This window comes from Bombina bombina, chromosome 5 (genome assembly GCF_027579735.1).
Source record: "Bombina bombina isolate aBomBom1 chromosome 5, aBomBom1.pri, whole genome shotgun sequence".
NCBI classification, from domain to species: Eukaryota; Metazoa; Chordata; class Amphibia; order Anura; family Bombinatoridae; genus Bombina; species Bombina bombina.
In genome coordinates this window covers 2,630,887-2,866,219 of record NC_069503.1, presented here as the reverse complement: position 1 = coordinate 2,866,219, position 235,333 = coordinate 2,630,887, and the positions used below count along the sequence as shown (strand labels likewise).

Sequence of the window (235,333 nt, the reverse complement as noted above, 5' to 3'; positions counted from 1 at the left end):
GCACACAATATGGCTATGCCACCAGCTTTCAAGGTTGTATATATAATGTGTGTAATATGTATGTTCTACCTACACAAACATATATAGATATGTGTAAATATGCTACGCAATGAATTATTTTACTACTGTGAAACACAATTAAGGCTTCAATACATTTCCTGCCACTATGCGTGTTGCAACTGAGAAGCATTACGATGTACAGCACGCCTGTAGGGTTAGTCAGGGAGATAAAAGGCGCAGATTAAAGAGGGTTTAAGGTGTTCCAGTTAATAGGGAAACTGTCAGACGTGCTGAGTGCTTCTTGTCAGGTGTAATTCTGCTCCATAAAAGAGGCGTCTCACATAGCTGATTAAACCTCCCAATTATCTGATGCTGACATAAGGACACTTCAAACTATCTGGGAATTTCACTTTGGATCTTGGAAATGGTAGCTAATTATATAAATATTCTCATGACAACCTGTAATGAGACACACCTACCTGCTCCCACCCACACACATTATAAACTGACTTGTGAACCCTAGAAGGTGATGGCCAGTGACACACAGACAGTCACAGCAGACAGCTGGTGACACTCAGAGACCATCACAGCAGACAAGTGACACTCAGAGACCATCACAGCAAGTGGCTGGTGACACAGAGACCATCCCAGCAGACGGTAGGCAAGTGACACTCAGAGACCATCACAGCAAGTGGCTGGTGACACAGAGACCATCCCAGCAGACGGTAGGCAAGTGACACTCAGAGACCATCAAAGCAAGTGGCTGGTGACACAGAGACCATCCCAGCAGACGGCCAGTGACACTCAGAGACCATCACAGCAGACAGTAGGCAAGTGACACTCAGAGACCATCACAGCAAGTGGCTGGTGACACACAGACAGTCACAGCAGACAGACAGTGACACACAGATACCATCACAGCAAGAAGCAGATTCTGTGAAGAGGAACGCTGGGGAGATAAAAGACAGCATTGATTCCAGGTACAAATATGAGAAAGTTATGGAACTTTAGGCTAACTAAGTTTGTACAAGCACTCACGTGACTCCAGTCTAGAAGTTATTATATGAGCATATTCACTATGGAAGGGACAGATGAGCGAGGACAAGGATAGAGAGACATTTCCAGGCTTACAGGCCCATTTATCAAGCTCCGTATGGAGCTTGAAGGGCCGTGTTTCTGGCGAGTCTTCAGACTCGCCAGAAACACAACTTATGAAGCAGCGGTCTAAAGGCGGCTGCTCCATAACCCTGTCCGCCTGCTCTGAACAGGCGGACAGGAATCGCCAGACATCAACCCGATCGAATACGATCGGGTTGATTGACAGCTCCCTGCTGGTGGCCGATTGGCCGCGAGTCAGCAGGGGGCGGCGTTGCACCAGCAGCTCTTGTGAGCTGCTGGTGCAATGTTAAATGCGGAGAGCGTATTGCTCTCCGCATTTAGCGAGGTCTTGCGGACCTGATCCGCAGTGTCGGATCAGGTCCGCAAGCCCTTTGATAAATGGGCCTGATTGTGTATTACGGGCATTGAGTGTCTAAGCTGAGGGAATAAGAGGTTGGTACCAACTAACTTGTTTTCTGAGCCTTTGGCATCTATTTAACAAAGTCTGGCGGAGCTGATCCGCACTGTCGCTCTCCGTATTCAGCTCACAAGAGCTGATGGTGCAACGCCGCCCCCTGCAGACTCGCGGCCAATGGGCCACCAGCAGGGAGGTGTCAATCAACCTGATCGTACTTGATCGGGTTGATTTCCGGCGATGTCTGTCCGCCTGCTCAGAGCAGGCGGACAGATTATGGAGCAGCGGTCTTTGTGACCGCTGCTTCATAACTGCTGTTTATGGCGAGTCTGAAAACTCACCAGAAACAAGGGCCGTCAAGCTCCTTCGGAGCTTGATAGATAGGTGTCACCAGCTCTTGTAGCATTTTCTAGACTCTAATCTCTAATTTATTATAAACCATTATTATTCCTCTTCTGACAAAAGAAATGATGAGACAGGCAAGTTAGTGAGAGACATGGAGAGCTATACACTTGGGAGACATGTCTGATAGGAGGAAGAGAGACACAGGGTGAGAGACTGTCTGATCAGAGGAAGAGAGACACAGGCTGAGAGACTGTCTGATCAGAGGAAGAGAGACACAGGGTGAGAGACTGTCTGATCAGAGGAAGAGAGACACAGGGTGAGAGACTGTCTGATCAGAGGAAGAGAGACACAGGGTGAGAGACTGTCTGATCAGAGAAAGAGAGACACAGGGTGAGAGACTGTCTGATCAGAGGAAGAGAGACACAGGGTGAGAGACTGTCTGATCAGAGGAAGAGAGACACAGGGTGAGAGACTGTCTGATCAAGGAAGAGAGACACAGGGTGAGAGACAGTCTGATCAAGGAAGAGAGACACAGGGTGAGAGACTGTCTGATCAGAGGAAGAGAGACACAGGGTGAGAGACTGTCTGATCAGAGGAAGAGAGACACAGGGTGAGAGACTATCTGATCAGAGGAAGAGAGACACAGGGTGAGAGACTGTCTGATCAAGGAAGAGAGACACAGGGTGAGAGACTGTCTGATCAAGGAAGAGAGACACAGGGTGAGAGACTGTCTGATCAGAGGAAGAGAGACACAGGGTGAGAGACTGTCTGATCAGAGAAAGAGAGACACAGGGTGGAGACTGTCTGATCAGAGAAAGAGAGACACAGGGTGAGAGACTATCTGATCAGAGGAAGAGAGGCACAGGGTGAGAGACTGTCTGATCAAGGAAGAGAGACACAGGGTGAGAGACTGTCTGATCAAGGAAGAGAGACACAGGGTGAGAGACTGTCTGATCAGAGGAAGAGAGACACAGGGTGAGAGACTGTCTGATCAGAGGAAGAGAGACACAGGGTGCGAGACTATCTGATCAAGGAAGAGAGACACAGGGTGAGAGACTGTCTGATCAGAGGAAGAGAGACGCAGGGTGAGAGACTGTCTGATCAGAGGAAGAGAGACACAGGGTGAGAGACTGTCTGATCAAGGAAGAGAGACACAGGGTGAGAGACTGTCTGATCAGAGAAAGAGAGACACAGGGTGAGAGACTGTCTGATCAGAGGAAGAGAGACACAGGGTGAGAGACTATCTGATCAGAGGAAAGAGACACAGGGTGGGAGACTGCCTGATCAGAGGAAGAGAGACACAGGGTGAGAGACTGTCTGATCAGAGGAAGAGAGACACAGGGTGAGAGAATGTCTGATCAGAGGAAGAGAGACACAGGGTGAGAGACTATCTGATCAGAGGAAGAGAGACACAGGGTGGGAGACTGTCTGATTAGAGGGAGAAAGACACAGGGTGAGAGACTGTCTGATCAGAGAAAGAGAGACACAGGGTGAGAGACTGTCTGATCAGAGGAAGAGAGACACAGGGTGAGAGACTGTCTGATCAGAGGAAGAGAGACACAGGGTGAGAGACTGTCTGATCAGAGGAAGAGAGACACAGGGTGAGAGACTATCTGATCAGAGGAAGAGAGACACAGGGTGGGAGACTGTCTGATCAGAGGAAGAGAGACACAGGGTGAGAGACTGTCTGATCAGAGGAAGAGAGACACAGGGTGAGAGACTGTCTGATCAAGGAAGAGAGACACAGGGTGAGAGACTGTCTGATCAGAGGAAGAGAGACACAGGGTGAGAGACTGTCTGATCAGAGGAAGAGAGACACAGGGTGAGAGACTGTCTGATCAGAGGAAGAGAGACACAGGGTGAGAGACTGTCTGATCAGAGGAAGAGAGACACAGGGTGAGAGAATGTCTGATCAGAGGAAGAGAGACACAGGGTGAGAGACTATCTGATCAGAGGAAGAGAGACACAGGGTGGGAGACTGTCTGATTAGAGGGAGACAGACACAGGGTGAGAGACTGTCTGATCAGAGAAAGAGAGACACAGGGTGAGAGACTGTCTGATCAGAGGAAGAGAGACACAGGGTGAGAGAATGTCTGATCAGAGGAAGAGAGACACAGGGTGAGAGACTATCTGATCAGAGGAAGAGAGACACAGGGTGGGAGACTGTCTGATCAGAGGAAGAGAGACACAGGGTGAGAGACTGTCTGATCAGAGGAAGAGAGACACAGGGTGAGAGAATGTCTGATCAGAGGAAGAGAGACACAGGGTGAGAGACTGTCTGATCAGAGGAAGAGAGACACAGGGTGAGAGACTGTCTGATCAGAGGAAGAGACACACAGGGTGAGAGACTATCTGATCAGTGGAAGAGAGACACAGGGTGAGAGACTGTCTGATCAGAGAAAGAGAGACACAGGGTGAGAGACTGTCTGATCAGAGAAAGAGAGACACAGGGTGAGAGACTGTCTGATCAGAGGAAGAGAGACACAGGGTGAGAGACTGTCTGATCAAGGAAGAGAGACACAGGGTGAGAGACTATCTGATCAGAGGAAGAGAGACACAGGGTGAGAGACTGTCTGATCAGAGGAAGAGAGACACAGGGTGAGAGAATGTCTGATCAGAGGAAGAGAGACACATGGTGAGAGACTATCTGATCAGAGGAAGAGAGACACAGGGTGAGAGACTGTCTGATCAGAGGAAGAGAGACACAGGGTGAGAGACTGTCTGATCAGAGGAAGAGAGACACAGGGTGAGAGAATGTCTGATCAGAGGAAGAGAGACACAGGGTGAGAGACTGTCTGATCAGAGGAAGAGAGACACAGGGTGAGAGACTGTCTGATCAGAGGAAGAGAGACACAGGGTGAGAGACTGTCTGATGAGAGGGAGAGAGACACAGGGTGAGAGACGGTCTGATCAAAGGAAGAGAGACACAGGGTGAGAGACTGTCTGATCAGAGGAAGAGAGACACAGTGTGAGAGACTATCTGATCAGAGGAAGAGAGACACAGGGTGAGAGACTGTCTGATCAAGGAAGAGAGACACAGGGTGAGAGACTGTCTGATCAGAGGAAGAGAGACACAGGGTGAGAGACTATCTGATCAGAGGAAGAGAGACACAGGGTCAGAGACTGTCTGATCAGAGGAAGAGAGACACAGGGTCAGAGACTGTCTGATCAGAGAAAGAGAGACACAGGGTGAGAGACTGTCTGATCAGAGAAAGAGAGACACAGGGTGAGAGACTATCTGATCAAGGAAGAGAGACACAGGGTGAGAGAATGTCTGATCAGAGGAAGAGAGACACAGGGTGAGAGACTGTCTGATCAGAGGAAGAGAGACACAGGGTGAGAGACTGTCTGATTAGAGGGAGAGAGACACAGGGTGAGAGACTGTCTGATTAGAGGGAGAGAGACACAGGGTGAGAGACGGTCTGATCAAAGGAAGAGAGACACAGGGTGAGAGACTGTCTGATCAGAGGAAGAGAGATACAGGGTGAGAGACTGTCTGATCAAGGAAGAGAGACACAGGGTGAGAGACTGTCTGATCGGAGGAAGAGAGACAGGATGAGAGACTGTCTGATCAGAGGAAGAGAGACACAGGGTGAGAGACTGTCTGATCAGAGGAAGAGAGACCGGGTGAGACACTGTCTGATCAGAGGAAGAGAGACACAGGGTGAGAGACTGTCTGATCAAGGAAGAGAGACACAGGGTGAGAGACTGTCTGATCGGAGGAAGAGAGACAGGATGAGAGACTGTCTGATCAGAGGAAGAGAGACACAGGGTGAGAGACTGTCTGATCAGAGGAAGAGAGACCGGGTGAGACACTGTCTGATCAGAGGAAGAGACACAGGGTGAGAGACTGTCTGATCAGAGGAAGAGAGACCGGGTGAGACACTGTCTGATCAGAGGAAGAGAGACACAGGGAGAGAGACTGTCTGATCAGAGGAAGAGAGATACAGGGTGAGAGACTGTGTGATCGGAGGTTGAGACAGAGAGTGGGAGGCTGTTTTTGAGTATGAAATATTAATGTAGGTGTCCTTCACCTGCTCTCAGAGACCTCACAGTAATGCTGAGACTTGTTAGATAATCTCACCAGTAAGGTGAGCTTTAGATCATTGGGCACAGTGACAGATCAGCTATTCTGGTTTCTTTGACCATGTAACTAAATGAATAAATCAGGGAGGAGCCATAGATGCACCGTATCTAGCAAAGCATTTGTCCCACACAACAAATTAATTCACAAAATGTATTGCCTTGGAGTAGATGCTAAATTTGTTATGTGGGTAGATTGCTGGCTTAAAAAGGCAGAGTTTTTACATTAATGGACTACATTCAAATGAGGGGCCAGTTACTAGTGGTGTTCCCCAAGGGTCAGTTATTGGGCCTGTTTTGTTTAACATGTTCATTAGTGATATTGACTTCAGGGAAAGATTTGCTTGATTGCTGATGATACAAAAATGTATAACAAAGTTCATGTACCAGGAGCAGTGGATCAAATGAGCAGTGATATAAAAAACTGGAGGACTGGGATCTAAAATGTAATATTACCAAGAGCAAACTTAAGCATATAGGATCCAAAAAAAACAAAAGGCTAATGTTAGTCTCAATGGTACATTACTGACTGTAACTAAAGAGGAACGGGACTTGGGAATTATTATTTCATATTATATAAAATTTGGTAGACAATGCAGCAGTGCAGTCAGTAAGGCAAATCGAATACCTTGTTACATTGGGAAAGGTATTAGTAACAGAAATAGCAAGGTTTACAGAAAGGTTGGTGGATTCATGAAATAAACTTCCAGTATAGGTTGTAAACACAGGGACTGTAAAATAATTAAAAAATGCCTGGGACATGCATAAAGTAGTAACATGTAATATGAGTAGACTTGATGGGACATACATAAAGCAGTAACATGTAATATGAGTAGACTTGATGGGACATACATAAAGCAGTAACATGTAATATGAGTAGACTTGATGGGACATACATAAAGCAGTAACATGTAATATAAGTAGACTTGATATGACATACATAAAGCAGTAACATGTAATATGAGTAGACTTGATAGGACATACATAAAGCAGTAACATGTAATATGAGTAGACTTGATGTGACATACATAAAGCAGTAACATGTAATAAGTAGACTTGATGGGACATACATAAAGCAGTAACATGTAATATGAGTAGACTTGATAGGACATACATAAAGTAGTAACATGTAATATGAGTAGACTTGATATGACATACATAAAGCAGTAACATGTAATATGAGTAGACTTGATAGGACATACATAAAGCAGTAATATGTAATATGAGTAGACTTGATGGGACATACATAAAGCAGTAACATGTAATATGAGTAGACTTGATAGAACATACATAAAGCAGTAACATGTAATATGAGTAGACTTGATATGACATACATAAAGCAGTAACATGTAATATGAGTAGACTTGATAGGACATACATAAAGCAGTAACATGTAATATGAGTAGACTTGATGGGACATACATAAAGCAGTAACATGTAATATGAGTAGACTTGATGGGACATACATAAAGCAGTAACATGTAATATGAGTAGACTTGATATGACATACATAAAGCAGTAACATGTAATATGAGTAGACTTGATAGGACATACATAAAGCAGTAACATGTAATATGAGTAGACTTGATGGGACATACATAAAGCAGTAACATGTAATATGAGTAGACTTGATAGGACATACATAAAGCAGCAACATGTAATATGAGTAGACTTGATAGGACATACATAAAGCAGTAACATGTAATATAAGTAGACTTGATATGACATACATAAAGCAGTAACATGTAATATGAGTAGACTTGATAGGACATACATAAAGCAGTAACATGTAATATGAGTAGACTTGATGGGACATACATAAAGCAGTAACATGTAATATAAGTAGACTTGATAGGACATACATAAAGCAGTAACATGTAATATGAGTAGACTTGATAGGACATGCATAAAGCAGTAACATGTAATATGAGTAGACTTGATAGGACATACATAAATCAGTAACATGTAATATGGATAGACTTGATGGGACAATAACGCTAACACCTTCTTCTTTAGCTAATAACACTAACACCTTCTCATTCAGCTTCTCTTTAGCTAATAACACTAACACCTTCTCATTCAGCTTCTCTTTAGCTAATAACGCCAACACCTTCTCATTCAGCTTCTCTTTAGCTAATAACACTAACACCTTTTCATTCAGCTTCTCTTTAGCTAATAACGCTAACACCTTCTCATTCAGCTTCTCTTTAGCTAATAACACTAACACCTTCTCATTCAGCTTCTCTTTAGCTAATAACACAACACCTTTTCATTCAGCTTCTCTTTAGCTAATAACGCTAACACCTTCTCATTCAGCTTCTCTTTAGCTAATAACGCCAACACCTTCTCATTCAGCTTCTCTTTAGCTAATAACACTAACACCTTCTCTTTCAGCTTCTCTTTAGCTAATAACACCAACACCTTCTCATTCAGCTTCTCTTTAGCTAATAACACCAACACCTTCTCATTCAGCTTCCTTTTAGCTAATAACACTAACACCTTCTCATTCAGCTTCTCTTTAGCTAATAACACCAACACCTTCTCATTCAGCTTCTCTTTAGCTAATAACACCAACACCTTCTCATTCAGCTTCCTTTTAGCTAATAACACTAACACCTTCTCATTCAGCTTCTCTTTAGCTAATAACACCAACACCTTCTCATTCAGCTTCTCTTTAGCTAATAACACCAACACCTTCTCATTCAGCTTCCTTTTAGCTAATAACTCTAACACCTTCTCATTCAGCTTCTCTTTAGCTAATAACACCAACACCTTCTCATTCAGCGTCTCTTTAGCTAATAACACCAACACCTTCTCATTCAGCTTCTCTTTAGCTAATAACACCAACACCTTCTCATTCAGCTTCCCTTTAGCTAATAACACAACACCTTCTCATTCAGCTTCTCTTTAGCTAATAACACCAACACCTTCTCATTCAGCTTCTCTTTAGCTAATAACATTAACACCTTCTCATTCAGCTTCCCTTTAGCTAATAACACTAACACCTTCTCATTCAGCTTCTCTTTAGCTAATAACGCAACACCTTCTCATTCAGCTTCTCTTTAGCTAATAACACCAACACCTTCTCATTCAGGTTCTCTTTAGCAAATAACGCTAACACCTTCTCATTCAGCTTATCTTTAGCTAATAACACCAACACCTTCTCATTCAGCTTCTCTTTAGCTAATAACACCAACACCTTCTCATTCAGCTTCTCTTTAGCTAATAACGCTAACACCTTCTCATTCAGCTTCTCTTTAGCTAATAACATTAACACCTTCTAATTCAGCTTCTCTTTAGCTAATAACATTAACACCTTCTCATTCAGCTTCTCTTTAGCTAATAATGCTAACACCTTCTCATTCAGCTTCTCTTTAGCTAATAACACAACACCTTCTCATTCAGCTTCTCTTTAGCTAATAACACCAACACCTTCTCATTCAGCTTCTCTTTAGCTAATAACGCTAACACCTTCTCATTCAGCTTCCCTTTAGCTAATAACACAACACCTTCTCATTCAGCTTCTCTTTAGCTAATAACGCCAACACCTTCTCATTCAGCTTCTCTTTAGCTAATAACACTAACACCTTTTCATTCAGCTTCTCTTTAGCTAATAACGCTAACACCTTCTCATTCAGCTTCTCTTTAGCTAATAACACTAACACCTTCTCATTCAGCTTCTCTTTAGCTAATAACGCTAACATCTTCTCATTCAGCTTCTCTTTAGCTAATAACGCCAACACCTTCTCATTCAGCTTCTCTTTAGCTAATAACACTAACACCTTCTCTTTCAGCTTCTCTTTAGCTAATAAACCAACACCTTCTCATTCAGCTTTCTTTAGCTAATAACGCTAACACCTTCTCATTCAGCTTCTCTTTAGCTAATAACACCAACACCTTCTCATTCAGCTTCTCTTTAGCTAATAATACCAACACCTTCTCATTCAGCTTCTCTTTAGCTAATAACACCAACACCTTCTCATTCAGCTTCTCTTTAGCTAATAACACCAACACCTTCTCATTCAGCTTCTCTTTAGCTAATAACGCTAACACCTTCTCATTCAGCTTCTCTTTAGCTAATAACATTAACACCTTCTCATTCAGCTTCTCTTTAGCTAATAACATTAACACCTTCTCATTCAGCTTCTCTTTAGCTAATAACGCCAACACCTTCTCATTCAGCTTCTCTTTAGCTAATAACACCAACACCTTCTCATTCAGCTTCTCTTTAGCTAATAACATTAACACCTTCTCATTCAGCTTCTCTTTAGCTAATAATGCTAACACCTTCTCATTCAGCTTCTCTTTAGCTAATAACACCAACACCTTCTCATTCAGCTTCTCTTTAGCTAATAACACCAACACCTTCTCATTCAGCTTCCTTTTAGCTAATAACACTAACACCTTCTCATTCAGCTTCTCTTTAGCTAATAACACCAACACCTTCTCATTCAGCGTCTCTTTAGCTAATAACACCAACACCTTCTCATTCAGCTTCTCTTTAGCTAATAACACCAACACCTTCTCATTCAGCTTCCCTTTAGCTAATAACACCAACACCTTCTCATTCAGCTTCTCTTTAGCTAATAACACCAACACCTTCTCATTCAGCTTCTCTTTAGCTAATAACATTAACACCTTCTCATTCAGCTTCCCTTTAGCTAATAACACTAACACCTTCTCATTCAGCTTCTCTTTAGCTAATAACGCAACACCTTCTCATTCAGCTTCTCTTTAGCTAATAACACCAACACCTTCTCATTCAGGTTCTCTTTAGCAAATAACGCTAACACCTTCTCATTCAGCTTATCTTTAGCTAATAACACCAACACCTTCTCATTCAGCTTCTCTTTAGCTAATAACACCAACACCTTCTCATTCAGCTTCTCTTTAGCTAATAACGCTAACACCTTCTCATTCAGCTTCTCTTTAGCTAATAACATTAACACCTTCTCATTCAGCTTCTCTTTAGCTAATAACATTAACACCTTCTCATTCAGCTTCTCTTTAGCTAATAATGCTAACACCTTCTCATTCAGCTTCTCTTTTAGCTAATAACACAACACCTTCTCATTCAGCTTCTCTTTAGCTAATAACACCAACACCTTCTCATTCAGCTTCTCTTTAGCTAATAACGCTAACACCTTCTCATTCAGCTTCCCTTTAGCTAATAACACAACACCTTCTCATTCAGCTTCTCTTTAGCTAATAACGCCAACACCTTCTCATCTCAGCTTCTCTTTAGCTAATAACACTAACACCTTTCTTTCAGCTTCTCTTTAGCTAATAACGCTAACACCTTCTCATTCAGCTTCTCTTTAGCTAATAACACTAACAACTTCTCATTCAGCTTCTCTTTAGCTAATAACGCTAACATCTTCTCATTCAGCTTCTCTTTAGCTAATAACGCCAACACCTTCTCATTCAGCTTCTCTTTAGCTAATAACACTAACACCTTCTCTTTCAGCTTCTCTTTAGCTAATAACACCAACACCTTCTCATTCAGCTTTTCTTTAGCTAATAACGCTAACCACCTTCTCATTCAGCTTCTCTTTAGCTAATAACACCAACACCTTCTCATTCAGCTTCTCTTTAGCTAATAATACCAACACCTTCTCATTCAGCTTCTCTTTAGCTAATAACACCAACACCTTCTCATTCAGCTTCTCTTTAGCTAATAACACCAACACCTTCTCATTCAGCTTCTCTTTAGCTAATAACGCTAACACCTTCTCATTCAGCTTCTCTTTAGCTAATAACATTAACACCTTCTCATTCAGCTTCTCTTTAGCTAATAACATTAACACCTTCTCATTCAGCTTCTCTTTAGCTAATAATGCTAACACCTTCTCATTCAGCTTCTCTTTAGCTAATAACACCAACACCTTCTCATTCAGCTTCTCTTTAGCTAATAACATTAACACCTTCTCATTCAGCTTCTCTTTAGCTAATAATGCTAACACCTTCTCATTCAGCTTCTCTTTAGCTAATAACACCAACACCTTCTCATTCAGCTTCTCTTTAGCTAATAACACCAACACCTTCTCATTCAGCTTCCTTTTAGCTAATAACACTAACACCTTCTCATTCAGCTTCTCTTTAGCTAATAACACCAACACCTTCTCATTCAGCTTCTCTTTAGCTAATAACACCAACACCTTCTCATTCAGCTTCCCTTTAGCTAATAACACTAACACCTTCTCATTCAGCTTCTCTTTAGCTAATAACACCAACACCTTCTCATTCAGCTTCTCTTTAGCTAATAACACTAACACCTTCTCATTCAGCTTCTCTTTAGCTAATAACACCAACACCTTCTCATTCAGCTTCTCTTTAGCTAATAACACCAACACCTTCTCATTCAGCTTCTCTTTAGCTAATAACACCAACACCTTCTCATTCAGCTTCCCTTTAGCTAATAACACCAACACCTTCTCATTCAGCTTCTCTTTAGCTAATAACACCAACACCTTCTCATTCAGCTTCTCTTTAGCTAATAACATTAACACCTTCTCATTCAGCTTCCCTTTAGCTAATAACACTAACACCTTCTCATTCAGCTTCTCTTTAGCTAATAACACCAACACCTTCTCATTCAGCTTCTCTTTAGCTAATAACGCTAACACCTTCTCATTCAGCTTCCCTTTAGCTAATAACACAACACCTTCTCATTCAGCTTCTCTTTAGCTAATAACACCAACACCTTCTCATTCAGCTTCTCTTTAGCTAATAACACCAACACCTTCTCATTCAGCTTCTCTTTAGCTAATAACACCAACACCTTCTCATTCAGCTTCTCTTTAGCTAATAACACCAACACCTTCTCATTCAGCTTCTCTTTAGCTAATAACACCAACACCTTCTCATTCAGCTTCTCTTTAGCTAATAACACCAACACCTTCTCATTCAGCTTCTCTTTAGCTAATAACGCTAACACCTCATTCAGCTTCTCTTTAGCTAATAACGCCACCACCTCAGTCAGCTTCTCTAACCATACAAATATTACAACATAATGATTACCCGGGTATCTCTAAACATACAAATATTACTACATATTGATTCCCTAGGTATCTCTAACCTTACAAATATTACAACATATTGATACCCTGGGTATCTCTAACCATACAAATATTACAACATATTGATTCCCAGGTATCTCTAACCATACAAATATTACAACATATTGATTCCACAGGTATCTCTAACCATACAAATATTAACAACATAATTGATTCCACAGGTATCTCTATCCATACAAATATTACAACATTTTGATTCCCCGGGTATCTCTAACATACAAATATTACAACATATTGATTCCCCTGGTATTTCTCTAACCTTACAAATATTACAACATATTTGATACCCTGGGTATCTCTAACCATAACTAATATTACAACATATTGATTCCCCAGGTATCTCTTAACCATACAAATATTACAACATATTGATTCCACAGGTATCTCTAACCATACAAATATTTACAACATTTTGATTCCCGGGTATCTCTAACCTTACAAATATTACTGCATTTCGATTCCCCTGGTATTGCTAACCTTACAAATATTACAACATTTTGATTCCCCAGGTATCGCTAACCTTACAAATATTACAACATATTGATTCCCCGTGTATTTATAACCTTACACAATTTTACATTTAAAACGTATACAACTTATGGATTCTCCGAGGGGTGACTTGCATGTTCGCCTACCCCCTGTCTGAAGTTACTCATAATAGCAAAAAAATAAATAAAAATAAATTGTGAATAGTTCCTACACAAAGTCGTCCATAAAGAATTTTACAAAATAATACCCATATTTACATTTTCCCATTTTTATTTTTATTTTTTTAATTAGTGCAGATAAACATAATCTATGAACCCTATCAATAGTACAAAAACCATTAGGCTAGTCTTTACTGCCAGGTTATCAGTCACTTTATAGCTGAAAGGACATAAACCCCTGTACTTGAATTGTGTTAATTACAAAAATATACACAAATACTCTGTGTGTGTGTGTGTACATATATATACTACACACACACATATATATATATATATATTTATATATTATATATATATATATATATAATATAATGTAAAAATAGAGGTTAGAACAATCTCCCCTCTATTGATGAATCACTGCCGTCCCACAGTCTCGGTAAAGGAGGCACAGGTCCCTGGGGTTCCCGTTGTGTTCAATCAAACGGCTTGAAATCGCAGTGGTATCTTCCAATTTAGAATAGCCTCTGTTTAGCACTGGAAATAAATGTCACATGTATGTGCAAGCCAAACTCTGTGTGCAAAAATACTCACTGGAGTAATTCCGAAATCAGGCAGTTTATTCAGACCAAATGATCTTTCCAAGTAAATACAACTTTTATTGTTGCTCTGTTGCTCAACGCATTTTTAACAAACAGCTCGTCTTTCCCAAGAGCTTTTAAATCAGTGAAGGGTGCCAGCGATCATCTGCCTGAAGGGTTTGCACAGGACTACTCACTTGAAAGAGCAGGAAAGCTTCTTTTAAATAACGGGTCTCAAGTGTATGTATTGTCGGGGGCAACATAATTGTAAATTACTACCTTATGTATAAGAATTTACTAGGAATATCTTAGTTGATATCCTAATACTTAAGCTATAGTTACTCAGGGAACACCTTGTATTCAAAATATGTGGATGTGTGTCACTGTGTCAACAATTAGCGAGATTTTCCTCAGTTAACACAATGAGTTAATTTATGCCAAAATGAAGGCAGTAAGATTAACTTAAAATAATCTTTACTAAAATCAATAATGACAATAAAGGTGTTACCGTTATTAGGAGGGGTGTGCTCACGTATGGTACCCGGAGACGTCGGGAGCAAGACAGGCTGGTCTGTTTATCTCTACACAGCTCCTCACTGCATCCGGAGATGCCCGGGAGTGAGGAAGGGCTGTTCAGGTTACTCTGCACGTCCGTAGCTGATGACGTCAGAGTAGAGCACACGATCTCTCGGAAGCAAGGAGAGAGACTGCCTGTAAGTTCAGGAGTTAGTAAACTGGTTCCTTCAGAAAGGTCTGGAAACAGGTAACAGAAACGTAGGGAAGTAAATCCTCAGAGCTAGCAAGGATAAGATTCCGTAGCTGAATGGCTACAACACTCAATTCGCCAGCAAAGGAAAATAGGAGGTGGGTCCTTAAATAGTAAAAGGAATGTAAAATCCTTAAAGGGATAGCATACAACCCGGACAATCCTCACATAGGCCCCCCAAAAAAGGAACCACAACGAGGTTCAAGGCCGTGGTCTATCCGGAAACCTCCTATGGAATATGGAAACAGCCGAGGTGCAGACACATTAGAGGGCCGGGTTCCCAGGTATCCTCGTCATGTCCGTAACCCTTCCAATGTATCAAATAAAACAACGTCCATGACGGTAACGGGGAATCAAGGATGGTCTGAACTTCATAATCAACATCAGGAACACCAACACCAGGAGCAGGAAGAGATGTAGAACCAGACGCAGGTGAGGTGCAAGGCTTGACCAAGGAGACATGGAATGTAGGGTGAATCCGGATGGTAGATGGGAGGTCGAGAGTAACAGTAACAGGATTAACCCAAACGAAGGATTAGGGTAGGGTCCAATGAATAATGGACCTAACTTTCGACTAGGATAAGGAGCTTCAGATTCTTAGTTGAGAGCCAGACAAGTTGACCCAGAGTAGTCTCAGGGGCCTTTCTATGGCGAAGGTTGTAGTGACTCCGTTGAGTAGATTGGGCTTGATGGATATGTCCCGTACAAGACGTGAAGATCTGGGACATGTCATTCACCAGATCATTGACTCGTGGACAAGGTGTTTCAAATTCGGGGGAAGAGATCAAACGAGGGTGGTAGCCATAGTTGATGAAAAAGGGACTGTATCCAGTTGAAGAACTTTTGCTATTATTGTAAGCAATCTTAGCCAGAGGTAAGTAGGATGCCCATGTGTCTTGCTGATGGGGAACAGTAGCATCTCAGGTACTGTTCGAGGCACTGATTGACACGCTCGTTTTGCCCGTTAGTTTGGGGGGTGATAGGAGGTGCTGAGACGTTGTTCTATATGTAATGCCTTACAAAGGTTTCTCCAGAACCTGGAGGGTGAACTGTGTTCCTCTATCACTTATCAAACCTTTAGGGATGCCATGTAATCGAATTAATTTCCTTAACAAAGATGTCACTTGTCTTTTCCGCCGAAGGTAAAGTAGTGAGTGGGATTAAAATGTGCCATTTTCGAAAAATAAATCGGGTTACAAAGCCATTATAGTAGTGTATGACAACGATAAGGGGAGTGTCAACAACGAAGTCCAATGAAACCGTCTCCCAGGGTGCATGTGGAAGCCGGTATTGATGGAGTAACCGAGTGGAAGTTGTCTAGAATGTTTTGTTGTGGCACAGATGTTACACTGTGAGATATAGAGATTCAAATCTTTCATCATAGGTAGGGCCCCACCAAAAGGATCTTTTTAGGAGATCTGAGATTTCATAAGACCCAAATCTCAGCTAAGGGTTGAGTTATGAACCATATTAAGTACAGATGGTCTGAGAGAGGGGTGGCACATAGAACCTATCCTGGTATCTGTATAGGCGGTCCGAGTCTAAGTGCAAATCACTCAGTGGTTTCGTGTTATCAGTCTGTTGTGCCTCCTTCAGATAAGGAATCAAATCCGCAGCATACCACAATGCAATGTTTAGGTATCACAGTAGAAGGAATCTGGGTAGGAGAGAGTCTTTTGATCGCTTTCTAGATAAGGCGTCAGCCTTACCATTTTTTGTACGCAGGTACGATAGGTGATAATGTAACGGAATCTGGAGAAGTAGAGGCTCCAACGTAATTGCCTAGAAGATAGAGGTCCTGTTGGACCTGTAAGTACTGGAGGTTTTCTATGGTCGGTATAGATTACTATGGATGATGTTGCGCCTTCTAGCAGATGACGCCATATGATCGATAGAGGCCTGATGGCCAGGAAGCCTCCTTCTCCCCTACCGGATAATTGAGTTCCGCGGGGAGCATAAGTCTTGAGAAGAATGCCACAGGATGTAAGGGTTACCTTAAAGAGATTCCTCTGAGACTAGATGGCCCCAATCGCACTAATCGGATTTGCGTCAACTTCTAGAATAAATTGTTTGTCTAAATCTGGGAACTGTAAATGGACTTTGATGAGAATTTGTGTTTTAGCAAATCAAACACTGCCTGCGTCTGATTAGCTCCACTTGAAGTGAGAGTTGAGTTTGTCAGATCAGTTAGTGGTTTGGTTGTTTTGGCAAAACCTGGAATAAACTTCCTGTAGAAATTAGAAAAGCCCAGGAAACGCTGGACATCCTTCTTTGAGGTGGGAATGGGCCACGTTTGAACTAGCCTGCACTTATCTTCTTGCATACTAATACCTAATGGAGTTGATATGGTACCCTAGAAAGGCTATATCATCTGTGTCAAAAGATACTTTTCAAGTTTGGCGTAAAGCCGGTGTTCTCTAAACCTGGATAAGACATTCCTTACATGTAATCTGTGTTGGTTAGGTCTGCAGTAGTAGATCAGGATGTCATCCCAATTATACAACCACGTAAACATCAAGTATGTCTCTGAACATAGTCGTATGATTAAACATTGAAATGTAGCTGGAGCGTTGCACAACTACCGAATGGCATTACAGTATATTCGAACAGGCCATATCTGGTCCTGAATGCTGTAAGCCATTCGTCTCCAGCTCTCATTCTGATGAGATTATAGGCACCCTCGGAGATCCAATTTTGTGTAACCGAGGCACCCCTCTATCTCTCTATCAGCTCGGGTATGAGTGGGAACCTATTTTTTCTAGTACGTCTGTTCAGCTCTCTATAATCATTAATAGGCCTTAAAGACCCATCCTTATTAGTGACAAAAAACATGCAGCCCCAGATGGCGACGTGCTAGGTCATATGAACACCCTTCCTGAGGTTCTCATTAATATAATTCTTACGATTGTTCCCAGTTCGGGCTTAGATAATGGATAGATATGCCGAAAGGGATAGGAAACCCCAGGAAGAGAGATCAATCGGGCAATAGTATCTGCCCTACTGGGGGCGGCAGAGTTTCAGCATTCTTTTTTAATCAAAACGTCACTGAAATCGAGATAATGTGTGGGAATAGCAGATTTCTAGTGATGTTTAGTACTGTAGGTGTACTATGTTTTGTTTCAGGAGGAGTGTTTGTAGGAAAAGTGAGACCAAGAGTATACCATTCAATCAAAGGTTTATGTTGGCGTAACCAATGAATCCCAAGTATGACAATTAAACATAGGGGAATGTATGACATCTAAGGTTAAATCCCCAGAGATGTAAGTCTTTGTAGAGAGATTGTAGTGGTAAGTCTGATGGGTGACAGGACCTGTGGACAAAGACCTACATCAATGACTTTTACAGAGGACAGGGTCTGCTTACACAACAATGGAATTTTATTACATTTGCAAATGTCATTTCAACAAAATTCCCCACAGGAACCGTGTCAACAATAGCCTTCAGTCGTGATCCTGATGTTGTCCCACTGCAAACAATGGGTATGGTTATAAACCTGGATGACAGTGTACCACTCACAGAACTTATATGGAAGTTAGATAAACTACATGATTTTTGTTTAGAGAGGACTGGGAACAGTCCCTTAACCTCATGTTTGTAGCTGCACAATACATGCACAAATTTGAGCCTTTCTCCATAATTTTTCCTGAGGTGGTAGTGGCCCTTTCACAAACCCCAATTTCCATGGGTTGTGCTTAATCCTTCGTAGCGTTAACTAGGGGAAGGTATAGTATCTCTTTAGAGGAGCTTGCTTTTTCTGAGCGCCTTCCCTGAGGCGTACGATCAATACTTATTGCAAGGGAAAAAAGTTCCTCAAGGGTTTCTGGAATTCCAATGCGAGAAAGCTCGTCCTTATCTCTCTGAGAGACCAATTCGGGAACTGATTTTTTTAGGGATACTTCTTTCCATAGGAGTCAGTGGCAGAGATTTTGAACTGGGTTATATATACTTCTACAGGATTCTATGATTGTTTAAGGGATCTTAGAGCGTTCTCTGCAGACACCTGTTTTAAATGGGTCATCATAAAGGGATGGACATTTCAGCAAAAAACCCATCTAATGATCCCAAAATAGAATCCTGTCTCTCATAATATGAATCTGCCCCAGGCTCTCGGTTCACCCCTGAGGTACGAGATAACAGTCAGTACTCTAACCCCTCTCTGAGGGATAAGTTCTGGGTTTGAGCTCAAATAATAATAAGCAGGAGTTTTTGAATTCTCCTAAATTGAGAGCGAGTCCCAGTGAACTTTTCAGGGGGTGAAACCGAGGGTTCTGGGTGTGTCTCTGTTTGACTAGGTTTTACTGAAAGAACCTCTCTAAGACAGGCTTTAAGTGCCTGGTCTCAACTTGTAGTTCCTGGAAGGAGTTGCTAATGTAATCCATTCTATCAGACAGAGCCTGGATACGGTTTGCCATAGTATCCTGATCAATGTCAGCCTTAAAGTAGTACGTCAATTTCCTCAAGTGCAGAAATCAATAAGGAATATATATAAATATTCCTCACTTTCTATTAGGCTGGCGAATTCTTGTAAAGTACTACTTATGTATAAGAAATTTGCTAGGAAATATCTTAGTTGATATCCTAATACTTAAGTATAGGTTACTCAGGAACCCCTTGTATTCAAAAAAGTGGATGCTGTGTCACTGTGTCAACAAATAGCGAGATTTCCCTCAGTTAAACACAATTGAGTTAATTATGCCAAAATAGAAGCAAGTAAGATTAACTTAAAATAACTTTACTAAAATCAATATGGCAATAAAGGTGTTACCGTTATTAGGAGGGGTGTGCTCACGATGGTACCGGAGACGTCGGGGAGCAAGACAGGCTGGTCTGTATCTCACACAGCTCTCACTGCATTCGGAGATGCCCGGGAGTGAGAAGGGCTGTTCAGGTTACTCTGCACGTCCGTAGCTGATGACGTCAGAGTAGAGCACATCGATCTCTCGGAAGCAAGGAGAGAGACTGCTGTAAGTACAGAGTTGTAACATGGTTCCTCTCACGAAAGTCTGGAAACAGGTAACAGGAAAACGTAGGGAAGTAAATCCTCAGAGCTAGCAAGGATAAGATTCCGTAGCTGAATGGACTACAACACTCAATTCGCCAGCCAAAGGAAAATAGGAGGTGGGGTCCTTAAATAGTAAAAGGAAGTAAAATCCTTAAAGGGATAGCATACAAACGGACAATCCTCACAATAATACACCTCTGTTGTTTTCATTATGCTTAGGGTTCTGACAGGGGATTCTGTTCCTGTATGTATTGTCAGGGACAACATAATACACCTCGTGTTTTTTTTCATTATGCTTATGGTTTCTGACAGGGGATTCTGTTCTGTATGCATTGTCAGGACAACATAATACACCTCTGTTGTTTTCTTTATGCTTATGGTTCTGACAGGGGATTCTGTGTCTGTGTGTATTGTCAGGGACAACATAATAGCACCTCTGGTTGTTCTTTCATTATGCTTATGGTTCTGACAGGGGATTCTGTTCTGTATGTCATTGTCAGGGTGTAACATAATACACCTCTGTTGTTTTCATTATGCTTATGGTTCTGACAGGGGATTCTGTTCTGTATGTATTGTCAGGGGGTAACACCAATACACCTCTGTTGTTTTCATTATGCTTATGGTTCTGACAGGGGATTCTGTTCTGTATGTATTGTCAGGGGCAACATAATACACCTCTGTTGTTTTCATTATGCTTTGGTTCCTGACAGGGGATTCTGTTCTGTATGTATTGCAGGGGCAACATAATACACCTCTGTTGTTTAGTCATTAGCTTATGGTTTCTGACAGGGGATTCTGTTCTGTATGTATTGTCAGGACAACATAATACACCCTCTGTTGTTTTCATTATGCTTATGGTTCTGACAGGGGATTATGTTCTGTATGTATTGTTGTGTGGTAACATAATACACCACTGTTGTTTTCATTATGCTTATGGTTCTGATCAGGGGATTCCTGTTCTGTATGTATTGTCAGAGTAACATAATACACCTCTGTTGTTTTCATTATGCTTATGGTTATGACAGGGGATTCTGTTCTGTATGTATTGTCAGGGGCAACATAATACACCACTGTTGTTTTCATTATTGCTTATGGTTCTGACAGGGGATTCTGTTCTGTATGTATTGTTGTGGGCAACATAAACACCTCTGTTGTTTTCATTATGCTTATGGTTCTGACAGGGATTCTGTTCTGTGTGTATGTCAGGGACAGCATAATACACCACTGTTGTTTTCATTATGCTTATGGTTCTGACAGGGGATTCTGTTCTGTGTGTATTGTTGTGGGCAACATAATACACCTCTGTTGTTTTCATTATGCTTATGGTTCTGACAGGGGATTCTGTTCTGTATGTATTGTCAGGGACAACATAATACACCTCTGTTGTTTTCATTATGCTTATGGTTCTGACAGGGGATTCTGTTCTGTATGTATTGTCAGGGGCAACATAATACACCTCTGTTGTTTTCATTATGCTTATGGTTCTGACAGGGGATTCTGTTCTGTATGTATGTCAGAGACAACATAATACAACCTCTGTTGTTTTCATTATGCTTATGGTTCTGACAGGGGATTCTGTTCTGTATGTATTGTCAGGGGAAGCATAATACACCTCTGTTGTTTTCATTCTGCTTATGGTTCTGACAGGGGATTCTGTTCTGTAATGTATTGCTGTGGCAACATAATACACCTATGTTGTTTTCATTATGCTTATGGTTCTGACAGGGGATTCTGTTCTGTATGTATTGTCAGAGGCAACATAATACACCTCTGTTTGTTTTCATTATGCTTATGGTTCTGACAGGGGATTCTGTTCTGTATGTATTGTCAGGGGTAACATAATACACCTCTGTTGTTTTCATTATGCTTACTGGAGTTCTGACAGGGGATTCTGTTCTGTATGTATTGTTGTGGGCAAACATAATACACCTCTGTTGTTTTCATTATGCTTATGGTTCTGACAGGGGATTTCTGTTCTGTATGTATTGTCAGGGGTAACATAATACACCTCTGTTGTTTTCATTATGCTTATGGTTCTGACAGGGGATTCTGTTCTGTATGTATTGTCAGGGCAACATAATACACCTCTGTTGTTTTCATTATGCTTATGGTTCTGACAGGGGATTCTGTTCTGTAGTATTGTCAGGGACAGCATAATACACCTCTGTTGTTTTCATTATGCTTATGGTTCTGACAGGGGATTCTGTTCTGTGTGTATTGTCAGGGGTAACATAATACACCTCTGTTGTTTTCATTATGCTTATGGTTCTGACAGGGGATTCTGTTCTGTATGTATTGTTGTGGGTAACATTAATACACCTCTGTTGTTTTCATTGTGCTTATGGTTCTGACAGGGATTCTGTTCTGTTGTATTGTCAGGGACAACATAATACACTTCTGTTGTTTTCATTATGCTTATGGTTCTGACAGGGGGATCTCTGTTCTGTATGTATTGTCAGGGGCAACATAATACACCTCTGTTGTTCTTCATTATGCTTATGTTCTGACAGGGGATTCTGTTCTGTATGTATTGTCAGGGAAGCATAATACACCTCTGTTGTTTTCATTATGCTTATGGTTCTAGACAGGGGATTCTGTTCTGCTATGCATTGTCAGGGGCAACATAATACACCTCTGTTGTTTTTCATTATGCTTATGGTTCTGACAGGGGATTCTGTTCTGTATGTATTGTCAGGGGCAACATAATACACCTCTGTTGTTTTCATTATGCTTATGGTTCTGACAGGGGATTCTGTTCTGTATGTATAGTCAGGGACAGCATAATACACCTCTGTTGTTTTCATTATGCTTATGGTTCTGACAGGGGAATCTGTTCTGTAATGTATTGTTGTGGGTAACATAATACACCTCTGTTGTTTTCATTATGCTTATGGTTCTGACAGGGGATTCTGTTCTGTGTGTATTGTCAGGGGTAACATATTACACCTCTGTAGTTTTCATTATGCTTATGGTTCTGACAGGGGATTCTGTTCTGTATGTATTGTTGTGGGTAACTTAATACACCTCTGTTGTTTCATTGTGCTTATGGTTCTGACAGGGGATTCCTGTTCTGTATGTATTGTCAGGGACAACAATAATACACTTCTGTTGTTTTTCATTATGCTTTATGGTTCTGACAGGGGTTTCTGTTCTGTATGTATTGTCAGTGGCAACATAATACACCTCTGTTGTTTTTCATTATGCTTATGGTTCTGACAGGGGATTCTGTTCTGTATGTATTTGTCAGGGGCAACATAATACACCTCTGTTGTTTTAATTATGCTTTTGGTTCTGACAGGGATTCTGTTCTGTATGTATTGTCAGGGGAAGCATAATACCACCTCTGTTGTTTTCATTATGCTTATGGTTCTGACAGGGGATTCTGTTCTGTATGTATTGTCAGGGGCAACATAATACACCTCTGTTGTTTTCATTATGCTTATGGTTCTGACAGGGGATTCTGTTCTGTGTGTATTGTCAGGGACAACATAATACACCTCTGTTGTTTTCATAATGCTTATGGTTCTGACAGGGGATTCTGTTCTGTATGTATTGTCAGGGGCAACATAATACACCTCTGTTGTTTTCATTATGCTTATGGTTCTGACAGGGGATTCTGTCTCTGTATGTATTGTGGGCAACATAATACACCTCTGTTGTTTTCATTGTGCTTATGGTTCTGACAGGGGATTCTGTTCTGTGTTGTATTGTCAGGGCGAGCATAATACACCTCTGTTGTTTTCATTATGCTTATGTTCTGACAGGGGATTCTGTTCTGTATGTATTGTTGTGGGTAAATAATACACCTCTGCTTGTTTTCATTATGCTTATGGTTCTGACAGGGGATTCTGTTCTGTATGCATTGTCAGGGACAACTTAATACACCTCTGTTGTTTTCATTATGCTTATGGTTATGACAGGGGATTCTGATCTGTATGTATTGTCAGGGGCCAGCATAATACACCTCTGTTGTTTTCATTGTGCTTAATGGTTCTGACAGGGGGATTCTGTTCTGTGAGTATTGTCAGGGGCAGCATAATAACACCTCTGTTGTTTTCATTATGCTTATGGTCTCTGACAGGGGATTCTGTTCTGTATGTATTGTCAGGGGTAACATAATACACCTCTGTTGTTTTCATTATGCTTATGGTTTGACAGGGGATTCTGTTCTGTATGTATTGTCAGGGGCAACATAATACACCTCTGTTGTTTTCATTATGCTTATGGTTCTGACAGGGGATTCTGTTCTGTATGAATTGTTGTTGACAACATAATACACCTCTGTTGTTTTCATTATGCTTATGGTTCTGACAGGGGATTCTGTTCTGTATGTATTGTTGTGGACTAACATAATACACCTCTGTTGTTTTCATTATGCTTATGGTTTCTGACAGGGGATTCTGTTCGGTATGTATTGTCAGGGACAACATAATACACTTCTGTTGTTTTCATTTTGCTTATGGTTCTGACAGGGGATTCTGTTCTGTATGTATTGTTGTGGGTAACATAATACACCTGTGTTGTTTTCATTATGCTTATGGTTCTAGACAGGGGATTCTGTTCTGTATGTATTGTCAGGGACAACATAATACACCTCTGTTGTTTTCATTATGCTTATGGTTCTGACAGGGGATTCTGTTCTGTATGTATTGTTGTGGGAAACATAATACACCACTGTTGTTTTCATTATGCTTATGGTTCTGACAGGGGATTCTGTTCTGTATGTATTGTTGTGGGTAACATAATACACCTCTGTTGTTTTCATTATGCTTATGGTTCTGACAGGGGATTCTGTTCTGTGTGTATTGTCAGGGACAACATAATACACCTCTGTTTTTTTCATTATGCTTATGGTTCTGACAGGGGATTCAGTTCTGTATGTATTGTCAGGGGTAACATAATACACCTCTGTTGTTTTCATTATGCTTATGGTTCTGACAGGGGATTCTGTTCTGTATGTATTGTCAGGGACAACATAATACACCTCTGTAGTTTTCATTATGGCTTATGGTTCTGACAGGGGATTCTGTTCTGTATGTATTGTCAGGGACAGCATAATACACCTCTGTTGTTTTCATTATGCTTATGGTTCTGACAGGGGATTCTGTTCTGTATGTATTGTCAGGGACAACATAATACACCTCTGTTGTTTTCATTATGCTTATGGTTCTGACAGGGGATTCTGTTCTGTATGTATTGTCAGGGGTAACATAATACACCTGTGTTGTTGTTCATTATGCTTATGGTTCTGACAGGGGATTCTGTTCTGTATGTATTGTCAGGGGCAACATAATACACCTCTGTTGTTTTCATTATGCTTATGGTTCTGACAGGGGATTCTGTTCTGTATGTATTGTTGTGGGTAACATAATACACCTCTGTTGTTTTCATTGTGCTTATGGTTCTGACAGGGGATTCTGTTCTGTATGTATTGTCAGGGGCAGCATAATACACCCTCTGTTGTTTTCATTTATGCTTATGGTTCTGACAGGGGGATTCTGTTCTGTATGTATTGTCAGGGACAACATAATACACCTCTGTTGTTTTCATTATGCTTATGGTTCTGACAGGGGATTCTGTTCTGTATGTATTGTCAGGGGCAACGATAATACACCTCTGTTGTTTTCATTATGCTTATGGTTCTGACAGGGGATTCTGTTCTGTATGTATTGTCAGGGGTAACATATACACCCTCTGTTGTTTTCATTATGCTTATGGTTCTGACAGGGGATTCTGTTCTGTATGTATTGTCAGGGGATAGGCATAATACACCTCTGTTGTTTTCATTATGCTTATGGTTCTGACAGGGGATTTTGTTCTGTATGTATTGTCAGGGGTAAACATAATACACCTCTGTTGTTTTCATTATGCTTATGGTTCTGACAGGGGATTCTGTTCTGTATGTATTGTCAGGGACACATAATACACCTCTGTTGTTTTCATTATGCTTATGGTTCTGACAGGGGATTTCTGTTCTGTATGTATTGTTGTAGGTAACATAATACACCTCTGTTGTTTTCATTATGCTTATGGTTCTGACAGGGGATTCTGTTCTGTATGTATTGTCAGGGGGGGTAACACAATACACCTCTGTTTGTTTTCATTATGCTTATGGTTCTGACAGGGGATTCTGTTCTGTATGTATTGTCAGGGGGCAACATAATACACCTCTGTTGTTTTCATTATGCTTATGGTTCTGACAGGGGATTCTGTTCTGTATGTATTGTCAGGGGTAACATAATTACACCTCTGTTGTTTTCATTTATGCTTATGGTTCTGACAGGGGATTCTGTTCTGTATGTATTGTCAGGGGAAGCATAATACACCTCTGTTGTTTTCATTATGCTTATGGTTCTGACAGGGGGATTCTGTTCTGTATGTATTGTCGGGGGCAACATAATACACCTCTGTTGTTTTCATTATGCTTATGGTTCTGACAGGGGATTCTGTTCTGTATGTATTGTCAGGGGTAACATAATACACCTCTGTTGTTTTCATTATGCTTATGGTTCTGACAGGGGATTCTGTTCTGTATGTATTGTGTGGGGGAACATAATACACCTCTGTTGTTTTCATTATGCTTATGGTTCTGACAGGGGATTTCTGTTCTGTATGTATTGTTGTGGGTAACATAATACACCTCTGTTGTTTTCATTATGCTTATGGTTCTGACAGGGATTCTGTGTCTGTGTGTATTGTCAGGGCAGCATAATACACCTCTGTTTTCATTATGCTTATGGTTCTGAACAGGGGATTCTGTTTCTGTATGTATTGTTGTGGGTAACATAATACACCTCTGTTGTTTTCATTATGCTTATGGTTCTGACAGGGGATTCTGTTCTGTATGTATTGTCAGGGGTAACATAATACACCTGTGTTGTTTTCATTATGCTTATGGTTCTGACAGGGGATTCTGTTCTGGTATGTATTGTCAGGGACAACATAATACACCTCTGTTGTTTTCATTATGCTTATGGTTCTGACAGGGATTCTGTTCTGTATGTATTGTTGTGGGGTAACATAATACACCTCTGTTGTTTTCATTATGCTTATGGTTCTGACAGGGGATCTGTTCTGTATGTATTGTCAGGGACAGCATAATACACCTCTGTTGTTTTCATTATGCTTATGGTTCTGACAGGGGATTCTGTTCTGTGTGTATTGTCAGGGACAACATAATACACCTCTGTTGTTTTCATTATGCTTATGGTTCTGACAGGGGATTCTGTTCTGTATGTATTGTCAGGGGTAACATAATACACCTCTGTTGTTTTCATTATGCTTATGGTTCTGACAGGGGATTCTGTTCTGTATGTATTGTCAGGGGCAACATAATACACCTCTGTTGTTTTCATTATGCTTATGGTTCTGACAGGGGATTCTGTTCTGTATGTATTGTTGTGGACAACATAATACACCTCTGTTGTTTTCATTATGCTTATGGTTCTGACAGGGGATTCTGTTCTGTATGTATTGTCAGGGACAACATAATTCACCTCTGTTTTTTTCATTATGCTTATGGTTCTGACAGGGGATTCTGTTCTGTATGTATTGTTGTTGGTAACATAATACACCTCTGTTGTTTTCATTATGCTTATGGTTCTGACAGGGGATTCTGTTCTGTGTGTATTGTCAGGGACAGCATAATACACCTCTGTTGTTTTCATTATGCTTATGGTTCTGACAGGGGATTCTGTTCTGTATGTATTGTCAGGGGTAACATAATACACCTCTGTTGTTTTCATTATGCTTATGGTTCTGACAGGGGATTCTGTTCTGTATGTATTGTCAGGGACAACATAATACACCTCTGTTGTTTTCATTATGCTTATGGTTCTGACAGGGGATTCTGTTCTGTATGTATTGTTGTGGACAACATAATACACCTCTGTTGTTTTCATTATGCTTATGGTTCTGACAGGGGATTCTGTTCTGTTTGTATTGTCAGGGACAGCATAATACACCTCTGTTGTTTTCATTATGCTTATGGTTCTGACAGGGGATTCTGTTCTGTATGTATTGTCAGGGGCAACATAATACACCTCTGTTGTTTTCATTATGCTTATGGTTCTGACAGGGGATTCTGTTCTGTATGTATTGTCAGGGGAAGCATAATACACCTCTGTTGTTTTCATTATGCTTATGGTTCTGACAGGGGATTCTGTTCTGTATGTATTGTCAGGGGTAACATAATACACCTCTGTTGTTTTCATTATGCTTATGGTTCTGACAGGGGATTCTGTTCTGTATGTATTGTCAGGGACAGCATAATACACCTCTGTTGTTTTCATTATGCTTATGGTTCTGACAGGGGATTCTGTTCTGTATGTATTGTCAGGGACAGCATAATACACCTCTGTTGTTTTCATTATGCTTATGGTTCTGACAGTGGATTCTGTTCTGTATGTATTGTCAGGGGCTACATAATACACCTCTGTTGTTTTCATTATGCTTATGGTTCTGACAGGGGATTCTGTTCTGTATGTATTGTCAGGGACAGCATAATACACCTCTGTTGTTTTCATTATGCTTATGGTTCTGTCAGGGGATTCTGTTCTGTATGTATTGTCAGGGGTAACATAATACACCTCTGTTGTTTTCATTATGCTTATGGTTCTGACAGGGGATTCTGTTCTGTATGTATTGTTGTGGGTAACATAATACACCTCTGTTGTTTTCATTATGCTTATGGTTCTGACAGGGGATTCTGTTCTGTATGTATTGTCAGGGGCAACATAATACACCTCTGTTGTTTTCATTATGCTTATGGTTCTGACAGGGGATTCTGTTCTGTATGTATTGTCAGGGGAAGCATAATACACCTCTGTTGTTTTCATTATGCTTATGGTTCTGACAGGGAATTCTGTTCTGTATGTATTGTCAGGGACAACATAATACACCTCTGTTGTTTTCATTATGCTTATGGTTCTGACAGGGGATTCTGTTCTGTATGTATTGTTGTGGGTAACATAATACACCACTGTTGTTTTCATTATGCTTATGGTTCTGACAGGGGATTCTGTTCTGTATGTATTGTTGTGGGTAACATAATACACCTCTGTTGTTTTCATTATGCTTATGGTTCTGACAGGGGATTCTGTTCTGTATGTATTGTCAGGGGACAACATAATACACCTCTGTTGTTTTCATTATGCTTATGGTTCTGACAGGGGATTCTGTTCTGTATGTATTGTCAGGGGCAACATAATACACCTCTGTTGTTTTCATTATGGTTATGGTTCTGACAGGGGATTCTGTTCTGTATGTATTGTCAGGGGCAACATAATACACCTCTGTTGTTTTCATTATGCTTATGGTTCTGACAGGGGATTCTGTTCTGTATGTATTGTCAGGGGCAACATAATACACCTCCGTTGTTTTCATTATGCTTATGGTTCTGACAGGGGATTCTGTTCTGTGTGTATTGTTGTGGGTAACATAATACACCTCTGTTGTTTTCATTATGCTTATGGTTCTGACAGGGGATTCTGTTCTGTGTGTATTGTCAGGGACAACATAATACACCTCTGTTGTTTTCATTATGCTTATGGTTCTGACAGGGGATTCTGTTCTGTATGTATTGTCAGGGACAACATAATACACCTCTGTTGTTTTCATTATGCTTATGGTTCTGACAGGGGATTCTGTTCTGTATGTATTGTCAGGGGTAACATAATACACCTCTGTTGTTTTCATTATGCTTATGGTTCTGACAGGGGATTCTGTTCTGTATGTATTGTCAGGGACAACATAATACACCTCTGTTGTTTTCATTATGCTTATGGTTCTGACAGGGGATTCTGTTCTGTATGTATTGTCAGGGACAGCATAATACACCTCTGTTGTTTTCATTATGCTTATGGTTCTGACAGGGGATTCTGTTCTGTATGTATTGTTGTGGGTAACATAATACACCTCTGTTGTTTTCATTATGCTTATGGTTCTGACAGGGGATTCTGTTCTGTGTGTATTGTCAGGGACAACATAATACACCTCTGTTGTTTTCATTATGCTTATGGTTCTGACAGGGGATTCTGTTCTGTGTGTATTGTCAGGGGCAACATAATACACCTCTGTTTTTTTCATTATGCTTATGGTTCTGACAGGGGATTCTGTTCTGTATGTATTGTTGTAGGTAACATAATACACCTCTGTTGTTTTCATTATGCTTATGGTTCTGACAGGGGATTCTGTTCTGTATGTATTGTCAGGGGTAACATAATACACCTCTGTTGTTTTCATTATGCTTATGGTTCTGACAGGGGATTCTGTTCTGTATGTATTGTTGTGGGTAACATAATACACCTCTGTTGTTTTCATTATGCTTATGGTTCTGACAGGGGATTCTGTTCTGTATGTATTGTCAGGGACAGCATAATACACCTCTGTTGTTTTCATTATGCTTATGGTTCTGACAGGGGATTCTGTTCTGTATGTATTGTCAGGGACAACATAATACACCTCTGTTGTTTTCATTATGCTTATGGTTCTGACAGGGGATTCTGTTCTGTATGTATTGTTGTGGACAACATAATACACCTCTGTTGTTTTCATTATGCTTATGGTTCTGACAGGGGATTCTGTTCTGTTTGTATTGTCAGGGACAGCATAATACACCTCTGTTGTTTTCATTATGCTTATGGTTCTGACAGGGGATTCTGTTCTGTGTGTATTGTCAGGGGCAACATAATACACCTCTGTTTTTTTCATTATGCTTATGGTTCTGACAGGGGATTCTGTTCTGTATGTATTGTTGTAGGTAACATAATACACCTCTGTTGTTTTCATTATGCTTATGGTTCTGACAGGGGATTCTGTTCTGTATGTATTGTCAGGGGTAACATAATACACCTCTGTTGTTTTCATTATGCTTATGGTTCTGACAGGGGATTCTGTTCTGTATGTATTGTCAGGGACAACATAATACACCTCTGTTGTTTTCATTATGCTTATGGTTCTGACAGGGGATTCTGTTCTGTATGTATTGTTGTGGACAACATAATACACCTCTGTTGTTTTCATTATGCTTATGGTTCTGACAGGGGATTCTGTTCTGTTTGTATTGTCAGGGACAGCATAATACACCTCTGTTGTTTTCATTATGCTTATGGTTCTGACAGGGGATTCTGTTCTGTATGTATTGTCAGGGGAAGCATAATACACCTCTGTTGTTTTCATTATGCTTATGGTTCTGACAGGGGATTCTGTTCTGTATGTATTGTCAGGGGCAACATAATACACCTCTGTTGTTTTCATTATGCTTATGGTTCTGACAGGGGATTCTGTTCTGTATGTATTGTCAGGGGAAGCATAATACACCTGTGTTGTTTTCATTATGCTTATGGTTCTGACAGGGGATTCTGTTCTGTATGTATTGTCAGGGACAACATAATACACCTCTGTTGTTTTCATTATGCTTATGGTTCTGACAGGGGATTCTGTTCTGTATGTATTGTCAGGGGCAACATAATACACCTCTGTTGTTTTCATTATGCTTATGGTTCTGACAGGGGATTCTGTTCTGTATGTATTGTTGTGGGTAACATAATACACCTCTGTTGTTTTCATTATGCTTATGGTTCTGACAGGGGATTCTGTTCTGTATGTATTGTCAGGGGTAACATAATACACCTCTGTTGTTTTCATTATGCTTATGGTTCTGACAGGGGATTCTGTTCTGTGTGTATTGTCAGGGGCAGCATAATACACCTCTGTTGTTTTCATTATGCTTATGGTTCTGACAGGGGATTCTGTTCTGTATGTATTGTCAGGGGCAACATAATACACCTCTGTTGTTTTCATTATGCTTATGGTTCTGACAGGGGATTCTGTTCTGTGTGTATTGTCAGGGGTAACATAATACACCTCTGTTGTTTTCATTATGCTTATGGTTCTGACAGGGGATTCTGTTCTGTATGTATTGTTGTGGGTAACATAATACACCTCTGTTGTTTTCATTATGCTTATGGTTCTGACAGGGGATTCTGTTCTGTATGTATTGTCAGGGGCAACATAATACACCTCTGTTGTTTTCATTATGCTTATGGTTCTGACAGGGGATTCTGTTCTGTATGTATTGTCAGGGGAAGCATAATACACCTCTGTTGTTTTCATTATGCTTATGGTTCTGACAGGGGATTCTGTTCTGTATGTATTGTCAGGGGTAACATAATACACCTCTGTTGTTTTCATTATGCTTATGGTTCTGACAGGGGATTCTGTTCTGTATGTATTGTCAGGGGTAACATAATACACCTCTGTTGTTTTCATTATGCTTATGGTTCTGACAGGGGATTCTGTTCTGTATGCATTGTCAGGGACAACATAATACACCTCTGTTGTTTTCATTATGCTTATGGTTCTGACAGGGGATTCTGTTCTGTGTGTATTGTCAGGGACAACATAATACACCTCTGTTGTTTTCATTATGCTTATGGTTCTGACAGGGGATTCTGTTCTGTATGTATTGTCAGGGGCAACATAATACACCTCTGTTGTTTTCATTATGGTTATGGTTCTGACAGGGGATTCTGTTCTGTATGTATTGTCAGGGGCAACATAATACACCTCTGTTGTTTTCATTATGCTTATGGTTCTGACAGGGGATTCTGTTCTGTATGTATTGTCAGGGGCAACATAATACACCTCTGTTGTTTTCATTATGCTTATGGTTCTGACAGGGGATTCTGTTCTGTATGTATTGTTGTGGGTAACATAATACACCTCTGTTGTTTTCATTATGCTTATGGTTCTGACAGGGGATTCTGTTCTGTGTGTATTGTCAGGGGCAGCATAATACACCTCTGTTGTTTTCATTATGCTTATGGTTCTGACAGGGGATTCTGTTCTGTATGTATTGTCAGGGACAACATAATACACCTCCGTTGTTTTCATTATGCTTATGGTTCTGACAGGGGATTCTGTTCTGTGTGTATTGTCAGGGGCAACATAATACACCTCTGTTGTTTTTCATTATGCTTATGGTTCTGACAGGGGATTCTGTTCTGTATGTATTGTTGTAGGTAACATAATACACCTCTGTTGTTTTCATTATGCTTATGGTTCTGACAGGGGATTCTGTTCTGTGTGTATTGTCAGGGACAGCATAATACACCTCTGTTGTTTTCATTATGCTTATGGTTCTGACAGGGGATTCTGTTCTGTATGTATTGTCAGGGACAACATAATACACCTCTGTTGTTTTCATTATGCTTATGGTTCTGACAGGGGATTCTGTTCTGTATGTATTGTCAGGGGTAACATAATACACCTCTGTTGTTTTCATTATGCTTATGGTTCTGACAGGGGATTCTGTTCTGTATGTATTGTCAGGGACAACATAATACACCTCTGTTGTTTTCATTATGCTTATGGTTCTGACAGGGGATTCTGTTCTGTATGTATTGTCAGGGCAACATAATACACCTCTGTTGTTTTCATTATGCTTATGGTTCTGACAGGGGATTCTGTTCTGTATGTATTGTTGTAGGTAACATAATACACCTCTGTTGTTTTCATTATGCTTATGGTTCTGACAGGGGATTCTGTTCTGTGTGCATTGTCAGGGACAGCATAATACACCTCTGTTGTTTTCATTATGCTTATGGTTCTGACAGGGGATTCTGTTCTGTATGTATTGTCAGGGGTAACATAATACACCTCTGTTGTTTTCATTATGCTTATGGTTCTGACAGGGGATTCTGTTCTGTATGTATTGTCAGGGGTAACATAATACACCTCTGTTGTTTTCATTATGCTTATGGTTCTGACAGGGGATTCTGTTCTGTATGTATTGTCAGGGACAGCATAATACACCTCTGTTGTTTTCATTATGCTTATGGTTCTGTCAGGGGATTCTGTTCTGTATGTATTGTCAGGGGTAACATAATACACCTCTGTTGTTTTCATTATGCTTATGGTTCTGACAGGGGATTCTGTTCTGTATGTATTGTTGTGGGTAACATAATACACCTCTGTTGTTTTCATTATGCTTATGGTTCTGACAGGGGATTCTGTTCTGTATGTATTGTCAGGGGCAACATAATACACCTCTGTTGTTTTCATTATGCTTATGGTTCTGACAGGGGATTCTGTTCTGTATGTATTGTCAGGGACAACATAATACACCTCTGTTGTTTTCATTATGCTTATGGTTCTGACAGGGGATTCTGTTCTGTATGTATTGTCAGGGACAACATAATACACCTCTGTTGTTTTCATTATGCTTATGGTTCTGACAGGGGATTCTGTTCTGTATGTATTGTCAGGGGAAGCATAATACACCTCTGTTGTTTTCATTATGCTTATGGTTCTGACAGGGAATTCTGTTCTGTATGTATTGTCAGGGACAACATAATACACCTCTGTTGTTTTCATTATGCTTATGGTTCTGACAGGGGATTCTGTTCTGTATGTATTGTTGTGGGTAACATAATACACCACTGTTGTTTTCATTATGCTTATGGTTCTGACAGGGGATTCTGTTCTGTATGTATTGTTGTGGGTAACATAATACACCTCTGTTGTTTTCATTATGCTTATGGTTCTGACAGGGGATTCTGTTCTGTATGTATTGTCAGGGACAACATAATACACCTCTGTTGTTTTCATTATGCTTATGGTTCTGACAGGGGATTCTGTTCTGTATGTATTGTGGGCAACATAATACACCTCTGTTGTTTTCATTATGCTTATGGTTCTGACAGGGGATTCTGTTCTGTTTGTATTGTCAGGGACAGCATAATACACCTCTGTTGTTTTCATTATGCTTATGGTTCTGACAGGGGATTCTGTTCTGTATGTATTGTCAGGGGCAACATAATACACCTCTGTTGTTTTCATTATGCTTATGGTTCTGACAGGGGATTCTGTTCTGTATGTATTGTCGGGGGCAACATAATACACCTCTGTTGTTTTCATTATGCTTATGGTTCTGACAGGGGATTCTGTTCTGTATGTATTGTTGTGGGTAACATAATACACCTCTGTTGTTTTCATTATGCTTATGGTTCTGACAGGGGATTCTGTTCTGTATGTATTGTCAGGGGAAACATAATACACCTCTGTTGTTTTCATTATGCTTATGGTTCTGACAGGGGATTCTGTTCTGTATGTATTGTTGTGGGGTAACATAATACACCTCTGTTGTTTTCATTATGCTTATGGTTCTGACAGGGGATTCTGTTCTGTATGTATTGTCAGGGGCAACATAATACACCTCTGTTGTTTTCATTATGCTTATGGTTCTGACAGGGGATTCTGTTCTGTATGTATTGTCAGGGGAAGCATAATACACCTCTGTTGTTTTCATTATGCTTATGGTTCTGACAGGGGATTCTGTTCTGTATGTATTGTCAGGGGTAACATAATACACCTCTGTTGTTTTCATTATGCTTATGGTTCTGACAGGGGATTCTGTTATGTATGTATTGTCAGGGGCAACATAATACACCTCTGTTGTTTTCATTATGGTTATGGTTCTGACAGGGGATTCTGTTCTGTATGTATTGTCAGGGGCAACATAATACACCTCTGTTGTTTTCATTATGGTTATGGTTCTGACAGGGGATTCTGTTCTGTGTGTATTGTCAGGGGCAACATAATACACCTCTGTTGTTTTCATTATGCTTATGGTTCTCACAGGGGATTCTGTTCTGTATGTATTGTTGTGGGCAACATAATACACCTCTGTTGTTTTCATTGTGCTTATGGTTCTGACAGGGGATTCTGTTCTTTGTGTATTGTCAGGGGCAGCATAATACACCTCTGTTGTTTTCATTATGCTTATGGTTCTGACAGGGGATTCTGTTCTGTATGTATTGTCAGGGGTAACACAATACACCTCTGTTGTTTTCATTATGCTTATGGTTCTGACAGGGGATTCTGTTCTGTATGTATTGTCAGGGACAACATAATACACCTCCGTTGTTTTCATTATGCTTATGGTTCTGACAGGGGATTCTGTTCTGTGTGTATTGTCAGGGGCAACATAATACACCTCTGTTGTTTTCATTATGCTTATGGTTCTGACAGGGGATTCTGTTCTGTATGTATTGTTGTGGGTAACATAATACACCTCTGTTGTTTTCATTATGCTTATGGTTCTGACAGGGGATTCTGTTCTGTATGTATGGTCAGGGGCAACATAATAGACCTCTGTTGTTTTCATTATGCTTATGGTTCTGACAGGGGATTCTGTTCTGTATGTATTGTCAGGGGAAGCATAATACACCTCTGTTGTTTTCATTATGCTTATGGTTCTGACAGGGGATTCTGTTCTGTATGTATTGTCAGGGGTAACATAATACACCTCTGTTGTTTTCATTATGCTTATGGTTCTGACAGGGGATTCTGTTCTGTGTGTATTGTTGTGGGCAACATAATACACCTCTGTTGTCTTCATTATGCTTATGGTTCTGACAGGGGATTCTGTTCTGTATGTATTGTTGTGGGTAACATAATACACCTCTGTTGTTTTCATTATGCTTATGGTTCTGACAGGGGATTCTGTTCTGTGTGTATTGTCAGGGACAGCATAATACACCTCTGTTGTTTTCATTATGCTTATGGTTCTGACAGGGGATTCTGTTCTGTATGTATTGTCGGGGGCAACATAATACACCTCTGTTGTTTTCATTATGCTTATGGTTCTGACAGGGGATTCAGTTCTGTATGTATTGTAAGGGGAAGCATAATACACCTCTGTTGTTTTCATTATGCTTATGGTTCTGACAGGGGATTCTGTTCTGTATGTATTGTTGTGGGTAACATAATACACCTCTGTTGTTTTCATTATGCTTATGGTTCTGACAGGGGATTCTGTTCTGGATGTATTGTCAGGGGTAACATAATACACCTGTGTTGTTTTCATTATGCTTATGGTTCTGACAGGGGATTCTGTTCTGTATGTATTGTCAGGGACATCATAATACACCTCTGTTGTTTTCATTATGCTTATGGTTCTGACAGGGGATTCTGTTCTGTATGTATTGTCGGGGGCAACATAATACACCTCTGTTGTTTTCATTATGCTTATGGTTCTGACAGGGGATTCTGTTCTGTATGTATTGTCAGGGGTAACATAATACACCTCTGTTGTTTTCATTATGCTTATGGTTCTGACAGGGGATTCTGTTCTGTATGTATTGTTGTGGGTAACATAATACACCACTGTTGTTTTCATTATGCTTATGGTTCTGACAGGGGATTCTGTTCTGTATGTATTGTCAGGGGAAGCATAATACACCTCTGTTGTTTTCATTATGCTTATGGTTCTGACAGGGGATTCTGTTCTGTATGTATTGTTGTGGGTAACATAATACACCTCTGTTGTTTTCATTATGCTTATGGTTCTGACAGGGGATTCTGTTCTGTATGTATTGTTGTGGGTAACATAATACACCTCTGTTGTTTTCATTATGCTTATGGTTCTGACAGGGGATTCTGTTCTGTGTGTATTGTCAGGGGCAACATAATACACCTCTGTTGTTTTCATTATGCTTATGGTTCTGACAGGGGATTCTGTTCTGTATGTATTGTTGTAGGTAACATAATACACCTCTGTTGTTTTCATTATGCTTATGGTTCTGACAGGGGATTCTGTTCTGTATGTATTGTCAGAGGCAACATAATACACCTCTGTTGTTTTCATTATGCTTATGGTTCTGACAGGGGATTCTGTTCTGTATGTATTGTCAGGGACAACATAATACACCTCTGTTGTTTTCATTATGCTTATGGTTCTGACAGGGGATTCTGTTCTGTGTGTATTGTCAGGGACAGCATAATACACCTCTGTTGTTTTCATTATGCTTATGGTTCTGACAGGGGATTCTGTTCTGTATGTATTGTCAGGGGCAACATAATACACCTCTGTTGTTTTCATTATGCTTATGGTTCTGACAGGGGATTCTGTTCTGTATGTATTGCTGGGGACAACATAATACACCTCTGTTGTTTTCATTATGCTTATGGTTCTGACAGGGGATTCTGTTCTGTATGTATTGCTGGGGACAACATAATACACCTCTGTTGTTTTCATTATGCTTATGGTTCTGACAGGGGATTCTGTTCTGTATGTATTGTCAGGGGCAGCATAATACACCTCTGTTGTTTTCATTATGCTTATGGTTCTGACAGGGGATTCTGTTCTGTATGTATTGTTGTGGGTAACATAATACACCTCTGTTGTTTTCATTATGCTTATGGTTCTGACAGGGGATTCTGTTCTGTATGTATTGTTGTGGGTAACATAATACACCTCTGTTGTTTTCATTATGCTTATGGTTCTGACAGGGGATTCTGTTCTGTATGTATTGTTGTGGGTAACATAATACATCTTTGTTGTTTTCATTATGCTTATGGTTCTGACAGGGGATTCTGTTCTGTATGTATTGTTGTGGGTAACATAATACACCTCTGTTGTTTTCATTATGCTTATGGTTCTGACAGGGGATTCTGTTCTGTATGTATTGTCAGGGGAAACATAATACACCTCTGTTGTTTTCATTATGCTTATGGTTCTGACAGGGGATTCTGTTCTGTATGTATTGTTGTGGGTAACATAATACACCACTGTTGTTTTCATTATGCTTATGGTTCTGACAGGGGATTCTGTTCTGTATGTATTGTTGTGGGTAACATAATACACCTCTGTTGTTTTCATTATGCTTATGGTTCTGACAGGGGATTCTGTTCTGTATGTATTGTCAGGGGCAACATAATACACCTCTGTTGTTTTCATTATGCTTATGGTTCTGACAGGGGATTCTTTTCTGTATGTATTGTCAGGGCAACATAATACACCTCTGTTGTTTTCATTATGCTTATGGTTCTGACAGGGGATTCTGTTCTGTATGTATTGTCAGGGGATAACATAATACACCTCTGTTGTTTTCATTATGCTTATGGTTCTGACAGGGGATTCTGTTCTGTATGTATTGTCAGGGGCAACATAATACACCTCTGTTGTTTTCATTATGCTTATGGTTCTGACAGGGGATTCTGTTCTGTATGTATTGTTGGCAACATAATACACCTCTGTTGTTTTCATTGTGCTTATGGTTCTGACAGGAGATTCTGTTCTGTATGTATTGTCAGGGGCAACATAATACACCTCTGTTGTTTTCATTATGCTTATGGTTCTGACAGGGGATTCTGTTCTGTATGTATTGTCAGGGGCAACATAATATACCTCTGTTGTTTTCATTATGCTTATGGTTCTGACAGGGGATTCTGTTCTGTATGTATTGTCAGGGACAGCATAATACACCTCTGTTGTTTTCATTATGCTTATGGTTCTGACAGGGGATTCTGTTCTGTATGTATTGTTGTGGGTAACATAATACACCTCTGTTGTTTTCATTATGCTTATGGTTCTGACAGGGGATTCTGTTCTGTATGTATTGTTGTGGGTAACATAATACACCTCTGTTGTTTTCATTATGCTTATGGTTCTGACAGGGGATTCTGTTCTGTATGTATTGTCAGGGGTAACATAATACACCTCTGTTGTTTTCATTATGCTTATGGTTCTGACAGGGGATTCTGTTCTGTATGTATTGTCAGGGACAACATAATACACCTTTGTTGTTTTCATTATGCTTATGGTTCTGACAGGGGATTCTGTTCTGTATGTATTGTTGTGGGTAACATAATACACCTGTGTTGTTTTCATTATGCTTATGGTTCTGACAGGGGATTCTGTTCTGTATGTATTGTCAGGGGTAACATAATACACCTCTGTTGTTTTCATTATGCTTATGGTTCTGACAGGGGATTCTGTTCTGTATGTATTGTTGTAGGTAACATAATACACCTCTGTTGTTTTCATTATGCTTATGGTTCTGACAGGGGATTCTGTTCTGTATGTATTGTCAGGGACAACATAATACACCTCTGTTGTTTTCATTATGCTTATGGTTCTGACAGGGGATTCTGTTCTGTATGTATTGTTGTGGGTAACATAATACACCTCTGTTGATTTCATTATGCTTATGGTTCTGACAGGGGATTCTGTTCTGTATGTATTGTCAGGGGCAACATAATACACCTCTGTTGTTTTCCTTATGCTTATGGTTCTGACAGGGGATTCTGTTCTGTATGTATTGTCAGGGACAACATAATACACCTCTGTTGTTTTCATTATGCTTATGGTTCTGACAGGGGATTCTGTTCTGTATGTATTGTCAGGGACAACATAATACACCTCTGTTGTTTTCATTATGCTTATGGTTCTGACAGGGGATTCTGTTCTGTATGTATTGTCAGGGACAGCATAATACACCTCTGTTGTTTTCATTATGCTTATGGTTCTGACAGGGGATTCTGTTCTGTATGTATTGTCAGGGGTAACATAATACACCTCTGTTGTTTTCATTATGCTTATGGTTCTGACAGGGGATTCTGTTCTGTATGTATTGTCAGGGGCAACATAATACACCTCTGTTGTTTTCATTATGCTTATGGTTCTGACAGGGGATTCTGTTCTGTATGTATTGTCAGGGACAGCATAATACACCTCTGTTGTTTTCATTATGCTTATGGTTCTGACAGGGGATTCTGTTCTGTATGTATTATTGTGGGTAACATAATACACCTCTGTTGTTTTCATTATGCTTATGGTTCTGACAGGGGATTCTGTTCTGTATGTATTGTCAGGGACAACATAATACACCTCTGTTGTTTTCATTATGCTTATGGTTCTGACAGGGGATTCTGTTCTGTATGTATTGTTGTGGGTAACATAATACACCTCTGTTGTTTTCATTATGCTTATGGTTCTGACAGGGGATTCTGTTCTGTATGTATTGTCAGGGGTAACATAATACACCTCTGTTGTTTTCATTATGCTTATGGTTCTGACAGGGGATTCTGTTCTGTATGTATTGTTGTGGACAACATAATACACCTCTGTTGATTTCATTATGCTTATGGTTCTGACAGGGGATTCTGTTCTGTATGTATTGTTGTGGATAACATAATACACCTCTGTTGTTTTCATTATGCTTATGGTTCTGACAGGGGATTCTGTTCTGTATGTATTGTCAGGGACAACATAATACACCTCTGTTGTTTTCATTATGCTTATGGTTCTGACAGGGGATTCTGTTCTGTATGTATTGTTGTAGGTAACATAATACACCTCTGTTGTTTTCATTATGCTTATGGTTCTGACAGGGGATTCTGTTCTGTATGTATTGTCAGGGACAACATAATACACCTCTGTTGTTTTCATTATGCTTATGGTTCTGACAGGGGATTCTGTTCTGTATGTATTGTCAGGGACAACATAATACACTTCTGTTGTTTTCATTATGCTTATGGTTCTGACAGGGGATTCTGTTCTGTATGTATTGTCAGGGGCAACATAATACACCTCTGTTGTTATCATTATGCTTATGGTTCTGACAGGGGATCATTGTTAACGGTGAATATCCACCTCACCTTAACTCTTTAAAAAGAGGGGTCACCCTTACAGTAAATATATTAGGTAGCTGATTGGCATAAAAATGACAATTACCTATTGATAACAGGGGTATGACATCCTACACTGGAAAGGCGGGATTTCCTTCAGTTGTACCGGGATATCATGCCTCTCTGAGAAAGGCAAGGGGCACTTTTAGAGCCCCCTCTTAAAACACAAACACAATACTTGGGGAAGTGTGTAATTATAGCACTATAAAATTTCCCTTGGGAGGAGAAAGACTTGGTCTAAATGTTGTATGCAGCGTATACTGACACAGTTCTACTGATTTAGGAACAGTGGATTAAACCGTTCTTGCTGAGCTATCTGAGTCATGTTACTGTAATGCGAGAGAGTAATCGCCTCCTATCTTCTATAAGTAACAGATCTATCCTTTATCCCATAATTATTTTATAGATCATATAGTGGTATTTAGGTTCTTTCTTTACAGTACCTGGTGTTTAGGAAATGCACAGTGATGCTGTTTGTAATCTCATAAACAAAAGCCAAAAGCTTCTACTATGTAATAATCATAAAACCATAGATTTAATATGAACAATGACAAAGTAGGAAACGCTAAGAACCAGAAGAAATGAACCATCTATTAAACTGTACTGAAACTTAAATCTCTGTGGGTATGGTCTTAAGAGATTCAGATGAACTAAATAGCTCTGCCACAGAGTAGCCAACAAGGCTAAAATCTTACAGAAAGGGTTTGGTCAATGGGTTGGGTTTCTAGCAAAGCAAACAATGATAACAATGTGGTGAAGAAACACCTGAGAGTTATCTGTGAAGGTTTAGTATACAGGACACTCATATAGTGTTAGGGTGCTGTCGTTAATCTCTGGGGGTGAGGCAGATAAAGGTCTTGCCCCACAGCTCCGGGCAACTCATGCCCTTGCTAGGGGATTTGACCAGGGGCATTATCAGTACAGTGTATGTGTGTGTGTGCCTCTCTAGGGGATATGACCAGGGGCATTATCAGTACAGTGCATGTGTGTGTGCCTCTCTAGGGGATATGACCAGGGCATTATCAGCACAGTGCATGTGTGTGTGTCTCTCTAGGGGATATGACCAGGGCATTATCAGTACAGTGCGCGTGTGTGTGCCTCTCTAGGGGATATGACCAGGGTATTATCAGTACAGTGTGCATGTGTGTGTGCCTCTCTAGGGGATATGACCAGGGCATTATCAGCACAGTGCATGTGTGTGTGCCTCTCTAGGGGATATGAACAGGGTATTATCAGTACAGTGTGCATGTGTGTGTCTCTCTAGGGGATATGACCAGGGTATTATCAGTACAGTGTGCATGTGTGTGTGTCTCTCTAGGGGATATGACCAGGGTATTATCAGTACAGTGTGCATGTGTGTGTGCCTCTCTAGGGGATATGACCAGGGCATTATCAGTACAGTGCATGTGTGTGTGCCTCTCTAGGGGATATGACCAGGGCATTATCAGTACAGTGCATGTGTGTGTGCCTCTCTAGGGGATATGACCAGGGCATTATCAGTACAGTGCATGTGTGTGTGCCTCTCTAGGGGATATGACCAGGGGCATTATCAGTACAGTGTGCATGTGTATGTGCCTCTCTAGGGGATATGACCAGGGGCATTATCAGTACAGTGTGCATGTGTGTGTGCCTCTCTAGGGGATATGACCAGGGTATTATCAGTACAGTGTGCATGTGTGTGTGCCTCTCTAGGGGATATGACCAGGGCATTATCAGCACAGTGCATGTGTGTGTGCCTCTCTAGGGGATATGACCAGGGTATTATCAGTACAGTGTGCATGTGTGTGTGTCTCTCTAGGGGATATGACCAGGGCATTATCAGTACAGTGTGCATGTGTGTGTGCCTCTCTAGGGGATATGACCAGGGTATTATCAGTACAGTGTGCATGTGTGTGTCTCTCTAGGGGATATGACCAGGGTATTATCAGTACAGTGTGCATGTGTGTGTCTCTCTAGGGGATATGACCAGGGTATTATCAGTACAGTGTGCATGTGTGTGTGCCTCTCTAGGGGATATGACCAGGGCATTATCAGTACAGTGCATGTGTGTGTGCCTCTCTAGGGGATATGACCAGGGCATTATCAGTACAGTGCATGTGTGTGTGCCTCTCTAGGGGATATGACCAGGGCATTATCAGTACAGTGCATGTGTGTGTGCCTCTCTAGGGGATATGACCAGGGCATTATCAGTACAGTGTGCATGTGTGTGTGCCTCTCTAGGGGATATGACCAGAGCATTATCAGTACAGTGTGCATGTGTGTGTGTGCCTCTCTAGGGGATATGACCAGGGCATTATCAGTACAGTGTGCATGTGTGTGTGCCTCTCTAGGGGATATGACCAGGGCATTATCAGTACAGTGTGCATGTGTGTGTGCCTCTCTAGGGGATATGACCAGGGCATTATCAGTACAGTGCATGTGTGTGTGCCTCTCTAGGGGATATGACCAGGTCATTATCAGTACAGTGTGCATGTGTGTGTGCCTCTCTAGGGGATATGACCAGGGCATTATCAGTACAGTGTGCATGTGTGTGTGCCTCTCTAGGGGATATGACCAGGGCATTATCAGTACAGTGTGCATGTGTGTGTGTGCCTCTCTAGGGGATATGACCAGGGTATTATCAGTACAGTGCATGTGTGTGTGCCTCTCTAGGGGATATGACCAGGGCATTATCAGTACAGTGCATGTGTGTGTGCCTCTCTAGGGGATATGACCAGGGCATTATCAGTACAGTGTGCATGTGTGTGTGCCTCTCTAGGGGATATGACCAGGGCATTATCAGTACAGTGTGCATGTGTGTGTGCCTCTCTAGGGGATATGACCAGGGCATTATCAGTACAGTGTGTATGTCTGTGTGCCTCTCTAGGGGATATGACCAGGGCATTATCAGTACAGTGTGCATGTGTGTGTGCCTCTCTAGGGGATATGACCAGGGCATTATCAGTACAGTGTGCATGTGTGTGTGCCTCTGTAGGGGATATGACCAGGGCATTATCAGTACAGTGTGCATGCCTCTCTAGGGGATATGACCAGGGCATTATCAGTACAGTGTGCATGTGTGTGTGCCTCTCTAGGGGATATGACCAGGGCATTATCAGTACAGTGCATGTGTGTGTGCCTCTCTAGGGGATATGACCAGGGCATTATCAGTACAGTGCATGTGTGTGTGCCTCTCTAGGGGATATGACCAGAGCATTATCAGTACAGTGTGCATGTGTGTGTGCCTCTCTAGGGGACATGACCCGGGCATTATCAGTACAGTGTGCATGTGTGTGTGCCTCTCTAGGGGATATGACCAGGGCATTATCAGTACAGTGTGCATGTGTGTGTGTCTCTCTAGGGGATATGACCAGGGCATTATCAGTACAGTGTGCATGTGTGTGTGTGCCTCTCTAGGGGATATGACCAGGGCATTATCAGTACAGTGTGCATGTGTGTGTGCCTCTCTAGGGGATATGACCAGGGCATTATCAGTACAGTGTGCATGTGTGTGTGCCTCTCTAGGGGATATGACCAGGGCATTATCAGTACAGTGCATGTGTGTGTGCCTCTCTAGGGGATATGACCAGGACATTATCAGTACAGTGTGCATGTGTGTGTGCCTCTCTAGGGGATATGACCAGGGCATTATCAGTACAGTGTACATGTGTGTGTGCCTCTCTAGGGGATATGACCAGAGCATTATCAGTACAGTGCATGTGTGTGTGTGCCTCTCTAGGGGATATGACCAGGGCATTATCAGTACAGTGTGCATGTGTGTGTGTGCCTCTCTAGGGGATATGACCAGGGCATTATCAGTACAGTGTGCATGTGTGTGTGTGCCTCTCTAGAGGATATGACCAGGGCATTATCAGTACAGTGCATGTGTGTATGCCTCTCTAGGGGATATGACCAGGGCATTATCAGTACAGTGTGCATGTGTGTGTGCCTCTCTAGGGGATATGACCAGGGCATTATCAGTACAGTGTGCATGTGTGTGTGCCTCTCTAGGGGATATGACCAGGGGCATTATCAGTACAGTGTGCATGTGTGTGTGCCTCTCTAGGGGATATGACCAGTGCATTATCAGTACAGTGCATGTGTGTGTGTCTCTCTAGGGGATATGACCAAGGCATTATCAGTACAGTGTGCATGTGTGTGTGCCTCTCTAGGGGATATGACCAGGGCATTATCAGCACAGTGCATGTGTGTGTGCCTCTCTAGGGGATATGACCAGGGCATTATCAGTACAGTGTGCATGTGTGTGTGCCTCTCTAGGGGATATGACCAGGGCATTATCAGTACAGTGCATGTGTGTGTGCCTCTCTAGGGGATATGACCAGAGCATTATCAGTACAGCGCATATGTGTGTGCCTCTCTAGGGGATATGACCAGGGCATTATCAGTACAGTGCATGTGTGTGTGCCTCTCTAGGGGATATGACCAGGGTATTATCAGTACAGTGTGCATGTGTGTGTGCCTCTCTAGGGGATATGACCAGGGCATTATCAGTACAGTGTGCATGTGTGTGTGCCTCTCTAGGGGATATGACCAGGGCATTATCAGCACAGTGCATGTGTTTGTGCCTCTCTAGGGGATATGACCAGGGCATTATCAGTACAGTGTGCATGTGTGTGTGCCTCTCTAGGGGATATGACCAGGGCATTATCAGTACAGTGTGCATGTGTGTGTGCCTCTCTAGGGGATATGACCAGAGCATTATCAGTACAGCGCATATGTGTGTGCCTCTAGGGGATTTGACCAGGGCATTATCAGTACAGCGTGCATGTGTGTGCCTCTCTAGGGGATATGACCAGGGCATTATCAGTACAGTGTGCATGTGTTTGTGCCTCTCTAGGGGATATGACCAGGGCATTATCAGTACAGTGCATGTGTGTGTGTCTCTCTAGGGGATATGACCAGGGCATTATCAGTACAGTGCATGTGTGTGTGTCTCTCTAGGGGATATGACCAGAGCATTATCAGTACAGTGCATGTGTGTGTGCCTCTCTAGGGGATATGACCAGGGCATTATCAGTACAGTGTGCATGTGTGTCTGCCTCTCTAGGGGATATGACCAGGGCATTATCAGTACAGTGCGGATGTGTGTGCCTCTCTAGGGGATATGACCAGGGCATTATCAGTACAGTGCATGTGTGTGTGCCTCTCTAGAGGATATGACCAGAGCATTATCAGTACAGTGTGCATGTGTGTGTGCCTCTCTAGGGGATATCACCAGGGTATTATCAGTACAGTGTGCATGTGTGTGTGCCTCTCTAGGGGATATGACCAGGGCATTATCAGTACAGTGTGCATGTGTGTGTGCCTCTCTAGGGGATATGACCAGGGCATTATCAGTACAGTGCATGTGTGTGTGCCTCTCTAGGGGATATGACCAGAGCATTATCAGTACAGTGTGCATGTGTGTGTGCCTCTCTAGGGGATATCACCAGGGTATTATCAGTACAGTGTGCATGTGTGTGTGCCTCTCTAGGGGATATGACCAGGGCATTATCAGTACAGTGTGCATGTGTGTGTGCCTCTCTAGGGGATATGACCAGGGCATTATCAGTACAGTGCATGTGTGTGTGCCTCTCTAGGGGATATGACCAGAGCATTATCAGTACAGTGTTCATGTGTGTGTGCCTCTCTAGGGGATATGACCAGGGCATTATCAGTACAGTGCATGTGTGTGTGCCTCTCTAGGGGATATGACCAGGGCATTATCAGTACAGTGTGCATGTGTGTGTGCCTCTCTAGGGGATATGACCAGGGCATTATCAGTACAGTGTGCGTGTGTGTGTGCCTCTCTAGGGGATATGACCAGGGCATTATCAGTACAGTGTGCATGTGTGTGTGCCTCTCTAGGGGATATGACCAGGTCATTATCAGTACAGTGTGCGTGTGTGTGTGCCTCTCTAGGGGATATGACCAGGGCATTATCAGTACAGTGTACATGTGTGTGTGCCTCTCTAGGGGATATGACCAGGGCATTATCAGTACAGTGTGCATGTGTGTGCCTCTCTAGGGGATATGACCAGGGCATTATCAGTACAGTGCATATGTGTGTGTGTCTCTCTAGGGGATATGACCAGGGCATTATCAGTACAGTGCATGTGTGTGTGCCTCTCTAGGGGATATGACCAGGGTATTATCAGTACAGTGTGCATGTGTGTGTGCCTCTCTAGGGGATATGACCAGAGCATTATCAGTACAGTGTGCATGTGTGTGTGCCTCTCTAGGGGATATGACCAGGGTATTATCAGTACAGTGTGCATGTGTTAGTGCCTCTCTAGGGGATATGACCAGGGCATTATCAGTACAGTGTGCATGTGTGTGTGCCTCTCTAGGGGATATGACCAGAGCATTATCAGTACAGTGTGCATGTGTATGTGCCTCTCTAGGGGATATGACCAGGGCATTATCAGTACAGTGTGCATGTGTGTGTGTCTCTCTAGGGGATATGACCAGGGTATTATCAGTACAGTGTGCATGTGTGTTTGCCTCTCTAGGGGATATGACCAAGGCATTATCAGTACAGTGCATGTGTGTGTGCCTCTCTAGGGGATATGACCAGGGGCATTATCAGTACAGTGCATGTGTGTGTGCCTCTCTAGGGGATATGACCAGAGCATTATCAGTACAGTGCATGTGTATGTGCCTCTCTAGGGGATATGACCAGGGCATTATCAGTACAGTGTGCATGTGTGTGTGCCTCTCTAGGGGATATGACCAGGGCATTATCAGTACAGTGTGCATGTGTGTGTGTCTCTCTAGGGGATATGACCAGGGTATTATCAGTACAGTGTGCATGTGTGTTTGCCTCTCTAGGGGATATGACCAAGGCATTATCAGTACAGTGCATGTGTGTGTGCCTCTCTAGGGGATATGACCAGGGCATTATCAGTACAGTGCATGTGTGTGTGCCTCTCTAGGGGATATGACCAGGGCATTATCAGTACAGTGTGCATGTGTGTGTGCCTCTCTAGGGGATATGACCAAGGCATTATCAGTACAGTGTGCGTGTGTGTGTGCCTCTCTAGGGGATATGACCAGGGCATTATCAGTACAGTGCATGTGTGTGTGTCTCTCTAGGGGATATGACCAGGGCATTATCAGTACAGTGTGCATGTGTGTGTGCCTCTCTAGGGGATATGACCAGAGCATTATCAGTACAGTGCATGTGTGTGTGCCTCTCTAGGGGATATGACCAGGGCATTATCAGTACAGTGTGCATGTGTGTGTGCCTCTCTAGGGGATATGACCAGGGCATTATCAGTACAGTGTGCATGTGTGTGTGCCTCTCTAGGGGATATGACCAGGGCATTATCAGTACAGTGTGCATGTGTGTGTGCCTCTCTAGGGGATATGACCAGGGTATTATCAGTACAGTGCGCATGTGTGTGTGCCTCTCTAGGGGATATGACCAGGGTATTATCAGTACAGTGTGCATGTTTGTGTGCCTCTCTAGGGGATATGACCAGGGCATTATCAGTACAGTGCATGTGTGTGTGCCTCTCTAGGGGATATGACCTGGGTATTATCAGTACAGTGCATGTGTGTGTGTCTCTCTAGGGGATATGACCAGGGCATTATCAGTACAGTGCATGTGTGTGTGCCTCTCTAGGGGATATGACCAGGGCATTATCAGTACAGTGCATGTGTGTGTGTGTCTCTCTAGGGGATATGACCAGGGCATTATCAGTACAGTGCATGTGTGTGTGCCTCTCTAGGGGATATGACCAGGGCATTATCAGTACAGTGCATGTGTGTGTGCCTCTCTAGGGGATATGACAAGGACATTATCAGTACAGTGTGCATGTGTGTGTGTCTCTCTAGGGGATATGACCAGGGCATTATCAGTACAGTGTGCGTGTGTGTGTGCCTCTCTAGGGGATATGACCAGGAAATCATCAGTACAGTTACCCTGCTGCTTCTGTATGGCTAACCTAACCCTAAGTGTAACAGTTACCCTGCTGCTTCTGTATGGTTAACCTAACCCTAAGTGTATCTGTTACCCTGCGGCTTCTGTATGGTTAACCTAACCCTAAGTGTAACTGTTACCCTGCTGCTTCTGTATGGTTAACCTAACCCTAAGTGTAACTGTTACCCTGCTGCTTCTGTATGGCTAACCTAACCCTAAGTGTATCTGTTACCCTGCTGCTTCTGTATGGCTAACCTAACCCTAAGTGTAACTGTTACCCTGCTGCTTCTGTATGGTTAACCTAACCCTAAGTGTAACTGTTACCCTGCTGCTTCTGTATGGCTAACCTAACCCTAAGTGTATCTGTTACCCTGCTGCTTCTGTATGGTTAACCTAACCCTAAGTGTATCTGTTACCCTGCTGCTTCTGTATGGCTAATCTAACCCTAAGTGTATCTATTACCCTGCTGCTTCTGTATGGCTAACCTAACCCTAAGTGTATCTGTTACCCTGCTGCTTCTGTATGGTTAACCTAACCCTAAGTGTATCTGTTACCCTGCTGCTTCTGTATGGCTAACCTAACCCTAAGTGTAACTGTTACCCTGCGGCTTCTGTATGGCTAACCTAACCCTAAGTGTATCTGTTACCCTGCTGCTTCTGTATGGCTAACCTAACCCTAAGTGTAACTGTTACCCTGCGGCTTCTGTATGGCTAACCTAACCCTAAGTGTATCTGTTACCCTGCTGCTTCTGTATGGCTAACCTAACCCTAAGTGTATCTGTTACCCTGCGGCTTCTGTATGGTTAACCTAACCCTAAGTGTATCTGTTACCCTGCTGCTTCTGTATGGCTAACCTAACCCTAAGTGTATCTGTTACCCTGCGACTTCTGTATGGTTAACCTAACCCTAAGTGTATCTGTTACCCTGCTGCTTCTGTATGGTTAACCTAACCCTAAGTGTATCTGTTACCCTGCGGCTTCTGTATGGTTAACCTAACCCTAAATGTATCTGTTACCCTGCTGCTACTGTATGGTTAACCTAACCCTAAGTGTATCTGTTACCCTGCTGCTTCTGTATGGTTAACCTAACCCTAAGTGTATCTGTTACCCTGCTGCTTCTGTATGGTTAACCTAACCCTAAGTGTATCTGTTACCCTGCTGCTTCTGTATGGTTAACCTAACCCTAAGTGTATCTGTTACCCTGCGGCTTCTGTATGGTTAACCTAACCCTAAGTGTATCTGTTACCCTGCGGCTTCTGTATGGTTAACCTAACCCTAAGTGTAACTGTTACCCTGCTGCTTCTGTATGGCTAACCTAACCTTAAGTGTAACTGTTACCCTGCTGCTTCTGTATAGTTAACCTAACCCTAAGTGTATCTGTTACCCTGCTGCTTCTGTATGGTTAACCTAACCCTAAGTGTATCTGTTACCCTGCTGCTTCTGTATGGTTAACCTAACCCTAAGTGTAACTGTTACCCTGCTGCTTCTGTATGGTTAACCTAATCCTAAGTGTAACTGTTACCCTGCTGCTTCTGTATGGCTAACCTAACCCTAAGTGTATCTGTTACCCTGCTGCTTCTGTATGGCTAACCTAACCCTAAGTGTATTTGTTACCCTGCTGCTTCTGTATGGTTAACCTAACCCTAAGTGTAACTGTTACCCTGCTGCTTCTGTATGGTTAACCTAACTCTAAGTGTATCTGTTACCCTGCTGCTTCTGTATGGTTAACCTAACCCTAAGTGTATCTGTTACCCTGCGGCTTCTGTATGGTTAACCTAACCCTAAGTGTATCTGTTACCCTGCTGCTTCTGTATGGTTAACCTAATCCTAAGTGTAACTGTTACCCTGCTGCTTCTGTATGGCTAACCTAACCCTAAGTGTATCTGTTACCCTGCTGCTTCTGTATGGCTAACCTAACCCTAAGTGTATCTGTTACCCTGCTGCTTCTGTATGGCTAACCTAACCCTAAGTGTATCTGTTACCCTGCTGCTTCTGTATGGCTAACCTAACCCTAAGTGTATCTGTTACCCTGCTGCTTCTGTATAGTTAACCTAACCCTAAGGGTAACTGTTACCCTGCGGCTTCTGTATGGCTAACCTAACCCTAAGTGTATCTGTTACCCTGCTGCTTCTGTATGGTTAACCTAACCCTAAGTGTATTTGTTACCCTGCTGCTTCTGTATGGTTAACCTAACCCTAAGTGTATCTGTTACCCTGCTGCTTCTGTATGGTTAACCTAACCCTAAGGGTTTCTGTTACCCTGCTGCTTCTGTATGGTTAACCTAACCCTAAGGGTAACTGTTACCCGGCTGCTTCTGTATGGTTAACCTAACCCTAAGTGTATCTGTTACCCTGCTGCTTCTGTATGGCTAACCTAACCCTAAGTGTATCTGTTACCCTGCTGCTTCTGTATGGTTAACCTAACCCTAAGTGTAACTGTTACCCTGCTGCTTCTGTATGGTTAACCTAACCCTAAGTGTAACTGTTACCCTGCTGCTTCTGTATGGTTAACCTAACCCTAAGTGTATCTGTTACCCTGCTGCTTCTGTATGGTTAACCTAACCCTAAGTGTATCTGTTACCCTGCTGCTTCTGTATGGTTAACCTAACCCTAAGTGTATCTGTTACCCTACTGCTTCTGTATGGCTAACCTAACCCTAAGTGTATCTGTTACCCTGCTGCTTCTGTATGGCTAACCTAACCCTAAGTGTATCTGTTACCCTGCTGCTTCTCTATGGTTAACCTAACCCTAAGTGTATCTGTTACCCTGCTGCTTCTGTATGGTTAACCTAACCCTAAGTGTATCTGTTACCCTGCTGCTTCTGTATGGTTAACCTAACCCTAAGTGTATCTGTTACCCTGCGGCTTCTGTATGGTTAACCTAACCCTAAGTGTAACTGTTACCCTGCTACTTCTGTATGGTTAACCTAACCCTAAGTGTATCTGTTACCCTGCTGCTTCTGTATGGTTAACCTAACCCTAAGTGTAACTGTTACCCTGCTGCTTCTGTATGGTTAACCTAACCCTAAGTTTATCTGTTACCCTGCTGCTTCTGTATGGTTAACCTAACCCTAAGTGTATCTGTTACCCTGCTGCTTCTGTATGGTTAACCTAACCCTAAATGTATCTGTTACCCTGCTGCTTCTGTATGGTTAACCTAACCCTAAGTGTAACTGTTACCCTGCTGCTTCTGTATGGCTAACATAACCCTAAGTGTATCTGTTACTCTGCTGCTTCTGTATGGCTAACCTAACCCTAAGTGTATCTGTTACCCTGCTGCTTCTCTATGTTAACATAACCCTAAGTGTATCTGTTACCCTGCTGCTTCTGTATGGTTAACCTAACCCTAAGTGTATCTGTTATCCTGCTGCTTCTGTATGGTTAACCTAACCCTAAATGTATCTGTTATCCTGCTGCTTCTGTATGGTTAACCTAACCCTAAGTGTAACTGTTACACTGCTGCTTCTGTATGGCTAACCTAACCCTAAGTGTATCTGTTACCCTGCGACTTCTGTATGGTTAACCTAACCCTAAGTGTATCTGTTACCCTGCTGATTCTGTATGGCTAACCTAACCCTCAGTGTATCTATTACCCTGCTGCTTCTGTATAGTTAACCTAACCCTAAGGGTAACTGTTACCCTGCGGCTTCTGTATGGCTAACCTAACCCTAAGTGTAACTGTTACCCTGCGGCTTCTGTATGGCTAACCTAACCCTAAGTGTATCTGTTACCCTGCTGCTTCTGTATGGCTAACCTAACCCTAAGTGTATCTGTTACCCTGCGGCTTCTGTATGGTTAACCTAACCCTAAGTGTATCTGTTACCCTGCTGCTTCTGTATGGCTAACCTAACCCTAAGTGTATCTGTTACCCTGCGACTTCTGTATGTTTAACCTAACCCTAAGTGTATCTGTTACCCTGCTGCTTCTGTATGGTTAACCTAACCCTAAGTGTATCTGTTACCCTGCTGCTTCTGTATGGTTAACCTAACCCTAAATGTATCTGTTACCCTGCTGCTTCTGTATGGTTAACCTAACCCTAAGTGTATCTGTTACCCTGCTGCTTCTGTATGGTTAACCTAACCCTAAGTGTATCTGTTACCCTGCTGCTTCTGTATGGTTAACCTAACCCTAAGTGTATCTGTTACCCTGCTGCTTCTGTATGGTTAACCTAACCCTAAGTGTATCTGTTACCCTGCGGCTTCTGTATGGTTAACCTAACCCTAAGTGTATCTGTTACCCTGCGGCTTCTGTATGGTTAACCTAACCCTAAGTGTAACTGTTACCCTGCTGCTTCTGTATGGCTAACCTAACCCTAAGTGTAACTGTTACCCTGCTGCTTCTGTATAGTTAACCTAACCCTAAGTGTATCTGTTACCCTGCTGCTTCTGTATGGTTAACCTAACCCTAAGTGTATCTGTTACCCTGCTGCTTCTGTATGGTTAACCTAACCCTAAGTGTAACTGTTACCCTGCTGCTTCTGTATGGTTAACCTAATCCTAAGTGTAACTGTTACCCTGCTGCTTCTGTATGGCTAACCTAACCCTAAGTGTATCTGTTACCCTGCTGCTTCTGTATGGCTAACCTAACCCTAAGTGTATCTGTTACCCTGCTGCTTCTGTATGGTTAACCTAACCCTAAGTGTAACTGTTACCCTGCTGCTTCTGTATGGTTAACCTAACTCTAAGTGTATCTGTTACCCTGCTGCTTCTGTATGGTTAACCTAACCCTAAGTGTATCTGTTACCCTGCGGCTTCTGTATGGTTAACCTAACCGTAAGTGTATCTGTTACCCTGCTGCTTCTGTATGGTTAACCTAATCCTAAGTGTAACTGTTACCCTGCTGCTTCTGTATGGCTAACCTAACCCTAAGTGTATCTGTTACCCTGCTGCTTCTGTATGGCTAACCTAACCCTAAGTGTATCTGTTACCCTGCTGCTTCTGTATGGCTAACCTAACCCTAAGTGTATCTGTTACCCTGCTGCTTCTGTATGGCTAACCTAACCCTAAGTGTATCTGTTACCCTGCTGCTTCTGTATAGTTAACCTAACCCTAAGGGTAACTGTTACCCTGTGGCTTCTGTATGGCTAACCTAACCCTAAGTGTATCTGTTACCCTGCTGCTTCTGTATGGTTAACCTAACCCTAAGTGTATCTGTTACCCTGCTGCTTCTGTATGGTTAACCTAACCCTAAGTGTATCTGTTACCCTGCTGCTTCTGTATGGTTAACCTAACCCTAAGTGTATCTGTTACCCTGCTGCTTCTGTATGGTTAACCTAACCCTAAGTGTTTCTGTTACCCTGCTGCTTCTGTATGGTTAACCTAACCCTAAGGGTAACTGTTACCCGGCTGCTTCTGTATGGTTAACCTAACCCTAAGTGTATCTGTTACCCTGCTGCTTCTGTATGGCTAACCTAACCCTAAGTGTATCTGTTACCCTGCTGCTTCTGTATGGTTAACCTAACCCTAAGTGTAACTGTTACCCTGCTGCTTCTGTATGGTTAACCTAACCCTAAGTGTAACTGTTACCCTGCTGCTTCTGTATGGTTAACCTAACCCTAAGTGTATCTGTTACCCTGCTGCTTCTGTATGGTTAACCTAACCCTAAGTGTATCTGTTACCCTGCTGCTTCTGTATGGTTAACCTAACCCTAAGTGTATCTGTTACCCTACTGCTTCTGTATGGCTAACCTAACCCTAAGTGTATCTGTTACCCTGCTGCTTCTGTATGGCTAACCTAACCCTACGTGTATCTGTTACCCTGCTGCTTCTCTATGGTTAACCTAACCCTAAGTGTATCTGTTACCCTGCTGCTTCTGTATGGTTAACCTAACCCTAAGTGTATCTGTTACCCTGCTGCTTCTGTATGGTTAACCTAACCCTAAGTGTATCTGTTACCCTGCGGCTTCTGTATGGTTAACCTAACCCTAAGTGTAACTGTTACCCTGCTACTTCTGTATGGTTAACCTAACCCTAAGTGTATCTGTTACCCTGCTGCTTCTGTATGGTTAACCTAACCCTAAGTGTAACTGTTACCCTGCTGCTTCTGTATGGTTAACCTAACCCTAAGTTTATCTGTTACCCTGCTGCTTCTGTATGGTTAACCTAACCCTAAGTGTATCTGTTACCCTGCTGCTTCTGTATGGTTAACCTAACCCTAAGTGTAACTGTTACCCTGCTGCTTCTGTATGGCTAACATAACCCTAAGTGTATCTGTTACTCTGCTGCTTCTGTATGGCTAACCTAACCCTAAGTGTATCTGTTACCCTGCTGCTTCTCTATGTTAACATAACCCTAAGTGTATCTGTTACCCTGCTGCTTCTGTATGGTTAACCTAACCCTAAGTGTATCTGTTACCCTGCTGCTTCTGTATGGCTAACCTAACCCTAAGTGTATCTGTTATCCTGCTGCTTCTGTATGGTTAACCTAACCCTAAGTGTATCTGTTATCCTGCTGCTTCTGTATGGTTAACCTAACCCTAAGTGTAACTGTTACCCTGCTGCTTCTGTATGGCTAACCTAACCCTAAGTGTATCTGTTACCCTGCGACTTCTGTATGGTTAACCTAACCCTAAGTGTATCTGTTACCCTGCTGATTCTGTATGGCTAACCTAACCCTCAGTGTATCTATTACCCTGCTGCTTCTGTATAGTTAACCTAACCCTAAGGGTAACTGTTACCCTGCGGCTTCTGTATGGCTAACCTAACCCTAAGTGTATCTGTTACCCTGCTGCTTCTGTATGGCTAACCTAACCCTAAGTGTATCTGTTACCCTGCTGCTTCTCTATGTTAACATAACCCTAAGTGTATCTGTTACCCTGCTGCTTCTGTATGGTTAACCTAACCCTAAGTGTATCTGTTATCCTGCTGCTTCTGTATGGTTAACCTAACCCTAAATGTATCTGTTATCCTGCTGCTTCTGTATGGTTAACCTAACCCTAAGTGTAACTGTTACACTGCTGCTTCTGTATGGCTAACCTAACCCTAAGTGTATCTGTTACCCTGCGACTTCTGTATGGTTAACCTAACCCTAAGTGTATCTGTTACCCTGCTGATTCTGTATGGCTAACCTAACCCTCAGTGTATCTATTACCCTGCTGCTTCTGTATAGTTAACCTAACCCTAAGGGTAACTGTTACCCTGCGGCTTCTGTATGGCTAACCTAACCCTAAGTGTAACTGTTACCCTGCGGCTTCTGTATGGCTAACCTAACCCTAAGTGTATCTGTTACCCTGCTGCTTCTGTATGGCTAACCTAACCCTAAGTGTATCTGTTACCCTGCGGCTTCTGTATGGTTAACCTAACCCTAAGTGTATCTGTTACCCTGCTGCTTCTGTATGGCTAACCTAACCCTAAGTGTATCTGTTACCCTGCGACTTCTGTATGTTTAACCTAACCCTAAGTGTATCTGTTACCCTGCTGCTTCTGTATGGTTAACCTAACCCTAAGTGTATCTGTTACCCTGCTGCTTCTGTATGGTTAACCTAACCCTAAATGTATCTGTTACCCTGCTGCTACTGTATGGTTAACCTAACCCTAAGTGTATCTGTTACCCTGCTGCTTCTGTATGGTTAACCTAACCCTAAGTGTATCTGTTACCCTGCTGCTTCTGTATGGCTAACCTAACCCTAAGTGTATCTGTTACCCTGCTGCTTCTGTATGGTTAACCTAACCCTAAGTGTATCTGTTACCCTGCGGCTTCTGTATGGTTAACCTAACCCTAAGTGTATCTGTTACCCTGCGGCTTCTGTATGGTTAACCTAACCCTAAGTGTAACTGTTACCCTGCTGCTTCTGTATGGCTAACCTAACCCTAAGTGTAACTGTTACCCTGCTGCTTCTGTATAGTTAACCTAACCCTAAGTGTATCTGTTACCCTGCTGCTTCTGTATGGTTAACCTAACCCTAAGTGTATCTGTTACCCTGCTGCTTCTGTATGGTTAACCTAACCCTAAGTGTAACTGTTACCCTGCTGCTTCTGTATGGTTAACCTAATCCTAAGTGTAACTGTTACCCTGCTGCTTCTGTATGGCTAACCTAACCCTAAGTGTATCTGTTACCCTGCTGCTTCTGTATGGCTAACCTAACCCTAAGTGTATCTGTTACCCTGCTGCTTCTGTATGGTTAACCTAACCCTAAGTGTAACTGTTACCCTGCTGCTTCTGTATGGTTAACCTAACTCTAAGTGTATCTGTTACCCTGCTGCTTCTGTATGGTTAACCTAACCCTAAGTGTATCTGTTACCCTGCGGCTTCTGTATGGTTAACCTAACCCTAAGTGTATCTGTTACCCTGCTGCTTCTGTATGGTTAACCTAATCCTAAGTGTAACTGTTACCCTGCTGCTTCTGTATGGCTAACCTAACCCTAAGTGTATCTGTTACCCTGCTGCTTCTGTATGGCTAACCTAACCCTAAGTGTATCTGTTACCCTGCTGCTTCTGTATGGCTAACCTAACCCTAAGTGTATCTGTTACCCTGCTGCTTCTGTATGGCTAACCTAACCCTAAGTGTATCTGTTACCCTGCTGCTTCTGTATAGTTAACCTAACCCTAAGGGTAACTGTTACCCTGTGGCTTCTGTATGGCTAACCTAACCCTAAGTGTATCTGTTACCCTGCTGCTTCTGTATGGTTAACCTAACCCTAAGTGTATCTGTTACCCTGCTGCTTCTGTATGGTTAACCTAACCCTAAGTGTATTTGTTACCCTGCTGCTTCTGTATGGTTAACCTAACCCTAAGTGTATCTGTTACCCTGCTGCTTCTGTATGGTTAACCTAACCCTAAGGGTTTCTGTTACCCTGCTGCTTCTGTATGGTTAACCTAACCCTAAGGGTAACTGTTACCCGGCTGCTTCTGTATGGTTAACCTAACCCTAAGTGTATCTGTTACCCTGCTGCTTCTGTATGGCTAACCTAACCCTAAGTGTATCTGTTACCCTGCTGCTTCTGTATGGTTAACCTAACCCTAAGTGTAACTGTTACCCTGCTGCTTCTGTATGGTTAACCTAACCCTAAGTGTAACTGTTACCCTGCTGCTTCTGTATGGTTAACCTAACCCTAAGTGTATCTGTTACCCTGCTGCTTCTGTATGGTTAACCTAACCCTAAGTGTATCTGTTACCCTGCTGCTTCTGTATGGTTAACCTAACCCTAAGTGTATCTGTTACCCTACTGCTTCTGTATGGCTAACCTAACCCTAAGTGTATCTGTTACCCTGCTGCTTCTGTATGGCTAACCTAACCCTACGTGTATCTGTTACCCTGCTGCTTCTCTATGGTTAACCTAACCCTAAGTGTATCTGTTACCCTGCTGCTTCTGTATGGTTAACCTAACCCTAAGTGTATCTGTTACCCTGCTGCTTCTGTATGGTTAACCTAACCCTAAGTGTATCTGTTACCCTGCGGCTTCTGTATGGTTAACCTAACCCTAAGTGTAACTGTTACCCTGCTGCTTCTGTATGGTTAACCTAACCCTAAGTGTATCTGTTACCCTGCTGCTTCTGTATGGTTAACCTAACCCTAAGTGTAACTGTTACCCTGCTGCTTCTGTATGGTTAACCTAACCCTAAGTGTATCTGTTACCCTGCTGCTTCTGTATGGTTAACCTAACCCTAAGTGTATCTGTTACCCTGCTGCTTCTGTATGGTTAACCTAACCCTAAGTGTAACTGTTACCCTGCTGCTTCTGTATGGCTAACATAACCCTAAGTGTATCTGTTACTCTGCTGCTTCTGTATGGCTAACCTAACCCTAAGTGTATCTGTTACCCTGCTGCTTCTCTATGTTAACATAACCCTAAGTGTATCTGTTACCCTGCTGCTTCTGTATGGTTAACCTAACCCTAAGTGTATCTGTTACCCTGCTGCTTCTGTATGGCTAACCTAACCCTAAGTGTATCTGTTATCCTGCTGCTTCTGTATGGTTAACCTAACCCTAAGTGTATCTGTTATCCTGCTGCTTCTGTATGGTTAACCTAACCCTAAGTGTAACTGTTACCCTGCTGCTTCTGTATGGCTAACCTAACCCTAAGTGTATCTGTTACCCTGCGACTTCTGTATGGTTAACCTAACCCTAAGTGTATCTGTTACCCTGCTGATTCTGTATGGCTAACCTAACCCTCAGTGTATCTATTACCCTGCTGCTTCTGTATAGTTAACCTAACCCTAAGGGTAACTGTTACCCTGCGGCTTCTGTATGGCTAACCTAACCCTAAGTGTATCTGTTACCCTGCTGCTTCTGTATGGCTAACCTAACCCTAAGTGTATCTGTTACCCTTCTGTATGGCTCACCTAACCCTAAGTGTAACTGTTACCCTGCTGCTTCTGTATGGTTAACCTAACCCTAAGTGTATCTGTTACCCTGCTGCTTCTGTATGGTTAACCTAACCCTAAGTGTATCTGTTACCCTGCTGCTTCTGTATGGCTAACCTAACCCTAAGGGTAACTGTTACCCTGCTGCTACTGTATGGCTAACCTAACCCTAAGTGTAACTGTTACCCTTCTGTATGGTTAACCTAACGCTAAGTGTAACTGTTACCCTGCTGCTTCTGTATAGTTAACCTAACCCTAAGTGTATCTGTTACCCTGCTGCTTCTGTATGGCTCACCTAACCCTAAGTGTAACTGTTACCCTGCTGCTTCTGTATGGTTAACCTAACCCTAAGTGTATCTGTTACCCTGCTGCTTCTGTATGGTTAACCTAACCCTAAGTGTATCTGTTACCCTGCTGCTTCTGTATGGCTAACCTAACCCTAAGGGTAACTGTTACCCTGCTGCTTCTGTATGGTTAACCTAACCCTAAGTGTAACTGTTACCCTGCTGCTTCTGTATGGTTAACCTAACGCTAAGTGTAACTGTTACCCTTCTGTATGGTTAACCTAACCCTAAGTGTATCTGTTACCCTGCTGCTTCTGTATGGTTAACCTAACCCTAAGTGTATCTGTTACCCTGCTGCTTCTGTATGGTTAACCTAACCCTAAGTGTATCTGTTACCCTGCTGCTTCTGTATGGTTAACCTAACCCTAAGTTTATCTGTTACCCTGCTGCTTCTGTATGGTTAACCTAACCCTAAGTGTATCTATTACCCTGCTGCTTCTGTATGGCTAACCTAACCCTAAGTGTATCTGTTACCCTGCTGCTTCTGTATGGTTAACCTAATCCTAAGTGTAACTGTTACCCTGCTGCTTCTGTATGGTTAACCTAACCCTAAGTGTATCTGTTACCCTGCTGCTTCTGTATGGTTAACCTAATCCTAAGTGTAACTGTTACCCTGCTGCTTCTGTATGGTTAACCTAATCCTAAGTGTAACTGTTACCCTGCTGCTTCTGTATGGCTAACCTAACCCTAAGTGTATCTGTTACCCTGCTGCTTCTGTATAGTTAACCTAACCCTAAGTGTATCTGTTACCCTGCTGCTTCTGTATGGCTAACCTAACCCTAAGTGTATCTGTTACCCTACTGCTTCTGTATGGCTAACCTAACCCTATGTTTATCTGTTACCCTGCTGCTTCTGTATAGTTAACCTAACCCTAAGTGTATCTGTTACCCTGCTGCTTCTGTATGGCTAACCTAACCCTAAGTTTATCTGTTACCCTGCTGCTTCTGTATGGCTAACCTAACCCTAAGTGTATCTGTTACCCTGCTGCTTCTGTATGGTTAACCTAACCCTAAGTGTATCTGTTACCCTGCTGCTTCTGTATGGCTAACCTAACCCTAAGTGTATCTGTTACCCTGCTGCTTCTGTATGGCTAACCTAACCCTAAGTGTATCTGTTACCCTGCTGCTTCTGTATGGTTAACCTAACCCTAAGTGTATCTGTTACCCTGCTGCTTCTGTATGGCTAACCTAACCCTAAGGGTAACTGTTACCCTGCTGCTTCTGTATGGCTAACCTAACCCTAAGTGTAACTGTTACCCTGCTGCTTCTGTATGGTTAACCTAACCCTAAGTGTATCTGTTACCCTGCTGCTTCTGTATGGCTAACCTAACCCTAAGTGTATCTGTTACCCTGCTGCTTCTGTATGGCTAACCTAACCCTAAGTGTATCTGTTACCCTGCTGCTTCTGTATGGCTAACCTAACCCTAAGGGTAACTGTTACCCTGCTGCTTCTGTATGGTTAACCTAACCCTAAGTGTAACTGTTACCCTGCTGCTTCTGTATGGTTAACCTAACCCTAAGTGTATCTGTTACCCTGCTGCTTCTGTATGGTTAACCTAACCCTAAGTGTATCTGTTACCCTGCTGCTTCTGTATGGCTAACCTAACCCTAAGGGTAACTGTTACCCTGCTGCTTCTGTATGGTTAACCTAACCCTAAGTGTAACTGTTACCCTGCTGCTTCTGTATGGTTAACCTAACGCTAAGTGTAACTGTTACCCTTCTGTATGGTTAACCTAACCCTAAGTGTATCTGTTACCCTGCTGCTTCTGTATGGTTAACCTAACCCTAAGTGTATCTGTTACCCTGCTGCTTCTGTATGGTTAACCTAACCCTAAGTGTATCTGTTACCCTGCTGCTTCTGTATGGTTAACCTAACCCTAAGTTTATCTGTTACCCTGCTGCTTCTGTATGGTTAACCTAACCCTAAGTGTATCTATTACCCTGCTGCTTCTGTATGGCTAACCTAACCCTAAGTGTATCTGTTACCCTGCTGCTTCTGTATGGTTAACCTAATCCTAAGTGTAACTGTTACCCTGCTGCTTCTGTATGGTTAACCTAATCCTAAGTGTAACTGTTACCCTGCTGCTTCTGTATGGCTAACCTAACCCTAAGTGTATCTGTTACCCTGCTGCTTCTGTATAGTTAACCTAACCCTAAGTGTATCTGTTACCCTGCTGCTTCTGTATGGCTAACCTAACCCTAAGTGTATCTGTTACCCTACTGCTTCTGTATGGCTAACCTAACCCTATGTTTATCTGTTACCCTGCTGCTTCTGTATAGTTAACCTAACCCTAAGTGTATCTGTTACCCTGCTGCTTCTGTATGGCTAACCTAACCCTAAGTTTATCTGTTACCCTGCTGCTTCTGTATGGCTAACCTAACCCTAAGTGTATCTGTTACCCTGCTGCTTCTGTATGGTTAACCTAACCCTAAGTGTATCTGTTACCCTGCTGCTTCTGTATGGCTAACCTAACCCTAAGTGTATCTGTTACCCTGCTGCTTCTGTATGGCTAACCTAACCCTAAGTGTATCTGTTACCCTGCTGCTTCTGTATGGTTAACCTAACCCTAAGTGTATCTGTTACCCTGCTGCTTCTGTATGGCTAACCTAACCCTAAGGGTAACTGTTACCCTGCTGCTTCTGTATGGCTAACCTAACCCTAAGTGTAACTGTTACCCTGCTGCTTCTGTATGGCTAACCTAACCCTAAGTGTATCTGTTACCCTGCTGCTTCTGTATGGCTAACCTAACCCTAAGTGTATCTGTTACCCTGCTGCTTCTGTATGGCTAACCTAACCCTAAGTGTATCTGTTACCCTGCTGCTTCTGTATGGCTAACCTAACCCTAAGTGTAACTGTTACCCTGCTGCTTCTGTATGGTTAACCTAACCCTAAGTGTAACTGTTACCCTGCGGCTTCTGTATGGATAACCTAACCCTAAGTGTATCTGTTACCCTGCTGCTTCTGTATGGTTAACCTAATCCTAAGTGTAACTGTTACCCTTCTGTATGGTTAACCTAACCCTAAGTGTAACTGTTACCCTTCTGTATGGCTAACCTAACCCTAAGTGTAACTGTTACCCTGCTGCTTCTGTATGGTTAACCTAACCCTAAGTGTATCTGTTACCCTGCTGCATCTGTATGGTTAACCTAACCCTAAGTGTATCTGTTACCTTGCTGTTTCTGTATGGCTAACCTAACCCTAAGTGTATCTGTTACCCTGCTGCTTCTGTATGGTTAACCTAATCCTAAGGGTAACTGTTACCCTGCTGCTTCTGTATGGTTAACATAACCCTAAGTGTATCTGTTACCCTGCGGCTTCTGTATGGATAACCTAACCCTAAGTGTATCTGTTACCCTGCTGCTTCTGTATGGTTAACCTAATCCTAAGTGTAACTGTTACCCTTCTGTATGGTTAACCTAACCCTAAGTGTAACTGTTACCCTTCTGTATGGCTAACCTAACCCTAAGTGTAACTGTTACCCTGCTGCTTCTGTATGGTTAACCTAACCCTAAGTGTATCTGTTACCCTGCTGCATCTGTATGGTTAACCTAACCCTAAGTGTATCTGTTACCCTGCTGCTTCTGTATGGCTAACCTAACCCTAAGTGTAACTGTTACCCTGCTGCTTCTGTATGGTTAACCTAACCCTAAGTGTATCTGTTACCCTGCTGCTTCTGTATAGTTAACCTAACCCTAAGTGTATCTGTTACCCTGCTGCTTCTGTATGGCTAACCTAACCCTAAGTGTAACTGTTACCCTGCCGCTTCTGTATGGTTAACCTAACCCTAAGTGTATCTGTTACCCTGCTGCTTCTGTATGGTTAACCTAATCCTAAGTGTAACTGTTACCCTTCTGTATGGTTAACCTAACGCTAAGTGTAACTGTTACCCTTCTGTATGGTTAACCTAACCCTAAGTGTATCTGTTACCCTGCTGCTTCTGTATGGTTAACCTAACCCTAAGTGTATCTGTTACCCTGCTGCTTCTGTATGGTTAACCTAACCCTAAGTTTATCTGTTACCCTGCTGCTTCTGTATGGTTAACCTAACCCTAAGTGTATCTATTACCCTGCTGCTTCTGTATAGTTAACCTAACCCTAAGTGTATCTGTTACCCTGCTGCTTCTGTATGGCTAACCTAACCCTAAGTGTATCTGTTACCCTACTGCTTCTGTATGGCTAACCTAACCCTAAGTTTATCTGTTACCCTGCTGCTTCTGTATGGCTAACCTAACCCTAAGTGTATCTGTTACCCTGCTGCTTCTGTATGGTTAACCTAACCCTAAGTGTATCTGTTACCCTGCTGCTTCTGTATGGCTAACCTAACCCTAAGGGTAACTGTTACCCTGCTGCTTCTGTATGGCTAACCTAACCCTAAGTGTATCTGTTACCCTGCTGCTTCTGTATGGCTAACCTAACCCTAAGTGTATCTGTTACCCTGCTGCTTCTGTATGGTTAACCTAACCCTAAGTGTAACTGTTACCCTGCTGCTTCTGTATGGTTAACCTAACCCTAAGTGTATCTGTTACCCTGCTGCTTCTGTATGGCTAACCTAACCCTAAGTGTATCTGTTACCCTGCTGCTTCTGTATGGCTAACCTAACCCTAAGTGTATCTGTTACCCTGCTGCTTCTGTATGGCTAACCTAACCCTAAGTGTAACTGTTACCCTGCTGCTTCTGTATGGTTAACCTAACCCTAAGTGTAACTGTTACCCTGCGGCTTCTGTATGGATAACCTAACCCTAAGTGTATCTGTTACCCTGCTGCTTCTGTATGGTTAACCTAATCCTAAGTGTAACTGTTACCCTTCTGTATGGTTAACCTAACCCTAAGTGTAACTGTTACCCTTCTGTATGGCTAACCTAACCCTAAGTGTAACTGTTACCCTGCTGCTTCTGTATGGTTAACCTAACCCTAAGTGTATCTGTTACCCTGCTGCTTCTGTATGGCTAACCTAACCCTAAGTGTAACTGTTACCCTGCTGCTTCTGTATGGTTAACCTAACCCTAAGTGTATCTGTTACCCTGCTGCTTCTGTATAGTTAACCTAACCCTAAGTGTATCTGTTACCCTGCTGCTTCTGTATGGCTAACCTAACCCTAAGTTTAACTGTTACCCTGCTGCTTCTGTATGGTTAACCTAACCCTAAGTGTATCTGTTACCCTGCTGCTTCTGTATGGTTAACCTAATCCTAAGTGTAACTGTTACCCTTCTGTATGGTTAACCTAACGCTAAGTGTAACTGTTACCCTTCTGTATGGTTAACCTAACCCTAAGTGTATCTGTTACCCTGCTGCTTCTGTATGGTTAACCTAACCCTAAGTGTATCTGTTACCCTGCTGCTTCTGTATGGTTAAACTAACCCTAAGTTTATCTGTTACCCTGCTGCTTCTGTATGGTTAACCTAACCCTAAGTGTATCTATTACCCTGCTGCTTCTGTATAGTTAACCTAACCCTAAGTGTATCTGTTACCCTGCTGCTTCTGTATGGCTAACCTAACCCTAAGTGTAACTGTTACCCTGCTGCTTCTGTATGGTTAACCTAACCCTAAGTGTAACTGTTACCCTGCTGCTTCTGTATGGTTAACCTAACCCTAAGTGTATCTATTACCCTGCTGCTTCTGTATGGTTAACCTAACGCTAAGTGTAACTGTTACCCTGCTGCTTCTGTATGGCTAACTTAACCCTAAGTGTATCTGTTACCCTGCGGCTTCTGTATGGTTAACCCAACCCTAAGGGTAACTGTTACCCTGCGGCTTCTGTATGGCTAACCTAACCCTAAGGGTATCTGTTACCCTGCGGCTTCTGTATGGCTAACCTAACCCTAAGTGTATCTTTTACCCTGCTGCTTCTGTATGGCTAACCTATCCCTAAGTGTATCTGTTACCCTGCGGCTTCTGTATGGTTAACCTAACCCTAAGTGTATCTGTTACCCTGCTGCTTCTGTATGGCTAACCTAACCCTAAGTGTATCTGTTACCCTGCTGCTTCTGTATGGTTAACCTAACCCTAAGTGTATCTGTTACCCTGCTGCTTCTGTATGGTTAACCTAACCCTAAGTGTATCTGTTACCCTGCTGCTTCTGTATGGCTAACCTAACCCTAAGTGTATCTGTTACCCTGCTGCTTCTGTATAGTTAACCTAACCCTAAGTGTATCTGTTACCCTGCTGCTTCTGTATGGTTAACCTAACCCTAAGTGTATCTGTTACCCTGCTGCTTCTGTATGGTTAACCTAACCCTAAGTGTATCTGTTACCCTGCTGCTTCTGTATGGCTAACCTAACCCTAAGTGTATCTGTTACCCTGCTGCTTCTGTATGGCTAACCTAACCCTAAGTGTATCTGTTACCCTGCTGCTTCTGTATGGCTAACCTAACCCTAAGTGTATCTGTTACCCTGCTGCTTCTGTATGGCTAACCTAACCCTAAGGGTAACCGTTACCCTGCTGCTTCTGTATGGTTAACCTAACCCTAAGTGTATCTGTTACCCTGCTGCTTCTGTATGGTTAACCTAACCCTAAGTTTATCTGTTACCCTGCTGCTTCTGTATGGCTAACCTAACCCTAAGTGTATCTGTTACCCTGCTGCTTCTGTATGGCTAACCTAACCCTAAGTGTAACTGTTACCCTGCTGCTTCTGTATGGCTACCCTAAGGGTAACTGTTACCCTGCTGCTTCTGTATGGCTAACCTAACCCTAAGTGTATCTGTTACCCTGCTGCATCTGTATGGCTAACCTAACCCTAAGTGTATCTGTTACCCTGCTGCTTCTGTATGGTTAACCTAACCCTAAGTGTATCTATTACCCTGCTGCTTCTGTATGGCTAACCTAACCCTAAGTGTATCTGTTACCCTGCTGCTTCTGTATGGCTAACCTAACCCTAAGTGTATCTGTTACCCTGCTGCTTCTGTATGGTTAACCTAACCCTAAGTGTATCTATTACCCTGCTGCTTCTGTATGGTTAACCTAACCCTAAGTTTATCTGTTACCCTGCTGCTTCTGTATGGTTAACCTAACCCTAAGTGTATCTATTACCCTGCTGCTTCTGTATGGTTAACCTAACCCTAAGTGTATCTGTTACCCTGCGGCTTCTGTATGGTTAACCTAACCCTAAGTGTATCTGTTACCCTGCTGCTTCTGTATGGTTTACATAACCCTAAGTGTATCTGTTACCCTGCTGCTTCTGTATGGCTAACCTAACCCTAAGTGTATCTGTTACCCTGCGGCTTCTGTATGGTTAACCTAACCCTAAGTGTATCTGTTACCCTGCTGCTTCTGTATGGCTAACCTAACCCTAAGTGTATCTATTACCCTGCTGCTTCTGTATGGTTAACCTAACCCTAAGTGTATCTGTTACCCTGCTGCTTCTGTATGGTTAACCTAACCCTAAGTGTATCTGTTATCCTGCGGCTTCTGTATGGTTAACCTAACCCTAAGTGTATCTGTTACCCTGCTGCTTCTGTATGGTTAACCTAACCCTAAGTGTAACCGTTACCCTGCTGCTTCCGTTTGGTTAACATAACATTATTATTATTTTAATTTGATCTGCAGTTTATTAACACTTGTGCTTTCTTCTTCTCTATCTACAGGGCTGTTCTTTACCATATAGCGCTATGCTTGGCCTTGGCATCATCCTGGTTCTCTGCCTCAGTGCAGTTAACAGTCAGTTTCCAAGAGTCTGCACCACTGACGCTGCTTTTCGTACCAAGAGCTGTTGCCCTCTTTGGAAAGACAAAAGTCCATGTGGGTCTCGCTCGGGTCGAGGACGTTGTCAAGATTTAGTGGCTTTAAGAGGTAAAGTTCCTCAATATAACGACGACCGATTCAACTGGCCACAGAACTATTATGACCATACCTGTGAGTGCTATGGTAATTTTGGTGGCTTTGACTGTGGTGACTGCAAGTTCGGTTATTTTGGGGACAAGTGTGATCGTAAAAAGATTGTTGTTCGGAGAGAGATCAGAGAGTTGTCTGTATTAGAGAGAAAAAGATTCTTCAGTTATCTGGCTCTGGCTAAGACCACAAAAAGTAAAGACTTTGTTATCCTGAGCACTGGAGACCGACACCATCGAGAAACATATCGCTTTGTGGATGCTTCTCTTTACGATATCTTTTCATGGACCCATTATTACGCCATGAAGCCAATTATGACAAACAGCACATTTAATCCTAATAAAAACTTTGCCCATCAGGGTCCTTCTTTTCCTGGTTGGCATCGTCTGGGGATTTTGTTTTTGGAGAGGCAGATTCAGCTTATGACCGGAGATGAAAACTTTGCTGTTCCGTATTATGACTGGCGATCAGACGAGAACTGCACAATCTGTACCGATGACTTTCTGGGGACCAATGATGAACAGGGGCTCCTCAACCCATACTCACACTTTTCTTTTTGGAGGGTGAGTCACATTTTATTAGAAAACTTAAACTGAAATAATCACAAATATAGCTTATTCTAGGACATAACCATATCTTACCCTGGGATATAACCATAGCTTATCCTAGAATATATCCATAGCTTATCCTGGGATATAACCATAGCTTACCCTGGGATATACCCATATTTTATCCTGGGATATAACCATAGCTTATCCTGGGATATAACAATAGCTTTCCCTGGGATATACCCATATTTTAACCCTAACAATCATAGCTTATTTCCAGGGATATAATCATATTTTACCCTAGGCTATAATCATAGCTTATCCTGGTATATATATCTTTTTCTGGAATATAATCATAGCTTATCCTGGGCTATAACCATAGTTTATCTTGGGATAAAACCATATCTTACCCTGGGATATCACCCTATCTTCAATGGGATATCACCATAGGTTATCCTGGTATATAATCATATCTTACCCTGGGATATAATCATATATCTTACCCTGGGATATAATCATATATCTTACCCTGGGATATAATCATATATCTTACCCTGGGATATAATCATATATCTTACACTGGGATATAATCATATATCTTACACTGGGATATAATCATATATCTTACACTGGTATATAATCATATCTTACCCAGGGATATAACCATGCATGCTGAAGGGTGTGCATGCCCAATGCCATGCATGCTGTGTGAGTGAAGGGTGTGCATACCCAATGCCATGCATGCTGTGTGAGTGAAGGGTGTGCATGCCCAATGCCATACATGCTGTGTGAGTGAAGGGTGTGCATACCCAATGCTGTGCATGCTGTGTGAGTGAAAGGTGTGCGTGCCCAATGCTGTGTGAGTAAAGGGTGTGCATTTCCAATGCCATGCATGCTGTGTGAGTTAAGGGTGTGCATACCCAATGCTGTACGAGTAAAGGGTGTGCGTGCCCAATGCCGTTCATGCTGTGTGAGTGAAGGGTGTGCGTGCCCAATGCCGTGCATGCTGTGTGAGTGAAGGGTGTGCGTGCCCAATGCCGTTCATGCTGTGTGAGTGAAGTGGTATGTAGGTGTGTAATGCACGCTGCAGAGTCAGGTATATAGAGGTGTGTAATGCACGCTGCACAATCAGGTATATATATAGGTGTGTAATATAAGCTGTACAGAAAGGTATATATATATATATATATATATATATATATATATATATATATATATATATATATGTGTGTAATGTACGCTGTACAATCAGGTATATATAGGTGTGTAATGTACGCTGCACAGTCAGGTATATATAGGTGTGTAATGTACGCTGCACAGTCAGGTATATATAGGCGTGTAATGCACGCTGCACAGTCAGGTATATATAGGTGTGTAATGTACGCTGTACAATCAGGTATATATAGGCGTGTAATGCACGCTGCACAGTCAGGTATATATAGGTGTGTAATGTACGCTGTACAATCAGGTATATATAGGTGTGTAATGTACGCTGCACAGTCAGGTATATATAGGTGTGTAATGTACGCTGCAGAATCAGGTATATATAGGTGTGTAATGTACGCTGCACAATCAGGTATATATAGGTGTGTAATGTACGCTGTACAATCAGGTATATATAGGTGTGTAATGTACGCTGCACAGTCAGGTATATATATAGGCGTGTAATGCACGCTGCACAGTCAGGTATATATAGGTGTGTAATGTACGCTGTACAATCAGGTATATATAGGTGTGTAATGTACGCTGCACAGTCAGGTATATATAGGTGTGTAATGTACGCTGCAGAATCAGGTATATATAGGTGTGTAATGTACGCTGCACAGTCAGGTATATATAGGTGTGTAATGTACGCTGCAGAATCAGGTATATATAGGTGTGTAATGTACGCTGCAGAATCAGGTATATATAGGTGTGTAATGTACGCTGCACAATCAGGTATATATAGGTGTGTAATGTACGCTGTACAATCAGGTATATATAGGTGTGTAATGTACGCTGCACAGTCAGGTATATATATAGGCGTGTAATGCACGCTGCACAGTCAGGTATATATAGGTGTGTAATGTACGCTGTACAATCAGGTATATATAGGTGTGTAATGTACGCTGCACAGTCAGGTATATATAGGTGTGTAATGTACGCTGCAGAATCAGGTATATATAGGTGTGTAATGTACGCTGCACAGTCAGGTATATATAGGTGTGTAATGTACGCTGTACAATCAGGTATATATAGGTGTGTAATGCACGCTGCACAGTCAGGTATATATAGGTGTGTAATGTACGCTGCAGAATCAGGTATATATAGGTGTGTAATGCACGCTGCACAGTCAGGTATATATATAGGTGTAGATGGGGGTGGAGGTGAGCGCCAAAAAAGGCTGAGGTAGGGAATGGGGACACCTGTTAGACTGATAGAGCGGTGTCCACAATGTAGGTTCTCTTGTTGACGTTGGTGGAATCGATGTACAAATAGTATAATAACTATAAATTAGTTGTAAACTTTAAGAATGTATATCAATGTTTAATCCACACAAAAATGTTAAAATATCTCAGATCTACTTAAAAACATACACAGTCCTAAAAATAGGAATAAAAATAACAATCATATAAAATCATGGATCCATGTTACAATAAAATAAATGCAAAAAATGGGAATGCACAATAAAAACCTTTTTGCAATAATTGATCTTATAGACCAAGTATCCTAATTAGGCCAGGTGTCCTAATTGGAGTAGTTTAATTAGAAACAGTCCAGATGGTGGTGAATGTTCTTATGGTTATATTTGTCCAATTAAATCACAATATGGCAAAAAAATTAGTGTCTCTGTCCGTGACCAATTCTGAAATAATTCCAAAGCAGTCCTGTGCCTGAAATGGTGAGAAAATGGAAAATCCAAAAATGTGTGATCACTTAATGTGAAAAAAAGGGGAAAAAATGTAGAAAAATGTAGAAAAATGTAGAAAAAATGTGTAACCTTGCAAAAAATGTGAGAATCCTCCAGTTTATGTGGCAAAAAGTGAGTATTCAAGGTGATTAAAAAAGTGTCCAATGTGATATAGTGATTTCTGTGCAATGAAGTTGTAGCTCAGTATGATCCAATCAAAAACCAAATAACATTGTGCAAAAACCTGTAAAGAAAACAAACAATACTATAATATATACAAACTGTTAAGTGGGTATATCAGTATTATGCTTACTCAAATCAGTCGACGCGTTTCGGCCATGTACTCCTGGCCTTTATCAAGACTAACATTGTGAGTAAGCTGAGAGAATTTATAGGAGCTGTTGCTAATGTTTGGGCGCCAAAAAGCTAGTAGGCCACGCCCCCTTCCTGTTAGGTGCATTGTGGGTATGGGCAAAAGTTTAGTTTTAAAATGTACTCTTAAAAGATCAAAATATTAATTTATGAGTCTTAACTATTATTGTGTTCTTGGGGCCATTTCAATTTGGGCTATTTGCTTTGTCTATGTGCCCTTAGTTGGCATCCTAAGTATGATAAATTTGTATTCCACCTACACTTCCGGTTTCGCTAGTGTTTGTCATGTTTACTTCCGGTTTTTCTAATGTTGGCTCATATCCTGTGGGTTAGTGATGCTATCATACTTCGATAGCTATCTATTTAGGTATTGACCTAACTCCCTTTGTATATCATATGGCGACTACTTTATCTTTTAGCTAAAGCTGCCTTTACTTTCATTCTTTCTCTTTATTACCTCTGTTCGGCACATATTTATACTTCCGGTTAGCGCATATTAGCACTTCCGGTTTCGCTATGTCATAGCACTTCCGGTTTCTGTTGTTTTCCGGTATCGTGATTGTCTAATACTTCCGGTTTCGATAGGTTACACTACCACACAGAGACTAATGTGAGAATAAATCTAAGCTGCCTATTAATAAGTGCTGGATATATGGCGGTATGTTTGGGTACATGAGTGAATATTGTGATGTAACCAAATCCAAGTACCTATGGTATAGTTTGTGTTACCATACTCAGACTCGAGTAAATTAGTAAAACAATTTTAAATTATATAAATTTAAAATTTAAAATAAAATAATATAAGATAATTAAAATATTAAAATAATCTAAATAATCCAAAATACAGTTCACCAAAAATACAATAAAAATACAATCGGGTTACATGGAATAAGATAAAATGAAATCAGGATAACACTGATACTAATAGAATGCCATATGGAACTGGCTATACAATGAATACCTCCTAAAATCAGAGTGACAGTAGTACAAATAACTGCTCAAGCTCATATTTCAACAGAATGCCAAATCAAAAATGGTTTCAAATTGCTTAAAATATGTTCAAACTTCTTAAAATACCCCAAACTTTTCTAAAAGCTTTTAGAATATTTTTAAAATACAAAATCCCAGAATTATTATAATCCTCATTGTATTAGTATTTAAAATTAATATTATAATTAAAACTTTAAACATAACATGATTGTAAAACCAGATAGGACCATATAATGTAGACACTAGATGGGGCCAATGTGTGGGATGCTTCAATAATGGGAGAGGACTGGGAAGACAGTGGAGGTCTCTTTTCTATTACGCACATAGGTAAGTAAACCCGTCTTATAGAAGGGAATCCATGCTATCAGTATACCTACACTTGTCAGGTGGAAAAGACCTGATAGGATCTATGTTTCTGGGTGAGGTGGATAGAAGTGAGCTGTGATTTGATGGAGCATAGGTGACTCTATTAATCAATGATTAAACTCTATTTTGTGAGGCTGAATAAGTGCGAGAGGTCTTCCCTATTATTCAGACCCTTTGGGTACAAACTGTTCAGTGAGAAAATCCATTTGGACTCGTGTAAGAGTAATTTTTGTTCGTGGTTACCCCCTCTCCAATTTTTTCTCACTATTTCTATTCCACAGAATTTCATATCTCTGATGTTTCCTCCATGTTTTATTGTAAAGTGTTTGTATAGTGCTGTATCTATTCTTTTTTTCTCTATACATAGTATGTGCTCCCTCATTCTGTCTTTCAATTGTCTGGAAGTTTGTCCTACATATTGTAATTTGCATGGACATTCAATAAGATATATGACATTATGGTCTCCACATCTTATTAGATCGTTGATCATAAATTTTTCCTTCATATGTGCAGATGAGAATGAGGTTGTTTTCCAGCCATTTCTGCACGCTTTACAATTCGGGCACGGGAAAAAACCTTTTATCTTCTTGTTATATTGACCTACCACTGCACCCATTTTCTGTTTAGGTATATATAGGTGTGTAATGTACGCTGCAGAATCAGGTATATATAGGTGTGTAATGTACACTGCACAGTCAGGTATATATAGGTGTGTAATGTACGCTGCACAGTCAGGTATATATAGGTGTGTAATGCACGCTGCACAGTCAGGTATATATATAGGTGTGTAATGTACGCTGCACAATCAGGTATATATAGGTGTGTAATGTATGATGCACAGTCAGGTATATATAGGTGTGTAATGTACTCTGCACAATAAGGTATATATATAGGTGTGTAATGTACGCTGCACAATCAGGTATATATAGGTGTGTAATGCACGCTGTACAGTTTGGTATATATATATAGGTGTGTAATGCACGCTGCACAGTCAGGTATATATAGGTGTGTAATGCACGCTGTACAGTCAGGTATATATATAGGTGTGTAATGTACGCTGCACAATCAGGTATATATAGGTGTGTAATGTATGATGCACAGTCAGGTATATATAGGTGTGTAATGTACTCTGCACAGTCAGGTATATATAGGTGTGTAATGTATGCTGCACAGTCAGGTATATATAGGTGTGTAATGTATGCTGCACAGTCAGGTATATATAGGTGTGTAATGTATGATGCACAGTCAGGTATATATAGGTGTGTAATGCACGCTGCACAGTCAGGTATATATAGGTGTGTAATGTACGCTGCACAGTCAGGTATATATAGGTGTGTAATGTACGCTGCACAGTCAGGTATATATAGGTGTGTAATGCACGCTGCACAGTCAGGTATATATAGGTGTGTAATGCACGCTGCACAGTCAGGTATATATAGGTGTGTAATGCACGCTGCACAGTCAGGTATATATAGGTGTGTAATGCACGCTGCACAGTCAGGTATATATAGGTGTGTAATGCACGCTGCACAGTCAGGTATATATAGGTGTGTAATGTACGCTGCACAGTCAGGTATATATAGGTGTGTAATGTACGCTGCACAGTCAGGTATATATATAGGCGTGTAATGCACGCTGCACAGTCAGGTATATATAGGTGTGTAATGTACGCTGCACAGTCAGGTATATATAGGTGTGTAATGTACGCTGCACAGTCAGGTATATATATAGGCGTGTAATGCACGCTGCACAGTCAGGTATATATAGGTGTGTAATGCACTCTGCACAATAAGGTATATATATAGGTGTGTAATGTACGCTGCACAGTCAGGTATATATAGGTGTGTAATGTACGCTGCACAGTAAGGTATATATAGGTGTGTAATGTACGCTGCACAGTCAGGTATATATAGGTGTGTAATGCACGCTGTACAGTCAGGTATATATATAGGTGTGTAATGTACGCTGCGCAATCAGGTATATATAGGTGTGTAATGTACTCTGCACAGTCAGGTATATATAGGTGTGTAATGTATGCTGCACAGTCAGGTATATATAGGTGTGTAATGTATGATGCACAGTCAGGTATATATAGGTGTGTAATGCACGCTGCACAGTCAGGTATATATAGGTGTGTAATGTACGCTGCACAGTCAGGTATATATAGGTGTGTAATGTACGCTGCACAGTCAGGTATATATAGGTGTGTAATGCACGCTGTACAGTCAGGTATATATATAGGTGTGTAATGTACGCTGCACAATCAGGTATATATATAGGTGTGTAATGTACGCTGCACAATCAGGTATATATAGGTGTGTAATGTATGATGCACAGTCAGGTATATATAGGTGTGTAATGTACTCTGCACAGTCAGGTATATATAGGTGTGTAATGTATGCTGCACAGTCAGGTATATATAGGTGTGTAATGTATGATGCACAGTCAGGTATATATAGGTGTGTAATGCACGCTGCACAGTCAGGTATATATAGGTGTGTAATGTACGCTGCACAGTCAGGTATATATAGGTGTGTAATGTACGCTGTACAGTCAGGTATATATAGGTGTGTAATGCACGCTGCACAGTCAGGTATATATAGGTGTGTAATGCACGCTGCACAGTCAGGTATATATAGGTGTGTAATGCACGCTGCACAGTCAGGTATATATAGGTGTGTAATGTACGCTGCACAGTCAGGTATATATAGGTGTGTAATGCACGCTGCACAGTCAGGTATATATAGGTGTGTAATGTACGCTGCACAGTCAGGTATATATAGGTGTGTAATGTACGCTGCACAGTCAGGTATATATATAGGCGTGTAATGCACGCTGCACAGTCAGGTATATATAGGTGTGTAATGTACTCTGCACAATAAGGTATATATATAGGTGTGTAATGTACGCTGCACAGTCAGGTATATATAGGTGTGTAATGTACGCTGCACAGTCAGGTATATATAGGTGTGTAATGTACGCTGCACAGTCAGGTATATATAGGTGTGTAATGTACGCTGCACAGTCAGGTATATATATAGGTGTGTAATGTACGCTGCACAGTCAGGTATATATAGGTGTGTAATGCACGCTGCACAGTCAGGTATATATAGGTGTGTAATGCACGCTGCACAGTCAGGTATATATAGGTGTGTAATGTACGCTGCACAGTCAGGTATATATAGGTGTGTAATGTACGCTGCACAGTCAGGTATATATAGGTGTGTAATGTACGCTGCACAGTCAGGTATATATATAGGTGTGTAATGTACGCTGCACAGTCAGGTATATATAGGTGTGTAATGCACGCTGCACAGTCAGGTATATATAGGTGTGTAATGCACGCTGCACAGTCAGGTATATATAGGTGTGTAATGCACGCTGCACAGTCAGGTATATATAGGTGTGTAATGCACGCTGTACAGTCAGGTATATATATAGGTGTGTAATGTGCGCTGCACAATCAGGTATATATAGGTGTGTAATGCACGCTGCACAGTCAGGTATATATAGGTGTGTAATGTATGCTGCACAGTCAGGTATATATAGGTGTGTAATGTATGCTGCACAGTCAGGTATATATAGGTGTGTAATGTACGCTGCACAGTCAGGTATATATAGGTGTGTAATGTATGCTGCACAGTCAGGTATATATAGGTGTGTAATGTACGCTGCACAGTCAGTTATATAGAGGTGTGTAATGCACGCTGCACAGTCAGGTATATATAGGTGTGTAATGTATGCTGCACAGTCAGGTATATATAGGTGTGTAATGTACGCTGTACAGTCAGGTATATATAGGTGTGTAATGTACGCTGTACAGTCAGGTATATATAGGTGTGTAATGTATGCTGCACAGTCAGGTATATATAGGTGTGTAATGTACGCTGCACAGTCAGTTATATAGAGGTGTGTAATGCACGCTGCACAGTCAGGTATATATAGGTGTGTAATGTATGCTGCACAGTCAGGTATATATAGGTGTGTAATGTACGCTGTACAGTCAGGTATATATAGGTGTGTAATGTACGCTGTACAGTCAGGTATATATAGGTGTGTAATGTATGCTGCACAGTCAGGTATATATAGGTGTGTAATGTACGCTGTACAATCAGGTATAAAAAAATGGAAGCACATGATCAGGCTTACTCATGCGTTTCAAAATGGCGCTTATTGGCTTCTGGGGAACTGTACGTGTTGCTATGCACGTCCCCCAGTCGGCTCAATCGGCAATTGTACACATAAGGAAGCAGGATGCTGCTGCATGTCGTCCTAAGGGCGTCTAGGGGTTAACATTCTTTTTACTGCAATTGTTTATTAAAAGCAAAACTCAAACCACCATTTCACTTATTGAAAGAGCAAATCTGGACTTTAGTCTACAAACAAGGCGGCAAACCGTGGTCATACTATCAGTATAAAGTACATTGTTTTGAAGCTGTTATCGGCTAACGCCAAATAGGGAAATATATGCAGCAGGGTTAGCCTCCATACATCAGCAGGGTGCATTTAGATTATATTTTGCAATGATGTTTGATACAGTGCCACATGAGAAATTATTGTACAAAATTATGGAACTGGGAATAGCTAAAAAATATGTTAGCTGGTGGATAAATAATTTGATAAAAGACAAAGCAATGTGTTGCTGTAAAAGGATCATACGCAGATTGGACAAAAGTATATAGGGGGGTACCCCAGGGATCAGTGATGGGTCCTGTTCTTTTTAATATTTTTATAAATGACTTGGAAGAAGGATAAAATGTTATCTTTTGCAAAAATAGAGATGTTGCCAAATTGTGTAAGGCGATTACATCAGTGCAGGATATAATTGCTTAGTAAGGGGATTTACAAAAATTTAAGGAATGGGCTAGTAAATGGCAAATGAGATTTTATATTAGTAAATGTAAGGGTCTACATTTTGGAAGTAAAAATATGCAAAACAATGAAAAACAGAGAAGGAAAAGGATGTAGGCGTACTTATAAATAACAAGCTAAAAATGAGTGCACAATGCCAGGAAGCAGCTTCTAACCCTAGAAAGATACTAGCATGTATATGTCTATAAAATAGGCAAAAAACATAATTCTCTTTCTATATAAATCCATGATAAGACCTCGCCTTGAGTATGGGGATCTATTCTGGGGGACACTGCAGAATTAGAAAAAGTTGAGAGAAGGGCCACAAAACTAATAAGGGGAATGGAGGATGTAAACTATGAAGAGAGAAGTTTGCCAAACTGGGTCTGTTTACTTTAGAAATAAAAAAGGCGGTTGAGAGGTGATACGATTATTATATATAATTAGATTTAAGGCCCATATAGAGTTGGCAGAAGCCCTGCTTATTTCATGGCAGTTGTTTGTGACAAAAGGTGACAATTTAAGGCTAAGGAATGGAGGTTTAACTTTCAGCAACGTAAATGTTTTTTTCACTCTTAGAGCAATCAAATTGTGGAACTTATTGCCTAAGGAGGTAGTGAAAGACATTATCTTAGAATTTTTTTTTAAAAAATGGCTTGGATCTATTTCTGGCTAAAACCAGAATTCATGGATATATGGATTGCTTGTTTTAAATGGGTCAGATTTATAACGGTTTAATGGTCAGCTTCTTTAGTGTAAATTAGACAGTCTTTGTATAGGATGAACTCGGTGGACTGCAGCCTTCCCCAACTATTAACCCTTCAACCTTTATCTACAATGTTACTATGTTAGAAAATCCAAATTCTTCTGAACATATTTACAAAGTCATTTTCATTCACCTTTCCTTCAGACAACTTAGAAGACAAGCACCTAGATTATGAGTTACCAAACAGGGTGCGAAACGAATGCAACAAAAGTTGTATTATTTCACCCTCCATAGCGCTGCCATTACGAGTTTCTGAAAAGCCTCCTTGTGCGTGCTATATGTTGGCGTTAAGCTCCATAACGCACAAAAGCCAAGGGCTGAGAATATATGCTCTTGCACGCTTTCCCCCATAGACATCAATGGGGAGAGAGTGTTATTTTTTTTTCTAACACCTGAAGTGCGGAATGGCGATCACCGTAACGCAACCCCATTGATGTCTATAGGGGGAAAAAAAGAAGTTAGGTTAAAACCCAACACCCTAAAATAAACCCCAAGTCTCAACACCCCTAATCTGCTGCCCCCAACATCTCCGACGCCTAAATGAAGTTATTAACCCCTAATCTGCCGCCCGACATCTCTGCCACTGTAATAAAAGTTATTAACCCCCTATTCCGCCGCTCCCGACATCGCCGACACTATAATAAAGTTTTTAACCCCTATTTCGCTGCTCCCCGACATTGTCACCACTATAATAAAGTTATTAACCCCTATTCTGCACCCCCCGACATCGCAGCCACTAATAAAAGCTATTAACCCCTATTCTGCCACTCTGACATTGCCACCACTAAATGAAGTTATTAACCCCTAAACCTCTGGCCTCCCACATATCTTCCACTAAATAAACCTATTAACCTCTAAACTGCCAGCCCCCCCACATCGCAAAGCACTAAATTAAACTATTAACCCCTAAACCTAACACCTACCTAACTTTAAATTAAAATTACAATCTATTTTAATAAATCAAAACTTACCTGTGAAATAAAAAGAAACCCAACAATAAACTATAAATTAACCTAACCTTACTATTCTAATAAAATTAAAAACAACTACCAATAAAAATATCTAAATTACATTTTTTTTTAAAAACCGAACACTACGAAAAAAATTAAAAATCTAAAAATTACAACTAAAAAAATCCCCAAAACCTACGAAAATGTTTAAAAACATAATTTATGTAAGAACTTACCTGATAAATTCATTTCTTTCATATTGGCAAGAGTCCATGAGCTAGTGACATATGGGATATACATTCCTACCAGGAGGGGCAAAGTTTCCCAAACCTCAAAATGCCTATAAATACACGCCTCACCACACCCACAATTCAGTTTTACAAATAGCCAAGTAGTGGGGTGATAGAAAAAGGAGTAGAACGCATCAAAAAAGGAACTGGAAATATAATTGTGCTTTATACAAAAAAATCATAACCACCATAAAAAGGGTGGGCCTCAAGGACTCTTGCTAATATGAAAGAAATGAATTTATCAAGTAAGATCTTACATAAATTATGTTTTCTTTCATGTAATTGGCAAGAGTCCATGAGCTAGTGACGTATGGGATAGAAATAACCAGGATGTGGAACTCCACTCAAGAGTCACCAGAGAGGGAGGGATAAAATAAAAACAGCCATTTTACGCTGAAAAAATTAAATCCACATCCAAAAAAATACGTTTTTCTTATAATAGAAAAGAAAAAATTTAAAACATAAGCAGAGGAATCAAACTGAAACAGCTGCCTGAAGAACGTTTCTACCAAAATCTGCTTCCGAAGAGGCAAATACATCAAAACGGTAGAATTTAGTAAATGTATGTAAAGAAGACCAAGTTGCTGCTTTGCAAATCTGATCAACTGAAGCTTCATTCTTAAAAGCCCACGAAGTGGAGACTGATCTAGTAGAATGAGCTGTAATTCTCTGAGGCGGGGCCTGACCTGACTCCAAATAAGCCTGATGAATCAAAAGCTTTAACCAGGATGCCAAGGAAACGGCGGAAGCTTTCTGACCTTTCCTAGAACCAGAAAAGACAACAAATAGACTATAGTCCGCAAAACTGACTTATCCTGATGGAAAAATCAGAAAAGGAGACTCACAAGAAAGAGCAGATAATTCGGAAACTCTTCTAGCTGAAGAGATAGCCAAAAGGAACAACACTTTCCAAGAAAGTAGTTTAATATCCAAAGAATGCATAGGCTCAAAAGGAGGACTCTGTAAAGCCTTCAAAACCAAAATTAAGACTCCAAGGAGGAGAGATTTATTTAATGACAGGCTTGATACGGACCAAATCCTGTACAAAACAGTGAATATCAGGAAGCTTGGCAATCTTTCTGTGAAATAAAACAGAAAGAGCAGAGATTTGTCCCTTCAAGGAACTTGCAGAGAAACCTTTATCCAAACCATCCTGAAGGAACTGTAAAATTCTACGATTTCTTAAAGAATGCTAGGAGAATTTATGAGAAGAACACCATGAAATATAAGTCTTCCAAACTTGATAATAAATCTTCCTAGAAACAGATTTAGGGACCTGTAACATAGTATTAATCACTGAGTCAGAGAAACCTCTATGACTAAGCGTTCAATTTCCATACCTTCAAATTTAACGATTTGAGATCCTGATGGAAAAATGGTCCTTGAGACAGAAGGTCTGGTCTTAAAGGAAGTGGCCAAGGTTGGCAACTGGACATCTGGACAAGATCCGCATACCAGAACCTGTGAGGCCATGCTGGTGCTACCAGAAACACAGACGATTGTTCCATGATTATCTTGGAGATCACTCTTGGAAGAAGAACTAGAGGCAGAAAGATATAAGCAGGTTGGTAAAACCAAGGAACTGCTAATGCATCCATCGACTCCGCCTGAGGATCCCTGGACCTGGACAAGCACCTGGGAAGTTTCTTGTTTAGATGGGAAGCCATCAGATCTATTTCTGGAAGACCCCACATCTGAACAATCTTAAAAAACACATCTGGATGGAGACACCACTCCCCCGGATGTAAAGTCTGACGGCTGAGATAATCCGCTTCCCAATTGTCTACACCTGGGATATGTAACGCAGAAATTAGACAAGAGCTGGATTCCACCCAAGAAAGTATCCAAGATACTTCTTTCATAGCTAAGGGACTGTGAGTACCACCCATATGCCACAGTTGTGATATTGTCTGTCTGAAAACAAATGAATGGTTCTCCAACAGAGGCCAAACCTGAAGAGCCCTGAAAATAGCATGTGGTTCTAAAATATTGATTGGTAACCTCGCCTCTTGAGGTTTCCAAAACCCTTGTGCTGTCAGAGATCCCCAGACAGCTCCCCAACCTGAAAGACTTGCATCTGTTGTGATTACAGTCGAGGTTGGACGAACAAAAGAGGCTCCTTGAACTATACGATGGTGGTCTAACCACCAAGTCAGAGAGAGCCGAACATTGGGATTTAAGGATATTAACTGTGATATATTTGTATAATTCCTGCACCATTGTTTCAGCATCCAAAGCTGGAGAGGTCTCATATGAAAACGAGCAAAGGGGATTGTGTCCGATGCTATAGTCATGAGACCTAAAACTTCCATGCACATAGCTACTGAAGGTTCAGACAAGCTGAAACCAAATTTAATCGTCTCTTGTCTGTTACAGACAGAGTCATGGACACAATCTATCTGGAAACCTAAAATGGTGACCCTTGTCTGAGGAATCAAGAAACGTTTGGTAAATTGATCCTCCAACCATGTTTTTGAAGAAACAAAACTAGTTGATTTGTGTGAGATTTGGCAGAATGTAAAGACTGAGCTAGTACCAAGGTATCGTCCAAATAAGGAAACACCGCAATACCCTGTTCTCCGATTACAGAGATTAGGGCACCGAGAACCTTTAAAAAAATTCTTGGAGCTGTCGCTAGGCCAAGTGGAAGAGCAACAAATTGGTAATGCTTGTCTAGAAAAGAGAATCTCAGAAACCGATAGAGATCTGGATGAATCGGAATATGAAGATATGCATCCTCTAAGTCTATCATGGACATATAATGACCTTGCTGAACAAAATGCAGAATAGTGAAAGTTGGCACTCTTACAAAACGATTCAAAATTTTCAGATCCAGAACTGGCCTGAAAGAATTTTCTTTCTTTTGGACAATGAATAGATTTGAATAAAACCCCAGACCCTGTTCCTGAAACGGAACTGGTATGATTACCCCTGAAAGCTCTAGATCTGAAACACACTTCAGAAAAGCCTGAGCCTTCACTGGATTTGCTGGAATGTGTGAGAGAAAATCTCACAGGAGGTCATACTCTGAATCCTAATCAATACCCTTGAGAAACAATACTTTAAATCCAATGATTTTGGACAGAATTTACCCAAATGTTTTGGAATTTTTTTAATCTGCCCCCCACCAGCTGAGCTGGAATAAGGGCCGCACCATCATGCAGACTTGGGGGCGGGCTTTGGTTTCTTAAAAGGCTTGGATTTATTCCAACTTGAAGAAGGTTTCCAATTGGAACCATATTCTTTGGTGGAAGGATTGGCTTTCTGTTCCTTATTCTGTTGAAGAACAAAAATGATTAGAAGCTTTAGATTTACCCTTAGATCTTTTATCCTGAGGTAAAAAAACTCCCTTCCCCCCAGTGACAGTTGAAATAATTGAATCCAACTGAGAACCAAATAAATTGTTACCTTTGGAAAGAAGGAGATAGTAATCTCAATTTAGATACCATGTCAGCATTCCAATATTTGAGCCAAAAAGCTTTTCTAGCTAAAATAGCTAAAGACATATATTTAACATCAATTTTTATGTCAAAAATAGCATCACAGATAAAATGATTAGCACGTTGAAGCAAATGAACAATGCTAGACAAATCAGGATCTGTTCCCTGTTGCGCCAAGCTTTCCAACCAAAAAGTTGATGCAGCTGCAACATCAGCCATAGGAATGGCAGGCCTGAGAAAATAGCCAGAATATAAATAAGCTTTCCTTAGATAAGATTCAAGTTTCCTATCTAAAGGGTCCTTAAAAGAAGTACTATCTTCCATAGGAATAGTAGTACGTTTGGCAAGAGTAGAAGTAGCCCCATCAACTCTGGGGATTTTTTCCCAATCTAACTGCTGGCAAAGTATACAAATTTTTAAACCTAGAGGAAGGAATAAAAGAAGTACCAGGCCTATTCCATTCCTTTGAAATCATATCAGAAATAGCATCAGGAACTGGAAAAACCTCTGGAATAACCACAGGAGGTTTATAAACAGAGTTTACTAGTTTTAGTATCAAGAGGACTAGTTTCCTCAATATCCAGAGTAATCAACACCTCTTTTAACAAGTAACGAATATACTCCATCTTAAAGAGATAAGTAGATTTGTCAGTGTCAATGTCTGAGGTAGGACCTTCTGAATCAAATAGATCCTCATCAGAGGAGGATAATTCATTATGTTGTTGGTCATTTGAAATTTCATCAACTTTATGAGAAGTTTTAAAAGACCTTTTACGTTTATTAGAAGGCGAAATAGCAGACAAAGCCTTCTGAATCGCATAAGCAATAAAATCTTTTATATTCACAGGGCTATCATGTACATTAGATGTTGAAGGAACAACAGGCATTGCACTAGTACTGATGGATACATTCTCTGCATGTAAAAGCTTATTACAGCTGTTATATACTACAGCTTGAGATATAATCTCTGCTAACTTACAACAGATACACTTATCTTTGGTAGAACTGTTATCAGGCAGCAGGGATCCAACATTGGTTTCTGAGACAGGATCAGATTGAGACATCTTGCAAATATAAGAGAAAAAACAACATATAAAGCAGAATTATCAATTTCCTTATATGGCAGTTACAGGAATGGGAAAAAAATGCAAACAGCATAGCTAAAGGCAAGAGGCATATAGGAAGTGGGGTTTAATAATTAAATTATTTGGCGCCAAGTATGATGCGCAACGCAAAATAAAAATTTTTGGCGCTAACAACATCCGGAAATGACGCAACTCGCGTCATGGCAGGCGCAACCTTGTGCAAGGAAACCTGGCATCAACTAAGATGCCGGAAATGACAAATTTGCGTCACCGAATGTACCTTCGTGCCAAAAAAGTTCTCGCACCAAGAATGACGCAATAAATATCCGCATTTTGCGGCCTCACGAAAATTAATGAAAACAGTCAATTTTGAAGAAAAGACTATACCCCAGGTAAAAAAAAAAAAACTTCCTAAATATGTTTTTCCCAATTTGAAACTGCAAAAGGAAATATACATAAACCTGACTCATGGCAAATATAAGTACAATACATATATGTAGAACTTTACATTAATGCATAAAGTGCCAAACCATAGCTGAGAGTGTCTTAAGTAATGAAAACATACTTACCAAAAGACACCCATCCACATATAGCAGATAGCCAAACCAGTACTGAAACGGTTATCAGTAGAGGTAATGGAATATGAGAGTATATCTTCGATCTGAAATGGGAGGTAGGAGATGAATCTCTATGACCGATAACAGAGACCCTATGAAATAGATCTCCCGCAAGGAAAACCATTGCATTCAATAGGTGATACTTCCTTCACATCCCTCTGACATTCACTGTACTCTGAGAGGAACCGGGCTTCAAAATGTTGATAAGCGCATATCACAGAAGAAAATCAAGCACAAACTTACTTCACCACCTCCATAGGGAGGCAAATGGCCAGATTACGAGTTTTGCGTTAGAAGCTGTGCGGTGCCAACGAGCAGTTTTTTTCTCACCGCTCACTTACCTACAGCGCTGGTATTACGGGTTTTACGGCGTTAAAAGGCAAGAAGTGAGCGTTGAGCAAAATTGTGCTCCTTACCGCACTTCAATACCAGCGCTGCTTAAGTCAGCGGTGAGCTGGTCGTACGTGCTTGTGCATGATTTCCCCATAGGAATCAAAGGGGAGAGCCGGCTGAGAAAAAGTCTAACACCTGCCAAACAACAGCGTAAAACTCAGTAACGCAGCCCCATTGATTCCTATGGGGAAATAAAATTTATGTTTACACCTAACACCCTAACATGAACCCTGAGTCTAAACATCCCTAATCTTACACTTATTAACCCCTAATCTGCCACCTCCAACATCGCCGCCACCTACATTATATTTTTTAACCCCTAATCTACGGCTCTGGACATCGCTGACACTATAATAAACATTAACCCCTAAGCTGCTGCACTCCCGCCTCGCAAACATTAGTTAAATATTATTAACCCCTAATATGCTGTCCCTAACATCGTCGCCACCTACCTACATTTATTGACCCCTAATCGACCGCTCCGGACATCGCTGCCACCTACATTATACTTATTAACCCCTAATCTGCTGCCCCCAACATTGCCAACACCTACATTATTTTTATTAACCCCTAATCTGCTGCATCTAATGTCGGTGCAACCGCCACTATTCTAAATTTATTAACCCCTAAACCTAAGTCTAACCCTAACCCTAACACCCCCTAACTTAAATATAATTTAAATAAATCTAAAGAAAATTACTATCATTAACTAAATTATTCCTATTTAAAACTAAATACTTACCTAGAAAATAAACCCTAAGATAGCTACAATATAACTAATAGTTACATTGTATCTAGTTTAGGGTTTATTTTTATTTTACAGGCAAGTTTGTATTTATTTTAGCTAGGTAGAATAGTTACTAAATAGTTATTAACTATTTAATAACTACCTAGCTAAAATAAATACAAATTGACCTGTAAAATAAAACCTAACCTAAGTTACAATAACACCTAACACTACACTACAATTAAATAAATTAACTAAATTAAAAACAATTAAATAAATTAAATTAGCTAAATCACAAAAAAACAAACACTAAATTACAGAAAATAAAAAACAAATTACAGATCTTTCAACTAATTACACCTAATCTAATAGCCCTATCAAAATAAAAAAAAAACCTAGCCTAAACTAAACTATCAATTGCTCTTAAAAGGGCCTTTGCGGGACATTGCCCCAAAGTAATCAGCTCTTTTACCTGTAAAAAAAAAAATACAAACACCCCCAACAGTAATGACCCACCAGCCACATAAACCCCCCAAATAAAAACCTAACTAAAAAATCCTAAACTCCCCATTGCCCTAAAAAGGGCATTTGGATGGGCATTGCCCTTAAAAGGGCAGTTAGCTCTTTTGCAGCCCAAAGCCTAACCTAAAAATAAAACCCACCCAATGCACCCTTAAAAAACCTAACACTAACCCCCTGAAGATCGACTTACTGTTCTGAAGACCGGACATCCAACCCCAAGGAAGTGGCAGAAGTCTTCATCCAACCGGGCCAAAGTCCTCAACGAAGCCGGGAGAAGTCTTCATCCAAGCCGGGCGAAGTGGTCCTCCAGACGGGCAGAAGTCTTCATCCAGACGGCATCTTCTATCTTCATCCATCCGACGCGGAGCGGCTCCATCTTCAAGACATCCGACGCGTAGCATCCTCTTAATCCGGAGTCTTCTTACTGAATGAAGGTTCCTTTAAGTGACGTCATCCAAGATGGCGTCCCTTAGATTCCAATTGGCTGATAGAATTCTATCAGCCAATCGGAATTAAGGTAGAAAAAATCCTATTGGCTGATCCAATCAGCCAATAGGATTGAACTTCAATCCTATTGGCTGATCCAATCAGCCAATAGGATTGAGCTTGCATTCTATTGGCTGTTCCAATCAGCCAATAGAAGGCAAGCTCAATCCTATTGGCTGATTGGATCAGCCAATAGGATTTTTTCTACCTTAATTCCGATTGGCTGATAGAATTCTATCAGCCAATCGGAATCTAAGGGACGCCATATTGGATGATGTCACTTAAAGGAACCTTCATTCAGTAAGAAGACTCCGGATGAAGAGGATGCTCCATGTCGGATGTCTTGAAGATGGAGCCGCTCCATGTCGGATGGATGAAGATAGAAGATGCCGTCTGGATGAAGACTTCTGCCCGTCTGGAGGACCACTTCGCCCGGCTTGGATGAAGACTTCTCCCTTCTTCGTTGAGGAATTCGGCCCGGTTGGATGAAGACTTCTGCGGCTATCTTGAGGTTTTTTTTAAGGGTGTATTGGGTGGGTTTTATTTTTAGGTTAGGGCTTTGGGACGCAAAAGAGCTAACTGCCCTTTTAAGGGCAATGCCCATCCAAATGCCATTTTCAGGGCAATGGGGAGTTTAGGGTTTTTTAGTTAGTATTTTATTTGGGGGGTTGGTTGTGTGGGTGGTGGGTTTTACTGTTGGGGGGGTTGTTTGTATTTTGTTTTACAGGTAAAAGAGCTGATTACTTTGGGGCAATGCCCCGCAAAAGGCCTTTTTAAGGGCTATTGATAGTTTAGGCTAGGTTTTTTTTTATTTTGAGGGGGCTTTTTTTATTTTGATTGGGCTATTAGATTAGGTGTAATTAGTTTAAATATCTTGTAATTTGTTTATTATTTTCTGTAATTTAGTGTTTTTTTGTGCTTTAGCTAATTGTATTTGATTTATTTAATTGTATTTAATTTAGGTCATTTATTTAATTGTAGTGTAGTGTAGTGTTGGGTGTTATTGTAATTTAGGTTAGGATATATTTTACAGGTAAATTTGTATTTATTTTAGCTAGGTAGTTAGTAAATAGTTAATAACTATTTAGTAACTATTGTACCTAGTTAAAATAAATACAAAGTTGCCTGTAAAATAAAAATAAACCCTAAGCTAGATACAATGTAACTATTAGTTATATTGTAGCTAGTTTAGGGTTTATTTTACAGGTAAGTATATAGTTTTAAATAGGAATTATTTAGGTAATAATAATTTGTATTTAGATTTATTGTAATTATATTTAAGTTAGGGGGTGTTCGGGTTAGACTTAGGTTTAGGGGTTAATACATTTAGTATAGTGGCGGCGAAGTTGGGGGCGGCAGATTAGGGGTTAATAAATGTAGGTAGGTGGCAGCGATGTTAGGGACGGCAGATTAGAGGTTAATAATATTTAACTAATGTTTGCGAGGCTGGAGTGCGGCGGTTTAGGGGTTAATATGTTTTTTTATAGTGGCAGCGATGTCCTGAGCGGCAGATTAGAGGTTAAAAATTTTCTTTTAGTGATTGCGATGCGGGAGGGCCTCAGTTTAGGGGTTAACAGGTAGTTTATGGGTGTTAGTGTACTTTCTAGCGCTTTAGTTATGAGTTTTATGTTATGGCGTTGTACCATAAAACTCTTAACTACTGACTTTAAAATGCGTTAGGGATCTTGGAGGTAGAGGGTGTACCGCTCACTTTTTGGCCTCCCAGGACAGACTTTTAATACCGGCAATATGGAAGTCACATAGAAAAAAGGGTTTACAAAGTTTACGTAAGTCGTTTTGCGGTAAGGCCAAAGAAGTGAGCGGTGCCCCTAAACCTGCAAGACTCGTAATAGCAGCGGTAGGGAAAAAGCAGTGTTAGGAGCACAACTCGTAATCTAGCCGTTTGTTTGTAAAACTGAATTGTGGGTGTGGTGAGGGGTGTATTTATAGGCATTTTGAGGTTTGGGAAACTTTGCCCCTCCTGGTAGGGTTGTATATCCCATATGTTACTAGCTCATGGACTTTTGCCAATTACATGAAAGAAATCTAAGTTTACCAGAAATAATAAACACTAAAATCATGGGGGAAAAAAACAATACAATTACAAAAAAAATAAACGAAATGATCAAAAATAAAAACAATTACACCTAATCTAGCCCTATAAAAATAAAAAGCCCCCCCAATATAAAAACACCCCCTAGCCTACAATAAACTACCAATAGCCCTTAAAAGGGATTTTTGTAGGGCATTGCCCTAAGGAAATCAGCTCTTTTACATGGAAAAAATACAAATTCCCCCAATAACCCTAACCCAACTGTAAAACCCACCACCCAACCAATCCCCCAAAATAAAAAAACCTAACTAAAAAAGACCTAAGGGACCCAATGCCCCTAAAGGGGCATTTGTATGGGCATTGCCCTTAAAATGGCATTTAGCTCTTTTGCATTGCCCTTAAATGGGCATTCAGCTCTTTTTTAAAGCCCAAACCCTAATCTAAAAAAAACACACCCAAAAATAAAACAAAAAAAATAACACTAACCCCTGAAGATCTACTCATGGTTTCTGAAGTCCGGATATCCAGGCAGTGAGAAGTCTTCATCCAGGTGTAGAGGTCTTCATCCATCCCGGCGGCACGGAGCTATCATGGAAGCTGATCCCATCCTGCACGGAGTGCTCTATTCATATGGTCGCCGCCATACACTGAAGTTGAATGCAAGGTAGTCATTTCAAAATGATGTCTCTTGCATTCCTATTGGGCGATTTTATTCTTGAAAACCAAGTCAGCCAATAGGAGGAGAGCTTCTGAAATCCTATTGGCTGTTCAAATCAGCCAATAGGAATGCAAGGGACGTAATTTTGAAACGGCTACCTTGCATTCAACTTCAGTGTACGGCGGCGATCGTATGAAGAGGATGCTCTGCGCAGGATGGGATCAGCTTCCAGGATGACTCCGCTCCGTGCTGAAGGGATGAAGATAGACGCCCCCTGGATGGATGAAGACCTCGCCGCCTGGATGAAGACTTCAGAAACAGTGAGTAGATTTTCTGGGGTTTTCATTTTTTAGATTAGGATTTGAAAAAGAGCTAAATGCTCTTTTAAGGGCAATGCCCATACAAATGCCCCTTTAGGGGCAATGGGTATCTTAGTTTTTTTTAGAGTTAGATGTTTTATTTTGGGGGGTTGGTTGGGTGGTGGGTTTTACTGTTGGGGGGACTTTGTATTTTTTCCAGGTAAAAGAGCCGATTTCTTTAGGGCAATGGCCTACAAAATGACCATTTTAAGGGCTATTGGTAGTTTATTGTAGGCTAGGGGGTGTTTTTTTTTGGATGGGGGGCTTTTTTATTTTTTATAGGGCTATTAGATTAGGTGTAATTGTTTTTATTTTTCATAATTATTATTATTTTTGTAATCTTAGTGTTTTTCATTTTCCGTGATTTTAGTGTTTATTATTTTTGGTAAACTTTTTTTTATGAAAAGTTTTTTTAAATTTTTTATAGGATTTTTTTTTAGTTGCAATTTAGATTTTTTAATTTTTTGTCGTAGTGTTAGGTTTTTTTAAATTTGTAATTTAGATATTTTAATTGGTAGTTTTTTTTTAATTTTATTAGAATAGTAATGTTAGGTTAATTTATAGTTTAATGTTAAGTTTATATTTATTTCACAGGTAAGTTTTTATTTATTTAAATAGAGTTATATTGTAATTTGAATTTAAAAAGTTAGGGGGTGTTAGGTTTAGGGGTTAATAGTTTAATTTAGTGTTTTGCGATGTAGGGGGCCGGCGGTTTAGGGGTTAATAACTTTATTTAGTGGTGGCGATCTTGGGGACTGTTGGAATAGGGGTTAATCACTTTATTATAATGGTGGTGATGTCGGGGAGTGGCGGTTTAGGGGTTAATATATTTAAATAGTGTTGGTGATGTGGGTGGGCAGAAGATTAGGGGTTAAAAGGTTTATTTAATAGCCGCGATGTGGGTGGGTGGCAGATTAGGGGTTAATAGGTTTAATATAGTGTTTGCCATGCGGGAGGGTGGCGGTTTAGGGGTTAATAGGTAGTTTATGGGTGTTAGAGTACTTTGTAACACTTTAGTTATGAGTTTTGTGAAACATTTTAGTTACACAAAATCCATAACTACTGCTCTCAGATGGCGGTATGGATCGTGTCAGTATACGCTGTAAAGCAAGCCTTTTAGCCTCACCGCACAACCTGTAATACCGGCACTATGGAAATCCCACACAAAACTTCATTTTTTTGAGTGCGGGATTGACTTTGCGTTACAGGCTAAAATGCTTGCGGTATAGCAATACCGACACGACTGCCATTAGTGCATTCCTGCTTTTACGCTGAAATTGCCATTTTTCTCAGCGTTAAAAGCCACAAAGCAAAACTCGTAATCTAGGTAAAAGGGCAGCATGGTTTCACTGCTGGAAGATCATGTCAGACTAATTGATTTCTTTGACCATGTAACTAAATTAATAGACCAGGGAGGAGCCATAGATGTTGCATATTTAGACTTTAGCAAAGCATTTGACACCGTCCCACACAACAAACTTATTCACAAAATGTATTGCCTTGGAATAGATGCTAAGATTGTTAAGTGGGTAGAATCCTGGCTTAAAGATAGACGACAGAGGGTTTCAATTAATGGAGTACATTCAAATGAGGCAGCAGTTACTAGTGGTGTTCCCCAAGGGTCAGTCCTTGGGCTTGTTTTGTTTAAAATGTTCATAAGTGATATTGGAAGTGGGCTTAAGGGGAAGGTTTGCTTGTTTGCTGATGATACAAACATTTGTAACAGAAACTAGAGGACTGGACAAATAAATGGGATCTGAAATGTAATATTACTGAGAGCAAAATTATGCATATTGGATCCAAAAACCCAAAGGCCCATTACTATAAGGCCCATTATAGTCTTAATGGTACTAAAGAAGAAAGGGACTTGGGAATTACTATTTCAGATTTAATATTTGGTACACAATGCAGTAGTGCAGCCAGTAAGGCCAGTCAAATACTTGGTTGCATTGGGAGAAGTATTAGTAGCAGAAATAGCAAGGTTCTTATGCAACTTTACAGATTATTAGTTAGGCCAAATCTGGAATACTGTGTACAGTTCTGGGGACCATATCTTCAGAAAGATATAAATAAACTTGAAGCTGTCCAAAAGAGGGCTACTAAAATGGTACATGTGACAACCTTAGAGGTCGCAACTATTGATAAACCGACATATCCTAGAGTAGAAACAGAAATGTAACTTAATACGTATATAATCTTAGTAACATATAATAGATATCATATTATATAACAAAAAGTCCATAAATAATTGATCAAAACCCCCAAAATGGGTAAATCCAATATTTAGCCTTATCTGTGATAGATATCAGACCATCAGTCCATATAGGCGATTCAGATCAATCTGGCAGGATGTAGTTCCGTAGGGAACTTCCAGAACTGGCTGCTCCTTTCATATAGAACTTCAGGATCCAAGACAATTTCTGTAAATAAACACACAAGATAAAGGGCGCCTCCTAGTGTAATTCTGATACACCACAAAGATAATGTGTACTAATAGACTTGTACTCAGCACCCAGTTGTGCTTAGTGGGGCAGACTGGGATCTCACTGATCCTCGGTGCTGGTGCTTCTCCCCCAGTCACTACAAGTGTAAAGCAAGTCCGAGCTCTCAGTGCAGTATAAAAATGTACATTTATTAAAATGCAAGATATAAATAAAAACACAGGGTGTAACAACAACCATTATGTGTTTAAAAACACATAAGGGTTGTTGTTTCACCTAAAATATAAAAACGTACAAAGAAAGACTCTATGATCTAAATATCTATAGTTTAGAGGATAGAAGGGAACGAGGTGACATGATAGAAACCTTCAAATATATAAAGGGACTTAATAAAGTAGAAGCTGAAAGCATTTTCCACAAAAAAACAAATGCCAAAACAAGTTAGAGGGTAGAAGATTCAGGAGAAATTTGAGGAAGCATTTTTTTTACAGAAAGTTTGGTGGATTCATGGAATAAACTTCCATCTGAGGTGGTAAACACAAAGACTGTAAAGGAATTCAAAAATGCCTGGGACATCCATAAGGTTATCCTTTGAAAAAAGTAACATGTAATATGGGTAGACTTGATGGGCCTTTTTGGTTCTTATCTACCGTCAAATTCTACGTTTCTATATTAACAAGTACCAAACAAGTTTTTGAATGGAACACTGGTTTAGGGCTTGGGTAAAATACATTTGAATGAGCCCCACCATATTGCATGACATTAGGCGACTACCTTACCAAACAGATACAAACACTAGCTACCAAGTCAATTAACCCCTTAAGGACCGGACATTTCAGACTAAAACTTCCTCTTAAGACCAGAGCATTTTTTTGCATTTTTGCCATTACTCTATTTAAACAGAAATAGAGCCTTTTTTATTTATTTACCTTTCAAACTATATATTATTTTACCCAAAGTATTGATCTAGGCCCATTTTGGTATATTTCATGCCACAATATTACCACCAAATGCGATCAAATATTTTTTTTTTTTTTCAAAAACTTTAGGTTTCTCACTGAAATTATTTACAAACAACTTGTGCAATCATGGCACACATGGTTGTAAAAGCTTCTCTTGGATTCCCTTTGTTCAGAAATAGACATAAATGGCTTTGCCATTGCTTTTTGGTAATTAGAAGGCTGCTAATAGCAGCTGCGTGCCACACTTATTCCCAGCAGTAAATGGGTTAATTAGGTAGCGGGAAAGGTTAATTTTAGCTTTAGTGTAGAGATCAGCCTCCTACCTGACACTTCACACCCTCTGATCCCTCTCAAATAGCTTCTTCCCTCCCCCAGCCCCCAATGTTCACCCCCATCTTAAGTACTGGCAGACAGCCTGCCAGTATGCAGTTTTACATGTTTTTAAAAAAAACAAAAAAAAAAACACACAATTCTTTAATTACTATTATTTTCCTTAGTGTAGGATTACCCCCTTAACTTCCCACCTCCTTGATCTCTCCCAAAAAGCTTTGTAACCCTCCCCCCTCTAACTAATTACCACCATCTTAGTTTTCCAAAATTTGGCAATTTTCCCCACTTCCCTGCCGCTCTGATAGTTTTTTTTTCTGTAGAGTAGCAGTCCCACCCATTCCTGCCCACCTCCCGCCCCCCTGTTGGTGGCGTGGGAGGGTAAAGAGGGAGGCGGTTTGGTGGCCCATCGTTGCAGGGGGTGGGAGGTGGTTGGGATCTGGTGGGACCACTATGCTACAGAAAAAAAAAAACAACTATACAGGGTACGATGCTGGTCCTTAAGGGCTTAAAGACCAGTGTCATACAGGGTACGGCGCTGGTCGTTAAGGGGTTAAAGTTTAAACATTTAAAAGCGGCAATTATAGTAAAAATACTGCTCAGAAGCCGCAGAGCACTGCAGTCCCTGAGCTGTAACTGCCACTAATCCAATAATCAGCACTAGTTACATAGCTGGGTTGTGTGGGTATCAAACAGTTAGCAGAGGTTAAACACATAGTTAAAATACGAATATATTTTTCAACTATAATGGCTCTTTAACAATGAGCGCATTTTACACTAATTAAAAATAGACAAGACAATAACCCAAACAAACACACATGTCAAATTTACTTATAATGCCCTTGTTCAAATCCTGAAAAAGACATACACAAATCTCTATTGCTTTTCACATAAGCTTAATACCTGTGTCTGGTCACCTAATGTAAAATTCACCAATTCCCTGAAACTCATAAATCTACCCAAATACATAAGCTAAATATCTTTGTCTGGTCACCTTATATGTTAAACTCACCAATGCACTGGAACTCGGGTTTCATTATCATTTGTATGCCGATGATACCCAAATCTACCTCTCTGCACCAGAACTATCTCCTTCCTTGCTAACCCGTGTCACTAACTGTCTCTCTCATATCTCATCTTGGATGTCCTCTCACTACCTCAAGCTAAATCTCTCCAAAACTGAGCTCCGTATTTTCTCCGCTTCTTCCAAAATCTCCACCCCCCCCATGTCTCTATAATTGTTGACAACTCCATCATTACCCCCAACCTCACATGCCCGATGTCTTGGGGCCACACTTGACTCAGATCTTTCTTTCATTCCTCACATTCAGTCCTTGGCTAAAGCCTGCTGCTTCCACCTTAAAAACATTGCTAAAATTAGACATTTCCTTACTCAAGACACAACAAAGATTTTAATTCACTCTCTCATCCTTTCCCGCCTCGACTACTGCAACCCCATCCTCTCTGGTCTCCCCAGCTTCCACCTAGCTCCTTTACAATCCATAATGAATGCCTCTGCCAGGCTCATCTTCCTTGCACGTCACTCTTCATCTGCCGCACCTCTCTGCCAATCCCTTCACTGGCTTCCTCTTGCCTCCAGGATTAAAACAAAATTCTCACTCTGACACACAAAGCCCTCAATTGCACTGCTCCCCCCTACATCTCAGACCTTGTCTCCAGATACTCTCCCTCCCATCCCCTTAGCTCCGCTCATGATCTCCTACTCTCCTATCTTGTAACCTCCTCACATTCCCGTCTACAAGATTTCTCAAGACTGGCTACCATCTTATGGAACTCTCTGCCTCGCTCCACAAGAATCTCCCCTAGTTTTAAAAGCTTCAAGTGCTCCCTGAAGACTCTACTATTCAGGGACGCTGGTCACCTCATATGTAAAATGCACTGATGTCCTGCAACTAATAAAGCTACACAAACACATAAGCTAAATACCTGTGTCTGGTCACCTTATAGGTAAAACTCACTGATATCCTGCAATGTATAAAGCTACACAAACACATAAGCTAAATACCTGTGTCTGGTCACCTTATATGTAAAACTCACTGATGTCTTGCTACTAATAAAGCTACACATACACATAAGCTAAATACCTGTGTCTGGTCACCTTATATGTAAAACTCACTGATGCCCTGCTACTAATAAAGCTACACAAACACATAAGCTAATTACCTGTGCCTGGTCACCTTATATGTAAAACTCACTGATGTCCTGCTACTAATAAAGCTACACAAACACATAAGCTAATTACCTGTGCCTGGTCACCTTATATGTAAAACTCACTGATGTCCTGCTACTAATAAAGCTACACAAACACATAAGCTAAATACCTGTGTCTGGTCACTGTATATGTAAAACTCACTGATGTCCTGCAACTAATAAAGCTACACAAACACATAAGCTAAATACCTGTGTCTGGTCACCTTATATGTAAAACTCACTGATGTCCTGCTACTAATAAAGCTACACAAACACATAAGCTAAATACCTGTGTCTAGTGACCTTATATGTAAAACTCACTGATGTCCTGCAACTAATAAAGCTACACAAACACATAAGCTAAATACCTGTGTCTGGTCACCTTATATGTAAAACTCACGGATGTCCTGCTACTAATAAAGCTACACAAACACATAAGCTAAATACCTGTGTCTAGTGACCTTATATGTAAAACTCACTGATGTCCGGCTACTAATAAAGCTACACAAACACATAAGCTAAATACCTGTGTCTGGTCTCCTTATATGTAAAACTCACTGATGTCCTGCTACTAATAAAGCTACACAAACACATAAGCTAATTACCTGTGCCTGGTCACCTTATATGTAAAACTCACTGATATCCTGCAATGTATAAAGCTACACAAACACATAAGCTAAATACCTGTGTCTAGTGACCTTATATGTAAAACTCACTGATGTCCTGCAACTAATAAAGCTACACAAACACATAAGCTAAATACCTGTGTCTGGTCACCTTATATGTAAAACTCACGGATGTCCTGCTACTAATAAAGCTACACAAACACATAAGCTAAATACCTGTGTCTAGTGACCTTATATGTAAAACTCACTGATGTCCGGCTACTAATAAAGCTACACAAACACATAAGCTAAATACCTGTGTCTGGTCTCCTTATATGTAAAACTCACTGATGTCCTGCTACTAATAAAGCTACACAAACACATAAGCTAATTACCTGTGCCTGGTCACCTTATATGTAAAACTCACTGATATCCTGCAATGTATAAAGCTACACAAACACATAAGCTAAATACCTGTGTCTGGTCACCTTATATGTAAAACTCACTGATGTCTTGCTACTAATAAAGCTACACATACACATAAGCTAAATACCCGTGTCTGGTCACCTTATATGTAAAACTCACTGATGCCCTGCTACTAATAAAGCTACACAAACACATAAGCTAATTACCTGTGCCTGGTCACCTTATATGTAAAACTCACTGATGTCCTGCTACTAATAAAGCTACACAAACACATAAGCTAATTACCTGTGCCTGGTCACCTTATATGTAAAACTCACTGATGTCCTGCTACTAATAAAGCTACACAAACACATAAGCTAAATACCTGTGTCTGGTCACTGTATATGTAAAACTCACTGATGTCCTGCAACTAATAAAGCTACACAAACACATAAGCTAAATACCTGTGTCTGGTCACCTTATATGTAAAACTCACTGATGTCCTGCTACTAATAAAGCTACACAAACACATAAGCTAAATACCTGTGTCTAGTGACCTTATATGTAAAACTCACTGATGTCCTGCAACTAATAAAGCTACACAAACACATAAGCTAAATACCTGTGTCTGGTCACCTTATATGTAAAACTCACGGATGTCCTGCTACTAATAAAGCTACACAAACACATAAGCTAAATACCTGTGTCTAGTGACCTTATATGTAAAACTCACTGATGTCCGGCTACTAATAAAGCTACACAAACACATAAGCTAAATACCTTTGTCTGGTCACCTTATATGTAAAACTCACTGATGTCCTGCTACTAATAAAGCTACACAAACACATAAGCTAAATACCTGTGTCTGGTCTCCTTATATGTAAAACTCACTGATGTCCTGCTACTAATAAAGCTACACAAACACATAAGCTAATTACCTGTGCCTGGTCACCTTATATGTAAAACTCACTGATGTCCTGCAACTCATAAAGCTACACAAACACATAAGCTAAATACCTGTGCCTGGTCACCTTATATGTAAAACTCACTGATGTCCTGCAACTAATAAAGCTACACAAACACATAAGCTTAATACCTGTGTCTGGTCACCTTATATGTAAAACTCACTGATGTCCTGCTACTAATAAAGCTACACAAACACATAAGCTAAATATTGGTATCTGGTCACCTTATATGTAAAACCCACTGATGTCCTGCTACTAATAAAGCTACACAAACACATAAGCTAAATACATGTGTCTGGTCACCTTTTATGTAAAACTCACTGATGTCCTGCTACTAATAAAGCTACACAAACACATAAGCTAAATATTGGTGTCTGGTCACCTTATATGTAAAACCCACTGATGTCCTGCTACTAATAAAGCTACACAAACACATAAGCTAAATACCTGTGTCTGGTCACCTTATATGTAAAACTCACTAATATCCTGCAACTAATAAAGCTACACAAACACATAAGCTAAATACCTGTGTCTGGTCACCTTATATGTAAAACCCACTGATGTCCTGCTACTAATAAAGCTACACAAACACATAAGCTAGATACCTGTGCCTGGTCACCTTATATGTAAAACCCACTGATGTCCTGCTACTAATAAAGCTACACAAACACATAAGCTAAATACCTGTGTCTGGTCACCTTATATGTAAAACGCACTGATGCCCTGCAACTCATAAAGCTACACAAACACATAAGCTAAATACCTGTGTCTGGTCACCTTATATGTAAAACCCACTGATGTCCTGCTACTAATAAAGCTACACAAACACATAAGCTAAATACCTGTGTCTGGTCACCTTATATGTAAAACTCACTGATGTCCTGCTACTAATAAAGCTACACAAACACATAAGCTAAATACCTTTGTCTGGTCACCTTATATGTAAAACTCACTGATGCTCTGCTACTAATAAAGCTACACAAACACATAAGCTTAATATCTGTGACTGGTCACCTTATAGGTAAAAGTCACTGATGTCCTGCAACTCATAAAGCTACACAAACACATAAGCTAAATACCTGTGTCTGGTCACCTTATATGTAAAACTCACTGATGTCCTGCAACTCATAAAGTTACACAAACACATAAGCTTAATACCTGTTTCTGGTCACCTTATATGTACAACACACTGATGTCCTGCTACTAATAAAGCTACACAAACACATAAGCTAAATACCTGTGTCTGGTCACCTTATAGGTAAAACTCACTGATGTCCTGCAACTCATAAAGATACACAAACACATAAGCTTAATACCTGTGTCTGGTAACCTTATATGTAAAACTCACTGATGTCCTGCAACTCATAAAGCTACACAAACACATAAGCTAAATACCTGTGCCTGGTCACCTAATAGGTAAAACTCACTGATGTCCTGCTACTAATAAAGCTACACAAACACATAAGCTAAATACCTGTGTCTGGTCACCTTATAGGTAAAACTCACGGATGTCCTGCAATGTATAAAGCTATATAAACACATAAGCTAAATACCTTTGTCTGGTCACCTTATATGTAAAACTCACTGATGTCCTGCTACTAATAAAGCTACACAAACACATAAGCTAAATACCTGTGTCTGGTCTCCTTATATGTAAAACTCACTGATGTCCTGCTACTAATAAAGCTACACAAACACATAAGCTAAATACCTGTGCCTGGTCACCTTATATGTAAAACTCACTGATGTCCTGCAACTAATAAAGCTACACAAACACATAAGCTTAATACCTGTGTCTGGTCACCTTATATGTAAAACTCACTGATGTCCTGCTACTAATAAAGCTACACAAACACATAAGCTAAATATTGGTATCTGGTCACCTTATATGTAAAACCCACTGATGTCCTGCTACTAATAAAGCTACACAAACACATAAGCTAAATACATGTGTCTGGTCACCTTTTATGTAAAACTCACTGATGTCCTGCTACTAATAAAGCTACACAAACACATAAGCTAAATATTGGTGTCTGGTCACCTTATATGTAAAACCCACTGATGTCCTGCTACTAATAAAGCTACACAAACACATAAGCTAAATACCTGTGTCTGGTCACCTTATATGTAAAACCCACTGATGTCCTGCTACTAATAAAGCTACACAAACACTTAAGCTAGATACCTGTGCCTGGTCACCTTATATGTAAAACCCACTGATGTCCTGCTACTAATAAAGCTACACAAACACGTAAGCTAAATACCTGTGTCTGGTCACCTTATATGTAAAACGCACTGATGCCCTGCAACTCATAAAGCTACACAAACACATAAGCTAAATACCTGTGTCTGGTCACCTTATATTTAAAACTCACTGATGTCCTGCTACTAATAAAGCTACACAAACACATAAGCTAAATACCTTTGTCTGGTCACCTTATATGTAAAACTCACTGATGCTCTGCTACTAATAAAGCTACACAAACACATAAGCTTAATATCTGTGACTGGTCACCTTATAGGTAAAACTCACTGATGTCCTGCAACTCATAAAGCTACACAAACACATAAGCTAAATACCTGTGTCTGGTCACCTTATATGTAAAACTCACTGATGTCCTGAAACTCATAAAGTTACACAAACACATAAGCTTAATACCTGTTTCTGGTCACCTTATATGTACAACACACTGATGTCCTGCTACTAATAAAGCTACACAAACACATAAGCTAAATACCTGTGTCTGGTCACCTTATAGGTAAAACTCACTGATGTCCTGCAACTCATAAAGATACACAAACACATAAGCTAAATACCTGTGCCTGGTCACCTAATAGGTAAAACTCACTGATGTCCTGCTACTAATAAAGCTACACAAACACATAAGCTAAATACCTGTGTCTGGTCACCTTATAGGTAAAACTCACGGATGTCCTGCAATGTATAAAGCTATATAAACACATAAGCTAAATACCTTTGTCTGGTCACCTTATATGTAAAACTCACTGATGTCCTGCAACTCATAAAGCTACACAAACACATAAGCTAAATACCTGTGTCTGGTCACCTTATAGGTAAAACCCACTGATGTCCTGCTACTAATAAAGCTACACAAACACATAAGCTAAATACCTGTGTCTGGTCACCTTATAGGTAAAACTCACTGATGTCCTGCAACTCATAAAGCTACACAAACACATAAGCTAAATAACCGTGCCTGGTCACCTTATAGGTAAAACTCACTGATGTCCTGCAACTCATAAAGCTAAGCAAACACATAAGCTAAATACCTGTGTATGGTCACTTTATATGTAAAACTCACTGATGTCCTGCTACTAATAAAGCTACACAAACACATAAGCTAAATACCTTTTATCTGGTCACCTTATATGTAAAGCTCACCAATTCCCTGAAACTCATGAAGCTACACAAATAAATAAGCTAAATATCTGTGTCTGGTCACCTTTAATGTAAAACTCACTGATGTCCTGCTACTAATAAAGCTACACAAACACATAAGCTAAATACCTGTGTCTGGTCACCTTATATGTAAAACTCACTGATGTCCTGCAACTAATAAAGCTACACAAACACATAAGCTAAATACCTGTGTCTGATCATCTTATATGTAAAACTCACTGATGTCCTGCTACTAATAAAGCTACACAAACACATAAGCTAAATACCTGTGCCTGGTCACCTTATATGTAAAACTCACTGATGTCCTGCTACTAACAAAGCTACACAAACTAAATACCTGTGTCTGGTCACCTTATATGTAAAACTCACTGATGTCCTGCTACTAATAAAGCTACACAAACACATAAGCTAAATACCTGTGTCTGCTCACCTTATATGTAAAACCCACTGATGTCCTGCTACTAATAAAGCTACACAAACACATAAGCTAAAAACCTGTGTCTGATCACCTTATATGTAAAACTCACTGATGTCCTGCTACTAATAAAGCTACACAAACACATAAGCTAAATAACCGTGCCTGGTCACCTTATAGGTAAAACTCACTGATGTCCTGCAACTCATAAAGCTAAGCAAACACATAAGCTAAATACCTGTGTATGGTCACTTTATATGTAAAACTCACTGATGTCCTGCTACTAATAAAGCTACACAAACACATAAGCTAAATACCTTTTATCTGGTCACCTTATATGTAAAGCTCACCAATTCCCTGAAACTCATGAAGCTACACAAATAAATAAGCTAAATATCTGTGTCTGGTCACCTTTAATGTAAAACTCACTGATGTCCTGCTACTAATAAAGCTACACAAACACATAAGCTAAATACCTGTGTCTGGTCACCTTATATGTAAAACTCACTGATGTCCTGCAACTAATAAAGCTACACAAACACATAAGCTAAATACCTGTGTCTGATCATCTTATATGTAAAACTCACTGATGTCCTGCTACTAATAAAGCTACACAAACACATAAGCTAAATACCTTTGCCTGGTCACCTTATATGTAAAACTCACTGATGTCCTGCTACTAACAAAGCTACACAAACTAAATACCTGTGTCTGGTCACCTTATATGTAAAACTCACTGATGTCCTGCTACTAATAAAGCTACACAAACACATAAGCTAAATACCTGTGTCTGCTCACCTTATATGTAAAACCCACTGATGTCCTGCTACTAATAAAGCTACACAAACACATAAGCTAAAAACCTGTGTCTGATCACCTTATATGTAAAACTCACTGATGTCCTGCTACTAATAAAGCTACACAAACACATAAGCTAAATACCTGTGTCTGGTCACCTTATATGTAAAACTCACTGATGTCCTGCTACTAATAAAGCTACACAAACACATAAGCTAAATACCTGTGCCTGGTCACCTTATATGTAAAACTCACTGATGTCCTGCAACTAATAAAGCTACACAAACACATAAGCTAAATACCTGTGTCTGATCACCTTATATGTAAAACTCACTGATGTCCTGCTACTAATAAAGCTACACAAACACGTAAGCTAAATACCTGTGTCTGCTCACCTTATATGTAAAACCCACTGATGTCCTGCTACTAATAAAGCTACACAAACACATAAGCTAAATACCTGTGTCTGCTCACCTTATATGTAAACCCCACTGATGTCCTGCTACTAATAAAGCTACACAAACACATAAGCTAAATACCTGTGCCTGGTCACTTTATATGTAAAGCTCACTGATGTCCTGCAACTCATAAAGCTACACAAACACATAAGCTTAATACCTGTGTCTGGTCACCTTATATGTAAAACTCACTCATGTCCTGCAATGTATAAAGCTATATAAACACATAAGCTAAATACCTGTGTCTGGTCACCTTATATGTAAAACTCACTCATGTCCTGCATCTCATAAAGCTACACAAACACATAAGCTAAATACCTGTGTCTGGTCACCTTATTTGTAAAACTCACGGCTGTCCTGCAATGTATAAAGCTACACAAACACATAAGCTAAATACCTGTGTCTGGTCACCTTATATGTAAAACCCACTGATGTCCTGCATCTCATAAAGCTACACAAACACATTTATTTGTAAAACTCAGAGATGTCCTGCAATGTATAAAGCTATATAAACACATAAGCTAAATACCTTTGTCTGGTCACCTTATATGTAAAACTCACTGATGTCCTGCAACAAAAAAAGCTACTCAAACACATAAGCTAAATACCTGTGTCTGATCACCTTATATGTAAAACTCACTGATGCCCTGCTACTAATAAAGCTACACAAACACATAAGCTAAATATCTGTGTCTGGTCACCTTATATGTAAAACTCACTGATGCCCTGCTACTAATAAAGCTACACAAACACATAAGCTAAATATCTGTGTCTGGTCACCTTATATGTAAAACCCACTGATGTCCTGCTACTAATAAAGCTACACAAACACATAAGCTAAATACCTGTGTCTGGTCACCTTATATGTAAAACTCACTGATGTCCTGCAATGTATAAAGCTACACAAACACATAAGCTAAATACCTGTGTCTGGTCACCTTATATGTAAAACTCACTGATGTCCTGCAACTAATAAAGCTACACAAACACATAAGCTAAATACCTGTGTCTGGTCACCTTAGATGTAAAACTCACTGATGTCCTGCAACAATTAAAGCTACACAAACACATAAGCTAAAAACTTGTCTGGTCACCTTATATGTAAAACTCACTAATGCCCTGCTACTAATAAAGCTACACAAACACATAAGCTAAATACCTTTGTCTGGTCACCTTATATGTAAAACTCACTGATGTCCTGCAACTCATAAAGCTATACAAACACATAAGCTAAATACCTGTGTCTGGTCACCTTATATGTAAAACCCACTGATGTCCTGCTACTAATAAAGCTACACAAACACATACGCTAAATACATTTGTCTGGTCACCTTATATTTAAAACCCACTGATGCCCTGCAACTAATAAAGCTACACAAACACATAAGCTAAATACCTTTGTCTGGTCACCTTATATGTAAAGCTCACCAATTCCCTGAAACTCATAAAGCTACACAAATATATAAGCTAAATACCTGTGCCTGGTCACCTTATATGTAAAACCCACTGATGTCCTGCAACTCATAAAGCTACACAAACACATAAGCTAAATACCTGTGTCTGGTCACCTTATATGTAAAACCCACTGATGTCCTGCTACTAATAAAGCTACAGAAACATATAAGCTAAATACCTTTGTCTGGTCTCCTTATATGTAAAACTCACTAATGCCCTGCTACTAATAAAGCTACACAAACACATAAGCTAAATACCTTTGTCTGGTCACCTTATATGTAAAACTCACTGATGTCCTGCAACTCATAAAGCTATACAAACACATAAGCTAAATACCTGTGTCTGGTCACCTTATATGTAAAACCCACTGATGTCCTGCTACTAATAAAGCTACACAAACACATACGCTAAATACATTTGTCTGGTCACCTTATATTTAAAACCCACTGATGCCCTGCAACTAATAAAGCTACACAAACACATAAGCTAAATACCTTTGTCTGGTCACCTTATATGTAAAGCTCACCAATTCCCTGAAACTCATAAAGCTACACAAATATATAAGCTAAATACCTGTGCCTGGTCACCTTATATGTAAAACCCACTGATGTCCTGCAACTCATAAAGCTACACAAACACATAAGCTAAATACCTGTGTCTGGTCACCTTATATGTAAAACCCACTGATGTCCTGCTACTAATAAAGCTACAGAAACATATAAGCTAAATACCTTTGTCTGGTCTCCTTATATGTAAAACCCACTGATGTCCTGCAACTCATAAAGCTACACAAACACATAAGCTAAATACCTGTGTCTGGTCACCTTATATGTAAAACCCACTGATGTCCTGCTACTAATAAAGCTACAGAAACATATAAGCTAAATACCTTTGTCTGGTCTCCTTATATGTAAAACCCACTGATGTCCTGCAATGTATAAAGCTACACAAACACGTAAGCTAAATACCTGTGTCTGGTCACCTTATATGTAAAACCGACTGATATCCTGCTACTAATAAAGCTACACAAACACATAACCAAAATACTTTTGTCTGGTCACGACTTTATATGTAAAGCTCACTGATGTCCTGCAACTCATAAAGCTACACAAACACATAAGCTTAATACCTGTGTCTGGTCACCTTATAGGTAAAACTCACTGATGTCCTGCAACTAATAAAGCTACACAAACACATAAGCTAAATAACCGTGCCTGGTCACCTTATAGGTAAAACTCACTGATGTCCTGCAACTCATAAAGCTAAGCAAACACATAAGCTAAATACCTGTGTATGGTAACTTTATATGTAAAACTCACTGATGTCCTGCTACTAATAAAGCTACACAAACACATAAGCTAAATACCTGTGTCTGGTCACCTTATATGTAAAACTCACTGATGTCCTGCAATGTATAAAGCTACACAAACACATAAGCTAAATAACCGTGCCTGGTCACCTTATATATAAAACTCACTGATGTCCTGCTACTAATAAAGCTACACAAACACATAAGCTAAATATCTTTTATCTGGTCACCTTATATGTAAAGCTCACCAATTCCCTGAAACTCATAAAGCTACACAAATATATAAGCTAAATACCTGTGCCTGGTCACCTTATATGTAAAACCCACTGATGTCCTGCAACTCATAAAGCTACACAAACACATAAGCTAAATACCTGTGTCTGGTCACCTTATATGTATAACTCACTGATGTCCTACTACTAATAAAGCTACACAAACACATAAGCTAAATACCTGTGTCTGTTCACCTTATATGTAAAATCCACTGATGTCCTGCTACTAATAAAGCTACACAAACACATAAGCTAAATACCTGTGTCTGGTCATCTTATATGTAAAACTCACTGATGCCCTGCAATGCATAAAGCTATATAAACACATAAGCTAAATACCTGTGCCTGAGCACCTTATATGAAAAACTCACTGATGTCCTGCAACTAATAAAGCTACACAAACACATAAGCTAAATACCTGTGTCTGGTCACCTTATATGTAAAACTCACTGATGTCCTGCTACTAATAAAACTACACAAACACATAAGCTAAATACCTGTGTCTGGTCACCTTATATGTAAAACTCACTGATGCCCTGCAATGTATAAAGCTATATAAACACATAAGCTAAATACCTGTGTCTGGGCACCTTATATGTAAAACTCACTGATGTCCTGCAACTAATAAAGCTACACAAACACATAAGCTAAATACCTGTGTCTGGTCACCTTATATGTAAAACCCACTGATGTCCTGCTACTAATAAAGCTACACAAACAAATAAGCTAAATACCTGTGTCTGGTCACCTTATATGTAAAACTCACTGATGTCCTGCAATGTATAAAGCTACACAAACACATAAGCTAAATACCTATGTCTGGTCACCTTATAGGTAAAACCCACTGATGTCCTGCTACTAATAAAGCTACACAAACAAATAAGCTAGATACCTTTGTTTGGTCACCTTATCTGAAAAACTCACTAATGCCCTGCAATATATAAAGCTACACAAACACATAAGCTAAACACCTGTGCCTTGTCACCTTATATGTAAAACCCACTGATGTCCTGCTACTAATAAAGCTACACAAACACATAAGCTAAATACCTGTGCCTGGTCACCTTATATGTAAAACTCACTGATGCCCTGCAATGTATAAAGCTACACAAACACATAAGCTAGATACCTGTGCCTGGTCACCTTATATGTAAAACCCACTGATGTCCTGCTACTAATAAAGCTACACAAACACATAAGCTAAATACCTGTGTCTGGTGACCTTATATGTAAAACTCACTGATGTTCTGCAATGTATAAAGCTACACAAACACATAAGCTAGATACCTGTGCCTGGTCACCTTATATGTAAAACCCACTAATGCCCTGCTACTAATAAAGCTACACAAACAAATAAGCTAAATACCTGTGTCTGGTCACCTTATAGGTAAAACTCACTGATGTCCTGCAATATATAAAGCTACACAAACACATAAGCTAAACACCTGTGCCTGGTCACCTTATATGTAAAACCCACTGATGTCCTGCTACTAATAAAGCTACACAAACACATAAGCTAAATACCTGTGCCTGGTCACCTTATATGTAAAACTCACTGATGCCCTGCAATGTATAAAGCTACACAAACACATAAGCTAGATACCTGTGCCTGGTCACCTTATATGTAAAACCCACTGATGTCCTGCTACTAATAAAGCTACACAAACACATAAGCTAAATACCTGTGTCTGGTGACCTTATATGTAAAACTCACTGATGTTCTGCAATGTATAAAGCTACACAAACACATAAGCTAGATACCTGTGCCTGGTCACCTTATATGTAAAACTCACTAATGCCCTGCAACTAATAATGCTACACAAACACATAAGTTAAATACCTGTGTCTGGTCACCGTATATGTAAAACCCACTGATGCTCTGCTACTAATAAAGCTACACAAACACATAAGCTAAATACCTGTGTCTGGTCACCTTATATGTAAAACTCACTGATGTCCTGCTACTAATAAAGCTACACAAACACATAAGCTAAATACCTGTGTCTGGTCACCTTATATGTAAAACTCACTGATGCCCTGCTACTAATAAAGCTACACAAACACATAAGCTAAATACACTGTGTCTGGTCACCTTATATGTAAAACTCACTGATGTCCTGCTACTAATAAAACTACACAAACACATAAGCTTAATACCTGTGTCTGGTCACCTTATATGTAAAACTCACTAATGCCCTGCAACTAATAAAGCTACACAAACACATAAGCTTAATACCTGTGCCTGGTCACCTTATATGTAAAACCCACTGCTGCCCTGCAACTAATAAAGCTACACAAACACATAAGCTTAATACCTGTGTCTGGTCACCTTATATGTAAAACTCACTAATGCCCTGCAACTAATAAAGCTACACAAACACATAAGCTAAATACCTGTGCCTGGTCACCTTATATGTAAAACCCACTAATGCCCTGCTACTAATAAAGCTACACAAACACATTAGCTAAATACCTGTGTCTGGTCCCCTTATATGTAAAACTCACTGATGTGCCGCTACTAATAAAGCTACACAAACACATAAGCTAAATACCTGTGTCTGATCACCTTATATGTAAAACTCACTGATGTCCTGCTACTAATAAAGCTACACAAACACATAAGCTAAATACCTGTGCCTGGTCACCTTATATGTAAAACTCACTGATGTCCTGCTACTAATAAAGCTACACAAACACATAAGCTAAATACCTGTGCCTGGTCACCTTATATGTAAAACTCACTGATGTCCTGCTACTAACAAAGCTACACAAACTAAATACCTGTGTCTGGTCACTTATATGTAAAACTCACTGATGTCCTGCAACTCATAAAGTTACACAAACACATAAGCTTAATACCTGTGTCTGGTCACCTTATATGTACAACACACTGATGTCCTGCTACTAATAAAGCTACACAAACACATAAGCTAAATACCTGTGTCTGGTCACCTTATAGGTAAAACTCACTGATGTCCTGCAACTCATAAAGATACACAAACACATAAGCTTAATACCTGTGTCTGGTAACCTTATATGTAAAACTCACTGATGTCCTGCAAATCATAAAGCTACACAAACACATAAGCTAAATACCTGTGCCTGGTCACCTAATAGGTAAAACTCACTGATGTCCTGCAACTCAAAGTTACACAAACACATAAGCTTAATACCTGTGTCTGGTCACCTTATTTGTAAAACTCACGGATGTCCTGCAATGTATAAAGCTATATAAACACATAAGCTAAATACCTTTGTCTGGTCACCTTATATGTAAAACTCACTGATGTCCTGCAACTCATAAAGCTACACAAACACATAAACTAAATACCTGTGTCTGGTCACCTTATAGGTAAAACTCACTGATGTCCTGCAACTCATAAAGCTAAGCAAACACATAAGCTAAATACCTGTGTATGGTCACTTTATATGTAAAACTCACTGATGTCCTGCAACTAATAAAGCTACACAAACACATAAGCTAAATACCTGTGTCTGGTCACCTTATATGTAAAACCCACTGATGTCCTGCTACTAATAAAGCTACACAAACACATAAGCTAAATACCTGTGTCTGGTCACCTTATATGTAAAACTCACTGATGTCCTGCTACTAATAAAGCTACACAAACAAATAAGCTAAATACCTTTGTCTGGTCACCTTATATGTAAAACTCACTGATGCTCTGCTACTAATAAAGCTACACAAACACATAAGCTTAATATCTGTGACTGGTCACCTTATAGGTAAAACTCACTGATGTCCTGCAACTCATAAAGCTACACAAACACATAAGCTAAATACCTGTGTCTGGTCACCTTATGTAAAACTCACTGATGTCCTGCAACTCATAAAGTTACACAAACACATAAGCTTAATACCTGTGTCTGGTCACCTTATATGTACAACACACTGATGTCCTGCTACTAATAAAGCTACACAAACACATAAGCTAAATACCTGTGCCTGGTCACCTAATAGGTAAAACTCACTGATGTCCTGCAACTCAAAGTTACACAAACACATAAGCTTAATACCTGTGTCTGGTCACCTTATTTGTAAAACTCACGGATGTCCTGCAATGTATAAAGCTATATAAACACATAAGCTAAATACCTTTGTCTGGTCACCTTATATGTAAAACTCACTGATGTCCTGCAACTCATAAAGCTACACAAACACATAAGCTAAATACCTGTGTCTGGTCACCTTATAGGTAAAACTCACTGATGTCCTGCAACTCATAAAGCTACACAAACACATAAGCTAAATAACCGTGCCTGGTCACCTTATAGGTAAAACTCACTGATGTCCTGCAACTCATAAAGCTAAGCAAACACATAAGCTAAATACCTGTGTATGGTCACTTTATATGTAAAACTCACTGATGTCCTGCTACTAATAAAGCTACACAAACACATAAGCTAAATACCTGTGTCTGGTGACCTTATATGTAAAACTCACTGATGTTCTGCAATGTATAAAGCTACACAAACACATAAGCTAGATACCTGTGCCTGGTCACCTTATATGTAAAACCCACTAATGCCCTGCTACTAATAAAGCTACACAAACACATAAGCTTAATACCTGTGTCTGGTCACCTTATATGTAAAACTCACTAATGCCCTGCAACTAATAATGCTACACAAACACATAAGTTAAATACCTGTGTCTGGTCACCGTATATGTAAAACTCACTGATGTCCTGCTACTAATAAAGCTACACAAACACATAAGCTAAATACCTGTGTCTGGTCACCTTATATGTAAAACTCACTGATGTCCTGCTACTAATAAAGCTACACAAACACATAAGCTAAATACCTGTGTCTGGTCACCTTATATGTAAAACTCACTGATGCCCTGCTACTAATAAATCTACACAAACACATAAGCTAAATACCTGTGTCTGGTCACCTTATATGTAAAACTCACTGATGTCCTGCTACTAATAAAGCTACACAAACACATAAGCTTAATACCTGCGTCTGGTCACCTTATATGTAAAACTCACTAATGCCCTGCAACTAATAAAGCTACACAAACACATAAGCTAAATACCTGTGCCTGGTCACCTTATATGTAAAACCCACTGATGCCCTGCAACTAATAAAGCTACACAAACACATAATCTTAATACCTGTGTCTGGTCACCTTATATGTAAAACTCACTAATGCCCTGCAACTAATAAAGCTACACAAACACATAAGCTAAATACCTGTGTCTGGTCCCCTTATATGTAAAACTCACTGATGTGCTGCTACTAATAAAGCTACACAAACACATAAGCTAAATACCTGTGTCTGGTCACCTTATATGTAAAACTCACTGATGTCCTGCTACTAATAAAGCTACACAAACACATAAGCTAAATACCTGTGTCTGGTCACCTTATATGTAAAACTCACTGATGTCCTGCTACTAATAAAGCTACACAAACACATAAGCTAAATACCTGTGTCTGGTCACCTTATATGTAAAACTCACTGATGCCCTGCTACTAATAAAGCTACACAAACACATAAGCTAATTACCTGTGCCTGGTCACCTTATATGTAAAACCCACTGATGTCCTGCTACTAATAAAGCTACACAAACACATAAGCTAAATACCTGTGTCTGGTCACCTTATATGTAAAACTCACTGATGTCCTGCTACTAATAAAGCTACACAAACATATAAGCTAAATACCTGTGTCTGGTCACCTTATATGTAAAACTCACTGATATCCTGCTACTAATAAAGCTACACAAACACATAAGCTAAATATCTGTGTCTGGTCACCTTATATGTAAAACTCACTGATGTCCTGCTACTAATAAAGCTACACAAACACATAAGCTAAATACCTGTGTCTGGTCACCTTATATGTAAAACTCACTGATATCCTGCTACTAATAAAGCTACACAAACACATAAGCTAAATATCTGTGTCTGGTCACCTTATATGTAAAACTCACTGATGCCCTGCTACTAATAAAGCTACACAAACACATAAGCTAAATACCTGTGCCTGGTCACCTTATATGTAAAACTCACTGATGTCCTGCAACTCATAAAGCTACATAAACACATAAGCTAAATACCTGTGTCTGGTCACCTTATATGTAAAACTCACTGATGCCCTGCTACTAATAAAGCTACACAAACACATAAGCTAATTACCTGTGCCTGGTCACCTTATATGTAAAACTCACTGATGTCCTGCAACTCATAAAGCTACATAAACACATAAGCTAAATACCTGTGCCTGGTCACCTTATATGTAAATTCTATTGGCCGATTTGAATGCAAGGTACTACATTTTGAACTGTGAGTAAATATTTTTGGGTTAGTGTTATTTTATTTTTTTAGATTAGGGCTTTGGCTTTTTTTTTTTAAAAAAAAGAGCTGAATGCCCTTTTAAGGGCAATGAAAAAAGAGCTGAATGCCCTTTTAAGGGCAATGAAAAAAAAAGCTGAATGCCCTTTTAAGGGCAATGCCCATACAAATGCCCCTTTAGGGGCAATGGGTAGCTTAGTTGTTTGTTTTTTTTAAAGTTAGTTTTTTTTATTTTGGGGGGTTGATTGAGTGGTGGAACATTGTATTTGTTTTACAGGTAAGAGAGCTGTTTAACTTAGGGCAATGTCCTACAAAAGGCCCTTTTAATGGCTATTGGTAATTTATTGTAGGCTAGGGGGTGTTTTTATTTGGGGGGGGGGGTTATTTTTATAGGGCTATTAGATAAAGTCACTATTACTATATTAAACTCCCTATGGTTTAATTGTTGTGGTGCTTTTCTTGTGAGTACTCTGATTTGCAGTCTCTTTGTTTATAGCATATGGTAACTTATGATTAAACGTTGTGTTAATTGTTGCTATCTGATTATCTCCACTACGGTGTGGCTACCAGCTCATTTCTCATATTCATCTAAGTTTTAATGCACTCACCTATCTCACAGATCCTTACCATATGTATATCTAATACAAGTTAAATATTATATTTAGCTGGCTCTCCTTGCTTATCTATGCATGGGCATATTGATAATTGTTTTTTCTCTTTCTTTCAGTGCTCAGTATTCATGTCCATTTTTTCTTTACTTTCTCTTTTGGCATACACTATTAGATAAGGTGTAATTGTTTTTATTCTTGATAATTACGTTTATTATTTTTTGTAAGCTTAGTGTTTTTTTATTTTTCGTAATTTAGTGTTTATTATTTTTTGTAATTAGATTTTTAATTTTTTTTCGTAGTGTTAGGTTTTTTTAAATTTGTAATTTAGGTTTTTTAATTGGTATTTTTTTATTTTATTAGAATAGTTATGTTAGGTTAATTTATAGTTTAATGTTAGCTTTCTTTTTATTTCACAGGTAAGTTTTTATTTATTTTAAGATAGGTATATTGTAATTTAAAGTTAGGGGGGGTGTTAGGTTTAGGGGTTAATAGTTTAGTGTTTTGCGATGTGGGAGGCCGGAGGTTTAGGGGTTAATAGGTTTATTTAGTGGCGGCGATGTGGGAGGCCGGAGGATTAGGGATTAAAAGCTTTATAGTGGCAGCAATGTCGGGGAGCGGCTGATTAGTGGTTAATAATAGCTTTATTATATTCTCACAATGTCGGGGAGCGGCGAATTAGGGGTTATTAGATTTATTTAATAGTCGCGATGTGGGTGGGCGGCAGATTAGGGGTTACGTTTTATATAGTGTTTGTGATGCGGGAGGGTGGCGGTTTAGGGGTTAATAGGTAGTTTATGGGTGTTAGTGTACTTTGTAACAGTTTAGTTATGAGTTTTGTGAAACATTTTTGCTGCGCAAAACTCATAACTACTGCTTTCAGATGGCGGTATGGATCGTGTCCGTATAGGGTGTAACGCAAGCATTTTAGCCTCAACACACAACCTGTAATACCGGCGCTATGAAAATCGCACGCTATATCAATTTTTTTAAAGCGGAATGGAAGTTGCGTTACTGACCATTACACTGGAATTGCCATTTTTTTCAGCGTTAAAAGCCGTAACGCAAAACTCGTAATCTACCTAAAAGTGAATTAATTGCCTTTTCGATTCTTCTTTCCCTACAGTCCATTTGCAGCGGGTTCAACTATCCTGATGCCTATTGCCCTGTGGCGGACACAGAGTATAAAATGGAGAGATTACATAGAAAGCCGGGCACAACACCCTATGCACCAAAGCTGCCCACATTTCAGGATGTGGAGAATACACTGAAGCTTAGATATTTTGACACACCTCCATTTAATGAGACATCCAGGCGCAGCTTCCGCAATGCTCTAGAAGGTGAGTTATTATAGTAATACAGTAATGTTACACATGTGCAGTTTGTTTCGGCCGAATTTTGGCTGATTTGGAAATTCGAGTCAATCAGAATCGGCAACAAGTGAAAATACTGAAAAAATACAGAAAACTAATAAATCGGTTTACAATTTTTCTGATCCATTTGTTATTTCGCATCCATTCTTTTTCATATTTAATATTATAATTTTAAACCGCAGTCCCCCAATATACAAGTAATGTTAGTTCTTTTTTTAACTTTAAGCTTAGGTTTGATTTTTGTTTCACAGGTAAGTTTTTATTCCTTTTAACTAGGTAGTTAGTAATATTGTAACGTTAATTTAGGTGTATTTTTATTATGTTAAAGTTAGGGGTTTTAGGTTTAGTGGTTAGTTTAATTTAGGTAGTTGCGATGTGGATGGATGGCGGTTTAGAAGTTAATAAGTTTATTTTGTGTTGCAATGTGGGGGGACGGGTGGTTTAGAGGTTAATACGTTTATTTAGTGTTGGTGATGTGGGGGGATGGCGGTTTAGAATGATAATATTAATGAATATGAAAAACAATGGATACAAAATAACGAATGGATCAGAAAAACTGTTAACTAATTAATTAGTTTTCTGTATTTTTTCAGTATTTTCATATGTTGCCAATTCAGATTGACTCGAATCTCCAAATCAGCCAAAATTCGCACCAAAATTAAAATTTGGCCGAAACGAACAGCATATGTCTAGTTATAGTAATGTTAGTTATTTTGTAGTAACATTACTGTAATGTTATAGTAGTGTTATAAAAATGTTATAGAAATATTACAGTAATGCTATAGTAATACTATTGTAATGTTATAGTAATTCTATTGTAATGTTATAGTAATTCTATTGTAATGTTACTGTAATGTTATCGTAAAACTATTGTAATGTTATATTAATGTTACAGTAGTGTTATAGTAAAAGTATTGTAATGCTATAGTAATACTATTGTAATGTTATAGTAATACTATTGTAATGTTATATAAATATTACAGTAATGTTATAGTAATACTATTGTAATGTTACAGTAGTGTTAGTAATACTATTGTAATGTTATAGAAATATTACAGTAATACTATTGTAATGTTATATTAATACTATTGTAATGTTATATAAATATTACAGTAATGTTATAGTAATACTATTGTAATGTTACAGTAGTGTTAGTAATACTATTGTAATGTTATAGAAATATTACAGTAATACTATTGTAATGTTATATTAATACTATTGTAATGTTATAGAAATATTACAGTAATGTTATAGTAATACTATTGTAATGTTACAGTAGTGTTAGTAATACTATTGTAATGTTATAGAAATATTACAGTAATACTATTGTAATGTTATATTAATACTATTGTAATGTTATAGAAATATTACAGTAATGTTATAGTAATACTATTGTAATGTTACAGTAGTGTTAGTAATACTATTGTAATGTTATAGAAATATTACAGTAATACTATTGTAATGTTATATTAATACTATTGTAATGTTATATAAATATTACAGTAATACTATTGTAATGTTATATTAATGTTACAGTAGTGTTACAGTAGTGTTATAGTAAAAGTATTGTAATGCTATAGTAATACTATTGTAATGCTATAGTAATACTATTGTAATGTTATATAAATATTACAGTAATGTTATAGTAATACTATTGTAATGTTACAGTAATGTTACAGTAATGTTATAGTAATACTATTGTAATGTTATAGAAATATTACAGTAATGATATAGTAATACTATTGTAATGTTACAGTAGTGTTATAGTAATACTATTGTAATGTTATAGAAATATTACAGTAATACTATTGTAATGTTATATTAATACTATTGTAATGTTATATAAATATTACAGTAATGTTATAATAATACTATTGTAATGTTACAGTAGTGTTATAGTAATACTATTGTAATGTTATAGAAATAGTACAGTAATACTATTGTAATGTTACTGTAATGTTATCGTAAAACTATTGTAATGTTATATTAATAATGTTACAGTAGTGTTACAGTAGTGTTATAATAAAAGTATTGTAATGCTATAGTAATACTATTGTAATGTTATAGTAATACTATTGTAATGTTATATAAATATTACAGTAATGTTATAGTAATACTATTGTAATGTTATATAAATATTACAGTAATACTATTGTAATGTTATCGTAAAACTATTGTAATGTTATATTAATGTTACAGTGGTGTTACAGTAGTGTTATAGTAAAAGTATTGTAATGCTATAGTAATACTATTGTAATGTTATAGTAATACTATTGTAATGTTATATAAATATTACAGTAATGTTATAGTAATACTATTGTAATGTTACAGTAGTGTTATAGTAATACTATTGTAATGTTATATAAATATTACAGTAATGATATAGTATACTATTGTAATGTTATAGTAATGTTACAGTAGTGTTATAGTTATGATATAGTAATGTTACTGTAATGTTATAGTAATACTATTGTAATGTCACAGTAGTCTTATAGTTATGATATAGTAATGTTACTGTAATGTTATAGTAATACTATTGTAATGTTACAGTAGTGTTATAGTTATGATATAGTAATGTTACTGTAATGTTATCGTAAAACTATTGTAATGTTATAGTAATGTTACAGTAAAAGTATTGTAATGTTACAGTAATGCTATTGTAATGTTACAGTAGTGTTACAGTAATACTATTGTAATGCTATAGTAATGTTACTGTAAAGTTACAGTAATACTATTGTAATGTTATAGTAACTATATTGTAATGTTACTGTAATGTTATCGTAAAACTATTGTAATGTTATATTAATGTTACAGTAGTGTTATAGAAATATTACAGTAATATTATAGTAATACTATTGTAATGTTATATTAATGTTACAGCAATCTTATAGTAATGATATAGTAATGTTACTGTAATGTTATAGTAATTTTATTTTAATACTATAGTAGTTACTGTAACATTATAGTAATTATATTGTAATGTTACTGTAATGTTATCGTTATGTTACAGTAATACTATTTTAATGTTACAGTAATGTTATAGAAATATTACAGTAATATTATAGTAATACTATTGTAATGTTCAGGGCCGTCTTTAATATTGACTGGACACTGGGCAAACATTTTCTTGCCCCCCCATGCAATTTTGTTCTCCACCCCAACATCCCAAAAAACAACTAAATCAATTTATTTTATATATATTTTTTTTAATTATTAGACCAGCAGTGGATCATCCACTGCTGGGCTAATCATGTTTTTAAAAAATGAAATAAATTGCAATATGTGAAACTGGACCTAAGTAGTACTAATAAGCAAATATATAAATTCCTCCACTGTGGTACATTTAATATTCTTTTGAATGTGATTCTGGTGTGAGGTTAGCTGGTTAGATTTAGGGCAGCCAACAGGAGCAAAGCAAGGTAAAGACTGAGGAGGAAGCATGGAGGTGCATACAAATATAAGTTTACTGACTGGAACAGCAGAACTGCTATGGGAAGCTGTAAAATCTGAGACAGAGAGAAAACAAACTAACGGCTAGATTTAGAGTTTTGCGGCCAAAGGGGTGCGTTAGCTACGCGTGTTTCCCCCCCCCCCCGCACCTTTTAAACAACGCTGGTATTTAGAGTTCTCTGAAGGGCTGCATTAGGCTCCAAAAAGGGAGCGTACAGGCAAATTTACCGCCACTGCAACTCTCAATACCAGCGTTGCTTACGGACGCGGCCAGCTTAAAAAACGTGCTTGTGCACTATATCCCCATAGGAAACAATGGGGCAGTTTGAGCTGACAAAAAACCTAACACCTGCAAAAAAGCAGAGTTCAGCTCCTAACGCAGCCCCATTGTTTCCTATGGGGAAACACTCCCTAAGTCTGCACCTAACACCCTAACATGTACCCCGAGTCTAAACACCCCTAACCTTACACTTAATAACCCCTAATCTGCCGCCCCCGCTATCGCTGACCCCTGCATATTATTATTAACCCCTAATCTGCCCTCCCTAACATCGCCGCCACCTAACTTCAAGTATTAACCCCTAATCTGCCGACCGGACCTCGCAGCTACTCTAATAAATGTATTAACCCCTAAAGCTAAGTCTAACCCTAACACTAACACCTCCCTAAGTTAAATATAATTTAAATTTAACGAAATAAAATAAATCTTATTAAATAAATTAATCCTATTTAAAGCTAAATACTTACCTGTAAAATAAACCCTAATATAGCTACAAAATAACGAATAATTATATTGTAGCTATTTTAGGATTTATATTTATTTTACAGGCAACTTTGTATTTATTTTAACCAGGTACAATAGCTATTAAATAGTTAATAACTATTTAATAGCTACCTAGTTAAAATAATTACAAAATTACCTGTAAAATAAATCCTAACCTAAGTTACAATTAAACCTAACACTACACTATCAATAAATTAACTAAACGATCTACAATTATCTACAATTAAATCAACTAAACTAAATTACAAAAAAAACAAGCACTAAATTACAAAAAATAAAAAAAGATTACAAGAATTTTAAACTAATTACACCTACTCTAAGCCCCCTAAAAAAATAACAAAGCCCCCCCAAAATAAAAAAATGTCCTACCCTATTCTAAAATAAAAAGTTAACAGCTCTTTTACCTTAGAATCAAAATAATGGAAAACAGCACACCAATTTTCCTCTTTCAGTGGGGCACGGAGCAACAAACTTGCCAAGTCTCACCAAAGTCCATGAATTTCAAGAAAAACCAGCCCCCAATGGGACCCATGACAAAAGAATAAAAGGTCTTTTAAAGAAATTGGTGGCTGGAGTTTCTTGAAATTCAAGCTCTTTTACCTTACCAGCCCTTAAAAGGGCCTTTTGTGGGGCATGCCCCAAAGTAAACGGCTCTTTTGCATTTAAAAAAAAATACAATACCCCCCAACGTTACAACCCACCACCCACATACCCCTAATCTAACCCAAACCCCCCTTTAAAAAAACCTAACACTAGATCTCCCTACCTTATCTTCACCACGCCAGGTATCACCAATCCGTCCAGAAGAGGGTCCGAAGTCTTCATCCTATCCGGCAAGAAGAGGACATCTGGACCGGTAGACATGGTCATCCAGGCGGCGTCTTCTATCTTCATCCATCCGGCGGGAGCGGGACCATCTTGAAGCAGCCGACGCGGATCCATCCTCTTCTTCCGGCGACTCACGACGAATGAAGGTTCCTTTAAGTGACGTCATCCAAGATGGCGTCCCTCGAATTCCGATTGGCTGATAGGATTCTATCAGCCAATCGGAATTAAAGTAGGAAAAATATGATTGGCTGATTGAATCAGCCAATCAGATTCAAGTTCAATCCGATTGGCTGATCCAATCAGCCAATCAGATTGAGCTCGCATTCTATTGGCTGTTCCGATTGAACTTGAATCTGATTGGCTGATTCAATCAGCCAATCAGATTTCTCCTACCTTAATTCCGATTGGCTGATAGAATCCTATCAGCCAATCGGAATTTGAGGGACGCCATCTTGGATGACGTCACTTAAAGGAACCTTCATTAGTCGGGAGTCGCCAGAAGAACAGGATGGATCCGCGTCGGCTTCTTCAAGATGGTCCCGTTCTGTGCCAGATGGATGAAGATAGAAGACGCCGCCTGGATGAACATGTCTACCGGTCCGGATGTCCTCTTCTTGCCGGATAGGATGAAGACTTCGGACCCTCTTCTGGACGGATCGGTGATACCCGGCGTGGTGAAGATAAGGTAGGAGATCTTCAGGGGCTTAGTGTTAGGTTTTTTTAAGGGGGGTTTGGGTTAGATTAGGGGTATGTGGGTGGTGGGTTGTAATGTTGGGGGGGTAATGTATGTTTTTTTAAAATGCAAAAGAGCTGTTTACTTTGGGGCATGCCCCGCAAAAAGCCCTTTTAAGGGCTGGTAAGGTAAAAGAGCTGTTAACTTTATTTTAGAATAGGGTAGGGCATTTTTTTTTATTTTGGGGGGCTTTGTTATTTTTTTAGGGGGCTTAGAGTAGGTGTAATTAGTTTAAAATTCTTGTACTCTTTTTTATTTTTTGTAATTTAGTGTTTGTTTTTTTTGTAATTTAGTTTAGTTGATTTAATTGTAGATAATTGTAGGTAGTTTAGTCAATTAATTTATTGATAGTGTAGTGTTAGGTTTAATTGTAAATTAGGTTAGGATTTATTTTACAGGTCAATTTGTATTTATTTTAGATAGGTAGTTATTAAATAGTTCATAAATATTTAGTAATTATTCTACCTAATTAAAATAAATACAAAGTTGCTTGTAAAATAAAAATAAACCCTAAGCTAGCTACAATGTAACTTAGTTATATTGTAGCTAGCTTAGGGTTTATTTTATAGGTATTTAGTTTTAAATGGGAATTATTTAGGTAATGATAGGAATTTTAATTAGATTTATTTAAATTATATTTGTTAGGGCTGTTAGGGTTAGACTTAGATTTAGGGGTTAATACATTTAATATAGTGGCGGCGATGTTGGGGGCGGCAGATTAGGGGTTAATAAGTGTAGGTAGGTTGCGGCGACATTGGGGCGGGAGATTAGGGGTTAATAAATATAATGTAGGTTGTGGCGATGTCCGGAGCGGCAGATTAGGGGTTACAAATTTTATTTTAGTATTTGTGATACGGGAGGGCCTCAGTTTAGGGGTTAATAGGTAGTTTATGGGTGTTAGTGTACTTTTAAGCACTTTAGTTATGAGTTTTATGCTACGGCGTTGTAGTGTAAAACTCATAACTACTGACTTTAAAATGCGTTAGGAATCTTGTCGGTATAGGCTGTACCGCTCACTTTTTGGCCTCCCAGGACAAACTCTTAATACCAGCACTATGGAAGTCCCATAGAAAAAAGGCTTTACGAACTTTATGCAAGTCGGTTTGCGGTAAGGCCAACAAAGTGTGCGGTACACCTATACCTGCAAGACTCGTAATTGCAGCGGGCGTAAAAAAGCAGCGTTAGGACCTGTTAACGCTGCTTTTTTACCTTAATGCACAACTCGTAATCTAGCCGTTATTCTTCCCACTGACACCTTTCTACAAAGGACTGCTCCCCTAACAAGCTTCAGTTAGTTGATCTTAGGGCCACAGCAGAAAGAGCAGGGCTAAGGGGACCAGCAGACTGGATGCTGTCTGCCCAAGGCTGCATGGATACAGTGTGAGATGAGTCACACAGCCTCAAGACTGAAGAGAGCAGTGCCTGCCGCTGCTCAGATGCTCAATTCCTCGCGTGCCTGCCGCTGCTCAGATGCTCAATTCCTCACGTGCCTGCCGCTGCTCAGATGCTCAATTCCTCACGTGCCTGCCGCTGCTCAGATGCTCAATTCCTCACGTGCCTGCCGCTGCTCAGATGCTCAATTCCTCACGTGCCTGCCGCTGCTCAGATGTTGAAATAATCACGTGCCTGCCACTCCAGCTTTCTGCTGCTTGCGCCTACAGTCAGCCCTACCCAGAAACATCCCTACCACAAGAGCAGATTTCTGGTAACAGTGGTAACCCCAGTAGGACCTTTTTATGATGCAGTGGGACTGGCTGGGTGCCGAGTTAGGGCTTAGCATTCAGTGCTGCACAGTGCACATCTAAAAAATCACATGGCACTAGCTTGGCATGTCACATGACACCGGCACGGTCTGGCAGAGTTTCTTACAAATAAATATAAGCAGAGAACTTTTCACTGTGACAGTATTAGGACTGACTGTGTGTGTCCCCCATATCATATAACATCAGCAGTCTGGCATGAACCAAAAAAAAATATTTTTTTTAGGACTCTTGGGCCCCTCAACAAAGACTGGCCCCTGGGCAGCTGCCCCTTTTGCCCTGTGTTAAAGACGGCCCTGGAAATGTTATAGTAATGCTATAGTAATGTTACTGTAAAGTTACATTAATACTATACTATTAAATGTTATAGTAATGTTACTGTAAAGTTACAGTAATACTATTGTAATGTTATAGTAATGCTATGGTAATGCTATAGTAATGTTACTGTAAAGTTACAGTAATACTATTGTAATGTTATAGTAATGTTATAGTAATGTTACTGTAAAGTTACAGTAATACTATTAAAATGCTATAGTAATGCTATAGTAATGCTATAGTAATGTTACTGTAAAGTTACAGTAATACTATTGTAATGTTATAGTAATGCTATAGTAATGTTACTGTAAAGATACAGTAATACTATAGTAATGTTATAGTAATGTTATAGTAATGTTACTGTAAAGTTACATTAATACTATACTATTAAATGTTATAGTAATGCTATAGTAATGTTACTGTAAAGTTACAGTAATACTATTGTAATGTTATAGTAATGCTATGGTAATGCTATAGTAATGTTACTGTAAAGTTACAGTAATACTATTGTAATGTTATAGTAATGTTATAGTAATGTTACTGTAAAGTTACAGTAATACTATTAAAATGCTATAGTAATGCTATAGTAATGCTATAGTAATGTTACTGTAAAGTTACAGTAATACTATTGTAATGTTATAGTAATGCTATAGTAATGTTACTGTAAAGATACAGTAATACTATTGTAATGTTATAGTAATGTTATAGTAACGTTACTGTAAAGTTACAGTAATACTATTGTAATGTTACAGCAATGCTATAGTAATAATATTGTAATAATATATTAATGTTACTCTAAAGTTACAGTAATGCTATAGTAATACTATTGTAATGCTATAGTAATGTTACAGTAATGCTATAGTAATACTATTGTAATGTTACAGTAATGCTATTGTAATGTTACAGTAATGCTATAGTAATACTATTTCAATGTTACAGTAATGCTATAGTAATGTTACTGTAAAGTTACAGTAATACTATTGTAATGTTACAGTAATGCTATAGTAAAAATATTTTAATGTTATAGTAATGCTATTGTAATGTTACACTAATGCTATAGTAATGCTATAGTAATGTTAGTGTAATGTTACAGTAATGCTATTGTAATGTTAAGTAATGCTATAGTAATACTATTTCAATGTTACAGTAATGCTATAGTAATGTTACTGTAAAGTTACAGTAATACTATTGTAATGTTACAGTAATGCTATAGTAATACTATTTTAATATTATAGTAATGCTATTGTAATGTTACAGTAATGCTATTGTAATGCTATAGTAATGTTAGTGTAATGTTACAGTAATGCTATTGTAATGTTACAGTAATGCTATTGTAATGTTACAGAAATGCTATAGTAATACTATTTCAATGTTACAGTAATGCTATAGTAATGCTATAGTAAAGTTACTGTAAAGTTACAGTAATACTATTGTAATGTTACAGTAATGCTATTATAATGTTACAGTAATGCTATAGTAATACTATTGTAATGTTACAGTAATGCTATAGTAATGTTACTGTAAAGTTACAGTAATACTATTGTAATGTTATAGTAATGCTATAGTAATGTTACTGTAAAGATACAGTAATACTATTGTAATGTTACAGCAATGCTATAGTAATACTATTGTAATAATATATTAATGTTACTCTAAAGTTACAGTAATGCTATAGTAATACTATTGTAATGCTATAGAAATGTCACTGTAAAGTTACAGTAATACTATTGTAATGTTACAGTAATGCTATTGTAATGTTACAGTAATGCTATAGTAATGTCACTGTAAATTTACAGTAATACTATTGTAATGTCACAGTAATGCTATAGTAATACTATTTTAATGTTATAGTAATGCTATTGTAATGTTACAGTAATGTTAGTGTAATGTTACAGTAATGCTATTGTAATGTTACAGTAATGCTATAGTAATGTTACTGTAAAGTTACAGTAATACTATTGTAATGTTACAGTAATGCTATAGTAATACTATTTTAATGTTATAGTAATGCTATTGTAATGTTACACTAATGCTATAGTAATGCTATAGTAATGCTATAGTAATGTTAGTGTAATGTTACAGTAATGCTATAGTAATACTATTTCAATGTTACAGTAATGCTATTGTAATGTTACTGTAAAGTTACAGTAATACTATTGTAATGTTACAGTAATGCTATAGTAATACTATTTCAATGTTACAGTAATGCTATTGTAATGTTACTGTAAAGTTACAGTAATACTATTGTAATGTTACAGTAATGCTATAGTAATACTATTTCAATGTTACAGTAATGCTATTGTAATGTTACTGTAAAGTTACAGTAATACTATTGTAATGTTACAGTAATGCTATAGTAATGTTACTGTAAAGTTACAGTAATACTATTGTAATGTTACAGTAATGCTATAGTAATACTATTTTAATGTTATAGTAATGCTATTGTAATGTTACACTAATGCTATAGTAATGCTATAGTAATGCTATAGTAATGTTAGTGTAATGTTACAGTAATGCTATAGTAATACTATTTCAATGTTGCAGTAATGCTATTGTAATGTTACTGTAAAGTTACAGTAATACTATTGTAATGTTACAGTAATGCTATAGTAATACTATTTTAATGTTATAGTAATGCTATTGTAATGTTAGTGTAATGTTAGTGTAATGTTACAGTAATGCTATTGTAATGTTATAGAAATGCTATAGTAATACTATTTCCATGTTACAGTAATGCTATAGTAATGCTATAGTAAAGTTACTGTAAAGTTACAGTAATACTATTGTAATGTTACAGTAATGCTATTATAATGTTACAGTAATGCTATAGTAATACTATTGTAATGTTACAGTAATGCTATTGTAATGTTACAGTAATGCTATTGTAATGTTACAGAAATGCTATAGTAATACTATTTCAATGTCACAGTAATGCTATAGTAATGCTATAGTAAAGTTACTGTAAAGTTACAGTAATACTATTGTAATGTTACAGTAATGCTATTATAATGTTACAGTAATGCTATAGTAATACTATTGTAATGTTACAGTAATGCTATAGTAATGTTACTGTAAAGTTACAGTAATACTATTGTAATGTTATAGTAATGCTATAGTAATGTTACTGTAAAGATACAGTAATACTATTGTAATGTTACAGCAATGCTATAGTAATACTATTGTAATAATATATTAATGTTACTCTAAAGTTACAGTAATGCTATAGTAATACTATTGTAATGCTATAGTAATGTTACTGTAAAGTTCCAGTAATACTATTGTAATGTTACAGTAATGCTATAGTAATACTATTTTAATGTTATAGTAATGCTATAGTAATGTTACAGTAATGTTAGTGTAATGTTACAGTAATGCTATTGTAATGTTACAGTAATGCTATAGTAATGTTACTGTAAAGTTACAGTAATACTATTGTAATGTTACAGTAATGCTATAGTAATACTATTTTAATGTTATAGTAATGCTATAGTAATGTTAGTGTAATGTTACAGTAATGCTATTGTAATGTTATAGTAATGCTGTAATACTATTTCAATGTTACAGTAATGCTATTGTAATGTTACTGTAAAGTTACAGTAATACTATTGTAATGTTACAGTAATGCTATAGTAATACTATTTTAATGTTATAGTAATGCTATAGTAATGTTACAGTAATGTTAGTGTAATGTTACAGTAATGCTATTGTAATGTTACAGAAATGCTATAGTAATACTATTTCCATGTTACAGTAATGCTATAGTAAAGTTACTGTAAAGTTACAGTAATACTATTGTAATGTTACAGTAATGCTATTATAATGTTACAGTAATGCTATAGTAATACTATTGTAATGTTACAGTAATGCTATTATAATGTTACAGTAATGCTATAGTAATACTATTGTAATGTTACAGTAATGTTATAGTAATGCTATAGTAATACTATTGTAATGCTATAGTAATGTTACTGTAATGCTATTGTAATGTTACAGTAATGCTATAGTAATGCTATTGTATTGCTATAGTAATGTTAGTGTAATGTTACAGTAATGCTATTGTAATGTTATAGTAATGCTATAGTAATACTATTTCAATGTTACAGTAATGTTATAGTAATGTTACTGTAAAGTTACAGTAATACTATTGTAATGTTACAGTAATGCTATAGTAATACTATTTTAATGTTATATTAATGCTATTGTAATGTTACAGCAATGCTATTATAATGTTACAGTAATTCTATAGCAATACTATTGTAATGTTACAGTAATGTTATAGTAATGCTATAGTAATGTTACTGTAATGTTATAGTAATGCTATAGTAATGTTACTGTAATGCTATAGTAATGCTATTGTAATGTTACAGTAATGCTATAGCAATACTATTGTAATGTTACAGTAATGTTATAGTAATGCTATTGTAATGCTATAGTAATACTATTGTAATGCTATAGTAATGTTACTGTAATGCTATTGTAATGTTACAGTAATGCTATAGTAATGCTATTGTATTGCTATAGTAATGTTAGTGTAATGTTACAGTAATGCTATTGTAATGTTATAGTAATGCTATAGTAATACTATTTCAATGTTACAGTAATGCTATTGTAATGTTACTGTAAAGTTACAGTAATACTATTGTAATGTTACAGTAATGCTATAGTAATACTATTTTAATGTTATAGTAATGCTATTGTAATGTTAGTGTAATGTTACAGTAATGCTATTGTAATGTTACAGAAATGCTATAGTAATACTATTTCCATGTTACAGTAATGCTATAGTAATGCTATAGTAAAGTTACTGTAAAGTTACAGTAATACTATTGTAATGTTACAGTAATGCTATTATAATGTTACAGTAATGCTATAGTAATACTATTGTAATGTTACAGTAATGTTATAGTAATGCTATTGTAATGCTATAGTAATACTATTGTAATGCTATAGTAATGTTACTGTAATGATATTGTAATGTTACAGTAATGCTATAGTAATGCTATTGTATTGCTATAGTAATGTTAGTGTAATGTTACAGTAATGCTATTGTAATTTTATAGTAATGCTATAGTAATACTATTTCAATGTTACAGTAATGCTATAGTAATGTTATAGTAATGTTACTGTAAAGTTACAGTAATACTATTGTAATGTTACAGTAATGCTATAGTAATACTATTTTAATGTTATATTAATGCTATTGTAATGTTACAGCAATGCTATTATAATGTTACAGTAATGCTATAGCAATACTATTGTAATGTTACAGTAATGTTATAGTAATGCTATAGTAATGTTACTGTAATGCTATAGTAATGCTATTGTAATGTTACAGTAATGCTATAGCAATAGTATTGTAATGTTACAGTAATGTTATAGTAATTCTATTGTAATGTTACAGTAATGCTATAGTAATGTTAGTGTAATGTTACAGTAATGCTATTGTAATGTTATAGTAATGCTATAGTAATACAATTTCAATGTTACAGTAATGCTATAGTAATGTTACTGTAAAGTTACAGTAATACTATTGTAATGTTACAGTAATGCTATGGTAATGCTATAGTAATGTTACTGTAAAGTTACAGTAATACTATTGTAATGTTACAGTAATGCTATTGTAATTTTACAGTAATGCTATAGTAATACTATTGTAATGTTACAGTAATGCTATTGTAATGTTACAGTAATGCTATAGTAATACTATTGTAATGCTATAGTAATGTTACTGTAAAGTTACAGTAATACTATTGTAATGCTATAGTAATGTTACTGTAAATTTACAGTAATACTCTTGTAAAGTTACAGTAATACTATTGTAATGTTACAGTAATGCTATTGTAATGTTACAGCAATGCTATAGTAATGTTAGTGTAATGTTACAGTAATGCTATTGTAATGTTACAGTAATGCTATAGTAATGTTACAGTAATGCTATAGTAATGCTACAGTAATGCTATAGTAATGCTATTGTAATGTTACAGTAATGCTATTGTAATGTTACAGTAGTGTTATAGTAATACTATTACAATAAATGGTGAGAGACAGCACCTTTTCAAACAGGGGCACAGGAAAGGGTTAGCCAAACCCCAATGTCAATCTCAAAAAAGGTAGTTTTCCAGCCTCCAGTAGATTTTAAAAGACCTTTATTAGTTTCTTACAGGGTCCATTATAACAACGACATTTCAAACCTATACCAGGTTCTTAATCATGTTTATAGAATAGTGTACAGGTGTGTCTTTTATACCTGTCCATTTCCTATAAGATTACACAATAGTGCCATCATGTGGTCAAAGTTTAAAATTACAAGTGATAAATAAAAATCTTCAGTTATTCAACTTATACATCTCAAATTAAATTTTTAAGCTAGTTGCCATCTTCTTCTTGATTTTTATGTATGTTTATCACATGCAACATTAAAACCAAATACTATTACATCTACAAATAAAACCTATACACATAAAAAAATTGGAATCAAATTTGCTACTACAGATAAATGCTACAATTATCAACTAAAAAAATAATGACCATTCAAATTCTTTATTCAGACCTTCAGGTATCATAGTATTTAGCTTATTAATCCAAAACATCTCCCTTCTTTTAAGCAATTGGTCCCTGTCACCTCCCCTCCTGGGTCTGTCAACTTGTTCAATGACTTGAAATCTCAGTTGACTGAGTAAAGAGAATAGTTACTGACAAAAAGAAATGTGATATAAGATTAAAAGAAATGGCAGAAAAAATCAAAAGAAGAGGGTATCCAGAAGAACTAATTACAAAACAATTAGAGTACTTTAAAAATAAGGAAGATTGCAACACAAAAAACAAAACAAAAGAAAACAGAATGGTTTTTGTAACCCAATACAATACTTTAGGATCTAAAATATCACATATTATTAATAAATACTGGCACATACTTCGAGAATGCAATCCTCAAGTGGAAGATTTCAAAAACATACCTATAGTAGCTTACAAAAAAACTAAGAACCTGAGAGATTTACTGGTAAGAGCAGATATAGGTAGCAAAAAGAAAAGCATTCAAACATCAATAGGACCTGATAATAGAGGTTGTTATCCTTGCCTACATTGTAGTCACTGTAGTTCCATAATAAAGGGGAAGGAATTTTTCCACCCTATCAAGGGGACCAAATATCCAATCAAAAAATATCTAACATGTAGAAGCACATACTCTATACACCTCATTAAATGTCCGTGTGCCAGGATTTATATAGGTGAAACTAGTAGGGAGGTAAGAACAAGAATCACTGAACACAAATCCAATATCAGAAATAAAAATACAGAAGCACCTGTTTCCTGTCACTTCCTCTCCATGGGTCATAACATCAGTCAACTGAGATTTCAAGTCATTGAACAAGTTGACAGACCCAGGAGGGGAGGTGACAGGGACCAATTGCTTAAAAGAAGGGAGATGTTTTGGATTAATAAGCTAAATACTATGATACCTGAAGGTCTGAATAAAGAATTTGAATGGTCATTTTTTTAGTTGATAATTGTAGCATTTATCTGTAGTAGCAAATTTGATTCCAATTTTTTATGTGTATAGGTTTTATTTGTAGATGTATTAGTATTTGGTTTTAATGTTGCATGTGATAAACATACATAAAAATCAAGAAGAAGATGGCAACTAGCTTAAAAATTTAATTTGAGATGTATAAGAAGTTGAATAACTGAAGATTTTTATTTATCACTTGTAATTTTAAAATTTGACCACATGATGGCACTATTGTGTAATCTTATAGGAAATGGACAGGTATAAAAGACACACCTGTACACTATTCTATAAACATGATTAAGAACCTGGTATAGGTTTGAAACATCGTTGTTATAATGGACCCTGTAAGAAACGAATAAAGGTCTTTTAAAATCTACTGGAGGCTGGAAAACTACCTTTTTTGAGATAGTAATACTATTGTAATGATCTGAGCTTAGTAGGGCATGTAGGTGGCATTATACAGCCTATTGAACTGCAGGAGTAATGCCACTGATCTGAGGCTTAGTAGGGCATAGAGGTGGCATTATGCAGCCTATTGAACTGCAGGGGTAATGCCACTGATCTGAGGCTTAGTAGGGCATATAGGTGGCATTATACAGCCTTCTGAACTGCAGGGGTAATGACATTGATCTGAGACTTAGTAGGACATATAGGTGGCATTATACAACCTTCTGAACTGCAGGGGTAATGACATTGATCTGAGACTTAGTAGGACATATAGGTGGCATTATACAACCTTCTGAACTGCAGGGGTAATGCAATTGGATCTGAGGCTTAGTAGGGAATATAGGTGGCATTAAACAACCTGCTAAAATGCAGGAGTAATGTCACTGATCTAAGGCTAAGTAGGGCATATAGGTGGCATTATGCAGCCTATTGAACTGCAGGGGTAATGACATTGATCTGAGACTTAGTAGGACATATAGGTGGTGTTAGAGGTCCTCACTGGGCCAGGATACCACTTGACACTGATCAGTATTCTGCTCTCCACTTGGAACTGAGTATTTCACCATACAAGGCTTTGGAGAGCAAAGATCAGACATGCACACAGAATACAGTCTAAGTCTTATCTGTTTATTATAAGCAGTGCTGTGCTCATAAAGGTGGTTACATGGCACATGGCTATACAGTGACGCAGTTTACAGAAAACAAAGTATGAAAGGAGTGAACCAAGATAAAAGTGAAAACGGGCATTCATCCAAGGACATAGCAAGGACATAGTCCCAAGATAAGGTTATTATGCAAGAAGTTAAATTAGAAAAGATTGACCTCTGCGCCTATTAACAACCTATGTGCCCGGGGAGGGGTAATCCTAGCTGGTACCCAATGTACAAGAAGAAAATTAAGGTATAACCCAAGGCGCCTACCCTAAGGAGGCTAGGTGTATGAAAATGTAAAATCTAATTATGATTTAAACTCCAGTGTGGTCTGAAAATGTTTTAATACATAAATAAAAATGTTTTGCAGATAAAACAAATATACATACAATGCTTCAAGTAAATATACAATGCTTCATGGATCCATGATAAATAACAGATAGAATAAAATCAAAGTCGAATAAGATAAAACAATAAAATATAGAGGTAATACAATAGTGCTTGAGCTATAGTATACAATACTATATTATACAATAGCAGCGAAAGAAATGATTGTGGACAATCTTGTAGTGAATTTTCTGATGGAATTCTAAGATGAATTAAATGTGAGGAGAAAAAAGCTAAAAATGTGTGAAAAAAACTCCTCAAAAATAAAGTGTGTGGGTGAAAAAACTTCAAACTGTGATCCAAAAAAATTCAAAAAAAATTTTGTAAAAAATATAATCCAAAAATATATATATATATTCCACAAAAGTGTAGTCTGATCCAAAATCGATACAAATGTTGAAAATAAGAGTGTCAGCAATGTCTCAATATAAAAATTGGTGTATAAAAAGATATAATGTCAGTGTTCCATTATTCCTAAAGATCCTTATCCTCAAAAAAAGGTCTTCAATCCAATAAAAAATGAGTGCAAAAAAATAAAAAATGAATACAAAAACAAAAATAAAAAATGAAAAACAGGAAAGAATAACCTGTGGAGAGAGAAGAAAAAAATATAGTGTAGATTGTCCTAAATGTTCAGCAAATAATGAAATAAGGCTTACCAGTTCTGGTCAACGCGTTTCGGCCCGTGCTAGGCCTTTCTCAAGACTGGTTTTGGTATACTGGTGGCGGCCTTATATAGTTTGTTTAACCGGAAGTGATTTGTTGTTCACTTCCGGTTTTGCCGAATTTGCTATCTTGTTTTGGGGCTAAATCTAGTTAAAGTTGTTTGTAGTTTACTTATTTTGGTGTGGAGTTAAGGTAAATTGCTTCCTAAGTTTAACATTTGTTATTATTAGCCCTTGCCTAATACCTCCGTGGGTAACGTGACGTCACTTCCGGTCTAGGTAATTTTTACGATCGGTTTTGTAGATCGTGTATTCGAATTAGGTATGTATTTCAATGGGAGTCGGGGAATCTATATTTTTCTTATTTCCTTACCAAATTGTGTTTCTTAATGCTGGTAAACATAGGTCCGTGATCGGACCGACCTGATTGGTCATGACGTCACGGCCTCGGGTTGGCGCCTTTGATTGGTTCTGAAAGGTGGGTTTGCCTAATCCTGCCTTACTATTGGTGTGTGAATAGCCGTAGTTATAATAGTATTATGTTTCCTTGAACTATTTGGATATGAAGATTGCATTAATCCTAGTATAATGGTATTGTCTAATATTGATCTTCTAGGGGCTTTTTTTCTTTTTTTGTGCGATCCTAAAAATAGATATCTTAGTATAACTTTCGTTTCTATTTGTTCATAATAAAAAAAATTTTTATTCTCAACTGTATTGTTTGAGACTGTCAGTAAATGTTCGAGATTGTCAATGAACATAGCTTTTTAGCATATTATTCATATGTTTTTTTACGAAAGATGGACTTTGGTTATCGGCGTAACAGGGGAGGGTAATTGTATCTTCTATTCTCTTTCTAATAGTGAGAGACATATGTTTTTTTACGAAAGATGGACTTTGGTTATCGGCGTAACAGGGGAGGGTAGTTGTATCTTCTATTCTCTTTCTAATAGTGAGAGACATAAAGGTCTGGGTGCTTCTGAAATTTAATTTAGTGGTTTTAAATTTTCTTCTTTAAAGAGGTTTCTTTTTTATATAGGATACCTTTTCCTAGTTTCATTAGTACCTTTTTGGTGATGTAAAATCGGAATGTTGTCATACTATCTACTTGTAGGATTAGATGGAATCAAGGAGAGGAATGAGTACTTACCCTAAATAGATAGGGATATGTGTATTGACCTAAATGAATAGTTTTATACACGTATTAATAAATTGAATAGTTAATCCTTTCCTATAAGGAGATTAATGTTCCCTATAGGACTTAGGGGACGTCAAGATATAGGGACTTGTAGCGGAATTTGGGTTTGGGTCTCATAGGAGTGTAACCATGTCAACTTTTGATCGTTACCTTCATTGTGTATTTTCCCATAACCCCCGTGATATATCACTTACCCAAGATTCATAAAGCACTGCAAAACCCCCCCGGAAGACCGATTATTTCAGGTATCAGGTCACTCAGTAGTAATTTATCTGAATACGTTGACCTGAATTTACAGAGGTATGTCCAACAACTTCCCTCTTACCTGAAAGACTCTACCCAGGTTTTGAATCTACTGGAAGATATAACATGGGAAGAAGGCTTCATTTTAGCCAGTTGTGATGTCACATCATTATATACCTGTATTCCTCACCAAGAAGGAATTGAAGGGGTGGAATATTTCCTGAAAAAGGACAACGAAGTCGTAGATGAACAAAGGAGATTCATTCTGGATAGTATCAAGTATATACTACAACACAACTATTTTTGTAATAACGGACAATATTACCAACAGATTTGTGGAACGGCGATGGGGACCAGGTTCGCGCCTAGCTATGCCAACCTATATATGGGTAAATGGGAGCATATCTTTTGGGAATCCTGCCCAGCTAGCGCGGACCTGGTCCTCTATCGCCGTTATATCGACGATATACTAATAGTCTGGAAGGGGACACAATCGGATCTTTGACTTTGAGATCATGAATAAAAACAAGAACAACCTACATTTTACATATACCAGCAGTCAGACCGATATAATCTTCCTCGATTTAAAAATCGAAGTAAAAAACGGAAAGCTAGAGACCTCAACCCACTTTAAACAAGTGGACAGCAATAACTATATACACATGACCAGCTGCCACCATTTCAATTGGAAAAATAACATACCAAAGAGTCAACTGTTAAGAATGAGGAAAAATTGTTCCACTGCAGACAAATGGGAAGAACAGGCAACAACGATAAAATATAAATTTCTTGAGAGAGGGTACAACGAGACAGAATTGGACCAGGAAATTCAAGAAGTCAGGATGATCGACAGATCCACTCTTACCAAATATAAAAAACCAAAAACAACAACAAATGAAGAGTCACTGGATATAGCGATGATCACAGAGTACAGTGATAACAAAAATATCATTGAGAAAATATTTAAAAAACATTGGGGTATACTAAAAGACGATGATCTGATAGGTGAAAAACTCCCTACTCAACCCAGGTTCATTTACAGAAAAACCAAGAACCTGAAAAACAAACTAGCCCCGAGTATACCGAAGAAAAAGACCGCCAGAGTTACAAATGTGTTTGGAAAAGAACTTAAAGGATTCTTTCCGTGCATATCATGCAAGTCTTGTAAACACGGTATAAAAGCATCATCCTTCATTTGCCACAACACCAAGGAAACATATAAGATCAAGGATCTAATCAGATGCCAAGACAAGGGCATTATATACATGCTCCAATGCTCATGTGGCCTACAATATGTGGGCCAAACTTCTAGAACCCTGAAGGATAGGATGCGAGAACATCTGCTACAGATCGAAAAACTAAATGTAGACACACCGTTATACAAACACTTTGTAGATAAACACAAAGGCAACACCAAAGAACTTACCTTTCTAGGGATACAAAAGATCAAAAAGGATTGGAGAGGAGGGAACCATGAAAAAAGACTCCTCACAGCAGAATCCAGGTGGATCTTCAACCTAGATTGTCTATACCCAAGAGGTCTTAATAACAAAGAAGACTTGTCGCACCTTTTCAACATGGTCTAACCACATCAGAGATTCTGAATCGAAAATAGATCCACAACAAAATGAATCTTCCTGACCAAATTAACCCCTCTCAAAAGGTTTCTACTAAAGTAGAAATTTCAAATTGAAAACAGACTCTATATACCAGACATTCTGAATTGGGAAAAAAAAGACCCACCACAAATTGAAGCTTCTCTGACCAAACCAACCCCTCTCAATAGGCTTTTACTAAAGTAGAAATTTTAAATTAAAAACAGATACCTCAGAAAATGAATCCCCTTTGACCAAAGACTCTCTTTTTCAAATTACACCTTATGATTCAAACCTTGATAAGAAACATCCAAAAAATACACAATGAAGGTAACGATCAAAAGTTGACATGGTTACACTCCTATGAGACCCAAACCCAAATTCCGCTACAAGTCCCTATATCTTGACGTCCCCTAAGTCCTATAGGGAACATTAATCTCCTTATAGGAAAGGATTAACTATTCAATTTATTAATACGTGTATAAAACTATTCATTTAGGTCAATACACATATCCCTATCTATTTAGGGTAAGTACTCATTCCTCTCCTTGATTCCATCTAATCCTACAAGTAGATAGTATGACAACATTCCGATTTTACATCACCAAAAAGGTACTAATGAAACTAGGAAAAGGTATCCTATATAAAAAAGAAACCTCTTTAAAGAAGAAAATTTAAAACCACTAAATTAAATTTCAGAAGCACCCAGACCTTTATGTCTCTCACTATTAGAAAGAGAATAGAAGATACAACTACCCTCCCCTGTTACGCCGATAACCAAAGTCCATCTTTCGTAAAAAAACATATGTCTCTCACTATTAGAAAGAGAATAGAAGATACAATTACCCTCCCCTGTTACGCCGATAACCAAAGTCCATCTTTCGTAAAAAAACATATGAATAATATGCTAAAAAGCTATGTTCATTGACAATCTCGAACATTTACTGACAGTCTCAAACAATACAGTTGAGAATAAAAATTTTTTTTATTATGAACAAATAGAAACGAAAGTTATACTAAGATATCTATTTTTAGGATCGCACAAAAAAAGAAAAAAAGCCCCTAGAAGATCAATATTAGACAATACCATTATACTAGGATTAATGCAATCTTCATATCCAAATAGTTCAAGGAAACATAATACTATTATAACTACGGCTATTCACACACCAATAGTAAGGCAGGATTAGGCAAACCCACCTTTCAGAACCAATCAAAGGCGCCAACCCGAGGCCGTGACGTCATGACCAATCAGGTCGGTCCGATCACGGACCTATGTTTACCAGCATTAAGAAACACAATTTGGTAAGGAAATAAGAAAAATATAGATTCCCCGACTCCCATTGAAATACATACCTAATTCGAATACACGATCTACAAAACCGATCGTAAAAATTACCTAGACCGGAAGTGACGTCACGTTACCCACGGAGGTATTAGGCAAGGGCTAATAATAACAAATGTTAAACTTAGGAAGCAATTTACCTTAACTCCACACCAAAATAAGTAAACTACAAACAACTTTAACTAGATTTAGCCCCAAAACAAGATAGCAAATTCGGCAAAACCGGAAGTGAACAACAAATCACTTCCGGTTAAACAAACTATATAAGGCCGCCACCAGTATACCAAAACCAGTCTTGAGAAAGGCCTAGCACGGGCCGAAACGCGTTGACCAGAACTGGTAAGCCTTATTTCATTATTTCATTATTTGCTGAACATTTAGGACAATCTATATTTTTTTCTTCTCTCTCCACAGGTTATTCTTCCCTGTTTTTCATTTTTTATTTTTGTTTTTGTATTCATTTTTTATTTTTTTGCACTCATTTTTTATTGGATTGAAGACCTTTTTTTGAGGATAAGGATCTTTAGGAATAATGGAACACTGACATTATATCTTTTTATACACCAATTTTTATATTGAGACATTGCTGACACTCTTATTTTCAACATTTGTATCGATTTTGGATCAGACTACACTTTTGTGGAATATATATATATATATTTTTGGATTATATTTTTTACAAAATTTTTTTTGAATTTTTTTGGATCACAGTTTGAAGTTTTTTCACCCACACACTTTATTTTTGAGGAGTTTTTTTCACACATTTTTAGCTTTTTTCTCCTCACATTTAATTCATCTTAGAATTCCATCAGAAAATTCACTACAAGATTGTCCACAATCATTTCTTTCGCTGCTATTGTATAATATAGTATTGTATACTATAGCTCAAGCACTATTGTATTACCTCTATATTTTATTGTTTTATCTTATTCGACTTTGATTTTATTCTATCTGTTATTTATCATGGATCCATGAAGCATTGTATATTTACTTGAAGCATTGTATGTATATTTGTTTTATCTGCAAAACATTTTTATTTATGTATTAAAACATTTTCAGACCACACTGGAGTTTAAATCATAATTAGATTTTACATTTTCATACACCTAGCCTCCTTAGGGTAGGCGCCTTGGGTTATACCTTAATTTTCTTATTATGCAAGAAGCTCACATTAGCTTATTTCTTCACAGTATAATAAGCTAAATTCGTGGGTGCAAGACAAAATGGTGTCAGTATGGTTATATATATTCTTACAGGTGGCATTATACAGCCTGTTGAACAGCATGGTTAAGGTCACTGATCTGATGCTTAATAGGACATATAGGAGGCATTATAACGACTGCTCAACTGCAGGGGTAATGCCACTGATCTAAGACTTAGTAGGGCATAGAGGTGGCATTATACAGCCTACTGAACTGCAGAAGTAATGTCACTGATCTAAGGCTAAGTAGGGTACATAGGAGGAATTATGCCAACAAAATTGCAGGGGTAATGCCAGTGATCTGAGGCTTAGTAGGGCATAGAGGTGGCATTATACAGCCTACTCAACTGCAAGGGCAATGATGTAAACCTATGTTATAATGAAAACCTGGCCTGTTGGAGGGTACTTTAAGACCACGTTTGCGAAACACTGCTCTACCCTACTATAGATATGCATTATACCACCATCTAGTAGTCAAATGTGAACAATGTTTCAATGTTTTAAAACATTTATTATACAGACATTATGCAGCAACAATATCCCACACTTCACATTAGGGGTTATAACATTTTTAGTACATTTTTTTTTAACTCCTGCTACAAAAGGGCTTTTTTTGTTTTAAGATTAATTTAACCCTAATTACCAACTCTCCTAAGTTTTCAATGATTTGCCATCTCATTTGGCGGATATAGTGACCAGCCTCTAAAAAGTGGCTAGAAACGGGGGCCTCACTCCATGCATCTAATGTTGGACCTGTGTTGACTCATCCTATCTCGCACCCTTCTGATCGTCTCACTAATATAAATTCTGGAAAACAGGCATTTAATAAGATATATGAAATCAGATGGGTCACACATGTAGTAACTCCAAATTTTACATTTTCTCAGAGTTTGTGGATGCTGGCATTCTGCCACAGCACTGCAACTTGCACATCCCAGGCATGGAAAAGTGCCAGTATTTCTGGAAGCAAGATGTACCCATGTCATTCGTTACTATTAAGTCACTCTCCTGTATGCTATCATTGGGGTGGTTTGGAAAGCCTCAATATTCGAATTACAGGTTTTCAATATATTCCAATGCTTGTTAATTATTGTGCTTATCTCCTGACTATAGGGGTTATTGAGTCCCACACATTAATCTTTGCGATTTATTTGATGTATTTGCTCATTTTTTTTTTTTATTACCTTCTTTTTTATTTTCTCAGTTTCAGCCGCTATCAATTTGTTAGGATAGCCTTTTTCTTTAAATCTATTGGACATTTCTTGTTACCTATAGTTCTATTTACCCTCATCAATTGACTCAGAGATAAAGAATTTCTTAGTACACTATGGTGAAAATTGTCATAAATCAGTATTGTGATATCAATAATAATGTGTTCCTATCAGTGATTTTCCTTCTCTACATTCAAAGTATGTTAACTTGTTTACTTATATACTACAGTATCTAGGAATACTATGCTTTCCTCACTAAAAGTCAGCATAAACTTTAGCCCTTTCACTGCTCAATTAAGCTGATCCACACCACGCCAAAAATATCATCAACGAAGCACCACCAAGCTACCCCATATTGTAAAAATGTATTTTCATACACAAATTTATCTTCAAATCATCTCATAAATATATTAGCGTATGAAGGGGCCACTTTGGACACCATGGCTGTACCTCTTATTTGCAGATACCATTTATCCATAAATAAAAAGTAGTTATATAATACTATCTGCAAAATATCTTCAAAAACTGTAACTGTACTTCATTGTATACTCCTGTATTTGGTAGACCCTATAAAACTCATGATTAATCACAGTATATAAATTGCATACATCTAAGGTATATAAAACATATCTTGTGCTTTGCAGGGGTAGATTCCTTAATTTCTCAATGAAATCGACAGTATCTCTTATGTAAGATGTTATCTTAAATACCTCAGGTTGTAAGATCCTATCAAGATAGGTAGCTATGTGTGTAAACACTTACTCAAACCCAACTACAATAGGGCATCCGGGGGCTTCTCTTATATTTTTGTGAACCTTTGGTACTGTGTTAAAAATATCTTATCCGAGACATCTGTAGGACATACAGATAGCACTATATGGTCATGTAACACATAACATGCATCATCTGCAAAGCAAGAAATGTTAAGTGTTATCAAATAGTCATAACTATTTATTCTCCCTGCAGGGTTCTTGTCTCCAACAGATGGGGTGACACTAAGAAGGAGCATGCATAACCTGGTGCATGTATACCTGGGTGGCACAATGTCCCAAATCCCAATATCAAGCAATGATCCAATCTTCATCTTGCATCATGGCTTCATTGACAAGTGAGTATGAGTTACATTAGAACTGTTGTTCCTACACTTAAATTCTAGCGCCTAGAGGCAGCATGATCTGTGTATAGTACATAATAACATAGTAGATGAGGTCAAAAATACAGTTTCAACTTATACAGATCCCACCTGATTTACTATAAAATAAAGATGCTATTTGAACTTAGAAGCCGACCCATTAAATCTAAGTAATCATAAACCTAATTTCTATTTTTAGCCAGAATTGTAAATAAGCCATTTTAAAATCTTATTGGCATTCACTACCTCCTTAGGGCAAGGAATTCCACAATTTGATTGCTTTTACATTGATAAAACGTGTACGTGGCTGGAGATTAAATCTCTCTAAAGTGTGACATGTCACAAACAATTGCCTAGGAATAAACAGCGCTTCTGCCAACTTGGTATATAGGCCTCAAATATATTTGTATAGGGTAATCATATACATTTATCAGACCCAATGTGGCTAGTCTCTTCTCATAGTTTAAATCCTCCAGTCCCCTTATTGGTTTTGCAGCCCTTCTCTTAAATGTTATACAATTGTGCAATGTCATTTTTTTAAAATTGGTTCCTATAACTGCACTTAATACTCAAGGTGAAGTCTTATCTTCATACATGCTAGTCTCTTTTCAGCCTTAGACACAACTGCCCTGCATTGTGCACTTATTATTTGCTTGTTATTTATATGCATATAGGTAGGCTGCATATTTTACTTCTAAAATGTAGAACCTTACATTAACCAATATTAAAACTAATTTGCCATTTACCAGCCTATTCTTTAAATTTTTGTAAATTCCCTTGCAAAGCAATTACATCCTGCACTGGCCTAATACCTTACATAACTTTGTACCATCACAAAAATGAAGATGCATAATCCTTTTTCCAAGTCATTTATAAAAATATTAAAAAGAACAGGGTCCAGCATTGATTATTTGGGAACCCCACTAATTACATTTTTACAATGTGGGTATTTACTACAACACGTTGCTCTCTGTCTTTATTCCACTTTATCCATGAACTAATATGTTTTAGCTATTCCCAGTCCCTTATTTATGTACAGTAATCTATCAGGTGGAGCTGTATTAAAAGCCTTTGCATGAACCAAATAAATCACAACAACTGGTTCCCCTTTATCTATATTTTACTTTCCTACTCATGGAATCTAATTAGATTACCTTGGTATGATCTATTTCTCATAAAACCAAGAGTATATTTGTGTACATCAGTTCAACACAGCATGAATATAATCCTTTATCTTCCCTAGTACCAGACTTACTGGTCTATAGCTTCCTGTATCAGATTTACACCAGACTTGGGTCATGAGCAATTAATAGTACCGGTTAAGCTATGACAGTGCTATGTTTCCTTAGAACCCTTGGGTGTATTCCATCTGGACCTTGAGTTTTATTTTTCTTGATATTATCCATTTTTTCCCTGATATCATCTAGAGAGAGAACTCAGTTATTGGTATAGGCTTCTATGATCTAGATCAATATTTCTCCCATTGGTTCTTCTCTTATGGATAGTGAAGAAAAGAGAAACGTTTGCTACCTTAGCCTTCCCACGATCACTGTTAATCATGCTACCCTTCTCCAATTGTAAATGTACTTATTTCTTTTACAAGATATGACGAGTCCACGGATTTCGCCTCCTGGTCAGCAGGAGGAGGCAAAGAGCACCACAGCAGAGCTGTATATATAGCTCCTCCCTTCCCTCCCACACCAGTCATTCTCTTTGCCTGTGCTTGTGATAGGAAGAGGTAAAGTAAGGTGTTAGTTTAGATTCTTCAATCAAGAGTTTATTATTTCTTCTGTAGTGCCTAAGTGTGCTACTTTGTTAGGGTGTAGCCTAATCCAGATCAGTCTCTTCAGTTATCAAAAGAGAAGCATCTGGTGGCTTCAAAGCATTGGGAACTGGAGGGACCTATTCTCTCTGTGCCTCCCATGATGTGTGCTGTCCTTTAGATAATGGTCTTAGCATGTGGTAACTAAGACCCTCTATGTCTCCACAGATCTACAGGAGGGAACTGCAGGACCTCTTGGTTGTGGGACTAATTAAGCTGTCGCCCAGCTTCCAGGTACGTGCAGCTGTTTTGTCTCTGGGGAAGGATTTTTATCTCAGAGGGTGGGCTGTAATTGGTACCCCTGCTTATCAAACTGAACTCTGGTGTAACTAGGGAGTTTACAGTTTGTTGGTACAAGGTCACATAATGGGGCTACGATGCTGGTATGGGCTCCTGATGCGATCTTTGGTGACTGTTATGACGCTGGGGGTTTTCATAGTATTATTATTATTATTAGACTGTGTTCTGGCTAATGCATACGCAAAGGGTACTGCTTTATTGCTGGATCGTTGTTCTCAGGGGATTTTTGAATGCGCGGCCATTAAATTATTTTATTGCGGCGGGCATTTCCTCTGATTGCCGCCCACGAGGGGCGGGGCTTCCTTCACGCGCTTCAGACCGGATGTGTCTGGAAGCCGCGCACTTGTCTCTCACGGAGTTTGCTAAGGATGCTAGCTTAGGGGCTTGTCTGGACCGCATGGTGTAACTTGAAGCAAGCGGTCAGCAGCGTCAGGGAGTTTGTTCACTATCTGTGTCAGTAGTGTGGGGGCAGGTAGGCGCCGCAGTAGCGCTGTTACAGGGTGCTCTGGTGGCTAAAGTTTTTTTTTTTCTTTTCATCAAATTGCAAAGGGTACTGTGTGTTTTTACTGTGAAATTTACAATAGGGCCAATACATTGTTTAGTTATATATAAATATATTGGGATTAAAGGTGACCAAGCTGCACTTTGTTTAGTACCATAATCGTCACAGAGATAAATAAGATTATGGATATTGAAAGTGTCACATGCTCATTATGTTTAAATGCAAATGTGGAGCCTCCTGTTACTTTTTGTCCTGCTTGTACAGAAAGGACTTTACAGTTCAGGGATAACATTTTCTTTAAAAAAAAGTTTGTCTGTAGTGGATGCTGCTCAGGATTCTGCTGAAGAGGTTCAGAATATGCCGCAGCTGTCCCCCCAAGCGTCACAGCCATTACCACTCTCTCAGGCAACTCCAAGTACAACGGCGTCTGCTTCTTTCACTCTGCAGGATATGGCTGCAGTTATGTCATCCACTCTTACAGAAGTTGTATCTAAGTTTCCAGTGTTACAAGGTAAACGCAGCAGGACAGAGACTCATGTAGTCCCTGCGACTTCTGATGCTTTAATGGCTATCTCCAACGTACCTTCCCAGGGTTCTGATTTGGGGGGTAGGGAGGCCCTGTCTGAGGGGGAACTGTCTGATCCAGGTAGAGCATTGCCCCCGACAGAATCGGACGTCATGTTTTTTAGATTTAAACTTGAACACCTCCGCCTTTTACTGCAAGAGGTTTTATTAACTCTGGATGACTGTGACTCTATTGTGGTCCCACCAGAGAAATTAAGTAAAATGGACAAGTACTTAGAGGTACCTTCTTTTCAGATGTTTTTCCGGTTCCCAAAAGAATTTCGGAAATTGCTTCTAGGGAATGGGAAAGACCGGGTATACCGTTCTCCCCTCCCCCTATTTTTAAGATGTACCCTATAGTTGACACCGTTTGGGACTCTTGGCAGACGATCCATAAGGTGAAGGGAGCTATCTCTACTCTGGCTAAGCGTACGACTATCCCTATAGAGGACAGTTGTGCTTTCAAAGTCCCTATGGATAAAAAACTGGAGGGTCTTCTAAAGAGGTTATATGTTCATCAAGGATTTCTTTTACAACCAACGGCATGCATTGTAACAGTTACAACTGCGGCTGCTTTTTGGTTTGATGCCCTAGAAGAGTCTCTGAAGACTGAGATTCCTTTAGAGGAAATAATGGATAGAATGAGGGCCCTTAAGCTGGCAAATTCTTTTATTACGTATGCTGCCTTTCAGATCACCAAATTGGCAGCTAAGAATTCAGGATTTTCCATTTTAGCGCGCAGAGCCTTATGGTTAAAATCTTGGTCTACGGATGTGCCCTCTAAATCGAAACTTTTGACTATTCCCTTTAAGGGAAAAGACCCTTTTTGGGCTTGATTTGAAAGAAATCATTTCTGATATTACGGGAGGTAAGGGTCATCTCCTCCCTCAAGACAAAACATCTAAGCAAAGGGGACGACAGAGTAATTTTTGTTCCTTTCGTAATTTCAAAGGAGTCCCATCTTCCTCTGCCGCTAAGCAGGAAGGGAACTTCTCTAAATCCAAAGCCGTCTGGAGACCTAACCAGGCTTGGAACAAGGGTAAACAGCCGAAGAAGCCCGTTGCTGCTCCCAAGACAGCATGAAGGGGCGGCCCCTGATCCGGGACCGGATCTAGCAGGGGGCAGACACTCTCTCTTCGTCCAGGCTTGTGTAAGAGATGTTCAGGATCCCTGGACACTGGAAATAGTGTCTCAGGGTTATCAGTTAGAGTTCAAAAATTCCTACCCAAGGGGAAGGTTCCTTCTTTCACGATTGTCTGTAGACCAGATAAAAAGAGAGGCATTCTTACGTTGTGTACAAGACCTCTCTACTATGGGAGTAATTTGTCCTGTTCCAGTACAGGAACAGGGGCAGGGGTTTTACTCAAATCTTTTTGTGGTTCCCAAAAACGATGGAACGTTCCGACCCATTTTAGATCTAAAGAGTCTAAACAAGTTTCTCAGAGTCCCATCTTTCAAGATGGAGACTATTTGGACAATTCTTTAATTGATCCAGGAGGGTCAATATATGACTACTGTGGACTTAAAGGATGCATATCTTCATATTCCTATCCACAGAGATCATCACCAGTTCCTGAGGTTTGCCTTTCTGGACAAACATTTTCAGTTTGTGGCCCTTCCTTTCAGGTTGGCCACGGTACCCAGGATCTTCATGAAGGTTCTGGGGTCTCTGCTGGCGGTTCTCAGACCGCAGGGCATTGCAGTGGCGCCTTATCTAGATGATATTCTGATCCAGGCGTCGTCTTATCAGCTGACAAAGTTTCATACCGACATTGTCCTCTCCTGTCTAAGGACTCATGGGTGGAAGGTGAATCTAGGAAAGAGTTCATTAATTCCACAGATGAGGGTTCCTTTCCTAGGAACTCTAATAGACTCTGTATCCATGAAAATGTTTTTGACGGAGGTTAAAAAGTCAAAGATTCTGAATACATGCCGATCCCTTCAGTCCAATCCTCGGCCATCAGTAGCTCAGTGCATGGAGGTAATTGGCTTGATGGTGGCGGCCATGTACATCATTCCGTTTGCTCATTTTCATTTTAGACCTCTACAACTGAGCATGATCAGGCAGTGGAACAGAGGTTATGCAAACTTGTCTCCTCAGATAGATCTGGATAAGGAGACAAGAGACTCTCTTCTTTGGTGGTTGTTGCTGGATCATCTGTCCCAAGGGACGTGTTTCCGCAGACCCTCATGGGTGATAGTGACAACGGACGCCAGTCTACTAGGTTGGGGTGCAGTCTGGAATTCCCTGAAGGCTCAGGATGTGTGGACTCGGTCGGAGTCTCTACTCCCAATCAATAATCTGGAATTGAGAGCAATATTCAATGCGCTTCAGGCTTGGCCTCAGTTGGCTTCGGCCAAATTCATCCGGTTTCAGTCGGACAACATCACGACTGTGGCTTACATCAATCATCAGGGAGGAACAAGGAGTTCCTTAGCGATGACAGAAGTATCCAAGATAATTCGGTGGGCGGAGGCTCACTCTTGTTATCTGTCAGCAATCTACATCCCAGGAGTGGACAACTGGGAGGCGGATTTTTTGAGCAGACAGACGTTTCAACTGGGGGAATGGGAACTCCATCCGGAAGTCTTTGCCACCCTGATTCTCAGATGGGGCAGACCGGAATTGGATCTGATGGCGTCTTGTCAGAATGCCAAACTCCCGAGATACGGATCCAGGTCCAGGGATTCTCAGGCCGAAATGATAGATGCCTTGGCCGTTCAACCTAGCTTATATGTTTCCACCATTTGCTCTTCTTCCCCGGGTGATTGCACGAATCAAACAGGAGAGGGCTTCGGTAATTCTAATCGCTCCTGTGTGGCCTCGCAGGACTTGGTATGCCGATCTGGTGGACATGTCCTCTCTGCCGCCGTGGAAGCTTCCATTGAGGCAGGACCTTCTCATTCAGGGACCCTTCCATCATCCGAATCTAGTTTCTCTGCAGCTGACTGCTTGGAGATTAAACGCTTGATTTTATCTAAGCGGGGGTTCTCTGATGTGGTCATTGATACCTTGATCCAGGCACGTAAGCCTGTTACTAGAAAGATTTACCATAAGATATGGCGTAAATATCTTTATTGGTGCGAATCCAAGGGCTACTCATGGAGTAGGGTTAGGATTCCCATGATTTTATATTTTCTTCAAGAAGGAATGGAGAAAGGGTTGTCAGCAAGTTCCTTAAAGGGACAGATTTCTGCTCTGTCTATTTTATTACACAAACGTCTGTCAGATGTTCCAGATGTTCAATATTTTTGTCAGGCTCTGACTAGAATCAGGCCTGTGTTTAGACCAATTGATCCTCCTTGGAGTTTGAATTTAGTTCTTAAATGTTCTTCAAGGGGTTCCGTTTGAACCTATGCATTCCATAGACATTAAGTTGTTATCTTGGAAAGTTTTATTTTTGGTTGCTATTTCTTCTGCTCCCAGAGTTTCTGAGCTTTCAGCTTTACAATATGATTCTCCTTATCTTATTTTTCATTCTGATAAGGTGGTGTTACGTACCAAACCTGGTTTCCTTCCTAAGGTTGTTTCTAATAAGAATATTAATCAGGAAATTGTTGTTCCTTTCTTGTGTCCCAATCCTTCTTCTAAGAAGGAGTGTCTGTTACATAACTTGGACGTGGTCCGTGCCTTGAAGTTTTACTTGCAGGCGACTAAAGATTTTCGTCAATCATCTTCATTGTTTTTTGTTTTTTCTGGAAAACGTAGGGGCCAGAAAGCTACGGCTACCTCTCTTTCTTTTTGGCTGAAGAGTATCATCCATTTTGCATATGAGACTGTTGGACAGCAGCCTCCTGAAAAGAATTATGGCTCATTTTACTAGAGCTGTGGCTTCCTCATGGGCATTTAAAAATGATGCTTCTGTTGAACAGATTTGCAAGGCTGCAACTTGGTCGTCTCTTCACACTTTTTCCAAATTTTACAAATTTGATACTTCTGCCTAAACAGAAGGCAGTGGTGCCTTCCGTTTAGGTTCCTGTCTTGTCCCTCCCTTTCATCCGTGTCCTATAGCTTTGGTATTGTATCCCATAAGTAAGGATGAAATCCGTGGACTCGTCATATCTTGTAAAAGAAAAGGAAATTTATCCTTACCTGATAAATTTATTTATTTTACGATATGATGAGTCCACGGCCCACCCTGTCATTTTCTAAGACAGGTTTTTATTTTTGTTAAACTTCAGTCACCTCTGCACCTTGGCTTTTCCTTTCTGTTCCTAACTTCAGTCGAATGACTGGAGTGGGAGGGAAGGGAGGATATATATATATATATACACACACATATACACATACAGCTCTGCTGTGGTGCTCTTTGCCTCCTCCTGCTGACCAGGAGGCGTAATCCCATAAGTAAGGATGAAATCCGTGGACTCGTCATATCTTAAAAGAAATACATTTATCAGGTAAGCATAAATTTCCTTATTTTCCTTCTATATGCATTGCAATTAATCTTTGATTTCCAATTTTGACTAATCTGATTGCTTTGTTATATTCCTTATATATTTGGAATGCTGAGTCCATACTATTCTCTGTAAAACATTTAAATGCACCACATTGGCTTGAAATGATTTATTTTACATGTATAACCATGTGGTATGTGTTGATGTTTATATTTAACTAAATTTAAAATGTTCTCTATCCTTTATTTATTCTTTTTTTTCTTAAATCACTGAAATTGACTTTTTTTAAATTAAGTCTTGGTTGAAACCTTATAAATGCTGCTTATGGAAAGGGACATCAAAATATGATGTTATGATCACTGTTACCTAAATGTGCTTCTATTTTTTATATCACTAAATCCAGTATAACTTAGTCTAATTCTTACATGAAGTTATATTTGGGTGTGTTTTAAAATCTATGGCCTTTAGTTGTATTGCTAGTTTCATTGGCCCAGTTTTTAGTGCTTGTTAAAATCTCCCAGAATTACAGCACTGTTATTATTAGCAGCCTTTCCTATTTACATTAACAGTTGAGTTTCCTCCATGTAAGTAATGTTGGGGATTTTATAGCATGTTCCTAGTAATTATTTTTGGATTTTCCCCCCACTCTTATATTAAACCCTCAGTGTTTCTGAATTATCACTTATATCATTAATATCTTCTCCTATTGTAGGTTTAAAGTCAGGTTTAAAATACAGTTATGGCCATAAATATTGGCACCCCTCCATTTCTGTCAGATAATGCATCACTTCACCCAGAAACTTGCTGCAATTACAAATGTTTAGGCATTCTCATGTTTATTTCTTTTGTTTGTATTGGTATGACACACAAAAAGTGGAGAAACAAAAGCCAAATCTGACACATTCCACGCAAAACTCCAAAAATGGACTGGACAAAATTATTGGCACCCTCAATTTAATATTTGGTAGCACACCCCTTAAAAAAAATAACTGAAATCAATTGCTTCATGTAACCATCAACGAGTTTCTTACATCTCTCTACTGGAATTTTGGACCACTCTCCTTTCGCCAACTGCTTCCTGTCTCACAGATTGGAAGGGTTCCTTTTCCCAACTGCTGTTTTGAAATCTCTCTACAGGTGCTCTATGGGATTGAGATCTGACTCCTTGCTGGCCAGATCAGTACTCTCCAGCACTTTGTCTTAAACCATTTCTGGGTGCTTTTTGACGTGTGCTTTGAGTCATTGTCCTGCTGTAAGACCCGTGACCTCTGACGGAGACCCAACTTTTTGACACTGCACCACAGAATTCTTTGGTAGTCTTCAGATTTCATAAAGCCATGCGCACAATCAATACATCCAGTGCCTGAAGGAGCAAAGCAACCCCAAAACATCAGTGAACCTCCACCATTTTTTTTTATTTTTTATAAAGCCTCATTTCTTTTTCTGAATACAGTAGAATGATGGGCTTTACCAAAGAGCTGTAATTTTGTTTCTTCTGTCCACAGCACATTCTCCCAAAAGTATTTTAGCTTCCTCAGGTAAGTTTTGGCAAACTCTAATCTGGCTTTTTTATCTTTGTGTCAGCATTGGGGTCGTCCTGGGTCTCCTACCATAGCGCCCCTTTTCATTCAGATGGCGACGTATAGTGCAAGCTGACACATTTGTACCCTGTGCCTGAAGGTCAACTTGAATTTGTCTGGAAGTTGATCAAGGTTCTTAATCCACCATTCAAACAATTATTTGTTGCAATCTTTGATCATTTTTTCTCTTTCATCCACGTTCAGGGAGATTAACTACAGTGCCATGGGCTGTAAACTTCTTGACAATGTTGCAGATAGTGAACACAGAAACATTAAGATCTGTGGAGATGGACTTGTAACCTTGAGATTGTCCATACTTTTCCACAATTTTTGTTCTCATATCCTCAGACAATTATTTGCTGCTCTTTCTCTTCTCCATGCTCAGTGTGGCACACAGACACACAACAGAAAGGTCGAGTCAATTTTTCACCATTTTAACTGGTTGCCGGTGTGATTTCTATATTGTCAGCACCTGGTAATTGATATAGGTGAGTTTAATTACAAATTACAGGAGCTTCACAAACTTGTAATGTAAATATTTCTTACAAATTTTGAGAAGGTGCCAATAATTTTGTCCAGTCCATTTTTGGAGTTTTGCGGGGAATGTGTCAGATTTGGGTTTTTTTTTCCTCCACTTTTTTGTGTCATACCAATACAAACAAAAGAAACATGAGAATGCCTAAACATTTGAATTTGCAACAATTTTCTGGGCAAAGTGATGCATTATCTGACCGAAATGCAGGGGTGCCAATATAGTTGGCCATGACTGCATATGCAAATTCCCCCTTCCCTTGTATTACCCCTATCCCTCCTAAATAAAGTATAACTCTGTAAGTTAACTGCCTACTCATGTAAATCATCCCACCAAGTTTCAGTTATACTGATATTATAACCCTCTTCTGCAGCTAAGTGCTCATTTTACCGTCATGTTTCTTGCATTTGCCATCATACATTTAATTTTCATGTGCTTTCTGCTGCTACTTGGTGCACTTTCGGTCACCCATTCCTTGAGATAGTCTAGGTATGTCTTATTCACAGATTGATTGATTAATTATATTTTGTTAAGACTGACCCTCAACCGTTCCTTAGTTTAAAAGGATTCTCTAAATGCGCTACCATCCTCATCCCGATCACACCTGCACCCATGCCATTCTGGTGCAATCCATCCTAACTGTACAAATTGTTCCCCCCCAAAAAAAAGTCAAACCCCTAATTTTTACACATTGGGGCTGAATTATCATATGGCTGTAGCGAATCATGTCCGCCCGACATCGCTAAATGCCGACAGCATACACTGTCAGCATTTAACATTACAAAAGCAGTTCTAGTGAACTGCTTGTGCGATGCCGCCCCCTGCAGATTTGCAGCCAACGGCTGCTAGCAGGGGGTGTCAATCAACCTGATCGTATTCAAAATGGGGCTAATTGCTGTCCACCACTCAGAGGCAGTGGATGAGTTAAGGAGAAGGCTTAAGATCCCACATCCCTATAAACAATTATGTGTCAATTCGCTCCACAATACGCCTAACTCAAGCCCCTGGAAGACAGCAAACTGTTCTATTTAAGGGGTCTGAATGACAAATTACGCTATCAACCTTATGAATAATACAACCAACACTTGGCTCAGGCCCAGACTGGTATGCAGCTCTTCCATGACTGAAGGACTGCTCACTATAGTATGCCCCTCGTCCATGACTGAAGGACTGCTCACTATAGTATGCCCCTCTTCCATGACTGAAGGACTGCTCACTATAGTATGCCCCTCGTCCATGACTGAAGGACTGCTCACTATAGTATGCTCCTCTTCCATGACTGAAGGACTGCTCACTATAGTATGCTCCTCTTCCATGACTGAAGGACTGCTCACTATAGTATGCTCCTCTTCCATGACTGAAGGACTGCTCACTATAGTATGCTTCGCTTCCATGCCTGAAGGACTGCTCACTATAGTATCTCCCTCTTCCATGACTGATGGACTGCTCACTATAGTATGCTCCTATTCCATGACTGAAGGACTGCTCACTATAGTATGCTCCTCTTCCATGACTGAAGGACTGCTCACTATAGTATGCTCCTCTTCTATGCCTAAAGGACTGCTCACTAAAATATGCTCCTCTTCCATGCCTGAAGGGCTGCTCACTATATAGTATGCCCCTCTTCTATGCCTAAAGGACTGCTCACTAAAGTATGCCCCTCTTCCATGACTGAAGGACTGCTCACTGTAGTATGCTCCTCTTCGATGACTGAAGGACTGCTCACTATAGTATGCTGCTCTTCCATGACTGAAGACAACTCACTGTAGTATGCTCCTCTTCCATGCCTAAAGGACTGCTCACTATAGTATTCCCCTCTTCCATGCCGGAAGGACTGTTCACTATAGTATGCTCCTCTTCCATGCCTAAAGGACTGCTCACTAAAGTATGCTGCTCTTCCATGACTGAGGACAACTCACTGTAGTATGCTCCTCTTCCATGCCTAAAGGACTGCTCATTAAAGTATGCTACTCTTCCATGCCTGAAGGACTGCTCACTATAGTATTCCCCTCTTCCATGCCGGAAGGACTGTTCACTATAGTATGCTGCTCTTCCATGACTGAAGACAACTCACTGTAGTATGCTCCTCTTCCATGACTGAGGACAACTCACTGTAGTATGCTCCTCTTCCATGCCTAAAGGACTGCTCATTAAAGTATGCTACTCTTCCATGCCTGAAGGACTGCTCACTATAATAGGCAGAACAGCCCTCTTGGACATTGTCATCCCTAGACCAATTTCCTCAACATCTCCACTCAATCTGGCAAATCTATTAGCGTGTACCAGCTCATAACTGGTCTGTCTCTTCCGCTTACTCCTACTTCCCCTTCTAACTGTGACCCAGTTACTTCCCTGAGTCTCCATGTCTGAATCCCTTTCATTACCACTGCTAGAGCCATGAACAACCTGCTTAGTCACCCATTTCCCTTTCAAGTGCCTGAATATCAGGCAATGTTGCAGTTTATTGTTCCGGAGCTCTAATATGAGCTTATAAAAAGGAACAATATGCTCACACTTCAGTCATATTATCCCTGCTGCTCCAGTGATGCAAACATATGGCAAGCCGTACACTGAATGAGATCGTTTGGCAAGCCGTACACTGAATGAGATCGTATGGCAAGCCGTACACTGAATGAGATCGTATGGCAAGCCGTACACTGAATGAGATCGTATGGCAAGCCGTACACTGAATGAGATCGTATGGCAAAATGTACACAGAATGAGATCAAATGGTAAGCCATGCACTGAATGAGATCATATGGCAAGCCATACACTGAATAAGATCATATGGCAAGCCGTACACTGAATGAGATCGTATGGCAAAATGTACACTGAATGAGATCGTATGGCAAAATGTACACTGAATGAGATTGTATGGCAAAATGTACACAGAATGAGATCATATGGCAAGCCATACACTGAATAAGATCATATGGCAAGCCATACACTGAATGAGATCATATGGCAAGCTGTACACTGAGTGAGATCATATGGTAAGCAGTGCACTGAGTGAGATTATATGGCAAAATGTACACAGAATGAGATCAAATGGTAAGCCATGCACTGAATGAGATCATATGGCAAGCCATACACTGAATAAGATCATATGGCAAGCCGTAACACTGAATGAGATCATATGGTAAGCCGTACACTGAATAAGATCAAATGGTAAGCTGTACACTGAATGAGATCATATGGTAAGTTGTGCACTGAATGAGATCATATGGCAAGCATTACACTGAATGAGATCATATGGCAAGATGTGCACTGAATGAGATCATATGGCAAGCTGTGCACTGAATGAGATCATATGGCAAGCTGTACACTGAATGAGATCATATGGCAAGCATTACACTGAATGAGATCATATGGCAAGCATTACACTGAATGAGATCATATGGCAAGCATTACACTGAATGAGATCATATGGCAAGCAGTACACTGAATGAGATCATATGGCTAGCAGTACACTGAATGAGAACATATGGCAAGCAGTACACTGAATGAGAACATATGGGAAGCAGTACACTGAATGAGATCATATAGCAAGCCGTACACTGAATGAGATCATATGGCAAGCATTACACTGAATGAGATCATATGGCAAGCATTACACTGAATGAGATCATATGGCAAGCAGTACACTGAATGAGATCATATGGCAAGCAGTACACTGAATGAGATCATATGGCAAGCAGTACACTGAATGAGAACATATGGGAAGCAGTACACTGAATGAGATCATATGGGAAGCAGTACACTGAATGAGATCATATGGCTAGCAGTACACTGAATGAGAACATATGGCAAGCAGTACACTGAATGAGAACATATGGGAAGCAGTACACTGAATGAGATCATATAGCAAGCCGTACACTGAATGAGATCATATGGTAAGTTGTACACTGAATGAGATCATATGGTAAGCCGTACACTGAATGAGATCATATGGTAAGATATACACTGAATGAGATAATATGGTAAGCCGTACACTGAATGAGATCATATAGTAAGCCGTACGCTGAATAAGATCATATGGTAAGATATACACTGAATAAGATCATATGGTAAGCCGAACACTGAATTAGATTCTCACACATTCTTACTTAAAAGGTTTAACTTACAAATATAAAATATTTATATTTGCCCTTGGTTACTGTAACCAACTGGTTTTCAAACCTGTCCTCAGGCCTCCCCAACAGGCCAGGTTTTCAAGATTATCTTGGATTAGAGCAGGTAATATAACCACTGAATAAGAATATATGGCAAGATGTGCACTGAATGAGATCATATGGCAAGCTGTACACTGAATGAGATCATATGGCAAGCATTACACTGAATGAGATCATATGGCAAGCATTACACTGAATGAGATCATATGGCAAGCATTACACTGAATGAGATCATATGGCAAGCAGTACACTGAATGAGATCATATGGCTAGCAGTACACTGAATGAGAACATATGGCAAGCAGTACACTGAATGAGAACATATGGGAAGCAGTACACTGAATGAGATCATATGGTAAGTTGTACACTGAATGAGATCATATGGTAAGTTGTACACTGAATGAGATCATATGGTAAGCTGTGCACAGAATGAGATCATATGGCAAGCAGTACACTGAATAAGATCATATGGTAAGTTGTACACTGAATGAGATCATATGGCAAGCAGTACACTGAATGAGATCAAATGGTAAGCTGTGCATTGAATGAGATCATATGGCAAGATGTACACAGAATGAGATCAAATGGTAAGCTGTGCACTGAATAAGATCATTATTATTATTATCGGTTATTTGTAGAGCGCCAACAGATTCCGCAGCGCTATAAACAAAGGGGGAGTACAACAAAACAATTATAGGGTAGAGGGCCCTGCCAATAGTTGCACTGTTGTAGTCAGCTCTTAAGAAGGTGATCTACAAACAGCTGGACTATTAGGCTTACATGCTAAGAGGGTTCAGGGGATTGCAGTGGAGGAGAGGAACTGGTATTAGGAAAGGTTAGCGTAGGTTGTATGCATCCCTGAACAGTAGAGTCTTTAGGGAGCACTTGAAGCTTTTAAAACTAGAAGAGAGTCTTGTGGAGCGAGGCAGAGAGTTCCATAAGATGGCAGCCAGTCTGGAGAAGTCCTGTAAACGGGAGTGTGATGAGGTGACGAGAGGAGGAGAGTAGGAGGTCATGAGCAGAGCGAAGGGGACGGGAGGGAGAGTATCTGGAGACAAGGTCTGAGATGTAGGGGGGAGCAGTGCAGTTGAGGGCTTTGTATGTCAGAATGAGAATTTTGTGTTTGATCCTAGAGACAAGAGGAAGCCAGTGAAGGGATTGACAGAGAGGTACAGCAGATGAAGAGCGACGTGTAAGGAAGATGAGTCTGGCAGAGGCATTCATTATGGATTGTAAAGGAGCTAGGCGGCAGGTGGGGAGACCAGAGAGGACAGAGTTGCAGTAATCAAGGCGGGAAAGAATGAGAGAGTGGATTAAAATCTTAGTTGTGTCTTGTGTAAGGAAGTGTCTAATTTTAGAGATGTTTTTAAGGTGGAAGCGGCAGGCTTTAGCCAATGACTGAATGTGAGGAGTGAAGGAAAGATCTGAGTCGAATGTGACCCCGAGACATCGGGCGTGCGGGGTAGGGGTAATGATGAAGTTGTCAACAGTGATAGAGATATTGGGGGTGGAGATTTTGGAAGAAGGGGGGAAAATGAGGAGCTCAGTTTTGGAGAGATTTAGCTTGAGGTAGTGAGAGGACATCCAGGAAGAGATGTGAGAAAGACTGTTAGTGACACGGGTTAGCAAGGAAGGAGATAGTTCTGGTGCAGAGAAGTAGATTTGGGTGTCATCGGCATACAAATGATATTGGAAACCGTGGGACTTAATTAGGGAACCTAGTGATGATGTATAGATTGAGAAGAGAAGGGGACCGAGGACAGAGCCTTGCGGTACTCCGACAGAAAGTGGTGATGGGGCGGAGGAGGCCCCAGAGAAGGCTACACTGAAGGTACGGTTTGACAGATAGGAAGAGAGCCACGAAAGGGCTGTGTCACAGATGCTGAAGGATTGGAGGGTTTGGAGCAGAAGAGGGTGGTCGACAGTGTCAAAAGGCTGCGGACAGATCAAGGAGGATAAGCAGAGAGAAGTGGCCTTTTGATTTAGCTGTAAGTAGGTCGTTGGTGACCTTAACAATAGCTGTCTCTGTGGAGTGATAGGGACGAAATCCAGTGGGTCAAGAAGGGAGTTTAATGTAAGGAAATGGGATAGGCGTGCATATACTAGTTTTTCGAGAAGCTTAGAAGCAAGAGGGAGGAGGGAAATTGGGCAGTAGTTGGATGGGGAGGTAGGATCAAGGGAAGGTTTTTTGAGGATAGGTGTGACCAGTGCATGTTTCATCGATGAGGGAAATGTACCAGTGCTGAGGGAGAGGTTGAAAGTGTGTGTTAGTATAGGATAAGGGTAGCAGAGAGAGAGGGGAGCAGCTGTGAGGGGATAGGGTCAAGGGGACAGGTTGTGAGGTGAGAGCGTAGTATAAGTGCTGAAACTTCGTCCTCAGTAACAGGGGAGAATTAACTAAGTTTCAGGTTATGAGGGTTGTGGGTGAGTGGGAGTATTTGAGGGGGGGAGAGAATGGAATTGTGTTGGGAGCTGATTTCATGTCTGATGGAGTCAATTTTGTTAATGAAGTGACTGGCAAAGTCTTGGGCTGACAGAGAAGTTGTATTAGGAAGTGGGGGAGGTCGGAGGAGAGTATTGAAAGTGGCAAGCTGTGCACTGAATGAGATCATATGGTAAGCAGTGCACTGAATGAGATCATATGGCAAGCTGTACACAGAATGAGATCAAATGGTAAGCTGTGCACTGAGTGAGATCATATGGCAAGATGTACACAGAATGAGATCAAATGGTAAGCTGTGCACTGAGTGAGATCATATGGCAAGATGTACACATAATGAGATCAAATTGTAAGCTGTGCACTGAATAAGATCATATGGCAAGTTGTGCACTGAATGAGATCATATGGTAAGCCATACACTGAATAAGATCATATGGCAAGCTGTGCACTGAATGAGATCAAATGGTAGGCTGTGCACTGAATGAGATCATATGGTAAGCCATACACTGAATAATATCATATGGCAAGCTGTGCACTGAATGAGATCAAATGGTAAGCTGTGCACTGAATGAGATCATATGGTAAGCCGTACACTGAATAAGATCATATGGCAAGCCGTACACTGAATGAGATCATATGGTAAGCCATACACTGAATAAGATCATATGGTAAGCTGTGCACTGAATGAGATCATATGGCAAGCTGTGCACTGAATGAGATCAAATGGTAAGCCGTACACTGAATGAGATCATATGGTAAGCCTACACTGAATGAGATCATATAGTAAGCCGTACACTGAATAAGATCATATGGTAAGCCATACACTGAAGAAGATCATATGGTAAGCCGTACACTGAATGAGATTCTCACACATTCTTACTTAAAAGGTTTAACTTACAAATATAAAGTATTTATATTTGCCCTTGGTTACGCTAACCAACTGGTTTTCAAACCTGTCCTCAGGCTTCCCCAACAGGCCAGGTTTTCAGGATTACCTAGGATGAGAGCAGGTAAAATAACCATTTTACTAATAAGCTGATTATTTCACCTGTGCTCTAGTTCAGATATCCACAAAATGTGCCCGTTAGAGAAGCCTGAGGTCAGGTGTGAAAACCGGTGCTCTAACCCCTAAGTTAACACTAACCCCTTATTTTCAGATCAAACAGGCACAATTTCATTACTAGTTACATTATATGTGCTATTGTACGTTGACGTTTAGGTGAAAATGAAATACTTTGCAATATGCTTTAAAGGGACAGTCAACACCGGAATTGATAGATAATCCCTTAATTACCCATTGCCCAGTTTTGCATAACCAACACAGTTATATTAATACACGTTTTACCTCTGTAATTACCTTGTATCTAAGCCTCTGCACACTGCCCCCTTATTTCAGTTCTTTTGAGAGACTTGCATTTTAGCCAATCAGTGCTCACTCCTCGGTAAATTAACGTGCATGAGCTCAATGTTATCTATATGAAACACATGAACTAACACCCTCTAGTGGTGAAAAACTGTCAAAATGCATTTAGATAAGAGGCGGTTTTCAAGGTCTAAGAAATTAGCATATGAATTTCCTAGGTTTAACTTTCAACTAAGAATACCAAACAAAGCAAAATTGGTGATAAAAGTAAATTGGAAAGTTGTTTAAAATTACATGCCCTATTTGAATCATGAAAGTTTTATTTGGACTTAACTGTCCCTTTAAATTCTTGCACTTTGTATCACCCATCAAAATACCTGATATCTGGTTATAATTTTTTAATTTTGAGGTCAGTCATCATCCTATAAAAAAAGTTTATGCAATCATTTTCTACAGAAAAACACCATTAAAGTCTATGGGGATTTCTGTAGTTTAATAATTTGATAAACTTTTTAAAGGATTGTAATCTCTCTCTTTATGAGCTAGAATCTCTATAAATATAACAAATAGTATTGGTGATAGAGGGCAACCCTGCCTGGTTCCTTTTGCTTAAAGGGATAGTCTAGTCAAAATAAAACTTTACTGATCCAGATAGAGCATGCAATTTTAAACAAATTTCTAATTTACTCATAGTATCAATTTTTCTTCGTTCTCTTGGTATATTTATTTGAAAAGGCAAGAATGTAATCTTAGGAGCTGGCCCATTTTTGGTTCAGAACCTGGGTAGTGCTTGCTGATTGGTGTCTAAATTTGAACACCTAACTGTTGGGGAGGTTATGAGTTTTTTAAGGTTTTTAAAACATTGCCCTTGACAATAGTTGTGAGATATTTCAGTGGAGCTGATCTCTCCACTTGCTGCTTTGATGAGAAGTAGGTACAAATCTCTTTGAATTCATCAATTTTAGTGCAGCATAGTTGCAGAAAGTTTTTCAGTAAGATATTAATTTTAAAAACCAGTATTGCTAAGTCTAGAGAGTTAAGAGGTTCCTCAGAGCTTTAATATTGAATCAGACATAATCAACTTTTGGCAAAAGTGGATACAGCTATCTCATTCTAACTTAACTATATTAAGATTGTATCTGTCCTGGTCTCCTATATCTGATTAAGTCAGAGTCTCATACAAATAGTTATTTTAGGGTACTGTTTTTTTTCTGTTTAATACCTGGTATAATATATGTAATGTTTAGGACATAGCTATCTGAATATGTATCTTAATATAAATGTGTACTAATAAGTTTATCATGTTACATAATTATCTGTATATCATTTATTTATTGGGCTATGTATAAACTAATACCTTACCATGTATGTATATATACACCTTTAAGAGGCTTGTTATGTGTTATAGCCTATCCGGTTGCAGCGCTTGGTTTAAATGTTTGCTTGGTAGTATGGAGTAACACAAGTCTATGAATAAGGCGAGTCACAGCTGAAACGCGTAAGACTGTTTCCATCCTCACTTGATTTTATTATTCTGCTGAAACTGCAATAAATGTATGAACTTTTATATCCCTGTGCCCACCTGTCGTGTTGTTGCTGAGTCTAAGCCAATACAATTGTGATACATGTGGCTTTTTACTACAAGAGATTTACAGATTATCTTTTACTTTCTGCAGAATTTATGAACAATGGATACTGAGATACAATGCTTCCCCAGATATATATCCAGAAAACAATGAGATTGGACAAGGTCCAAACAACTGCACCACTCCCTACTTCCCATGCATAAAGAACAAAGACCTTGTCCGCAGTTCTATAGAATTTGGATATCGTTTTTCATCATTTCAAGACAAAAAACATTGGTGATATAAGTGATGCAAATGACTGAAGGAGGAAATAAACTATTCAGTCTATCTCAGATCATAATAGCTTTAATAAGGACTTGTCTACTGTACAAAACAGTATCTGGTACTTTTTTAATAAAATCTTCAGGAGAAGCAGGTTCCTAGAGCATTCAGTGTGAAAACCTCTTTATAAATAATATCTTCTGTTTCCCCTCGGCTTTTCTTTATTAGCTTTACGTTCTATTAATATTGCTAAATATAACTTCTATTGTATAGTTGTATTTTATATGATTTCTAAACACAAATTGTAAAACTGTGGAAATGAATGCCCTAAGTTTTCAGACCAGGAACAGAATAGTTATGTAGACATTTTTGTCACCTAATTACCATCCAGGCTGGTTCTGATACCTTCAGTCTGATCTGTTGAATGACCCAGAGTATAATTAATTTGATTATGAAGTGAATAAATACATAATTCAAACTGTGCTGCATTTTCATTAAATCCAGAAAACATAGAATCAGATTAGATACAGACATTGGAGACATAGGGTCTCACCAGCATGGAGAGGAATCTTGCTAAATCTGTTTTTTTTTTACACATTATATTGTAATGTCAGTGTCCCTCCTTCACAAGCAGAACCTGCACAGTGAGATAAAATAGATTGAGAGACATCACAGTACTGAAGAAATTACTTGGAGATCATCCGGCCCATAGCATCTCCACTCTCTCTTTACCATCTTTATTAAAAACACATTTTCATCACTTGTACATATTGCTTTAGTCAACTGTATTCCCAGTAACAAAGATCATTGCATTAACTACAAACAAATCTAACCTGCACATAACTTAAAGGGACATTTCTGCATGTTAAACAACGTTCTAATCGTCTTCTATTTTCTTCATTCTCTTGACATCTTTTGCTGAAAAGCAAGGACATATGATTAGGGGCCAACCTATTTCTGGAGCACTATATAACAGTAGTTTTGCAAGAAATGTACCCTTTTGTAAGAGCACTAGATGGCAATACTATTTCCTACAATGTAGGAGTCCAGATGCCTACCTAGGTATCTCTTTAAACAAGAATATCATGGGAACAAGAAAATGTCATAATATAAATAAATTGGAAACTTTAAAAAAAAATAGTAAACTCTGAATCACAAAAGAACATTTTTGGGTTTCATATCCCTTTAACTTACATGTAAGCTATGTTTTTCAGTCAGTTATGCAGCATACATTCTGAGTATCTCTCCATGAACTGTTGTTTAAACTTCATTACATACAAGCAAATGTGAATAGCAATGAAACCCATCTATACAGTATCTCCTAAGCCCTACTATACAGTATCTCCTAAGCCCAACTATACAGTATTTCATAAGCCCTACTATACAGTATCTCCTAAGCCCTACTATACAGTATCTCCTAAGCCCTACTATACAGTATCTCCTAAGCCCTACTATACAGTATCTCCTAAGCCCAACTATACAGTATCTCCTAAGCCCTACTATACAGTATCTCCTAAGCCCAACTATACAGTATTTCATAAGCCCAACTATACAGTATTTCATAAGCCCAACTATACAGTATCTCCTAAGCCCAACTATACAGTATCTCCTAAGCCCAACTATATACAGTATTTCATAAGCCCTACTATACAGTATCTCATAAACCCAACTATACAGTATCTCCTAAGCCCAACTATACAGTATCTCATAAACCCAACTATACAGTATCTCATAAGCCCAACTATACAGTATCTCATAAACCCAACTATACAGTATCTCATAAGCCCAACTATACAGTATCTCATAAGCCCAACTATACAGTATCTCATAAGCCCAACTATACAGTATCTCATAAACCCAACTATACAGTATCTCATAAACCCAACTATACAGTATCTCATAAGCCCTACTATACAGTATCTCATAAACCCAACTATACAGTATCTCATAAGCCCTACTATACAGTATCTCGTAAGCCCAACTATACAGTATCTCATAAGCCCAACTATACAGTATCTCATAAGCCCTACTATACAGTATCTCATAAACCGAACTCTACAGTATCTCATAAGCCCTACTATACAGTATCTCATAAGCACATCTATTTACTATCTCATAAACCGAACTATACAGTATCTCATAAACCGAACTATACAGTATCTCATAAGCCCTACTATACAGTATCTCATAAGCCCTACTATACAGTATCTCATAAGCCCTACTATACAGTATCTCATAAGCCCTACTATACAGTATCTCATAAGCCCTACTATACAGTATCTCCTAAGCCCAACTATACAGTATCTCCTAAGCCCAACTATACAGTATCTCCTAAGCCCAACTATACAGTATCTCCTAAGCCCAACTATACAGTATCTCCTAAGCCCAACTATACAGTATCTCCTAAGCCCAACTATACAGTATCTCCTAAGCCCAACTATACAGTATCTCCTAAGCCCAACTATACAGTATCTCCTAAGCACATCTATTTAGTATCTCATAATCCCAACTATACAGTATCTCCTAATCCCAACTATACAGTATCTCAAATTTAACTATAAAGCATCTCATAAGCCCAGCTATACAGTATCTCATAAACCCATCTATACAGTATCTCATAAGTCCATCTATATATTATCTCAAAAACCCAACTATACAGTATCTCATAAGCACATCTATACAGTATCTCATAAACCCATCTATACAGTATCTCATAAACCCATCTATACAGTATCTCATAAACCCATCTATACAGTATCTCATAAACCCATCTATACAGTATCTCATAAACCCATCTATACAGTATCTCATAAGTCCATCTATATTATATTCTCAAAAAACCAACTATACAGCATCACATAAGCACATCTATACAGTATCTCATAAGCCCAGCAATATAGTATCTAATAAGTCCATCTATATAGCATCTCAAAAAAAACAAATATATTGTAAATTTTAAGCCCAACTATACAGTATCTCCTAAGCCCAACTATACAGTATCTCCTAAGCCCAACTATACAGTATCTCCTAAGCACATCTATTTAGTATCTCATAATCCCAACTATACAGTATCTCCTAATCCCAACTATACAGTATCTCAAATTTAACTATAAAGCATCTCATAAGCCCAGCTATACAGTATCTCATAAACCCATCTATACAGTATCTCATAAGTCCATCTATATATTATCTCAAAAACCCAACTATACAGTATCTCATAAGCACATCTATACAGTATCTCATAAACCCATCTATACAGTATCTCATAAACCCATCTATACAGTATCTCATAAACCCATCTATACAGTATCTCATAAACCCATCTATACAGTATCTCATAAACCCATCTATACAGTATCTCATAAGTCCATCTATATTATATTCTCAAAAAACCAACTATACAGCATCACATAAGCACATCTATACAGTATCTCATAAGCCCAGCAATATAGTATCTAATAAGTCCATCTATATAGCATCTCAAAAAAAACAAATATATTGTAAATTTTAAGCACTCCTATATAGTATCTCATAAACCCAACTATACAGTATCTCATAAGCACATCTATACAGTATATCATAAGCCCAATACAGTATCTAATAAGTCCATCTATATAGCATCTCAAAAAAACAAATACAGTATCTCATAAGCACATTTAGTATCTCATAAACCCAACTATACAGTATCTCATAAGCATATCTATACAGTATCTCATAAGCCCAACAATACAGTATCTAATAAGTCCATCTATATAGCATCTCAAAAAAACAAATATACAATATCTCATAAGCACTTCTTTATAGTATTTCATAAGCACATCTATTTAGTATCTCATAAACCCAACTATACAGTATTGAATAAGCACATCTATACAATATCTCATAAGCACATCTATTTAGTATCTCATAAACCCAACTATACCTGTATCTAGTGATGTCGCAAATAGTTCGCCGGCGAATAGTTCCCGGCGAACATAGCATGTTCGCGTTCGCCGCGGCGGGCGAACATATGCGATGTTCGATCCGCCCCCTATTCGTCATCATTGAGTAATACTTTGACCCTGTACCTCACAGTCAGCAGGCACATTCCAGCCAATCAGCAGCAGACCCTCCCTCCCAGACCCTCCTACCTCCTGGACAGCATCCATTTTAGATTCATTCGGAAGCTGCATTCTTAGGGAGAGGAGGGACAGTGTAGCTGCTGCTGATTAATAGGGAAATCTATAGCTAGGCTAGTGTATTCAGTGTCCACTACAGTCCTGAAGGACTCATCTGATCACTGCTGTAAGGACAGCACCCCAAAAAGCCCTTTTTAGGGCTGCTTTTTTTTTTCCTGTGTAATCTAATTGCAGTTGCCTGCCTGCCAGCGTGTGTGTCAGGCTCACAGCGTATACTGTGCCCACTTGCCCAGTGCCACCACCGGTGTAACAGTAGTGTAAATTTAAAAAAAAACAACAACTTTTGACTGTGAAACATCAGTCTGCTTGTGTAATCCAATTGCAGTTGCCTGCCTGCCAGCGTGTGTGTCAGGCTCACAGCGTATACTGTGCCCACTTGCCCAGTGCCACCACTCATATCTTGTTTAATAGTAGTGTAAGTGTACATAAAAAAAATATATATTTTACTGTGAAACATCAGTCTGCTTTTTTGTGTCAGGCTCACAGCGTATACTGTACCCACTTGCCCAGTGCCACCACCCATATCTTGTTTAATAGTAGTGTAAGTGTACATTTAAAAAAAAAAAAAATTTTGACTGTGAAACATCAGTCTGCTTTTTTGTGTCAGGCTCACAGCATATACTGTGCCCACTTGCCCAGTGCCACCACTCATATCTTGTTTAATAGTAGTGTAAGTGTACATTTAAAAAAAAATTACAGGCAGAGGCAAGCCACCCCGCAGGTGCCGTCGTGGTGCTATGATTCCCTTTGGCCCTAGAATAATGCCCAGTGTTCAGAGGCCACGTACCATGAACTCGAAAAGTTCTGAGGACATAGTTGACTGGCTAACACAGGACACCCAATCTTCTACAGCTTCCGCTCGGAACCTTGATGCACCATCCTCCTCCAGCTTAGCTTCGGGCACCTCTCAAATTACCACTCGCCCGCCTGCCGCCACCACCAACTCTAGCACCACAGCCGCTTCACTTAATCTGTCAGAGGACTTATTTACACATCAGTTGGAAGAAATGAGTGATGCGCAACCATCATTGACAGAGGATGTAGATAACAGTGATATGTCTCAGTCAGGCAGCATTACAGACATGGACGTACGGTGTGATGATGATGATGATGATGATGTTGTACCCGCTGTTGCTTCCTTTGATGAGTTGTCAGAAACAAGTGAAGCGGTTGATGATGACGATGCGTCCGTGGATGTCACGTGGGTGCCCGCTAGAAGAGAAGAAGAACAGGGGGAAAGTTCAGATGGGGAGACAGAGAGGAGGAGATTAGTTGGAAGCAGGGGGAGGTCGTTGCAAGGAGCTAGTGGCACAGTCAGACAGCATGCATCGGCACCCGGGGTCAGCCAGACAGCCCGCCAATCAACGCATGCTGTTGCCACCACCAGAATGCCGTCATCGCAGAGCTCAGCAGTGTGGCATTTTTTTGTGTGTCTGCCTTTGACAATAGCGATGCCATTTGCAACCTGTGCCAAAAGAAACTGATTCGTGGGAAGTCCAACACCCACCTAGGTACAACTGCTTTGCGAAGGCACATGATCGCACATCACAAACGCCTATGGGATCAACATATGAGTTCAAGCAGCACACAATCTCAAAGCCGCCATCCTCCTCCTGGTCCAGCATCTTCAGCCACGTCAACCACTGCTGTCCTCCTTGCCCCCTCTCAACCATCCGCCACTCCGTCTCTCGCCTTGAGCAGTTCCTGCTCATCTGCCCACAGTCAGGTGTCTGTCAAGGACATGTTTGAGCATAAGAAGCCAATGTCACAAAGTCACCCCCTTGCCCGGCATCTGACAGCTGGCTTGTCTGAACTCTTAGCCCGCCAGCTTTTACCATACAAGCTGGTGGAGTGTGAGGCGTTCAAAAAATTTGTAGCTATTGGGACACCACAGTGGAAGATACCCGTCCGAAACTTCTTTGCACAAAAGGCAATCCCCAACCTGTACTCGATTGTGCAAAAGGAAGTAATGGCATGTCTGGCACACAGTGTTGGGGCAAGGGTCCATCTGACCACTGATACCTGGTCTGCAAAGCATGGTCAGGGCAGGTATATCACCTACACTGTGCATTGGGTAAACCTGCTGATGGCTGCCAAGCATGGAATGCGTGGCTCTGCAGAGGAGTTGGTGAAACCGCCACAACTTGCAGGTAGGCCTGCTGCCACCTCCTCTACTCCTCCTACTCCATCCTCTTCCATAACCTCCTTGGAGGAGTCCTCTTCTGCTGCTGCGTCTTGCTCCACATCAACGGCACCCCCCCAGCTCCTCAGGTACTATTCCACATACCGGATACGGCAGTGTCATGCCGTCTTGGGGTTGACTTGCCTGAAAGCAGAGAGTCACACCGGACCAGCACTCCTGTCCGCCCTGAACGCACAGGTGGATCAGTGGCTGACTCCGCACCAACTGGAGATCGGCAAAGTGGTTTCTGACAACGGAAGAAATTTGTTGGCGGCATTGAATTTGGGAAAGTTGACACATGTGCCGTGCATGGCACATGTGTGTAATCTGATCGTACAACGCTTTGTGCATAAGTACCCAGGCTTACAGGACGTCCTGAGGCAGGCCAGGAAGGTGTGTGGCCATTTCAGGCGTTCCTACATGGCCATGGTGCACTTTTCAGATATCCAGCGGTGAAACAAGATGCCAGTGAGGCGCTTGATTTGCGACAGCCCGACACGTTGGAATTCAACACTCCTAATGTTCGACCGCCTGCTCCAACAAGAAAAAGCTGTTAACAACTATTTGTATGACCGGGGTGCTAGGACAGCCTCCGCGGAGCTGGGAATTTTTTTGCCACGTTACTGGACGCTCATGCGCAATGCCTGTAGGCTCTTGCGTCCTTTTGAGGAGGGGACAAACCTAGTCAGTCGCACCGAAGGCACCTTCAGCAACATAACATTTGTTTTCTTCCTGGAGCGTGCCCTGCGAAGAGTGCTGGATCAGGCCGCAGATGAGCGTGAAGAGGAAGAGGAAGAGTTGTGGTCACCATCACCACCAGAAACAGCCTTATCAGCATCGCTTGCTGGACCAGCGACAACGCTGGAAGAGGATTGTGAGGAAGAGGAGTCAGAGGAGGAATGTGGCTTTGAGGAGGAGGAGGAAGACCAAGCACAACAGGCATCCCAGGGTGCTCGTTGTCACCTATCTGGTACCCGTGGTGTTGTACGTGGCTGGGGGGAAGAAGATACCCTCAGTGACATCAGTGAGGATGAGGAACGGGACATGAGTAGCTCGGCATCCAACCTTGTGCAAATGGGGTCTTTCATGCTGTCGTGCCTGTTGAGGGACCCTCGTATAAAAAAGCTGAAGGAGAACGACCTGTACTGGGTGTCCACGCTACTAGACCCCCGGTATAAGCATAAAGTGCCTGAAATGTTACTGAATTACCGCAAGTCGGAAAGGATGCAGCAGTTCCAAAAGAAATTAAAAAGTATGCTTTACACAGCGTATAAGGGTGATGTCACAGCACAACGGGAATCTAACAGGGGAAGAGGTGAAAGTAATCCTCCTCCTCCCACGACCACACCGGCAAGGACAGGACACTTTACAGACGTGTTGTTGATGGAGGACATGCGGAGCTTTTTAACTCCTATGCATCGCCACAGCCCTTCGGGGTACACCCTCAGAGAACGACTCGACCGACAGGTAGCAGACTACCTCGCCTTAACTGCAGATCTCGAAACTCTGAGCGATGAACCCCTTGACTACTGGGTGTGCAGGCTTGACCTGTGGCCTGAGCTATCCCAATTTGGGATAGAACTTCTGGCCTGCCCCGCTTCAAGTGTCCTGTCAGAAAGGACCTTCAGTGCAGCAGGAGGTATTGTCACTGAGAAGAGAAGTCGCCTAGGTCAAAAAAGTCTTGATTACCTCACCTTTATTAAGATGAATGAGGGATGGATCCCAAAGGGACTGACATTGGGCGATACATTCGACTAAAAAAGGCCTGATGAGATAAGCTGCCATGGGCTAAAAATGGTCCACACGCTGCTGTATTTTATCTCTGAATGCCGGATGATTTGCATGACTTATCTGCTACCAACTAGGGTTCAAGCCACAACGTTTTAGGGCACTTTCTGTCTGGGAAATAAACATCAATTTTTCTGGCCGCTGCTACAGCAGCGGCTGCAACAATACCTAATTTTTCAGGCATGTGTACATGCCTAATTTTTCTGGCCTCTGGTGCAGCACTGTGGCTTCAAAAACCAAACCAATAAAAAAGGCACATAACAGGGATTAAACTGATAGGAATAGTACTACTTAACACACCACTCCTATCTGGTGGCACATTAGATTGGACGCGCAGTGCCCCAAATTTGAAGTAGGAGGACCGACCAAGCATCTTTTTCCATCTCCCGGTTCCTAAAATCCATGCCATATACACGTCCCCTGATAGGGGACGTAACAGGGATTAAACTGATAAGAATAGTACTACTTAACACACCTTATAATAACGCAGAGAGAGGCAATGCAGAGAGAGGAGTCTGAAGAAGAGGAGTCAGAGGAGGAAGGTGGCTTTGAGGAGGTGGAAGACCAAACACAGCAGACGTCCCAGGGGGCTTTTTGTCACCTTTCAGGGACCCTTGGTATTGTAAATGCTAGCAAGCAAAATCTTTGGGAAAGCAGTTAATTTACACTATGCAGATTACACTTTTATGTATAGCTCAATAACTCAATTAAAATAATTGCCCTGATACTTACCTATTTCAGGATGCCCCCTGGGGTGACAGACACAATTCTGTACTTTAGTTCAGATAAGCTAGCAGAACCTCAGGGAGATAGCAATTAACACTTGTGCTTAAGTCATATAGTAAAATACTCAGATTACGATGAATGTACCAATATGTATATGATCTGGGAAATGCGTCTTAGGTTTATATAATATATTAAATGAACATATGACAGTATATTTAAATGAATCAAAAAAGCAAAGTCAATACAGCACTCTCCAGGATAGCCAGGAACTCAGGTGAGCTACTGCCAAGCTCACAGTATCCATTCAAAAAACAGCAGAGAAAATTTATTTAGCTTAATAAAAATCCCTTTGTTAAAACAGACATGGGGATCAAAGTCTTAAAGGGACACTGAACCCATTTTTTTCTTTTCTTTCGTGATTCAGATAGAGCATGAAATTTTAAGCAACTTTCTAATTTACTCCTATTATCCAATTTCCCTCATTCTCTTGGTATTTTTATTTGAAATGCAAGAATGTAAGTTTAGATGCCGGCCCATTTTTTGTGAACAACCTGGGTTGTTCTTGCTGATTGGTGGATAAATTCATCCACCAATAAAAAAAGTGCTGTCCAGTATCCTGAACCAAAAAAAAAAAAAAAAAAAAAGCTTAGATGCATTCTTTTTCAAATAATCAAGAGAACGAAGAAAAATTTATAATAGGAGTAAAATTAGAAAGTTGCTTAAAATTGCATGCTCTGATTCTTTAAAGAAAAATTTGGGTTCAGTGTCCCTTTAACACACACAACGTTTCGGGGCGGTTCCCTTAATCATGTGATACATACTAACATAGCCCAGTCTCCTCTTATAGTCACTTCAATTAATTATGTCATCATTTAATTAGGTTTAACACCTTAACATCAACATTTAAATGGATATTAAATAAATGTACAATCAATTTTGACCACTAGAGGGCAGTGAAGTATAGATAAATGTTACAATTAAAACAAAACTACACTAACTAAATATACAAAATCAACAGTATAGTACTAAAAACAGTTTGAGATAGATACAATACAGCATAATAATCACTACCAAATGTCAAAAGCCACCTATATATAAATCTGAAAAGTGCAACATCACATATTAGTAAAAAACTGACCAATTAATTGCTCTGTTTAACCCATTAGGTTCCATAGTATTTAATTTAAATATCCAAAAGACTTCATGTTGTTTTAATCATTTTTCTCTATACCCTCCTCGTTTAGGTACACTTACACTCGCAATTACCTGAAAATGCAATTGATTTATTTGGTGACCCTCTTTCAAAAAATGTGCAGCTACTGGTGCAGTTAATAGTCCACAACTGATATTACTCGTGTGCTTATTCATCCGGTCTTTGACCCGTCTCGTGGTCTCTCCAACATAGCCACGCCCACAAGGGCATTTTATCAAATAAATGACATATGAGGAGTTACAGGTATAATATCCATTGTGGAGAAACTTACGACCAGTAAGAGGATGTGTAAAGTGGGGACCTTTAATGACTGAACCACAGTTCACACATCCAAGACAGGGAAAACAGCCCAGTTTTTTTTTTGGCAATAAAGGTTTGTTTGGAGGATTTACTAGATCCTATATTAGCCCTGATTAAAAACTCTCTTAGATTGCCACTCCTTTTGTAGGCCAGCATAGGAAAGTTCTTGAATTCCTCCACCTCAGTAATACAGTCACTGACCAAATGCCAATGATTAAATATATATTTTAATATATTATTGCTCTGATTAGAAAACTCTGAGACAAATTCCAATCTAATGGATTTAATCATATTGGTCTTTGGTTTATTTAGTCTTTCTTTAGGTATAGTCCCTATTTCTGTAATAATCTCATCAATGAGTGATCTAGGGTATCCCCTTTTAGGAATCTGTTACCCATTTCTTTTAATCTCTCAGGGACAACTTCATTGTCAGAAACAATTATTTTCACCCTCAGAAGTTGACTATGGGGTAGTGACTTAATAAGCGAGGGCTGGTGTGAGCTAGTGTAATGTAGAGGACTATTGCGGTCGGTTTCTTTTCTAGAGATGTCAGTGCTGAATCCAACATCTTTCTTAGTCACTGTCACATCTAAAAAAAAACAATGCTTATCTCACTCCATACTAATTTGAACTTGATGAAGTTAGTAGTCAAATTCAACTCCTCAACAAAGCTTACCAGGATCCCAACACTGCCCAGCCAAAAACCAAAGACGTTGTCAATATAGCGCCACCATATTGACCAAACATATTTTCAAAGATAAACTTTTCATGAAAATATTAGCGTAGTTAGGGGCAACGTTGGAACCCATGGCGGTTCCCTGTAATTGCTGAAAAAAACAATCCTCAAAGAGGAAATAATTGTTATATAGAACACAATAGGGCGTCCAAGGTGATTAGTCAGAGACTTATGGATTTTTGGTAGTACATAAAAAAACAGGGGTTTTAGGGTCCTCCATAATCAAATATTTAGCTGTAGCCTTATCGATAATATTATGTGCCAAAGCTGAATTGAATACACTATCAATCTCTTTGTTGATTTAAACACAGGATCATACCCACGTTTTGCATTTACATTCCCCACATTTAATTGAGAATATATCTCACTCTTATAATCCTGTTTATTAATCCCCACAGTGGCTCCGCCCTTATCCGCAGCTTTTAGGGTTATATTTTTATTATTCTTTAAATCCTTAAGGGCTTTAGGTTCCGCTGTGGTGAAATTAACAGGATTACTTAATCTCCTCAATTTATTGGACTTCACCTTGTTCTGTAATTTATTAACCTCCTTAAACACCAGATTTTCAAATGTTTTGATGCTATAATGAGTGGTACTCGGAGAGAAATTGCTTTTATTGAAGAGACCCAAGTTTTTAATACTCATTTTAGATTTTAATGTAGGTAATGTGCCTAGAGCATTCTCTGTCTAGGATTTGTTGCTAAACTGTGTGTGCCAATACTTCAATCTTAACGTTCTAAAGAACCTATGCAGATCTTGATGTAACTGAAAAAAAGTCACAATCTTTTACCGGACTAAAGGATAATCCTTTCTGGAGCACAGCTTGTTCAGCATCCGTAAGTGTGGTGTCGGAGATATTTACCACTATGTCCGGTTCTGTGTTCTCGTTGTCCAGTGCGTTGCTCCTCTCATACCCCTCTGATTTCCTTGGTAACATTTATCTATACTTCACTGCCCTCTAGTGGTCAAAAATGTATTAATTGTACATTTATTTGATAACCATTTGAATGTTGATGGAAAGGTGTTAAACCTAATTAAATGATGACATCATTAATTGAAGTGACTATAAGAAGAGGCGGGGCTATGTTAGTATGTATTACATGATAATGAGTACCACTCATTATAGCATCAAAACATTTGAAAATCTGGTGTTTAAGGAGGTTAATAAATTACAGAACAAGGTGAAGTCCAATAAATTGAGGAGATTAAGTAATCCTGTTGTTAATTTCACCACAGCGGAACCTAAAGCCCTTAAGGATTTAAAGAATAATAAAAATATAATCCTAAAAGCTGCGGATAAGGGCAGAGCCACTGTGGTGATTAATAAACAGGATTATAAGAGTGAGATATATTCTCAATTAAATATGGGGAATGTAAATGCAAAACTTGGGTATGATCCTGGTTATATTAAATTCAGCATTGGCACATAATATTATCGATAAGGCTACAGCTAAATATTTGAATATGGAGGAATATTATTATTATCTGTTATTTGTAGAGTGCCAACAGATTCCGCAGCGCTATTAACAAAGACGGAGTACAACAAAACAATTATATGGATCAAATGGGTAGAGGACCCTGCCAAGAGTTGCACTGTTGTAGTCAGCTCTTAAGAAGGTGATCTACAAACAGCTGGACTCTAAGGCTTACATGCTAAGGGGGTTCAGGGGATAGCAATGGAGGAGTGGAACTGGTATAAAGAAAGGTTAGTGTAGGTTGTATGCATCCCTGAACAGTAGAGTCTTTAGGGAGCACTTGAAGCTTTTAAAACTAGAATAGAGTCTTGTGGAGCGAGGCAGAGAGTTCCACAAGATGGGAGCCAGTCTGGAGAAGTCCTGTAAATGGGAGTGTGATGAGATGACAAGAGAGGAGGAGAGTAGGAGGTCGTGAGCAGAGCGAAGGGGACGGGAGGGAGGGAGAGTATCTGGAGACAAGGTCTGAGATGTAGGGGGGAGCAGTGCAGTTGAGGGCTTTGTATGTCAGAATGAGAATTTTGTGTTTGATCCTAGAGGCAAGAGGAAGCCAGTGAAGGGATTGGCATAGAGGTACAGCAGATGAAGAGCGACAAGTAAGGAAGATGAGCCTGGCAGAGGCATTCATTATGGATTGTAAAGGAGCTAGGCGGCAGGTGGGGAAACCAGAGAGGACAGAGTTGCAATAATCAAGGTGGGAAAGGATGAGAGAGGGGATTAAAATCTTAGTTGTGTCTTGAGTAAGGAAGTGTCTAATTTTAGAGATGTTTTTAAGGTGGAAGCGGCAGGCTTTAGCCAAGGACTAAATTTGAGGAGTGAAAGAAAGATCTGAGTAAAATGTGATCCCAAGACATCGGGCATGCGGGGTAGGGGTAATGATGGAGTTGTTAAAAAAACAAAAAAACCCCCTAAAAATCCGTCTGCAGATTTATTTCATATATTTTATGCCTGTCCAAAAATTATTAAATTGTGGAAACAAGTGGAATACTGGTTGAATAGATTTTTGCCTGACAGGCTATCACTGAAGCCTTTAGTCATCTTCTTTCTGGTCTCGGACAAAACTCAAAACAAGCCCCTGATTAACACTCTAATTCTACTAGTTAGACAGATGGTTTTAAAAGCCTGGAAGGAGAAAAATGTCCCCAGTATAGCGTCAGTGATAAACAACGTACAATATCAAATGTTGTTAGAACAATATGATCCTTCGATATTCGAGGAAAATAAATTAAGAAAATTTTTTGCAAAATGGGACAAGGTAATTTTGAGCCGTCCTAGAGAGGTTCAGCTACAGTTACTAAAAAACTTCCGAAATTCCCCGGTATTTTTACAATTAATATTATCAGATAGATATCCTGACTTTTGGAGACAGTACTTCTGAGGGAGGTGTGTGTGGGGCCCAAGTGGAGGGGAGAGAGACAGGACAGATTACCCCTTTTTTTTTTTTCTCTTTTTTTGTTTGTTTTTTTTTTGTTTGTGCATCCCTTTAATTTTTTGTTTTATATGATAGTATGTGTGTAAAAAAAAAATCAGAAAATAGAGGTTTCAATACTTTTTGAGAATTTAAGATTATGCCTTATGTAAAGATGCTATGTTGTATTGTTTTTTGAAATATAATGCATAACCTGTCTTTGATTTTGAACTCCTCAATAAAGAAAAATTATGATTAAAAAAAACCCCCCAAAAAACCCCTGTTTTTTATGTACTACCAAAAAATCAATAAGTCTCTGACTCACCCCCTGGACACCCTATTGTGGCTGGCACTGGCTCCATATGTTCAAACATAGCCATTTTCCTTGACAAGATCTTACGCCCCCTGGTGGAACAATCCAGTACCTTTATCAAGGATACAGGAGATTTTTTGCATACATTAGAAAATTTACAGATGAATACTGACAAATTTTTACTCTTCAGTTTAGATGTGACCAGTTTGTATACAGCTATTACACATGAGAGCGGACTGGTAGCAGTCAGGGCAACACTTCACTCTAGTGGTATATATGACAACAGATCTTCTTCATTATGCAGTTATTGGATATTCTTCTATATAACAATAATTTCCTCTTTGAGGATTGTTTTTTTCAGCAATTACAAGGAACCGCCATGGATTCCAACGTTGCCCCTAACTACGCTAATATTTTCATGAATCAATTTTAAGAAAAATGTATCTTTGAAAATATGTTTGGTCAATATGGTGCGCATGGTAGCGCTATATTATTGACGTCTTTGGTTTATGGCTGGGCAGTGTTGGAATCCTGGTAAGCTTTGTTGAGGAGTTGAATTTGGCTATGAACGTCATCAAGTTCAAATTAGTATGGAGTGAGTTAAGCATTGAATTTTTAGATGTGACAGTGAATAACAAAGGAGTAGGATTCAGCACTGACATCTTTAGAAAAGAAACTGCATTAGTCTTCTACATTACACTAGCTCATACCAGCCCTCGCTTATTAAGTCACTACCCCGTAGTCAACTTCTGAGGGTGAAAATAATTGTTTCTGACAATGAAGTTGTCCCTGAGAGATTAACCCCTTCGTGAACAGACCCCTTTTCCATTTGTTGACCATCTAGGACAAAGGCTATTTTTACATTTCTGCAGTGTTTGTGTTTAGCTGTAATTTTCCTCTTATTCATTTATTGTACCCACACATTATATGCCGTTTTTCTCGCCATTAAATGGACTTTCTAAAGATACCATATTTTCATCATATCTTATAATTTACTATAAAAAAAATATACAAAAATTTGATGAAAAATTGAAAAACACACTTTCTCTTGTAAGCTTGCATAGAGGGCTCATTTGTTACTGGTGGCATTTATGGGAAAAAACTTTTTTTTTTTATTGAAAAATTTAACGTTTTTTGAGGGACTTTAAGGGGTCATTGTGGCTGATTTAAGGGTTATCAACCCACATGGCTAGTCTAGAAACACTTTGATGTGTTTCTTTTAGGCCCCACTAACATCGAGTGAGGTGGGAGGGGCCTATTTTCACGCCTCAGTTGCGCAGTTTCTTTTACTCTGAAGACATCCAGCTGAGCTGTGGCAAGGTGCTGAATGATTTTATACCGTTTTTTTTACGTTTTGTCAATCCGGTATTTACATTAAAGGGACATAATACTCATATGCTAAATCACTTGAAACTGATGCAGTATAACTGTAAAAAGCTGACAGGAAAATATCACCTGAGCATCTCTATGTAAAAAAAGGAAGATATTTTACCTCACAATCTCCTCAGCTCAGCAGAGTAAGTTCTGTGTAAAAAGTTATACTCAGCTGCTCCCAGCTGAAAGGAAAAAAATAAAAAAAAAAATAAGAAATGAACAGCAGCCAATCAGCATCAGCATTGCTGAGGTCATGAACTCTTTTACTGTGATCTCATGAGATTTGACTTAACTCTCATGAGAATTCATAGTAAACTTCCTTTACCTGATTGGTGAAATAAGATGAGAGTGCACGAGGCTCATCCTTTCGGCTGTCCCAGGACAGACGCACTAAAATGCTGCTTAGAAATCCTTTACAATGGGAGGTGGCTACGGAGGAACTTTTGAGGTAAAATATCTTTCTTTTTTACATAGAGATGTTCAGGAGATATTTTCTAGTCAGCTTTTTACAGCTATACTGCATCACTTTCAAGTGTTTAAACATTTGGGTATTATGGCCCTTTAAGGGGTTAATTGTTTATTTGGCTGGCTGTGCAAACTTACTAAGGCTTTATGATTCCACTGTAAAAATTTCGTAAAGTTTACTGCTTTTTTACACTGTTTTGCAGAGTTTGTGCATCTTTTTTTCTCTTAAAGGCACAGTACCGTTTTTTTCTAAGTATTATTTACTTTGAATAAAGTGTTTTCCAAGTTTGCTTGTTTCATTACTAGCCTGTTTAACATGTCCGACACCAAGGAAAATCCTTGTTCAATGTGTTTAGAAGCCATTGTGGAACCCCCTCTTAGAATGTGTCCCACTTGCACTGATATGTCTATAAATTATAAAGAACATATTATAGCACTTAAAAATATAACAATAGATGATTCTCAGACAGAAGGAATTGAGGGTTTGCCATCTAGCTCTCCAAGTGTCACAACCAGTAACGCCTGCACAAGTGACGCCAAGTACCTCTAGTGCGTCGACTTCATTTACTTTACAAGACATGGCCACAGTTATGAATACAACCCTCATAGCGGTTTTATCTAAACTGCCTGGTTTAAAAGGAAAGCGTGACAGCTCTGGGTTAAGAACAACTGCTGAGCCTTCTGACGCTTTAGTAGCCGTATACGATATACCCTCACAATGTTCTGAAGTAGGGGTAAGGGATTTGCTATCTGAGGGAGAGATTTCTGATTCAGGAAAGACGCTCCCTCAGACAGATTTTGATATGATGGCAACTAAGGAGTGGGATAGACCAGGTATACTGTTCGCTCCCCCTCCTATTTTTAAGAAAATGTTTCCCATATCTGACACCATACGAGACTCGTGGCAGACGGTTCCTAAGGTGGAGGGAGCTGTTTCTACTCTCGCTAAGCGTACAACTATACCTATCGAAGACAGTTGTGCTTTCAAAGATCCTATGGATAAAAAATTAGAGGGTCTCCTAAAGAAAATTTTTGTTCATCAAGGTTCTCTCCTCTAACCTATTGCCTGCATTGTTCCTGTAACTACTGCAGCTGCTTTCTGGTTCGAGGCTCTAGAAGAGACTCCATTAGAGGATATTATGGATAGAATTAAGGCCCTTAAATTGGCTAATTTTCATTACATATGCCGCTTTCCAATTGGCTAAATTAGCGGCAAAGAATTCAGGTTTTGCCATTTTAGCACGCTGGGTGTTATGGCTTAAGTCCTGGTCTGCTGATGTGTCATCAAAATATAAACTTTTGAACATCCCTTTCAAAGGAAAGACCCTATTCGGGCCTGAACTGAAAGAGATTATTTCAGACATCACTGGAGGGAAAGGCCACGCCCTCCCTCAGGATAAAACAAATAAAATGAGGACTAAAGAAAATAATTTTCGTTCCTTTCAGAACTTCAAGGGTGGTCCTGCTTCAGCTTCCCCTGCTGCAAAGCAAGAGGGGAATTTTGCCCAATCCAAGTCAGTCTGGAGACCTAACCAGGCTTGGAACAAAGGTAAACAGGCCAAGAAGCGTGCTGCTGCCTCCAAGGGGTAGCCCCTGGTCCGGGACCGGATCTAGTAGGGGGCAGTCTCTCTCTCTTCGCTCAGGCTTGGGCAAGAGATGTTCACGATTCCTTGGCTTTAGAAATTGTGTGCCAGGGATATCTTCTGGACTTCAAAGACTCCCCCCCCCCCCAACTGAGAGATTTCACGTTTCTCAATTGTCTGCAAACCAGACAAAGAGAGAGGCGTTCTTACGCTGTGTAGAAGACCTACATGCCATGGGAGTGATCCGCCCAGTTCCAAATGTGGAACAAGGGCTAAGTTTTTACTCAAACCTGTTTGTGGTTCCCAAAAAAGAGGGAACTTTCAGACCAATCTTGGATCTCAAAATTCTAAACAAGTTCCTCAGAGTACCATCATTCAAGATGGAGACAATTCGGACTATTCTACCTCTGATCCAGGAGGGTCAATATATGACTACCGTAGACTTAAAGGATGCTTATCTACACATCCCTATTCACAGAGATCATCAATTCCTCAGATTCGCCTTTCTGGACAGGCATCACCAGTTTGTGGCCCTTTCCTTCGGGTTGGCCACGGCTCCCAGGATTTTCACAAAAGGTGCTAGGGTCCCTTTTGGTGGTTTTAAGACCGCGGGGCATAGCAGTGGCGCCTTATCTAGACGACATCTTAATTCAGGCGTCAACTTTCCAGTTAACCATGTCTCACACGGACATCGTGTTGGCTTTTCTGAGATCTCACGGGTGGAAGGTGAACATAAAAAAAAAAAAAAAAAAAAAGAGTTCTCTCTTCCCTCTCACAAGAGTTTCCTTCCTAGGGACTCTGATAGACTCGGTAGAAATGAAAATATTTCTGATGGAGGTCAGAAAATCAAAACTCTTAAACACTTGCCGAGCTCTTCATTCCATTCCTCGGCCATCAGTGGCTCAGTGTATGGAGGTAATCTGACTCATGGTAGCGGCAATGGACATAGTTCCTTTTGCCCGCTTACACCTCAGACCACTGCAACTGTGCATGCTCAAACAGTGGAATGGGGATTATGCAGATTTATCTCCACAAATTCATCTGGATCAGGAGACCAGAGATTCTCTTCTCTAGTGGTTGTCTCAGGACCACCTGGCTCAGGGAATGTGTTTCTGCAGGCCAGAGTGGATTATTGTAAAGACAGATGCCAGCCTGCTAGGCTGGGGTACAGCCTGGAACTCCCTGAAAGCACAGGGCTTATGGTCTTGGGAGGAAACTCTCCTCCTGATAAACATTCTAAAACAGAGCGATATCCAATGCGCTTCAGGCATGGCCTCAGCTAGCTGCGGCCAAATTCATCAGATTTCAGTTGGACAACATCACGACTGTAGCTTACATCAATCACCAAGGAGGAACATGGAGTCCTCTAGCGATGATGGAAGTAACCAAAATAATCCGATGGGCGGAGACTCACTCTTGCCATCTTTCAGCAATCCATATCCCAGGGGTAGAGAACTGGGAGGAAGATTTCCTAAGTCATTAGACTTTTCATCAGGGGGAGTGGGAGCTCCATCCGGAAATATTTGCCAAGCTGACTCAGCTATGGGGCACACCAGAATTGGATCTGATGGCATCCCGTCAGAATGCCAAACTTCCTTGTTACAGGTCCAGGTCCCGGGATCCCCAGGCAGTACTGATAGATGCTCTAGCAGTGCCCTGGTCCTTCAACCTGGCCTATGTATTTCCACCGTTTCCTCTCCTCCCACGTCTGGTTGCCAGAATCAAGCAGGAGAGAGCTTCAGTGATTCTGATAGCACCTGCGTGGCCACGCAGGACTTGGTATGCAGACCTAGTGGACATGTCATCTGTTCCACCGTGGACTCTGCCAATGAGGCATGACCTTCTAATCCAAGGTCCTTTCAAGCATCCAAATCTAATTTCTCTGCGTCTGACTGCTTGGAGATTGAACGCCTGATTTTATCAAAGCGTGGTTTCTCTGAGTCGGTCATTGATACCCTGATTCAAGCTAGAAAGCCTGTCACCAGGAAAATTTATCATAAGATTTGGTGCAAATATCTTTATTGGTGTGAATCCAAGGGTTACTCATGGAGTAAGATTAGGATTCCTAGAATATTGTCTTTTCTCCAAGAAGGATTGGAGAAGGGGTTATCAGCTAGCGCCTTAAAAAGGACAGATTTCTGCTTTATCTATTCTTTTACACAAGTGTCTGGCAGATGTCCCAGACGTTAAAGCGTCTAGTCAGGCTTTAGTCAGAATCAAGCCTGTATTCAAACCTGTTGCTCCGCCATGGAGCCTAAACTTAGTTCTTAACCTCTTAAGGACATATGACAGATTTTTTCCGTCATAAAACAATTGAGTAAACTGAAAGCTGTGACCTTAAAGGGTTAAAGTTCTTCAAGGGGTTCCGTTTGAACCTATGCATTCCATATATATCAAGCTTCTATCTTGGAAAGTTCTGTTTTTAGTAGCTATCTCTTCGGCTCGAAGAGTTTCTGAGTTATCTGCTTTACAGTGTGACTCACCTTATCTTGTTTTTTATGCAGATAAGGTGGTTTTGCGTACCAAACCTGGATTCCTTCCTAAGGTTGTTTCTAATAGGAATATCAATCAGGAAATTGTTGTTCCTTCGCTGTGTCCTAATCCTTCTTCAAAAAAGGAACGTCTGTTGCACAATCTTGATGTGGTTCGTGCTTTAAAGTTCTACTTACAAGCAACCAAAGATTTCCGTCAAACATCTTCATTGTTTGTTGTTTATTCTGGTAAGTGGAGAGGCCAAAAAACTAAGGCTACCTCTCTTTCTTTTTGGCTGAAAAGCATCATCCGTTTGGCTTATGAGACTGCTGGCCAGCAGCCTCCTGAAAGGATTACTGCTCATTCTACTAGAGCTCTGGCTTCCACATGGGCTTTTGAAAATGAGGCTTCTGTTGAACAGATTTGTAACGCGGCGACTTGGTCTTCGCTTCATACTTTTTCCAAATTTTACAAATTCAATACTTTTGCTTCTTCGGGGGCTATTTTTGGGAGAAAGGTTCTACAAGCAGTGGTGCCTTCCGTTTAAGGTACCTGTCTTGTCCCTCCCTTCATCAGTGTCCTAAAGCTTTGGTATCCCACAAGTTAGGATGAATCCATGGACTTGATACATCTTACAAGATAAAACAGAATTTATGCTTACCTGATAAATTTCTTTCTCTTGTGATGTATCGAGTCCACAGCCCGCCCTGTCAGTTTAAGACAGGTAGTATATTTTTATTTTAAAAACTTCAGTCACCTCTGCACCCTATAGTTTCTCCTTTTTCTTACTAGCCTTCGGTCGAATGACTGGGGGGTGGAGCTAAGGGAGGAGCTATATAGACAGCTCTGCTGTGGGTGCTCTCTTTGCCACTTCCTGTTAGGAAGGAGAATATCCCACAAGTATGGATGAATCCGTGGACTCGATACATCACAAGAGAAAGAAATTTATCAGGTAAGCATAAATTCTGTTTTTTCTAACTTTGACCCCCAAAATCTGTTACACATCTACAACCACCAAAAAACACCAATGCTAAATAGTTTCAAAATTTTGTCCTGAGTTTACAAAATACCCAATGTTTACATGTTCTTTGCAAGTTATAGGGCAATAAATACAAGTAGCACTTTGCTATTAGTGATGTCGCGAATAGTTCACCGGCGAATAGTTCCCGGCGAACATAGCATGTTCGCGTTCGCCGCGGCAGGCTAACATATGTGATGTTCGATCCGCCCCCTATTCGTCATCATTGAGTAATACTTTGACCCTGTACCTCACAGTCAGCAGGCATATTCCAGCTAATCAGCAGCAGACCCTCCCTCCCAGACCCTCCTGGACAGCATCCATTTTAGATTCATTCGGAAGCTGCATTCTTAGGGAGAGGAGGGACAGTGTAGCTGCTGCTGATTGAATAGGGAAATTGATAGCTAGGCTAGTGTATTCAGTGTCCACTACAGTCCTGAAGGACTCATCTGATCTCTGCTGTAGGACAGCACCCCAAAAAGCCCTTTTTAGGGATTGAACATCAGTCTGTTTTTTGTTTTTTTTCCTGTGTAATCTAATTGCAGTTGCCTGTCTGCCAGCGTGTGTGTCAGGCTCACAGTGTATACTGTGCCCACTTGCCCAGTGCCACCACTCATATCTTGTTTAATAGTAGTGTACATTTAATAAAAAAAAAAAACTTTTTTGGACTGTGAAACAACAGTCTGCTTTTTTGTGTCAGACTCAACTATGTAATTTTCCGTGGGAGTTTTGCCATGGATCCCCCTCCGGCATGCCACAGTCCAGGTGTTAGTCCCCTTGAAACAACTTTTCCATTTTCTTAAGGTGCAGAGAGGGCCACAGAGTGTTTGTAAAAAAAATGGTATTGCAGGATGCCTCAATATCGAGCGGATGGAAGCGAAACACCAGAGGACGTGCCAGGAATGTCCTTGGTCGTTAAGGGTATTTTTTTTTTGTAGGACGTTCCTGGCACGTCGTTGGCCGTTAAGGAGTTAAAAGAAATGGGTAACAGATTGTTACGGTATATGTCAGATTAAAATCTCTCTCTCTCTCTATATCTCTCTCTCTCTATCTCTCTCTCTCTCTATATCTCTCTCTCTCTATCTCTCTCTCTCTCTCTCTCTCTCTCTCTCTAAAAGTCTAGGATATAAGCACCTAATAGACAATATTTAAATAAAACAATGACAATTGAGTATGATAAGTGCAAAATATACTTTATATAGATTCATGTAGATATAAATATACATAACAAATCCTAAAAAACAAATAAACCATTCATACACTCACACACAGCAACCCTTATTGCAAACAGAGCATAAATGGTATAGATGAGTGGTGCACCACTATAAAGTTAGCTGCAGATGGAATAGGCAAAAAAGCACAATAAAGCAATAAGGTGTTCAAGCATAGGTATTGCAGGAAAGCAGCAAGCAAGACTGTAAAGCTGGTCTCAGACGATGCAAAGTCAAGCTGTGATGTAGTGCAAGACATATAGTCATGTAGTGCAAGACATATAGTCATGTAGTGCAAGACATATAGTCATGTAGTGCAAGACATATAGTCATGTAGTGCAAGACATATAGTCATGTAGTGCAAGACATATAGTCATGTAGTGCAAGACATATAGTCATGTAGTGCAAGACATATAGTCATGTAGTGCAAGACATATAGTCATGTAGTGCAAGACATATAGTCATGTAGTGCAAGACATATAGTCATGTAGTGCAAGACATATAGTCATGTAGTGCAAGACATATAGTCATGTAGTGCAAGACATATAGTCATGTAGTGCAAGACATATAGTGATGTAGTGCAAGACATATAGTGATGTAGTGCAAGACATATAGTGATGTAGTGCAAGACATATAGTGATGTAGTGCAAGACATATAGTGATGTAGTGCAAGACATATAGTGATGTAGTGCAAGACATATAGTGATGTAGTGCAAGACATATAGTGATGTAGTGCAAGACATATAGTGATGTAGTGCAAGACATATAGTGATGTAGTGCAAGACATATAGTGATGTAGTGCAAGACATATAGTGATGTAGTGCAAGACATATAGTGATGTAGTGCAAGACATATAGTCATATACAAGAGAGAACACAGTCGCTCAGTAAGCAAGGAGATTATGTTGTCAAAGAATTTATAGTAAATGTTCCAATCATTTCCACCAAACGCCTTAGATGATAATAGTGCAAGATAGATTATTGCAAAAGTTCCATAGAGCAAGTGCCACAATTATATATATATATATATATATATATATATATATATATATATATATATATATATATATATATATATATATATATATATATATATATATATATATATATATATATATATATATATATATATATATATATTTCTGGGCTAACGCCGGTTCATAAAGCTCTTAACTACTGTGCTCTAAAGTACACTAACACCCATAAGCTACCTATGTACCCCTAAACCGAGCCCCCCCCCACATCGCCGCCACGCTATTAATTTTTTTAACCCCTAATCTGCCGACCGCACACGCCGCCACCTACATTATCCCTATGTACCCCTAATCTGCTGCCCCTAACATCGCCGACCCCTACATAATATTTATTAACCCCTAATCTGCCCCCCCCAACGTCACCGCTACCTACCTACAATTATTAACCCCTAATCTGCCGACCGGACCTCACAGCTACTATAATAAATGTATTAACCCCTAAAGCTAAGTCTAACCCTAACAACCCCCTAAGTTAAATATAATTTTTAACTAACGAAATAAAATAAATCTTATTAAATAAATTATTCCTATTTAAAGCTAAATACTTACCTGTAAAATAAACCCTAAGATAGCTACAATATAAATAATAATTATATTGTAGCTATTTTAGGATTAATATTTATTTTACAGGCAACTTTGTATTTATTTTAACTAGGTACAATAGCTATTAAATAGTTATTAACTATTTAATAACTACCTAGCTAAAAGAAATACAAAATTACCAGTAAAATAAATCCTAACCTAACCTGAGTTACAATTAGTAGGTGAAATACAAAATTACCAGTAAAATAAATCCTAACCTAACCTGAGTTACAATTAGTAGGTGTAATTAGATTAAAATTGTTGTAATATTTTTATAATGTTTGTAAATTCTTTTTTTATTTTTTGTAACTTAGTTCTTTTTTTATTTTTTGTACTTTAGTTAGTGTATTTATTTGTATTTATTTGTAGGTAGTTTATTTACTTATTTATTGATAGTGTAGTGTTAGGTTAAATTGTAACTTAGGTTAGGATTTATTTTACAGGTAATTTTGTAATTATTTTAACTAGGTAGCTATTAAATAGTTATTAACTATTTAATAGCTATTGTACCTGGTTAAAATAAATACAAAGTTGCCTGTAAAAGAAATATTAATCCTAAAATAGCTACAATATAATTATTATTTATATTGTAGCTATATTAGGGTTTATTTTACAGGTAAGTATTTAGCTTTAAATAGGAATAATTTATTTAATAAGATTTATTTTATTTCGTTAGATAAAAATTATATTTAACTTAGGGGGGTGTTAGGGTTAGGGTTAGACTTAGCTTTAGGGGTTAATACATTTATTATAGTAGCGGTGAGGTCTGGTGGGCAGATTAGGGGTTAATAATTGTAGGTAGGTAGCGGCGACGTTGGGGGGGGCAGAATAGGGGGTAATAAATATAATATAGAGGTCGGCGGGGGTTAGGGGCAGCAGATTAGGGGTTCATAGGGATAACGTAGGTTGCGGCGGTGTACGGAGCGGCAGATTAGGGGTTAAAAATAATATGCAGGGGTCAGCGATAGCGGGGTCGGCAGATTAGGGTTTAATAAGTGTAAGGTTAGGGGTGTTTAGACTCGGGGTACATGTTAGGGTGTTAGGTGCAGACTTAGGAAGTGTTTCCCCATAGGAAACAATGGGGTTGCGTTAGGAGCTGAACGCTGCTTTTTTGTTTTTTCAGCTCAAACGGCCCCATTGTTTCCTATGGGGGAATCGTGCACAAGCACGTTTTTGAAGCTGGCCGCGTCCGTAAGCACCGCTGGTATTGAGAGTTGCAGTGGCGGTAAATTATGCTCTACGCTCCCTTTATGGAGCCTAACGCAGCCCTTCTGTGAACTCTAAATACCAGCGGTATTTAAAAGGTGCGGGGGAAAAAATACACGCGTAGCTAACGCTCCCCTTTGGCCGCAGAACTCTAAATCTAGCCGTATATATGCACAGTTAAAACAATTTAGCATCAAGGATTTGTTTAACAATATACAGGCTATGAATATAAACTAAATTATAAACTGCTCTTTTAAATCTCTCAACTATACTTTAACTGTAGTGACCATACATATATTTTTGTTTTAAAATATTACCTGTAATATAAATAAATATATATACATATATACACACACATACATACACACATACACTTTACCAGATGATATTCAGCTTCAAGATTTGTCCCACCTCATATAAAAATAAGTGTATCCAAACAAATCAGAATAGAGGGCGCGACATGGTGCAGATCATAAAGTTACTTTAAAACAGGTACAAGAATAGCAGACGAATCCTACTCACAAGATGTAAAGCACAGATGTGCAATACCAGCAGTCCGGAACCACCCGTCGTCCGGTAGACCAATAGATGTCGTCACAAAAGGGATCCTCGTCTCACCAGGGAGAGTCCAGAGATACCACGGAAGGGAGCCTGTACAGCAATGGTCAGTCCCACAGGTCCAGAGGCCTGAATGAAGAGTCTACAGCTCCAAATTGGTAGGAGAGTCCCAAAATAGGGAAAATAATAGGTCGGCAGCAAATAGAGGTTTAAAAGAACTTTAAAAGATTTTATTATAATGATAAAAACAACAGCAACACATTTCTCAGTGTTACACACTGATTCATCAGGCTAGATAGCCTGATGAAACAGTGTGTAACACTGAGAAACACTATTCTTGTACCTGTTTAAAGTAAATTTATGATCTGCACCATGTGGCGCCCTCTATTCTGATTTGTTTAGATTCCCTTGACCTGTGTCGCGGCACGACACCCTAGAGGAGCGGCCTGTCACTTTGGATACACATCATTTGGGATTATCCATTACTGCAACAAAGGACTGTCCTATCATCACCCACCATCTATTGGACTATTAGTCTGTATACCCTTATATCTAGGTTTTTTGATATTACATTGTAATTTTGGTCTCATTAGCTTATGATCTTTTTACCATATTTCCAAGTGTTTTTTACCTGCTCCTAGGTGCCTCTTATAAGTACTGTGGTGACACCCTCTGCCACTAGCCTTCTAGTTGCTTAAAAATAAGTGTGATTGCAATTGATAAAAAAAAAGTATGGCCCACTTTTCCTATAGTTTGACTGTCTCCCACGCAACATTTTTTTTAGTCAGTTTACAAAATCAGCAGTCCACACCATTTTACTCATCCTGCCTTCACTTATATTGTTTAATCATCAGTGAGAAATATGGGTGGCCCTTCGTGCTTGCCTCTGATTGGTTCACCCCATGAATGCATGTTGTCAAGGAGATGCATCCCTGCAACCACCAATCATCTCTTGGCTGTAATACCTGCATTGCAACACCGGATTCCGTCCATCGGGGGCAGCAGACAATACAAACAGACTCACTCAACCATTTCTAACAGTGAAAGAAAATATTTCTTTAAAATATGTAATAACTGCCATAATTTCTTGCATTAATAACTCACAATATTAATTATAGATGGGGTAGTATCATACCATTTTTTTTATTTCCCCCATATCAAATACGTTATGTTTTCAACATTATATTATACCAAAAGAATTATACTGTTAATCCCAATATCTCCCTATATAATTCAACATACTTTAAACCACTGCATCAATACATTTCTCCTGTTAGCATCCATATTTCATTCAGCACAACAGAAAACCCACAATTTGATATCAAACATCAATATGTCACAGTCATATCACATCAAAGTGACTTCCATACATCCGTCTCACTATATTTCAAGAGATATATTTAAAATTTTATAAAGATTTAGTGCAATCCTGTATCTATCATCTTTTAGCTCCATCTGGATAAACAGAGAACATGCCATACATTCATTTCAAACATGGGATTACCAAAATTGTCACTTAATCTATTATAATTTTTGTAATCCATTATATATATATATATATATATATATATATATATATATATATATATATATATATATATATATATATATATATATATATATATATATTCATTTCTATGTAGTGTTCAAAATTATATAAAATCCAGCAGATCATAAACTGTTATATAGTCATTTATACTTTCAGGCTGTATAAAAGGAAAAAAAAAAAAGTAGTATATCCTAACATGTCTTTGCTGGCCAAGTTTTCATTGCCCCACTTACATAGCATGGGGTCAATTTGCATGTGAAATGTAAGTGGTTACTTTTTCAAAAAATATATCACCTAGATCAGACTTCTAGGCAACGTTGTAAGGGGTAGGAAGTGTATCACACATTTACAGGTAGTAAAACATATGGTCTCTTGAAATGGCTGTTAAAGTTAAATAAACCAAATGTTTTATTGTCCTCACTTGTGTGTTTAGAATAACTTTGCATGCTAAGTGGGGGGAGAACTGAACATGAGTGAAGTAAATTTTTCTGAATGAATCATTTGCTACTGACTAGCCAAATATATGATTAAAAGATTATATATATATATATATATATATATATATATATATATATATATATATATATATATCTATATCTATCTTTACTTATACCTTGACATGAATCCCCCTTCAAATTTTAAATAGATGTAGGACATATGTATTTAAATTGGCTTAAAGTCAATGGTATCTTAAAGGATGTTGACCGTATGCATCATAGACAGTGTTCTATGTAGAAAGTCCATCATTTTTGAGCCTTCATGTTCATCAGTTAGGTATCTTTAAACTACAATATTTCTTTAAACTACAATATTTCTTTAGTGCATTTGGGGATATGACACTTCATTCTCCCACTATGACTTGTAGTTGGAACCTAGGATGACACGCTCGCAATTGATTGATTGATAAGGACCCATTTATCTATGAAACTTTCATTTTTGGGGATCTGTATTTTATAGGCTACTGGAGATATTTTGTCAGTAATGACAAAAGGACCTTTCCATGATGGAAGAAATTTTTTCTCCCTAACCTGATATCTTCCAAAGTTATAAAGATAAACTTTATCATTTATTTCATATTCCTTTTTGGATGTTTTGAGATCATAATGGGTTTTAGTGGCTGTTGCAGCTTCCTCTAAATTCCTTTGAGCAAACGCAAAGACATATTGCAGGTGCTTTCTTAGGTTCTCCACATTGATGTGTATTGGCAGCGTTTATCAAGTTTTGGTCTTATGTACGATACAGCAGATGCTGAGGTAGAACCATTCTCCTCCCAGTCATCAGTTCAAAAGGTGACATCTTGGTAGCACTACTTGGGGTTGCTCTTAATGCCATTAAGACAAGAGGAAGTTTTACATCCCAGTCTTTACCCGTTTCACTCACAAACTTTTTGAGGATTTTAACAATGGATTGGTTGTAACGCTCTACACCACCACTTGAGGCAGCTCTATATGCAATATGAAGCTTTCTTTTTACCCCTAGTATTTTCCACATTTTGGTCATCACTTCGCTAGTGAAGTGGGTTCCCTGATCTGATTCGATTCTTTGGGGCAAACCAAATCTGGAAAATACGTGGTTGATGAGCAATACTGCTCATGTTTCAGCACTATTGTTAGGTGCACCCATTTAGTGAACAGGCATGTCACGGGTTAACATTTGTTACCTCTTGATGACCTTGTTACTGAACCAATAAAATCAATTTGTATATCTGACCATGGCATTACCATCCCCCTTTTCTGCAATGGCGCTCTATGCGTTGGCGCAGTGGGCTGGAACTGTGGACAGATTAAACACCCTTGACAGTAGGTATGAACATCTTTCAACATGTGTGGCCAAAAGCGTAGTCACGCAATATTTCATATGTGAGTTTGACACCATCATGACCAGATGTGCGAGCATCAATGGCATGTTGAAGCATTAGACCTCTGAACTTGGTGGGTACTACCCATTGCTGGATGCCAGTTTTGGAGGTCCTAATTAACAAACCATCCTGTAACTTGAATTGTGTTCTGGATTTCATTAAGATTCTAAGATGTTCTTTGCCAATACAATCATCTTTTGATATGGGGTTATTTTCAGGATCTTCTATGTGTTTATAGAAGGTGCCTACAAAGGGGTCTTCTTTTTGACTAGTGATCAGGTCCTCACTAGGAGAATCCTGACTCCATTGTACCAGGTCACTCTGTTTTGCCTGGTTTCTGGTAATGGCTTCTACCTGAATTGCACCCATTAAGTGGTCAATATTAAGGAGTTCTCCAGTTATGGCTCCTTGTTTGGCTAATGAATCCGTGAGGTCATTGCCTTCCTTATCAGGACCTAGAACCCTGGAATGACCCTTGGTCTTTTCCAGTGTATGGTTAAATCATTGGATACCACCAGATTATCAATCTCGCAGAACAACTTGCCATGCTTGACTGGTTTGTTATTGCTTTTCTGCATGCCATTTCTTTTCCAAGTTGGCAGGTATTCAACAAAACTGTCACGCACATAATTTGAGTCAGTTATGATCACAAATTCATGAATACCATGTTCAATAGCCATTTCAATGGTTTTTAGAACAGCAGTTAGTTCTGCAACTTGACTGGATCTTGGTCCAATGTTGAAACCTATAGATATATTTGGGAATCCACTTGCCCAAGTTGTACCAATGCCAGTGACTAATCTGCGCTAATTATCAATAGTGGCATGGTAAGAACAACCATCAACATATACCCAAGGTAATATTTGACAATTGTCCTCATTGTACATTTTATATGGGGACAGCAATTGTTCCTCCAGGAAATCATTTTCTGATAATTCTTCCCCAGGATCTCTAGCAGTACAGTTGTGGAGCTCAGCAAGCCCCTGTGCAACTGGATTCTTTTTATTCTGCTTGTAGCGAATTTCTAAGGGCCAGCCTTGTAAGGAAAGAGTCCACGCTGTTATGCGGCTATTTGACAAATTCCCATCTCTTATTCTCTCACTTTGCAAATATAGCAAAGGCTGGTGGGCCATTTCTACAATAATTTTCTTGCCCTATACATAGCTGCGGAAATTTTGTAGAGCCCATACAGTAGATAAGAGGGCTTTTTTGCAATCGCTAAATTTTATTTCTACTGGGGTTAGAGTTTTGCTCGCATAAGCAATGGCTTTGCTTAAATTATCATGCTTTTGGTATAAAACAGCACTCATGCTTATATCTTGTTACGGTACCAACAGGATACCAAGGGTTAACACCAGGGAACAATGTCCTGCATAGGGAATCAGCAATTCACAACCCAGCCAGTTTTCAGGTTTAAAACAGAATGACATTTATTAAAGGCTATGCCTAGTATTTATGCAGGTCTGACCCCCAGATGGGGGGGTTGAATATAACCCTGGCTTCAGGTTACAGAGGGCATTGGTTAAACAGTAAAGCAAACATATGAACAATGCATCAAACCTCTAAGAATTGTCTATTCACAGGTAAAACAGATTAACATATTAAGTACTCAGACAATCTGATGTTGGGCAGTCTAGTTAACATAATCACACAAGGACACAATCAGTTTACCTAGACAGACTCCTGAGACACAATCAGACCTTAAACATACATAGAATACATCTTATTACAGAATATAGGAACAGTTCTTATTAGCTATAAAGTCTTTTATGCCCACTTGGCTTATAGAGTCACAATTGCTCCCACAAGGGGCACTCACACCCTGTACCCATCCTGTATTTATGGATACAGGGTGACATAGACATAAGACAGAGTTATGAAAGTACATGGGGTGTCCAGCATATAAAATTCCATATTTCCATGCAGTCTCTGGGTATCCTTAAGCCCATGTACCTCCAGCCCAAAGAATGTTCCATAACAGGCCCTCCAATGTACAGTGGCGAGATTGGTTTTGTCACATCTCTCCCCTTTTCCAAACAGACTAACAGGGTATCTGACCTCCTGCCGGTCAGTGCCCTGGTTAGTCCAGCAACCCACCCATAAAACACAATTAGTAGTACAGCCCACCCACAATAAATGGTTACTACACCTGAGTACGGGGAAAACTTGTCCATGTCCAGGTGCCTCACCACAGCTGTGTGGGGGACTGGTACGCTGAATTGGTGGGTTGCGAGGTGGGCAGAGACCAGCTGTACTCTGCCCGGGTGCCAGCACTACCATGGAAGTAGCCTGGTGGGAGCCTGGTTGCTGGAGGGGGAGACCGACTGTCTCCCCTTTGGATACATAGCTGTGCTGCTGGAGGGGGAGACCAATCGTCTCCCCTTTGGCTAAACAGCCGTGTTGCTGGGGGACAGGACCAACTGTCCCTACCCCTTGTAACGCAGCCTGCCGCTGGGGAATGGAGTCTGGGCTCCCAATTCCCTGTATATTCCTCTGCTGCTGGGGGACAGGACCATCAAACTCCTCTCCCTCTGGTTTGTCATGCTCAGCTGTCTAGGGTATATACTGTGCCATATACCACCAGAGCGCCTGGTAGGCATGTCAGTTTGCTGGGACAATCCATCTGGATTCCCGTTATGAGAGAGAATTCCTGTCCATACAAACAAGGGTTCAAATTCCTCAGTGCCCAGACCAGGGCCAAACAGTCCTTCAAAATCCCATCAGCTTCTTTACGAGTTTTCTGTACCTGCTCTTCATAGGTATCCAAAATCCCTTCATACTGACATAGGGTGCCCTTGAGTTGCTGCACCTCACTATGAGCCAGCGTCAGCTTCTCCTCAAGTGTCACTAAGTTTGTCTTTAAGGTTTCATGTCCCACTCTCAAGCTGGTGTTTTCTGCAGTCTGTCGGTGCAGCTTGTCTAGCAGAGATTCACGTTCTAAACGTGCTTTTTCCTCTGCGCTCCTCTTCTCCTTCATCAGCGCATTGTAACGGGACCTCCACATATCAATAGCGGATAGAGATTTACTGAGCTCAGCGTCCTGGGGCTTAGCAGCAGGTGGGTCAGTCTCTGCTGCAGAGATCTGGGCATGGGTAGTCACAGGGTTAACATCAGCGGGACCCATAGGAGCGTAGGCAGAAACAAGGGGGGCCAAGTAATTTCCAAGAAGAACATCAGCAGGTAAGTCCTTCTTGATCCCCACATTCACAGGTCTAGCGCCCACTCCCCAATCCAAATGTAGCCTGGCAACAGGTAGGCTGAACACATCGCCCCCTGCTACCCTCACAGCCACAGTGTCTCCAGTGTACTGTTTCTCAGACACCAAGTTCTTTTGAAGCAAGGTCATGGTAGCACCAGTATCCCGTAGACCACTGACCTTCTTCCCATTCACTTTAACCAGTTGCCGGTTATTCCGGTGGGCAGCTTGCACAAGGTCTGCCTCATGTAGGATGCTCCAGCATTCTTGCGCCTCTACGTAGCGGGCCGCAGGCTGAGGATTACGTGGGATTCCGCCGGCGGGTCTTCTCCAGGACTGCGCTTGGTTCGCTGCGTTTAGGGGACACTCTGGTCTTTTGTGCCCTAGTTGCTTACATCTAAAGCACCGAATAGGTTGTGAGTAGCACCGCAAATTGAACAGGGCTCTCTGAGGGTAGTTCGTGGCCGGAGGCCGTGTGGTATAGCGGTGCGCCGGGGTTTGGTAACTGGCAGCTGCTGGGGTGACTGGGGGTCTGTACTCCACTCTAGCAGGGGGCTTAGTGGTAGCAGTGTCCAGTTTGCGGGCATCCGTATACTCATCGGCCAAGCAAGCCGCTTCCTGCAGGGTGGAGGGTTTACGGTCCCGAACCCACTCTCGAACTCCTGCGGGTAACTTGTCGAAGCAATGTTCCAACAGGAATAGCTGCAGCACCTCTTCCCCAGATATGGCTTGGCACCCCGCTATCCAGTGAGCTGCTGTGCGGTGCACCTTACATGCCCACTCAAGGTAGGAATCTCCAGATAATTTAACAGTGTCTCTGAACCGCCTCCGGTATGCCTCCGGTGTAACCGCATACCTGGAGAGCAGAGCCTCTTTTACAGTATTATAATCCCTGACTTCCTCATCTGGAATGGCCCAAAAAGCCTCTCTGGCCCGGCCGGATAATTTTCCAGATAATATCGTGACCCAGTCCTCTGCGGGTACCTTGTGTAGTGCACATTGCCTCTCAAAATCCGCAAGGTACCCATCAATCTCTCCTTCTGTTTCCAGGAAGTTTTTAAAAGCTGCAAAATTTACTTTTCTCTTTTCCATCTTAGTCAGTATTGTAATAATCCCCCTCTTCCTGAGGTTACTGGCTTGTGTAGTTGCTCTTCTGGGCGATAAGTTTCATTCCGTCGCTTGCCACCAATTGTTACAGTACCAACAGGATACCAAGGGTTAACACCAGGGAACAATGTCCTGCATAGGGAATCAGCAATTCACAACCCAGCCAGTTTTCAGGTTTAAAACAGAATAACATTTATTAAAGGCTATGCCTAGTATTTATGCAGGTCTGACCCCCAGATGGGGGGGTTGAATATAACCCTGGCTTCAGGTTACAGAGGGCATTGGTTAAACAGTAAAGCAAACATATGAACAATGCATCAAACCTCTAAGAATTGTCTATTCACAGGTAAAACAGATTAACATATTAAGTACTCAGACAATCTGATGTTGGGCAGTCTAGTTAACATAATCACACAAGGACACAATCAGTTTACCTAGACAGACTCCTGAGACACAATCAGACCTTAAACATACATAGAATACATCTTATTACAGAATATAGGAACAGTTCTTATTAGCTATAAAGTCTTTTATGCCCACTTGGCTTATAGAGTCACAATTGCTCCCACAAGGGGCACTCACACCCTGTACCCATCCTGTATTTATGGATACAGGGTGACATAGACATAAGACAGAGTTATGAAAGTACATGGGGTGTCCAGCATATAAAATTCCATATTTCCATGCAGTCTCTGGGTATCCTTAAGCCCATGTACCTCCAGCCCAAAGAATGTTCCATAACAGGCCCTCCAATGTACAGTGGCGAGATTGGTTTTGTCACATATCTGTGTAACCTGTCTCTAAGAAGAAAGGTTTACCACCTTCAGGGTATGCTAAGCAAGGTGCTTGTGTGAGTTTTCTCTTCAGCTCTTTGATGGCTGTCTCTTGAGACTCACTCCAGTGCCATTTTACATCCTTCTTTAGAAGTAGTAGTAGTGGTTTAGCTAACTCTGCATAATTATCAATGAATTCGCGAGAATAATTCGTCATACCCAGGAATGAACTCAATTCCTTTAAGTTAGTTGGGTTTTTAGAATTTACTAGCTTCCACCTTTTTTTCTGAAGATTTAGCCCTTCAGAAGTAACTTCATGTCCCAAGAAGTTTACCCGAGTGCGGCACCATTGAGCTTTTTTAGGGATAATTTGACACCTGCCCTTTTAAGTTGGCTGAGGACGTGTTTAAGCTCTGCGATGTGTTTTTCAAAGTCTGTGCTTTTGATTAAAACATCAACATAAGATAAGGTCCCCCTTTCCAGTGCATCAGGCATAGCCTTATGCATGAATACAGCAAATTCATGTCCAGAATTTATGTATCCAAAAGGGAATCTCTGAAATGCATATTGGACCTTTTGGAATGAGAATGCCAGCTTATACTGGTCCTCTTTGTGTACTTTTATGGTCCAATATCCCTGTGCACAATCAATGGCAGTGAATATTTTGGATCCATGCATCTGTGCTAGGCATTGGTCAATGTATTGTACAGGCCAGTCAGACATGTACACTCATTTGTTTAGCTTTCTTAAATCAGCACACAAACGCCATTGTCCATTAGGCTTAAGAACACCTAGAATAGGATTATTGTAAGAGCTGTGCACCTGTCTGATAATACCTCTTTCTTCCAAGTTCCTTATGATTTCTGCAAGAGAATCATATGAGGCTAAGGGAAGTCTGTATTGTTTAACAAAGACAGGTGGTGCATTGGGATCAGTTTGTATTCTTGCAATGTGCAAGTCTGTAGTACCACAGTCATAAGAATCCCTATCCTTGTACTCCAACAGAAGTTCTCGCAGCATTTGGCGTTCATCATCGCTGGACAGCCATTAGCTAAGGATATTTGCTCTTCGACTATTTACTGAAATCCTGGAAAGATTTCAGGCTGTCCTATTTCATAGGCTTCTTCCAATCTAGAGGTGAGATCCCCTTGGATTATAATTTACATTGCCCCCATGACTCTGGGTATTGGGGTAATCTTGCTGTTTGTTCGGCTGATCAAATACTAGAGAGGCTTCTTCAATTTTACAGATGCCTTCCTCTGAGCTGAAGGAATAAATGGACTGAATAGTAAATAGACCCTCTGGCATAGAGGCAAAGGATTGTTCTATTAATTGTTCTTCAGTTAAGTATCCTTCAGGTATTAGCCCAATTTCTGGAATCCAAAAGTGTAATAACTTGATTCCAGCGCGTATCCTATGGTAGTTCCCTTGGATAAGGTTATATCCCATGTGGTCATGTTATGTACAATAACATGTATTGGAATAGTTCCAATATTTACTAAAGGAGTGTAGGTCACTGTGACACCCAGATTTTGTATTCTATGGGAGAGGCAAATTAGTGTTTCAGAAGTTTTTCATTTCTGACCTCTCTTTACCTGTAAGGGTAAAAGAAATTTATCAGCCCCGGCAGGAATTATAACATCGCTAGACACCTGCATATTCACAGCATATGGCAATTGCTGGTTTGATTTCAAACCTATTTGTATGGCATATCTATGCAAGATATCATTGCCAATGTATATTTGATTATGGGGAGTATTTAAAACTAAAAACAGGTACTTCACTGATTTATTACCTATAGATACAGATAATAAGCATTTAGCTGTGATGTTATAGCTTTCAAACCTGTTATCCAGGTTGTGGACACGGTGGTCTTGGGGAGAAAGATATTTAATCACTTTAGGTTCAGCTATCTGTGCTAACAAGCCTTCGCTTATACAGTGAGTGCAGAATTATTAGGCAAATGAGTATTTTGACAACATCATCCTCTTTATGCATGTTGTCTTACTCCAAGCTGTATAGGCTCGAAAGCCTACTACCAATTAAGCATATTAGGTGATGTGCATCTTTGTAATGAGAAGGGGTGTGGTCTAATGACATCAACACCCTATATCAGGTGTGCATAATTATTAGGCAACTTCCTTTCCTTTGGCAAAATGGGTCAAAAGAAAGACTTGACAGGCTCAGAAAAGTCAAAAATAGTGAGATATCTTGCAGAGGGATGCAGCACTCTTAAAATTGCAAAGCGTGATCATCGAACAATCAAGTGTTTCATTCAAAATAGTCAACAGGGTCGCAAGAAGCGTGTGGAAAAACCAAGACGCAAAATAACTGCCCATGAACTGAGAAAAGTCAAGCGTGCAGCTGCCAAGATGCCACTTGCCACCAGTTTGGCCATATTTCAGAGCTGCAACATCACTGGAGTGCCCAAAAGCACAAGGTGTGCAATACTCAGAGACATGGCCAAGGTAAGAAAGGCTGAAAGACGACCACCACTGAACAAGACACACAAGCTGAAATGTCAAGACTGGGCCAAGAAATATCTCAAGACTGATTTTTCTAAGGTTTTATGGACTGATGAAATGAGAGTGAGTCTTGATGGGCCAGATGGATGGGCCCGTGGCTGGATTGGTAAAGGGCAGAGAGCTCCAGTGCGACTCAGACGCCAGCAAGGTGGAGGTGGAGTACTGATTTGGGCTGGTATCATCAAAGATGAGCTTGTAAGGCCTTTTCGGGTTGAGGATGGAGTCAAGCTCAACTACCAGTCCTACTGCCAGTTTCTGGAAGACACCTTCTTCAAGCAGTTCAAGAAAAACATGATTTTCATGAAGGACAATGCTCCATCACATGCGTCCAAGTACTCCACAGCGTGGCTGGCAAGAAAGGGTATAAAAGAAGAAAATCTAATGACATGGCCTCCTTGTTCACCTGATCTGAACCCCATTGAGAACCTGTGGTCCATCATCAAATGTGAGATTTACAAGGAGGGAAAACAGTACACCTCTCTGAACAGTGTCTGGGAGGCTGTGGTTGCTGCTGCACGCAATGTTGATGGTGAACAGATCAAAACACTGACAGAATCCATGGATGGCAGGCTTTTGAGTGTCCTTGCAAAGAAAGGTGGCCATATTGGTCACTGATTTGTTTTTGAATGTCAGAAATGTATATTTGGGAATGTTGAGATGTTATATTGGTTTCACTGGTAAAAATAAATAATTGAAATGGGTATATATTTGTTTTTTGTTAAGTTGCCTAATAATTATGCACAGTAATAGTCACCTTCACACACAGATATCCCCCTAAAATAGCTAAAACTAAAAACAAACTAAAAACTACTTCCAAAAATATTCAGCTTTGATATTAATGAGTTTTTTGGGTTCATTGAGAACATGGTTGTTGTTCAATAATAAAATTAATCCTCAAAAATACAACTTGCCAAATAATTCTGCACTCCCTGTATAGCTAGCTTCCTGTTTTAAGTTCAATTTGGCATATTTTGTTGTACCAAGGTCATGCACTTGTATAGGGATAAATAGATCCTCTTTAACTCTCTCAATCCCTGCGAGGTATTGAGTGTGGCCTCCCCCTTAGGGATTTTATGATCCCCCTTGTGGAGAGATATGGTTAATACATCGCCATCTAAGGAAATATTCGCTATCTTTCCAGGCGATATTTTAAAAGTATTACCATCAGAGCCACTTAAAGGAGTCTGATCATCTATTTGTAAAATAGGGATTTCAGGTACAGAGTTATTCCTGAAATGAATCTCCACAGCATCTGGTTTCTCTTCCACCATGTGACAGTTATGTCGGGAGCGAGATAACATAATTTATGTAAGAACTTACCTGATAAATTCATTTCTTTCATATTAGCAAGAGTCCATGAGCTAGTGACGTATGGGATATACATTCCTACCAGGAGGGGCAAAGTTTCCCAAACCTCAAAATGCCTATAAATACACCCCTCACCACACCCACAATTCAGTTTAACAAATAGCCAAGAAGTGGGGTGATAAAAAAGTGCGAAAGCATATAAAATAAGGAATTGGAATAATTGTGCTTTATACAAAATCATAACCACCACAAAAAAAGGGCGGGCCTCATGGACTCTTGCTAATATGAAAGAAATGAATTTATCAGGTAAGTTCTTACATAAATTATGTTTTCTTTCATGTAATTAGCAAGAGTCCATGAGCTAGTGACGTATGGGATAATGACTACCCAAGAAGTGGATCTTTCCACACAAGAGTCACTAGAGAGGGAGGGATAAAATAAAGACAGCCAATTCCTGCTGAAAAAAATCCACACCCAAAATAAAGTTTAACGAAAAACATAAGCAGAAGATTCAAACTGAAACCGCTGCCTGAAGTACTTTTCTACCAAAAACTGCTTCAGAAGAAGAAAATACATCAAAATGGTAGAATTTAGTAAAAGTATGCAAAGAGGACCAAGTCGCTGCTTTGCAGATCTGGTCAACCGAAGCTTCATTCCTAAACGCCCAGGAAGTAGAAACTGACCTAGTAGAATGAGCTGTAATTCTCTGAGGCGGAGTTTTACCCGACTCAACATAGGCAAGATGAATTAAAGATTTCAACCAAGATGCCAAAGAAATGGCAGCAGCTTTCTGGCCTTTTCTAGAACCGGAAAAGATAACAAATAGACTAGAAGTCTTACGAAAAGATTTCATAGCTTCAACATAATATTTCAAAGCTCTAACAACATCCAAAGAATGCAACGATTTCTCCTTAGAATTCTTAGGATTAGGACATAATGAAGGAACCACAATTTCTCTACTAATGTTGTTGGAATTCACAACTTTAGGTAAAAATTCAAAAGAAGTTCGCAACACCGCCTTATCCTGATGAAAAATCAGAAAAGGAGACTCACAAGAAAGAGCAGATAATTCAGAAACTCTTCTGGCAGAAGAGATGGCCAAAAGGAACAAAACTTTCCAAGAAAGTAATTTAATGTCCAATGAATGCATAGGTTCAAACGGAGGAGCTTGAAGAGCTCCCAGAACCAAATTCAAACTCCAAGGAGGAGAAATTGACTTAATGACAGTTTTTATACGAACCAAAGCTTGTACAAAACAATGAATATCAGGAAGAATAGCAATCTTTCTGTGAAAAAGAACAGAAAGAGCAGAGATTTGTCCTTTCAAAGAACTTGCGGACAAACCTTTATCTAAACCATCCTGAAGGAACTGTAAAATTCTCGGTATTCTAAAAGAATGCCAGGAAAAATGATGAGAAAGACACCAAGAAATATAAGTCTTCCAGACTCTATAATATATCTCTCGAGATACAGATTTACGAGCCTGTAACATAGTATTAATCACAGAGTCAGAGAAACCTCTTTGACCAAGAATCAAGCGTTCAATCTCCATACCTTTAAATTTAAGGATTTCAGATCCTGATGGAAAAAAGGACCTTGTGACAGAAGGTCTGGTCTTAACGGAAGAGTCCACGGTTGGCAAGAGGCCATCCGGACAAGATCCGCATACCAAAACCTGTGAGGCCATGCCGGAGCTACCAGCAGAACAAATGAGCATTCCTTCAGAATCTTGGAGATTACTCTTGGAAGAAGAACTAGAGGCGGAAAGATATAGGCAGGATGATACTTCCAAGGAAGCGATAATGCATCCACTGCCTCCGCCTGAGGATCCCGGGATCTGGACAGATACCTGGGAAGTTTCTTGTTTAGATGGGACGCCATCAGATCTATTTCTGGAAGTTCCCACATTTGAACAATCTGAAGAAATACCTCTGGGTGAAGAGACCATTCGCCCGGATGCAACGTTTGGCGACTGAGATAATCCGCTTCCCAATTGTCTACACCTGGGATATGAACCGCAGAGATTAGACAGGAGCTGGATTCCGCCCAAACCAAAATTCGAGATACTTCTTTCATAGCCAGAGGACTGTGAGTCCCTCCTTGATGATTGATGTATGCCACAGTTGTGACATTGTCTGTCTGAAAACAAATGAACGATTCTCTCTTCAGAAGAGGCCAAAACTGAAGAGCTCTGAAAATTGCACGGAGTTCCAAAATATTGATCGGTAATCTCACCTCCTGAGATTCCCAAACTCCTTGTGCCGTCAGAGATCCCCACACAGCTCCCCAACCTGTGAGACTTGCATCTGTTGAAATTACAGTCCAGGTCGGAAGCACAAAAGAAGCCCCCTGAATTAAACGATGGTGATCTGTCCACCATGTTAGAGAGTGTCGAACAATCGGTTTTAAAGATATTAATTGAAATATCTTCGTGTAATCCTTGCACCATTGCTTCAGCATACAGAGCTGAAGAGGTCGCATGTGAAAACGAGCAAAGTGGATCGCGTCCGATGCAGCAGTCATAAGACCTAGAATTTCCATGCATAAGGCTACCGAAGGGAATGATTGTGACTGAAGGTTTCGACAAGCTGTAATCAACTTTAGACGTCTCTTGTCTGTTAAAGACAGAGTCATGGACACTGAATCCATCTGGAAACCCAGAAAGGTTACCCTTGTCTGAGGAATCAAAGAACTTTTTGGTAAATTGATCCTCCAACCATGATCTTGAAGAAACAACACAAGTCGATTCGTATGAGATTCTGCTAAATGTAAAGACTGAGCAAGTACCAAGATATCGTCCAAATAAGGAAATACCACAATACCCTGTTCTCTGATTACAGACAGCAGGGCACCGAGAACCTTTGTAAAAATTCTTGGAGCTGTAGCTAGGCCAAACGGCAGAGCCACAAACTGGTAATGCTTGTCCAGAAACGAGAATCTCAGAAACTGATAATGATCTGGATGAATCGGAATATGCAGATATGCATCCTGTAAATCTATTGTGGACATATAATTCCCTTGCTGAACAAAAGGTAAGATAGTCCTTACAGTTACCATCTTGAACGTTGGTATCCTTACATAACGATTCAATATTTTTAGATCCAGAACTGGTCTGAAAGAATTCTCCTTCTTTGGTACAATGAAGAGATTTGAATAAAACCCCATCCCCTGTTCCGGAACTGGAACTGGCATAATTACTCCAGTCAACTCTAGATCTGAAACACATTTCAGAAATGCTTGAGCTTTTACTGGATTTACTGGGACACGGGAAAGAAAAAATCTCTTTGCAGGAGGTCTCAACTTGAAACCAATTCTGTACCCTTCTGAAACAATGCTCTGAATCCAAAGATTGTGAACAGAATTGATCCAAATTTCCTTGAAAAAACGTAACCTGCCCCCTACCAGCTGAGCTGGAATGAGGGCCGCACCTTCATGTGGACTTAGAAGCAGGCTTTGCCTTTCTAGCTGGCTTGGATTTATTCCAAACTGGAGATGGTCTCCAAACTGAAACTGCTCCTGAGGATGAAGGATCAGGCTTTTGTTCTTTGTTGAAACGAAAGGAACGAAAACGATTATTAGCCCTGTTTTTACCTTTAGATTTTTTATCCTGTGGTAAAAAAGTTCCTTTCCCACCAGTAACAGTTGAAATAATGGAATCCAACTGAGAACCAAATAATTTGTTACCCTGGAAAGAAATGGAAAGTAAAGTTGATTTAGAAGCCATATCAGCATTCCAAGTTTTAAGCCATAAAGCTCTTCTAGCTAAAATAGCTAGAGACATAAACCTGACATCAACTCTGATAATATCAAAAATGGCATCACAGATAAAATTATTAGCATGTTGAAGAAGAATAATAATATCATGAGAATCACAATGTGTTACTTGTTGCGCTAAAGTTTCCAACCAAAAAGTTGAAGCTGCAGCAACATCAGCCAAAGATATAGCAGGTCTAAGAAGATTACCTGAACACAGATAAGCTTTTCTTAGAAAGGACTCAATTTTCCTATCTAGAGGATCCTTAAACGAAGTACCATCTGACGTAGGAATAGTAGTACGTTTAGCAAGGGTAGAAATAGCCCCATCAACTTTAGGGATCTTGTCCCAAAATTCTAGTCTGTCAGACGGCACAGGATATAATTGCTTAAAACGTTTAGAAGGAGTAAATGAATTACCCAAATTATCCCATTCTTTGGAAATTACTGCAGAAATAGCATCAGGGACAGGAAAAACTTCTGGAATAACTACAGGAGATTTAAAAACCTTATTTAAACGTTTAGATTTAGTATCAAGAGGACCAGAATCCTCTATTTCTAAAGCAATTAGGACTTCTTTAAGTAAAGAACGAATAAATTCCATTTTAAATAAATATGAAGATTTATCAGCATCAACCTCTGAGACAGAATCCTCTGAACCAGAGGAATCATCAGAATGATGATGTTCAGTTAAAAATTCATCTGTAGGGAGAGAAGTTTTAAAAGATTTTTTACGTTTACTAGAAGGAGAAATAACAGACATAGCCTTCTTTATGGATTCAGAAACAAAATCTCTTATATTATCAGGAACATTCTGCACCTTAGATGTTGAAGGAACTGCAACAGGCAATGGTACTTTACTAAAGGAAATATTATCTGCTTTAACAAGTTTGTCATGACAATCAATACAAACAACAGCTGGAGAAATAGCTACCAAAAGTTTACAGCAGATACACTTAGCTTTGGTAGATTCAGCACTTGACAGCGATTTTCCTGTAGTATCTTCTGACTCAGATGCAACGTGAGACATCTTGCAATATGTAAGAGAAAAAACAACATATATATAAAGCAAAATTGATCAAATTCCTTAAATGACAGTTTCAGGAATGGGAAAAAAATGCCAAAGAACAAGCTTCTAGCAACCAGAAGCAATAAAAAATGAGACTTAAATAATGTGGAGACAAAAGTGACGCCCATATTTTTTCGCGCCAAATAAGACGCCCACATTATTTGGTGCCTAAATGCTTTTTTGGCGCCAAAAATGACGCCACATCCGGAACGCCGACATTTTTGGCGCAAAATAACGTCAAAAAATGACGCAACTTCCGGCGACACGTATGACGCCGGAAACGGAAATAGAATTTTTGCGCCAAAAAAGTCCGCGCCAAGAATGACGCAATAAAATGAAGCATTTTCAGCCCCCGCGAGCCTAACAGCCCACAGGGAAAAAGTCAAATTTTAAGGTAAGAAAAATGTTAAAATGCATTATCCCAAATATGAAACTGACTGTCTGAAAATAAGGAAAGTTGAACATTCTGAGTCAAGGCAAATAAATGTTTGAATACATATATTTAGAACTTTATAAACAAAGTGCCCAACCATAGCTAGGAGTGTCACAGAAAATAAGACTTACTTACCCCAGGACACTCATCTACATATAGTAGATAGCCAAACCAGTACTGAAACGAGAATCAGCAGAGGTAATGGTATATATAAGAGTATATCGTCGATCTGAAAAGGGAGGTAAGAGATGAATCTCTACGACCGATAACAGAGAACCTATGAAATAGACCCCTTAGAAGGAGATCACTGCATTCAAATAGGCAATACTCCTCACATCCCTCTGACATTCACTGCACGCTGAGAGGAAAACCGGGCTCCAACTTGCTGCGGAGCGCATATCAACGTAGAATCTAGCACAAACTTACTTCACCACCTCCATCGGAGGCAAAGTTTGTAAAACTGAATTGTGGGTGTGGAGAGGGGTGTATTTATAGGCATTTTGAGGTTTGGGAAACTTTGCCCCTCCTGGTAGGAATGTATATCCCATACGTCACTAGCTCATGGACTCTTGCTAATTACATGAAAGAAATACCCGATTTATCATAATTGATAGGCCTTTTAACTTGTGACCAAATTACATTATTTATGCAATCAATTATGGTGCTTAATCACTTCAGGAGATCACTACCAATATTTAATAGTTGGCAGATCCACTATAATGACAGGGTGTCTTATGACCCTGTTCCTCAATTTAAATTTTAACCAGGCCGTACCGTAGACTTTTAGAGAATCACCCCCAACACCTATTAGAGAACCATCAAATTCTTTTATTTTAGGTTTGTGGGTGTTAGCTCATTTAGCTGTGTGTAGTATTTGTGGGATAAAATAGTTGCCCGAGACCCAGTATCAATTAATCCCATGATAGGGTTGGAGACTGAATCTTGCAGCTCAGCCAATACATAATATCTCCCTGCAGTTTCTACCATCTCACACATAAAATTGGCATTATCATACATCTGTGGGCTTCGCCACGTGTTACCTGAATCCGCTGTGTCGCTCGATGCAGAGGAAACTTCATACCTACCAGTCTCCTTTATGACAGGGTCAACTTGAGTACTGCGTCTGTGGAAATAAGGTTAAGAGAGTGCTGCAAAGGAAGAATTTGGTTAATTTTTCCCAGCTGAGGTTGCTCGTCATTACAGCTAAATTGTCAGTTTCTGGTCTGTGGGGAGAGAACATGATTAGTACCATTTTTGATAGTTATTTTATTTTGTATATCTCTCCCCTCCCTTTCAGGTGATACTGCAGTGTCTATGACTATGCCCCACTGCTGGCCACTGGCTGTACCTCTAAAAAAGTATTGTTCATAAGTTTTTGACTCATATTAGCGACTTGTTTGCTCAACCAAATTAGCTGGGTACTAAGCTTATCTACTTGATTGTACAAGTTACCTCTACTCCTGGGCCTATCTCTTGATGCCCCATAATGATGATTCTTGGACCATTGGTTCCCCTCAGAATCAGAGCCGCTATTTCTATCCTGGCGTGGTTGCCCCTGGGTTTAGCTTGCTCAGCATTATTATTTTGGGGAGCATTATTTACTTGGGGTGTCTGGTTATCCTGAGAATATCTTCGCCATCTATTGTATCTACCTTTGCGTGGGTACCAATTATTCTGTGGGTATTCTCTTTGGGCGTAATTATTCACCTGAGTATGTCCCCCGCTTTGGCTATAGTCTCTCTGTGCCTCAGCCCGTGTTGGGGGAGGGGTAGAGTTAAACCTCTGTGGAGATGGCCTGTTTTCTCTGGCCACTTCCACATAGGTTTTCTTTTTAGACTCCAAATTTAGGGGGCTAGGTGACACCCTAGTTTCGGCCACTATTTTAGGATTGGGCTTTTTCTCCCTTTTATCCCCCTGTTCACTGGACTGCTGAATAGAGTATAACTTTGTACTCTCTTTGATCAGCCATTCCAATGAGCAGTTCTCATCAAAATCTCTAGCTAAGTTAATTTTGATGGGTGTGGGCAGTGCTTCATAAAATAGAGGCTCACAAACTCTGAGCATTCAAATATGGGATTATCTTCATCCATACTGTATGCACTTTTCAGTATCGAAAGGAACTCAATGGGACTTTGATTCGCACTACATTTTAAACCATGTACAGCTATTTTTGCGGCAGTTTTAGTGCGATGTTGCCCGAACTCTTTTCTGCACTGTCGTTTTATTTCACTCCAGGAATGAATATTCATATCCTTTAGTGAAGCAAATAATTTGTGATGTTTACCTTCAAATACCAAGGGTAGAAATTCAATTTTTAATTGCTCACTTGTAACACTCATTATACATAAAGCATTTTCAAAGGCCTCTAAGTGGTCAATTATGGAAATGGACCCCCTTTGGAAAATGGGCGTACTGCATTCTTTAGGAATTTAATTATTGTGGGGGTGTCATACACTTTATTTGGTACATTACTGGATCTCACTGGGAACTTATTGTTTGAGTTAGGGTGCCTTTCATCAGTCCTATCTTTATTTTGCTGAAATCTTACCAGTGTATTTCTATCTGGGCTGTCTGAGAATCTAGAACCCCTTTCTGACCCGTTATAGTAACTGCCCTCTTCATCTGAGGCGTAATAATCTTCTGGTCCCCCAGAGTTAGGTAACTGCCTAGGGGAAAAAAAATCTACCTCTGGGCCTGAATTAGAGCTATAGTTTGGGTATCCTTGTCTATCCTCCCGCCTGGTATCTTGAAACTCATCTCTGCCCCAGTCCTTATCACTGCTGATTTGTCTCTTCAACTTATTTATTGCCTGTTCATATCCTTTTTCAGCCTCACGGTATGTAGTTTTTAGAATTTTATTTTCATCTTGGCATGTTTCATATTCTTCTTTGGAAGCTTTAAATTCAGCCACTAATTCCTGATTATATTTATTTAAGTCAGAAACCTTTTTGTTAGCTTAGAAAACCTCTACCTTTCCTTGAATAAAAGCTTCTTCAAATTCTTTTAATGAATCATTTTCAACTCTTAGCCATCCTAATTGTCTGTCTTGTCCTGCCATTTGGTTAGACATTTCACAGCTCAAATACATTAGTATCAGCCAAGTTTTGAAAATTAATTCATCACGCCCTCTAAATTCTGTGCATTCATTAAGTTGCAGTAACATTTGGTATAACTCCCCATCTTCAAACCACATATCTCTAACTAAATATTTGGCCCTAGCTTTACACCCCTTAATATACATGGAGACATCATCCCCAATATCAAGTCTAGTCATAATGTGGTTCATGGCTTCCAACGTGAGAGTTTTTTCCTGAACCACTACATGGACAGAGGATCTTGGGGAGGGCACAATTTCATCTTGTACAGATACGCTAGCACTACCTTTTGCTGAATACATCATTATTTTAGTTTTGTACGCTAATACAATTTTGACCAATAAGAGAGGAAAAAAAAAAAATATCAAAATATCAATATTCATTTTGAAATATGACAAAATTAATATTTTTATTAACTTTGAAATATGAAAAATCAATATTTGTTATGAATTTTGAAATATGAAAAATTTATATTTTTATGAATTTTGAAATATGAAAAATTAATATTTTTATTAATTTTTCAGAAATTAATATTTAATAATATTTCAAGATATTAATATTAATCTCGAAGTACGAAAGTCAATATTTCAATTTAAAAAAAACAACTATATTTTCAAAATATTAATTTCGAAATATGAAATTCCTTTCTCTCTTTTATAATTTCTATTTACCACAAATATATTACATCAATATGATAAATATTTATAATATCTCACGCAATGCCTCCATATAATATGTCAGTATATTTATAAGAATCTTAGCAGTACTCTCCAAATAATACGTGAGTATATGGCAGGGTTATAACTTAATATATTTAATAATCTTTCCTTAAACTGAACCCATAATCAAATATGCATACACTAAGACAATAAAATTAATATAAATTCATGAATTATTTAATATTAGTTAATATCTATGAGCAAATTGAAATATATTTGTAATACCAGAATATGAATCAATATTATATACATTTAAACACTATTAAAATATGCTATGCAGAGTTCATACGAGTTCACCTTATCCACAGTAGAATTTCATTCAGTTAACACAATGAGATTCCAAGATCTTTAACTGCTAACATCTAAGCAATACAATTCTAACAATGCTTAGTTAAACAATAGGACAGTATATATACTCTAGTTTAAACACTAAAAGTTATATATATTATTTGTGCCAACAATCAAACTCTGAGTTATAACACTATATTTGCACAGTTAAACAATTTAGCATCAAGGATTTGTTTAACAATATACAGGCTATGAATATAAACTAAAATATAAACTGCTCTTTTAAATCTCTCAACTATACTTTAACTGTAGTGACCATACATATATTTTTGTTTTAAAATATTACCTGTAATATATAGAGAGAGATATAGAGAGAGAGATATAGAGAGAGAGAGATATAGAGAGAGAGAGATATAGAGAGAGAGAGAGAGAGATATATAGAGAGAGAGAGATATAGAGAGAGATAGAGATATAGAGAGAGATAGAGATATAGAGAGAGATAGAGATATAGAGAGAGAGAGATATAGAGAGAGAGAGATATAGAGAGAGATAGAGATATAGAGAGAGATAGAGATATAGAGAGAGATATAGAGATATAGAGAGAGATATAGAGAGATAGAGATATAGAGAGAGATAGAGATATAGAGAGAGATAGAGAGATAGAGAGAGAGATAGAGAGAGAGAGAGAGAGATAGAGAGAGATAGAGAGAGATAGAGAGAGATAGAGAGAGATAGAGAGAGATAGAGAGAGATAGAGAGAGATAGAGAGAGATAGAGAGAGATAGAGAGAGATAGAGAGAGATAGAGAGAGATAGAGAGAGATAGAGAGAGATAGAGAGAGATAGAGAGAGATAGAGAGAGATAGAGAGAGATAGAGAGAGATAGAGAGAGATAGAGAGAGATAGAGAGAGATAGAGAGAGATAGAGAGAGATAGAGAGAGATAGAGAGAGATAGAGAGAGATAGAGAGAGATAGAGAGAGATAGAGAGAGATAGAGAGAGATAGAGAGAGATAGAGAGAGATAGAGAGAGAGAGATATAATGGAGATATAATGGTTATTCAACATACTTTAAACCCCTGCATCAATACATTTCTCCTGTTAGCATCCATATTTCATTCAGCACAACAGAAAACCCACAATTTGATATCAAACATCAATATTTCACAGTCATATCACATCAAAGTGACTTCCATACATCCGTCTCACTATATTTCAAGAGATATATTGAAAATTTTATAAACATTTAGTGCATAATCATATTATATGACTTAGTTCATCACAGGTAGGCAATCTTGTATCTATCATCTTTTAGCTCCATCTGGAAAAACAGAGAACATGCCATACATACATTTCAAACATGAGATTACCAAAATTATACATACATACATACATACATACTCATTTCTATGTAGTGTTCAAAATTATATAAAATCCAGCAGATCACAGACTGTTATATAGTCACTTATACTTTCAGGCTGTATAAAGGAAAAAAAAGTAGTATATCATAACATGTCTTTGCTGGCCACGTTTTCATTGCCCCACTTACATAGCATGGGGTCAATTTGCATGTGAAATGTAAATGGTTACTTTTTTACAAAATATATCACCTAGATCAGACTTCTAGGCAATGTTGTAAGGGGTAGGAAGTTTATCACACAGTTACAGGTAGTAAAACAGATGGTCTCTTGAAATTGCTGTTAAAGTTAAATAAACCAAATGTTTTATTGTCCTCACTTGTGTGTTTAGAATAACTTTGCATACTAACTGGGGGGAGAACTGAACATGAGTGAAGTAAATTTTTCTGAATGAATGAATCATTTGCAACTGACTAGCCAAATATATGATTAAAAGAGATTACATATATATATATATATATATATATATATATATATATATATATATATATATATATATATATATATTATGGAGGGAGATAAAAACTGAAATTAAAATCCTCCATGTCTCAAAATTATATCAATGTAAATATTTGCATAGGAAATTAGTACATCTAGGCAAGTATCCCTGCTTGCTTTCCCCCAGAAATTCGCTCTGTCAAAACAGTATTTTTGAAGCAAAAAAAATGAGAATTTGCATATCTAATTTGCATATCTTACCCACAATTCTCTTGTGCATTGGAAACATTGTATATTAAGAATTTCTGGAGGAAAGCAAGCGGGGATACTTGCCTAGATGTACTAATTTCCTATGCAAATATTTACATTGATTTAATTTTGAGACATGGAGGATTTTAATTTCAGTTTTTTTTATCTCCCCCCATAATTTTAATGAATTTTGGTTTAACCATGAAAATAGCTTTTCTAATGCAGCAACCAGAAATCTATCTCCTACTGATGAGTTCCAAAAAGAACGAAACAGGCTTGTCTAGTGAGTGATTTCTGGTTTGCTGTCATATTCCTGTTTAAAAAGGATCGCTGTGTCAAAACAGTATTTTTGAAGCAAAAAAACTGAGAATTTGCATATCTAATTTGCATATCTTACCCACAATTCTCTTGTGCATTGGAAACATTGTATATTAAGAATTTCTGGGGGAAAGCAAGCGGGGATACTTGCTTAGATGTACTAATTTCCTATGCAAATATTTACATTGATATATATATATATATATATATATCTCTATCTTTACTTATACCTTGACAACAGCGATGCCTAGGAGCAACACTTGGTCCACCTCGGTATTGTCTTGGACCGCATCAGGGCTGCAGGTCTGACTCTGAAGCCAGACAAGTGCAAGGTAAGGGTGTCAGATGTCTAGTATCTTGGACACCGAGTGGGGTGCGGGAAGCAGAGGCCAGATCCTGCCAAGATTGAGGAAGTCACTAATTGGATGACCCCCAAAACCAAGACCTAAGTCCTAGCCTTTCTTGGCACTGCAGGGTACTACAGCAAGTTTGTCCGCAACTATAGTACCCTGGCCAAACCCCTGACTGACCTGACCAGAAAGCATCTACCGCGTAAGTCCTGTGGTCCCCTGAGTGCGAGGCTACCTTCGAACAACTGAAAACAGCATTAGTATCTGCCCCTACCTGGCTGCTCCTGACCCCTCTAAACATTTTTGTGTCCATAGAGATACCTCCATGTTCGGGTTGGGAGAAGTCCTGAGCCAGGTGGATGAGGAGGGCCATGAGAACCCCGTAGCCTACATCAGCCAAAAACTATTGCCTAGAGAGGTGGCCTATGCAGCAGCAGAGAAGTGCTCTCAAGAAGCTACAACCTTATCTGTACGGGAGATCATTTACAGTGCTCATGGATCATAACCACCTGTTATGGCTTATAAGGGTTTCCGGGGACAATGGATGTTTGTTACGGGGAGCTACCCCACTTTTCCCCTTCCCGCCTCACCGGCTGCGAACGCTAGAGATTCCCACTGGACTTTAGCCTAGGTCACTCTAGAAGCCCTTTGCTCCAGAGATCCGCTCTACTGAGAACTTCTCATACCTTTGATAGACATTGGTTGGGGTGAGTACTAAGGGGAAGCTCACTCAGGAACCTGGTTTTTTTTTTACACCCCCCACCTTAGACTGTTACTGAGTACGCTTTGCCAGGCTGCCTCTCCAATGATTCCCTGGAATAGCCGCCGCTCCCTCCTGATCACCCCAAAAATACAACCTAGCTATTGTGGGGATCTCTATGTTCCAATAACCCTTTCACCTTAATACTGGTCTTTTCTGGATATTAGGGTGGGCTACTTGCTAGAATCACTTCCAGCTCTACAGGTTCCAGGGTTGAAGAAGTTCTCTTTTGGCGGAGATACCCAGTCGGGGTACCCGGAGTCCGTTACACATATCTATACTTTATCTCATAACCCCAACTATACAGTATCTCATAACCCCAACTATACAGTATCTCATAACCCCAACTATACAGTATCTCATAAGCACATCTATTTAGTATTTCATAAGCCCAATTATACATTATCTCATAAATCCAACTATATTGTATCTCAGTCACATCTATACAGTATACCATAAACCCAACTATACAGTATCTGATAAGCACATCTATATTGTATCTCATAAACCCAACTATACAGTATCTCATCAAACCCACCATACAGAATACCAAATAAAACTCATTTATAGTAATCAAACTCAAGTATACAGTATCTCATAAAACCCGCTCTATAACCTCTCAAACTCAGCTATAAAGTTTTTCATCAAATCCAACTATACAGTATCTCATCAAATCCAACTATACAGTATCTCATGAAATCCAACTATACAGTATCTCATCAAACTCCACTATATAGTTTCCTATCAAACCAACTATGAAGTATCTTATTTCATAAAATATATATATATATATATATATATATATATATATATATATATATATATATATATATATATATATATATATATATATATATATATATATACACACACATATACACACACATACACAATATTACATGAACTCAACTATACAGTTTCTCATAAACTGAACTACACGGTATCACATTCAACCCAATATACAGAATATCAAATAAAACTCAATTTTACAGTAATCCATCAAACTCAACTATACACTATCTCATCAAACCCACTTTACAGTATCTCATAGACTCAGCTATACAGTATCTCAAACTCAACTAAATAATAATAATAACTTATAAAGCTTAACTATACATTATCTAATCAAATTCACTTTATACAGTATTTCATAAAGCTCAACTATACAGTTTCTCATAAAGCTCAACTATACAGTTTCTCATCAAACCCACCATAGAGAATGTCAAATAAAACTACATTTTACAGTAATCCAAACCATAACTATACAGTATCTAATCCAAACCGTAACTATACAGTATCTCATTGAACCCACTCTATACAGTATCTCATAATAAACTTAACTATATAGTATCTTATCAAACCTCCTTTATACTGTATCTCAAACTTAGCTATACAGTATCTCATAAAGCTCATCTATACAGTATCTCATTAAACCCATTCTATACAGTGTCTCATAAAAAAACTATACAGTATCTCATCAAACGCACCTATCAGAAAATAAAACTCAATTTTACAGTAATCCATTAAACTCAACTATACAGTTTCTAATCAAACACTATACAATAGCTAATTAAACCCAACTATACAGTATCTAATCAGATCTACCTTATACAATAAATAAATAATTCTCCATTTATCGTATTAGTTTTGTGGCCCTTCTCTGAACTTTTTCTAAGTCTGCAATGTCTTTTTTTTTTAGATTGGTCCCTAGAACTGCACTCAATACTCAGGCCAAATCTATAAAGATTTATATAGTGACAGAATTATACTATCCTCCCTTGCATCAATGCCACTTTCAATACATGCTAGAGTCTTGTTACCCTTTGAATAGCTAATTAAACCCAACTATAAAGTAGCAAATCAAACCTACCCTATACAATATCTAATTAAAACCAACAATACAGTATCTAATCAAAACTACCCTATACAATATCTAAATTAGACCCAACTATAAAAGTAGCTAATCAAACCCACCCTATACAATATCTAATTCAACCCAACTATACATTATCTCTTGAAACTCACCCTATGTAGCATCTACTCAAACCCATCCAATACAGTATCTCATTAAAGGGACAGTCAAGTTCCAAAAAAACTTTCATGATTTAAATAGGGAATGTAATTTTAAACTTTCCAACTTAATTTTATCACCAATTTTGTTTTGTTCTCTTGGTATTCTTAGTTGAAAGCTAAACCTAGGAGGTTCATATGCTAATTTCTTAGACCTTGAAGACCATCTCTAAGCTGAATGCATTTTGACTACTAGAGGGCATTAGTTCAAGTGTTTCATATAGATAACATTGAGCTCATGCACGTGAAGTTACCCTGGAGTAAGCACTGATTGGCTAAAATGCAAGTCTGTCAAAAGAACTGAAATAAGGGGGCAGTCTGAAGAGGCTTAGATACAAGGTAATCAGAGGTAAAAAGTGTATTTCTATAACAGTGTTGGTTATGCAAAACTGGGGAATGGGTGTAATAAAGGTATTATCTTTCTTTTTAAACAAAAATTCTGGTGTTGACAGTCGCTTTAAATCCAACTTATACAGCATCTCCTCAAACCCACCCTATACAGCATCTCCTCAAACCCACCCTATACAGTATCTCCTCAAACCCACCCTATACAGTATCTCCTCAAACCCACCCTATACAGTATCTCCTCAAACCCACCCTATACAGTATCTCCTCAAACCCACCCAATGTTGTATCTCAACAAACCCACCATATACAGTATCTCCTCAAACCCACCCTATACAGTATCTCCTCAAACCCACCCTATATAGTATCTTATAAAAAACCACCCTTTACAGTATAACATCAAATCCATCAAATGCTTTATCTCAACAAATCCACCCTATACAGTATGTCCTCAAACCCAACTTATACAGCAATTCATTAAACCCACCCTATACAGTATCTCAATAACCCCACCCTATACTAAAGCTTAAAGGTGATCTTCCTTCATCAGAAAAAAAAAAAAAAAAAAGGGTGGGCCGATCAGCATTATCCTGATCTTTTTTAAACTGATGAATGAAGGTAGCCTTCACTTTCAGTAATGTTAAATCCTAGCATTTTTGAAATGCTAGGATTTACTATCACTTTAAAAACAACTTATACAGCATCTCATTAAACTCACCCTATACAGGATCTCCTCAAACCCACCCAATGCAGTATCTTAACAAACCCATGCTATACTGTATCTCATAAAAACCAACCTATATGTCCTCTAAACCCCCTATACCATATCTCATAAAACCCACCATATACAGTATGTCCTCAAACCCATCCAATGCAATATCTTAACAAACCCATGCTATACTGTATCTCATAAAACCCACTGGTATGTCCTATAAAACACCCTATACTGTATCTCCTCAAAAACCCACCTAATACAGGGCCAGATTTCAAGTGGTGCACTAATGACAGCAGCAATCTTGATGGACCACGCTAACATATATATAACTCACTGGGTCTTTTCTGTCAAAACAACAATTATAATTTGAATTAAAATTGTTGTTTTGACGGAAAAGACCCAGTGAGTGCCCTCTTCCTTTGATGATAGAGATAATTTTCTTATATTCCTTTATTCCTGGCTGATAGCTGAATATCTCAGCATCAGTTTGGGGTGTTTGCTTACACAGGCTCACCAAAATTAGAACACAAGAGGAAAAAATGTAGCTATGCATTTCAGCCTGTATACAGCCTTTGTCAAGCCTTAATTATTGTACAAAATAGAAGAAGCCTCTGTTTGCAGCAGCTAGGTTTTAAATATTATAGTGGCCAATTGGAATCCATCTATTCTCAATGCTCCGTTTATCATTGGTGGGAGAGACAGAGGGGCCTATTTAACAAATGTCTGTCCGACATAATCCGATCAGCGGATCATATCCGATAGACATCGCTGAATGCAGAGAGCAATACGCTCTCTGCATTCAGCATTGCAACAGCAGCTCTTGTGAACTGCTGGTGCAACGCCGCCCCCTGCAGATTCATGGCCAATCGGCCACTAGCAGGGGGAGTCAATCAACCTGATCGGGTTGATTTCAAGCGATCTCTGTCCGCCTCCACAGAGCAAGCGGACAGGTTATGGAGCAGCGCTCTTTAGACCGCTGCTTCACAGTGGAGGCTCCTCTATAGGAGCACGATCGCACGTGAACACCCAAAGAGAGAGGGGGAAGAGGGGGAAAAAAATAAAATTTTTGGCTGAATAAATATAAATTTTCCAATAGCTCCCTATTGGGAAAAATTATATTTATTCAGCTAAAAAGGGTTCCAGGCTAATTTAGAAAAAAAAATGCTGTTGTGTTACTGTTCTATCTATCGCATCGCACGTGCGATAGGTAGAAGTATAGGCTACAAGATCTTAGCACTTATTTTTGAGTGACTGCAGCGCCGCCTCCCTACCCAGCCCTATAGCTTCTTAATCGCACAGTTCTGACTGTGCTCCTAGTGCATTGAGACAGTGTGATGACGGTGTGCGGAAGGAGGAGCCTGGTCAGCGTGAGCAGTGCACACAAGCCTTTTGAAAAGGCACAGAGCGGAAGAAGAAAATAATGGTGGCAGTCTGGGAGAGAGCTTTCACAGTAAGTACTGTATAACACTGTTATACGTATTACTATTACTATATTGATTTTAACGGTCACACACAGGAGATCATGGCTCAAAATTGTGAAGGGGGAGAGAGGAGGATCAGAGCTGAACCTGTTTTCAGCAAAATATTTACATCAAAGCCCTCATCTCGCCATGTGCTTGAGTCTCTGCAAGATTAATCTTGCTGCCCGGTTCAGCTGTACTCTGCACTCCCCCTTCATAGCTTACTTCGTCTTGAGCAAGTTGTGAAGGGGGAGGTTAGAGTAGAGCTGAACCGGAGAGCAAGCAAGATTAATGGTGCAGAGTGTGAAGAGAACGGGTAAGAGGCAGCCTGAGGGACGCAATACAGGTCAGATAGCAAGGAAGCAGGGTGAAAGGTGACCACAATAAATGACTTTTATTTATTGTTAAATGAGTCCTGTTCCAACTAGGTCCTGTAGCAGGTTGTATATATATTTGGCAGTATGGGTGGGGGCAATACCCAATAGCATCAATATGATAATGATGGGCAAATAACAACATTATTTGTAATATACACTAATGGCTGCTTAGTTGTTTTATTACTGTGTGAGTTATCTCAGGCTGCATATCCTCTTGACAGGCAGCTCTCTGCAGGCAAAACATTCAAGGGGTGGGGGGGGGGTTAGAGCCCTTTCTGGCTGCCTTGTTTAACTATTTATGATCAGGAACAAAATTGTTTCAATTTAAGTACATTTAATTTGAGCAGAACTGCAGAAGCAAAACCATTTTCCTATGGAAGCACTATCTGACTCATGTTTGGCAATGAGTTTCATGTTTGGCAATATGTTTCATAATGGGGTTATAAAAAGTGTTTCAGGATATACCTTTTTATAATTTTTGCAGCTTTTATTTAAATTGGCTCTATGCACTCTGCTTCACAAAGGGAAGCAGGCATAATGCATTGTGACACAAGGCATGTGTGAATGAATTGAGAGCATAAATCTGTAGATTTATAAGATACATGTAATTGTATGAAATGGGTAGTAAATAATACATATTTCTCCCTCCCTTATTACAATATATATATATATATATATATATATATATATATATATATATATATATATATATATATATATATATATATATATATATATAAAGCAATTCATGGGCGGAGCCATCTGAGGGAGGGGTGGGGCTTTATTTCATGGTGTGTGGTCTAGTGTGCCCCCCCAACTTCAAACTTCACCAGCCGCCACTGCTGCTTCATAACTGGTGTTTCTGGCGAGTCTGAAGGCTCCACGGAAACACGGGCCCTTCAAGCTCCATACGGAACTTGATAAATGGGCCCCAGAAACTTTTGAAATAAATTTTACAATATCTTACATATTACATTTTCAATGCTCCACTTAGATTTAAACGATTTTAAATCTTGAATCATCTTATAAAATTGATAATTGATCTGTACTCTAGATACTACCAATAAACTAAAAACACATGGAATACATTAGATGCTACTAATAAACTATACACATGTAATACATTAGCTGCTACTAACTATACACCTGTAATACATTAGCTGCTACTAACTATACACATGTAATACATTAGCTGCTACTAACTATACACCTGTAATACATTAGCTGCTACCAACTATACACCTGTAATACATTAGGTGCTACTAATAAACTATACACATGCAATACATTAGCTGCTACTAATAAACTATACACATGTAATACATTAGCTGCTACTAACTATACACCTGTAATACATTACCTGCTACTAACTATACACCTGTAATACATTACCTGCTACTAACTATACACCTGTAATACAATAGGTGCTACTAATAAACTAAACACATGTAATACATTAGATGTTACTAACTATACACCTGTAATACATTAGATGCTACAAATAAACTATACACCTGTAATACATTAGATGTTACTAACTATACACACCTGTAATACATTAGATGCTACTAATAAACTATACACCTGTAATACATTAGATGTTACTAATAAACTATACACATGTAATACATTAGATACTACTAATAAACTATACACATGTAATACATTAGATGTTACTAATAAACTATACACATGTAATACATTAGATGTTACTAATAAACTATACACATGTAATACATTAGATACTACTAATAAACTATACACATGTAATACATTAGATGTTACTAATAAACTATACACATGTAATACATTAGATGTTACTAATAAACTATACACATGTAATACATTAGCTGCTACTAACTATACACCTGTAATACATTACCTGCTACTAACTATACACCTGTAATACATTAGGTGCTACTAATAAACTAAAAACACATGTAATACATTAGATGCTACTAATAAACTATACACCTGTAATACATTACCTGCTACTAACTATACACCTGTAATACATTACCTGCTACTAACTATACACCTGTAATACATTACCTGCTACTAACTATACACCTGTAATACATTAGGTGCTACTAATAAACTAAAAACACATGTAATACATTAGATGCTACTAATAAACTATACACATGTAATACATTAGCTGCTACTAATTATACACCTGTAATACATTAGGTGCTACTAATAAACTAAAAACACATGTAATACATTAGGTGCTACTAATAAACTATACACATGTAATACATTAGCTGCTACTAACTATACACCTGTAATACATTAGCTGCTACTAATTATACACCTGTAATACATTAGGTGCTACTAATAAACTAAAAACACATGTAATACATTAGGTGCTACTAATAAACTAAACACATGTAATACATTAGCTGCTACTAACTATACACCTGTAATACATTAGCTGTTACTAATAAACTATACACATGTAATACATTAGGTGCTACTAATAAACTATACACATGTAATACATTAGATGCTACTAATAAACTATACACCTGTAATACATTAGATGTTACTAACTATACACACCTGTAATACATTAGATGCTACTAATAAACTATACACATGTAATACATTAGCTGCTACTAATTATACACCTGTAATACATTAGGTGCTACTAATAAACTAAACACATGTAATACATTAGCTGCTACTAACTATACACCTGTAATACATTAGCTGTTACTAATAAACTATACACATGTAATACATTAGGTGCTACTAATAAACTATACACATGTAATACATTAGATGTTACTAACTATACACACCTGTAATACATTAGATGCTACTAATAAACTATACACCTGTAATACATTAGGTGCTACTAATAAACTATACACATGTAATACATTAGCTGCTACTAATAAACTATACACATGTAATACATTAGCTGCTACTAATAAACTATACACACACGTAATACATTAGTTGCTACTAAAAAACTATACACCTGTAATACATTAGATGTTACTAATAAACTATACACATGTAATACATTAGATGCTACTAATAAACTATACACATGTAATACATTAGATGCTACTAATAAACTATACACCTGTAATACATTAGATGTTACTAACTATACACACCTGTAATACATTAGATGCTACTAATAAACTATACACCTGTAATACATTAGGTGCTACTAATAAACTATACACACACGTAATACATTAGTTGCTACTAAAAAACTATACACCTGTAATACATTAGATGTTACTAATAAACTATACACATGTAATACATTAGATGCTACTAATAAACTATACACATGTAATACATTACATGTTACTAATAAACTATACACATGTAATACATTAGCTCAGAGCTTTCCAAACTTTTCATGTTGGCGACACACTATTTAGACCTAAATAATTTCGTGACACAGTAATTCAGTTGTACTGGCAAACAGGAGGTTAAACTAACTTGTTTTAAGAGATACAGACACATACATAAATTATATAATAATGAAATGTACTTACAAGTAATAGTATGTAAGTATGTGCAAGAATTAAAAAAAGTTTAATAACACCAATAGCTACTAACTATTTTAATGGGATGTATGAGGTTTATGGGATGAGCACAGTTTCTAAATATTTGGTGGAATATTGGATAAAGACACTCACATTTCATCATCAAGCATTTTTAAGCTTCCCCTTCCTATCCATATATCAAGAGCAGGAGCAGCAATGCACTACTGGGAGCTAGTTGCAAAAAAAAAAAAAACAGCGTTTAAGCTGCCGCCCTCAGAGCTCGGTGAGTCCGACTGACTACTGCCCACCCTGCAAACACACTGCTGTCCCACTCACTGACTACAGGAGCCAATATGCCAATGGGAATAGTTTCAGTTCCCACTGAGCTGCGCGAATAGGTTACGTTGATCTGTGACCCCCTAGGTATCAATCACATGTCAACCATATGATATGCGTAGCAGGCAGGCGGAAAGTCAGAAACCAAAATAATTTTTTTTTAAATTTGTGCTGAAGCAGGGACACACCTACACAGTGCTGCCGACACACTAGTGTGTCCCGACACACAGTTTGGAAAGCACTGCATTAGATGTTACTAATAAACTATGCACCTGTAATACATTAGATGTTACTAACTATACACATGTAATACATTAGATGTTACTAACTATACACATGTAATACATTAGCTGCTACTAACTATACACCTGTAATACATTATATGTTACTAATAAACTATGCACCTGTAATACATTAGATGTAACCAACTATACACCTGTAATACATTAGATGCTACAAATAAACTATACACATGTAATAGATTAGATACTTCTAATAAACTATACACACACATGTAATACATTAGCTGCTACTAATAAACTATACACACCTGTAATACATTAGATACGACTAATAAACTATACACACACATGTAATACATTAGATGCTACTAATAAACTATACACCTGTAATACATTAGATGTTACTAATAAACTATACACCTGTAATACATTAGATGCTACTAATAAACTATACACCTGTAATACATTAGATGTTACTAATAAACTATACACATGTAATACATTAGATGCTACTAATAAACTATACACCTGTAATACATTAGATGTTACTAATAAACTATACACCTGTAATACATTAGATGTTACTAATAAACTATACACCTGTAATACATTAGATGCTACTAACTATACACCTGTAATACATTATATGTTACTAATAAACTATGCACCTGTAATACATTAGATGTAACCAACTATACACCTGTAATACATTAGATGCTACAAATAAACTATACACATGTAATAGATTAGATACTTCTAATAAACTATACACACACATGTAATACATTAGCTGCTACTAATAAACTATACACACCTGTAATACATTAGATACGACTAATAAACTATACACACACATGTAATACATTAGATGCTACTAATAAACTATACACCTGTAATACATTAGATGTTACTAATAAACTATACACCTGTAATACATTAGATGCTACTAATAAACTATACACCTGTAATACATTAGATGTTACTAATAAACTATACACATGTAATACATTAGATGCTACTAATAAACTATACACCTGTAATACATTAGATGTTACTAATAAACTATACACCTGTAATACATTAGATGTTACTAATAAACTATACACCTGTAATGCATTACATACTACTAATAAACTATACACATGTAATGCATTAGATACTACTAATAAACTATACACATGTAATGCATTAGATACTACTAATAAACTATACACATGTAATACATTATATGCTACTAATAAACTATACACACCTGTAATACATTAGATGTTACTAATAAACTATACACATGTAATACATTAGATACTACTAATAAACTATACACACACATGTAATACATTAGATGTTACTAATAAACTATACACCTGTAATACATTAGATGTTACTAATAAACTATACACCTGTAATACATTAGATGTTACTAATAAACTATACACCTGTAATACATTAGCTGCTACTAATAAACTATACACATGTAATACATTAGATGCTACTAATAAACTATACACACACATGTAATACATTAGATGCTACTAATAAACTATACACCTGTAATACATTAGATGTTACTAATAAACTATACACCTGTAATACATTAGCTGCTACTAATAAACTATATACACATGTAATACATTAGATGCTACTAATAAACTATATACACATGTAATACATTAGATGCTACTAATAAACTATACACACACATGTAATACATTAGATGCTACTAATAAACTATACACCTGTAATACATTAGATGTAACTAATAAACTATACACATGTAATACATTAGATGCTACTAATAAACTATACACACACATGTAATACATTAGATGCTACTAATAAACTATACACCTGTAATACATTAGATGTTACTAATAAACTATACACCTGTAATACATTAGCTGCTACTAATAAACTATACACATGTAATACATTAGATGTAACTAATAAACTATACACATGTAATACATTAGATGCTACTAATAAACTATACACCTGTAATACATTAGCTGCTACTAACTATACACATGTAATACATTAGATGTTACTAATAAACTATACACATGTAATACATTAGATGTTACTAACTATACACATGTAATACATTAGCTGCTACTAACTATACACCTGTAATACATTAGATGCTACTAATAAACTATACACCTGTAATACATTAGATGCTACTAATAAACTATACACCTGTAATACATTAGATGTAACTAATAAACTATACACATGTAATACATTAGCTGCTACTAACTATACACCTGTAATACATTAGATGCTACTAATAAACTATACACCTGTAATACATTAGATGCTACTAATAAACTATACACCTGTAATACATTAGATGCTACTAATAAACTATACACCTGTAATACATTAGATGTTACTAATAAACTATACACCTGTAATACATTAGATGTTACTAATAAACTATACACATGTAATACATTAGATGTTACTAATAAACTATACACATGTAATACATTAGCTGCTACTAACTATACACCTGTAATACATTAGATGCTACTAATAAACTATACACCTGTAATACATTAGATGTAACTAATAAACTATACACATGTAATACATTAGCTGCTACTAACTATACACCTGTAATACATTAGATGCTACTAATAAACTATACACCTGTAATACATTAGATGCTACTAATAAACTATACACCTGTAATACATTAGATGCTACTAATAAACTATACACCTGTAATACATTAGATGTTACTAATAAACTATACACCTGTAATACATTAGATGTTACTAATAAACTATACACATGTAATACATTAGATGTTACTAATAAACTATACACATGTAATACATTAGATGTTACATGTGTATAGTTTATTAGTAGCAGCTAATGTATTACATGTGTATAGTTTATTAGTAACATCTAATGTATTACATGTGTATAGTTTATTAGTAGCAGCTAATGTATTACATGTGTATAGTTTATTAGTAATACATTAGGTGCTACTAATAAACTATACAGATGTAATACATTAGCTGCTACTAATAAACTATACACATGTAATACATTAGGTGCTACTAATAAACTATACAGATGTAATACATTACATGTTTCTAATAAACTATACACATGTAATACATTAGATGTAACTAATAAACTATACACATGTAATACATTAGATGCTACTAATAAACTATGCACCTGTAATACATTAGATGTTACCAACTATACACATGTAATACATTAGCTGCTATAACTATACACCTGTAATACATTAGATGTTACTAATAAACTATACACATGTAATACATTAGATGTAACTAACTATACACATGTAATACATTAGATGCTACTAATAAACTATGCACCTGTAATACATTAGATGTTACTAACTATACACATGTAATACATTAGCTGCTACTAACTATACACCTGTAATACATTAGATGCTACTAATAAACTATATACCTGTAATACATTAGATGTTACTAATAAACTATACACCTGTAATACATTAGATGTTACTAATAAACTATACACATGTAATGCATTACATACTACTAATAAACTATACACATGTAATGCATTAGATACTACTAATAAACTATACACATGTAATACATTATATGCTACTAATAAACTATATACCTGTAATACATTAGATGTTACTAACTATACACATGTAATACATTAGCTGCTACTAATAAACTATATACCTGTAATACATTAGATGTTACTAACTATACACATGTAATACATTAGATGCTACTAATAAACTATACACATGTAATACATTAGATGCTACTAATAAACTATATACCTGTAATACATTAGATGTTATTAACTATACACATGTAATACATTAGATGTTACTAATAAACTATATACCTGTAATACATTAGATGTTACTAACTATACACATGTAATACATTAGATGTAACTAATAAACTATATACATGTAATACATTAGATGCTACTAATAAACTATACACATGTAATACATTAGATGCTACTAATAAACTATATACCTGTAATACATTAGATGTTATTAACTATATACCTGTAATACATTAGATGTTACTAATAAACTATATACCTGTAATACATTAGATGTTACTAACTATACACATGTAATACATTACTGTGACAGACCTTTCTGTCAGTACTGAAAGAGTTAACTTTGTTCAGCTTTAAGAAGCTATTTTCTAAAGACATGTCCTGGCAGCAGCTATTGTGTACTGTAATTAAGTTTATGTGATAAGCATTCACTGCTAGGTGATAAGAAGGACTGCATTGTTTTCTTGTGTTTAAATTGTTTATCTGCTTAAGTAATGTAATTCTATTGTATCATGTCAAAGGGCGTTTTCCCTCTATCTAATGTACAATATTCTTTCAAGCCCCCATCAGGGGTCAGACCTGCATAAATACTGGGCATATAGCCCTCAATAAATGGCATTCTTTTTTTACCTTCAATGTGGAGCCTGGTCTCATGTTTGAGGGGGGAAGTAGATGGGTTGTGAGTTGCTGATCTCACATTCAGGGCATCTTCCATCTGGTATTAACCCTTGGTATCCTGTTGGTACCGTAACAATTGGTGGCAAGCGACGGGAGGATCCTTATCGCCCAGAAGAGCAACTACACAAGCCAGTAACCTCAGGAAGAGGGGGATTATTACAATACTGACTAAGATGGAAGGAGTACCAGGGACCGAAGGAACCAATGGGCCCAGCATATCAGACAGAACCCCCGAAGAAGCAAGCTTTGATCGGGCGGTTAAAATAAGACTGGCACATTATGGCCCCAACCCATCTGCGGAAATTATCGACCGGGTCATAGCAGTTGTGGAGGCCAACCTACTTCACCAAAGCAGCGCTGCAGCAGCCCAAGTCACAGCAACCCCAGTGGAAAAGGCAGCTTTTAAAAACTTCCTGGAAACAGAAGGAGAGATTGATGAGTACCTTGCGGATTTTGAGAGGCAATGTGCACTACACAAGGTACCCGCAGAGGACTGGGTCACGATATTATCCGGAAAATTATCCGGCCGGGCCAGTGAGGCTTTTTGGGCCATTCCAGATGAGGAAGTCGGGGATTATAATACTGTGAAAGAGGCTCTGCTCTCCAGGTATGCGGTTACACCGGAGGCGGTTCAGAGACACTGTTAAATTAGCTGGAAATTCCTACGTTGAGTGGGCATATAAGGTGCACCGCACAGCATCTTACTGGATGGCGGGGTGCCAAGCCGTATCTGGGGAAGAGGTGCTGCAGCTATTCATGTTGGAACATTGCTTTGACAAGTTATCAGAAGGAGTTAGAGAGTGGGTTCGGGACCGTAAACCCTCCACCCTGCATGAAGCTGCTCGCCTGGCAGATGAGTATACGGATGCCCGCAAACTGGACACTGCTACCACTAAGCCCCCTGCTAGAGTGGAGTACAGACCCCCAGTCACCCCAGCAGCTGCCAGTTACCAACCCCCGGCGCACCGCTATACCACACGGCCTCCGGCCACGAACTACCCTCAGAAAGCCCGGTTCAATTCGCGGGGCTACTCACAACCTATTCGGTGCTTTGGATGTAAGCAACTAGGGTACAAAAGACCAGAGTGTCCCCTAAACGCAGCGAACCAAGCACAGTCCTGGAGAAGACCCGCCGGCGGAATCCCACGTAACCCTCAGCCTGCGGCCCACTACATAGAAGAGCAAGAATGCTGGGGCATCCTACATGAAGCAGACCCCGTGCAAGCTGCCCACCGGAATAACCGGCAACTGGTTAAAGTGAATGGGAAGGAGGTCAGTGGTCTACGGGATACTGTTGCTACCATGACCTTGCTTCAAAAGAACTTGGTGTCTGAGAAACAGCACACTGGAGACACTGTGGCTGTGAGGGTAGCAGGGGGCACTGTGTTCCGCCTACCTGTTGCCCAGGTACATTTGGATTGGGGAGGGGGCGCTAGACCTGTGAATGTGGGGGTCAAGAAGGACTTACCTGCTGATGTTCTCCTTGGAAATAACTTGGCCCCCCTTGTTTCTGCCTATGCTCCCATGGGTCCCACTGATGTTAACCCTGTGAGTACCCATGCCCAGATCCGTGCAGCAGAGACTGACCCACCTGCTGCTAAGCCCCAGGACGCTGAGCTCAGTAAATCTCTATCCGCTATTGATACGTGGAAGTCCTGTTACAATGCGCTGATGAAGGAGAAGAGTCAAGTAGAGAATAAAATGGTCACGTTAAACAATCACGTAACAGTGCTAGCGGGAGAGAAGAGGAGCGCAGAGGAAAAAGCACGTTTAGAACGGGAATCTCTGCTAGACAAGCTGCACCGACAGACTGCAGAAAACACCAGCTTGACGGTGGAACGTGAAACCTTAAAGACAAACTTAGCGACACTGGAGGAGAAGCTGACGCTGGCTCATAGTAAGGTGCAGCAACTCAAGGGCACCCTATGTGAATATGAAGGGAGTGTGTATACCTATAAAGAGCAGGTACAAAAAACTCGTAAAGAAGCTGATGAGATTTTGAAGGACTGTTTAGCCCTAGTCTGGGCACTGAAGAAGTTGAACCCTTATTTATACGGGCAGGAATTCTCTCTCATAACGGGAATACAGATGGATTGCCCCGGAAAACTGACATGCCTACCACCTCCTAGTCCGGTCATCCCCAGGTTGACCCGCCAAAGGGTCAAGCCGGGTCTGCCGGAGTGTTCCACAAGGGGGGAGCTATGTGACAGACCCTTCTGTCAGTACTGAAAGAGTTAACTGTGTTCAGCTTTAAGAAGCTATTTTCTAAAGACAGGTCCTGGCAGCAGCTATTGTGCACTGTAATTAAGTTTATGTGATAAGCATTCACTGCTAGGTGATAAGAAGGACTGCATTGTTTTCTTGTGTTTAAATTGTTTATCTGCTTAAGTAATATAATTCTATTGTATCATGTCAAAGGGCGTTTTCCCTCTATCTAATGTACAATATTCTTTCAAGCCCCCATCAGGGGTCAGACCTGCATAAATACTGGGCATATAGCCCTCAATAAATTGCATTCTGTTTTTACCTTCAATGTGGAGCCTGGTCTCATGTTTGAGGGGGGAAGTAGATGGGTTGTGAGTTGCTGATCTCACATTCAGGGCATCTTCCATCTGGTATTAACCCTTGGTATCCTGTTGGTACCGTAACAATTACATGCTACTAATAAACTATACATACATGTAATACATTAGATGTTACTAATAAACTATACACACATGTAATACATTAGATGTTACTAATAAAGTATACACACCTGTAATATATTAGATACTACTAATAAACTATACATACATGTAATACATTAGATACTACTAATAAACTATACATACATGTAATACATTAGATGTTACTAATAAACTATACACCTGTAATACATTAGATGTTACTAATAAACTATACACCTGTAATACATTAGATGTTACTAATAAACTATACACCTGTAATACATTAGATGCTACTAATAAACTATACACCTGTAATACATTAGCTGCTACTAATAAACTATACACCTGTAATACATTAGTCAGAGCAACACCAGATCTTACATTTTCTACTTTTAAGAATAGACAACTTTGCCTGCCCTAACAAAAAGTTAGCTAAACACAATACAATGCCTTTTAACAAAATTGTATTGAATTCCAAAGATAAAAGTAGTACCTGAAAAGTCAAAATACCATTTTATTAATAGATCACTCAACTAAGTAAAGAGACCGCCTAACCCAGCACAGTAAAGAGACCGCCTAACCCAGCACAGTAAAGAGACCGCCTAACCCAGCACAGTAAAGAGACCGCCTAACCTAGCACAGTAAAGAGACCGCCTAACCTAGCACAGTAAAGAGACCGCCTAACCTAGCACAGTAAAGAGACCGCCTAACCTAGCACAGTAAAGAGACCGCCTAACCTAGCACAGTAAAGAGACCGCCTAACCTAGCACAGTAAAGAGACCGCCTAACCTAGCACAGAAAATAAACATATGATCAATGGTTTCCCTCACTAATGCACAAAAGGGGCAAGATTCAGTATTTTCAGGATTAATATGACTTAAATAATTAGTAGCTATTGTGCCTTGAATTATTCGCCACTGTAGATCTCCTGAACGTTTTACAATTGGGGGTTTATATAAAGTCCTCCAAGCAGGTCTAACACTTGTTGTAACATCAAGTTGTTCCCTCCACTTTGTATCAGTAAATGATTTGAGCTGGTAAAAATGACAAATCTTTACGCACATGATATACATTCATTTCTTATTTATAATATTACAACAAAGTTGTAAAGAAAATTCAATATTATAATGAACAGCAGGAGTAACTTGTAAACATGGTACCCTTTCTAATGCATATAAAGTGCTTTTAGGAGGAACAGACTTTACCATTTCCACCAGCTGAGAAACAAACCTAACTGACTGCATTTGTACTTTTCTTGCCAAATCAGAAGCTGAAATCCATTTTAAACCAATAAAGTCTATTAAATGTTTAACTTTAGTAACTCCAGCCTTTACAAAAATGGAAACCAAACTCTTAGAACCAAAATGTTCAATTTTTAAAGATGGATTATAAAACAAAGACTCCTCCAAAATCCAGGGAAAACGTAAAGATTACTCATTCTGTAAAACACTGCCATAAAAAGGGGTAGCATTGGTTACATCTATTTGACTCAAATCTATTAGAAACAACTGCTGATCATACCCCAAACCACCTACTCTAGGAGGCAGCGTAAAACCAAGGTATCTCCAAGGGGCATAACCGTCATAAAACAAAAGTCTCTGCAAAAACTGAAGCCTAAAAGCTGCTTTTCTGCTTTTTAAATCTATCCAAGCCTGACCACCTTCACTTACTGTCAAAAACAAAACACTTTGCTTAAAGGGACATTATACACTCATTTTTTCTTTGCATAAATGTTTTGTAGATAATCTATTTATATAGCCCATAAAGTTTTTTTTTTTTAATTAATGTATAGTTTTGCTTATTTTTAAATAACATTGCTCTGATTTTCAGACTCCTAACCAAGCCCCAAAGTTTTATGTGAATACGCTCGACTACCTACTCCAGCTTGCTCCTGTTTGTGTAAAGGGTCTTTTCATATGCAAAAGAAGGGGGAGGGGGGGGGAAGTGTCTTATTATTGCCACTTGCAGTGGGCTTTCCAGCTACCTTTTCAACAGAGGTAAACTGACAGCTTCTAAGTAAGTTTTTAAACAGTTTTATACTGAATTTTTATATCAGTATCTGTGCATCTTGTTCTTTATAGTAGTGTCTATTACATGCAGCTATATGAAAATGAGTGTATACTGTCCCTTTAAGCCAATGGTTTGAATCCCACAAAAAAATGACAGTAATTTTTTCTGAATATTTTCTAAAAGTAGAGGGGGGCGGATTCAGAACACTCAATCTATGCCACATCATAGAGGCAATTAGGTTATTAATAACTAAAACTCTCCCTCTATAAGATAACTGAGACAGCAGCCATTTCCACTTTTGCAGCCTCTCCTCTATCCTGTCTAAAACTCCCTCCCAATTCAAATGCATAACTTCATCTGAGCCTAAAAAACTCCTAGAATCTTAAAACCAGATCTGTTCCACTTTTTCAGGAAGAAAAAAATCCTCACTCCGTTCCCCAAGCAAGAGAGTGTTACATTTAGGCCAGTTTATTTTTGCTCCTGAAGCGATTTCATATATTTTTTGCCAATTACAGAGCACATTAACATCTTGTTTATTACACACAAACACATATACATCATCAGCATATGCAGATACTTTTATAGAAATAGGAACCTGTATGTGAGGTAAACTTAAACCTACCAGATGGTCTCTTAATTTAATCAGTAAAGGCTCAATTACAAGAGAATACAGCATTCCAGAAAGTGGACATCCCTGCCTAATACCAGTTTGTACAGGGAAAGGACTACTAAGTTCACCATTAATCTTCAGAACACTAAATATATTGTTATATAAAAGCTGTATAGCAGAAATAAATTGAGGACCAAAACCATAAGCATGCAAAGTATTGAAGAGGTAATCGTGCTCAACTCTGTCAAAAGCCTTCTGTTGATCTAATGAAATTATACCTACATTAATATTAAACAATTTGGAAACTTTTATAAAAATTCCTTAATAAAGAAATATTATCATGAATACATCTATTAGAAATACTGTAGGTTTGATCAGGGTGCATTACAGAACCTATAACTTCTCTCAAGCGTAGGGTGACCATATCGCCACATTAAAAAGTGACACATATGAAAAATACATATATAAGTATTCTTATTCAGAACATTTCTTTAAACAGCCCTGGAAAAAGCCGTCCCTTACTGGTCAATTTATGGATACTTGGACTTCTGTCATTGGTTCTTTATTTATTTATTTAACATCTCAAGCCTTTTTTCTCATTGGTTTCTAGGTTATGTTCAATGTTTTTTTTGTAAAGTTTACTGTTCGTTAAATTGCTGTCTGCAGTAAAGTGAAAAGATATAAAGCAAAATAGGAGTCTCTGTCCTTGCAATAAAATCTGACAATCAATAAAAATATTTGAATTATGCTTAAAAACATAAAATGTGTCCGGTCTAGCAGCAGAAATACAATTTTCACTTAGACTGACCCAAGTGTATTGTCTAATTTTTGGGTTAAACTCTCTCCAAACATCAACTAAATCATTAAAATTAAATATAGAAAGCAGTTCTTTAGCAGACAGTGGGGAAGGCTCCAAATGATAAAATCTACAGTGCAAGTAAAATCTCCCCCTAGCAGCACAGACACTAACTGAATACAAGTTAAAGCTTTGCAAAAAAGTAACTCTTTCTGTAGCTACACACGGTGCATAAACATTCACAAAGCAAAATGTTACCCCTCCAAATACAGCTTCAGCCTTTAGAAGCCGTCCTTTAATGATTTCTACTACAGAATCGGGTTCTATATTTTCTAAAAAAAAAGGAATTGCAACTCCTGCACTTAGAGCCATGACTGAGAAAACCCTTCCCTTTCCATTCTCTAAACCTCTCATTAGTTAAATCTATAGGAGTTTCTTGTAAAAAAGATATCTTCACGTTGTTCTGTAGTAAATAGGAAAACATTGCAGCTCTCTTCTCACTGCCTCTACACCATTAACATTTAATGTCCCGTAGGGGACCGTATTCACATTTATACCCATCACAAACCATGACGTAAGCAGGGGAAAAAAACAAATGCTACTAATCATCATTACTCTTTAGGGAAAGACAAACCTTTTGTAACAATTTGTTTAAACGATACCTGTTTGTTTACTGAGCTCTTCCTCGCTAGCGCGTTTACAATAAAACTCTACAGAGTCTACAAACTTCACAAGATCAGGAAATGAATTCTGTATCTTTCTCCCTTTAGCAATATCTTAAAAAGCTTTAATGCTCTGCAGAGAAGAACTTGCAGTCATTTGCTGAGCTGCAGGTAGAGAATTCTGAGAATCACAAATTCAACATCTTCCTCACTCTCTGAAAATGCTGCAAGAGCAGCTGGGGAATCATTAGCCACAGCTGTTCCTTCAGTAGCCTGCAAAACTGGTGGATTAACACTTTGTGATCTGTGTTCCTTCAGTAGCCTGCAAAACTGGGGGATTAACACTTTGTGATCTGTGTTCCTTCAGTAGCCTGCAAAACTGGGGGATTAACACTTTGTGATCTGAATTCCTTCAGTAGCCTGCAAAACTGGGGGATTAACACTTTGTGATCTGTGTTCCTTCAGTAACCTGAAAAACTGGGGATTAACACTTTGTGATCAGTGTTCCTTCAGTAACCTGCAAAACTGGGGTATTAACACTTTGTGATCTGTATTCCTTCAATAGCCTGCACAACTGGGGGATTAACACTTTGTGATCTGTGTTCCTTCAGTAGCCTGCAAAACTGGGGGATTAACACTTTGTGATCTGTACTCCTTCAGTAGTAAAAAAACTGGGGGGATTAACACTTTGTGATCTGTGTTCCTTCAGTAGCCTGCAAAAATGTGGTATTATCACTTTGTGATCTGAATTCCTTCAGTAGCCTGCAAAACTGTGGGATTAACACTGTGTGATCTGTATTACTTCAGTAGCCTGCAAAACTGGGAGATTAACACTTTGTGATCTGTGTTCCTTCAGTAGCCTACACAACTGGGGGATTAACACTTTGTGATCTGTATTCCTTCAGTAGTAAAAAAACTGGGGGGATTAACACTTTGTGATCTGTATTCCTTCAGTAGCCTGGAAAAATATGGTATTATCACTTTGTGATCTGAATTCCTTCAGTAGCCTGCAAAACTGTGGGATTAACAATGTGTGATCTGTATTCCTTCAGTAGCCTGCAAAACTGGGAGATTAACACTTTGTGATCTGTATTACTTCAGTAGCCTGCAAAACTGGGGGATTAACACTTTGTGATCTGAATTCCTTCAGTAGCGGGTTAGGGTTAGGGTTAGGGTTAGGGTTAGGGTTAGGGTTAGGGTTAGGGTTAGGGTTAGGGGTTAGGGTTAGGGTTAGGGTTAGGGTTAGGGTTAGGGTTAGGGTTAGGGTTAGGGTTAGGGTTAGGGTTAGGGTTAGGGTTAGGGTTAGGGTTAGGGTTAGGGTTAGGGTTAGGGTTAGGGTTAGGGTTAGGGTTAGGGTTAGGGTTAGGGTTAGGGTTAGGGTTAGGGTTAGGGTTAGGGTTAGGGTTAGGGTTAGGGTTAGGGTTAGGGTTAGGGTTAGGGTTAGGGTTAGGGTTAGGGTTAGGGTTAGGGTTAGGGTTAGGGTTAGGGTTAGGGTTAGGGTTAGGGTTAGGGTTAGGGTTAGGGTTAGGGTTAGGGTTAGGGTTAGGGTTAGGGTTAGGGTTAGGGTTAGGGTTAGGGTTAGGGTTAGGGTTAGGGTTAGGGTTAGGGTTAGGGTTAGGGTTAGGGTTAGGGTTAGGGTTAGGGTTAGGGTTAGGGTTAGGGTTAGGGTTAGGGTTAGGGTTAGGGTTAGGGTTAGGGTTAGGGTTAGGGTTAGGGTTAGGGTTAGGGTTAGGGTTAGGGTTAGGGTTAGGGTTAGGGTTAGGGTTAGGGTTAGGGTTAGGGTTAGGGTTAGGGTTAGGGTTAGGGTTAGGGTTAGGGTTAGGGTTAGGGTTAGGGTTAGGGTTAGGGTTAGGGTTAGGGTTAGGGTTAGGGTTAGGGTTAGGGTTAGGGTTAGGGTTAGGGTTAGGGTTAGGGTTAGGGTTAGGGTTAGGGTTAGGGTTAGGGTTAGGGTTAGGGTTAGGGTTAGGGTTAGGGTTAGGGTTAGGGTTAGGGTTAGGGTTAGGGTTAGGGTTAGGGTTAGGGTTAGGGTTAGGGTTAGGGTTAGGGTTAGGGTTAGGGTTAGGGTTAGGGTTAGGGTTAGGGTTAGGGTTAGGGTTAGGGTTAGGGTTAGGGTTAGGGTTAGGGTTAGGGTTAGGGTTAGGGTTAGGGTTAGGGTTAGGGTTAGGGTTAGGGTTAGGGTTAGGGTTAGGGTTAGGGTTAGGGTTAGGGTTAGGGTTAGGGTTAGGGTTAGGGTTAGGGTTAGGGTTAGGGTTAGGGTTAGGGTTAGGGTTAGGGTTAGGGTTAGGGTTAGGGTTAGGGTTAGGGTTAGGGTTAGGGTTAGGGTTAGGGTTAGGGTTAGGGTTAGGGTTAGGGTTAGGGTTAGGGTTAGGGTTAGGGTTAGGGTTAGGGTTAGGGTTAGGGTTAGGGTTAGGGTTAGGGTTAGGGTTAGGGTTAGGGTTAGGGTTAGGGTTAGGGTTAGGGTTAGGGTTAGGGTTAGGGTTAGGGTTAGGGTTAGGGTTAGGGTTAGGGTTAGGGTTAGGGTTAGGGTTAGGGTTAGGGTTAGGGTTAGGGTTAGGGTTAGGGTTAGGGTTAGGGTTAGGGTTAGGGTTAGGGTTAGGGTTAGGGTTAGGGTTAGGGTTAGGGTTAGGGTTAGGGTTAGGGTTAGGGTTAGGGTTAGGGTTAGGGTTAGGGTTAGGGTTAGGGTTAGGGTTAGGGTTAGGGTTAGGGTTAGGGTTAGGGTTAGGGTTAGGGTTAGGGTTAGGGTTAGGGTTAGGGTTAGGGTTAGGGTTAGGGTTAGGGTTAGGGTTAGGGTTAGGGTTAGGGTTAGGGTTAGGGTTAGGGTTAGGGTTAGGGTTAGGGTTAGGGTTAGGGTTAGGGTTAGGGTTAGGGTTAGGGTTAGGGTTAGGGTTAGGGTTAGGGTTAGGGTTAGGGTTAGGGTTAGGGTTAGGGTTAGGGTTAGGGTTAGGGTTAGGGTTAGGGTTAGGGTTAGGGTTAGGGTTAGGGTTAGGGTTAGGGTTAGGGTTAGGGTTAGGGTTAGGGTTAGGGTTAGGGTTAGGGTTAGGGTTAGGGTTAGGGTTAGGGTTAGGGTTAGGGTTAGGGTTAGGGTTAGGGTTAGGGTTAGGGTTAGGGTTAGGGTTAGGGTTAGGGTTAGGGTTAGGGTTAGGGTTAGGGTTAGGGTTAGGGTTAGGGTTAGGGTTAGGGTTAGGGTTAGGGTTAGGGTTAGGGTTAGGGTTAGGGTTAGGGTTAGGGTTAGGGTTAGGGTTAGGGTTAGGGTTAGGGTTAGGGTTAGGGTTAGGGTTAGGGTTAGGGTTAGGGTTAGGGTTAGGGTTAGGGTTAGGGTTAGGGTTAGGGTTAGGGTTAGGGTTAGGGTTAGGGTTAGGGTTAGGGTTAGGGTTAGGGTTAGGGTTAGGGTTAGGGTTAGGGTTAGGGTTAGGGTTAGGGTTAGGGTTAGGGTTAGGGTTAGGGTTAGGGTTAGGGTTAGGGTTAGGGTTAGGGTTAGGGTTAGGGTTAGGGTTAGGGTTAGGGTTAGGGTTAGGGTTAGGGTTAGGGTTAGGGTTAGGGTTAGGGTTAGGGTTAGGGTTAGGGTTAGGGTTAGGGTTAGGGTTAGGGTTAGGGTTAGGGTTAGGGTTAGGGTTAGGGTTAGGGTTAGGGTTAGGGTTAGGGTTAGGGTTAGGGTTAGGGTTAGGGTTAGGGTTAGGGTTAGGGTTAGGGTTAGGGTTAGGGTTAGGGTTAGGGTTAGGGTTAGGGTTAGGGTTAGGGTTAGGGTTAGGGTTAGGGTTAGGGTTAGGGTTAGGGTTAGGGTTAGGGTTAGGGTTAGGGTTAGGGTTAGGGTTAGGGTTAGGGTTAGGGTTAGGGTTAGGGTTAGGGTTAGGGTTAGGGTTAGGGTTAGGGTTAGGGTTAGGGTTAGGGTTAGGGTTAGGGTTAGGGTTAGGGTTAGGGTTAGGGTTAGGGTTAGGGTTAGGGTTAGGGTTAGGGTTAGGGTTAGGGTTAGGGTTAGGGTTAGGGTTAGGGTTAGGGTTAGGGTTAGGGTTAGGGTTAGGGTTAGGGTTAGGGTTAGGGTTAGGGTTAGGGTTAGGGTTAGGGTTAGGGTTAGGGTTAGGGTTAGGGTTAGGGTTAGGGTTAGGGTTAGGGTTAGGGTTAGGGTTAGGGTTAGGGTTAGGGTTAGGGTTAGGGTTAGGGTTAGGGTTAGGGTTAGGGTTAGGGTTAGGGTTAGGGTTAGGGTTAGGGTTAGGGTTAGGGTTAGGGTTAGGGTTAGGGTTAGGGTTAGGGTTAGGGTTAGGGTTAGGGTTAGGGTTAGGGTTAGGGTTAGGGTTAGGGTTAGGGTTAGGGTTAGGGTTAGGGTTAGGGTTAGGGTTAGGGTTAGGGTTAGGGTTAGGGTTAGGGTTAGGGTTAGGGTTAGGGTTAGGGTTAGGGTTAGGGTTAGGGTTAGGGTTAGGGTTAGGGTTAGGGTTAGGGTTAGGGTTAGGGTTAGGGTTAGGGTTAGGG

General features: G+C 39.1%; 1 protein-coding gene across 1 annotated transcript; it reads left to right on the top strand.

The window, feature by feature from the left end:
- The first annotated feature begins 67,632 nt into the window (after positions 1-67,632).
- On the top strand, positions 67,633-210,307 carry LOC128659663 (tyrosinase-like). The gene is made up of 6 exons (XM_053713232.1): positions 67,633-68,415; positions 114,321-114,534; positions 139,856-139,997; positions 159,370-159,555; positions 171,790-172,053; positions 210,118-210,307. Exons 1-6 carry the CDS (start codon positions 67,633-67,635, stop codon positions 210,305-210,307), a joined length of 1,779 nt encoding a protein of 592 aa, XP_053569207.1.
- The last annotated feature ends 25,026 nt before the right edge of the window (positions 210,308-235,333 follow it).

Coding starts and splice junctions, on each gene's coding strand:
- LOC128659663 (XM_053713232.1), top strand. CDS start 67,633: ATGCTTGGCCTTGGCATCATCCTGGTTCTCTGCCTCAGTGCAGTTAAC. Junction 139,998..159,369: donor CATCATGGCTTCATTGACAA/GTGAGTATGAGT, acceptor TACTTTCTGCAG/AATTTATGAACAATGGATAC. Junction 172,054..210,117: donor AATGTAAATGCAAAACTTGG/GTATGATCCTGG, acceptor TTGTGTCCATAG/AGATACCTCCATGTTCGGGT.